This window comes from Halichoerus grypus, chromosome 8 (assembly GCF_964656455.1).
Source record: "Halichoerus grypus chromosome 8, mHalGry1.hap1.1, whole genome shotgun sequence".
NCBI classification, from domain to species: Eukaryota; Metazoa; Chordata; class Mammalia; order Carnivora; family Phocidae; genus Halichoerus; species Halichoerus grypus.
The window spans coordinates 73,483,894-73,772,251 of record NC_135719.1 but is presented as its reverse complement, the minus strand read 5'-3'; the positions used below and the strand labels follow the sequence as shown (position 1 = coordinate 73,772,251).

The following is a 288,358-nucleotide window of genomic DNA, read 5'->3' as shown; positions in this document are numbered from 1 at the left end:
CACATCATTTCAAGGGTACATACTACCAAAAAGACTTAATCACTGCTGATGTTAACTTTGATTACCTGGCTGAGAAACTCACATTTAAACAGGATTATGGCAACTATTATATGTGAAAACATACCCACACCATGCTTGGAGCATAGGAGGCACTCAATGATCCTTGATTTCCTCTTTTCTCTTCCATCTCAGCACTTGTATTAAGTTGCTCTGATTTTTTTGTTCAGTTAATATAGTTTGACTTTGCTACAACAAAGTACATTACAATAAAGTTTTCAGGATGAACTGGATCACCAGTTAGAGTGCTTATGTGTTGGCTAAATGAATTTAAATTAAAAAAAAAATAAAGCTATACCATATACCATAAAAAAAAAATAGAGTACTTAATTTAAATGAAGTACTAAATAGACATCGTTAGAAGAGAGTCTTACTTATTACAAAGTCAGTTCAAGGGCAATGACCCTGAATATTACAACAATGCTCCAATATAACGTGGTTAACTATCTACTTGGAAAGTAGACAGCACCCATGAGCTACTTACAAACAGATATCTCCTTCTTTATCTCCACCCACCAGTTTATCAAATTTTCATGAGCTACAACCTATTGGACAAAAATGTTAGGCAAAGAATTTAAATTTCTGAGTTCTCAGTTCTTTCAATACATTTCTGCTTGGATTAAAAAAAAAAACAAACATGTTTTTCTCTTGACCTAGCCTTATCATTTTTTATTCACCTGAAGTTGAGTAGTTACCATAAGCTGATTTTCACCTTTGCTGAGCTTCTTCTCTGGCCACATAGATGGGCATATGTACTCTGGCCTTTCTTTCCATAACCATCATCATGCCTATTATTACTTGCACAACGTGTATTTGCTCAGCTAGACCTTGATTTCCCTAGAAGGAGGGACCAACACTTGGTTTACGATGTAGCCCCAGCACCTAGCACATGCTGGCACACAACTGTACTCTAATACTTCTTGAATAGATAAATGAATTAATTTTACTAACTCAGTAGTAATTAAAAAATACTTTCATATTTATGTTTCATTTAATTTCTCAGAGTTGTAAGATGAGTAAGTAGCCTCATGGAGGTTAAATGATTTTCCCAAAGTTATACCAGTATGGCTTGGTGCCAGGATTTGGTGTGGTCCCTTTTGATTTTGTGTCCTGTGTCTTTCACTAGGAAAAGATGCTTCTAAGCAAGGCATTATGCCAGGCAATGTGAGGTGTATAAAGATATATAATTATAACTACTTCCCATGGGTAAGAAGATGAATTAATGTATTTTGAAAATATTATTTTAAAAAAGGTGTTATGGAAGCATAAGGTATATTAATACTGAGTGCTGGAAAGGCATTATTGATTTAAAAGAATTAAATATATATATTTTTAAAAAGTCTTCAACCAACCTTTCTCAAAGGGTATTATACTTAATGTATGAAAAGTGCTTAGAGATATACAGTTAGAAGCCAGGCCTGGTTTGTGAGCTCGGAACTGATTGCCTTTCCCTGTAGCTCCAATGGGTGAGTTCCTCTGATGTCCCTCCAACCCCATGCAGCTGGCTTTGAAAAAATTCCAGGAGTTTGATAATAAAGCAATAGGAAGTTGGACAGTTCATTGTGCTTTATTTCATTTGAAGGACCTTAATTATTTTTAAATTTTTAAGTGAGTGTTTGGAATAACATAGGCTGATGCTCACAGGTTATTAAATAGGCATGAGTTACTTAGCTGAAAAATAATACAACCTTGATTTTACATTGTTCCCTTTTTAATTCAAACAACTCTCATCCTTTCTCCTCTCAAGGGCATTACTCCACAGATACCCCCAAAATTGGGCTAGTGCTTCCATTTGCCTCTTTTCTGAAGTTGGGTTTATCCTCGGCTGAGGAGAGAGACTGGGTCTGGCTCTTCAGACTGTACTAAATGTAAAATTAACAGCCTGGTTTGCAGACATCCCTGTTTTCTCCCTTCAGTTATCTCTCAATTCATTGTAATTCTTCAGCTACCTTTGATCTGGCCACTCCCATAACATGGAATGTTTGTTAATGGCAGTAAGCACTTTAGATATTGATGTCTGAGTAGGATCACAGTTTGGGACTTATCGTATTAACTGGTTACTAAAGAAGGCCAGTGTTTTGTTTTTGAGAGACTTGTTTAAAATTGGTAGTATGCTGCTTGCTATTCCATTTATTAAATTTGTAAGTTTAGGAATGGACTTAAGGATCAAAACCAGAATGGAAAATAAGAGACTATTTTTCATTCTATCTGAATGCATGATTGGTAGGCGTGGGTTATCTATAGATCACTTATCTGTTGGAAGATCTAAAAAGAATGACAAAAGGGTTGTTAGGAAACACTTTGCAAAGAGACATAAAAATATATTTGATTTTTTTTTTTAATTAAGAAGCATCTTTTGGCATCTGGGAAGGTAGTAGTTTGGTCCCAATTATGGTGACTTAACTTCGAAAAGCCATTTCTTAATGAAACTCAAACTGCCATTTATCATAGAAACAATACTTATGATGCAGTTACCTTTCTCTGTGCTGTGTTGTTACCTATATGCACTGCACTTCAGGAAGTGGACATTTATTATCCTAGATAAAAATCCCAACAGATAAATAATTTAGCTGTTTGCCTCTACTAAACAGTTTTAATTCAATCAATGGGTTATGTGAGTTTGCCAAGTAATTAGAAAACCTCTTGATTTTCGTTATATGCTTTGGCAAGTATTTCAATAGATGATGAATTTACTCTTCCGACTTCAATTTCTCTTAGGTATTTCCAATTATAAATATTTTATTTAACTGATATTCCATGACTTCATACGGATCATTTTTGAAGTGGAGATTGTGAAGTTTAAACAGAGAGAGACTGGAGTAAGATGGTACCTTTTATGAGGAGCAGAAAGACTGCCCATAAAGGTCCAATCTTGACACTAATTCTGCATCACACAATTTGACCACTAACTCTAAAAGATCTCCCTCTATATAAACAAGATGGAATTTATTTCACATAATCTCACCCTTAGTTGCATTAGGTTTAAAATGTTGATTTATTTGGTTGGGCTACTGACAAGTGTAGACTGAGCTGACCATAAAACTATATTTAGATCTAATTCTTTGAGGGGCCAAAGGGTGACAATTTATCCACTTAGTCTTGTAGGAATTAATTTTTCGATTTGACTATTCATAGCATCATTAATGAAGAAAAGCTGCAAGAGAAAACAGACCATTTTCAGGAATGTGATTCAGAACATTAACACCTTAATTTACATAAAATTAGTTACATACTGCTGCAGTAATTTAATTTGTTTGACCAGTACTTTGCAACTGTGAAAAATAGATTCAGAAAGGCCAGACGAGTTCTACATATTTTCTCCAAATGACTAGTCTCAGAATCATATGAAACAGAGAGAATTAATTACAAGACAATTCAGAATACCATAGTGGCAGCTTTGAAACGCACGGATTAGAAATGCATTCTTCTTCTTTTTTTTCCCTCCTTCAAAAATCTTCATAAAATGCCTGCTTCATGCCTGAAATAACTTCCATATTTTCCCCAGGTTTCATTACAGTTGCATAAGTAAAAATAATAAAACTAAAATTGTATGATATGCATGGTTGCCAGATAAAAACCTGAATCAATCTGGATTTACCAACAGTAATGTTACTTAGTATAACCACAGGCATAAGTAAGCCCCCAAAAAGACACACTAATCTCATAGGTGTTAACCTGTTAACAACCAAAACTTAACCATTCTTACTTCTTTCAGAAGCCAAGTATAATTAATTTGAACTTTAAATAATTAGATGATTGCCCTTAAAATTAGTCATGTATGAACATAACAAAGTCTTTCATTTTCTGTATTTGTGTTTTTCCTACTTTCTTGCATGGCCAAACATATTTTGTACTTTAAAATATTTCCTTAAATTCAAAACTTTTTTACTATCATTTTCAGCGAAGGCTGTACTCAACACTCCTTCCTCCTAACATACCTTACACACAGTTCCTCATGATTCTGCAGGCAGGCTTTTCTTAAACCCCTGCTTTATCTTCAGTATCTACTTAACAGCCAGGTTTCATGAACTGGGGTAATCATTTTTTTTTTCATATTCCCCCCCACCCCCCAACCAGCTTCTGGGTTTGAAGATAAATGATTTGGTTTCAGCTCTGCTTTCTATTTTCTCTGTAATTAGGAAAATAATTTGGTCCTTTGGTCTCTCACATGCCTGGTCAGTGCAGTGATAACACTGATAGGGTCAAATGCAGCTGAGGTTAATGCAGAAGGTCATTGCTATCCAAAGTTTTATACTCACAAAAGTTATTTCTTTTTTAGAATATGTTTTGAATTGACTAATTGATTTTTTAATATATAGGACAATTCTTAGATTATCACTGATACTCTCTTTGTCAGACAGCTTATAAATCATTTGCAATGCAAGGAAGGAAATTTAGTCTTGTCATTCACCTGTCTCTGTGAGAGAATGGTGAGGATTAAGCAGAAAAGAAGTGTAAAGTTTACAAATACTTTTTCTATTCCAATACATCTTTTTCTAAATTCTAACTGGATCTAGATTGTAAATCAAAGAATGTCTTTTAAGTAACACTCTAGTCTTATTGTCACGGAGCTATCTCTTCCTGGTGAATTTTCAAAATGGAATGCAACATGGTGAAGTGCTAGATTTGATTTTGATTTTGTTATTAGCTAGCTCGGTGACCTTGGGTAAGTTCACCAATAATTTCCGCGTCCTGGTTTCCTCATGGGTGAAATGAGGATTTTAGACTTGATGGTCTGTAGGATCTCTTCTGGTTCACTAAATTCAGCAATTGATACAGTACTTTTATTTGTCTATTTTTTTGGCACATCTAATTTTTCCTAAAGGATGGCAAAGCTGAATATAGACATAATTATGGACATGGCTGAGGTCAAAGGGAGGTAGTATTATAAAAGGTAAGTTCCAAAAAGTGAGGTAGAGTCACAAATGAACACAAAGAAAAACTGTCAGTTGCCTTTGCCCAATTTTTTCCAATTAATTTTTAACTGGTCTGCTTTCCAGTGGAATCCCAAGATAAGAAGAGGGCTATGGAAGACAGTTGTTTATTACCAAAATCCACTTTATCTAGACTATGTTTTGCTAGTGTAAATTTGCCCCAGGATTATAGGAACAAGGCAAATCACACACTGTCTTTTGAATTCAGTGGCCTTATAAAAATATCATGCCTTCCTCTAAAGTAATAATAATGATAATAATAGCCACGATAACCATAAAACACTGGATTCCTAAAATATAGATATGATGGCTATTCCTGTGAATGTAATTGTTTTTATTATTCAAAAGGTTCCTTTCCAGAAATAGTATACACCCCCCAATAAAGTTTGCTTCAAAATAAACCAAATTTCAAGAGAATCACAATCAATGAAGATAATTTAAAAAGTAGAAGATAGTTTCTACAAATGAGCTCTCCGGTCTAGTCTGCAGTATTCCACAAGCCTTGGAAAGCTTCCTAATCTAGTCATTTGTCAGAGTGTAGGTCAAATGATTTGCTGAATCTAACTTTCATTGATCAGATGCTGTTTTAGGGAGCATGCGCTGAACATCCCTGATAAAATGATAGCCTCTACTTGAATAATACATAGTTTCTACCCCAAGCTGTAACAGATACACACACACACACACGCACACACACACACATGCACACACACACACACATGCACACACTCTCTCTCTTCCTCTGAAAGCTTGTCAAACCTATAATGGAGTAGATAACCAAATGAAAGAGCAAACTTCCATCGTCATACAAGATAGTAACATGGAGAAACTAAACTGTTAAATCAAATCCGTGAAATTCATTTTCTTTGTACAACATTAAAATATATTCCATAAAATGGCAGAGCAATCCAATAAAAGAACAGGCTCTGAAAAGAGTAATTTGTGTGCAACAAGGTTATACATTTAATAGAGTTCTCCTGTAGTTTTGATCACATTTAGAATTCTATTGCTTTTTGTTAAATTTTCTCAGATTTTTTTCAAACTTTTCATCATTTCTTTGAAATATATGAACCTTTTAATGTATAGATAATTTATTCAGCACCTACATTTAAATGCTCCGTAGGCGTAATTTTTCTATTAAGTTTCCTTCTACAGCGGCTTTCACTTTGTCTCAAATAGATTACTCATTGTCAACAAATTGTAACAGGACTGATCTGTTAGAGTATCAATTCTTAGGTTCATTTCAATATTTTAACTATTTGCATAATAATTTTACAGAAAGTGAAGCTTCTGTGACTCATTGTTTCAGGAAAATTGTCGGAATACATTTAATATTATTAATTGTTGCATCCGCAATAAAGCAGAAAATAATTTCTTATAATATGACCTTATGAATATGAACATGAGGCTGTTTATGCTCCTGTATTGTTATTTTTCACAGAAAATATTTAAGCAAATTAAGGGTAATTAAGAATGAATGAAGATAGTTATGTTATTTTTCAAAATGAAACCGACTTTCAAGTTGCTCTAAAAACACAAGCAACTTTATTTTTCCAATCCTTTTTTCTATCTTTACTAATATTACCAGTTATGAAGATTTATTTCACCTGGAATAATATTTTGCTTACAAAAATCCATAAATGTGTTTAATACTATGTTAGAAAATATAATTTTATCTTAATATGAACTACATGAAAAGTTGCTCTCCTTTAAGCCTATAGTAAATTGTGACTTGATAAAAAATATTTATGTAAGGATATAGGCCTATAACAGGAAGAAGTGGGTTCTTTTTAAGCATACTAATTCGGCTGAAAACTATAAAGAGAGAGAATATTTTCCTCTTGTACATTTTCTGCATTCTTTTTCCTCTTTTCAGTGTATATTGGGCTGTTTCCAATTAAATTAAAATGTGGCATGGAAGTTATCAATCAAATGTAATTATTTTGTGCAAAACAATATCACACACGAAATTAACATGTGCAACAGGGGAAGGTGTCAGAACACATCAGTCATTCCTCGGACAGCTCATCTCTTATTGAAGCAATCAAGTTCTGCAAACACTGCTTTGGGGTTCCTGGCATCCTTCACTGTGGCCCTATTTCCTCAGGTTTGTTTACCTCAACGGGGACTTTTGTGGGCTTTCTACACAGGATGCAGAAATGGAGTCAGAACAAAACTGCCTATAATGTGAACCATACCTTTCTGGTAGTATCAGGGAATCTTTAATTTCATTTTAGGCGGCACATACTGGTATTCTATGTGTACAACTTTGGCAGATGGTGATGCAGAAAGCAAAGCATGAGTTTTGAAGTTTCTTGCAAACCATTTCCTCATCCCTCATCCTTCTCAATCTCACACACCCCATGTGTGGCAGGATTCTGGCTGGCCAGGCTTCTGCCATGACATCCAGGGGAGATCTGGGTTTTCCCCTGGCACCCTATTCACATAAATCCACCCTGTCTTTCATTCTTGGAAAGCCTTTTCTCTGGCAGAATTTAACTATGCAAGTAAAAAGTAAAAAATAAAACAACAAAAAACACACAAATAAAAACAAAAAAAGAAACAAGAAACTGTGCCAAATATAACTGTGACTGAAGCCTACAACTTCATGCATTCAGGGATAACAGTGTCACATGTTGAACTAAACAGTGAGTTAAAGCAGAGATGGCAAATACATGGTCCTCTCCATCCCTTCCCATCTAAACATGGGAACTGATCTTACCATTCTTTTTATTAAGTTTGCATGAGGCTCCAGCTGCCTTTCTGAAACAACATTCCAAGAAGCTACTTCCAAATTATTTGAACTGACTCACAAACTGAAAACAATTTTTCTGAGTTAATGTTTATCACAGCCATGTGTTATGTTTATACTTTAACAAGAGGCTTCTGATGGCAATGATTAAATCCAAATGAATGGATAGGAATGCTAAGCATGAAGACAAACTGATACTCCCACAAGAAAACTTAATGGAGAGCTTCTTAGTCGAGCTTTGCCAATCATATGAAATCCCAAAATAATTCTTCTATGTAAGATTTTATAAGTAATTGATCTAAATAATACAGGTATTCCTTCTACTATGCTCTTATGCAATATGCATTCTTCTGGGATACCATTTTTTACATTGTGTTATAGCTACCTGTTCTCATCTTCTTTTCTTTTTTGTCGATGGATTCTGGGCAACTTGGAAATAGACTCCATGGGTTATCACTTTGTAGTACCCATGTTGGTATCCTCAGCACAGGACTTGGCATATTATAGTTGACCACAGAGGGTTGAATTTAGTTGAATAAAGTAGCCTTATGGAATGTAGTGGCTGGAAGGGATCTCACATCTGTCCAAGCTCCTCTCTATCTCACTTTACCGATGATAGGAACTAAAAGGCCTCACAAAACTGGCTTTATGTCCCTGTCTTCCAGTGACCTGAATGTAAACTTTTCAACAAGGACTTCATGATTTGATTCCATCTAGCTCTTCAGTGTTACTTACCTCTCATCCCACTCTCAACCCCACTGACCTTGACCCTGGTCACACTGGCCTTATCTCTGTTTCTAATACATACTTAGCTATTTCCCAGTCCCAAGTCTTTAGGGTCTTTGTGTCTTCCTAGAAGGCTCTTCCTGCTACTCTTCTCCTGTGTCAATCCCACTAGTCCCTTAGGATTCAGCTTAATATTCATTTCTTCCAAGTGGCCGTCCTCTGAAGCCTCAGTCCAAATTTGGTTTCTCAATGAATCCCTCAAGTTAATCTTTCTTTAAAACACCCTGTTCTAGGGGCGCCTGGGTGGCTCAGTCGTTGAGCTCTGCCTTCAGCTCAGGTCATGATCCCAGGGTCCTGGGATCGAGCCCCTCATTGGGCTCCTTGCTCAGGGAGGAGCCTGTTTCTCCTTCTCCCACTCCCCCTGCTTGTGTTCCCTCTCTCGCTGTTTCTCTGTCAAATAAATAAATAAAATTAAAAAAAAAAAACCCACCCTGTTCTAGGGGTGCCTGGGTGCCTGGATGGCTCAGTCATTAAGCATCTGCCTTCAGCTCAGGTCATGATCCCCAGGGTCCTGGGATCGAGCCCTACATGGGGCTCCCTGCTCAGTGGGGATCCTGCTTTTCCCTCTGCCCCTTCCTGCAGCTCCCCCCGCTTGTGCTCTCAATCTCTCTCTGTCAAATAAAATAAACAAAATCTTTAAAAAAAATAAAACACCCTGTTCTTGTTCTTCACAATTCTCATTTTTCAACTATATATGTAATGTCTATTGCCATGATTAGATTATATGCTACATAAAGTCAAGGATATTTCTTTTCCACCATTGTATCCCCAGCATTTATTTCAGTGCCTGATGTTTAATAGGTACTCATTAAATTTTGCTGAAAAATTAGAATAGCAAGTTAATGTCAGAACTATGGCTTGAAACTAAGATGTCTATTCTTCACCCGTTCTTACCCCATTAATGATGGCCTTCTATGAAAATCTATAAATGTGAGTTGTATTAAAGAGTTCCATCATGAAGGAATGGTGGTTCTAAATTTCACCACCCAGTAGAGTACATTTTTTTTTCCAGATCTTTAATCTTTGATTTAATAACTAAAATAGTCCTTTTTGATAAGCCCCTGGAAGTTTATTTTATAAGAATTTATTTTAGGAGTTAAGTTTGGGCTAGTACTAATGTTAAGTTTCTCTTACCCAAACAGTATGAAAAATCCTCCATGACTACAACAGTAGTAAGCCCACACTGTACACAGCATGACGGCATATAAAGTTAATAGATGGAGAAGTTAAGTCTCAGCTTCATTACTTCCTTGCCTCCTTATACTGGATAAGTTTCTTAAATACTTCTGAGGCTCAATTTTCTTATTTGTATAAACAGAGGCTACTGATAATTCTTACCCCTTATTTAGCTCCTGTCTGTTCCATTCATTTCTCTATCTTACCTGAAACCTAGAACAAGATTTGTCTCACTAAGCATGTATTAATGAATAAATAACTTAGCATAGTGCATATGAAATAGGAAATGCCCAGTGCATTCTGGCTGCTATTTCTAGTAGTAGTAGTAGTAGTAGTAGTAGTAGTAGTAGTAGTAGTAGTAGTATTTTGAATCTCTTTATCTCTACCATCTACATATCATACCAATTGCAGGGTCTCATACAAAGTAGGTCCCCACTAAATGGTGGTATGATGCACTAGAATGCTTTTGCCAATTCAAATGCTCCATAAAAGTTCAATGCATTTTCTTTAAGAAACACAACTCCACAGTGAAAACAACTGGATGCCCCACCTATGGAGGCTGGCTCTGACATAGTGTATTTGAAGACTTTTGGTAATTATTCTCTTTAATTTTCTTAATTCTACTCTAATTCAGTATTATAAGAAACAAAACAGATAAACATGGGGGAGGGGGAAGAGAGGCAAACCAAGAAACAGACTCTTAACTGTAGAGAACAAACTGAGGGTTGCTGGAGAGAGGTGGGCAGGGGGATGGTTGAAATAGGTGATGGGTATTAAAGAGGGCACTTGTGATGAGCACTGGGTGTTGTATGTAAGTGAGGAATCACTAAATTCTACACCTGAAACTAATGTTACACTGCATGTTAACTAACCGGAATTTAAATAAAAACTTGAAGAAAAAATAAAACAAATAGAAGGAACTTTGCATTAAAGATTTTCTGAAAAAAAATTTACAAAAAATCTGATCCATATATCAGCATGGCATAGTCCAGTGTGATGGGGTTCAGGGTGGGCCACCCCAAAATATGCCACTTTGGTATATTGATTATTTTGAATTAAAGTTACTTAAGAAACAGCTGGTGCAAGAGGAACACTCTGGCCTTCCTCTGTCTGTCTGAAATTAGGAAATAAATTCCCCGTTTGAAGGGTGCCCTCCCTGCACCAGGAGGGTAAAAGGCATCCTTATTACCACACATAGGGAAGTCAGGGCTAGGAAGTTGCATAAAGAAACCTTGTTACTTCATTATTTTGCTACACCAAGCTCAAACTTTTTTGTCTTGTCAACTCTTTACAAATTTTTTCTTTGTCTATAAGGTATGAAAGCTGCCTGCTTTGGTCAGTTCTTTGAATTTTATATCTCTATGAGCACACACAAAAGTAAAATTTGTTTTTTTCTGCTATTAAAAAAATAAAAACAATAGAATATAATCAATAAACCTCTTTCACAGTATTTTTTTCAAAATATGGACAAATACACATACAGTTCATAAATAAGAACTGTATGAAGATATGTTGGTCATATACACAAAAAAGTTGGAAATTTTTAAACATTATACATATAACTGACAAAAAGAGACCATTTTGTAGTTTGCAAGATGTTTTCAAGGGATTTCCCCATCCCTGGCACCCTATTTTTTTATCATTCTAGAGGAATCTTCTTTGTGATTTGTTACTTTATTATTTCAAGACTTATTATAGCCTCTCGGTAGAGGATTTTTTTTTATTTCATCAAGGTACTGACCTACTAGTTCCTAAGTGTGAGTACTACCATATCCCAAAGCTATCTATAAATTATAAAAATTTGAAGCTATTAAATATTAAACATTATACATTTTGGTTGTCATTATCAAAAGATCATAATTGTATTTTATATGGTAGAAGCCATATGATGTTCATTCTTGTTACATAAACATCACGAATCTGAAAAAAACATGAATGTGGCATAAACACATCAATTTCACAGAGGATAGGAGTGTTACTAAGTGGTTAAGAGCACAGGCATTGACATCAAAACTCTGTTTCCTCATCTGTAAAATGGAGACAATTAACAGTAACTATTTGACAGAATTGATGTGAAGATTCAATGAAATAATGCACGTAAAGCATTTAGCATATTGCTTGGCTTATTTTAACACAAAGTAAATGTTAACTTCACAATCCTGCATGGGGAAGTGAGGGGGTGTGAAATACATTTTGTGGTGTAAAGTATAATGAGTGCTGCAAAACCCAAGAGCAGAGACATGAGGAGGGGCCATCACTTCTTTCCAAATCCATCTGTGAATATTTGTGGAAGAGAGAAGACTCCCAGGTAATGGAGTGGGTCTGGCCAACTAGAAAGGTCAGGAGGCTCAGAACCTGGCAGAAGGTTGGAATGGGGATTGGGAGGAAAGACGGCACATTTTTAAAAAAATGTGCCATGGGATTTGATGCTTGTGAAGTGAAAATACTCCCTTGTTATAAGTTATCAGTGGCTGCTGTTGATTTGAAATTTTGTGACAAGCCAAGATGTTGCCGCAGTCAGATGTTGATCTACAGAGGCAATGGGTGCAACTTCTGGAGAATGTTTTTTTCCTATCTGGCAGTAATTTAAGCAGTGTGAAAACCTGTGCAAATGCTCTTTTGGGTCATTATACTTCTGTGCCTCATCGATAATATATTTGGAGCTGGTAACACTGTTAAATTTATTTGTTTTTCACAAATCATTTTTGAAAATGTCCACACTTTATCAAGGCGACTCCTTAAATCTAACGTATTTATCATATGGAATTTTATTTATTAAATTTTATTTGCTGTCAAGAGAGGCAGACATGAATACAATGTTTAAAAAGATGTCTATTGATGTGAGAAAAAAAAAAAAAAGTAAGTCCTGAGGTGGAAGCTCAGTGAGTTGGAGAAATGTAAGCGTCCCCCACATTTAATCTTCACATGACAAAATGCATTATGGTCAAAACAGGATCGTCTCTAAATCAAAGCTTTCTAACATTCTAAAACCTGCATTGTATAAGCCTATGCTTTCAGTTAGGCTTTTTTTTTTTTTTTCCCCTTTCCGTGAGCAACCATTTTGTCATAAATGCTAGTAGGTCATTGTAAGCCTCTTCTTTCTTACAACACTCTTTCATACGTGGTTATTTCAGATACATTAAAGCCAATTATAATTACCTTGGCTATCTAAAACAACACCTCCTTATGCAAGGAGGATGTGATATATGGGGTGCAACATATACTGGTGTCAAAAGCAAGTTATTTTCATCAGACAATTATAGTTGTCTTTGACATCAGGCCTACATTTCCCACCAATTAGTACAAACTGCAGGGTGCAATGCTAGAATTCTGCAGTGCTAGCAGCTAGTGGTACTGAGTGGAATTTAGGACATTTAAATACTATACGGTCCAATAAATATTCTGCTTTAACTTCAATTGGTTCAAATCAATAGTCTGTGTTGTCTGTGTATCATTTTTCCTCAGCAAGAAAGTATGTATAGATTTTATTTTTTGTTGGGGTATTAATTCTTCTTGTCAATAAAGTGCTTAATTTTCATTTTCACTCTGTGTCTCTCACTGAACTATTTATCAGGCCAAGCTCACCATGCTAGTGGCATAGTGATGGAGGTCAGCGGAGGACTTGTGTAGGAAAGAAGTGCTCAGGAGTGAATAATAAAGCTGGCTGCTTCTTCTTCCCCTTTTTCTTCCTCCCCTCCTTCTTCCCCTTCTTCTTCTGGCATCCTGATTAATTATACAATTATTTGTTATTCTTTAAAATTATTCAATTGCTGCAGCAAAGCAGTGTAAATAAGCTAAAAAGGGTGTTGGTAGAATTTTTAAGGACTTTATTTCTCAGTTGAGAAATGTATTGATGAAAATATATGTGACTCTATGATGCCAGGACCATGGGATAGGAAGTGGATGTATAGAAGGCCAATCAGTTATTTTTCCTACTTGGCACCTAGAAGCTAGACTTCTAGCTTATGAAATTGACTAAACTGATCAGCCATTTTTGGGGTCTCTAAAATAGTATTTGTGCCCCATCCGTTTCCAGCCCAGTGTTAGATATTATAGCAGGAACAGTATATGACAGATCTATGCCTTCAAGTGGCTTAATCTCAAATGCAGTTGTCTTGGTTTATGTCACTTATGAGACTTAAGTATTTTTTTAACTTTCAGGATTTTAAGTATGATACAGTCAGTTATTTTATTTTAGATTTTGTTTTTAGAATTCAAGTATTGTCATTTAAGCTAAATCTCTTGGGACTTTTGTAAAAAAGTATGCAGAAGAAAGGGATAAAGACATTTGCCTCTTTTCAATTGTGACCTAATTCCCCTTCTCAAATACTGAGCATATGGGGCTGTCCAAAATTATTCTTTCTAAAAAATAAATGTAATTTTAAAACTCAATAGGATAGAGTACCATTAGGAGGCATTTTAACGCATGAACAGTGGGATCTGTTGCAGTCATCAAAGATTATAGGTGGGGCACAGAGCCCCCAGTAAGAGTCCAGTGCAGACTTAGACAGTCCATCTCCCCTTCTCAGACTCAGAGACCACATTCATTCTTCCTGAGCTCTTTCTGCTCTTTTCCTCAAAGAACTTTATATGTATTCTGGAAAGAATGCCATACAAATAGAGCATTGGGCACGCACTAAAAATGAGAGATGGAAAGATACAGTGGGCCACAGATGGGGTACTAGTGATTTGTTCATGTATTCATTCAACATTTATTGAGAAGCTACTGTGAGTTTGACAAAGTACGGGTGGATCAGAAATGGATCCTGACCTCAAGAATTTGTGGTTTAGGGCATCTGAGACAACATATAGATAACAGCCATACCATGTGTGATTAGTGCTACCAGAAAGCCACAGAGGAAACACTATAGAAGTGTTCAGAAGAGAAGGAGGATACTTGAATGGAGAGTCATATAATTAGCCATTCGATTCCTTTTCTGAGTGACTTTTGAACTAGTCTCTTGGTGTTTCAGTTTTCTCAACTGCAAAATTGGGGAAAGATACCCGTTTTTAAATACGAAATGCTATACATGAATAACTGTGAGTGTCTCTGCATTGGAGTGTTAAGGTATTGTATTTCTAGCAAATGGACCGCTTTCAGTGGCTGCAAAATATAACTATCTATGGGGAATGCGGTTATAACTGCTCAGTAATAGTTCTTACTAGTCCACTTTGGGTGAAGTCAGCCCAGGCAGGAGGATGTCATCCCTCTAATTTGTCATGTAATGCATAATGAAAACTCCTAGCAGACTAACCTCAGAGACAAAGGCCCTACACTCATCTTAGTTAAGCAAGCCAGAGGAATGGCCTCTCTTCTGGAGGCTGGTATCAGGGGTAGCATGGTCAGCTACTTTTTTTCTCCCGAGCATAAGAGGAAGCAGATGCCATCATGTGATTCAGACTTTACTTATTATAATTATTTCCAGCATCACTCAGTTCCCCAAACCTACCTGAGCACCTAACCAAGCACTGCACTTAAGAATTAAAAGCATCATAAAATGCAGCTTATGCGTCTATTACACACTTCACCATGATGCATGGTCAAAAAGACCTCTCCTAGTGACAGTTGCCCTGAACACAGCAGCCCCTCCGAGCCGGGGAATGCGGTATCTTCATGAGGCAAACTACAACTGCAACTTTACTACCATTTTAGCTCTTCCTCAAATTTTCCTTCCCCCGGAATACTCTCAGAGAATTTCATCACTGCAACAGCTTCTTTTCGAGTGGCACTGAGTGTATCTTTCCAATGGTGCATGGAGGATATAAGCTCATAACACCCATTAGCATTAATGGGAGTTATCCGCGTAAATCCCCTCACATCGATTAGAGAATAGGCCCCTTTTGATTTTAGAAATCTTTCCTGTGAGGATTTCCCCTGTGTCTAGTATGGGCATATAAATGGCCATTTTATTGTATTAAATATGTATCACATCCATCATTTTTAATGCTGTGCTGTGATGAAGGCTTCTCAGTTCTGGGATCAGTTCAGAAAATATTTAAACTTGGCAAGCTAAACAAGCCTCAGCTAAGAAAGCCTAAGGGCCCCATTCAGAGGAACATTATCTACCATTTATGCTTGATTTAAAAAAACAACAACAACAACAACTGAAATTACTCAGGAAAAAAGTGTGGACAACATTGTTTTTGACTAAATTACAGGCTTTTAATATTCATTAGCGGTGACTTCTCCATTATTCAACCAAGAAAATCAGTACACAAACCAAGAGAGACAAAGACATTGCTGCCTGAAATTCACAAACTGCTGGTGTTTGTTAACAACAAAATAGTAACAACTACAAGAGGTCACCTTAGATTGTGACCTAAGGTGGTTGTGTTGAGTGGCCTCTACACAATCATCTCTTTCCCTGACTGTGAGATTCATGGAGAGATGCAGGGTAGAAAACAAATGAAATCCATATTTTTCCCCATTGGTGTTACATGGGTTGTAACTTTGCTACCGGAGAGTGGCTATTCACAAGACTCCTAAAGCAGAGGTAGTAAAACCTGTCTGTGTTGCAGATTGCAGGCATAACTGACCCAAGAAGGATTTTACCTAGCTCTTAGGTGACACACTGTCCTAAGTTAACCTCGCTCCCTATCACTCCCTATTGTTTATGCATCCCTCTCTTCACATGTTGCTCTGATTTGCCTGGGAAGTAGCTCTGGAGTCGGACCACGTAGGTTTGATCCTAGCACCGTCCATGAAACATGTTTCACCCCATGTATGCTACTTAGACTCTCTGAACCTCAATTTCATTCCCTACAAAATGGCGAAATAATACATGTGTTGAAAGACTGCGGTCAGGCTCAAGTGAGATAATGTTAATGAAGCCCTAGTTCACCTTCTGGCACAGAGTGGTTGTTCAGTATATGGTAGACACTGTTATTAAGTCACCATGAGATTGTTATGAAAAGGGTGTGCAAACAAACTTGAGACTCTGTGCTGTCCCCGGGTCGGTCAATACCGTGGGTGGGATTCCTGGCCCTACTGCCTTCTACACAGAGGACACACACAAAACACCGCAGGTGTTCATGGAATGAAGCCCATATCCCAGCTTTTCCTGTGCACACTTACATTTCACACAGTACAGAAAGGAACAGAAATACCACCTCCTTAGCATATATCTCTGACCACATACTCTTTAGGGATGTATGTCCTTATTTCGTATGTCCTTACAATACAGCTGCTCCATCCGTGAGGATGTGCCAATAGGAGCAACACAACACTGGTTCTGCAAGAAGCAAGAAGAGCTCTGGAATGCAGGCATGCCTGTCTGGCTCTCACTTCCTCTGTCGAGGAGACACCCAGTATGGCCAACAACGGCTGCCTGGATTAACTAGATAACACTTCGCATGATAAATAACACTTTGGCTGGACATCGGCATATTCATCGAAGAGGTTAATGTGTGATTATATATATTTGAAGTTCGTGTTTCTTAAATAGGTCTTAGCTTGTTCATCTTTTCTTTTCCATCCATTTTCTTCATGCTCAGACTTACCTTGGGTGTTTAAGAGAAAGTTGACCTACTAATTCTTCTTCCAGACCCCTCCCAATATTGTCTGACCCCTTGCTGAATTAATTGACTCCCTTTTTAATCAGCTGGTCAAGAAAATATCTTCTTCATTCTTCCTTTCTTTTTCTTTCCTTTTTTTTTTTTTAGAGAAGTATATTCAATTCACACTTAAGCATATTTCAAGCTCTAGCATCATCATGTACTTAAAAATCTCCCTTGCCCTTTTCAGACCCTTATTCCCTTCAAGGCTTTTACAATGAAAGGAAACTTCCCACCATGTCCAGCAAGTCATACCAGACAGCATTACGTAGTGGAAATTGGTGACATTTACAGAAGAGGAATATTAAGAGGACACTCGTGGGCTTATTTGTTAAGATTAATGGGATAGGATTATTAAAGATCTGGTTCCTCATACGTATACATGTGGGTATGTAAAGATGGGGGGGTGTGGGTGGAGGGAGAGAGGTGGGATTTAAGAAGACAAAGGCCTAAGGCAATTTATGTTAGGGTTTACAATGGTTTTGCTGCAAGCATGCAGAACTAACTGGGTTTAGATTAAGGCAGTCTAATTAGTGTCATGTCAAACTGGCAGTGATCATAAGACAAGAGAGAGGTCACTCTTGTCATCTTCTTGGTCTTTTGCCCTTAAATATAGAGCTGCATAAAGTACAATCTCCTTCTTGTTAATGGAAGCAGAATATGTATAATCTGCACATGAAATGAAAAGAAAATGTGTAAGGAAATTTCTTTTTCCCATTTCCTCGTCAGGAGCTGTGAATTTTAGTGCGAATTAAAGTAAGGCTAATTCTGCAGTCATCTTCTGACCTGTCAGGGTAGCTGTCACCCTCACGTCTCTCAATGCGGGTCTTTAGCTTCTTCTTGCTGAGTGCAGCCTTTGCCGACTGACAGAAAAATACCGACCATGACAAGAAAAAAGAACATAATGTCCTTTTCACCCATCACTACTCAAAATTGCTCAATCTTTACTGACATATTATTATACATTGTTTCTCTGAAAAAGCACTTGCTTTCTTTTCTATATAAGAAGTACAAAACTTTCAAGAGACAAGAAACTGTTCTTTAGAAAAGATTAAAGCCTGTAATTATTTTAAATTGTCTATTAATATGCAATATGTTGCCCTTTAATATGAATAAGGTGTAGTGAGGCGCTTGAGTCATTAATAGGGCGCCCACTTGTGCTTCTGTAGTTAAGGATCTGTCGCTTCTTTTATTATAGACCAAAAGGCGCCATGGTGGGATCGGCTGCTGTGTTTTGAGACCACTGTCCCAAGCTTGGGAAAATCTTTAAAAATTTATTGAAGACTAGGTGGAAAACCTCCCAGTTTCTAATAAATCAAGTCAATAAAAAGGGGGCTGGAAGTAATATTTGAAGATTACCCTCGATCCTTTATTTTTCCCTTCTAATGGAAAAAAGGAGGGCACTCCATTCTAAAATTTGCTATTGGCATCTGTGAAAAGCACAATAAAAAATACTACATATAGAACGAGAGGAAATTAAAGCATCAAGGGGGCTGCGGATATATCAGAAGAGAATGTCAACACACACGGCAGCAATGAGTCCACCAAATGCAGATTAAAAAAACATCTGTGTGCAGGCTCGTACCCCATTAATGACAACAAGGCTCTGTGCCACCTCGTGCTGCAGGTGCCTCGAACAGCGGGTGAGTTTGGAGATGCTCTATCTAGGTGCAGTGGAGGTCGGTTTAAGTTGAGGCTTCTGTTGGGGCTGTCAATTCCTTTTCTTTTGATGAGTCCTGGATTCTCAATAATTCTGGACAATTACCTTAGGTTCTGGTAGATTCTTGTTTTGAGAACAATAGAGAGACTAAGTACTTACTATAAATAATTAACCAATAGACACAGGAAACACTTAGAAACACCGGTGTTTATTTCAAGAGGCATAAATCGGAGCTACATAAATACACTTAGCAGTTGGCTACTCATTTTCCTAATTTGCAATGTTTTTTTTGGATTATTATCACTAAGATTATTTTTATTTCTTTAACTGAGGGAGTATGTATTATTTCATCACATGACATTTGTTTGAAAAATCTTTCTTGTCTAGATGTGGACCTTAATGCATTATGCAAAACCCAGGGATTTAGATTTTTGACATTGCATACACTCACAATATATTCTAAGGGGAGACATTATATGCTAACTTCTTGTGAAATCCTGTAGCAGCTGCTTGGTTAATACAATATGTTGAAAAATATTTATGTAGTTTGTTTTCTTTTCTGTCAACCTTGGTATCTTATGAAATTTTTTTTCAAATGGCCAGTAGCTAAAGTAGTGACTTTAGTTCGACTTAATATTATGCCACATTGACAGATGAAAACTCCTTCTAAAAATGTCATTTGAGTGCTCGACTAATTTGCATTTAGCTCGAAAGCTTTTAGTGCTTTGCACATTCACATTATAAACATTTGGGTGAACATTAATACCCCCGCTAAACAAAAATGCTATTCACTCCAACCATTTCTTCCACTACATAAAAACTATAAATGATTCTCCTACCAAAAAAAAAAAAAAAAAAAAAAATGAATGCAACCCGAAAATCAATTATAGTAACTATTTAGAAATGTAAAGGAAAGGCAGTAAAAAAGTGACAAAAAATCTTTAATTGTAGGGAAAATGTGCATCTTTTTTTCCCCAACATGTGAATAAAATGCATTTCCTTCTTTAACAATCACAGTTACAATAGATCCATGCATCTCACAGGAAAAAATTGACAATTTGATTATGACTTGTACTTTTTGCCGGGGCCATGAAAGTGGTTTATGTTTGAAATGTATCAGCTGGAAAGTACTTATTACTCATAAACGCTCTGCTATTTCACTTTCTGCAAAGTGAGCTGTTAACAGATACAATTTGAGCAGAATAGCCAGAGGAGGCCTTTTGATATGCAGAAGAGCTGACCCGCGTGCTGAGCCTTTAATTGGGTTTTTAATTTTCCAGGCCATCTGACAATATCAAACATGATCCCAGTGCTTGAAATGTTGATTGGAGGCTAAGAAGGATGTACTACAACATGGCATTATGGAGAGAAAAAGGGAAGAACGCAGGTAGAGAGGAAGACACTAAGAGCCAAATCATCCGCCTTGTGATTTTTGCTGGTTTTAGAGAATATATCCAAACAGTTTAGCATTTCATTTTAAATGATGAACATCTGATTATTTTGTAGTTATGGTGAAGATGTTTGAAAATATTTCTAAATCATATGTCTTAAGCTACTTAGCTAAACGGATCTGCTCAAGTGAGTCGGAATTGGAAGAAAGCGTTTTGCAATTTAGCATGTTTTCTTAGGCAAACCTACCAAAAGTAAGAAAGTGGTTAAGAAAATATTTAATTAATTTGTTATCATTAGACATTTTCTTTGAAAAGTGCCTGACCCATGATGCTTCTTTTCCAATTATAAAGTTCTCATTTTTATAAAAATTTATAATGCTAAAATGGTCATTTTATTCAATGTCAAGTAGATGCTCATTTATAGCTATCAAAATGCTTGAGAAAGAGAAGCATAGGATTTATTTCGGCTTTGGACAGCTTATTCAGTAAATATTTTTTTATTTGCTCATTTGTAAGGATAAGGCAAAGAATAAAATCTAATTTATTATTTTATTGGAAGTCGGTATCAGAGTGATGCAGGACTGTGGATTTAAGAAATCTGTAAATCTCTTTAATAAAGGCCTGGGGAATTATTAGTAAGGACAAATGTAAAATGCCTGACAGTTACATTTCTAAAAGAAAAACACAATAATCTCATTAAAGAAATTACTGACAGCGGCTCACAGATGTTAATGGTTGAAGTAACAAAGGACATACAATATCAGAGAGTAGATTATCTTTTTCCTTTTTTAGAATTTTGCAATCGATATAACTTATTAAGCATATCAAAATAACAAGGTGCAGTTTTCCACTCAACAATCCTCTTTTGCAGTACTGTTAGGCAATTTAGAATAAAAAATATTTTTATTTAATAAATAAGTTATAATTCAAATACAAAGAACTGTTAAACCCATTAAAGGAAGAGGTTTATATGAAAATGATACTGAATTCTGTAACATAAGATCTATGAGGAAGATTGCCCTGAAGCCAACCAAATAATAGTTACAGTATGGGAGATAAATATATATACATACATATAATTTTTATATGTTTATATTTAAAATTTTTTGCCCCTTGAAGGCTATACAGGAAATTGTTTACATCTATGTAGTAAATTCATAGTCTCAAAAATTAGAATTTTATTTATTTTCTTTTTCATGCTCACTTCCTCATATTATCTTTAAAAAGGAATGAGTGAATTATTGAAGGTCAAGAACAGTCCAATAAACAAGAAAGAGGGTTTTGTTTTAAAGGAAAGGAAGGCAGTTACAAAATACTACCTATACTATCTCCCTAATAATCTTACATGCCAACAGAGCAGGCGATTGGGTTCAGTTTAGGTCTAGCTGGTGCTTTTTGAGATACTCTGTTCAACATGACAAGTTATGCTGTGTAACCTGCCGTATGACATCACACTGAATATTCCCCACTTAGATCAAAATTAAGAAAGAAGGTTGGTACACTTAATTCTTTAATCTTTCACCTGAGCCTCTTAAATGTTTCAGTGTTCCGAAAGCTGCACACTTCTCTAAGATGTAGTAAATATTCAATTATGTCCATTTTGTACTTGAGAAAATGAAGGCACTTACAGACTACTGATCAGAATAATGTTTTCAAATGTGTTAACGCAGCTAAGGAATCTTAAATCCTGGGCTGAGACTCATTGGGCACACTGCCCGACAAAGACCTCAGCGATGAGAATCTGAATCCCAGCACACTGGGAATTTAGACAAGCCTCGGGTTAGCACTCTTCCTGCATTTCTCTACATCAAAACTCAAGATGAAATAGTTTAAATTTTGGTGCTACTTCTTTGATAGAGGAAAATAAAGAGAAACTGAGGAATACCTTTCCTGGTTTAGGGAGAGACAGCTTATGCCTTAATATTATAATAACTTAAAATAGAAGATACAGATAAAAATACTACTCCACATCACAAGTCCAGAGCTATTTCAGATAGTGGTGAAACCAGATAGTGAATTTTGCCTAGGTTTCTTACTTGCCAAAGTAAAATTTTACTTAAAGATCTATCTGATTTATACATTAAAATCTGTCCTATAACTTGGGAAAACAACAAGATTTTAATTTTTCATGTCTTCCCCTATATTTTAAGAATGCAAGTCCTTAATTATTTAATCTTTGAGTTGTAAGTTGTTGGTGCAATAAAAGAGAGGCTGTAAAGTGAAGTAAGAAGAAACACTTTTCTAAAGAACCAAGCCTGGGGAAAAAAAGAAAGAAAGAAAGAAAGAAAGAAAGAAAGAAAGAAAGAAAGAAAGAAAGAAAGAAAGAAAGAAAGACAGAGATTCTTTCTCTTTCAGGCATATGAAGACATTTGGACAGCTTGTACTTGTATTTATATCATATTGGTGAAAAAAAATTTCTTAGAAACACTTATATCTTGTTCCTAATTTTAAAATACTTTTAATGTATCAGAGTTTATTGCAAGGAGCCAAAATGAATTTACAAGGGAAATTACTGATACATTGAATTGGTTTAAGGGTTTGTAAGGCTATTTGGAGGGATCTGGACCAAAAGAGCTCTAATAGGTTCCAACAAAAATTATTCTTCATGTGGCAGAAACTATGTCATAGACATAATTAAAATAACCTTAAAGTGGTGTAAGCATTCTTACCCCTGATAACTTATAAATGAAAATATGGGGATGGGGCTCACATTCTCCCCAGAATCTTCTTATGGATTAGGAAGGGGGAAAAGATACAGGAGGATATAGATAATGGCTATTCCATGTGTCCACAGTGTCCAGAAGAGAAGATGCAACACTTATGGAGTGAGCACCAACTATGTGCTTTTGTGAATGTTTACTCATTTGATTTTTAAAAAATAGACTTTATTTTTAGAACAGCTGTAGACTCACAGAAGAATTGAAAAATAGTACAGAGAGTCCCCATATACTCTGAATCCAGTTTCTCCCATTATTATTAACATCTACATTACTATGGTGCATTTGTTATAATTATTGAACCAATATTGGCCCATTGTTATTAACTAAAGTCCCTACTTTATTCAGATTTCCTTAGTTTTTACCCAATGCCCATTTTCAGTTCCAGGTTCCCATCCAGGATAACACATTACATTTACTTGTCATTTTTCCTTAGGCTTCTCTTGGCTGTGACAGTTTCTCAGTCTTTCCTTGTTTTTGATGACCTTGACAGTTTTGAGGAACATACAAGTCAGGTATTTTGTAGAATGCTCCTCTATTGGAATTTTTGTGATGTTTTTCTATTGATTAGACTGGAGTGCCTCACTGGTTTTAATCAGAGTGCTATTGGGTTGATATTTCACAAATGAGGAAACTGAAGGGAAGAGAGTTGAAGTAAATTAACCACAGCTCCGTGGTATTAAGGTAACTGCGTGATGCCTATGCCTGTGTGTGTTCAGCTATACCGTATTGTTTCTTTGGCTATTCTATTCTTATGTTTACCTTATGTTCTATATATGTTTATTTCATTTATTTCTCTAGGGCTTAATTTGTTTTCCTATGTGAGAGGGGTCTAATTGCCTGTTTTGCTGAAGGAAAAATGAACAAACAGGTAAATCAAAGCACATGGAAATACAAAATCAGTCAGGATGTTTAAATAAAGAAAACAGCTGGGTTCAGGATTCTTTGGATGTTAAAATAGTATCCTTCAGACTCCACCACAGTGTTTTTAGGGTCAAGTAAAAGACCTACAATTTTACCATTTGCCCCTCTTTTGCACCCACTTCAAGAGTTGACAAAGCCCCAGGGAAACCATTATAGATAAAAAGCTGTTTTAGAACAAGGTTGTTCCCCTATGCATCACAATTGATTCGGAGTTCTTAGGCGAACCAACAATTTCTAGTTGGTTCAAACCAACCAAGCAACCCAGGTGTGTGGTCGTAGTAAGGTCTCCTTCATTTTGGGTACTAAATTTGCCACTTCTCCTGCTCCTGTCCTCAAATATCCAGTGACATGGCTACTGATCAGAAAATGAGTTACAAATGGAGATAAAAGATGAATCAAATCTGTCCTCCAAGAGACCTCTTCTAGGTCATTGCTTCTGTGTAGATACAGTGCTGGGAACATGACTTGCCCAGGGAAGGACAATTGCTAGTTATGTTATAACAACAGAACTGTTTGAAAAACTTAATTTGGGAACTGTTAAAATTCACAGATACCTAGGTTCTACTCTCGGCTGCTTCAGTCAGAGTTGCTGGGAATATGGCCTTCACCTCAGTCTTTCTGGATTGAGAATTACTGACTGATATCCATCAGAAAAAAAATTCCAAATTATACACGTGGCCAAAAAAATCTCTTATCCATGCATATTTAACTACTTGAGGACATGCCAGTTTCTATGTGTTTAAAAGTGAATAATAAAAAGTACCTGCTGTCAAGAAGAGAATAGTCTAGTAGGAATGGAAGATAGAGCAGCAATCAAACTACAATGTAATAGGAGCAATAATCAAGGCAGCTACAAGATGCCAGGGGAATGCTCTTGAATGAGTGCTCCCCAAAGCATGAGGGAAGCCAACAGCCAGTTGAACTGCTGGTACCATCTTGTAGTAAAATATGGGGAACATTACATGACCTCTTTGAGCTTGGTGTTTCATTGAAAAAAAAAAAAGGTTAGACTACCTTATATCTAAGGTTTATTAAATATGTATTTGTAGGAAAGTGCTGCTGTGTGCTAATTGTTCAACAATCTCTTTTAGAACACTATCAGACACATAGTTAAATTTTCAAGTTGGACAAAATTTGGAACCTATGCAATAAACCAAGCTTTCTAATAAGCGAAACATTTCATATACACAGATGCACACAAATTGGTCACTTTTTTCCAAAAACTATTACTGCAAACCAAAGACCACAAAACCATAATATTGATTTTGATCACAAATCTGCAATTTGGGCTGGGATGGGTGGCAACATCCTGCTTCCCTCTGTTCCATTCATTATTAGCTGGGGCAGGGAGCTAGAGGCTGGAGTCATCTAAGACTCATTCATTCATTCAGATGGTGGTTAATGCAGGGACTTAAACAGCTGAGAGGCTAGAATAGCCTGGGACTCCTTGGGCACCTTCTGTCTCTAGGTGGTCTTTCCACATGGTCTTCAGCATGGAGGCCCAGGGCTCACTGATAGAAGTGAGTCACTAAGGCGAACCTCCACTCAAGAGGAGAGGAATTAGACTCCACTTTTATATGGGAGGAGTAAAAAATATTTGCAGACCACCATGATCACCAAATAGTAGAACTTTCTACATGATACCATTGAGTTTCGAACACAGGATTTCTTTTGACACTTTAGGCTATATAATCAACCATTTATAGTAGATGCAGAAGTCAGTCAATACATAATTAATATTAAGGATTATTCAAAAGAAATAATAGCTGCTTTCCTATGATGTAATTCCTAGAAGAGTTAAAAGCCAGTCAAGTATCACTAATAATATTTACACAGTATCTATCTACATATATTACCATGTAGCCACTAACACACTTTTATATATCTCATTTAATTATATATCTCATTTAATCCTTCCCAGTTTATAAGGTAAGTACTTGTATTATTCCCATAACAGATGATCATATAGGTGGAGAAATTTTCCTAAGTTCAAAAAGCTAGCAAAAGAAAGACTACAGGTTTTCATCAGTTAGTTCTAACTCCAGAGAACAAGGTCTTAATCGTCATACTAACCTATAAAAATCATAGTTGCCTAGATTCTGGATGATGAGCATGCCTAGATTCTGGATGATGAGTTTACTCACGTTATTTATAAAACTTCTTCTTTCCAAAGCATATGGAATTTGAAACAAACTTATCCTAATTCTTGTTTTCCCTCTCAAATTTTTGTTCATATTTTGGATTGTGACTCAATATTGTTCATCTGCAAATTTAGGAGCTTGGCATAAACTGAATCAAGTAAAATTTATACTCAACCCTGACTTCCAAGCTTAAAAATCAATAATATATTATTAGTGCTCTCTCTAAAAGGCCTAATAAACTTAAGTAATCATGGATTCCTTGTATCTTCTGACCGTCAGAAACCAATGCACCTTGTTTGCTATGCATGATCCATACTTGTCCTCTTAGTGGACAATGGGAGATCTGTAAAGAACACATGAAACTTGATCTGAAATGTGTATATTTCCCTTTAAATATATTCTTTTGTCTACTCTGCATGGTGCTTTGTTAAAAATGTCTGAATCATTTCGCATCTCATTTTTGCATATCCTTGTTTGTCTGATTAAAGTAGATATGACGTAACCAATGAAGAGGGAAAAACTTTCCAGGAAAGGCACTCCCCCGCACTCTACCTTCCCACCTCCCAACATATTATTAATCATGTTAGCAACAAAATGCCTTTCCATCCAGGACTGCTGCAGTCTCCATCCAGGGGAAGGAACTGGGTGTTTCCAGAGACCCCTGCTGTGAGGCAGAGGCAGCAGCAGTGCTGTGTGCTCAGCTGCCTCATTACATCATGGGACAGCCCAGGCAAGGAAGAAATAAGGTGTCAGGTGAGGTGGGGATAAGGTAATCAGTCTGAGGCGTGGGACAGGGTAGAGGTGCATAAAGGGGGCAACAAGGTGGGGGGTGGAGAAGCAGAGTTCTAGAAATGAAAACCATTTGAATAATCGAACATAGAAGAAGCCAGGTCTTCTTTCTATCCCTTCGCATACAGCCTTTCTAGGTTTAAAATTTCAATTCAGAAATACATTTTGGCCCAAACTATACCCTTGCCATGTCATTTTAGAGACTAGAAAACCAGTGGGTTAGACATCTACTTCACTTGCTATGCCTCTGTATCACAGGATCAAATAATCTATGATTATTAATGATGTAGAAGCTCCATACCTCCATTCAGTAAATTATATGGGGTCCTTAAAACATGTAAGGCTAGAAGGACATGAAGATGGTTACAATTTAGCTTTTGGCTTCTAGGTGGGACAGATATATAAAATGTTAGTACAATGTGATTAATGTTATGATAGATGCACACATAATAACAGATGGGACAGTTGCACAGGGGGGCTCTTCAGAAGTGAACTGAGTTGTGGAGGATTGAGCAAGAAGTGTTCTCTGGGATAAAAGGATTCCATGACAGAAGGCTCAGTCTGTGGAATGGCACAGAGAATAGAGTGCATCGGGGTGAATAGTTTCTGGAGTTAAAGGTCTGTGGCCTGGGAGGTAGGCAGGTAGAGGTGTCCAAGCTAAGGATCTTGCATGCTTCGGAGTATTTGTTCAGCTAGGGTTAGTATTTGCTAGCTGTCATTGCTTATGATAATGCCGGAGAAACCCTGCATACCTCTGAAACTTTTCTTTTCAATTCCTCGTGTTTTCATCTGCAAAAGAGGGATAATCATTTTGATTTTTCATTCCTGTTAATACCTAATTCATAATGTCATTACTGCTTATCTATATTATTGCAATGATCTTCAGACTTGCTTCCCTGACTTTAATCTCTCCTTCAAAAGCTCATTCTTGTGCCATTACTAGATTAAAAACAGAAGCAGAAGAAAGAATAAAAAAATAATACATTATCATCCATCTTCAAAGCTCCCCATTGCCCAAAGAAGATGGGAAAACTTCTAGAAAGGGCAGTTAAGACTTGACTGACTCCAGCCTCTGCAATCATATGCTAATATGAGCAACAACATGGGATTTTCAAAAGTAGCATGAGACATAAAAACAACACTGCAGAAGACATGAACAGACATTTTTCCAAAGAAGACATCCAAATGGCCAACAGACACATGAAAAAGTGCTCAACATTGCTCGGCATCAGGGAAATCAAAATCAAAATCTCAATGAGATACCACCTCATACCAGTCAAAATGGCTAAAATTAACAAGTCAGGAAGCGACAGATGTTGGTGGGGATGCGGAGAAAGGGAAACCCTCCTACACTGTTGGTGGGAATGCAAGCTGGTTCAACCACTCTGGAAAACAGTATGGAGGTTCCTCTAAAAGTTGAAAATAGAGCTACCGTATGACCCAGCAATTGCACTACTGGGTATTTACCCCAAAGATACAAATGTAAGGAGCCGAAGGGGTACGTGCACCCCGATGTTTATAGCAGCAATGTCCACAATAGCCAAACTGTGGAAATAGCCAAGATGTCCATCGACAGATGAATGGATAAAGAAGATGTGGTATATATATATATATATATATATATAATGGAATATTATGAAGCCATCAAAAGGAATGAAATCTTGCCATCTGCAACGAGGTGGTTGGAACTGGAGGGTATTATGCTGAACAAAATAAGTCAATCAGAGAAATACATGTATCATATGATCTCACTGATATGAGGAATTCTTAATCTCAGGAAACAAACTAAGGGTTGCTGGAGTGGGGAGGGCGGGAGGGATGGGGTGGCTGGGTGATAGACATTGGGGAGGGTATATGTTATGGTGAGCGCTGTGAATTGTGTAAGACTGTTGAATCACAGACCTGTACCTCTGAAACAAATAATACATTATATGTTTAAAAAAAAAAAGATAGCAGGAAGGGTAAAATGAAGGGGGGGAAATCGGAGGGGGAGACGAACCATGAGAGACTATGGACTCTGAGAAACAAACTGAGAGTTCTAGAGGGGAGGGGGGTGGGGGGATGGGCTAGCCTGGTGGTGGGTATTAAAGAGGGCACGTACTGAATTGAGCACTGGGTGTTACACACAAACAATGAATCATGGAACACTACATCAAAAACTAATGATGTAATGTATGGTGATTAACATAACATAATAAAAGAAAAAAAAAACACAACATTGCAAACTGGGTGGAAGTCCCCACGAGGCCCAGACCCAGTGTGTGACTGCGCACATGGCTCTTAATGGAACCACCATGAGCATTATCTACAGGACCGGAATAATATTAATAATCTCTACCTCGCAGAATTGTGACATGGTTCAATGAGATAACATATGTGAAAGCAATGTGAAAAGTAGAACATTCTATGACTACACAGATGTTGGTTGTTTTTTGTTTCTCAAGTCACATGACCAATCTCTATCCTACACAGAATTATGTATGTGTGCTTCTTATAACACACATGATATCATAAAACATTTGAGAATAAGATGAGGTTCTGATCATGTTTATTCTCCCACAGAATAAATAAGTGGAGCTTCTAAGATCAATGAATTTCTTATCAAAGCAACACTGCTCAGGTCTGGGGTAGGGGGCTGGAGAGCAGGCTTCCCCGGCAAGACTGGGTTTCCTAGTCACAGCGTGCCTTCTCTGCCTGGGCATTGTGACCTACATGGTAGAGAGGGGGAAAGACTGGCTTATCTCTTACAAATATTTTAGTCTCAAACATCTGAATCATTAGGAGAAAATTCCTCTGCCCTTACTCATCCTTATCAGAGCAGTTCTTCCTCTGATTTTTAGACTCACAGTTTCCCACGTTGCTATAGTTGCAGCTCTCATCTTCACGCAATGTTCCAACTCCACCGCCCTGCAATGTGCTAGCATTTCCTTTTACATTAGAGCTTACTGGAAAAATTCGATTTTCACATCTGTCTGGTGGGTTTTGACTGATGCTCTGCTCTCCCTATGTCGATATTACCAGGAATTCCATGCATGTGAAGCTGAATAGTGCGGAATGAAAACTTGAACCTTAACCTTAAACTTCAGCTCTATCTAACACAAGGAGCTTCTTTTTGATTGCACAATAGTTTTGGGAAGCGATTTCTATCACTCAACACTTTTTTAAATTTTTGCATGGACAATTAACAATTATTGCTTATACGGATGTACTATCGGGACATCGTTAATTGATTAATGTTATATATTGAATGGAAATTAGATTTAGTTAGGGTTTTTTTTCCATCAAAGGTATTTATCCAAGACTTACAAATTAATGACAAAGCTGGCATTGAGTCTAATCTGAACACCTTTTTTTTCAACTTGAAAAACAAGAATTATGTAAATGCCAAGAAAAAAACTGGAATGAGGTTTTTGAACACAACTGGTATCATTACGATTAATAAAATTAATAATAACTCCCTGCAAGAGTCTGTTGGTGATTTATTTTATGAAAGTCATAATAAACATTAGGAGCCATAATTTTGCACCTCTTGTCCCAGGGGAGGGTGAGATACTTAGAAACAGGCTTTTGCAAGTTGATAAACTTTTGGTGAGTTAAAAAAAAAAAAAAACAAGGAAAATCAATTGCTTTTGAACACTTGAGTAAGTGTTTGTTATTGTTTATCATTATAGTTGCCTACCAAATACTAAGCTGAGGAAAGCTCTTATCTGTCAAAGTCCACAAAGCCTGGTGAGCAGAATGCCGAACATTTCAATATAGATTTCAATCAGAGCAGGAGTATAGGGAGAAATGAACAGTGACTGAACATCTACTATGTGCTGAGTACTGTGCACAGGGATCCTCTCTCATGATTTCAGTTCCCTTCTGAAAAACCCTGTGACGTAGATGGCATTATTTCCACTTTACAGATGAGTACAATTGAGACTCAGACTTCAGACTTGCCAGATTCCAAAGCCCAAGCTCTTTTTACTTCACAAAATGGACAAAGCTGATGAATTTTTTTCCTACACAACTCTGAATCAGAGAACTTTTCCTATAAAAGAAGCTTTATGTAATCTTGACAATGTTTCCAGTCTTGACCACACATATTAATAATATCTGGAACTCTGAAATAAAAAATCTCTCCAATTAGTAACATTGCAGTATATAGACTTAGTGTGTTAAGTGAAGAATATTGACCCAGTGTCCTGATTATTTTAAAAAATCATTAGATTAATAATGTCATTATTCCCAAGAAAAAAATTGGATTCCCTTTACACCAAATGCATGCTGACAAGAGACATTCATAAAACAAGTATTAAATGAGGGCCTCTGGTAGAGAGAGTATCGAGAAGATGGTAACAGAAATAGGATATGGGTGTGGCAGGTCAGGGGGTGGGGACTATTAGAAGGACACAAAAATAGGAAAATGGATGAGGACCCTATATTATCACTTCTACCAGCTAGTTTGCAGATGAAGATACTAAGTCCAGAGGTTTGCAGCTCAATCACTTCTCACAGTAGGCTAGCTTCGGGGTTGGGTTTGGAGTTCAAACTCCTATTCTTGAGGAGGAGACAACTGACATTTGCTGTATGGATACCCTATGATGTTACACCAGCAGAGAATTCTAGTGTACAGTTGTCTGTGGGTTTAAGGCCAGAATAGGATGTTTGGGGTTTGAAGTTATTATGAAGATGATGGCCCTAGTTTAAATTAGACAAAGTCCACATGGAGATCAGGTTTCTGTGGGCATTGAAACTGATACTCTCTCCACTACTACTACTGTTTCTTATAGGTAATACACAGTTCTTTGGAATTTACAATCTGTCATGTTATTTGATCTTCATAATAAGCCTGTGTAGTATTATACGAGAAAAGAACATCCAGAAAATAATATTTTTATTAAAATTTCAAGTTGAGGTCTTTGCTTCTCAATTTTCTATCTTTTTCAGTACTTTAAGATCATGTCACAGTTTTCTTATCTACATAGTGAAGATGCTAATTCCTTCCCTGTGTCCAGGGCCACTAAAGAAATCAAATGAAACACTATTGTGAAAAGCTCTGGAAACTGCGAAGCTCTATTTCCTTACTATTGTTAGTTAGGGTGCACTTATTTCATAGAAGCTCCCCCCTGTATGAGGAGGTGATGTCCATCTTGTCTGTCTTGAGAGGGGGCATGATATAGTGATTAGAACAGACTCTAGACTTAGACTGCATCAGATGAGTTCTCACTCTGCCAGTTACTAGCTGTGTGGCCTTGGGCAAGTTACTTAACCTCTCTGTGTTTCAGTTTCCCCAGCTGCAAATTAAAAATCATAGAACTGATGCAAAGATTAAATGTTTAATACACATGAAATGCTCTGAATAGTTCTGAGTTCTGTTTAAGTGTTAGATCTTCCTATTCACTAATATTGTCAGCTCTATGGTCTGAAATATTGTAGATTATCAATACATTTTTTGGAACAAATAAATAAAGTAATAAACACAGAGCAGGTGGGACAGTAATCTAATACCACAGGAAAGGGACAGAAATTGTAGAAACAATTAGCCTTACTGTCTAGTGAAATAACGAGTGCTCATGACAACTTCTAGTCATTCATAAGAGTCACAAATTAGTTCAGAAGACTGTATGCCACAGGGCGCCTGGGTGGCTCAGTCATTAAGTTTATGCCTTCAGGTCAGGTCATGATCCCAGGGTCCTGGGATCGAGCCCTGCATCGGGCTCCCTGCTCGGTGGGAAGCCTGCTTCTCCCTCTCCCACTACCCCTGCTGTGTTCCCTCTCTCGCTGTCTCTCTGTCAAATAAATAAATAAATAAAATCTTAGAAGACTGTATGCCAGATAAATAATGATAGGATTGTCCTGCCTTGGACAGTACTCTTGCATGTATTTTAATGTAATTTTTACAATAAACCAGTGATGTACATCATACATCACTCTAACGGAAAGACAAGAAAACTTGATACTCAGGTTCATTGGCTCAAGGTCATCGGAAATATGGGAATATAGGAATCCAGATTTTCTAAATAAAGTGCATTTTCTAGCACTCAAGACTCCACTTAAAGCTGAGTCTTTACCTGTCAGACATGGTACTGTGATACCACAACACTGAAATCTTTTGTCTTTCTGTTCAAATTATAGTCTTCTCCATAACCTACTAACCAAGAAAAGGAGTGGTGGGAAGAGAACAAGCATTCTGTGAGCACTTACTTAGGCTCAGGCACCTGGAATGGCATCCCATTTAATCTCCAACCCCCCACCCCCAATTGTACTGAGGTATAACTGACAAATAAAATTGTATATATTTAAGATGTACAACATGATGACTTGATATATGTATACATTGTGAAATGATTACCACAACTAAGTTCATTAAAACATCCATCACCTCACATAGTTAACATTTTTGTGTGTGTGGTGAGAACATAAGATTTATTCTCTTCTCCAATTTCAAGTATACAATACAATATTATTAACTATAATTAGTATGCTGTACATTAGAACCTCAAATAATTATTCATCTTATAACCGAAATTTTAGCCCTTTGGTCAACATCTCCCCATTTTTCCACTCCACCTCCCTGCAGCAACCACCATGCCACTGTTTCTATGAGTTTGACGCTTTTAGATTCCACATATAAGTGATACCATGCAGTATTTGTCTTTCTCTTTTGGCTTATTTCATTTAGCATAATGCCCTCCAGGTTTATCCATGTTGTTGCAAATGGGAGGATTTCTTCTTTTTTATGGCTGAGTAATATTCTGTATATATACATATATATATATATATACATAGAAGATATATATATACACATATATATGTGAGATATAATATATATTTATTATATCTCACATGTATTCATTGCATATGTGTGTTCTGATGGACACTGAGGTTGTTTCCATATTTTAGCTATTGTGAATAACACTGCAATGAACAGAAGATGAAGATCTCTCTTAGATATCCTGATTTCAATTCTTTTGGATATGTGCCCAGAAGTGGGATTGCTGGATCATGTGATAGGTCTATTTTTAATTTTTTGAGGAACCTCCATACTGTTTTCCATAGCAGCTATACCAATTTACATTCCCAGTAACAGTTAACAATGTACAAGAGTTCCCTTTTCCCCACATTTTCACCAACATTTGTTATCTCCTGTCTTTTTGATAACAGCCATTCTAACAGGTATGAGGTGATATCTCATTGTGAATTTGATTTGCATTTCTCTGATGATTAGTGATGTTGAGTACTTTTTCATATGCCAGTTGGCCATTTGTATGTCATCTCTGGAATTCTTTGCCCATTTTTAATTAGGTTTTTTTTTTTTTTTTTGCTATTATGTGAGTTCTTTTTTTTTTAATGTTTTATTTATTTATTCATGAGAGTCAGAGAGAGAGAGAGGCAGAGGCAGAGGGAGAAGCAGGCTCCCCACTGAGCAGGGAGCCTGATGCGGGGCTCAATCCCAGGACCCTGGGATCATGACCTGAGCCAAAGGCAGATGCTTAACCATCTGAGCCATTCAGGGGCCCCGAATCATGTGAGTTCTTTATGTGTTTTGGATTTATCAGATATATGGTTTACAGATATTTTCTCCCATTCCAAAGATTGCTTTTTCATTTTGTTGGTGGCTTCCTTTGTTGTGCAGAAGCATTTTTGTTTGATGTAGTTACAACTGTTTATTTTTGCTTCTGTTGCCGTGCTCTTGGTGTCATATACAAAAAATCATTGTCAAGACCAATGTCAAGGAGCTTTACCTGGAGTTTATGGTTTCAGGTCTTTATGTTTAAGTCTTTAACCCATTTCAAGTTAATTTTTGTGTATGGTGTAAGATAGGGACCAATTTAACTCTCTTGCATGTAGGTATCCAGTTTTCCTGGCACCGTGTATTAAGGATTTCCCCATTGCGTATTCTCGGCTTCATTGTAAAATATTAGTTGACCATATATGTGCAGGTTTATTTCTGGGCTCTAGACTCAGTTCCATTGGTCTATGTATCTATTTTTATGCCAGCACCACACAGTTTTGTTTACCATAGCTTTGGATAGTTTGAAGTCAGGAAGTGTGAACCTCCAGCTTTGTTCTTCCTTTTCAAGATTGCTTCGACTATTTGGGGTCTTCTGTGGTTCCATATGAATTTTATGACTGTTTACTCAATTTCTTTAAAAAATGCCATTGGAATTTTGATAGGGATTGCATTGAATATTAGACAATTTTGGGCAGTATAGACATTTTAACAATATTATTTCTTCTAATCAATAAAAATGGATATATTTCCATTTATTGATATCTTTAATTTCTTTCACCAATCATATAGTTTTCAGCGTATATAGATCTTTCATCTCCTTGGTTAAATTAATTCTTAAAAATTGTATTGTTTTGATGCTTTGTACATGGGATTTTCTTAATTTCATTTTCAGATAGTTTGTTGTCAGTGTGTAGAAAGACAACTGCTTTTTGCATGTTGATCTTGTATTCTACAACTTTACTGAGTTCATTTATTAGTTCTAATAGTTTTTTTGGTAGTCGTCAGAGTGTTACTCTTTACTAGAATATTGTAGATCAGTAAATCAGCTAGGGTTGAGTTAGCCAAGATTGCACAGACGGCAGGTGGCTGACAAGAATCTATACCGCAATGTGATTCCAAAGCCAGGTTCCTTCCTCCTCGTAGGGGAACTGCCTTATGTAGCCTATCTCTACAGTGAGAGCTTCCATGAGCTCTGTGTGAAGCACTTACAGAATGACCCTCAGAGAAATTTCCTGATCACTTAGTGATTACTGACCTTTTAGCAAAGCAGACTGCCTTCACAGGAGAGTGCCAGACCTGACATTTTATGCCTTAGTTTAGTATTTCTCAAAATGTGGAATGTGAGCTACCTATTCTTCTTATAAAAATTCTAATAGTTGCATATTTATTTTAATGTTTCCAATAACATAATGAATTGTTACAGCAGGAGAAAGAGAAATTTTTCTCTATAAACAGTTCATTGAGTAAGACACTGGTTATTTTAAAGAAAACATTATGTAAATAAAAATATAGGTGGTATGTGGTCATGGCAAAAAAATCATGGAAGGAAATCATGGGAGGAAACAAATTATATTGAAGTACAGTTATCAAAACATTAGAAAAACTAAATTATATTATAGTAATATGTGTTTCTTGAAGACATTAAATAACTAGTTTTAGAGGCAGGTCTAATAACAATTGCAATTTTGAAAGAGTGATGAGCATAAATGCTCTTTTGAGAAATCTGCAGTAACTGTCATAAGACAGAAAAATATCTGTGCTTCCTCTTGGTGCCAAAGTCACTGGTATTCTAATACTACTGTGCTTTATTGCTTACATTTATAACTTAAAGAACAATACATCTCAGTTAGAAGTTAGTGAAATTTAGATAGGATTCTTCCCCTTTAAATGCTCTTTGAATTAAGAACCTCTGGTCAAGTGTTCAAATGAGTGGGTTTAAATCCCACTATTCAGATGTAACAGTTGTGTTACCTTAGCAAGAGACAGAGGCTCTTTAAGCTCCTAAAAGGGGAGAAGGATAATGAGAAATGAGGATTATGAAGTATATGTGTTTGTAGTATCAACATTATGCACATTAAAAACTTGGTATAGTGCTTGACACAGTGTAGAAACTCACTAAATATTATAAACTTGCTCCTACTGTTCGAATGACAGTGGGAAGGGGTGATCACTTAGCCAGCAAGGGCTGCATTCTAGGCATAGTCCAATTATCAGAGACCTACTCGATTCCTTAATTTCCCCAAAGGGCTCAAAGGAAAAGATTCCATTTTCTGCAGGGAATGCATGATCACACTAAATGACTTTGTTTTCATTTAAACTGGCCTATTGTGACTAAGGAAAAATGATTCCACTGAGGCATGCATGTAGAATAGTGGATGAAAATATGGATACTAAATACTCCTAGAGTTTTTAGGGTACACAATAATGGGGAAAGATAATATACACAGTGACACTGTCTAAAGCAGTAAGCATCGAAAAGTGATGACATTACAAAAGGGAACAGAATTTACCAAGGTATTTTGTGAGTAGAGAAAGGATCAGGATTTTCTCTTTCTAATGTACTCTACTGTACTATTGTATAGGTTGGATCCACTCTGTGAAATAGTTCCCTATTATGGGTTAGAGAGATGCAAACTCCCTCATGATCTGCTCCACTTTAATGCTTTTAAAGTGAGTGAGTTTAATATTAAAAATGAAAAATGTGCAGGCAGATTTTACCTAATGGGAATTTGTCCACTTTGCTTCTTGGTAAAAACCCTGCATCAGGAATGATATTTGGGAAGAGTTGAGATAAAAGAGTTTGAAAATAGTTATTGATGAGATGTGATACTTAGTGTTAAGTAGAAACCATGAAAGATCATTCCCAGTTCACCTGAATGGGAAGTTAACAGTGCACACTGCTCTTGTAATGGGGCTGATATGCAAGTCTTTGGAGAGGATGATATATGTGAAGAGAAGTCCATGGAGAGGACATTATGATATCAAGACAATGACAAAACAAATTTCAATGCAAATCTATAGAGACCATATTACAATGTCAAGGCAATGGCAAAATGTAAGTCTAGAGAGACCATTTTACAACGTCAAGACAATGGTAAAACAATGTCGCTGAAAGATTATTGAGACCACATTGCCATGTTAAATTACAATGTCAAAACATTATCATTGCAAGTCTTTAGAGATCATGTACCTTTTTAAAGATAAGAGCAAAAACAATGGGCCTTGAAATAGCAAACAATGAAACAAAAAAATTTTCTGTAAGTCCCTGTTTCTATCAAGAGAAGGTGTTAAAAATGTAGAGGCAAGTCAAAAGGTTTTTAGAGAAACGTAAACAATGACAAGCTATACGATTGTGCAGTGCATGCACTTAGCATTTAACTTTATTCTTGCTTTCAAGAGAGTAAAGTGTCTCAAGTAGTGATGCTCCAAACTTCAGAATTAGAGTGGCAAACAAGTGTACCCAAAGACTGACAAAAAGTCAGGGATGAAAGATGATGCGGTATTAGGTCCATGTAAACGATTGATAGAACTACAATCTCACTCTGTTCTCTAAATAACTGGTTTATTGTTCTAATTATTCAGGTGAGTTGTCTTCATGGCATGAATTTCACAAATCCTTCGTTTCTGTGTCCTGCTTCGTCTGTGACCTTTGTTTGGGATGTGGCATCCACTGCTCACTGTTTGACTTAGATTCAGCTAAGTTAGTGCTATCTGTCAATCACTGTGCTGGGTGCTGTGTGTAAAGTGGATCTTCCCTCTCTCTTAGCAGCTGGGAAGAGTAAGGAAACCACCCATACAAGGTGGTGCTAATAAATGAAGTGTAGAAAGAGGGCTTTCTAATGGCAGCCCTGCTGCGCACCTGCTTTGTGAATTTGGGGACCATCTGACGAAGCTATGTTCAGGGTTCTCTGTCGATAAAACAAGGAGAATATACATGTGGTAGTACTTATGTTCTAGAAACTAGACTGGCAATAGAAGGCTGTGAACCTTTGAACAGGATGCTCAGCTTCTCTGGGTTTATATATCTGTATAATGAAAGTGTTGATTGTGATCACACAGGCCCTTCTCTAGTTCTACATTTGTTGTTTAGAATTAACTAAAATATTTATGGTAGTTATGAACAATTAACTGTTAAAACTATCGTCATAACCCTTTCCACCACACACTCAAAACAGATGCCATTCTTTATAGGATTTAATCTATGTTAAGATTTTTACAAGTGAATTTGCTGCAGACTTTTAAATTAAAACTATGGCTCTAAATACTTACTGACATGATCATGTACACATGTATACACCTGCCATTTTGACCTCCCCCTCTTCATAGGCTCATCCTTACTCAGTCTGCTCTATAATTATCATTCTTCTCTCAAAGCTTGCAATGTCTAATATTCAACAGATCATATAAGTCTCTGCTCACACCACTCCTTCAATATTATTCCATCGTTTCTTATTAAGGTGAATTCTTTACCCACCTCCATGCTTCAACTCCTTTAATCTATGCTTCTGTGAAAGCTGGAATGAAATTACTAAAATAAAAATATGGCAGTTCTTTCTTTAAAATCCTTTGATGGGTCCTCCTTGTCTACAGCATGCACACACGCACACCTAAAATGATACCTGTTCATGGCATGGAAACCCTTCGGAGCAGTCTCTTGTAGAACACTTCAGTCTCACCTAGCTCTTCTGTACCTAATTTCAGTTTTCTAGCCGTTCTAAACTGCTACTGGTCTTGCTCTTTTTAACTTCTTTAGTTCTGTAACAAAATGTCTCCTCTGTATGTTATTATAAAATTTATCGTAAAATTTTAATTTTCTTTTTTACAAATTTACTTTCTTTTTTATTTGTATAAAAATGAATATGATAAAATCAAATTTAAAAAATGAATCTATGATAAATTAGTGTTGAAGAAATTATAGTTCATCCTACACAGAAGCATGGAACCCAGAAAGTTCTGTGTTTGCAATAATGAATAGCTCTGACCTCTTTATACACTTTTTTGTCCTTTTCTCCTATAATCTTTCCTTCCATATCTAGTTGTTATGTTATTTTGGAAGTAAGGCCCATGATTGAAAGGATTACATCAGGATTAGTACTAGTGACACGAGTTCCTCAATAATCATTGATTTACTTGTGCATCCTAGAGAATTTAACATACCTCTACAACAAGCACATGCATTTGGAAATGCGTTATTTCAAAATACTAAAAACTACACCCTACGCTCCTGACAACAGTGTCATTCTCAAGTAAAGGCATTATTTTTATTTTTTTAATTTTATTTTATTATGTTATGTTAATCACCATACATTACATCATTAGTTTTTGATTAGTGTTCCATGATTCATTGTTTGCATATAACACCCAGTGCTCCATTCAGTACGTGCCCTCTTTAATACCCATCACCAGGCTAACCCATCCCCACACCCTCCTCCCCTCTAGAACCCTCAGTTTGTTTCTCAGAGTCCATAGTCTCTCATGGTTTTTATCCCCCTCTGACTCCCCCCCTTCATTTTTCCCTTCCTACTATCTTCTTTTTCTTTTTTTTTTTTTAACATATAATGTATTATTTGTTTCAGAGGTACAGGTCTGTGATTCAACAGTCTTACACAATTCACAGTGCTCACCATAGCACATACCCTCCCCAATGTTATTTTTATTTTCTTTAAGGCAGCAATTACCTTGCTTTTCCAGTTTGGTTGGCTTCCTTTCCCTCAGTTTACTCATCTGTAAAACGGGGATTAAAAAATACCTATTTCTTGAGTTATTTGGGGATTAAATGAATTAATGCCTAAAAGCTCTGGGTACAATGTCTGGTACTGAGTAAAACTTACTAATGATGGAATGATTACTGTTCTTCTCTCACCTAATTAGACAAGAAATCAGAATTTTCAGAGAAAAAATAATATTTTAACCAGGAGATAATATACCTTATGTTGAGGCTTTCTTTCCTACATGGTCAACTTTGGAAATAGGATTTGTTATTTTTTTTTTTAAGATTTTATTTATTTATTTGACAGAGAGAGACACAGCGAGAGAGGGAACACAAGTAGGAGGAGTGGGAGAGTGAGAAGCAGGCTTCCCGCTGAGCAGGGAGCCTGATGTGGGCTCGATCCCAGGACCCTGGGATCATGACCTGAGCCGAAGGCAGACGCTTACTGACAGAGCCATCCAGGCATCCCGGAAATAGGATTTGTTATTAGTCATTTATTTACTGATATGATCTACAGACATTGTTGTATCTCTTTCTGATTTCATGATAATTCTGAAATGAGAATCTCATTCCTTAGTGAAGCCATTCAATTATCAGCAATCATAGCAGGAAGATTTTGGAAAGAAGAAGCCCCCTTGGAGAACTCAAGAAAATGCTTTATTCCATTACCACAGAAGGATCTTGTGGCTACAGCAACCCAACTTGTTTCCCACCCACTGGTACCTGCCGGGAAAACTTTATATTATGCTACTGCCTGTAAATTTGTATTTCTTATATTGGGATTGGAGAGCTAAGAAAAGACATATGGGACTGTGCTCTCTCCCCCCTCCCCCCTTGCCCAATCTATATATATATCCTGGTTTAATGTCTTGGGAATATACAAAATACCAAGTATAGAAACTACTTCTGTTATGAGGTATTCCCAGCAGGTGTCAAGAGAACATTGGATGAACCATTGTTCTCACTACAAGACTGATGGAGTGATCCTGTAAAAACATAAATCTGACATAAATCAAATGAGTATTATTCATTAAATAACTGATTGATCCTATCTCTAGTCTGTCTCCTGAAACACCAAGAAATAAATGCTCTATGAGGTAAAGGTTCTAACTTTCTCCTTTTTCTCAAGAATTTTTGCTTGCAAGTTTAGGACTCCTTATTTGCTTGTTACAATGATAACTGGAACATGAAACTGAGGGTTTTTCCTTTGAAGGAGCTCAGTACTCTGCTTGAAAAGAAATTTTCTACTCCCTTGAAATATCATCTTACTTCTTACTATTCACAATAGTAGAAACTTGTGAATGAACAAAGACCAAGAGATAAAATTGGGAGGTTATAAATTGAATTTAGGACATCAAATCCAAATAAGGATTTAGTCAGAAGTACTAAGTTATTCTGATACAACTACAGAGTAAAATAAAAAGTGATGGAGGGATTTTCTATAACTCATTTTAACAGCAACACAGATGTTTTCAGTTGGATCTTATAGAAGTAAAATTCATTTTCCTCCACAACATTCATATTCTCCATTTCAATTCTCTAACTCCAGGAACTATTTTACTTTGATAATTCTCTTTTTAAACTTTACTTTGAAATAATTTTGAATGTAAAGAAAAGTTGCAAAAAGAGTATAGAGAGTTTTGGTGTACCTTTCATCCAGCTTCCCCAACTTGTCCTATATAACCACAGTACAAGTATCAAAACCAGGAACTTCGTGTTGGTATAATACTAATTATTAAACTAGAGACTTAATTTGAACTTCACTAATTGTTCCACTAAGGTTCTCTTCCAGGTTCAGAGTCCAGTCCAGGATTTTACAGTGCATTTAGTTGTCATGTCTCTTTAGTCTCCTCCAGTCTGTAAGAGTTCCTCAGCCATTCTTTGTCTTCCATGATCTTGAGACTTTTGAAGGGTCTAGACAGTTCTGTGGTAAAATGTTTCTCAATTTGGGTTTGTCTGCTGTTGCCTCATAACTAGATTGAAGCTATGTATTTTTGGCAAGAATGCCAGCCACAGTGATGCAGTGCTCTTATCAATGCACCATAGCAGGGTACTATTAAGTACCTGTCAATAGGTCTTATTACTGATAATACTAATCTTGATCACTTGGTTAGGTGGTACTTGTCAGGTTTCCCTATTATAAAAAGTCATAATTTTTTTTGCTGTAATTAACAAATATCTTGGTACAGATACTTTGAGACTATTCAAATGTACTGTTTCTCCTCAAATTCTTGTCTATTGATGTTAGCATCCATTGACGGGTCTTGTCTACGATGATTATTCCTTTGGTGTCTGCTTGATGGTGGTTTTTGAATTTCCTTCATTACACTCACAGGTATTAATTAGCATTCTTCTTTGCAGATGAGCTGTCTCTTCTCCTTTATTTATTTATAAAATTATTTAATTATATCAGTGTAGACTCATAGATGTTTATTTTATTCTATGGCTTATAATCCAGCACTCGCATTACTTATTTTTTTGCTCAAATTGTTCCAGCTTTGGCCATTGGGAGTTCCTTCATGTTCGCCCCTGTGTTACTTTGACATGCTTCCATCCACTTTTAAGTACTTCTTTACCTTCCATCACCACAGCTATTCCAGGATACTCTTGGGCTTCTCTGTTCAGCACACTTCTCTAAGGAAACTGGTTTCCCTTTATTGAAGAATGGTGTTTAGAAACTAAGATTTGGGTGTTAGGTATGCTTATTGGTCATGGGTATCATTGCTTCTAGGACCTCTCAGGGAACAGAGGTTGTATACATATATACAAGCTTGCATATACATCTATATTTATTTCTGTATCTTTCTGTGCGCATATAGTAAAAACATGAGTTCATACTTATATCTCTGTCTTAAATCCAAAACCACAGGGTTCATTCTAGTTGTCTTCTTTCCTTATCTGTAACTTTTTCTCCACCTATGAGAAACCTGACTCTCATTATCTATAAAATATTTATTTTTAGCATATCCATGAGGTAGTTTCAGAATTGCTAACCCATATCCTTGTAAGAAACACATTTAGTAATGTGAATACAGTGTTTGCGTACAGTTGTTTTGGTCTTTAGTCTTAGATTGTCCAAACAAGACACTGCTTCCTCAGTGATGTAGGTTAGTTCTTTTCTTCCACTTCAGTGTGGTTATATTACTTATTTGAAATATATAGTTATATTTATTTGCCAGAGCTTGCATTCTGTTTTGTGTTCCCCCACATCCTGATCAATTTTAATTATCTTTCTGGAATGTGAACAGATACAATGGTTCTAAAAGTCAGAGCTATACAAAGTGGTATACTCAGCGAGATGTCAGACGCTCCCCATCTCTACTCATTCCTTTTCTACCTTTCTTCTGCCTCTTTTCCACTTCCCCTTCAACAGAGCCAATCTTTTTGGTTCCTGGTTCATCTTTCTTTTCCAAAAATGTGTAGAGATGTGTATAGTTTCTTATAACCCCTTCTTTCTTACTAATCCCGATACTCTTTATATTTTTTATTTATTTTTCTTAGTTTCAGATTTTACGCAATAGTGTAATATTAGTTTATATTTTTTATTTATTTATTTTTTAGTTTCACATTTTTATTGTGGATAGTGTAATATTAGTTTCAGGTGTAGAATTTAGTGTTTCATCACTTACCTACAACACCCAGGGCTCATCACAAGTGCCTTTATCTTTGATACAGGTTCTTTTCCTAAGATTCAAAAATCCCCTGAAGATTTTATAAACTATCTTCCAGATCATTACCATCAGAACTTCAAGTGGTCAATGACCCTGTCAGATAACGTCTCATTATTTCAGATAATGATTTTTGCTACCCCTAACTTTACAAAAGCTTTGTTGTTATTACTATTTACTTATGAGGGCTTTGTGTCCACTGTGTGCATTTGATTTCATTTTCAGAGACTGTAAAGCACCCCTGAGAAACAGATCACAAAAAAGATTGTTTTCACTAAAAAAACAATTAGAAATAGCAGGCTTCATTCAGCTTCAGAATTCATCTTCTTGGAAGGAGGCAGGGAGCATATGTGTTTTCTGTCCTTGACCACGTCTAATCTACTCCTTAACTTCCATGGCATGCAGCCTCTCCACTCTTATAAGGCTATGGGAACGGATTCTCCACAAAGAAAGCAGCAGGCACACCATCAAATGACATTTCATTCTTTCTTTAATGATCCATTTCTTTGCTCTTAGAACAAGTCTGTAAAGATTACAAGTGTGTCTCAGGGGAAAAAAAAATAAAAGTATAGTAGAGCCAAAACTTGAGCAAGTTCACAAAGAATCATAAGGGGGTGGACGAGGTATTAGAATATAAATAGAAAGTACAGTATTAGCTCCAAACAAACGCTTTCAAAGTCTTTGTGTGCACTGACAGCTTCAGATATTTGATGTAAATGAATTTTTCCCTAGAAACAATGGAATCTGTAGCTTCGGGTGGCAATGTTTCTTTTCTAAACCTTGCTTTTCTTTTCTTTTCTTTTTTTCTTTTTTCTTTTTTCTTTTTTGTTCCTGAGGTGAAAGCAGAGCTAACTTAGGTATGTATTTGCATCAGAAAGACTCCCCAGCAGCATCTATACTAGTCAGTGATCATTTTTTCATTATTTTAGGTACCTACTTGTTTGCAATTTTTCTTTTTAAGCCTCCTGTTCTCCTCTCCACAAAGCACAAACACAGTCACTGTCACACACAGACACATAGACACAACTCAAATGATGACGGCGATTGGCATTGCCATTTTCATTGAATATTTCAAGGTGAAACCTATATTCACACTACCTGTGTTTTATGCTTGTTGAAATCCCATCAATTTGTGAAAATCTGCTCTTCTCCATTAATGGCACTTCCATTTACCTAGGTTCTTATGCCAGAAATGTGAGAGCAATTCCTGGCACCTCCTCTGTCCCACAGAACCCCCACCCCAATCAATCCATCATTAAATCTTCTGGAATCTCCTTATAAAATATATCTTGAATCTGTCCTCTTTTCTTTACTTGTTGCTGCCACTCTAGTCCAGGCAGGCTCTTCCTCTTGCCTGCATATCTGACTTGCCCTGCCCCTGCTGTAATTTCACCTCCAGAAGAACCAGAGTGAGTTCTTGAAATTTAAATATCATTCCATTCTGCTAATTAAATGGCTCCAGCCCCACTGCCCATGGCTTTTTCAGGGTACTTAGGATAGACTCTGAAATCCTTACAATACATACGGGAAGTTGCACGCTGTGCCCACTGCTTGCCCAACGATGTCCTTTCGCTCTACTTTTCTCCGGCTCTCTGGGTTATGGCCACTCTGCCCTCCTTGTCAGTTCCTAGACAAATAACCATGCTTTTTTCACATCTCAGCACTTGAAAAGTTCTTGCCTCCCTCTCTTCACCTAATTCCTACTATTCCTCCAGGACACTTACTCAAAGATGTTCTAACTCCCAAACCAAATCTCAATTCCCTAGTATTATTCTCTCCTACCACCCTGTATCTTCCTTTAGAACAACTATCACAACTTCAAATGATTTAGGTGCTTGGATTTGTGTCTTCTTGTTCACTGTATATTCCAGACCTGGCACAGTACCCAGCATATGGTAATTCTCAATAAATATTTGTCAAATAAATTATGTTAATTGTATGCACAATCTCAGACCATTAACAGCACTGTTCAGGAAAATCATAAAAACTGGTGAATTGTATATCACTTTCTCCCAAAGCGTTTTGCATATACCTTTGTTTTCAAATGAATGACTAACAACCCACTCTCATTATGATCATCATGAAGCACCCCCTACTGGAACTGGCCCACCTACTCATCTCTTCCAGCTTGACCCCTTGTGAATAAGCAGTGGCAGGGCCCACTTTGGGAGGGGATTTGAAGGATGCCTGGAAACATGGCCAGTTTCACTTCTACTAGCAGTAATACCACGAGGTCCTCAATTTTTAGCTTATTGCATTAAAAACTCCCTACAGCAAAACTGCTATTTGGAGAAATAATATGTTAGCCATTATTGGTGATTACTGTCATACCCCAAGACAGAATGGTCAGCTAGTCAGAGACCAAGATGTTCAAGGGAAAGAGACATAATATGGGTACAATTTGATTGAGGAAGAACTATAAATGCCAAGAAATATTAAGATATTCTCTGGAGGTGGGTGTAATGAGGAATTTGGGCAGCATTACTTCACAGAGAACCTTACAGGTGGGTTGCTAGGTGTCCATCAAGGAAGCTGGATCATCCAAGGGATGTTGAAAACAGTGGAGTTGGACATTTATGGGGACAAGAGTTCAGAAGAAGCATTAACAAATCATACTTCTCTCTCTAGCTTGGCTTTTCCTGTCAAACTTCATCCTCACACAGAATGTTAAGCATTTGTTTTTCTTGAGGAAAACAGACAGGCTGGACCATAAAGATACAAAGGCAGTAAGCACGCAGTTACAGTTCCTCTGGCTGTCTGTGCTGGACGGTGAGCGCAAACTTTCACACACTTTGCTTCAATCACTGTGCCTGAACTCGGTGCTCCTGAACTGGCCCCCCTCTCCTGGGTTCCAGACCTGAGATGACCTCCATTTTACCTGGGCAGGGACCTAAGGTTCTGTTTCCCCAGCCTGCTTTGCTGACTCTAACTTTGAATTGAATACTTTTCTGTGAGGGCTTGCTTTCAGCATTCCTCTACCAGGACTCTGTGTAGACTTGTGAGAGTTTCTCAGTATAATGAGTCTGATCTCTTTCCTATCACCTTGCCATTGTACAGTTTATAAAATGCTTTCAAAACTATTTTCTCATCTGATCATTATAGCAATCTTGTGAAACAGAAATACATTTTATAGATGAGGAAACCGGTTCCCTCTTCAGATTAGGTTGACTTGCTCTTTTCTCTTTGTTTGGACTTAATTATTAGTAATAGAATACTAACCGATTCTAACGAGGCAGGTAATGGTCCCTTGGGCCAGCTGCCAATTTAAAATGACTCAAATGGAAAATAACTAAAACAAGAATGGAATGTTCTAGAATACCTGCAAACCACAAATCCATAGTCTTCAAAGCCACAGAAACCTGGCCTATGTTGAGATGGATTTAGCAAGGTATCATGATTGTGGAATAAATGACGGTAATGGGCACTTAAACTGATATTGAGGACTTCTTCTCTAGAGCATGCAAAGACTAGGGATGTATCTTGAGTTGGCATTCTGGTCAAAGAGAGTCTGGATTCAGTGAGCCATCATCTAAAGCTGAAATTAGCTTCTGTTATTTACCAGGGTTTTAAATTCAGTGCAGCGAGTGACTCCAGGCTGTTTTGGCAAACATTACAAACTTGCCACTCTTCCTCCATTGGGCACAGGGCAGCAAGCATATGTGAAGGCTGCCAACATTCCTCTATCTGCTGGTTTGAGCATATATGGGGATCAGAGCAATGACACAGAAAAAGGCCAGTCATATAAACCCAGATAAAAAATGGTACACTTGAAAAACTTAGTGGGAATTTTCATGGTGATTTCATCTCTGAATCTAATTAAGTTCTCTATAGGCTTTCAGGCAAACATAGCATTTTCTAAAATTACTCCCAAGTTGCCATATTCACCAGTATTCTTTTCAAAGTAAGTTGTATATATAGCATATATATATATACACAAAATTATTCTACATAGTGAAAACCCACATGTAACCATGTTTGCTGGTCAAGATTCTCCATGTGCTCTTTTGAGAATCCTTTTATATGCAAAGATATGCAATATCTTCCTTTTAATATTTGCCTGCAATTGCAGGGGGATTGACTTCTTCTTCTTTTTTTTTTTTTTAGGAAACATGAGTTGGGATTTCCCTGTACTTATGCATCCTTTGCATCTGAAAAGCACTTAATATCTTTCAGATTGTAATATATTTACATTGTTCTTGGCATTGCCATCCATTTGCTGGTTTAAGGCACAGAGGTCAAATTCATCTCAATTCCTTTGCTATAAAATGGGATAATTAAAATTCAGAAAAATTAGGTGCTCTGAAGCATAATGAATCAGCAGCAGAGAAAAGAGGGAGAATTCATTTATTTAGGGCTTGCCATATACTAGATAGAAGGGCTCTCTTAAAACATTATCTAATTCAGTCCTTACCACAACCCTGGGAGATAGGTATTATTCCTGCTTCACAGACAAGGGAACTGAGGCTCAAAGGGATTAAGTGATTTACCCAAGATCACACAGTTAAGTGGCAGAGCTGAATTAAAATCTAAATCTATCTGCCTGAGAGCCCTGTTTCTTCCATTATGTGCGTGGTCCCTTAGATCTGAACCGGGACTCTCCCAAGATCAAGTATTTTCCTCAATCTGTCCTTTGGAATACACAATCCTTTAAGGCAACTCTCACAAATGATGTTCAATAGAAACCATGTTGTTGTCTGTTCCCTGGTAGAGTGAGCTGTCTAATTCTAACCTGGTTTCCCAAGCTATGTGTTCCTCGCTTTTCTCTAGATTTACTCCAGAAAGTGTGTAGAGGGGGCAATGGGAGCTGTGATTTGCTAAGTCATGAATATCCAATCAGTGAGAGGTACTTTGATTTGTAACCGAGGTACTAAGTGCTCTCCTAGAAGTGCACAGCTTTCGACTCCAGAGCTAACTGTGACCTCTCTGGTAGGTGGAGGAGGTAGTGCTTCCTGCTCCCTAACCCTTTCCTTGTGATTATTCTAAAGAGGCAACAGCCCCAGAGGGGAATTCTGGGTTCCTGAGCAAAGCAATTTGGGTAGCAATACAAGGGAGAGCAGTGAAACAGAAGTTTGTTCTGTTCACTCAGAGTTGGGACAGATTTTGAATCTGTGTTTTCCAAAAATGGCCATAACTGTTTCTCCCACCTCCCACAACTCTTCTTATGACATGATTTTAACATTCCTTCCACTGGGAGGTGGGCTGTACAGTTGCTCCCTTGAATCTGAACTGACTGGTGACTGTGGCAGAAGGATGCTCTGTGACTTGAAAACCTAGATTAGTAAAAGTGATACAGCTTCTGCCTGGTTCTTGTGCAATGCCCATTCTTGGAAACCAGTCCACATGCTGCAAGGAAGTCCAAGTAACTTGTGGAGAGGCCCACGTGGAGATATCCACATGGAGAAGAACTAAGACCCCCACTTCCTCAGCTCTGGCTGAGCTTCCAGCTGACAGCTAATGTCAACTTAGCAGTTAGGTGAGTGAGCCAACTGGGAAGCAGATCTTACAACCCTCAGCTGAGCCACTCAGCTGATCTGTGTGGAGAATATTCCCACAGCACCCTGCCCAACTTACAGACGAATGAGTTAAATAAATGTTTTCATTGTAAGCCACTCGATTTTGGGGTAGTTTGCAACTTGAACAGAGAGCAAGGCATAGACATCAAAAATAATGGAAAATCACTGAAAAGTAGCTTATGTATACAAATAGCTTAGATAGGTAAAGGCATACTCAGGTCTCATAAATTCCTACAGTTAAACACAAAAGGAATTTTTAGTTAGTTCCTTGCCTTTAAAGATGAAATTTATATAGTTGTGTATTTGGTATAAAATGTCCAGTAAGTGTGTCTAGTCAGAGAGTTTGTCTTTGCTCATTCCTTTGAAAAGTGCAACATATACTGAATAGACCATGGACTCCAGAGAAGAGAATTCTAAGAACATAGAAGAAAAGGAAAACGTTGAAAATATTGCATGAGATCTGCATGTGCATAAACGCAACAGTGACATAATATCCTTCTGGGACTATACCATTCCATCCTTTTAAAAACTCAAAGATATTACACAAGGTTTTTGTACAGCAATATTTTAGACTAAAAAAAAATTTTTTTTAATTAAGTTGCCAGCACCCTGTGGTAGCTTTTCACAGTTAGGCAATTGTTTCTCTGAAACGTTGTTCTATTTTTGCCCATTCCTTCTTGCCTTTCCTCAACCAGGTCCTCTACTTCTATTTCTCCATCCTTCTTGGTTTCCAAGACTCTAGTCAATTTTCACCCTGAAACATTACAGCTAAAGTAATTCGCAAGTCATTCTAACCATTATGTTTATATTATTCATTGACTTCCTGTGAATTATCCTCACCATTTCCCACATTTATTTTCATAATAATAAACATTTATTGAAGGCATACTATGTCCCAGCTATCTTGAGGTTGTCTTCAAGGTTCTCATTCCTCCCTGCTTCTCTATTTGTATCACCTAAACTTCAATTCCTTGTTTTGTAACCTAAATTCTTCTCTTGTAACCAGTCTTCTCTTCATGTCACCTGATGGTTTTCCTTTTAATCTCACCCCCAAGTTTATTTTAAAAATGTTGTTTTAGGGGTGCCTGGGTGGCTCAGTCAGTTAAACGTCTGTCTTCAGCTCAGGTCATGATTCCGGAGTCCTGGGATCAAGCCCCACATCAGGCTCCCTGTTCAGCGGAGACTCTGCTTCTCCCTCTCCCCCTGCCCCTGCTTGTGCTCTCTCTCTCTCTCTCTGTCTTGCTCTCTGTCTCGCACTCTCTCAAATAAATAAATAAAATCTTTTTTAAAAATGTTGTTTTAAGTTCAGTCCTATTTTGCTGGGGCTTAGAACCCTCCCAGGTAGCCATCTCAGACTTCCTATCCTCCTTTCTTCAACTAGCAGTTCTTTCTGTTTGCTTCTCTCCTACTTACTCTGGCAATTACTGGAGTCACACAGTAATTTATCTTGTTTGTCTTGTCTATCCCAGAAGAATTTAAATTTAAATTATATTTCTTCAAAAACAGTCTATTGGTTTAAACTCTTCTCATTTGTTCTATAATGTGGTCAATGACAAAAGCATGTGACAAATACTTAACAAAATGGAAAAACAAATGTCTTCATGATTAATCTGTTGAATTTGCAAATGAGGGCTACTCTACATACAAGAAGATAGATTATGGATATTAGAAATGGGTGGGAAGTAAATGTATTCATTTTAACACGTCTTATTCTTATTAACATATTTAAGTATGGGTTGTTCTGAGCTCTTCAATATTATAGGTATATGGAGAAGAAGGGATCTATAAAAACACAATATTTTAAAAGGTAGATCAATAGAAGATATGGTACTTAATTTTTAAATGTTTAAATTCTAGAATAGTTACCAACCTCTTTAGATTTGTTCATCAATAAAATACTCAGATTTACATGAATTAAGTTACATGTTTTGGAAATTAACAGTAATAAGATACTGCACAACTATGAGCTCATGGAGGTTATAAACTGGTTATTTTCCATCACTTATAGATGTGGCTCACATAATTATCCTTCCTCACTTTTCACCTTATGTATTCTCATATATTAGTGGGCTTCCCAACAATCTTCCTGTTTCTTCTCATTATGTAGAGTTGCTTTTCAGTGTTGTTGAAAATGGTGTTGAAAAGAGGACAAGCAGTGTCAGCTGGTGATGTTAATTGCTGCCCACAGCCAAAGAAATGAGGCAGAGATGGGTGCTCAGCATATGCTTAATGCTAGACCCCTCCCCCTTCATCTAAATGGGTTACCACATTCCTGCTAATGGTCTACACCCCAACTTGGAAAACCATCTGAGTCAAAACACATCTACTGCTTGTTATCTAGTGAAAGGGGCATCTTGAGAGCAGAACCAAAAATAAAGTCTGTTGAACTACCTGTGTATTTTAATTTCTTGTGTAACTGAGACAACAGGTTGCTTTTGTTGTGGCACAAAGTGAAGCCCAGATTTCACGTCCACTTGTCGTAGGAGAGGCCCCCTCTGCCGTGAGGGTAGAGAACTGTGTGAGCCCTATGTCAGGGTTTTTGTCAGGGGGCTTTCCCTTGTGCCAGAGTAACACTGTTGTAGCTCACTGAGTATCTCATCTGGAAGTAGAGGCAGGAGATTCCAAGTCAGTGTAATTTGCCTTGGACCAGGCATTGTAGTATTGGGTATGTTCTTCAAGGGAGGACTAGATGTAATAAAGTCTGACTGACAAGTTGTCCTTATGCCACATCAGAGTTCATGCAGTTTAGCTAGTTCTTTTTTTTTTTTAAGATTTTATTTATTTATTTGACAGAGACACAGTGAGAGGGGGAACACAAGCAGGGGGAGTGGGAGAGGGAGAAGCAGGCTTCCCGCGGAGCAGGGAGCCGGATGCGGGGCTCGATCCCAGGACCCTGGGACCATGACCCGAGCTGAAAACAGACACTTAACAACTGAGCCACCCAGGCGCCCCAAGTTTAACTAGTTCTGTTGGGTATCTAAGTGTAATCATTTAGAACTGCACTGTCCAATATGATAGCTACCAGCCAGCTGTGGCTACTGAGCACTCGAAGTGTGTCAAGTTCAAAATGAGATGTGCAGTAAGTAATGACTTAGTTCAAAGAAAAGAATGTGATATAATAATGTTTTATAATGAATGAATGTTGCAATAATAATATTTTAGATATATTGAAGTAAATAAAATGTATCATTACAATTAAATATTCACCTGTTTTTTGCACTTTTTAAAGTGTGGCTCCTAGAAAATTTAAAATAACATGTGTAGTTCACATGTTATTTAATTGGGCAATGCTGGTTTGGAGATTTCTAGTAAAGCAGAGCCTGCTTTCAGTCCTGGCTTTAATCCCCTGAAGTCCTTTGCTTTCTCTGAGTCTCACATTCCTTCCTGCATAATAATAGTACTCACCGTACTGTTTTCATGAGGATTAGTTGAGATAATGTTGGTAAAGCAAATTAACTGGCACATTAAGTGGTACAAAATAAAGACTTAATAAATGTTTAAATAAGAGCCTAAAACTAATATTCCAGAAATCTAGATTCTCTTCTGATTACTAACCATTCATGTGTCATTGGAGGAATCATTTTTTCCCTCTGGCTCTCAGTTTACTTATGTATAAAATTACAGGTTTGTATAAAATATTTTAAAGTAATTCATTCAAAATTATTTCGTCTCTCATGGTTCCAAGAACTAAGTGTATCAATGTGTTGGTATGCTGCGTGTTACTTAAGGGGAGACATGATAAAACAATGAGTAAGATATTGTAGTAGAAATCCAGTTATGTCTGCTCAGTTTGCTCTGTTCCCCTTTCTGGAGACTTCCTCCTCTGCCATGCCCTTATAGTCAGAGCACCATGTTAATATGATGTGTCTGTCCGCTGGTCACAGTTGATTGGTGGAGGGGTGGGGCACTTTTCTTTCCTGGGAATTAACTGTCTTTGAGACAAGGAATTCCAAATTGATGAGGCTTATTCTTTAGTGGAGGTGATGTTAACTGGAGAGTTATCAGTAATGTCCATTTCCAACTCTGTGAACTGGGAAACAGAGATAGCTAGTCTATAGGATCAGCAAAGAATGAAGCAGATGCATAGAGAAGCAGGAGCCAGAGGAAAAAAGAGAGGACTTGGTTCCTTGTAATGCTCCAGTCCTGCACTCAAGTCCCCTCCTGAAAATGGGCTGCAGCCTTTCCTTATCTCATGGGAGCTATCCCCAGGTTCTTAAAACAAAACAAAACAAAACAAAACAAAACAAAACAAAACAAAGCAAAACAAAACAATCCTCTGGTGTTAGTTGAAATAGATTTCCTTTACTCGCAACCTAAAGTGTTTTAACTCACTTGGACACAGTCCTTATATCTAAGCTCATGGTCTAATAGGGGAAACAGGCTCACAAACCAGTCACTTAACACACTGCAAGATGTTATGAGGGACCACAGCAAGAGAACAAGAGACTGCTTGATGCAGCTGGGGAAGGTGTCACCCCAAAAGTAACATTTGAGGTGGGTCTTAGGAGAACAAAGGGGCTTTTCCAGAAAGAGAAGGAAGGGAGGACATTTGCAGGCAAAGGTAAATACAAGCGCAAAGTATGAAAAAGAGTGTCCCATCGAGGAATTAACAAGTAGATTGATTACTAGATAGAAGGATCTATTGGGATCTTTCAGGGTCTCAATTTACTTTTAATTCTAAGCTTCCTTAGGAATCTATAGGACAAAGTGGTAGGGGGTCAAACAGTGTCCTTAGAATAAGGAGACTTGGCTCTTGTCCCAGCCCTGACATGGATTAACTGTATCCCTTTAGGTAATTTGTATCAGTTCTTTGGGAACTGGTTTCCTCATTTAGAAAAGGAGAAGATGGATACATTATCTCTAGGTCCCTTTCAGCTCAAAATTCTTCGATTCTCTAACAAATCAAATACAAAACTTTGTCACTGCTGACAAAGCATTTCTACTAGATTTGACTGGGGCAATGATTTAATTTAGATATGTTTCCTTTCCTGTCAAAACAGTGTGATACGATATATGCTACATCAAGGAAGTCTTGGCCCAAAGACTTATTTCATAAACTAGAGAATTATGAAAGTGAATTTCAGTAACTAGCATCATCCCTGAGCCCAACATTGTTAGTCCTTCCATGCTTTATTTTGTTCACCTGTGCAATGGGCCCAAAGAAATTTATCATATATCTGTGTATTGCAAAGACCATGAATGGTTGAGTTCCTCGGAGGAAAAAAATGATTCCTGTTTGACTATGAAAAACAAAAAGTATTTCCCACGAGGATGTCTCTAAGAATGCTTTTATAAAAATTGTAGCTATTTAAAAATATCATAGAAGGTGGTAATAGGAATGGCAGATTTGCCAAAAAATCACAGGCTTCCAAGCACAGTCTATTTCTTTCATGTGTATCTCTTGTATTCCCTTCTAACTTGTCTTTGGATATCAGAAAAGGGGATTCTTATTCTTTTTCACTACACACTTGTGCTGATCTTTTGACAGCTTGGTCTTTGAGGTTTTCTCTGTTTATATCCAAGGACAAATCCTCCATGGAAACAAGTGACACACATGTTATTTGCTGGACACAACTGTTACCAGGCATGGTGTAACTGCTATGTGGAACGGGCTCCTAGCCAAGAGAGTGGGGGTTGTAGGCATAGGTGAGGTTGAATAATAAATAACTAATTACAATCACAATGAGTAAGAGGATGATAGAAAAAGGATGTCACATTTCTGTGACTATTGTGTGTCTAGCTTTATGTTTACTATGTTCTTGGGAGACCTCTCTCAAAATACTTAGATGCTAATATTTGAGTTTCACTGTTGGTAAGGTACTATTTTTCTCAATGATCATAACCAAGAAATTGACTAGTATCCTATGATTTATAGTGAAATGGCCTGGTACACAAATCCTTTTCTTACCAGCAGTGTCCCTTTCGAAGGTGATTGTCCACACAAATTGTTTAATCCTCAGATAACTGAAATGTTAAGTGTGCCACAATGTCCTGTCTCCACTATGCCCGGTAATTAAGCCACAAGTGTGAAAACATCATAGTCTGTCATACTTAAAGTTTTTTCAAAGCATATTTGTGCGTTATTACTTATTGTTATTAATAAAATTATTATTTTTATCAGAGTGAATCTTACCAGGCTAACCTTTTGGTTAGTGTTAGTAGCAGAGATTATCTGTAAGTATAACTAGCTTTGATAATATGGACAAAAACTAAGAGAATTAGAAGAAAGCAGTTGAGAATTTAAGAGATTAAAGTTAGACCAGATAAATACAAGTATGACAAATTGGTAAGTGGCAAACCTCACAAATGTGGTTTCTACCAGAGTTATTAAAGTATGGAAAGATACAAAATCTAACAGAGTTTAGATAAACAATGGGTAATATTCATAGAAGACAACAATTCTAAGAGTGTTAGAAGTGAATACAAGGTCTCATCAAAGAAAAAAATTTTATGCTTACATTTATGTTATGATATAATCCATAGATAACAAATACTCTTATCTACCTGTGCTTGGTTGGAACAAACAGCACTTTAAAAATCTGTATGAAAGTTTTAGAGATTTGTTTTATATGGTTTTATTTGGTTTTAGTTTCCTAATGCTTAACGGCTGATGTTATAAGTTTGGAAAGGTTTCTGGGAAGATGTTAAAAGTGACAATCCTACAATTGGGAAAGAAGGAGACCTGTACTGTGCCAGACATTATACACTGCACATTTTCATATACATTAGTTTATTAAGTTCAGATAGTTTAAGTGCCAACAATAACCTAGTCAGTAAGCAATGGGATCATAATTCTGAATCTAAGTCCAGCTGACTTCCCTTACACTTGGGAGGAGATGACAGTTCTTAATGAAGGGCTTCTGAATCAGTATTCATAGTTATTCTACTATATCATAGTGAATTTTAAAAATCTGCCTTTTAATGTTGGTGATATATACATTTATAAATTCCCAATAGCTCTACTCCCCCATCTCCCACCATTCCTAATGCTCTACCCAAAACTAGCAGGGTTCCCAAAGCCTGGGATAGAAGCCAATCAATGTTCATTATCCATTTCATACAGACAATGGCACGCAGAAAAAACAAAGTGTAGACAGCAGAACCAGGACAGCGAGTAAGCTCACTGTAAGGAGAAACTTCTGAAAAACCCCAAGAACTTTAACAATTTGTTGCCACTTGAGGTATTATGCTCTCTTTGTTGAAAAGAAATTGTCAGGAAAACAAGAGAAGGGACTCCTGTATTGGTAGAAGTTTGACTTAATGGCCACTTGCCATAAGATACTTGCCAACTCAGTGAATTAAGGAAAGAGATTAGTCACTATGAGAGATTATAAGAGCACAACACTTTCCAATTTTGAGCTTCCTCGTCCACCATTTTCCCTATTGGCCGCCTTATTGCCCACCCAAAGTCATCAGTACACAACTGCTGAGCAGCATTGAACTTAAGACAGGAGAGGTCTGCAGATCACAGGTCACTGCTGATATTTCCTTATATTGCAAACAATATCCAAGTTCAACAAGCTGTAGTCATAATAATTATGATGCCTCAGGCATTGATATAAATGTCAGATGAAACAAAAATGAGCCTTCCAGGGTTCACGATCTAGTAAGCGAGACAGACATGAATAACCAGCGGAAAGATAGCATGTTTTCATAGGGCTTAAATGGGGAAGGCACTAAAATCTTAATTCTCATCCTGTATCTACAAAACTGCTTCATGCCAGGAATGCCAATGGTGCCAAGGCGCAGTTTTTTTCTCTATGCAATGCTCATGATGATGATGACTTCCTTTGCTGAATTACTTGTGTTGCATAAATACACCCACATTATTCAATATAGTGTTTTCTGTGGTCTTTATCAAGAGGAAAGAATTTGGTCTCAGGTGAAAAAATGGAAGAGAAGGAAACTATCAAATATACTTTTAGAAATAATCGTTCAAATATTTCCTGAATAGTTTTTCAATATTCAATTAAAATTTAAAGTCCTTATGGATCATTTTAGAACTGCAAGTATATTCGTTAAACCCCTTTGTTGCACAGATGATAAATCTGAGACCCAGAAAAATCAAGAGTATTGCTAAAGGCCACCCAGTTAATGAGTGGCTGAGCCAGGCTTGGTTTGATTCAGACCTTCTGATGCTGCCCCAGTGTCCAGATGTCTAATTTCTTGTCTCAGGATACTGGGATTGGCTTGCTTTGCCAGATTCAAAGTGGAAAAATGAGTATGGCAACAAATGTTTACATTGGTATTTTTGTGTCCTCTTAGCTTCATTTTATTTATTTATTTATTATTATTATTTTTAAAGATTTTATTTATTTATTTGAGAGAGAGAATGAGAGAGAGAGAGAGAGCACATGGGAGGGGGGAGGGTCAGAGGGAGAAGCAGACTCCCTGCTGAAGGGGGAGCCTGATGCGGGACTCGATCCCGGGACTCCAGGATCATGACCTGAGCCGAAGGCAGTCGCTTAACCAACTGAGCCACCCAGGCGCCCTCTTAGCTTCATTTTAAAATTCATTTTTGTTCATGTAATACATTGAGAACTGAGTAATGTGTGATACAGCTAGAAAATAGTCATTAAGTGCTACTATATTTAAACACATCTCTATAGAATTTTGTTAGTGAATGTGTAATCATATACCTAACAGTTGTTAGCAAAATAAGGAAAAAAAGATTAATTTAATCCTATGTTATATACACAATTCTCTGAGGTTATCCAGACTTATTTCCATCACTATAAATATATTCATATAGATTATCATGTATTCATAAATTGGATTTCTTAATCTTTCCAGGTAGAAGTCAATAAAGGAGTAATTTGAAATCTAAATCATGACATCTCTAGACTATAACATAATGAATAAGATAATGAATAAATATACATATAATATGTCCTACCTTCATCCCTTATTTTGATTGGTTTGTTCTTGATCATACCTCAGTGAATTTGCTGGTTCCCCAAATCCAAATGGAAAATTTCTTATTCTGGGTCTATTTTCTTTGAGCAGCTGTGGTAAACCTTTCTCCTGAAGCACAAAACACACATAAAACAACCTAAATATTAGTGATGTACTCCCAGTAAGCAAATTCCCCAAAGCTTAGGTGTAACTCCACCCGTTTTCTCACATTCAAGAAAGCATATCTGCATGAAAGTTGTATTTTTAAGTAGTAAATTAAACTATCATCTATCTATTGATCAATCAGTTGATCAATTGATCTATCGTTAAATTCAGAAGAAATGGAGACCACCCTTGAAAATTCATTGAACAAACAAAACCAGTTTAATCATACAAACAAAGCTTGATTTAGCTTATTTTGCAAGACTAACTTCACCTGAGTCATTTCTTGCTTATGCTTCTGAAAATCATAAGCAAAACTTAAGCTGTTTCCCAAGGTTGATATGAGGTAACCACTAATGAATTCGCTACTATTTAAGAAAATTCTGATATAATGACCAATCACTGTAAAGAATATGCAGTTATTGGTTCCTCGCTATGAGTGGCTTTGTAACAATATACCCCTGGGCCTCCTTCCATATTTTGGTTTGAGTGCTCCAGTTTTGCAATAATAATAATAATAAACCTTTACTAATCACAACTTCAGTATTTCATTGGTTTTACATCTGCTATTTATGAACTTTTGACTATCTATCTATCTATCTATCTATCTATCTAATGTCCATCCATCTATCCATCTACCCACCCACCCACCCATGTCTCTCTCTTTCTCTATCATTTTCAAACATAAGCATATCAGTGACTCTCAGTACCTTGCTTCAGAAGTGATTAGCTATATCAAGGTACCAACAACATTGGCTGGGATTACTTCAATCTCAGAGGGACGGAATACAGATCTGCCTGAAGTGCAGTGGGTTAGTCACCTTCTGATGGTCAGCTCTACCAGCAATGTTTGTATTACCTGGCACTGCCTGTCCTAGAGGTCACAGAGCATGTGAAGACATTTGATAAACTATCATTTTTTGTCTCTGTGTATTTTTAAATCTATATGTGTAGATTGACGTTCAAAACGTTTTAGGGTAACACTTCTATTGATTAATCTGAAGAGTGTGTGTGTGCGGTGGGGGTAATGACAAATATCATCACTTCATTTTATTTTCTTATTGACTCAAAGACTCTTGAGTCCCTGGGAATGTTGCAGATCACACTAAGGCACACTTGTACAGAGTTAGCGGGACGGTCTTTGCCATTAGACTGAGTGGGGGTTCCAACTTGGTCACCTCCCAGTAGTGTAACCTTAGCCAGGTCATCCCTTTGGTATCTACTTCCTTATTAGGAAAATGAGGACGAGTATTATGAGGACTGAATGAAATAATGTGTATGAAGTACTTCCCAAATTCCTGGCACATAGTATGCACTTTATAACAACAACAACAACAACAACAACAACAGTAATATAATTCTAAAAACTCATACCAGGATGCAATCAGCAAGAGAGCCAAACAATCATTTCAGATTTTTCCCTATTTTAGTCCCCACAGAAGGTGAGAAGTTCAAAGTGCAGGGTCCACAGACCTCATGCCTGGCTTTATAAAGAGACTGTCACGTAAATTCCAAAAGAAATTCCAAAGGATGTTCTTCCAAAAGCAAACTAGCTTCTGCAGGTCACATCTGAGGAAGAAATTCCCCTTTCTATAATACTGCTTTGTTATATTGATTGCTTTTACTAACTTAACCTTTTTGAGTCTGTTACTCTTTCATAAATGTTGTTAGTGTTTGGTGTACTAGATGTTAAATGGATGGTACAGTATATTGATTCCGAATCTAATTTTGGTTTCCAGGGTATTGAGGATAACTGAATCTGACATTTAGAGCATTTAGATACTGCATGAGAATTTTCTAAAATATTTTTGCCTGAAAAAAAGACATTATAAGCACATTTAAAGAGTTCCTAGTAAAAATTAATTCTATGCAATTTTTGTTATTGAAGATATCATTAGGCAGCATTGAAGAACTAAATTTATTCCAATAATCATACAATGATGAAAAAATTCCTTGCTTCAATAATTGATTTATGCTTCATTTAAATGGACAGAGTAGTTCCAATATAATTTCTTATTAACTCTAATGACGAATTTTAAAGTAGCATGACTCTGAAATAAAGATGAAAATCCTCCATACAACTTATTGCATTTAAATGGATTTAATATTTAATATTTAAAAAATCATTTGATGTAAATAGCCATCATGAATCACTGCAAATATACTAAGATGTAATTAAATGCTTTTTTCTTTTTAAATGCATCTACTTGTTTCATAATTAATTATTTTTGTACTCTTTCTTCCTTTAAGCTGTGGTATTACTTTTGAAATTTTTAATTATGAAATCACATCAATGCTAAAATTTAGTAAATTTCTAAAAATATGCCGTCTTAGGCAAATTCAAAATAATTGAATTATTGCTTACCATTTGCTTTTATCTTGAAATTGTTTAAACCATGTTAGTGAACACTCAAATTTCTAAGACAGAAATCTGTCTTTTCCTCTTCGGAGGGGGGCAAGATTCTGTACTTACAAAGCTTTCACTGGATAAATTGTGCAGAAAACTATTCTGTGACCTTGCTCTGTACTTGAAATTTTCTGGTGTGACAATACATGTCATCAGCTGGAAGTACAGACAAGATTAATACAGTTCCCATTGGCTGGATCCAGAAATCAGGCACTTAAAGGAGTTCAGTGGTTGGAGCAGCTGCGTAGGAGTTCTGGGGTCTGTCCTGAGGCACCATGAAATTAGGAGGTCATGTGGAATTATTTCAGGTGTGGTCCCCATTAGAAGTGTGGGCAGTGTGGGCTGTTAGCAGATTCCCTTTGGCCCTTAAGAATTCTACCAATCACACACACACACACACCAACAACTAAGAACAGATTAGAATCCCGAGACATTCTCTAATCCATACTCCACAAAGAATAAATGTATTTTGAACACACTACAAGTCATCAGGAGAGCAGCATCCCTGACTGAGTTCAGGCAGTTCCTGAAGAACCCAGGACTAGGCTCTGTGTACTTCCTATGCAGCAAATAGAGTCTTGAAAAGGAGTTAAAGACCTCGTTTAGGTTCAGTTAGTCACTTGAGAGTGAGTCACCTTTTAAGACTTCAGTTTTCTCATCTGTTACATAAGAATGCTTTCATAGGGGCACCTGTGTGGCTCAGTGGGTTAAGTGTCCCTGACCCTTGGTTTCAGCTCAGGTCATGATCTCAGGGTCCTGGGATTGAGCCCCTAGACGGGCTCCCAGCTCAGCTGGGAGTCTGCTTCTCTCCCTCTTCCTCCCCCTCCCCCCCCCCCGCCCCGCACACTCTCTCTCTCTCTCTCAATAAATGAATAAATAAATCCTTAAAAAAATGCTTTCATAGGGGCGCCTGGGTGGCTCAGTCGTTAAGCGTCTGCCTTTGGCTCTGGTCATGATCCCAGGATCCTGGGATCGAGCCCCGCATCGGGCTCCCTGCTCTGCGGGAGCCTGCTTCTCCCTCTCCCACTCGCCCTGCTTGTGTTCCCTCTCTAGCTGTGTCTCTCTCTGTCAAATAAATAAATAAATAAAATCTTTAAAAAAAATGCTTTCATAGAAAGGCCAAACAATGCTGGTTAAAATTAGGATGGCTATACTATTATATCATCTAAACTAGGACACTTTGAGACTGAAGGAGGGGTGTACTGATGAATATCCTGGGGCAATAGGCATGAACCAGGACTGTCTTGGCACACAGAGGCATATGTTCACTCAAAGTATAATACTTTTAAAACTAGAAAGCACTGTACAGGCGCCTGGGTGGCTCAGTCGTTTGAGCCTCCGATTCTTGATTTCTGCTCAGGTCATGGGATCAAGCCTGGCTCGAGCCCCCTGTCGGGATCCACACTCAGCAGGGAGTCTGCTTGAGATTCTCTCTCTCTCCTTCTCCCTCTGCCCCTCCCCACCCCGCTTGGGTGCACTCTCTCTAAAATAAATAAATAAATCTTAAAAAAAAAAAAAAAAACCTAGAAAGCACTGTTCAACTATAAGATACGATAACGGTAGTGGTAACGGGATCTGAAGCCTAGCTTCCAAACCCAATTTGACAAGGTACAGCAAGCTTTCTGTGACATCATGGGAGGGAAATGCAGCCTGCACCATTTGTGAAGTTTACAGTGATTTAGGATGGAGTACATGTATTCACAAAGTGGGTATTTCTGGAAAAGAATTTCTTAACTAAGCTTAAAAAAATTTTTGAAATAGCTTTATGTCTCAAAGTCTTATAGAATAGTTGTTTAAAGATTAATCTATACCGTTTCTAAAGTAATAATAAGCAAAGTTCCTTTCTCAATTTTTCCCTTCTTTAAACCAGCCTTTCAAATAATGTAATCAGAAATGATGGATGAGGATATCTTTGTATTTTCCCAGTTTAATAGAGCACATAGAGAAAAAAAGGTTGTATGCTATTTTTCAAGGTTATTATCATAGTTATTATTAATTTTTGCCAAGAAAATGAATCTACTGAGTTGTATAATCTTGATGTTTACTTAGAGAAAATAATTTTTCATTACCAAACTATCTTTCTTCTGTGTCTCTGTTGTGCTTGGAGAAGAGAGAATAAAGAGGATAAAAATGCTATATTTTTGCAATTGCTTGATAAATTCCAGAAACATAATTTTTTGATATAATTCCAGAAATGGAAAGCATTATTTATTGAAGTTTGTAGTATTTAATCAACATTGTGCAATGTGAAAAAATTCAGATCAGCTACAGTAAATTTGGCTTTTTTTTTTTTTAACAAAGCTATTATAAAAGATTTATTCTTTTATGTCATTTTAGTATTAAACTAAAATGTTAGAATCAGTGCTGTCAGGACATTTTTCTAAATGGGCTAACTGGCTTTAGGACCTTTATTCCTAAGAATCCATAGGCGGCCTAAATTTAGGATTATCTATTTGACATAAGAAATATACTAGTTTCTTATCACATACAGCCGGATGATGTCAACCAGAATAAATGCCTTAGCATATACTGAGTAAAGACTAATAAGAACAAATTACATTTCCAAATACAAGAGAGATGACATTCGTCTTCTGGATCCCAAAAGGCACAAATTTAATAACAGTTTTGGCATTACAGACTTCTTTTTACTATAAAAGTTAAAAATCATTTAAAATAATATACAATGGAAAGACTATGTTTAAAATTCAAGAAACTCTGCTAATTTCTAGGACTCAATTTTTCTTTTGATGCACACGTATAAAAATCCTCCCTTGACTATATCTAAAAACAAGACTACAGGCATCAAGAATTGTGACCTGAATCACATAAACACTATTATTGGTCAATCTAGAAAAAGGCATCACTCATGGACATTTGACATTGGATTGGATATCCCACACTTTTAAAAAAAAAGGAGGTGGTTATAGTGAACAATACATTTTATAAATAGGTACCATTTTGTAAATGGGTACACTGGGTGACTAAAAATGGCTTATACTTTTCGAAACTTGTTCTCCGAAATAAATCACATACCGTGTAACTTAGGGCTTAGCATCTCATATTGTTTCTGAAAGCATAAAGCATCTGTATATTAAAGTATGTTTAAGTTAAAAAGGATAAAGGATACAGGGCATAGTTTTGTGACTTCAGTAACCCTTGCGATTTTGTTTACATCAGAGGTAGTCATAATGAAGGTGGATTTTACAATTTTTCCTAACCTCAGCTTCATTTTACCATCAGTTCATATAAACAATCAGTGATACGTATCTTATAACTTTTCCACAGAACTAGGAATTCTGATGCAGAAATGCAGAACATATTTAGAATAGGTTTTATTCGCAGATTATACTTTTTGTATTTTCTGCTCTTAATTTAATTTTTTCTGCTCTTAATTTTAAAAGCTTGGTGCTTCAACATCCCATAGTCTGAATACTAATAACACCAAGATTATATTAAATTTGCTTTTTACGTGTAGTCCTTTAATTTAGAAAGAAAACTATCTGAAAGTTGTGAGGAAAAACTGTAAATGGTTGGACAGTAGTGAATACAGATCTGCAGTCTTCTGCACATCCCACTACATAACAGCTAGCATTTATCAAGTACTTACTAATTGTGGGCACTGTGGTCACCGTTTGCTCAGCGAGGATCCAGTTGATTCTTATCCAACTTTGTAAGGTTGATCCAACTATTATTCTTTTAACAGATGAATATACTAAGACTCAAAAGGTTAAATAGCTTGCTCAAGCTCCACAGGTATTAAATGTTGGAGCTTGTACTGAGACCCAGACAGTCTGATTCTAATGCCTGAGCATCTGACTACAGTAGAAGCCATTTTATGAAACCCAATTAAATTGGGCCAGGAATTGGTCACTTAAAAGAAAATCCTTTAGAAGAATTATGACTAAAGTTACAGACATATATGCATAAATTCCTCTAATCTATACTGTATCCTGCACAATTTTGAGTTTCAGTATCTTTAAGCAGCACAAAAACATATGTAAAGAAATATAAATACATTTCTTCTTTTTAAGAGATTTTATTTATTTATTTGACAGAGAGAGAGAGCGAGCACAAGCAGGGGGAGCAGCAGGCAGAGGCAGAGGGAGAAACAGACTCCCCGCTGAGCAGGGAGCCCGATGCGGGTCTCGATCTCAGGACTCTGAGATCAGGACCTGAGCGGAGGGCAGACGCTTAACCGACCGACTGAGCGTCCAAAGAAGTACAAATAAATTTCTATTCTAGATTCTTACAAATTTTGTTTCTAATGTTTTGTATTTGTCTCACCCACACTTAAATGCACAGCAATTACTTTTTGTAAAAAGCAATTTGTCTTTATCAGTTTAATACATTCATCATTTTGATTTTAAGAACTTTTTTTATGTACTTGTATTTAATTATTTCATGTATTTAATTAAGTTATGAAATTACAATAACTACTATGGCATAAATAGGATTAGAGATGAAAATAATATGCCTTAGGAATTATACAACTCAGCTGGCATTCAACACATCCTGGAGACATTAGTTTGTACGTTTTAAAAAAATAATGAAGACCCTCCATTCTCTTTCTGGCTGCAGGTGGGCTGTGCAAGCCCTTATTCTTCGTGTAGTATTCCTAGAATATCTCTGAATGAGAGAAGTTGTATAAATGCAAAGTAGGAAAAAGGCAATCTCAAGATTACAAGCTGCCCCAGCGTGATAATACATAACTTAAGTATTATGATTATGAACATGTGCTCATTAAAATTTATGTATACATAAGTATATATACATATACATGGTCTCTGTGTATGCATCTGTACTTTCATGCTTAAATCTTAAATATTTTGGGCAATTTTTATGTGCTTTTATACTTTCCTAAAAGTCTTCTATTCAAGCATAAAAAGTATGTTGCAAAAGCATTAAGTAAGGGCTAAAAAATATAACCAAATAAATTATGTTTCTTCATCCTAACCATGATATTCTTGAACATAAAAATGTTTAGCAGCCCATTACAGAGCAATCTTTGCCATATATTGCATTAAAATGATATGATAGTTAAAACATATTTTAACGAAGGTATATATTTTTGACTTGATAAAATAATTTGAAATATGTCAACTCAAAACATATAATCCTGATTATTTTAGTAAACTAAAACAGAGGCACTTTTATTTTAATAAGAAAATGCCAGGCCTGAAGTCACACCTTCCCATGCATCTAACAGTATTCTCACTTTATCATATTTTAAAAATCCACACCTCATATTTTCTGTTACCTTATATGGATGGTGCTAATGACACACGTAGTAAACCTTCCCTTAGCTTTGTAGTTGAATAGGATTTGTTTAATTTCAGCTGTCAAATAATGTGAAAAAAAAAAAAACAACCTGCATTCTAGTAACCCTAGGAGTTAAAATATGTTAGAACTATGAAAGTAAATGTTTCACAAACAACAATAATTTATTGATCACATTCTCTGCCAGCATAAAATTAAAAGTGATTGGGGAAGCATGATGACTACACTTTTTGAGTGGTTTAACACAAAACTTTTAAAAAGTTCCTTTTTAAAGCAGGTTAAAGGAATTAAAAGGTTGGGAATGGTGCCTACGTTTCTTACTATATGTCAACAGGAATCATTCCCTACAATGTTTCACAAAATATTTTCTCAGTGATTTAAATTACAACGGAAACCTCTAGATTTAATCATTAGAACAATAAAGATGGGAATAAAGTAAAATATTCTCCCTTGTCCTTTCTTTTAATCCCATTCCCTTGATTACAAAGTGTAAATGATTTGCTGTGCTTATCAATTGATGACGGTTCCAAGGTTTGTCTTTACCTGGAAACTACCTCACCCATGTTTGCATGTCCTCCCAGGGTTTGGCTGATATAAGGATACAAATTCTCCCTTGCCCCAATTTTAGCCAACTCTGAAAGTTTCCTTGGAGCACAAGAATTTTCCCATGAGTTTGATGAGGCCTTAATTGCAACTTCGTTTTGGTCAGCTTGTCCCCCTGCACACGGCTGCCTCCCTCGCTTCCTCAGGAGTGTATCTCAGACGGGTATCTCTCAAGAGCTCACCCCAAAGGACGTTTGGCTTGCAACACCCTGTCTTCAGAGAGCCCAATCTAAAACAGTGTCAATGTTTATATGAATGCATATGTTAATAAATGCAGAGGAAAAGGTACCAAAAAAGATACAGAGAAAATCATTTATACTATATAACTGAGGGTATGTACGAGCAGAAAAGTCTCTAGCTACCTCTAGGGCATGGATTTGGACCAAGGGGAGAGGAAGAGTTTCATTATTTACTCTCTACATTTTTTTTTAAGATTTTATTTATTTATTTATTTGTCAGAGAGAGAGAGAGAGAAAGAAAAAGAGAGAGCACAAGCAGGGGGAGCTGCAGGCAGAGGGAGACGCAGGCTCCCCGCTGAGCAGAGAGCCCGATGCGGGGTTCAATCCCAGGGCCTTGAGATCATGACCTGAGCTAAAGGCAGATGCTTAACTGACTGAGCCGCCCAGGCGCCCTATACTCTCTACATTTTAAAAGAGAGAGAATGTAATGATTGAACTATAAGTGATTGATATTCTATTTTTGGCTTTTCTGTGTTTTCTAAATTTTCCATAATGGACATGTATTAATTATATTTCATAGCCAGAAGGCAACATTTAAGGCTCTCAGGAGTCCATCAGTAATGGAATAGTTTTGAAGGTTTCCTTAAAGTGTAGGTGCATTTTTTACACTTGCAGATTGTTAAAGATGTCTACAGAGCCCAGAAAATGTTGCTCTGGAGTTGGGTGCAAGTGAACACTAACTTCTACCTTAGCATTAGTTTGCAGGAAAGGTGCCAGCAACAAATGTTTTCTCTGAGTCAGGCTCTCTCATTAGGGCTTCCTACCTATATTTATATTTGTAATACATGTAAAATTTATGCTGTTCGTGGTTTGAGGTAGAGAGCTAACTTTATCTTCTTTTTTCAACTTAAGTTTAGTGAGATATAATTTATATACAATAAAATTTACAGTATGATGAGTTTGACAAATGTACACTATGTCAGGACTACCACCAAAAAAAAAAAAAGAATATTTAGCTCATCTCAAAAAGTTCCCTCATGATCCTCGTGGTTAATTCCCTCCCTTACATTCTCAGCCCTTGACACACACAACTGATCTGCTATCTGTCCCTATAGCTTTACCTTTTTCAGAAAGTCATTCAAATGGGATGATACCTTGCCTTTTGCATTGCCTTTTGAGTCTGGTTTCTTTCACTTAGCGTAATTCTTTTGAGACTGGTCCACATTGTTTTGTGTATATCAATAATTTGTTCCTTTAAATTGCTGAGTAGTTTTTCATTGTGCAGAAGTATCTGATTTGTTTATCCATTCACCAGTTGAAGGACATTGAGTAGTTCCCCAGTTTTTGGCAACTATAAAAACAAAATATTGTAAGAAATATTTGCATACAGAGCTTTGTGTGGAAATACGTTTTCACTCTCTTAGGTGAATATCTAGGAGTAAGAGCGCCATTTCTTTTAATGAATAATAGGTATCACAACCACATTTTTTAGATAATCCATTTTTTCACTACTGATTGGAATGTTGTCTTAATCAAATTTTAACTCCCCCTCTTATTATTCTTTTCTAAGATTTCCTTGGCAAATTTCATACATTTTTTCTTCCATTCGAACTTTTGTACAATTTAGTTATGTTCAAAAAGCAAACCAACAACAAATCCTGTTGTAATTATGATAGTAATATATAAAATTTATAATATTAAGTTTTTTGTTGTTAAAGATTTTATTTACTTATTTATTTATTTAAGAGAGAGAGAGCGAGAGAGCATCCACAAGTTGGGGAGAGGGGCAGAGGGAGAAGGAAAAGCAGAACTCCCCGCTGAGCAGGGAGCCCAAGGGAGGGCTCCATTCCAGGACCTTGGGATTATGACCTGAGCTGAAATCTAGATTTGGACGTTCAACCGATTGAGCCACCCAGGCACCCCCATACACTAATTTTTATAGTATGAAAGTCTTCCCATTCAAGAGCATAGTATGTCTCTCCATTCACTCAAGTTTTTTGTTTCTTAACTAAGTTTCATAATTTTCTTCTTAGAGGTTTTGTACCATCGTTGTTAAATTTATTCTTTGGTACTTCATATATTTGTTGTTGTTATTATTAATTGCATATTTCTCTATTTTTATTTCAAACTATGACTGATGTCTATTCATTCATTAATATATTCCAACAAATATTTACTGAACCCATATTTTTTTTTTAAAGATTTTATTTATTTATTCATGAGAGACACAGAGAGAGGCAGAGGCAGAGGGAGAAGCAGGCTCCCTGCGGAGCAGGGAGCCCGATGCGGGACTCGATCCCGGGACACTGGGATCATGACTTGAGCGGAAGGCAGACGCTTAACTGACTGAGCCACCCAGGTGTCCCTGAACCCATACTTTTTATTAGTCACAGTTCTGGGCAATAAAATAGTAGATAAGATAGAGAAATTTCTACTATTGTGCAGGTTACATTCAAGTGGTGAGAAATAGAAAATAATACATGCACATGTATCAGATGTTTACAAGTGCTAGGCCAGTAATTAATTAATTAATTAGAGAGATTGAGTGCAAGCAGGGGGAGGGAGAGGGAGAGGGAGAGGGAGAGAGAGAATCTTAAGCAGACTCTGTGCTCAGCATGGAGCCTATCATGGGGCTCCATCTTACAACCCTGAGATCATGACCTGAGCTGAAATCAAGATTTGGATGCTTAAACGATTGAGCCACCCTGTGCCCCACCAATAATTTATTTTAAATTGATTTCTTCATGAGCCCACCTAGGAAAGAGTACATTGCTATATATTAGGACTTAATTCCTGAGTCTTGAAGCACTCCAACATTGGGAGTCAGGACAAAGGATAATAGGCCATTAGCATGGGTACACATGTAGTGACCAGTGGGATAGGAGGGAAATTAACATGTTTAGTGTGATTAAAGCCAAGCGAAGAGAGTGTTTCCAGAAAAAGGAAAGGAAAAAGGAGCAGTCAACTTTGTCTAATGTTACTGAGAAGTCAAATAAGATGATAATAGAAAATTGAATATTTGAATATTAAATACGTAGAATAGATTGCTGGTGACTTGGACAAGTATTGTTTCAGTGGCCTAATCGGAAGAAAATTCTGATTTGAGAACCATCTCTCTTTCTATATATATATACATATATATACACACATACATACAGTCAACTATGAAATACATTCTGATTTGAACATATATTATATGTTAACCATTATAATAGCAACAATAAGAACAACAGACAATATTCATAGAGCCAGGCATTCTAAGCACTATACACATATTGACTCATTTAATCCTCACAATAACGCAGTGAGTTAAATATTTTTGTTTCCCCATTTTTCAGATGAGAGAACAGAAGCAAAGAAAGTTTAGGGAACTAGCACAAGTTTAAATGATTCAGTGACAGGCACTCAACTAATTTTTATTATTATTTCAAAGCATTTCAGTTGATTTGCTAAGACTTTCTAAAAATATATCATCTATAAATAGTGGTAATGCTTTTGCTTTTAGGGTGCTTCTATAGTATGTATATCATACTGCATTTGATTGAACCTCAAAAACAACACTAGCAGTGACAGTAAGCATCCTTGCCTTGTTACTAAAGATAAATAAAAAGCTAGTAGCATTTCTTCATTTTATTTGATGCTTATTCTTGCCTTTTGATAAATACTATTTAACTTACACAGAAATGTTTCTTCAAATTCTTAACTCAGTTTTTTTTTTAAATCAGTTATAGCAAACTGAATTTTGTCAAACATCTTGTCAGCATCTAGTAATGTAATCTTTTTACTCTTTTAAATGACATGTTAATAAACTTTCTATTGTTAAGCTATGTTTGCATTCCTAGAGTAAATCAACTTGGCAGAAATGATTATTTACAATGATAGTTGTTGGGGGGGATTGGTGAAATAGGTGATGGGGATTAAGGTGTGGACTTGTGATGAGCCCCAGGTGATGTATAGAATGGTTGAATCACCACATTGCACACCTGAAACTAATATAACACTGTATATTAACTAACTGGAATTAAAATAAAAACTTAAAGAAAAAGGATATTCCTGCATTTGTTTTGTAATACTTAAACATTTTGCTTTTAGATGCTGGATCTAGCATAGTACTATGTAATCGTATTAGTATTTCTGCAAAAAAAATGTGTGAATATTCATACAAAGTGCGACAAGATTTAAGAGGTCAGATTTTCCTACCAAATGAATTTTTAAAAAAAGCTTTTGCTGGGGCGCCTGGGTGGCTCAGTGGTTAAGCGTCTGCCTTCGGCTCGGGTCATGATCTCAGGGTCCTGGGATCAAGCCCCGCATCGGGCTCCCCGCTCAGCAGGAAGCCTGCTTCTCCCTCTCCCACTCCCTCTGCATGTGTTCCCTCTCTCATCAAATAAATAAATAAAATCTTAAAAAAAAAAAAAGCTTTTGCTGTTGAATATGAGAACTGTGGATAGGATAGAAGATTCTGTACCTGCCAAAGAATTGTATGCTCCTTTAAAGTTACATCTGTATCTGATCCTCTGCCTTTTCAAATAGTGAGACTCCATAATTATTGATATGTTTAAAATTTCTATTCTTGGGTCAACATTTAGAATTTATATTTTATTGGGAACGTATCCATTTTCCTATTTTCAAATTTATTGCAAATCGAAGAGTGTAGAGATGAGAAATTAGTCAAGCACTGGAGTTTGAAAGATGTTTAGGATCCAGAATAAGAAAGAACATCAAGGTAGAAATCAGAAAAGAAATAGACAAAAAGCTGCAAGGAAAGTTTTGTTAGTATACAATCATAGGTAGAAAATTTTGTTAGTGTTAAAGGAAAGAAAATTTCACAATGAATTCATCTGGTTCTAGGCACTAATTTAAATGAAGGTTTGTGTCCACTTCATCCGGGGTTCAAACTGGATTGTGCATACTTTGGGTGCCTTGTACACAATGTGTCAGATATAGAGACTCCTACTTCCCAATTAATCTTATCAGCATCCTTGAGTGTATAGTCACATGTATTCAGTGTATACTACCAAAGAGATACTGAGAAGCAAAGGGATTTATGGAGAGTTCAGAAGTAACAGAGAATAACTTTCTGAAAGTTTGTTGTCCCAAATGTCATCTCAATGATCTGCAAAATCCTACAGGAAAAATCAAGCAAATCCTACAATGCTTTCCCCATTTTAGTATTCTTGGTGCTTTCATTAATCCTCCTGCGTCAACACTCTGCATGTCAGTGGGCCCAGAATGGGAGTATTCAGATGCAATCTAATCAACTACATTGTTATTTCACTTTTAAGATGAAGGCTGGAAGATTTTGAGGTTTTGCTTGTTTCTTAAGAACAATCTTGAGAAACTCAGTCAGTAGTCATGTTTAGAGACCCTTGGAAACTGTAAAGCAGAATTGACTAGTTTTTCGAATTTACAATAATGCCCTTTGCTTATATTTAACTTAATGTTTAAGTTCATATCCTCTTAATCATCTTTTTCAGACCAAAGTTATTTACTAAGAGAAATCAGTTAGAGGAAGGAAAATATCTAATAGCTTAAACCTCCCAGTGATCAGCAAGTTGTAAAATGTTTGACTAATGACCTTGAAGCTTTTAAATTTATAATTTGGTGGGAGGGATTACATAAAATGTTATATGTTGTAATCTTTATTGTGAGAATTATATTTGACCTCTTATCTGTTTTTATTAATCTTCTAAGTTATGTACAATATATCGAACAAAATGGATTTCCATGACTCTGTATAAGGTTTCTATAGTTATTTCAAAACCTAATTTATTTGTATTTAGTTTTAATTTAGATAACTCTCCTTCCAACCCCCAATTTAGACTGGATTGTTTTTAGCTGGTAGTTTTGTTTTGTTTTGTTTTGTTTTTCTTGCTGACCATGAACCAGATCAATACAGATTGACTTTAAGAAGTTTACATAAACTTTTGGTTCCAGAAAAACAAAGGGGTCTTTGTAGTTGAAATAAAGATATGTTTACATTTCCTTCTGTTAATCTGCCTATCCGAACACATCCACCATACAGATGTTTCTAGGCTAAAAGCATCAGTTAGTGGTATTTACCACCTCATTCAAAGGCTTAAAAAACAACATTTTTCAATCAAAGATTGTTCTTTTCCTTGGCAATCACATCTAGCCAAAGTTTAAAGACCATGTTAGAAGATCACACAGTGATCTTTAATTTGTAATCAACTATACCCTTTTTTAAAGAAGTCTGTACTAGTCAAAATGCAATGTCAGTAGAAGAAATCTGATGAGGTTGAGTTTTTGTTTGTATTTTCTGTTTCAGTCTGTCTCAGTTATCATTCCTCTCTATGTCACTAGTCTCTTCGAATGTAGTAGTTGACTGAATGAGATTCCCAATTGCATAAAACATGGAAACACTTTGAATTTCATGGCAAAATTCCTGGTATTTGGCAGCTTATTGAGATGACATTTGGGACAACAAACTTTCAGAAAGAGACAGGGAATATAATCAAGAATAAATGAAAGAAACACTGGGAAACAACACAGGAAAAGTGATTTGGGGGTAAAATAGAGAATGTTTATAATGTGCAAAATGAAATGGCCTTTTTGGCTGTGAATTGTGTAAGACTGTTGAATCACAGACCTGTACCTCTGAAACAAATAATACCTTATATGTTAAAAAAAAAAAAAGAAGAAGAAGAAGAAGAAGATAGCAGGAGGGGAAGAATGAAGGGGGGGAAATCGGAGGGGGAGACGAATCATGAGAGACTATGGACTCTCAAAAACAAACTGAGGGTTCTAGAGAGGAGGGGGGTGGGGAGATGGGTTAGCCTGGTGATGGGTATTAAGGAGGGCACGTTCTGCAAGGAGCACTGAGTGGTATATGCAAACAATGAATCATGGAACACTACATCAAAAACTAATGATATAATGTATGGTGATTAACATAACATAATAAAAAAAATTAAAAAAAAAAAGAAATGGCCTTTTTGGAAGTGCTGTGAATTTTATATTTCATTATGGAGTAATTCCCTTCATAAATTTCAGAACTTTTTCTTTTTTTCCTCATTGATAATAAATTCCATTTTTAATTATTTCTTTTTTTGAGATACTGCATAATTTTAATGTAGAATGAATTTAGGATATTTGGACAGCCTCAAAGTAGTGGCTATGAAGATTTTCTTCACAGGAAAAACTCTTCCTTAGCTTTGCGCCCTTGAAGCATTTCCTAATCACCTCAGTTGGAATTGATCCTGCCTGTACTGTCTTTGAACAATTGTTTTAAACAACCCACCTGCATTTGGTATTTGTTTCTAAACAATCTATGGTATTTCTTTGCATACCTTACTTGTCCTCCCTCTCTGACCCCAATGAGGTACCAAGCAACTTGGGATCAGTCCTATTTCAAAAAGGTAGGGGATAAGTAAGTGTCTGCTTTCGACTCAGGTCATGATCTCAAGGTCCTGGGATTGAGCCCCCTCTTCCCCCCACCCCCTCATCAGGCTTCTGGCTCAGCAGGGAGTCTGCTTCTTCCTCTCTCTACCCCCCTCCCACTGCCCCCTCCACCCCCCCCGGCCCCCGCCCCGGCTCATTATCTCTCCCTCAAATAAAGAAATAAAATCTTTAAAACTTTTTAATTGTTGGTTTCCTTGACTATCTCTCCTAGTAGAGTACAGGATTCTTGAAGATTATATGTAGGCTTATGTTTGGCAGAGTATAGTCACATAATAGGTTCTTAATAAATAAATACTATCTTTTGCATAAATCAAAACAAAAGAGCTATTCTAAAACAGAAGATTAAAAAAAGCAATGAACACTCAGGAAAAAACAACACAGATAAAGGTATGTGGAATGCCTATAAACAGATAATTATAATTATCAGCCTACTTGATTAGGTCATGTGAGTGGAGCCCTCATGAATGAGATTGGTGTCCTTATCAAAGGGGCTCAGAAAGCCTCCTCGCTCCTTCTGCCATGTGAGGTCTATGAACCAGGAAACTGGACCTCACCAGATGCCAAATCTGCCCGCTCCTCGATCTTGGACTTCCCAGCTTTCAGAATTCTGAGCAACAGGCTTCTGTTGCTTATAAACCACCCAATCTATGTTAAACTGTTATAGCAGCCCAAAGGGACTAAGATACCCAGACTGCCTTTATCTCTTTGAACCTCTCCTATAAACAGCCTATTTTGTCAAGCTGGTTTGCCCATGAATAAAGTACTTAAGAATTGTTTAGCTGTTGATTGTTCATATAAAAATGGGAAATAAGTACTATTTAGATTGTCAAATTGTTAATATTAAAATTGAAAAATAAGATGTCATTTTTAGCAAGAGCAGATGTTTGTGGCACATTTTTTTTCAGTGCATCTGTTTATTAATGAAGGGTTAGCTGGAGCTTTGTGAACATGCGGCTTTATTTATTTAAAAAAATATTCCATTGGCTTTCAATTTACATCATAACAAAAGTGTGTATAATGTGGCAGAACTGTTTTATGTGATTAAGAACTGTTTATTCTGGATTTGTAATTAATTTAATTGTAACATCGAGAGGACTGCAATTTTGAAAAACTTTCAATCCTGATTGCCTATTATTCACATGACAACACTGAAATAAAGTGACACTATGATAAATGGAAGCATAACAAGCAGTTGTCCTGATTTAATAACATTTTGAAAGAAAAATCTGTAAAATTTTTATATAAATCATATAAATATAATATGTAAAAAGAAAATCCTGTTTTGCCTTCAAATTTTGCATCAGAGTTTGAAAGTTCACAATTTAATAAACATCTTCCAAATGCACCTTCATCATTTAAAGCCAGCTTGAGCTTTTTCATATCTTGATAAAATGGAGTAAGGAAAAGAACTAATTCCGTTGCTCCATCGAATGATTTCCTTAAACCCAGGGCCCATTTGAGGTCACTGACACACCTTCATTTGTTTGAACTATGGTTTTTACCAAATTCAATCAAACATTAAAAGGAAGTACTTAATTAGTTATGCTGCACTAACAAAGAAAAATTATTACACCTTACTAATCTATGTTATGGCAAAACCCTGACCCCACAAAAATGATTGGTGCTATTAAGGAGATTGATTGATACACATAGGAATTATAATTCAAAGAATCAGTGAAGAGAAAGTCATCAAATTCAGTCAGTCTGCATTATTTTTCTATTCAGATGCTACACTAAGATTCCGCATAAACTTGTTTCCAAAGCTGAACTGCATTGTGGAAAGTGTTAATAAAATGGATATGGAATAAATGTGTGATTTCCACTTTCATTTAGCTAAAATTCATTTCAAATAAATTATTAGCCAATATAGTCATTTTAAATTCAAAACACTGGAAAGACAAAATCTTTACCACCTGAAATATTTAGATACAAATATTTTAAAACAAAAATCTGTTTGTTGGTTAAAAAGAGGAGATTCTGCCCAATTAATTCCCATCAAATGTCCAAATCACAAATTTTAGTATAATTTCTCTCAGATTATTGTAGGAAAATTTGAAAATAGGGAAAAGTGGAAAAGGAGAAAAACCACCCCACAATTAACTACTATTCACATTCTTATATTTTCTTCCTATCATTTTGTATGAAAATGAGTTTTATTATTGTTGCTGTCAAAAAGGTATTGTTATGAGGCTTTGACTAAAACATCTGAAAAGACTTGGTCTTTGTTACATAAAAACACAGTTGAGGTCCCAGTATTTGTCTATTAGCTCATAATTACAAACTGGAAAATTCCTTCAAAATGAGTAACATACATAACATATATCTATTTTTGAGTCATTCTTCTTTATTTCTCTCTAAACTAAATGACAGCCTTACCAATAAAATCCAGTGACTAAGTGACCATACCTTACATTATAGATCCCCCTCCAGTGCCAGACAATTCAGAGAAGGTCAAAAAAGTGGAATAGAATATGTTGCTTTTTCACCTGAGATAAATGGTGAAAATATTACTAAGGCTTAAATAGATTTTTAACATGTAGGACTAAATATTATATTATAGAGGAAGTTTATGAATTAAATACATAACATATACTGAAAATCAGCACAAGAAAACCTCACATGTGAGGTAAACAATAAACCTATGTATTATGCACTGATGGGGGAAACGAAGTTTCCAAGAGAGCTAACATTATAGAACCCTTAAATTATGCCAACCTTTTAGGCAACCATATTTGATGAAACATTTCCAGGATTTCATATGTGATTATAAACATTGATCTTTTCTATTACAATTGAAATCAACTGGCTCAAATTCAGTGAAAATATGAATGAGGCTAAAGACTCATGGTACTGGTGGTTTCATATTTTGACTGATCAATTTTCATTTTATGAGGCTTTTCTTATAACTAGGATGTAGTCTTAGTATTTCTATGATTTAGTTGCAATTAACAATGACAGAATGCATTAAAATATTCAAATGATTGTATAAATTCTGCTGCTTAAAAGTGGCAACAAATCATTTGATAAGGCAAGCATCTTCCTATGATAAGTCAAAATGTCCACTTACTAAATGAATTTTCAAAAATATAAATTGTGTGTCTGCTTTAGAGATGCCATATGAAATGTATGGAGTTCTGAGCTGTTTAAAATCGATCATATGAGTCAAAGTATGATATCAAGATTTCAAAAGCAATCATATGAAACTCGGGCTTGTGCATTGGTAAAAGTGTGTTACTGGGAGGAAAAATGATACCTTGACAATTCAGTGTGGATTCAGCAGCTTGGCTGCTTGGGATTAGATGCTGCTATTCCACTTTATGACCATGTGAACCTGGGCAAGGGACACATGGAAAGCACTTAGAACAGTGCTGAGCAATAGTAACTACTAGCTTATTATTATAAATGATGAAAATATCATTGGTCTTTTCAAATTCCATTTTTTTAACTGCTAATTTGTTACTTAGCCTATGTTGCTTCGAATTATTCCTTGTTCTATGTGTAAATGCCTGATTTCGTATATATAACCACATAAACCTGTCCATATATGTGCGTGTATATAAAATAAATTCCATGAGAAGAAAGATACGACATTTACTCATTTTACCTATTTCTGTCCTTAATACTGTCACCTATTAGGCATATAAGCCTTTTTGCTGATTATTATGGTGACATACTCAAGTCTAGTATTTTTCCCCTGGGAAAACTCAGAAAATATCCATCTTGCAGTAGAAAAACCAAAATGAATTCCATCTCTAGAAAAAAAAAGTCATTTTTAACCTTTTTAAAGGCTTCCTAAATGTAGATATATCATAAAAATAATTAGGAAAGTATTTTAAAAATAAAAGCAAATATGGATCATTTTCCTTTAAAATTACTAAAATTCCTGTTGACAAAATGTTACTTTAAGCTTCTTGCTACTCGGGAAGCCTATTTACTTATTGTCCCGTTCACTCCCTTTATTCACATAAAATTTACATAAGAGGCATTTAATAGGTGCTTAATAAATAAAAGTCATTCTGAACCCCACATGCCTTACAACTTTTCTAAAATGAAAAGTGATGCAAATAATTCAATCTTCCTTTACCCTGAAAAATAAAGGTTATGGTTGATTCTCTCCAAGAATTTTCTGCAATTCCTATACTGCTCATTGGAATTGGAGGGAATTAAGTCTGTGTAGGACCACAAGCCCATTACTGCTTACCTTCCTGCTAAAATATGTAAACTGATATCTGTAGCATCTAACCTTTACCAAAGTGTTCATCTTGCAGTAATTTGGACATGTAGCGCTCCATATAGAGTCACTCATTGTCCAGGACGGTAGCGGATGATGTATATTTTGTAGTTAATGGAGTTGAATAGATCCTCACATTTCACAGCTCAGTGAATGTGTACTCCATTTTCTTCCTGGCTTCTGCTGCTAGGTTGTTTTTTTTTTTTTTTTTTTAAGAAAGCAGTTTTAAACATTAAAGATAAACTCATGATTTTAAGAAGCTGGTAAAATCTGCTTAGAAATGATTAGAGAATACTGGAAAGGAACAATTAGAATCATATGATTATTTATGCTAACATAACCATTGGACCAAATTCCTTGACATTTCAATCATTTCATTATTTTTTACTCAGAAATGGTAATGAGAAGTGAGACTTTACTGCTTGCAATTGTGCTCACTATAAGGAATTATTGAGGCTCTAAGGATAGATGGCAATGATAACAGTATACTAAGAAGTTAAAGATGCCCTCAGTGGCCATACAACCTAAGTTGAGCATGTGTTTTGTCCACCGTGATATGATTACACTTGAAAAACTCATCTGATACTTTATGTGGAAAACCCAAAAGACTCCACCTCAAAACTGCTAGAACTCATACAGGAATTCAGTAAAGTGGCAGGATGTAAAATCAATGGACAGAAGTCAGTTGCATTCCTATACACCAACAACAAGACAGAAGAAAGAGAAATTAAGGAGTCGATCCCATTTACAATTGCACCCAAAACCATAAGATACCTAGGAATAAATCTAACCTAAGAGGCAAAGGATCTGTACTCAGAAAACTATAGAATATTCATGAAAGAAATTGAGGAAGACACAAAGAAATGGAAAAACGTTCCATGCTCATGGATTGGAAGAACAAATATTGTGAAAATGTCTATGCTACCTAGAGCAATCTACACATTTAATGCAATCCCCATCAAAATACCTTCCACTTTTTTCAAAGAAATGGAACAAATAATCCTAAAATTTGTATGGAACCAGAAAAGACCCGGAATAGCCAGAGGAATGTTGAAAAAGAAAAGCAAAGCTGGTGGCATCACAATTCTGGACTTCAAGCTCTATTACAAAGCTGTCATCATCAAGACAGTATGGTACTGGCACAAAAATAGACACATAGGTCAATGGAACAGAATAAAGAGCCCAGAAATGGACCCTCAACACTATGGTCAACTAATCTTTGACAAAGCAGGAAAGAATGTCCAATGGAAAAAAGACAGTCTCTTCAACAAATGGTGCTGGGAAAATTGGACAGCCACATGCAGAAGAATGAAACTAGACCATTTCCTTACACCACACACAAAAATAGACTCAAAATGGATGAAAGACCCTAAATGTGAGTCAGGAATCCATCAAAATACTAGAGGAGAACAACCTCTTCGACCTCAGCCACAGTAACTTCTTCCTAGAAACATCGCCAAAGACAAGGGAAGCAAGGGCGAAAGTGAACTATTGGGACTTCATCAAGATAAAAAGCTTTTGCACAGCAAAGGAAACAGTCAACAAAACCAAAAGACAACCAACAGAATGGGAGAAGATATTTGCAAATGACAAATCAGATAAAGGGCTAGTATCCAAAATCTATAAAGAACTTATCAAACTCAACACCCAAAGAACAAATAATCCAATCAAGAAATGGGCAGAAGACATGAACAGACATTTTTCCAAAGAAGACATCCAAATGGCCAACAGACACATGAAAAAGTACTCAACATCGCTCGGCATCAGGGAAATACAAATCAAAACCTCAATGAGATACCACCTCACACCAGTCAGAATGGCTAAAATTAACAAGTCAGGAAATGACAGATGTTGGCGAGGATGTGGAGAAGGGGAAACCCTCCTACACTGTTGGTGGGAATGTAAGCTGGTGCAGCCACTCTGGAAAACAGTATGGAGGTTCCTCAAAAAGTTGAAAATAAAGCTATCCTATGACCCAGCAATTGCACTACTGGGTATTTACCCCAAAGATACAAATGTAGTGATCTGAAGGGGCACCTGTACCCCGATGTTTATAGCAGCAATGTCCACGATAGCCAAACTATGGAAAGAGCCTAGATGTCCATCAACAGATGAATGGATAAAGAAGATGTGATATATATACATGGAATATTATGCAGCCATCAAAAAAATGAAATCTTGCCATTTGCAACAACGTGGATAGAACTAGAGGGTATTATGCTAAGCGAAATAAGTCAATCAGAGAAAGATAATTATCATATGATCTCACTGATATGAGGAATTTGAGAAACAGGACAGAGGATCATAGGGGAAGGGAGGGAAAAATGAAACAAGACAAAACCAGAGAGGGAGACAAACCATAAGAGATTCTTAATGTCAGGAAACAAACTGAGGGTTGTTGGAGTGGAGGGGCGGTGGGAGGGATGTGGTGGCTGGGTGATGGACATTGGGGAGGGTATGTGCTATGGTGAGCGCTGTGAATTGTGTAAGACTGATGAATCACAGACTTGTACCCCTGAAACAAATAATACATTGTATGTTAATAAAAAAAAATTAAAAATAAATTTTAAGATACACTTAAAAAAAAGAAAAAAGAAAAACTCATCTGAGATGTTATTATTTTTTTCATTATATTTAAACTTCCCATTTCCAAGACCAATAGTTTAAGAACTTTGAATAATTCCACATATTTAATGACCACCAAAATAATCCTATGCTTTCTTTACATAGCACTTTGTGACAAAAACTTTTCACATATAATAATTTCATCCTCACACAAGAGGGAGAAAGGGCGTATTATCATCTCCACATATAAGAAAACCAAAACTAAGCACTCATGAGAATAATAAAAGATAAAAATACTTGAAATGCATGGAATTAGAATCACATTTGTCTCAGACCTGAAAGGCTAACGGCAACATGATTGGAAGTAACAATGGAAAAGAGGATCCAAGGATTGGCAAAATTCAACTCTCCACCTGTTTTTGTAAATAAAGTTTTATTGGAATACAGTCATGTCTATTTCTATACAGACTATTTATACCTGTCTTCATTCTACAATGGCAAAATTGAGTAGCTGCCACAGACACCATATGGTTCACAAAGCTGAAAATATTTACTATCTATCCCTTTATAGAAAGAGCTTGCCTAGTCCTGTTCTAAATGAAAGAGATTGTCTATACCATGAAAGTTACCTGGGGAAAAATCTAGAGACCATGAGAAAGCTGTGAACATCAAATAAACGAAAAGAACCATGTTGAAGTGGATGTATGATTGATTGTCCACAATATCTTTCAGTGAACAGTAATTTAGCAGTACTGTCAATCAGAGGTATGGAGGGAATCTAGAACTGGGGAGGAAGAAAAATCAAATAAATCCACAATATCTATATCAGATGTTTAACAAAAAAATTTGAGTTTTTCGTAAGTATGAAGCATTCTACCAGGTATTAACCTATGAATGACCCTCTTAACTAGGTATTTTAAAGAACTTCCAAATACAGGTATTTGGGGGATGATAATGAAGTGAACAACCAAGTATTTATCAGAGCAAAGGAGGAAAGCTACAGCATGGATACCAAAAACCCTCTTCAATCTATATTAGCATCTTTGCTTCCTTTGATAGATAACCTCACTTTCCTTTTCTTATCAGGCCAGAAATTCTTTCAGGCAAAGGAAAAAGGCAAACACAGCTGCTCTGCAAAATGGCTGCTGAGTCCGTATGTTAGTATTTCAAAGAAACTACAGCCCCAAACTGAAAGTCTGAGGGGAGGAAAAGAAAAAGTGACTTAACATATTAGATAATTTATATATTTTCTTAGCCAGATACTAACTTTATGACAGACTTGAAAGGAAAATAAATAGCTGGCAGATTGGAAGAACTATGGTAATTCTAGAAATGTATTCACATTTGTTCATTCTTTCATTAAAAAATTTTGTTTTTTAACACCTACCCTGTTCATGGTCCTTATTTGGCATTATGGAGAAAGAGAAATTCATGTCTTCAAGAATCACAAAATGTAAGAAAGAAGACAGACACCTATATGAATAACTGTATTATAATATAATCATCTGTATTACCACTGGAAATTATGAATGGATTGAATATAAAGGCAGAAAAAACAAATCATCATAACCTATCTGTGGAACTGACACTGTCTGCATTCAAGACACCACGTCCAAATGGCAGGATATAGAAATCATTGGTGTAGGATAGCCAGCGTGAGGACAGAGCATTTTAGAAATACATTCAACACAGCTCAATGAATGTTCAGTCAAAAGATTCAACTTTAATTAGTGAAACGGTAATATTAGAACCACTGAAATCAAAGAAGGACTCATGCATAATTGTTTTGGAACCCCAAATTAGAGTCTCTGGTTTCTTCCTCTGTTCTTCAATCCCAGAGTTTTGCATTAAATTATATTCCCTTCATTGATTTACATCAGATAAAAAGTCTGTCCCCTTTTTGATGGCAGCAGCTGAAGCAGCAACTCAAGGAGCCGAGCTTTTGTGCACCCTCTACCAGGTTTAAGTGTGGGGGCACAATGGTTAGGGCTGTAGTCCTGCTCTCAGACATGAATCTATTAATATGTGAAAAGTCACCTTTTTGTTCTTCACTAGTACACATAATGAAATGTGTATAATATATATAAAAGACTATTTTTAAAGTACCTACCTCATAACAATTTTCTCCTTTTGGATTTATATTGATTATCCTGGCCTCAGTTTTTCTGTAAGATTATTAATTTGGACAAGGTGGCCTGCTCTACGAATACATGCTTTATATAATGTCCATAAACAAACAAGTCTCCGTTGAATTTAACTGTGACCTAATTGACTGCTTCACCAGCCACAGTTTCCTATCCCAGAGGGGTAGTGACCCTGCTCATATAAATGGGTAGTTTTATTAATTCATTTCATTTATATTAATTTTATGTCCAATATCATTTGATGATGATGATTGTAACAATTGGCCAAGGAGGATCTAATATCTAAAACAACTTGGAAATTCTTCCACTCACTATTTCCTGAAATGGCAATATTTTCCTAGCTTTCCTTAATGGAGTATGTTAAAGTACTAAGGAAATAGTGTTATCTGAAATGTGATATCTTTAAGAGAAATATGATTTGCCTGTCCCCTAATGATCATTAATTAATTTAAATCAATTTCTTTTGATAGTGATATTGGAGTTAACTGTTAGACTCAAAATATATGTTTAATCAATGCAGTTAAAAAATTATCTGAAATTTCATTTTAGAGGAACAGAAAACTCCGCAATGTCTATCTTACATTTCATAGCCTTCAGTAAATCAGAGCACTGACATCAGTGTCATGGCAAGTTCACTTAGGAAATAAAAATGTGCAGAGCACTGTACAGCACTCAATTAGCTTGCATGGAAACAATGCACCAGTGTTTACTTACCCAGGTAAACTGAGGCAAGGGTTATTTGAGAAGAGGGCTCAGGCTAGCTTTTAAATCAACAGGGCTCAAATTATTATTTCATTTGTTGAACCCAAATGAGGCTTCATTAAAAAATGTAATGTATCAAAATACTTAGCAAATTTAATTTTTCCCTCATCAACACACAGAGCATTTACAAATTGAATAACTTGCATTTTTAAATAGATGGAAATGAATTAGTGTGAAAAAATAGAAAAAGCTAAGCTGCTAACATGTACACTATATGTTCATTTTCACAATCTCTTAACAAAATGAACATTTTAAATGTACCTTTTGTCTTTGACTGGGAAAAAGGGAAAGACAAGGAAATTAATATTTTTGTAATATAGATGTCATCTTATATTTCATGCCTGACTCATTTGAAAATGTAGATTAATTTGCAAACAATTTAGAAAGCTGAACTATTGAATTGGGTCCTCTAAGATTTAGGATTTGTCATCTTTTAAAGTTGACACCCAGCGAGAGCTTGTCAATTACAAAGAAGTGAAATGAAGTGAAAATAAGTCTCATCTTCATCTTCTTGTTATATGCTTGGTTGGTTATAGAGAGACACCATTTACAAGCTCAAAATAATTATTCAGAAAGTTACGCTTCACTTTAAAACCAAATTTAAGCAAGAGAAAAGTGCCATTGTGTGATGGTTATTTTATTCATTGGGTGGGGAGACTGGGTGGAGAGTGGGAAATGGTATATGGCCTCTGAAGGCCAGTGGTTAGAATGTCTCTCCTGTTTTTCTACTTCTCATGTTGGTAATAAATAGAGATGACTTCAGATTATTGCTTTAAAAACAAATGCTGCTCTCTTACCGTTCAATGAAAATGAGAATTTGGGAGAAATAATTATAATGTTATTTACACATTTTATCAACATGTGAAATACCCACGAAAATTCTATTCCCTCCCTGACCTTGTCTCTTAAATTATTTTTATTCTACCCATAAAAACATGAGGCACAATGTTTAAAATCTTGTTAGATTCAAACAAAAATAAATTATTTGTTGTAGTCAAAAAAATAAATTTAGAAAGGCATACTTCCAGAGTGCCTGGGTGGCTCAGTCGGTTAATTGTCCAACTCTTGATCTCAGCTTAGGTCTTGATCTCAGAGCCATGAGTTCAGAGCCCTCATTTGTCCCCACGCTGGGCATGCAACATACTTAAAAAAAGGGGGGGGCATACTTCAATGAAACTATGAGCCATCTAACTCTTGGCTTTGATCTCAAGACTTACTGCTAATGATCAAGGTCACCTACTCTGAGAAACGTAACAGTATTCAATAAATGTAGTACCCCAATAAATTCACTCCCATTTTGTGCTCAGCCCAGAGATGCTATGCAGACTTTGAATACCCACCTCAGAAATGCCTGGTAGAGATTAATAGAATCCAAGTATCATGTGAAGTCAGGCAGCAGAAAGAAGCATATTCTAATAGTATTTTCTTCCTCCTGCACCTTCATGGGACTACTTAATACCACATGCTTTTCACTCCCAGAGGAGAGAAGAGGAGAGGCTAGACAGTCAGAAGAGGTATGTGATAAAATTTAAATCTTTAGAATGAAGCATTGAGACATCTTTTCTCTTTTACTACCTCATCTAAAGCCCCAAGGCCAACCCTATCTCCATCACAGTGAAAGGGCAAAAGTCCCAAGTGAATTATTTGATATGTAAACACCAGCTCCTTCTTTTAAAAAAATGACATTTGACATCACTTTACAGACCTGATTTGGCAAAATTAGCATTCTGTCTATCTAAATTCTGTTCATTTTTAAAGGCCATGCTGAAGTTCCCTGTATGAAACCATCCCTTGTGACTATGACTACAATAATCATTTGTTACCTTGTCTCAAAGTCTGTGGTACTTTTGGTCAACTTTGGGACTTTTGGTCAACTCTTCTGTACTGATGATTATCTTTAAAAAATTAATTACAAAAGTAATAAAATAACATTAAAGTGTTTAGACAATAGAGAAAACATCATAATTCAATAACCCAACAACTATCAATATTCTTCTAATTTTCATAAGCCTATACTATATATTTTCAAAAATATTGTTTATGTAAGTTTTTGCACTGAACTCTTATTGACTATTAAGTCATAAATTCTTCTCCACATCACAAAAGTCTATGAAAAGTATTGGCTAATATTCCATTAAATGGATATATCAAGATTTATTTAACTATACACTATTGCAATGCCAGTAAATGATTTACAATATTGTTGTTATACTCCATGCCATTTCAAATATCTATATGATTATGGCTTTTTAAATATTTACGTTATTTTTAAAACAAATTCTCACAAGGGAAATTTATTGGCTCAAAAAGTGTGAACATTAATAATGTAATTGAAAGAATATAAGCTTTAGAATCATAGATCTGGATATAAATTTTAACTCAAACATTTTTGTGGCCTTAAAGATATAATTTAATCTCAGTTTCTCATTGTATGATTGGATAATACCACCTACTATGTAGCATTTTGGGAAAGATTAAGAATAATATGTTAAAATGGCACAAAGTAAAGCTTAATAAAAGTGGCCATTATTATTTGTCTTTCCAAAGTATTAAATCAATTTAGAACGCTTTCAGCTGTATATAAGAATACCAGTTTTTTCATAGACTTGTTATATTTAGATATTGTGTTAGATCAAATTGGCCAAGACACAAAATGATAACATATTGTTTTAATTTGCATGCCTTTGATCGATAGGAAGATTCTACACTTAGCAGTGAGTTCTCTTTTTGAATCGCACATTGATGACTCTTACTTATTTTGGAATCAAAGTTTTATCTTTTTAGATCTTTGTAACTTCTTTATGTGTTTTTGTGATAATGCTCTAAATACCTATATTTTTAATATAACTGTGTGTGTGCATATATATATACACACAATACATATACAAATACACTGATTTGAGATCTGGTGCAATGTCATTTGCTTTTTTTTCATCATCTAAAATGACTTACATAGTAACTTGCTTATAATGGGTGCACAAAAATGCATGTATTAAATAGGTATCAGATGTCATTCTGTTCTTCAAAGATTATACGAACTTGGCTATGTATGTCCAATGATCTTCCCAAGATCGCGGAAATTTTAAGAACCTAAGTTGTCATGGCAATTTCACTTCATATGTTCCTGTTTCCACTGAATTCTATATCTCATTGCCATGTTCTCTGACATGTTCATGCTTTCTCCTCTACCCCATGTCCACCAAATGTCAAAATCACTTCCTTTTCCACTCTAGACATTCATGTTTAGAAGGTACTTTGGTGAATGTTTGTAAGTTTTATATTTCAGTAACAATTTAACATTGAATATTAGAGGTCCCTGATCCAGCAAGACATCATATTGCTATGATACCATTTTCTGGTAGGAGAGAAACATCTGTCCTTCAAGATTTTCTGTTTCTCAATTCTAGTACTTTATTATTCAGAAATGTATGGCTCAGGCATATATACATATATATATCTATATAGATATATATATGTATATATGCCTGAGCCATATTAGAAATATCTCTATTAGAAATATAGATATATATACATATATATATATACATATACATGATAGATAACCCCATTAATCAATACAGCAAGTACCTATTGTTTCATTAAATCTAAAATTTAATCAATTGTATATTACACCATTATTTTATGTATACTCTGAAAGGAATAAAAAGTTGCCATTTTAACTTTTTTATTGTAAGAACGAAGCTTATGAATATTTATAAGAATACAAAAATATCTAGCATGCAACAAGGTAAAATTCACAATGTCTGGCATCTAAAGACTGCCAGGCAGGCAAAAAATCAGGATAATATAACCCATAATGAGAAGGAAAAAATGAGCTAATGGAAACAGACCTAGAACTTTTACAGAGTTGGCAGACAAGGACATATTCCAAAATGTAAGTAGACAAAACATGAACAAACATACAAAAGCTCAAAATGGATCATAGAGCTAAACCTATAAAACTCTAAAGAGAAAAGAAGGAGTAAATCTTCATGACCTTAGTTAGGCAAAGATTTCTAACATAGAACACCAAAAGCAGAGCAATGAAGGAAAACATTGAAGAAATTGGTTGTCATCACAATTTAAAACCTTGGCACTTCAAAACATATCAAAAAAGCGAAAAGACAAGCCAAAGATTTGAAGAATATATTTCAATTCACATATCCAATAAGAAGCTTATATCCAGAATATTTAAAGAATTCTTACAACTCAAAATAAAAAAAGGCAAATAACCCAATTAAAAATGAGCAAAAGATCTGAATAGAAATTCCACCAAAGATATACAAAAAGCCAATAAGCACATTAAAAATTCCCAACATCATTAGTCATTAGGGAAAAGCAAGTTAAAACCATGCGATACCACTTCACATTCACAAGAATGGCTACAAAAAAACAATAAGCATTAGGTAGTTTCTTAAAATGTGAAGTACAGAATTACTTTATACCTCAGCAATTCCAATCCTAGGTAACTAAGCAAGAGAAATAAAAACATATGCCTACACAATAACTTGTACTAAAAAAAATTGAATTGTACACTTAAAACAAGTGGACCTTACTGTGTGTAAATTATACCTCAATAAATTGCTTCTTAAAATAAAATAGACACATGGAAGATATAAAAAAGACCCAAATACACTGCATATAACTAAGGGCGGATTAGATATCACAGATAAAAAGATTAGCGAACCTGAAGACATAGCAGGAAAAACTACCCAAAATAAATCAGAGAGGAAAGAATTTTTAAAATAAAGTTAACATCAGTGGGCTATGGGACAACTTAAAGCAACCTGCTATATGTATAACTGAAGTCCCCAAAGGAGAACTGTGTCAGGAGGGTTGGGAGAAAAATACATTTGAAATGATAGGTGAAAACTTCTGAAACTTAAAGAAAATTATAAACTCAGAGATCCAAGAAGTTCAATGAACCCCAAGCACAAGAAACATGAAGAAAACTACACCAGGGCATATAATAATCAAATTATCCAAAATCAGTGATAAAGAGAAAAACCTTAAAAGCAACCAGAGGATATAAGTCACATTACATAGAGAAGAAGAAAGATAATGATGGCAACATCAGTTTCTCATCAGAAACAATTTAAGAGGGAAGGCAGTGCCTAGAATTCTATATCCCGGAAAAACATGTTTCAAAAGCAAAGTAAAGACTTTTTCAAACATGCAAAGGTGAAGAAAAGCACCACTAGCTGACCAACCTCATAAATGAAGACCTTCAGGAAGAGGAATATTAAATAAAGTGGGACTATGAATCTATACAAGGAATGGTGAACACCAGAAATGGTATTTATGGGGATAAATGCATCATATTTTTGTACTGTTTCAATCTTTAAAAAGATAATTGACCATTTAAAAAAGTAAACAAAAAAACCCCACAATGTGTTTGAGGTTCATACAGTGTAAATAAGTAGAATATATGAGAAAAATAATATAGAGGCTGGGAGGGGCAAAATACAGGTATACTATTGTAAGATTCTTATTCTACATGTGTGAAGAGATATCACTTGAAGATAGGCTGTGATAAGTTAAAAATGTATACTATTCTCTACAAAGCAAATACTAAAATAAAAATTTATAACTAATGAGCCAGTAAAGGAGATAAAACTGAGAAAAAAAATAGCTCAATTAATCAAAGCCAGTTCAGTAGAAAAGGAAAAAGGACACAGAAAAAAATATTAAGAAACTTAAACATAATCATATCAATAGTTATGTAAATGTAAACTATCTAATATTTAATTATAAGGCAGACATTGTCAGCATAACAAAGCAAGAACCAATTATATGTTATGTACAAGAAACTCAGTTTACTTATAGAGAAAGAAATGGGTTAAAATTAAAAGACAGAAAAAGATAAACTTAGCTAATCCTGGCCAACAATAAGAGAGGCTGGACTGGCTGTATTAATATGAGATAATGTAGATAAAATATTCAGAGCAAAGAATATGACCAGAGATAAAGAAGGCCATTTTATAATAATAAAGAGGTTGATTTATCAAAAGGACATATGATCCTAATGTTTAACTGATAACTGAGCATCAGAATACATAAAACAAAAACTAAGGTACTACAACGATAGACAAATCCACAATTAAAGTTTCAATAACTCTCTCTCAGTAACTGTTTTGAACAACGGATAGAAAAAGTGGTACAACATTAATATGAAAGATTTGAACAACCACTTTCACCTAACTGACATTTATTGAACATTCTAATCAACCAGAGCAAGATAAACATTATTTTCAGGTGCACATTAAAATTTACCAAGATACACTATATTACAGGCCACAAAATGAGTCTTAATAAAGTTAGAGGTGTTTAAGTAGTACAAAGACTGTTTTATGACCACAATGTAGTGAAATTAGGAACCAATTACAGAAATATTCAAAAAACTCCCAATTATTTGGAAACCAAAGAGTATGACCTCTCAATAATCTCTGAATAAAAAAAAATGATGGTGAAATTAAGAATTATTTTTAAGTTGATGGATAAGAAAACACAACATATCAAAACTTGTGGAATGTATCTAAAGTGATACTTAGAGAAAAACTTATAGCAATAGATATCTATACTGCAAAAGAAGAGAAGTCTTGAATAAACATGTCAGCTTCCATCTTAAGAAACATGAAAGAACACATTAAACTCAAACCAAGCAGAAGAAAAGAAATAATAGTGAACAGAGTAGCAGTCAGTGGAATAGAAAATCAGTAGAGGAAATCAGTGAAACCAAACCACGCTTCTTTGAAAAGACTGACATAATCAATAAGCCTCTAGCCAGACTGACCAGGAGGAAAAAACAAAAAAAAAAGAGAGAGAAGACACCAATTAGCAACATCAGGAATGACAGTTGATATCACTACAGATTTTACAGATATTGAAAGGGAAATTAGAGAATGTTATGAACAATCTTATGTCAATAAATTTGACAACATACATGAAATGGACATTTCTTCAAAGACACAAACTACCAAAGCTCACTAAAGAACAAATTTATCTAACCTATAAAGTCATATCAATTAAAGCAAAATTTCTCAAGGTTGGCACTACTGATATTTTGGACTATCTAATTTTTTGCTATGGGAGCTGTCCTACACATTGTAGGATGTTTAGCAGCATTCTTGGCCTATACTCACTAGATGCCTGTAGCACTGCCTCTTCCCCCTGCTGTGACAACCAAAAAAAGTGTCTATAAATACTGCAAAATGTTCCTTTTGGGGAGGGAGAGGGTTAAAATTGCCCTAGTTTAGACACACTATATTTATTATTAATTATTATTATTATTATTACTTGGTTTCAAGTTTCTACTTAAATTCTAGTTAGTTAACCTATAGTGTAATATTGGGTTCAGGAGTAGAATTTAGTGATTAATCATTACATATAACACCTAGTGCTCATCACAAGTGCCCTCCTTAATACCCATCACCCATTTAGTCCATCCCTCAATTTCACATATGAGTGAAATCATATGGTATTCGTCTTTCTCTAACTTATTTTGCTTAGCATAATACTCTCTAGCTCCATCCAATTTGTTACAAATAGCAAGATTTCATTCTTTTTGATAGCTGATACATATGTATGTACCATATAAAAATAGATACATATATATGTGCCACATCTTCTTTATCCATTCATCAGTCGACAGACATTTGGGCTCTTTCCATAATTTGGTTATTGTTAATAATGCCTCTAAAAACATTGGGGTGCATGTGCCCCTTTGATTCAGTATTTTTGTATCCTTTAGGTAAACACCTAGTAGTGCAACTGCTGGGTCCGTAAGGTAGCTCTATTTGTAACTATTTGAGGAACCTCCATACTGCTTTCCACAGTGGTTGCACCAGTTTCCATTCCCACCACTAGTGTAAGAGGGTTTCCCTTTCTCCACATCATCACCAACATCTGTTGTTTCCTGTGCTATTAATTTTAGCCATTCTAACAGGTGTGAGGTGGTATCTTATAATAGTTTCGATTTGTATTTCCCAGATGATGAGTGATGTTGAGCCTCTTTCATGTGTCTATTAGCCATCTGGATGTCTTCTTTGGAAAAAATGTCTATTCATGTCTTCTGCCCATTTCTTAATTGGATTATTTGGGTTTTTGGGGTGTTGAGTTTGACAAGTTCTTCATAGATTTTGGATAACCCTTATCACATATGTCATTTGCAAATATATTCTCCCATTCAGTAGACTGCCTTTTAGTTGTGTTGATTGTTTCCTTCACTGTGCAGAAGCTTTTTATCTTGATGAAGTCCCAATAATTTATTTTTGCTTTTGTTTCCCTTGCCTCCAGAGACATGTCTAGTAAGAAGCTGTTAGAGCTGATTAGAAAATTATATTAAAGAAAGTGAAATTATAGGTAAAAACCTTCCCACAAAGAAAACTCCAGGTCTAAATGGTTTTACTGGTAACTTCTACCGAACATTCAAGGAAAAAATTATACCAATCCTATAAAAACTCTTTCAGAAAACCAAAAAGAGGTTTTATTTCTTTAAAAACTTTATTTATTTATTTGTCAGAGAGAGAAAGAGAGAGAGAAAGAGCACACAAGCAGGGGGAGTGGCAGGCAGAGGGAGAAGCAGACTCCCCGCTGAGCAAGGAGCCCGATGCAGGACACGATCCCAGGACCCTGGGATCCTGATCTAAGCCAAAGGCAGACGCTTAACTGACTGAGCCACCCAGGTGCCCCAAAAAAGAGGTTTTCAACTAATTCAGTTAATTCTATGAGGTAAACATTACCTGGATAACCAAAATCATAAGAAGACATTACAAGAAATGAACACTGTAGACCAGTATCTCTCATGAGCATACATACAAAAATTCTAAACAAAATTTTAGCAAATTGAATCCAGAAATATGTAAAAGAAATAATATCATAATCACATGGGGTTAATTTTAAGAATGCAAGGTTGATTTAACATTTGAAAATCAATGAATGTAATTCACCATGTTAACAAATTAAAAAAAAATTATGATAATCTCAATCTCAGAAAAGTATTGTACAAAATCTAACATCTATAACCAATAAAATCTCTCAGAAAACTAAGAATAAAATGGAACTTCCTCAACCTAATAAATTGCTTCTATGAAAAACATATAGCTAGCAGCACACTTAATGGTGAAAGACTGAATACTTTCCCCTAAGATCAAAAACAAGACAAATATGTCAGCTATCACTACATCTATTCACCTTTATACTAAAATTTCTAGCCAATGTATTAAGGCAAGAAAAAAAGAAATGAATAGTATCCAGATTGAAAATACAGAAGTAATATTCTCTTTATTCACAGATGGTATCACATTTATGTAGAAAATCTGATAGAATCTACAAAAAAGGTATTAGGACTAATAAATGTGTTTAATAAGGTGACAGATGTAAAATGAGTGTACAAAAATTAGTTGTATTTCTATTTGTTAGTAAAAAACAATTGAAAAATGAGATTTAAAAATAATGACAATATTAGAAATATGAAATAAATATACTATTATACTTATAAATGTTATAGCTGGTAGAAGATGTAAAAGTAAACTATACATGTAAATGACAAAACATTGCTCAGAGAAATTTAAAAAACCTTAATATATGGAGATATATACCTTATTTATGGGTTGGAACACTCCATATTGTTAAAATGTTGATTCTACCCACCCATGAAATGATCTAGCCATTATATTCCTAGGTATTTTATCCAAGAAAAAAAAAATATATAAATCGTTATAGAAACTTGCACATGGGGGTGCCTGGGTGGCTCAGTTGGTTAAGCAACTGCCTTCGGCTCAGGTCATGATTCTGGAGTCCTGGGATCGAGTCCCACATCGGGCTCCCTGATCAGCAGGGGGGTCTGCTTCTCACTCTGACCCTTCCCCTCTCATGCTCTCTGTCTCCCATTCTCTCTCTCAGATAAATAAATAAAATCTTTGAAAAAAAAGAAACTTGCACATGAATGCTCATAGTAGCCTTATATGTAATAGCCCCAAACTGGAAATAACCTAAATATCCATGAACAAATGAATGCATAAACAAATGGTAGTATATCCATGCAATGGAATCCTACTCAGCAATAAAAAATGCAATAAGCTATTTTTTTATTTTTTTAAGATTTTTATTTATTTATTTGAGAGAGAGAGAGAGGGAGAGAGCACACAAGCAGGAGGGGTAGGGAGAGGGATAATCTCAAGCAGATTCCATGCTGAGTGTGGAGCCTGACACAGGGCTGGATCTCAGGACCCTGAGATCATGAACAACTGAAACCAAGAGTTGGGTGCTTAACCAAGAGACAGCCAGGTGCCCCAAAAATGTAATAAACTACTGATATACAGAACAACAGAGATTAGTGAAGGAAGTCAGACAAAAATAATGTGTACTCTATATTTCTTAATATTAGTTTTGCTTTTTAGTTCTAAAAATATTATTTTTTATAGATTCCAGTTCTCTAACAAATATATCCAATCTTACCTATTTTCTTGAGTATTTTAATAGAATTAAACTCATCGTTTGATAGCTATAAGTTAGAATCACCTATTGGTCTGTTTCTATTTTCTGATTTTTCTTTAGTTCCTGTTTTCTGTGGGTTTCCTAATTTTGATTCAAATGTCAGATAATTGGTATGGAAAACTGTAGAGAACCTGGATGATATCTTCTATCTCAAGAGATGCTGGTATGTTGTAAGAATAGAAGCAAATTATTTTAATCCAATAACACTTAGACTTAAGGATGAGTTTATAACTTGGTGAAGCTCTGTCTACCTCTGGTTCTCCCTCAGTTCAAGGTGTATCTCTTCAGGAGTCTCAAGAGCCTGGGATATTTACCAGAGCACCTTCTTCTTCTTCTTCTTCTTTTTTTTTTTTATTAACATATAATGTATTATTTGTTTCAAGGGTACAGGTCTGTGATTCATCAGTCTTACACAATTCACAGCACTCACCATAGCACATACCCTCCCCAATGTCCATCACCCAGCCACCTCATCCTTCCCACCCCCTTCCACTCCAGCAACACTCAGTTTGTTTCCTGACATTAAGAGTCTCTTATGGTTTGTCTCCCTCTCTGGTTTTGTCTTGTTTCATTTTTTCCTCCCTTCCCCTATGATCCTCTGTCTTGTTTCTCAAATTCCTCATACCAGTGAGATCATATGATAATTGTCTTTCTCTGATTGACTTATTTCACTTAGCATAATACCCTCTAGTTCCATCCATGTCATTGCAAATGGCAAGATTTCATTTTTTGATGGCTGCATAATATTCCATTGTATATATATACCACATCTTCTTTATCCATTCATCTGTTGATAGACATCTAGGCAGAGCACCTTCTTCTTGATGCATCTTTAATTTTTGTGTCTTCACAACTATGAGACTGCCAAAAGCTCTCTTGAGATATTCAGCTTCTTTCTGTACAACTTAATAATTGGCTAATGTCTCAAAGTGAAAACTGATGCATAGTGTCAGACTCAATTCCTTGTGTTTCCCTTCTTTGTGGAATCTGGGCCTCTCAATCTCTGGTTACTTTGGGAGGCCCAAACTTCAATATTTATCTCTTCCAATCCCATGAGATTTCTAAAAGCTCTGCTGTCTCTGCTTCTCCACCTCTTACAGGCTGCATTCTGACCAGCTTCTGAGTATATTACCCCATTAGGCTGAAGACCTAGTAAATACCCTAAATGGAAAGAGGAACTCAGAATGTTGGAGTCACCTCTATCAGTTTCTCAAGTGTATAATATATCCAAAGACACCATCCATACTCTAGAGGGGTTCATAATGACACCTTGTAGCAGATGCTATGTGTCAAATAAATATGGCATCCAATAAATGTAATAGTAAGTACAAGAGAAGTTAATAGGAATTTTCAAAGTTAGAGTGGGTTTTTGTTTCTTGCAACAAAAATAATCTTAACCAGAATTAGACATTACTAAGAAATACTAGGTAACACTAGTACCTATTACTGCTCGTGGGGAAAGAGGAAAAGTGGTTGAAGAGCTTTTGTGATCAAGCATTTGTGATCAGTAGAAAGGGAACTATCTGGAGTAGGCAGGAAGAATCCAGGTGCGGTTTTTTACCATATTAGGTTTCATAAGTGGCAGTCAGCTCTCTAGGGAAGATTGTGTTGCCTGCCCGGATTGCCATACAAAATACATGAACTGGGTAGCTTAAACAAGAGATATTTATTTTCCCAAAGTTCTAGAGGCTAGAAGTCCGTGATCAAGGGGCTGACTGACTCCTTTCCCTATGAGGGCTTTCTTTCTGGCTTGAAAATATCCACCTTGAGAAAGAAAGACAGAGAAATCTCTGGGGTCTCTCACTCTTAGAAAGACATCATGGATGAGAGCTCCACCCTTATGACCTCTCTTAACCATTATTACTTCCTTATAAGTCCCATCTCCAATTATAATACAGTCACATTAGGGCTAGGGCTTCAAAATATGAATTTTGGTGGGGGGCACAACTCAGTCCCATAGCAGAGATGCACCAGCTCTCTTACCCTTAAAGTTATACTGGATGTAATTCATGTAAACAGAACTAAATCATGTGAAGTTTGCACATTCTACAAAGGTGCTACTTCATAATTTTGGCAATGCTGAGTACTCTTCATAGAATCCAGAAGCATTATAGTCCCTCCTCCACTTTAGAAGGTAGTTCCCCCTTGATACTACCATTTTCTTATCTAAATCTCCTCAAGAGTCTGAGGTTTTCCACAATTAATGGCTTTACTATCATAGTCTTGTCTTCCATTTCTTTCAATTAATACCTGAAATTTGAGTTATAATCCACTTAATAGCAAGATGTTCCTTCTGTGTTGGAGTCTAATTGGGGAGAGGATGGGGGAAAAAACTATCTTCTCTTGGCTATCTTGCCCTCATCCCATGCTAAAAAAACAAAGGACCAGGCAGTATAGGTACAAGTCAATTTCATAACTAAGATGTTGACCCAGCTCAGTGGACAATGGAAGGCACTTAGAAACATAATATTCACAAAGTCAGGGTAATCCAAATGTTTCTCCCCTTCTAAACTGGCCCATCTCCCTCAGATTCTTAGGCAGGTCTGCAGGAATCCCCTTTTCCAAGCCTCTAACTCTGAATGTTGAACCTCCAACCATAGGGCAATTTTCACCCTCTGTCTCAAGACAATATTTTATTTCTTGGATCCTCTCCATCTATGTGGGAAGCATTCCTGGTGATTTTCCTTAATATTTGACTTTTGAAGGTAAGTTGTATTTCAAATGTAAAAAAAAAAAAATTCAGAAACAGCATAGTCAAAACAATATTGAAGAAAAAGGTAATTTTACCCATTTTCAAACAGGCATTATTGCCCTTAGAGTGAGTCAATGGATCCCTGTTATCTTCTGAGGATCATTTGGTTTCTCTCTTGCTCCACAAAGGAGCTTGCAACATGAAAAACAAAAGCTGCCTAGCTTGTAATGGCTACTTTCTCTGTCATCTTTGGGATTGTGGCAATGATGATTCTCAAATTCTTTTTATTTACAGTCTTCTCCACCCCCATTCCATGAAGGGGGATGGTGGTTACCGATTTTTCTTATTATATTTCTATCATAATACCTTTTTTATTACATTACATACCTAATTGCATTGCATTCACCAACTCAGAATTTCACAACAGAAGGATTTAACTGAAAGTCTGGAAAGAGACCTGCATGTGCTTGAATCTCTATGGACTCAAGCATACTGGCATGCAACCATTCCACATGGGATCCTATCACGTTCAGTTTCTTATAACCAAGTGTCAGCAGGGGACCCTCCATCCTCTACTTCTCCAGGCACTCTCCTAGTTCTCTTGAAACCCCTGTATATGTTGCACAGGACTGTACCCTACTAGATGCTGGGGTGCTATTTTTGGATTTCAAGTCCTTTATTTCTGAGTTCATAGACCTAATATCTACCATTACTCTAAATTCATTCTAAGCAAGGTCATCTCCCTCCTCCAGCATGTTTTTTTGTTTTGTTTTGTTTTTGTTTTTGTTTTCTTTTTTGGAAAGCCATCAACTGCTCTACTGTGAGCTTCGGGAGGGTTCCTCCAAACCTGAGATCTCTGACTGTGTTCCTCCTGCTGTCTCATGCTCTGTTTGCTGTTGGTATCTTTCCAGGGTCTGTCTATGCATTTGAAAGTAAATATAAATATGTTCTTAATCCTAACCCTTTGATAAAAGGGAGTACACAATACACAAAGTCTGAACCTTGCTTTTTTCATCTAAGAATATATCTTGGAGACGGAAGTGCCGCTTTCTGCTTGGAAAATGAATTGGAAAAAAAAAAATCTCCATTTGTGTCGAGTTATGGCTCCTGTGAACGCTGTGAAATACTGTTCCCATTTACTTTACTTTCAATCACCATGTGCCTCCTTTAATTTGAGTTATAATTATTTTAAATTAAATTTGTGAAAAAACTTTTAACTGATTTAAACAGAATATAACAAAGTTTAAAAACAGAAATATCAAGCCAGGACTGTTAAAGTGAAAAGAGGTTCAAGGGAATTTCAAATTAAATCTCCCTTTTCTACTGCTACTGAAAATTAAAATCTAAAATTCAAAATCTTAATTTGCTAGGCTTTCTTTCTTTACTTTTTTTTTTCTTTTTTGTAGAAGTAATCAGTTGCTAGAATAGAAATGTTCTAATCTGCTTGTTGAGAAATTTTTTAAAGAGAAAAGCAATGTGGTTTGGAAATATGGAGCACTTATTTTTATTAGATATATATGCCAGTTATAAATTGGAAATATTAGTCCAGTCTTTCCCCTGGAAAATCATGATATTCGTTTGTTTTCCTGATCAGGAAAATTTGTTCCCCACTAGGCCTTATAATAACAAAATTCTTTGTTGAAGTAGGAAACTAGTATAAGTAAGCTCATGTTAATCTATTAAAATTCTTATAAATGTGCATCACAAAAAGTAAAATATATAAAGTTAACATCAACGACTTTCATATACCTTTACTTATCAAATAATACTAACTATTCAGTTTATTTTCATTTGGAATCTCATACTTGCTATAAGCATTTCAGAAACTTCTTTCCCTTTGACTTTAACAAAATACCTGAAAGTGCTCTACTGGAAATAAAATGCCTGCTAAAAGAGTTGTTTTATTTTGTTTCCCTTGCCTTTCCGATTTTATGACATGACACTATTATCTCCTGCCTTAGGAAGCTACCTGGTCCCAGAAACAAAAGTCCTTTAATTGTTGGAAAGCCTTAGGAAACTGTATTTTAACATGTGAGATATAATTAAGTAGATATTTTCCAAAACTCCTTTATACACAATCTAAGGTTGTATGGTTTTAACACAACGCCTGGCACCTTGTTGCTAAGGCACTAGCCATCTGCCGTGCTGACACACAGGCCCCAGACTTCTCCTGACAGAATCAGACTCTGGGTCTCCTAGCCTGTTAGCTCTCAAAGGCTTCTATAGCAACAGACAACAACAACAGATTTATACTTCCTCTGCTTTCTTCCCTATTAGAATAGAGCTGGAAACAAAAGAGAAATTCAAATTAACTAGGATTTGGGGCAAGAAAAACTCTCAGTGGGGAAGGCATTACTATATATAATCTATGTACAAAACATATTCCTCCATTTTACCTTGCATGAAGTAGTGAAGTTCATTGTCTTTCAAATGTTTCAAGCAATTCAAAAGAATAGCATTAAAAATGCACATTCGTCTATGAATACTGGGTCTGTATTTGTGCACAATAGAGAATTATGAATCATTTCTGCTCAGTGTTGTAAATTTAATTTTCAAAAATATTATAAAATGAAGTAACTACTATTATAAAGATGCTTTTAGATGACATTTAATTACAATGCAAGGTAATTTATTTTACCAGCTAGAGTATCTTAGGCTAATTGCATTTATTTATGTTTTATGCTTGTGCCATCACAACAACCAACTTATTCTATATGTTCATTTTACCTTTTTTTTTCAATCTTAAGAGATATTTTAGATTTTTCTCTAAATTTTGGTAATGCTTCTTAATTGTAAGGGGAATATTTCTTTGCCCTTAACACCTCCTGTGTGGAAGAATGCTTTGATCTCTCTAGAAGTTTAATTGCATTTTATGGAATGGTTCCTCTTTGCAATTAGATCTAGGCTTGGATGCCGAGTGTGCTTCCTTTCATGTTTCTATTCAGTCATTTCTGTGGTAAATTTTCTATCTCACCAATGTGTGCTTTCATCCCAGCCTCTGGTAACAGTAACTTCTGAGTAGCCACATTTTTTTTTTTCATCTGCTAAAGATAGGCTCTCTGATCACCCTTGAAGTGTTTTGGCAAGTTTGCCTTTGATAATTTTAATTATTCTTCCCTTTTACAGATAGTTACTGGATAGTGCTAGTTAAGATACTGTCATATCTCTTATTGGATTACTCTACCAGGAAGTCAGTCATCATTGATAGGGTAAATACAGTCTTAAGTCCCTCTGCTCACTGAATGAAAAGTATTATTTAAATTCTAGTGGAATTACTTGGGTTCACTTCTCTGAAAAAAGATAGTAAATACTTTAGCATGGTAAGTGGCAGTGATCTGTCCAGATTTCTGTCCAAAGCCTGAATAGTGAAGTTCTAGCCAAATGACAACCTGCTTCTTGGTTCTCTTTCTAAAATTTTTATTTTGTAGTCCTCAAAGGGCTCAGTTAATATTAGCACCATAGTTCTCAGATTCTAAGATAGCAAAGAACCATAGATCTTTGAGAAAGAAAGAAAGAAAGAAAGAAAGAAAGAAAGAAAGAAAGAAAGAAAGAAAGAGCAAGCAGCCAAATAAATAGAGTCCTGTGCACACTGTTTTGTTCTCTTACACAAGCAAATTGATTCTATTCAGGAAGTATGGCCTGATGGTTGGAGGTGAGCCAAGAGTTTCATTAACAATTCTGAATAAAGATTTAATGGTCATAGAGAATACCAGTAATGTTGGACAGTCAATCTGTATCTCAGTTTCTCCATCTGTAAAAACAAAAAAAGAAAAAAGAAAGAAAGAAAGAACTCCAGCAATATCCAATTACCTTAGAAATATATAAATTGGATAAGGGCTCAGACATGTGTATAAAAAGGACCTTACAACTGAAATTAGTAAGTTTTTAAACCAAATAAATGCTCAACCAGTAAAATGTTCAGCTGCAGCAAATTTATACAGTTAGTCTTTTATTTATCTACTCATCTATTAAAAACAATATTTGTTGCATACCATCTAAGTACCAGAAATTGTACAAGGCATTGTCAATACAGCAGTGGACAAGAATTTGTGCTCTAGTGTCAGAAAAACTTTAAAAGGGTAGTTGATGGGGGGGGGCGCGGTTCTCTCTAAAATAAGTGATCAGGAAAGTTCTCTCTGAGAGGATAATGTTTGGGTTCAGATGAAGTAACAAAGAGTTGTCCAGGCAGAGGAACATTAAGTACATGTCCATTGGGGAGGGAAAAAATTTATTCAGTTAAATACAGCAAGAAAACCAAGGTGGTTCAAACATAGCAAGTGTGATAGACAGTGGTATGAGATGAGGTTTAGAAGTAGAAAGATGCATCATGTGCATATTAGAGAACATAGTAAAGACTTCAAAAATTATTCTAAATACAATGGGACACTTTTGGAAAGTTCAGCAGGGATGTATCATGATCTGGTTTTGTTCTGGCTGTGTAGACAATGAATTATAAAGCCTAAAATGGAAGCAAAGAGAACAGGTAGAAGACTCCTGGAGTCATTTAATGAGCAGTGATGGCAGCAGTGGAATTGGTAAGAAGCGGCGGATTTGGAGTACATTTGAGATAAAGCTTAACAGTCTTGTAATGGTTCAGTTTGGGGCACAGGTGCAAGAGAGAGGAATCAAGATGACTTCCAGGTTTTTTTGGCTTGAACAACTGGTAGTGGTTGGCATTTACTCAGAGAGTGAAGATACAATTAGGAAGAGGAATATGGCAGTGCATCGAGTCCAGTTTTAACTCTGTTAATTTAAAGTTGCCTTTTAGACATCTAAATGTTGATGTCAAGTAGACAGTTCTATATATGAATGTGGCACTCAAGCCAAGGCTGGAAATAGAAATGTAGCAGTAATAACTACATAGATTGAATTGGAAGTGCAGAAATGGTCAAGCAATAGGGAGGAAGAGATTGCCCAGAGTTCTGGGACTTTTCAATATTTAGAGGTTAAGCATAAAAAGGTAAGGAACTCAAAATAGGGGGGGAAGCATGAGAACACCATGATACAGAATCCATGAGAATAAAGTTTTAAGAGGGAGGAACTGGAAAATTATTTTGAATGCTTCTGAGGGATGAAAAAGATGAAAATTTTCTGAGATGGACATTTTTATTGGTCTTGATGGAGCAGGTTCAGAGGTAGGAATTGGGATGAAAATCTAAGGAGATAATGAGGAGTAGCCAAAAGAAACAAGAGCATGTAGGCCGAAAGGGAAAAGGCAGAGGTACATTTTTATGCAGCTGTATCTCCATACACTACCATTAAAGCTAATAATCAGTTTAAGGAATAATTTGTAGCCTTAGGATTTTGATTTATTTTTAATTTGTTTTGGAAGGCTTTTACTTATCAAATATTTACTCAGCTCCTCTTCATGTGCAGGCACTGTCCTAGGGTTTTGGATTTTTTATTAATGAACAAGGCAACCAAAGACCCTTACCTTCATGTAGCTTAGTTTCTACTGAGGGAGACAAACAACCAAACAATAGAAATAGTAAACTGTTTAGTTGGTTATCAGAGGAAGAACATTCCGGGCAGAGAGAACCACTAGTGCAAAGGCCCTGAGGCAGAGATAAAGCAGGGAGGACGGAATGACTCCAGAGTGAAGTGAATAAGCAAATCAATGAAGCAAAGGAGGTGAAAGCAGGGGTCACTTTAGCAATGTTTTCTTTAATCTGAATGAAAGAGAGAGCAATGAATTGCAGAGTTCTGAGAAGGGAGTGATATGATTTGTCTCAACAGTAATTCAGCTAAGAGATGATGGTGTCTTGGATCAGGGTAGGAGCGGAAGTGATGAGAAACAATGGATTCCTTTATGCATTAGGTGTTGAGTACAAGAGAAAGAGAGAAGTCCAGGATAACTACAAGGTTATTGAACTAAAATTTGAGAGGATAGAGCTGCTAACAGCTATGATGGATAAAGTGGCAGGTGAAATGAGTTTAGGGATAAGCGGTCATGCTGTGTGAGACGAGACCTTCAAGTAAAGATGTCAAGTAGGCAGTTGGATAGACAAGCCTGGAGTTTGGTACCTTACATACTGACTGTTAAGAGCTTTTCAAACCATGATAAATCCACTGATGCTACTTCACAGCTCCACTTAGAGCCTATTCAAGTAAGTCCCACAAACAGAGGATCAAGTCCTATGGGGATGTCAGAGCAGACAAAAGCGTAAACACTAACACATCTGTTTATAGGCCAAGAACACAACATGGGTGAGGCTAATGACAACGCAGGCTAACCAGATATATCTTATAATTTCATTTACCCACATTAAGTGTTATAGAACTTTAAGCCTCACTCTGGATCCACAGGTGAGCAACACTCAATTGAAAGTTGTTTTTCTCTATAATCCCGACATCAGGCTCAACATATTAAGTAAAATGGAAGCAAGAGAGAGAGTTATCAACAAATAATAACACACAGTTAAACACTGGACACTGTATATCATAACTTTGCAATCCAGAGAAAGATGCCCTTGACCCAGTTTATCTTTGGCAAATGTCTCTGTGTATATGTGTCTCTTATAAGATATGACAAGGGCAAAGAGATAATAACAGTCACAGTCAATGCCTCAGAAAACTGCAAGTTTTACAAAACAAAAAGGAAAATGGGCAATGACTATACCTTTGATTTGAAAAACCCGATGCAATTAATGATTGCCATTACATGTTCCCTATTAGCCTGACTTGCATAAGCACAAGGAAAAGTTCAGGGTCTAAGAGCTAATCAGGAAAAATATCACTAAGCTTTGGGGTCAGTTAATTAACAGTAAAGTCATATTTTTCACAGATTAAGTCAGGCTCTTCCTTTTGACCTCATTTAATTGCTGCTTTTAAAGACCACTAGAATAATACTCTCACATACAAAAATGTAGTGAAATTCAGCATTCTTTGAGGTGTGATCAGACCAGAATTTAAAAACACTGGGGTGTATGTTTAAATTGGCATAGTCTTTGTAGAGAGCAATAGATATGTGCACTGTGAAGCAATATATATTATTGTGTAACAATATATATGTTACAGTACATATTAAGTGGCAGAGAAACATTGATATTTTTGGCATACTCATAAGTTATAAAGGTTGTCTTACAGAAATGTGGATAATGATAAACCTATACAGGTATTCATCACAGCATTAATTATAACAGTAAAAACTTGGGGCCCTAGTAAGCGCTGAATCACTAAATTCTACTCCTGAAACCAATACTACACTATATGTTAACTAACTTGAATTTAAACAATAAAAAAAGAAATATTAGGAATTTAGAAAGCAAAACATCAGTGTGAACAGTAGGAGGAAAAGTTTTTGGGAGGTAGAGTTGTGAATGAGAGAATCTAAAGCAATATAGGTTGTGGGAGAAATGTGGAAGAAAGAAAAAGGACATAGGAAAATTGTACCTGGGGGTTAGAAATGAGATCCTCTGGGGGTGCCTGGCTGGCTCAGTTGGTACAGCATGCAACTCTTAATCTTGGGGTCATTGTGAGTTCAAGCCCTACACTGGGCTTACTTAAAAAATAAAAACTCTAGAGGCGCCCGGATGGCTCAGTTAGTTAAGAGGCCAACTCTTGATTTTGGCTCAGGTCATGATCTCAGGGTCATGAGATTGAACCCCCCCAGTGTGGAGCCTGCTTAACATTCTCTCACTCCCTCTCCCTCTGCCCCTCCCTGCCCTGTTCTCTCTCATGCGTGCTCTCTCTCTCAAAATAAATAAATAAACAAATAAATAAATAAAATAAAAACTCTAAAAGAATAACAACAATAAAACACTTATAAAAAAAAAAAAAAGAAATGAGATCCTCTGTAAAGATTTTTGAGCAATGCAAGTTAAAGCTCAGAATTTCGTTTAATTTTTTAATCATTCTTAGCTGTTTAGATGGTACTTTTTTGAATGCAGTGTCCATATAGAGAAAAGACCCAATGAGTCTAGGATTTATAGTTTATTGTTTTCTATAATGAATATACAGACTCCAGTCCACAAACTGGAAAAAAACAACAACAAACCACCACCACCACCAACAACAAACAAACTTGGGGCCCTAAATGTCTCAAATTAAAGTATTCAATTCAAGTAATTATATAACAATTCTTTGGCATATTATGTAACACTCAAAAGTTAAAATACAACGACTGACATAAAACAATTTAAAGTGGATTTAGAGTTCAGTTTTATTAAAACAGCACATAAAATGTTATATCTGAATCATGTGAAAATATATGTGTATACTTTTTATATATACATAAGTGAAATCCTTTAACAGTAATTATATCTGTACTGTAGACTGTGGATTCTGGTTAATTTTTTTTCTTTATCTTTTCTTGGCTTTCCATGTTCTTTATATATATATATATATACATATATATATATAAAATCAGCATGTAATTCTTTATAATCAGAAAAATAATTCAACCTGTTCTTAGAAAATAAATTTTAAGCCTTTTGCCTCAGTTTTATACATCCTCGATTTTGGGTCCCTTTAGAGAAACTTAAAAAACATGGTTGTAATTTCTGTTTTCTCACTAACCTAATACTCATGAAGAAAAATAAGTTTGGTCCTTATGAATACATTTGATGGTAATTCTTGCTCTTTTTTTCTTCCCAAGTTTTTATTTACATTACAGTTAGTTAACATATACTTGGTAAGTCTAGGGCTTAGTTACATATACTTGGTAATTCTAGGGCTAGATGTTGTTATACATGGCCCATTCCAGGGAGTGATTTCAGATACTAAGAATTGTGAATGTTTTGTTCTGAACTTCCCTGGCAAATAGAGATTTTCCCATTTTCACCCTATGATAGTATAAAATAAATACACTTAACTACTCATATTGAATATACATATTTAATTTAGTATATAATATTTTGTGTATTTAGCACATAATACTATAATTTGGATAAGTTTAATTTTCATTACTTTTTATGAGAGCAATAGGATCATAATTTTCTAAAATGGAGAAGTGAAGAATTTCTTTTTGGTGTCAATATTCAGTCACTACAATTCTCGTCTCCACCACGAAACATAATTTCTCACCAAACATGGTGACTAAAAGGCTAATAAAACCTAAATTTTGAAGTAAAGGAAGGTACAGCCAGGTTCAGCTATGAGACTTTAAAATGTATCTGCAGCTTCCCAGTTTTGCTCAGAGGAACAAGATCAAATTATCAGAGTCTGTCACCTATGCTGCCTAGAAGTCAATGCTTAAAACTACCTGTTGACAGATGGAGCTGGGCTGAAAAAAATCTATCACACAGGTATTTCTGCATAATATATTTCAAGATAAAAGATGTTGCCATTTTTAGTAGCAAAAAGCATAATTTTTCATTTCAAAAAATAAGAGCATTTCTTTAATAATATAAATTAAGGAATACCTTAGCAAATACAAAATAGACTCCTTCTGAGAGGACTACTTTATATTTAGAAAGAGTATCTGTATTCATTTCTACTTTTCATAGTTAGCACTTAAAAAGAGACAAGCATCTTTAATGACCAATGACTGTAATGTTTTTAAACATTTTCATTGCTCTTTCTAAAATGCAAATTATTTATTGATTTTTTTAAGGTGCTGAATGCCTGAGTTAGGCAGTACAGTATTTTAAAATATTAAAAGCATCAGTTAATCAAATCCTGCCTGTACAAGGAACTAACACTTATTAACTGATTTGACCTTAAGCTTATCAGCATTGCTAGCAATAATTAATCCATCTGTGAAGGTAGCAATCCCTAAACCTGTATAGATAATTCTGATTGATGTTCATCCAGATGGAGACACATCTTTCTAAGTGTGATCTTCAAGACCACCTGAGAGAGTCTGAATGCGTTCAGATCCCTGGGTCCCACATCATACCTACTGAATTTGAATCTCTGGGAGGAAAGCTCTGGAAATCAATATATATCATGCACCCCAGGTGATATTTATACATGTTAAATTGAGCAAAAGATAGTGGATCAATATTTGGATATAGCTTTTAAAGATAAATGAACTAATTTTTAAATGATGGTGAATTATTTTACATATTTGGTAATTTAGTGTATATATATAATATATACATAATAAACATGTATTTATAGTGAATCACTTCTAATGATTATATTTATAAAAGTATAAAAAAAATGGCTCAGCTGGCTAAGCATCCAACTCTTGATTTCAGCTCAGGTCATGATCTCAGGGTCATGAGATCAACACCCCCTCCCCCTCCCCCTCCCCGCATCGGGCTCCATGGTGGGTGTGGAGCCTGCTTAAGATTCTCTCTCTCCATCTGCCCCTCCCCCCTTTAAAAATAATAAAAATAATTTAAAAAGTGTATATGTGGGGTGCCTGGTTGGCTCATTCAGTTGAGTGTTTGACTCTTAATATCAGCTCTAGTCTTAAATCTCAGGGTTGTGTGTTCAAGCCCCATTTTGAGCTCCATGCTGGATGTGGAGCCTACTTTAAAAAAAAAGTGTATGTGTAACATATATACTTTTATTTTGACTATTTCTAAAATCTATAGATAAAGTATTTTCTATAATAATAATTACAATTATCTATTAATAAGTTTTCACATGCCTTAAGATACAGGAACACAGTATTTCCCCTTCCATGGGAAGATATAGCCTCAATAGTAATTGGGCTGGAGATAAATAAGATGCTCCTGGTGGTTCTGAGACCACCTACCAATGAACCCCTAGACCATAGACTCAGCCTGGTCCCATACATGTCAGCAGTGCTGAGAACATTTTTTCTGTTATAATCTCTGCATCTGTGTCTCAAGTGTCATATCCATTAAAGCTAGATGTTAGATATTAGAAGAAGGAAGGCCTAAAGAAACATTAAGGATACATTTCCTTTTGCATAGAAATGAAAGATTTCCTGGGTATGCAGTTTCCCTACCCAGTTTTCTACTCCCTCAAGATTATGCCAAATTCAGTAAACAGAAGTAAAGGGAAGGAAAAGCTGCCCCAAAAAATGCAAAATTAAGAAAGAAAATAATTTTGTGGGTGGTAAGGGAAGCAAGCATTTTAGAAAATCCATAAATCTGTACATTTGCATTCCTATGGCCTATTTTAACTTAAAAGATCCAATATGGCAGGGGCAATCCTCATTGGTATGGTGTTCAATTCTAACCACCCGAAGGCAGGCATTTAATAAATAGCTTTCAGACAAGAACACCACAAAGGACTATTTCTTACTATGACTTAACATTTCTTATAGCTCAAAATCACTATTTTTCTACAGGAACTTGGGAAATAGCACATCTCTACATTCATAAAGTACATAATTGGTTTCTTCTTGCACCCCACTCTTCAATTTTCCTTTGGAAAATCTGACGCCCATATTTCCATGCAAGCATTATTTACTTTTTGATTGAAAACACAAAGTCATTTCTATTTATGAACACTTTCTTGTAATAAAACCTGGCATTTCTCATCACTACCATTTGCAGTCTACTTTTATAAAATTTAATGCATGTCAAAAATGTGCATGGTCTGGAAAATAAAGAGACAATGAAGAAACCTTATGTGTATCAGTAAATGTCATGAAATGGGCTTACCAAGGAAAGAATTCTCATGATCTAGACCTGGTCTGTCAAATATGGTAGCCATTAGCCACATGTGGCTATTGAGCACTTGAAAGATCCAAAGTCTGATGCATTATAGAATACACATTGGATTTTGAAGATGTACAAAAAAATGTAAAATATCACACTAACATTGTTTTATAAAGATTGAATGTTGAAATGATAATAATTTGGATATAATGGGTTAAATAAAATATGTTAAAGTCAATCTCACTTTTTTAAAAAATTTTCTTGTGATGTAGCTACTAGAAAATTAAAAATTATATATGTGGTCCACAAAATATTTCTATTGGACAGCACTGATCTGGATTAAGAAATGCACTGCCATTGTTAATGTAGCAATTAAATTTGACAATATTGAAACATATTTTCATATTGTTACAAGTAGTGGGAGGGTTTTGATAGAAACTCTTCTATCTACTGGTTTTAGGTGGATTAACTGGCCTAATTAGATCTAAGCTGTTAAAAGGGCCCCAGAGGAGGGAGGGGGAAGGAAATGCGGACTCAAACAAGCTTTCCAAGTCCTCAAGTCACACACTCCTGGTTGACTGGTTTGCTTAGCCAAGCTGAAATCGGTCTTATTGTCATGTTGGGCGCATTAATTGGAGAGCAGACTAATTTGCAAGAATGCGTTAGTGCCCTTTAAAAGGTGATTTAAAATTCAAAATGATGGAAATGGCATAAAAGCATGCTTGTCTGATCACTCTCCAGAATCCATCTTGAAATCCCTACCATTTTTCCAGTTTCATTGTTAGAATTCAAGTACATAGTAAAACATTTAAGATTCCTAAACATCACACTCTACACCCTGGCACAAATAACTATCTTTCTGCTAAAGACAGGAGTTCCTATCATCAGACACAGGGGGATTATAAGTGAAAATACAATCTGTAGGTTTAATCAGGATTCCACATATAGGAGTGAAACGTAAATATTACATCAACGTCACCAAGCATACTCGTGACTGAATGGAGGAAATTTTGCTTTTAATCCACTAGAAGATTACAAGGAATTTGAGGAAGCACCTCCACCTTTAATATAGCTGCTAAAAGACTAATAATAACCCATATTTATACCCACTTTATAGTTATGAATAATTTTACATCCATTATCACATTTAATCCTCACAAACAAGAATGACATTATCGCCTCCATTTTGAAGACAAGGAAGCAAATGCTCAGAAAAGTGTAATGAGCTTTCCAAACCCTTGAAGTTGAATCTTTTGACTTTTTTTTCACTATATTGCAGGTAGGAAGTAAAAACTGTATTGCCAGCTCAAACACTAAACCTGGGGCTTTTAAGCAAGCATGATAGACTCTTGGTTACTATGAAGGAAAAAAGGAAGCGTGCAAGTGCTATTGGAAACAGTGAATTCAAAGAACATGACCTTAATTTTAGAATTTGCAGAATGTAAATCTGGAGTTGTCCATTTTGTTATGCATGCATAGACTTCCCATTACACAGTGTAACAAAAAAAATTACTATTTTTGATAAAGGAATCTGTGTCAGTGTTAATTCAATAACATTAGATTTGTGGTCCAAAGCTGGTCATACCATGAGAGCGAGAACTCCAAATGGCCACTTTCTCAATAACTAATTTATCAGGAGTTCTCATACAAAATACACTCAACAGCACAACCTTAGAAAGAGCTCAAAAATCCTGAATAAAAAGGAATTTTCAGGGCTAAAACAAATAATTAACTGTGGAATTTGTTTTGTGAAAAGATTTAGGTTACTTACAGATATACTGAGTTCCATGAAGACACAGGAAAGAAAAAGCCTTTAGCAGTAAGTGGGAGTTTTGTAAAAATGAAAGTTAGCCATAGGTTTCAAATGACCAATGCTAATTAATACTTCTCTGGAAAACCATTCTTATCACAGCTTTAAGAAATCAAATTAAGCACCACCTCATATATGCTGTGTTTAATAAAAACAAAAATTTGAAAATCAATCAAAATCAAGGTATAAATAACTCAGATCAAGTCTACACACTCAAAGTATGTGCTGGCCTGAACATACTACATTCAAATCCAACAAGAATGGCTGTGTCTTTGGTCACCCAAGTGTTAATATATAAAGAATATATTATTATTGAATGAATGACTGAAAAGTATGCTAGTGGAACCCTATACTTGGATTTGTTTTTCCAGATGACACCAATGGTTGCTGGGCTCCAAACACACATTTGCACTGAGTTTCCTGTGCAAAAAGCTACTGGCACTCAGAGAGTGGTACAGGATAGGGCTTCTGTCTGTGACAAACTAGGTTGTCATATCAAAGCTGAAACTCAATTTTGGCATCGCTAGTACCTTTGGTCTAAACAAGCAGAAATACGGATCTTCCACAGTAGAAAACCATCAACTTCAGGGAGGAAATGGACCTTCAAAATCCAAAAAAATAATATTGGTCTTAATATTGGTTCATTCTTCTAGACTTATGTTTAGCTAACATGCTTTCTTGCCAGTTTTTTGGACTTATTACCATAATGCAGTGGCCTTGGACTTGTAAATACCTGGCAATATAACTCAGAAGCTGAGAAAAACAGCTGGTTTGATTTTATATATATTTAATATTTTTATTAAATATTGACTATACAAAAAATATTCATAAAACATATTTAACAATTTATAAAACTCAGACATGGGCATGCTAGATGATGAGGACAAAGTAAAAAAGTTCTCCCTCTTCTGGAGCCATGAGGTAAAGGGATTGAACCAGAAAGAAAGGACACATCTGTTAAAGCCATGGTTGACCAACATGCCTGGAGAATTCTGGGTCAATTTCTGGCTTAGTTTCACTGAACACAGGAAAAAGAGTGAATTGAAACAGAAAGTGGCCCTAATTTTACAAAGAGTAAGGCACAGGACACACAATTTAGAATGCTGACTGCCATGATTCTTCCTTACTTGTTTCATTCAACATGTGGATTTTAGGCTTGTCGCTTTGGGGGGCTGGCTCTGCACTGCACTTGGTGCCCAGAAGTCTGTCTCTTCCCAATCCTTTCCCCTTTTTTTCTAGCAGGAAGAGAGCCAATAGGATGTAGGGAGAGTGGCACAGAATCACCCAGTGACTTGTATATTCTTTTCTCCAGAATCTGAATTAATAGTTTCCTACTTCAGAGGACTTCAGACTAATAGAGTGTTTCCTCAAGTTTCATTTATGGAGAAGTTTTCACTTTTAGAAAATAAATAAACCATTTTTAAACAAAATTGGTGGCTTCATGCCTTTATTTATCATGCATATTAAATGCACTCAATGCTTACTAGCCTTTGGGCACATTAACACATATCCTAGAAAGAAAGACAGACTCTGCCATCATAGTTCACACTTTGGGAGTCAATACAAAAACAAATTACAGTCATAGACCTCTCCTAGGAATTTTCCTTATTTCTTTCTGTCCATCATTATGTGAATTTCTACAGTATTACTTCTATACTATTAACAGCAAATTGTGGTTCCCTGAGAAGAAGGGCCCTATTGTTCCTCCAGGTAGAGATGAAGAGACAAGGTCCTTCTCAGGAATGTAAATCCAGAAGAGGAGGCCGGGGCACCAGGACTCAGGACCCAGAGAGCCTAGCCCTGGATGCCATACACTACATGTAAGAACACATACAAGTTTAGCCAGTTTTGCTATTGAGGGTCAACTTTGGGCAAGATGTACCTCCTGAGAGAAGACTTTCTTGACTCTATACAATAAATTCTTGAAGCAAAGATACCATCAGTATCTGCACCAAATGCACCACCAAATGGACCACCAAATGGACCACCAAATGGACCACCAAATGGACCACCAAATGGACCACCAAATTAAAAACAGATAAAAGACAAATTTCTTAAATAAATTTTAAAAACTCTAAGTCCAAGTTTTGGAGTTGGATATCTAGTCCTTCATGTTATATTATCTTCTATAAGAACTCAATAATTTTTATATATTGTTACCTTTTAGTATTTCTGAGATTTACTGACTCAAACACTCATTAAAGATGATCTACATAAATCTAAGTAAGTTTCATGTTACTTCCAACTTTAGACAGGGCAAAAGAATTTCATCTCTTGATAATACTTCAACAGTGCTGCCTGATTGAAAACAAAGAAAATAACTTTCAGTTAGCAACGTGTGTGTGTGTGTGGTTGTGTGTTGGGTACTGAAGAAGGAGAAACTTTTACATAACACCTAAAAACACATTAGAGGAAAAAAAAATGCCAGAGACTAGATTACTAGATAGTGACAGATGCCTAGTTATTCTTTCTCATATTCTTCCTCTTTTGTGACTGGGTACACCCCACAGGCTCAGCAAAGGTTCCTTTATTGCAATCAATCCTGTCTTAGGGGAGTCAGAGCTCTAGTTCCATTCTCAAGGAATTCATTTCAAGCCAACTTACTGATTGATGTTCCTTGGATCTTATCTCACAGTTTCATTAATTGGATTTTTGTCTTCTTATTAACATCCCTTTTGACTCTGTCCCAATCTTATCTCCCCGAGTCTCAGTCTTTAATAATATATATATATATATAGTAGTTCAGTTGTCCAACCTTGGGATCCTGTTTTTCCCTGGCCTATTTTCCCATAGACTAGAGATCTTCAACCCAAGCCGCCTGACTGTAGTCCTCTTCTGCTATATTCCCAATCCAGGGTTTATTCAAACATTACTGCCCTTGAGAATCCTTCCTGGACTCCTCTGGGCAAAAATATGCATTCCCATTGAAATCTGTATTTCCTACCCCCGGATCCAGCTGAACCCCTGCTCCAAGCGTCCTCCTCCACCTCTCATTCGAGTGGCCAAGCAGGCACTAGCTAACAGCAAGCCCTTCTATGGTGCTGCTGCCTTAATATTCTGTATGTTGTAGGCATGATCTGCCTCCAGGAATTCGAAGGGCAATTGCAAGTTTGTTTTTCATGTGATTAGGGGATACTGTGACTGTAATGTTAATAGGTTTGTTTCCTCACAGCGCTATTAGGAAGCCAATGAACACAGTGGTTAAGCAGATGACCTCTGAACTGTTTGGATTCAACTGACTCCAAACCTTGCCAGTTCAGATAAGTCACATTATCATTACAAGCTTCATTTTCTTCATCTGAAAATTGATAATAATTGTACTGATTTCATGTGATTTCTAAAAAGCTTGAATGGAATAAAGTATGTAAACTGTTTAGCAGAGAGTCTGACACAGAAGAATCAATAAGGTTTATTGTCATTACTATTATTTTTATTCTAATTAATTTTCGTCTCCATAATGGAGAAACTATGTCTTTCTATATTTGTATCCCTAGGCCATATTTAACTTCTGGGCATTCCCAAATCTCAACACTCAGAGCCCCCAATCTTAAGTTAGCATGGCATCTTGGTTTTTCTGTAAGTGTTTTCCTCCATTCCTGAGAATCCCGTGAATGTCATATGTATACCATGATTGTCCCCATTCAGTTGTGGCTCCCGAAAAAGACTATCATCTCCTTAGAGACCCTGGCAAGGAAGGGGATGGCTGCAGGTGTGTATGGGGAGAGGGTAGGTATTTCAGATATAATTTAAAGCCCCTGCCTAAGGCTCTGAGGTCCTCTGCTGTAGCTCACAACTACAGTGCTACCTTCAGACTGTCATTCCCTATTTGCTGACTGCCTTGGAATAACCACATTCCTCTGGACTGGCAACTTCTGAGTCTCTGCTTCTTTTAAGGCCAGCTCTTTCAGACGAGGATCCTAGAACAGAATGGTTTAGAATAGCCTGTTCTTATGTGTGTGTTTTATGAGCATGCTCTTTTGCTTTATCCCTCTGAGTATAGCCATTATTCTTATTTTTATGGTTTTTTGCCTTTGCTCCATTAATTCTGTTTCTTCTAGTCCAAGCATTTGTATTTATTGATCCTATTGTTTAGTTTTAGAACTCTTGGTTTTTCACGGTATTTGGCAATTCTTGATTTTGTGTCCATCCTTGAGACTGTGACATCCTGTGAAACAATGTATGAGTCTAAGACCTACTAAGGGGAAAGATGGGAGAGTCTGCTGAGAAGATATTCTGCCCATTTCTCACTGAGCTTTGAGGAGGAGTGGGACATGCTTCCTGGTGCTGTACCTGAGCAGCTAGTCTTGTAGGTACAGATGATTTCCATTTTTCCCAGGTACTGCCAGCACCCTGGGTGTGGCCATGTCTCTCTGACCCAAGCTCACACACCCCTGCCACTACTTAGAAAAAGAAATCCCTGTCATAGATGCTTGGTCCAGACTGTGACACTGTCAATTCACCTGGCTGCCCTTGCTGAGGTATCCTAAGCAGCTTTCCTTTCCTCCTCCTCCTCTTTCCCATTTCTTTTCACCTCCACTTCTAGTATTCAACAAATCCTATCTGTTTGCCATCTTCTGGGACTCCTAAGAGTTTTCTATTTGTGTATTGTCTTTTCTCATTTTTGAACACCTAATTACTTTATCTGTTTAAATCCCAACATCTGCCGTTTTTTTAGACATTTTATGTGGAAGGAGATAACTTAGCTCATGATTAGCTTACTATATTGATGAGGAGGGTATCTGTTAGAGATGCAAACAGAGATATTCGTAGGCACAGTGTATGTACTGATCTGAGGATGGGGGCAGGGAGCTCCAGGCTGGAGGTTTAGATGAGGGACCCAGCAGTCCACACAGAGTATTAAAGCTGTGAGGCTAGGTGAATCACTGAAGAAAAGTGTTGCTAGAAAAAAGAGGGCCTAAAAGTGAGAGAGCACAGAAGCATTAAAAACTAGGATATATATTGAGTAATGTCTCCATTTTGTTCAATGATATCAAGTGAAGCAGTAAACAGGACAGTTCTTGAATTAGGGATAACTAGAAAAATGAGACTGTCCTACTAAATAATTTTACTAACTCTATTAGAGTTAGGGGATTTTACCAGCCTTTTGGCTATTGTTTGAGGACTGCGTATCTCAAGTTCTGCTATCTCCCTGGCACCATGACAACAATGTATATTGAAGATATGAGAGGTTCATTTTCCTTAGAACCAACAAACAATGAATCCTAACCTGCTGGTAATATTTCTGTGATCCTCTGGTCCCACTAACCAGTAGTATTTCCTATGCTGAGAAAGAAAACTAGACATTTGCCTGCACCACCCATTTGGGAAAGGGTGTTGTGGCTCTCCCATGATTTTAAATACTGAACTTATTCTTGCTCCAGGCAACCTGAACTTCCCTTTCCCACAGCTTCAAACATGCTCTGTGTCACTTTTATATGGTTTACCTATTCACAAAAACTGCTTACCATGGCAACCCTTGTCTGCATGACAGGCAGTTATAATTTGCTTGGAAAAACTGCAACAAAGTGTCATTTTTTATACTCTTTATACCAAAATATTTTCTTTTTCAAAGATTTCCAGTGACTTTGTTGTGGTCACATGGCCCCTGCCAAAAGATCATTTATAGGTAAAAACATTATTAAAGAAACTCATACATGCTCAATAGTGATGGGTGGTATTGGGGTGGTTATAGCCTCTCAAAATAGGAAATAATTGACTTTCAGACACTCTACCTCTCTGGTGCTATAGATGCAGTATTCAATTAACACTTGACTGAACCAAGAAGTTCTAAATTTGATAAAAATATGCTTTGGATTGAAGCGCTGTGAGGTATGAGGAGAACAGACAGAGGACCAAAAATAAATGCAACCCAGTTTGAACCCTTCTCTGTCCCTCTGAGTATGTGTTCCATTCAGAAAAATTCAAAGGTATTTCCAAAACTCCTGCTATAGCGTTGCGTGGTTGGTGTGAACAATAGCAGTCAAGGGATTTTGTGTGATCATGAACAATTTTTTTTTTTTAAAGATTTTTTATTTATTTATTTGAGAGAGAGAGAATGAGAGAGAGAGAGAGAGAGAGAGAGCACATGAGAGGGGGGAGGGTCAGAGGGAGAAGCAGACTCCCTGCCAAGCAGGGAGCCCGATGCAGGACTCCATCCAGGGACTCCAGGATCATGACCTGAGCCGAAGGCAGTCGCTTAACCAACTGAGCCACGCAGGCGCCCGATCATGAACAATTATTCGCATGAATACGTTCGCAGATTCACTGAATTGCCTGCCAAAAGGAAGTGACTGTTGGACAATACTGCCATATTTTAAATTCGAATATTGGTATCTCCGTGATATTTATTTCTGCGGCACAAACATGTTTGGATCAACATGCTCCTTGTCGCTGGATTTGTAATTCAAGCACCCCAAAATCAGTAACAATTGTAACTTTACAACTGTTCACTACTCTCCAAATCAGATTATTAATCTACACTTCACATCCAGTGAGTGCTAAATATATTATGCAAATGAGCTTGGTGCTCTGGGCCCAGAGCACAAATGGGATTCACGTTAGGCTCCAGAGGAATCTGGCCATGAGCAAATGATGGGAGAATATATGACCCAGAGGATTAATCATTCTCACAGTTTATAATAGATGCTTCTTTCAGATGCCCATCTTCAGCTTCATACCTCTATATAAAAGTGATTGGTGAAACCATCTCTTAAAGAGATGATGGAAAAGCAAGCTTTTTGATATTTTTTATCTTTTACCTTTTGGTAATATTTGAGGTTTTCTTTGTTGTCGTTTGTTTGTTTGTTTGTTTGTTTTGTTTTAAGCTCCAGGCATCATTTTAGTAACTTTGAAAGACTGATGTAAATTAAGATGATTAATTCTTAGTATATTAGGCATCATATAACAATTTTGTTACTTGTAAGTTTTTACAAAACCTTAAAATGGCACAGATGAAAATGTTGGGTGGCCCTTCTAAACATATGTTTTCTAGGCAAAAATACCTGTAAGCTTACTTTATGAAAATTTTGCATCATCCTGTGTCCCAGAACAAAAACTAATTGAGTGTGGATTTGAGAACCAGGAAGTTCATATCACTCTGACACATACAAGGGGATACACTTTTGAAAAGACCAAAAGAGTAGCTGAGATCTAAATGCTTTGAAATCCAAACATGTCAGGAATAATGTTTTCACTCCTTACAAGTTAGGTCCAATTCAGAAACCCATGAGCAAAAATGAGTTTCAGTGGATTAAAAAAATGGTAAATAGTACTAGATAAGTCAGTGAATATTGTAGACAAAGAAGTGGAGTAAATGTCCAGACTGGGGCATTCTTCTTTAAGAAGGATTGTGAAAAACAAAACAGAATAAAACCAGGGGGCATAGTTGGACAAAGCCAAAAGGAAAAAGGATGGGGCTGGTTAAGAACACAGGGCAGATTCAGGATGAACTAAATCAATAATAGGCCATATGTCTGAAGAATTGCTGTGGCAATTAAAACCTCTTTGAGGCAGGACAAGACCCAAGAAGGTAGTTATAATCAATGAGGGAAACAAGGTAATGATTTAAGTTATAATGGATGAAATGGAGGAATTACAGAGCCGGATTCCATTTTTGTAGGAAGAGCTTAGTCAGAGTTGTTAATTGGGCTGTGTCTTCAGGGACTAGGTGTAACAAAAGTGAAAGTTCATACTTTACCAAGTTGCCTCAGACTTGGTTATTCTTGCGTGGATTGTAGAGAGGTGGAGTCAAAATCAAACAGCATTTTGAATGCATGTGATATTTTTCTGGTAGGGTTCTCAAACTCAGCTGTTGTGCCAATATTTAAAAGGAGTAAATAACTATGTTGAATATTGCTGACAGGTCGAATATGATAAGGACAGAAGGTGTCCTAGTGCATCTGGCATCCTGCTCAAAAGTTGTTTTTCTTGAGGTGCAGATGCCAAACTGAATTAGAATGACAGGAGAACAAATATGAGGAAGCGGAGAAATCAAGAAGAGTAGCTGGCTGTGATGGGGAGCAGAAAAATGGTGTGATAAATGGGAAAAAATAAGGGGTTCCATGGAGGTTTGTCTGCATGGTTTGGAGATGAGAAATGCAGAGCAGGTTGAAAGGAATGGGGTATGGTCCCCTTCAGAGAGAGAGAGAGAACACTGATTCAGCTGAGAGGAGCCAGACTAAGCCGGTGAATGATGATGACTACAACACACCTGCAGAAGGACTTTTCTTGAAAGGAAGAGAAACTTTTGCTTAGCTGTTAGGGGGAATAAGATTTGTAAATGTTTACAGATTTGGTGGTGGGTAGATAAGCAAGTGATACTCTATCTGTTTCTTTTTCTTTTTCTTTTTTTTAAAGCAAGAATGAAGCTGATTGTGAGTGAAATGCTGATGTGGAACATTTGAAGAGACAGGAGAAATTATGAAATCGCCATCATGGAAAGCAAGGCATGAAACTTATTATACAAATACTGTAACAATCCTGGAGAGAGAGATCCTATCTGAGATTTGAGATAATAAATTTAAAGTGAGGGGCACCTGGGTGGCTCAGTTGGTTAAGCGTCTGCCTTCGACTCAGGTCATGATTCCACGGTCCTGGATCCAGCACCACATGGGGCTCCCTGCTCAGCAGAGAATCTGCTTCTCCCTCTCCCTCTGCCTCTCCCCCTGCCTCTCCCCCTGCTCGTGCGCATGCACTCTCTCTCTCTCTCAAATAAATAAATAAGGTCTTTAAAAAATAAATTTAAAGTGATATCAATCTGCTGCACAGGGTCATTTTTCTTTAGGTACCAACCTTAAGAGATGGAGTTGAATTTATTCAAGGCAGTGGGCTCACATCTGCACATCTTGTAAGCTTACACTGTTTCTATCCTGGATCCAAATTCCTAGCTATTTTGAATAATACTGAATGAACTTGGAATGCAAATATCTGTTCAAGATCCTGATTTCATTTTTTTTTTTTTTTTGGATATATATCCCCAAGTGGGATTTATGGATCAGTTGCTGGTAGTTCTATTTTTAATTTTTTGAGGAACCTTATACTATTTTCCAAAGACGGTACACCATTTTGTATTGACCAATCATGTGCAAGTGTTCCAATTTCTCCATATCCTTGCCAACACTTATCTTTTGTTACCCTTTCTTTATATGAAAGAAAACTTTAAGAATAGGACCTATTAGATAGGAAACATGGTGGTCTTCTGGATTTGTTTGGTTAAGACGGGAGAAGAAAGTTCATAAGCATTCCTCAGCCAAAAGTGTTGTTGTAAATTTCTATCTTAGTTTAAAGGATTTAATCTAGAAAGAATAAACCTAGCTTAAGTGAAGATAGTGCCTTCAATAGATTTATTTACCACTGACAATGAAAGGTGATGTCAACATTTGCTTGGTTAGCCCAGAAATACCAACTTCATTGCAAATGGGCTTTTTTGGGGAGAAAAAAATCACATCATAGGACTCCATTTAAGAAAAGTAAAAGAATTATAACTAAATACTAATTATTCATTGTTCTGTATTATATATCATAAGGCTAGGAACGATGTTAATTCTGTGATTGTTTTTGTTTGATTTTAGATCTTAGCCATCATAGCTACAGTTTACAGGTCTTGGAATTTTTCTACTTTCTTTTTTTTTAAGGGAAGGCCTAATTTTTTTATTTAAATTCAATTAATTAGGCAAGAAGGCAGAGGAGTAGGAGACCTAAATTTCATCTGGTCCCAGGAATTCAGCTAGATAGGGATCAAACCATTCTGAACACCTATGAACTCAATAGGAGATCGAAGAAAAGAATAGCAGCAACTCTCTGAACAGAAAAGTGACCACTTTCTGGAAGGGACCCAACAAGTGGCAGATCCGGGGAAACTCCCCTTCCTCCCCCGGGAGGAGCGGCACAGGAGCGCACCGCAGGGATCTGCTCGGTTTGGAGACTCCACATGGGGTCATGTGCCAGAGATAGAAATGCTCGGTCTCAGGCCGGGTGAGCACGGAGTGCGTCCAGAGACCGGGGAGACGGGAGTGATTGACCGCTTTTCTCTGGGGGCTCCCTGAGGAGGGGGGCCGCGAGTTCTTGGCTCCTCCACGGTGGAGATTGTGAGGCCACCATTTCACTCTCGTCCTCCAAAGCTGTACGGAAAGCTTGCAGGGAACAAAAGCTTCCAAGAGCAAACCCAAGCAGATCACTTAGCCCCGCCCGGCAAGGGTAGGGCAATTCTGCCCCCAGCAAAGACATTTGGGAACCACGGCAACAGGCCCCGCCCCCAGAAGATCAGCAAGAACAGCCGGTCAAGACAAAGTTTACTGATCAATGAGAACGGCAGAACTCCAGTGCTAGGGGAATGATGCACATAGAATTCATAGCTTTTTTCCCATTACTCTTTAGTCTTTCAAAGTTAATTTTTAAAATTTTCTTTTTCTATTTTTTTGAATTTTTCTTTTTCCCTTTTTCAACCAACATCTTATCAATCCCTTTTTTAAAAAATCTTTTTTATTTTTCATTTTTAGAGTCATATTCTATCCCTTCATAGTAGTTAACCTTACTTTTGGTATATATATATAAGTTGTTCTCTCTTTAAAATTTTAGGATACAGTTTCTTCTAACAGACCAAAATATACCCTAAATCTCTAGTGTATGGCTTTGTTCTAGTCTCCTGCCTGATCACATTCTCTACCTTTTTTTTTTTTAAATCCTCTTCTTTCTTGTGTCAACCAACTTCTTATCTTATCAATTCCTTTTATAAAATCTTTTATAATTTCCATCTTTACAGTCATATTCCATCCCTTCATCATATTTACCCTTATTTTTGTACATATATGTTTTTCTTTCTTTAAAATTTTGGGAGGCACTTTCTTCTAACAAACCAAAATATGCCCAAAATCTAGTGTGTGGCACTGATCTATGCAACAGCCTGATCATATTTGATCATATTGTTTTTTGTTTGTTTGTTTGTTTTTATCTTTTTCTTTTTCCTTTTTCTTTTTTCTTTCTTTCCCTTTCTTTTCCCCTGGTTTCAGGTCTCTTCTGATTTGTTTAGTGTATATTTTTGGGGGGTCATTGTTACTCTGTTAACATTTTGTTCTCTCATTCATCTATTCTCCTCTGGACAAAATGACAAGATGGAAAAAGTCACCTCAAAAAACCCCCCCACACACACACACAAGAGGCAGCACCGACTGCCAGGGACCTAATCAATATGGACATTAGTAAGATGTCGGAACTAGAGTTCAGAATTATGATTTTAAAGATACTAGCTGGGCTTGAAAAAAGCATGGAAGATATTAGAGAAACCCTTTCTGGAGAAATAAAAAAATTAAATCTAACCAAGTTGAAATCAAAAGGGCTATTAATGAGGTACAATAAAAAATGGAGGCTCTAACTGCTAGGATAAATGAGGCAGAAGAGAGAATTAGTGATACAGAAGACCAAATGATGGAAAATAAAGAAGCTGAGAAAAAGAGAGATAAACAACTACTGGATGACGAGGGCAGAATTTAAGAGATAAGTGATACCATAAGACGACACAATATTAGAATAATTGGGATCCCCCAGAAGAAGAAGAAGAAAGAGAGAGAGGGGCAGAAGGTATATTGGAGCAAATTATAGCAGAGAACTTCCCTAATTTGGGGAAGGAAACAGGCATTCAAAATCCAGGAGGCACAGAGAACCCCCCTCAAACAATAAAAATAGGTCAACACCCTGACATCTAATAGGAAAACTTATGAGTCTCAGAGACAAAGAGAAAATCCTGAAAGCAGCTTGAGAGAAGAGATATGTAACCTACAATGGCAGAAACATTAAACTGGCAGCAGACCTATCCACAGAGACCTGGCAGGCCAGAAAGGACTGGCATGATATAGTCAGAGCACTAAATGAGAAAAATATGCAGCCAAGAATACTATATCCAGCTAGGCTGTCATTGAAAATAGAAGGAGAGATAAAAAGCTTCCAGGACAAACAAAAACTAAAGGAATTTGCAAACATGAAACCAGCCCTACAAGAAATATTGAAAGGGGTCCTCTAAGCAAAGAGAGAGCCTAGAAGTAACGTAGACCAGAAAAAAACACAGACAATATACAGTAACAGTCACTTTACAGGCAATACAATGGCACTGAATTCATATCTTTCAATAGTTACCCTGAATGTAAATGGGCTAAATGCCCCAATCAAAAGACACAGGGTATCAGATTGGATAAAAAAACAAGACCCATTGATATGCTGTCTGCAAGAGACTCATTTTAGACCCAAAGACACCCCCAGATTGAAAGTGAGGGGGTGGAAAACCATTTACCATGCTAATGGACACCAAAAGAAAGCTGGGGTGTCAATCCTTATAGCAGACAAATTAGATTTTAAAGCAAAGACTGTAATAAGAGATGAGGAAGGACACTATATCCTACTTAAAGGGTCTATCCAACAAGAAGATCTAACAACTGTAAATATCTATGCCCCTAACATGGGAGCAGCCAATTATATAAGGCAATTAATAACAAAAGCAAAGAAACACATCGACAACAATAAAGTAATAGTGGGGGACTTTAACACCTTCCTCACTGAAATGGACAGATCATCTAAGCAAAAGATCAACAAGGAAATAAAGACTTTAAATGACATACTGGACCAAATGGACTTCACAGATATATTCAGAACATTCCATCCCAAAGCAACAGAATACACATTCTTCTCTAGTGCCCATGGAACATTCTCCAGAATCGATCACATCCTAGGTCACAAATCAGGTCTCAACCGGTACCAAAAGATCAGGATCATTCCCTGCCTATTTACAGACCACAATGCTTTGAAACTAGAACTCAATCACAAGAGGAAAGTTGGAAGGAACTCAAATACATGGAGACTAAAGAGCATCCTACTAAAGAATGAATGGGTCAACCAGGAAATTAAAGAAGAATTAAAAAAATTCATGGAAACCAATGAAAATGAAAACACAACTGTTCAAAATCTTTGGGATGCAGCAAAGGCAGTCCTAAGAGGAAAGTATATAGCAATACAAGCCTTTCTCAAGAAATGAGAAAGGTCTCAAATACACAACCTAACCCTACACCTAAAGGAGCTGGAGAAAGAACAGCAAATAAAGCCTAAACCTATCAGGAGAAGAGAAATAATAAAGATCAGAGCAGAAATCAATGAAATAGAAACCAAAAGAACAGTAGCACAGATCAACGAAACTAGGAGCTGGTTCTTTGAAAGAATTAACAAGATTGATAAACCCCTGGCCAGACTTATCAAAAAGAAAAGAGAAATGACCCAAATCAACAAAATCATGAATGAAAATGGACAGATCACAACCAACACCAAAGAAATACAAACAATTATAAGAACATATTATGAGCAACTCTATGCCAGCAAATTAGATAATCTGGAAGAAATGGATGCATTACTAGATATGTATCAACTACCAAAACTGAACCAGGAAGAAATAGAACACCTGAACAGACCTATAACCACTAAGGAAATTGAAGCAGTCATCAAAAATCTCCCAATAAACAAAAGCCCAGGGCCAGATGGCTTCCCAGGGGAATTCTGCCAAACATTTAAAGAAGAATTAATACCTATTCTTCTGAAACTGTTCCAAAAAATAGAAATGGAAGGAAAACTTCCAAACTTGTTTTATCAGGCCACCATTACCTTGATCCCAAAACCAGACAAAGACCCTATCAAAAAGGAGAATTACAGACCAATATCCTTGATGAACATGGATGCAAAAATTCTCACCAAAATATGAGCCAATAGGATCCAACAGTACATTAAAAGGATTATTCACCACGACCAAGTGGGATTTATCCCTGGGCTGCAAGGTTGGTTCAACATCCGCAAATCAATTGATGTGATACAATACATTAACAAAAGAAAGAACAAGAATCATATGAACCTCTCAATAGATGCAGAAAAAGCATTTGACAAAGTACAGCATCCTTTCTTGATCAAAACTCTTCAGAGTATAGGCATAGAGGGTACATACCTCAATATCATAAAAGCCATCTATGAAAAACCCACAGCGAATATCATTCTCAATGGGGAAAAACTGAGAGCTTCCCCCTAAGGTCAGGAACGCGTCAGGGATGTCCACTATCACCACTGCTATTCAACATAGTACTAGAAGTCCTAGCCACAGCAATCAGACAACAAAAAGAAATAAAAGGCATCCAAATCGGCAAGGAAGAAGTCAAACTCTCACTCTTTGCAGATGATATGATACTTTATGTGGAAAACCCAAAAGACTCCACCCCAAAACTCCTAGAACTCATACAGGAATTCAGTAAAGTGGCAAGATATAAAATCAATGCACAGAAATCAGTGGCATTCCTATACACCAACAACAAGACAAAAGGAAGAGAAATTAAGGAGTCGATCCCATTTACAATTGCACCCAAAACCATAAGATACCTAGGAACAAATCTAACCAAAGAGGCAAAGAATCTGTACTCAGAAAACTACAGAATATTCATGAAAGAAATTGAAGAAGACCCAAAGAAATGGAAAAACGTTCCATGCTCATGGACTGGAAGAAGAAATACTGTGAAGATGTCAATGCTACCTAGAGCAATCTACACACCCAATGCAATCCCTATCAAAATACGATCAACTTTTTTCAAAGAAATGGAGCAAATAATCCTAAAATTTGTATGGAACCAGAAAAGACCCCGAATAGCCAGAGGAATGTTGAAAAAGAAAAGCAAAGCTGGTGGCATCACAATTCTGGACTTCAAGCTCTATTACAAAGCTGTCATCATCAAGACATATGGTACCGGCACAAAAACAGACACATAGATCAATGGAACAGAATAAACAGCCCAGAAATGGACCCTCAACTCTATGGTCAACTAATCTTCGACAAAGCAGGGAAGAATGTCCAATGGAAAAAAGGCAGTCTCTTCAACAAATGGTGTTGGGAAAATTGGACAGCCACATGCAGAAGAATGAAACTGGACCATTTCCTTACACCACACACAAAAATAGACTCCAAATGGTTGAAAGACCTCAATGTGAGACAGGAGTCCATCAAAATCCTAAAGGAGAACACAGGCAGCAATGTCTTCAACCTTAGCTGCAGTAACTTCTTCCTAGAAACATCGCCAAAGGCAAGGGAAGCAAGGGCAAAAATGAACTATTGGGACTTCATCAAGATAAAAAGCTTTTGCACAGCAAAAGAAACAGTCAACAAAACCAAAACACAACCGACAGAATGGGAGAAGATATTTGCAAATGACAGATCAGATAAAAAGGGCTAGTATCCAAAATCTATAAAGAACTCATCAAACTCAACACCCAAAGAACAAATGATCCAATCAAGAAATGGGCAGAAGACATGAACAGACATTTTTCCAAAGAAGACATCCAAATGGCCAACAGACACATCAAAAAGTGCTCAACATCGCTCAGCATCAGGGAAATCCAAATCAAAACTTCAATGAGATACCACCTCACACCAGTCAGAATGGCTAAAATTGACAAGTCAGGAAACGACAGATGTTGGCGGGGAGGTGGAGAAAGGGGAACCCTCCTACACTGTTGGTGGGAATGCAAGCTGGTGCAGCCACTCTGGAAAACAGTATGGAGGCTCCTGAAAAAGTTGAAAATAGAGTTACCATATGACCCAATAATTGCCCTACTGGGTATTTACCCCAAAGATACAAATGTAGGGATCCAAAGGGGTACATGCACCCTGATGTTTATAGCAGCAATGTCCACAATAGCCAAACTATGGAAAGAGCCAAGATGTCCATCAACTGATGAATGGATAAAGAAGATGTGGTATATATATACAATGGAATATTATGCAGCCATCAAAAGGAATGAAATCTTGCTGTTTGCAACAACGTGGATGGAACTGGAGGGTATTATGCTGAGCGAAATAAGTCAATCAGAGAAAGACATGTATCATATGACCTCACTGACATGAGGATTTCTTAATCTCAGGAAACAAACTGAGGGTTGCTTGAGTGGTGGGGGGTGGGAAGGATGGGGTGGCTGGGTGATAGACATTGGGGAGGGTATGTGCTATGGTGAGCACTGTGAATTGTGTAAGACTGTTGAATCGTGTAAGACTGTTGAATCACAGACCTGTACCTCTGAAACAAATAATATATGTTAAAAAAAGAAAAGAAGAAGATAGCAGGAAGGGAAAAATGAAGGGGGGGAAATCGAAGGGGGAGACGAACCATGAGAGACTATGGACTCTGAGAAACAGGGTTCTAGAGGGGAGGGGGGTGGGGGGGTTAGCCTGGTGATGGGTATTAAAGAGGGCACTTACTGCATGGAGCACTGGGTGTTATATGCAAACAATGAATCATGGAACCCTACATCAAATACTAATGATGTGTTGTGTGGTGATTAACATAACATAATAAAAAATAAATAAATAAATAAATTCAATTAATTAACATATAGTGTATTATTAGTTTTAGAGGTAGAGTTCAGTGATTCACCTGTCTTATATAATACCCAGTGCTCATTATATCACGTGCCCTCCTTAATGTCCATCACCCAGCTACCCCATTTCCCCACCCTCTTCCCCTCCAGCAACCCTCAGTTTGTTTTCTATGATTAAGCATCTCTTATGGTTTGTCTCCCTTTTTGATTTCATCTTGTTTTATTTTTCCCTCCCTTCCCCTATGATCCTGTTTTGTTTCTTAAATTCCACTGAATTCTCTGTGTTTTAAAGGAAACATGTTTCAGAATTTTTCATTGATTTATCCAAGAGTCTCTAATTTAAAAAACGTTACATCTATTTTCAGCACATTCATCTAGGGAAGACTCCTTACTATTATTTTTCCAAACTGATATTGCATAAAACAAATGATTAATTGAAATAAATGGCCCTGTTTTGAGCCACTCCACTCAGCACTGTTACCTAATAGCAAATTGCAAGCTGACTGATGAGGTTTCAAAGCAATTAATGAGCTATGGGATCCCACCGGGCCTTAAGAAAAATATTCTTTTTCAATAAATATATATGGTAATGTAAAAAACAGAATTAAAAGAAAATTGACCACACCTTCCTTACATATGGCATGGAAGAGTCAACCACAGTCAGTATCTAATACATGAGTTACAAGTAGCTGCAGTTTCAAACTCAGTAGGTAAGATTTGGGGGAATTAAGTTTCTTTTTTTCTTTTTTCCTACTGAAATTCAGAGAACACAGAGAGATTGAGGAGCTACCATTTAGAAGGTGGGTATTTCCAAACTAATAAAGGGGGAGGATGTTTAACACATACTCAGGGAAACTCCTAATCACTACTACCATTGATGTGGTCAGGAATGGCTTGTTGGCACTTGATGCTTGAAAGATAATGATAGCATTTTAAATTAAGGGCACAATCATAAATGCTTTATTAATATTTATTGAATGATTCTAAGATGTAGTCATATCCTTTAATAACTTTTTATAATGCATGTTATAAAATGCATTGGTAACATATTCTTAATAAATGATGCCATAATAAGCTCCTATAATATTGCTATACACAGCTGTTGTTAATTAAAACAATGTATGCACCTGCTTCATCCATTAATTTTGCTTATTAGGATAGAAAGCATTTTTAAATGACCAATATAACTTTAAAAATAATCATTATTTGGATGAACTTTTAGCTACACTGACTTTTCTTCACTTTCACAGACACCTGTAGCCTTTATGTCTTGCAAACAAAATAAAAGAGAAAAATAGGTCACCAAATGTTTGGAGGTGTTTCTAAGTTACTAATGGATGCACATTAGTTGATTTTTGCTCTGTGTGCGCTATATCTGCTTCCTGAAAATAGCTCAGAAGGACTTAGAAATTATTTTATTCTCATGATTTTGGTCTTCATCTGCTTTCCTAAGGTCCAAGGAATGCTCAAAAATTGAACACCCAAACAATTTTTCTTTCTTTTTCTCTTTCTTCCTTTCTTTCCTTTTTAATTTCCTTAAGTAATCTCTATGCCAACGTGGGGCTTGAACTCATGACCCTGAATCAAGAGTCACATGCTCTACTGACTGAGCCAAGCAGGGGCCCTAACATTTTCCTGATCTCACAGAATATTATGCCATTTTAACATATATCTTCTCCCAAAAGACTATTCCCTTGATCAATCTAAAATGGAAGTAGCAGTAATAGAACAGTTAAGGTGCTGTCTCCTGTCCATATAATGCCATCTATTTTTTGAACATATCACATAATAAATGATGATGTTTGTAGAAGGAAAAGCTTTATATTGTGGAAATTTCAACTTTGATCTTACAAAACTCTTTCCTCCCTTCCTCATTCATTCCCATCATCACAGCCATAGTAATGTTATCAGTGGCATAAAAGCATAATAAAAGCTAAATGACACAGCATGATATAGCATGGAAAATAGAAATCTTTCTAATAAAGTCATTAAAAATAATTGTTTGTTAATTAGTAAGTATATGAGCTTGCCTGGGCTGCCATAACAAATTACTATAGACTATATGACTGAAACAACAAAAATTATTTTTTCATAGTTCTAGAGGCTGGGAAGTCCAAGATTAAGTCTGCAAATTTAGGTTTTCTTGTTTGTTTGTTTTTTTTAAGATTTTATTTTATTTGACAGAGAGAGAAATTGAGCACACAGGCAGGGGGAGTGGCAGAAGCAGGCTCCCCGCTGAGCAGGGAGCCTGATGCAGGACTTGATCCCAGGACCCTGGGATCATGATCTGAACCAAAGGCAGACGTTTAACTGACAGAACCACCCAGGCATCCCACAAGTTTAGTTTCTGATGGGAGCTCTATTTCTGGCTTGCAGATAGCCACTCTGTCCTTAACATGATGGAAAGAGTAAGTTCTCCGGTGTTTCTTCTTACAAGGAGACTAATCCAATCTGATTAGGGGTCCCACCCTTATGACCTCATTTAACTTAATTACCTCTTAAAAGTCCTATCTCCAAATGTAGACACTTTAGGGATTAGGGCTTCAGTGTATGAATATGGAGGGAAGGAGGCACACAATTTAGTCCGTAGCAGGATAGTTGTAATACAGAAGCAAATAAGGCACATGAATATTTTCTTACTCCAAATATTTTCACATGGAAATTTTTACTTCAAAGGGATTTTAAAAGTTTATATCCTGAAAAATGAATACAATATTTTCCTAAATTCTATGAGCAATAAGTCCCAAATTCATAAAAAATTATATCCTGTTGATAACTGAGCTCACATGTCATCACAGACAGATTTAGGTGGTGAGAATACAATGGTGAACAAGACAGAAAAGTTCCTGCTTTCATGGAGCTTAAATCCTAGAGTGGAGAGATGGTAAATTAACATATAATCACCTCAATAAGAGAACATCTGACAGTGATAACTGGTATGAAGAAAAGATGACACAGTAACAGAAACAGTGCCATGGGGCTAACTGCAGATGGTGTGGTGTAGGGCACCAGAGGAGGTCACAATGTGACAAAGAGGCGACTATGTGAAGAGCATCTCAAGCACTAATAATAGCAAATAAATGGAAAAAACGAGGGGTTTCTTTCATTTATTATTACATTAAAATGATCATTCATAAATAAGAAAACCTATATCAAGCATCAAAACACTTATGTGTAGAATCAGCAATTCAGAAATTTCTCATGATTCTCTGTCACCAATGATCCTAAAAATAAATTCTTATTTGAAAGAATTTTAATTAAGCTGTTCTTCTTGCCCACCACTGCATCTTGTAGTTGGACCAAGAAAAGAATTAGTTCCTCTCTGCAATGTACCTGGATTGACATGTATGTAATCAGTGTACCCAGTACAGGTATCTATAACTATAGAAATTTGGGGACTGTTACGAAAAGGGTTTAATGCACAGATGCATTAAAACGGAGACTATCCATATTTTACAATGCCTCCCCCTAAACAAACCTGAGACTCAGCTCTTGACTCAATCTCACACCTTTCTCCTGTTGGAAGTCTTCATTAGTGTTTGGCCATTTTCATTTAAACATTTCACTTAAAATGTCTAGTAGGGAAATTAAATTTCAGGATGGGTTTGTGACAGCAAGTAGGAAATAGAAAACCTTAATAATCAAATCTGGACTTGATTTGTAAGTTAAAACCACTGAATCTTGCATTCCCTTTGGTGAGTGCCTGAGGAGAGCAGAAATCTTGAAAAGGCTCTCCAGATGCCCTGGGCTAAGAACAACCAGGTGATTATGAGTTACACATGTTTCACATTTGCTAATAAAAAGGTGAAAATCACCCTAGTTGGCATTATTCTTATTTGAGGCATTTAAAGCACCAATGAAGGATTAAAATTAAGCCATGAGTGAATAAAAAAGACAAGAATTAGAAACATGCCCTATGTTAAAGCGAGTACACTTGCACATTATAGTGCAAAGAGATACAAAATATTCAGTACATTCACAGAACACTCACATTAGGAAATATATGTAATTAAAACAGCCAGATCGGGGCGCCTGGCTGACTCAGTCAGTGGAGCATGAGACTCTTGATCTCAGGGTTGTGGGTTTGAGCCCCACATTGGGGTAGAGATTACTTAAAAATAAAATCTTTTAAAAAATGGTTAAAAAAAATTGGCCAGGTCAATCTTGGGGCAAAGGAATCCAGATGACCAACTTGTTTGCCTCTCAAAGACAATAAAAATAAGGACAAATTCATTATTCCTTACCCTTTGTTATTTATATTCTCTAATATCTTCTTGTTCAAGCTCTGTGAGTCTTCAGAATCTTTATAAAATAGGTAAAGTAAAGGCTAGACTACCATCCTCCTTCAAGTAGCACTGCTAAATCAGAAAGACAAAACGTTTCTACATAGCACCTGCACAGTTACTGTTTCTAGAACTGTATTTCCCAAATTAAATCTTCATGATCATGTTAAGAGATCGTGATTTCAGGGCGCCTGGGTGGCTCAGTTGGTTAAGCGACTGCCTTCGGCTCAGGTCATGATCCTGGAGTCCCGGGATCGAGTCCCGCATCGGGCTCCCTGCTCGGCGGGGAGTCTGCTTCTCCCTCTGACCCTCCTCCCTCTCATGCTCTCTGTCTCTCATTCTCTCTCTCTCAAATAAATAAATAAAATCTTTAAAAAAAAAAAAAAAGAGATCATGATTTCAGAACAGCACAGCTGAGACAGCTTTCTCTACACCCTCCCAAAAGAAAATGTTCTTGCACGTTATCATTCTCCCCAGTTAAGTATTTCAGATAAAATTATCTTCTCACACATTTGCTTCATAACAGAAGTCTGGAGTGGGGAGTATATTTCAAGCAGTGAGTTGGAGTATTGACATCCAAGGTTGAAATTCACTCGAAAATATAAATCTAGGTGAAATTTATTTAAAACTTTTCTTAAGCACTATTTTGAGGTGGATAGAATCACTTTCTATTTCTTAACCTATTGATAGTCATTTTCATCTTGAAATCACTCTCTTAGACAATTTTTCATAGAATTTCATTTCCTCCAAAATGAAGTTGCAACTCATTAGCACTGCTTGGTAATTTTGCCTCACAAAATTTTCTAGATTCATCTGCCCCCTGAATCTCAATGGCCTTTTTCCTTTCCTCATCTTTCAGTACAGTGCTACTTGAATTTTTCCAACCATATGTTTTCACACCAATATACCTTTACTCATGTCGCCTCCCTCGCCTGTAATGTTCCTTCTTTTCTCTGTTCTATCCTCCAAAGTGCTTCTCTGACTAAAATTTAAACATTCTTTGTCTTCTAGAACCAGATAAAATGTTTCCTCTTCTTTGATATATTGCTGATTCTCCTAACAAGAGTAGCCGTTTCTATCACGTACCTTTATTACAGGACAGTGTGATTTACACTAGAGTTATCTGTGCATGTTTTCCTCCTCCCTTGATAAACTACATATTTATCTATGTAACCTCATAGAGTCAATGACTATACCTGGCATGCAGTAGGTAGCTGATATTCATTGAATTGAACTGGCTTGGACAATGTTAATGATTTCTTTTGGTGTCTGTCTTGATCAAAACAATGGTTACCACAAAGTAGAGACTCAATAGCACTGTTGAGAGAAAGGAAATGTAGACAACTTTCATTCATATTGTTTGTAAGTAATCACAGATTAGAACAATCTTGTGCTGGAGAATTGAAATAGGGCAGGTTGAGCTTGGAGCGCTTGAAAATAAGCTCTGAAGACAGAGTATGATCACAGTGAAAAGGCTCCGTCTATAGAGTAAGCAAGACTGCTTTGCTCAGTCATCAATCAACTACCACAGCTACTTGTTAATTAATGAAACCAAGTTTCTTCCCTGATGACAACAACACTTGGTTACATTTGTGAAAGGAGAATTGATTTTGATCGACTTGGACCCTCTGTTTGCTGTGTCACGAACATGTAGTTGGATAACTAATTGAATGACTAGCCTCTCACTGGAAAGCTCTGGACCCTTCACCTAAGCTACTTCATTAGTCAAGTGCCCTTATTGAGAAGACAATCTTGCTCCAAACTGATACAGCTGTAGCTATGTTATGATGCAGCATAGTCTAGTAAAAGAACACTGGTTAGAAAGGTAGGAGGTTGGGTTCTAGTCCTAGATCAGCCCTGGATTAATTTGGGACCTCTAAGAGCAGGTTATAATAAACTTTGTCTTCAGACACACTTCTCCTTAGATTCTAACTCAGCTACTTACTAGCTCTCAGAACTCCTGCAGAAGTGATTTAGTTCTGTGAGTCTCATTGTCTTCATTTGTAAGATAGGGATAATGAAAATCCTTTGGGAATCAAGGTTTAATTGAGATGCTGTCAGGAAAAAGTATGACATAGTGCCCAGAACAAAGGCACTGAAAGTTGATCTAAACAAATGTTCAATAAATGTTTATTTCCACCCTTACCTACCCCAGTCTTTCAGTTTTCTCATTCATTCATGTCATAATAGTACCCTGTCTCTCTCAGTGAACAAGACTAAACAAGTGGGACTTATGCTAGATAGCTGCATCTTCTTTAGATGATTCCTTAAACATAACTGGGTTAAAAATTCACAGGCGCTGGCAAAAAGGCCCCGGCATTTAGGTAGAGGAGCATAAAGTGACCCAAAAGTGGTTCTCAGCAGGCTTATATAATGGGAAGAAGATTAGGAACAGCTTACATAGCAGTGAAGGATTTATATGACAATTTTCCTTACTTTTCCACATCCTCAAGAATCCACATTTGTTAAGATTGCATCAAGCTCAGTGAGCTAAAATAGTTCATGTAATTCAGTGAGTGATGAATAGAGCTTTCCTCACACCAAAGAAATCTCCTGTAAAGGTCATTGATCACCTCATCCAAAAAATAGGAATCACTGCTTAACAGATGCTTGCTCCCAGTGGCTGTTACAATGATTACTATACATTTTGCAAATGCATTAAGAAGTGTTTACAAACTATCCAGATTTATATTTTAAAGGATTTGATTCAGTGTGAAGTTCCCCAATGACTTCCAAATTCCCACATGTGGCTGACATTTGTTAAATAAACCCCATTACAGATAAAAAGAAATTACCGTACTAAATTCATAACTGAAATTTCATCCACAACTCTACCTTGCCAATTAATATTTACACTAATCTTCCCTGATTACAAACCAGTTAGTTTTACATGACAAGGGAGCTTTGATTCATGAATTCATGTTCCAAGGCTGACAGTATCTACAGTTCTTGAATTTTATTTTGGGGAAGACATAGGCTACAAACAGAAGCCCTGTGAAAGTCTGTAGTTTTAGCAAAGACATTGAGTATTCATTCAATTCTCTACATTCTTTTTTCACAAAACATGCAATTTAGCTAACATACGCTATTTTCAGTAATTGTATACTGTGGAAGAATATCACTCTTTATTCAGTGTATCAAGTCTCTTAATCACTATCTTGAGTTAGTTTCTGTATTTAAATACTTCGGGAAAAAAATTCTTTGGAGGGGAACTGAAACTAACAACTACTGGTTCCATTATCAACTGATGGCTTAATCACCAATAGTATAGCTATTTAAATTAGCCTCCTGTGGATGATTAGACAATGTAGCCCATGAACCAGTGTGGAGCACCTGTGTAAAATGGGCAGTAAAAGCCATGGAAAGGCTCACTCCCAATTAATAAATGAACCAACAAACCAATCACAATCTCATTATTACTTTGGGTGACTGATTTCTCCTTATTGTCAGTGATTAGTTTCCCTTTGGAACAGCTAGTCCTATTTCTCATTGTGGACAGTGATTAGACAAGGAAGGACAACTAGATTAGTCCATTTCCCCATGTCCATGCATTGCTTGTAGGAAAAAAAAAAATCATTGCAAGGAGCCAGTGTGCTCTTGCACTGTTTTTCAAATTAAAATCTGTCACCCATTAGTGAGTTGTGAAATCTATTTAATGGGTACTATAGTCTGAATTCGTATGTTTAGATCCTAACCCCCAAAGGTGATAGTATTAGGAGGATGGAACCCTTATGAATGGGATTAGTGCCTTATAAAGAGGCTCCAGAGAGGGCGCCTGGGTGGCTCAGTTGGTTAAGTGACTGCCTTCGGCTCAGGTCATGATCCTGGAGTCCCAGGATTGAGTCCCACATTGGACTCCCCGCTCAGCGGGGGGGTCTGCTTCTCCCTCTGACCCTCTTCCCTCTCGTGCTGTCTCTCATTCTCTCTCTCTCAAATAAATAAATAAAATCTTTAAAAAAAAAAAAAAAGGCTCCAGAGAGATTCCTAGCCTCTTCTACCACATGAAGACACAGTGAAAAATCTCAGCTATGAACCAGAAAGAGGGCCTTCACTCAACCATACTGATGCCTTGATTTGAACTTTCCAGCCTCCAGAACGGTGAGAAATGAATTTCTGTTGTTTATAAGCTACCCAGTCTGTGGTATTTTATTTTAGCAGTTCAGATGGACCAAGACAATGGGTCATGACAAGCATATAACATGTATTTCTGCTTGTGAGTTGCAGTAAAAAATGTTTGAAAGCCACAGAGTTATTTACATGTTGGATTAAATATTAGGATTCAGGGTGGTACTTTTTGGCCAGGTAAATTTCCATCATGCCAGATTATTATAAGATAATTCAAATTGATAGGTCATCTGTTATCCTCTACTATCTTAAAAAATAAAGTATATCCACTTGTAACAGCTCCTGAAATGATCAGTTACCTTCTGAGGCAGTCTGATCCTGGTTATACAACCAGCCCTTCCCACTGGCACCTAGCATTCAGCCATTCCTAACTATAAAATGGATGATGTAATTTCCTATTTGAAAAAAAAAAAAAAAAAACAAAGGGTAAGTAGGGGGAGAATCCAGGTTTTGTGAGACTAAAACTTTTTACAATTTTGGGTACTCTCTCTAAGGAAAAGAAGATCAAACTACAAATAACAAAAGGAGGTATGAAAGGGAATATTTATATAGAATAAAGAAAGAAATTATAACAAATGCCCAGGACCGTGGAGCTTTTTTAGGTCTCTTTCTTTTGAGATCTGTGGACAAATTACCAGAAATGCTTACATTGAAATGCTTGATTGTAAACGAGTTTCTCTCCTTCTGGAACACTCTTACAATCCCCAGCAATTCCCAAGACTTGCAGGGACACTGAAGCTCACAGCTTCATGTATGCCATGTTAAATACTTCTCTAACATAAGAAAGAAATGAATGTGAAGGAGCGCACCAGTGACTCAAAGACCAGAAACTCATAGATGGGGCTATAGTACAACTCAGTGCTTACAGTAAGACTTTGGATATGGAAACACTGGGATGGGGCTTGGCTCTGCCACTCAACAACCTGCAAGTTACTTAATCTCTGTATACCTGTTTCCTCATCTGCAAAATGGAGGTATTGATATTGTCTGCCTTAACAAGCTATAAATGGGATTATGCATGTAAAACTTCTAGAACAATGCTGGACACATAGTATGTGCTCAATGAATGTTTACGATTGTTTTATAGCAAGATGTAGTCAGGATCAGAGATAGATGATTTGGATTCCAGGTCCAACTCAATAGTTCTGTCTTTTTTTTTTCTGTATGGCAAAATAGTATCTACTCCCCAGGGGGTAAGGATATGTGAAGGAAATACTTAAAGCTCCTTGGAAGGAAGGTGTGTGTGTGTGTGTGTGTGTGTGTGTGTGTGTGTGAATGTACATTACTGAATGTAGCGGATGAACACAGGTAAAATAACAACAATATTGACAACCACTAAATAGAGAATATTAATAAGATGAATATCTCTTACACTATAAATGACCAGTTACATAATTTCCATGTATATGAGAACTGCACTCACTGGAAAAAATAAAATGGCACAGGACAGTACGGCACTCTAAATAGTAAATAGTCTATAATAGTAGTCCTTAGAATAAAAGTTTTTTTAAAAAAACAGTTTTATTACATGCAAGGAAATAAATGATAGCATTTCTTGCAATTACCATATTGATTACCTGTAAACAAATTAACACTGAGTGGTTTTTTTAAGTACCTGATCAAATTCCCTAAATGGGATAAATGCCTTTCCCTTGAAACATATTTTCAATGATGACTTTGCTTAGAGAATATTTTTTAATAGATAAAGCAAAGGCTAATCTCTCAAGCCATTTCAAGACCATGAGACACTGCAAATAATAGCAGAAATGATAATATTCACTGCATTTAATAAAAGATTAAAAAATATAAACATTCAACACATCAAATCCAACTACTGCAGTGGCACTCCATCAATCTCTGCTTGGAAAGATGGTTATGTAGAGTCTTCACACATTTGTACATTTTATAATGTTATTAGTACCAACATAAGGATTTCTAGCACTCTAGTATTCTGTGAAAATAAGAGAGAAAGACAAGAAAGAGAAAGAGAGAGATTGAGAGAAAGAAAAAGAGAAACAGAGGGGAAGAGATTTTATATTCTGGGTAGAAAGAAAAAGTCTACCTCCATTTATTCTAGTTCTTCAACCTTATGTTTTTCTTGCTCTGTTAATCAACAATAACTCTCCAATCCCTCTTTTGAATTAAAAAAGCATCTAAATTAAAATGTGGAAGTATCTGTCCGTCATATTTGACTTATTGAGAAAATATATATGCACATAAAAATTGAAAAATGCATTTTTATAACTACTAGCCAACACTGAAATTAACAGTTAATTTTTTGACATATTTCTCTAAGATATTCTTTTCCTAAACTATGGAACAAAAAATTAAAATTTCTACAGGGTAAATATGGTTAACTAAATTCAAATATATTCCATTAGAGGTTCTTCCCTATAGAAAGAAATATGAAGCTCATCTTTGCAGATCCTTACCAACTCGTCTTGGACCCAGAAGGCCCCCATAGGCAACATCTACACTGATGAAGGCCAAGCTCAATAGGAAGAGATTCTGGAAGGCTTTCCTCCCAGGATTCTGTTCCTCTAACTGGATCTGATTCTAAAATTTCCATTTACAAGGGAGAAAACCTATATTCTAATTGCAATGTCTGCTGTTGTAAATGATGCTTGAAATTAGTATTCTTAGAATGTCTGAGAGGTACCTTTTATATTTCCAATGAGAAAAAGAGAACCAGCAAACCATGGACTCACCCCCACTTCATGGCAAAGTAGTATATAGCCATGTCTACTGACTTTGGTCCTGGGGTATTTCACATCATTTTACCTGGCTTTCCACATATTAGACTTGGATTTACTTCTGTGAAAGGCCTTTCTAATGAAATTCCTCTTTACTGCCCAAATGATTGGTTAATTGGAGGCAATACTTACATTCAGAGCTTTGATAGTAAAAGAGAACAGAAATCAAAGTACAATGTACACATGCATACCATTTTGGTAAAACATGACTTGTGAATATGAAATAGTTCAACAGCAAAACCCCTATTGCTGCCTCTGGGCAGGGGAGACTAACTTGAAGCCACACAGAAAATAAACAGCACCTTTAATGTGGCACTGGGACTCGAATTTACTTTATCCCCAGCCAACATTTACAGAAATATATGGTAACCTGTCAACATTTATACTGTAAGTTTCTTGTGCATAGGTCTTGTACTTCATTTAACCCTATTCCTTGAGCCTCACAAAATTGCTAGCACAGATTTGATTTGTGTGGATTGAGGGCAGGAGGAAAAAGCGATTATTTATTTGTTTACTTGCTTACTTACTTATTTTTACTGAAAGACGTCCACCATTTAACTGTGGCTAGCCACATATCTGTGGAGACAGAAAATCACCATTGTGCAATCTCTTTTAATTTTAGGAAGAATTATGCGGCAATACGATCATGTAAATTTAAAGCAGTAGATAGCTATTACCCCAGGAGGAAGGGTAAAGAATCCTTTGTGACCCAAAGGTCACTTGAAAAGGAAAGAGTTAGGAATATTTGCATAGGACCCAACTTTGCATTTGAACCATGTTTTCATGGTTCAAATTCTATAATGGACTGAAATATTCCCAAATGTTTTATTTCACAAAATAAGTCCCAAGAATAGGTCCCTCCTTTAAAGATGGGAAAGTGATGACTGGAGAAGCAGAAGCACTTAGGAATTACCCTTTCTCTCCCAAACTAAGAATGGAGACAGAACACATTCTGGGAGTAAAAGAAATTTAGGAAACCAAGCTATGCAGTTTTCATGGATATTTAATTTATTATTATTATTATTATTATTATTGTTATTATTACTATTCTTTTAGCCAGGTTAAAAGGTGATTGGAGCCAGGTGTGGATGAGGAGGAATTGTAGCTGATGTTTAAAGGCACATGAGAAACTCACAATGTAAAAAAAGTATTCCTATTGTGACTCAAGGTAAATCTGAGAAAATTTGGTTTAAGCAGATTAAAATGGGACAATTTAACAGACTCATATTAAATGGTATATGTTCCCAATTTACTTTATGGTTGTATTCTGTCTAATGGGCAAACATGGGGTACAAATAAAATTAACCATAAACTCCAATATTCTTAAGGCTTGATAAGACTTTGATGGGCATTTTTATTTACATATTAATTTGCTGGCCAAAGTGATAATGATTAAAAAGAATTTATTATTGCTTTAAATAAAATAGTATTAATGGAAGCACATATAACCTTCATCAATTTGTGATTCACACCTCTTTTCTAGAGATAACTGAATTGCCTTTAGATTGTCCCTTGTATTTTCCCAACAAGAGAGCTGTCTTGGTTTACTTCATACCAATACAATTTATTCCTTTCTTTTCTTTCATCATTTAGTACCCCAAGTTTCAAATTCTTCACCAAATGAGATGTCATTTAAATTAAGAGAGCTCTCAACTTCTTTTTCCAAAGCTATAATAATGATACCTGCTTTCAGTTTACGAATAAAGGAAAGTATTAGAATTAATCTATGACTATTTTGTCCTTGTCTTAGAATATGAAATCTTTGACAGCCATGGCTATTGCAAGGTTTGAATTAAATGCAGAATCTTAATATAAGAATGTTTAAATGCTGTTTAGATTTTAATTACATGTAGAGAATGAATATTGTAAGAAAATCTTTGAGAAGTATAAGACCTAGAAATTTCCTTTAAGGAGGTTTTGTTCTTTTTTAAAATTTTCATTTGTTAAGCAAGTACTCTTTAGCAACTTACACAGAGCTATACAAATTATAAATCACATAAAATTTTAAAAATTATAAAGGGATAAACACTACTCAAAATAAAATTAATTGTGAATAGTTGTGACTGTTTGGGAAAAGACAAAGAAACAAGGGAAAATGCTATTCTAAATAGAAATGGAAGCCAAAATTTTACCTTTTATGATTTTATTTATAAAATGTAAATGGAAACGATTCTTTAAAGGGACAACAAACTAGGCCATCTCCTACCTGACTCAATGAATTTAGTGAATAATGAAGTTACATAGTAATTGAAATTAATACATGGCTAATAGCATTCTGCTGCCTGTGCTTTGAGATTGTGCCAATCTTTTATGCTTAATAAATATTGATGATTTACTGAAAACAAACTTAGCAAGTACTTAAAGTTTCATTTCATTATGTTTACTAATCTTGTGTGAACTTGGACTGCCTTATTATCAGAGTTTACGATAATGCAGTATCAGGATCAAACCTGGATCTGCCTACCCCAATCTCATTTGAACTCATAATCTCTCCTCACATCTGTGGGGTGTCTAGATGATCATATAGACACTCATTTTAATAAAGAAGTTCAATTAAAATATTTATTAGCAAGGACCCCATGGGAGAAGACACATTGTCGAAAGACTTGGCTGAGAGGGGTAAAGAAATTAAGCCAAACTCATTAGCCCTAAAAACTAACACAATATTCTGCAAAACCATCAGAAATCAGCATGAACAGAGACTTAGTAGACAATGCCACGTGTTGGGTCAATTTTCTAAATACTCAAAGCATTTGTATCAGGAATTTTGCTACACATATGCTTAGATTGTACATGTTACTGATATGACATGCCAATATATTTTCAAGTGCCTAAAAAATGGGTGGTATTAGTTCAGCTTTAAACTTGGTAACAACAGCTTTGTAATTTACCCTATTTGGGGGTGGAAAATCAAATGCATATAAAAGATTTAGAAAATGACATAAAGCAATAATGTCCTTTACCCTCTTACAGTTTGGTAGGAGGCAGTATGGTTTAGTAGTCTGAATTAAAATCCCAATCATTAATTGTTTGACATTGGGATAAAAGCTCAAAAGCCTCAATCTTCCTTATCTATAAAATGACTTTACTAGTGGTGTTTAAGAATCAAATGTGGAAGACAATATTAAGCATTAAGTAAATTACCTACCTTAAACTTTCAACAAAAATATTTGGTCATAATAATGTTAATAATAACATACCTAAACAGATTCTTCTCTTTCTACAAACACATACCAAATGACAGGGATGAAATATATTGAAGAAAAGCTGACTTCTGCTTCCAGTTGAGATGTAATAGGCCAATATTTATGTCCACAACAATTAGAAAAGCTGACAACATTACAGAAAAAAAATTTTTTTAAGCATCAGAGAACTATGGAAGCAATAACAACTAGAAGGACTAAATTTCCAGAGAGGGGCCAAAAGTAAGGTGAGCTGGTAGCTGATTTTCCCCATAGTATCTGCTGATTCTAGGTACAGGCTAGAGGTTGAGAACCAGGGTGTGGTATAACTGCAGGGCCACTGATGGTACAGAGGCTACAATGACGAAACTAGAGAGATCTCTGGGGCCTTAAACAAAAGGTCATTTCCTTCTATACAAGGCATTTTTTAAATTCTGAGGTTCAGTGGAAGACAAAAGAGCAAAACTGAAATCTGTGGAAAGAGTGAAATATCCTCTAGTTTCATGGGGCCTAGAAAACAAAGACTAATCAGGAGGATGAGACCCAATTTAAAAAAGAAGGAAAAAAGCAAATAGGAGGCAAAATCCCAGGAGTTGTGAATTGATACTAAGTTTAAGAATCTACAGTTACTTTTCTCCTAAGGATACATCAATGTTAAGGGTAGTTGGAGGCTGAGAATCCAGGCCTGGACCTGGCAGAAGGTTGCTGCTGAGATATAGAAAAAGCAACTGACTCTTTGGCATTTGTGGGCTAGAATGATAAAATTGGAGACTCAAGGGCATCAAATCTAAGGTTGGTTTCCCTCTCAAGAGCAAATTTTGAAGTTCTATGAAGTGTGGGACTAAAGAGCTAAGGTTAAAACCTCTGTTGGATAGATATAATTCCTGTAGTTTTTCAGAACTGAAGAGACAAAGATACATCAGACGCTCATTGAAATCCCTTGTGGCCATGCTCTAGGAATCAGGATGACCCAGGCATGGATTTAGTGTTACCAAAATTGAAACCCACCCTCGACACAACCTAATCCCTGACTGTATTGAAATGATAAACCTTCCAACCCTACCATACCCTACATTCTATATTCTTGACAGAGGAAACATTTAATCCTTTCTGGTGGGAGAAAAAAAAATCATCTAGAGGATGTATGAATTTTAAATATATAATGTTTGGCATATAATAAAATCACAAACAAAGCAGACCTATAAATGATCCACATTTTGAATAGCTGAGACAAACTTTAGAATAACTATCATTAATACGTCTAAAAAATAGGTGAAAAAAATAAGAATAAGTAAAAAGACGAGAAACAAAATAATTCAAGACTGGAACCTATATAAAAGAATCAAATAGGTATTCTGGAAATGAAAACACAATATCTGAATTAAGAATACAATCAAAGATTTAGTAGACTAGACACAAGTGAAGACAGAATTAGTGAGTTAGAAGACAAGTCAACAGAAAACACTGAAGTTAAAGTACAAAGAGAAGTAAGGATGAAAGGAAAAAAGAAGAGAAAAGGAAAGAAAGAAGGAAGAAAGAAAGAAGCAAAAGGAAAATGTAGAACATGGTCAAAGTTTCTATTCTGTGTGAAACTGGAGCTCCAGAAAGACAGTATAGAAAAAATAGGGCAAATCAATATATGAAGAGAGAAAGCAGAAGAATTTTCCAGACTGGCGGGAGAGATTAATTATCAGATGCATGAAATCTAACCAAGCAGAATAATACCAAAAAAACCCCATTTATCTAGGCACATCACAATATAATTGCTAAACATCTAAGACAATATTCAAAGGACAGCCAGAGGAAAGAAGACATTAGGACAATCAGACTGTCAGCTGATTTCTTAACAGAAATAATATATGCCAGAAGACAATGGAAAGAAATCTTTAAAGTGCTGAAAAAAATAATCACCAACCTAAAATTCTATATCAAACAATAATATTTTTCAACAGTGAGGATAAAATAAAGATGTCATCAAACAAAGGAAAACTAAAGCAATTGGTTTGCAAAAGGCCTATAATAATATAACATAAAAGAGTCCTTCAAGCCAAAGAAAAATGATCCCAAATGTAAGCAGTGAAATGTAGGAGGAAAAAGAATACTGAAAAATATAAATACGTGGGTAAAAATAAAAAATGCACTTATTGTAAAAGACATTAGCAGTGATATATTTTTAAGTTTAAAAAATAGCTAAAATGCATGATAATAATGTAAGAAGTCAGAGGATGATAAATGGATATTATATGCTCTAGGCTTCTATGTTATTTTAAAAGAATTAAAAGTAATAATATGTATTATATTTCAATAAGTCAAACATACATTTCATAATCTCTAAGGTGTCCACTAAAAGAAGTGTAAAAGTTGTATAATTAACAAATTAACTCAAGGAGACTATGGAGCAATAAAATACAATAAAAAAATTTAAAATATATAATAGCACATGAAAGAAAAGGAAATTTTTAGGAGTGGGAAAAAAAAAAAAAGAAAGAAAGAAAGCTAGAATAGTAAACTTGTGAATGGAAAACTCTATAGTCCCAGAATGTCAGACTGGTATAAACCCTGATGGGTAGGCTCTTGAATTTTTAATATCCACCCAGATTGAGGAATAAGATTCGGGCCAAGATAAGATAAGATAGGATAGGATAAGATAGTGATGTGGTACAATAAGACCTGATGGCTTTCTTTAAGAATCCCAACTCCAGGCCTATGTACACTATCTGGAACTGTTGAATTAGATTTTATACGGACAAAATGTAAAACCTTATCTTAGACTGATGAAATCTGAAACTCATCTAGGAAATTTCGTTGTAGCCAACTTTCAATAACTCTGGGGGCAGTAGACTCCCAGGAAATAAAAGTCCTCCTCAGAAATTGGCTAATATTAAAAATATATATATTTTAAAGTAATAGAAGTTTATTAAGTGAAGACACAGAAAAAGCTCTCAAGAGTGAAAGGGTCCTGACAGAGGTGCCTAAAATTCCAAAATTAAAAAACACAAAAGGAAATGATGTACCATGAAATAGAACCAACAGTCACAATAAGAGGATTTGCCTCCAAAAACTTAAGATGATAATTTTAATTAAACTGTAAAATAAATACGCCTAAAATGATTAGATATATAAGAAAAAATAGAAAGCACAGAAAAGAAATAAATAAATAAAATCTGAGATAAAAGAAGAAGTTGCCTTAAAAGAACCAAATAGAACTTACGTAAATGTGAGGAGAAAATAGCAACAGAATTGAATACTCATCTATACTATCATTTAAAACAAAAATCCTATTTAAGATTATTTAAAATAAAAATTGAGATAGTTGATGACTCCAAGCCCCTTAATAAAAGAACTATGAAACACACACACACACACACACACACACACACACAAGAAAAAAAGAAAACAAAAGAAGTTGAACCCAAAGGAAGAAACAGGATGCAAGAAGCAATGGGGAATAGAGAAACTGGAAAATATCTGTAAAGATATATGTAAGCATTTACTTTTACATTTAAATAAATAAATCAACAATATTAATGACTAAATTTACTCTTAATTGGGAGTTTTCATCTTCTTTCTCTATATTATAACCATAAAAAATATTTCAAGGAATTCTTTAAATGAACTTATACTTTAAACAGCTGTTTAAATTCTTTAAAATTCATTTGTTTAATTTTAAAAAGTGGTTTTTTTTCTTACCTCCCCAAGAAGAAAGCTCAAGAAATCAATTCCTTTTCTCTCATATAAACAAAAGGTGATTTTTTATTTTAATTTTTGACTTAGATATATAATTTTAAATTTGTCACAATTAATATATTTTTAATACAGAAACTAAAATATAGGTAGATACAGATATAGACAGATATACACAGATACATATGTAACACACATATGCCAGTTATAATTTTAATCTTAAAAAAGATTATTTTTCTACACAACATTTATACATTGTTTAACAACTCAAAGATTTCGATAGAAGGCCAGTCCTCTGTTGTATAGTGTACAGACTTTTATTTCTAAAAATGTTTTTTAACTCCTTTTTTTTCAGAACCTAATAAACCTGTTTTAGTTGATGTCCTTAATCATTTTATTGATGCTGCTAAGCATATGAAGGGAAAATATTATAATAGCATGTGCATCCACACTGGTTTAGTTCACTTATGCTGATTCTAGGTCACCCAAAATATAATATAAAATCCACATGTGCTACAAATTGGTAATTTGATCTTAGGCTATACTATATCCTATTGCAAATTGACTAGGGATGTTAGAAAATAATAAAATGGAGTAACTCAAATCTCCTACATTTTTTTAAACTTTTCTTCTAATTGGATGTGCTAATGGGCACAGTTGTAAACAAAAGGTTAGCAGTGACTAAAAAAAAAAAAACAGCAATAGCAAAAGATATGACTAATCCTCAAACTCAATAGTTGTCATTAATTAAAAACTGATACTTTTTAAAACAGGTTTTGAAGCATGCTAAAACAGTGCATTTTTAAGTTGTAAGATGTTTTGAGAAAACTACATCATGCAAGTTGGTTTTTGGGTGTCATATTTTCTAGTGTCACATGTTGAAGAAAACCTTACAACTTGTCAGATTCCCAAAACCACGTGACTCACCAATATGCAATAATTTGTTTGGAAGAGCTGGCTTAAGCTTCCACTCAATTCCAATGTGAAATCAATCATCTTAAAAAAAAAAAGTCAAGGGATGCCTGGGTGGCTCAGCCAGTTAAGGTCTGCCTTCAGCTCAGGTCATGATCCCAGGGTCCTGGGATCGAGCCCCACATCGGGCTCCCTGTTCAGTGGGGAGTCTGCTTCTCCCTCTGCCTGCCGCTCCCCCTGCTTGTGCTCTCTCTTTCTCTCTCTCTCTCTCTGACAAATAAATGAATAAAATCTTTAAAAAAAAAAAAGTCAAAACCTTTTAAAGACCTTTTAGAAAGGTCTCCTAACTTTTGCCTGTACACAATTACTTCAAACATCTCAACAACCACTAAATTTTGGATGGCAAAATATTCCTTCAATTTCTGTAGTTAACACAAAAATAATCCTCAAACACATACAGATTTCCTTGAATTAGGGAAATATTGCAATTGAATATTGAAATTAAAAAAATACATTCAGGGGCGCCTGGGTGGCTCAGTTGGTTAAGCGACTGCCTTCGGCTCAGGTCATGATCCTGGAGTCCCGGGATCGAGTCCCACATCAGGCTCCCTGCTCAGCAGGGAGTCTGCTTCTCCCTCTGACCCTCCTCCCTCTCATGCTCTCTGTCTCTCATTGTCTATCTCGCAAATAAATAAAATCTTAAAAAAAAAAAAAATACATTCAGAAATTATCAGAGATGTTCACATCTTTTGAAAATTTCAAAACTGATAATCCATAAGTGGTTGAATCACACTGTATCAGTGCTTTCTGTACTATAACTCAGGTGAACTACTCAGCACAGAAGGAGTTAATTCTGACTGAAGTATCTTTAGAAAGGTATATTTCTACTATCCCAGGCTGAGTTCCTAGTAAAAGGTGATACATTTACTCAACCAATCCTAGAAATGAAAAGGAAAAAGGCAGGCCAATATTATGACTTAACATTCTTGGTTCTCCTAAATATTGTATTTAAGATAATACAAATGATGAAATCTAACATAATCTTTTTTTTTTTTTTTTTTTTTGGTCCTTGCAGTCCAGGCCCACATTAAGGAATGTTGCATAGCAAAGATACACATTGTTAACATGTTATGCCTATCCGTCCATTTATATGAATAAAATAGAGTCACTCTGGCCAGATTTCCTTATTTTAAGTAAACGCCAAGCCCAAGTGGGGCTTCAACTCACATCCCTGAGATCAAGAGCCTCATGCTCTACTAACTGGCCAGATTTCCTTATGTATTAAGCAAGTTCTTTTCCTTAGATATTTGTGTCTGTTAGATCTCAATTTCTATTGTACTCCTCATAAATGGTTCACATTTCCATTTTTATTCATTTCTATTTCAGAAAACAAGATAATTTCTTGTCATCACATTAATATAAGTCTTTGCCTTCAAATAGGGATGATTTATGTTATAGCCTGGCACTTCTTTTGTATAAATAATTCTGCCTGGGCAGTACTGACCAGAGAGGAATTCAGATGAGTTAAGATATATTCAGGAGAAACTGTAAAGTCAGCATGAAATTATGGAGAGATGGACAAAGCAGTGGGAAGAAGCAAATGAAACTGTGGAAGGCAAAGCATTTTTTTAAATCACAAACCTTAAGTCAGTCAAGAACACAGTAGGAGGTTTATCAAGTAGAATTAAAGTTTCATTGAAGATTGAACTGCTCACGAACCTTTTCATGCCACCCTAACTAAGGGGCGTCCATTTGTGATAATGACATTTTAATGAGGAAAATCACATGTAAATGAGATAAATAGTAATTATAGGCAGAACCACAGGTGGTCTACAAAACACCAACTTGAAGGAAGGCCTGGGGAATAGTTGGAGGAGTAGAAGAGGCATGGGGTGGTGTGCAACAGTATTGCTGGTGGAGTAAGGGTGTTACACCACAGAAGAAATCAGTATAGAAATTTTAAAAAATGAGTTAATGTGTAAAAGAGCCAACTTGAACCTATGTACTTGAAAGATCCTGACTTCAATACATACATGTTTTCTTCTCCCACTAATATTGGTTAAAGTGAGTATAGATCAGTTGTTCTCAACTCAGGGTAATTGTATCCCTAGAGGACATATGGCAATGTCTGTAGATACTTTTTGTTGTGATAACAGGGAAGGGAGTGAGGGCATTTCTAGCTAATGGATAAAGCCCGGGGATGCTGATAAATATTCTACAATGCATAGGACAATTCCCCACAACAGAGTTATCCAATCCAAAATATCAATGATTTCCACAGTGCCAAAGTTGAGAAACTCTGTTGTAGATAATAAATGATATTGTTGCCTACCAACATTCTCACTTCTCTATTTCTCAGCATTGTTGACAGTACTTAGCCTAATAATTGTGAAAACTTACCCTTCTAGTAATCTGAGTAAGCTAAATCAGAATTGCATAGAAAAAGGGCAAAAGACATGATATTTCATCAATGTTCAACATCACTAGCCATCAAGGAAATTCAAATTAAGACCATGATGAGATATCCTTAAACATCCATTAGTACAGCTGCAATAAGCAATAGTGACAACACCAAAAACTGAAAAGGGTGTACAGAAACCAGCTCTCTCATACTTGCTACTAAGAATATAGATGGTAAAACTGCCACTCTGGAAAAAAGTTTGGCACTTTCTTTAAGAAAAAAAAAAAACTAAACAAAGTTTTTTACTTCTGTGATGATAGAGTAGACATACTTTTCCCTATTCTGCTTACTAGGTACAAGTAAAAACCCTGAACATGATATATAAAACAAACACAAAGTCTCTGAAAGGTAGAGAGGAAAAGACTAGAGTACTAGAGACCTTAGAATGCCAAAAACAACACAGTGGTGAGTTCTGTGTTTTTTTCTTTTTTGCTTCACATATACCAGACTTGTTGCTGAAGAAGCAGGCAATACCAGAAATACCAATGGGCACAAACAGAAAAAGAACCAACAATGCCTAACTCTCCCTAGCCAAAGCCCAGAAAAGGGTAGCCCTCTACAAATGAAAATTTTTAGAAAATAACTGCTCTACAGTTTTTTTCTGTAGCCCCATCCTTACCCACATTAGCAAAGGCTAAGTGGGGATCCTAGACTGCTAATCTAGCTGAGCTGTAATGAGTTATTCAAACCCTCATACTGTGGTATTGTGAGAGAAGTCCAAGTAGGGCATCAAAACTTCCATCCCTGCCACATAGCAATGAGCCACCATTGCCCTTTCCCAGTGTCAGTGGAGAGACCATGTAGTGGGAATCCTGGACGTCCATCCTTTATCACCATAGTGATGGGGTGGCCCTCTCGATCCCTGCTGGGATGATGTCAGAGAAGGCCTACTGGGGAACTAGGACTTTCACCACAGCCCAGTGTTAGTGAGGCCACCCACTTCATGATCTGAGGGAAGGCCACTTGGGGATAAATAAGGAGGTACTCTTACCCCTCTGAGCCATGGAAGCCAATGGAGGTATTGTAGAGAGCCAGAATTCTCACCTTCACCCAGAAATAATAAAAAGCTCTTATCTTGGGTATCAATAGAGGCCAAGCAGGGAACATGAACTTCTGCCTCAACCTGGAAGCAACAAGGCAGTCCTTCTCCTTTCCCTGCCATGAAGCTACATAAAACAGACATTTAAATAAGATCCAGGGTCTCATAACATAATATCCAAAATGCCAAGATTTCAACTGAAAATCATTTGTCATACCCAAAACCAGAAAGATTTCAAACTGAATGGGGAAAAAAAAGGCAAATAGATGACATCAAGAAAACAGAGATACTAGCATTACCTGACAAAGATTTTAAAGCAATCATCGTAAAAGTGCTTCGTGAACAATTCTGAGTACACTTGAAATAAATGAGAAAATATCACACCAAAAAAATAGAAAATAAAAAAAGAATGCAAACAAATTTTAGAACTGAAAAATACAATACAACTAAAAAACTCAATGGTTGGACTCTATAGCAGAATGGAGGGGACAACAGAAAGAATCAGTGAATGTGAAGACGGAAAAACAAAAATTATTCATTCTAAACAACAAAGAGAAAATAGATTGAAAACCAAAATAAAACAAAACAAGGAACAAATCCTCAGGGATCTGTGTGACTATAACAAAAGATCTAATATCCATGTAGTTAGTGTCTCTGAAGGAATGGGGAAAAAAGCAATGCTGAAAAAGTACTCAAAGAACCAAATTTAGCAAAAAACATAAACCATATATTCCAGAACCTGAATGAATTCTAAATAGGATAGATCCACAGAAATCCACACCAAGACACAGGACAATCAAACTTGTGAAAACTGAACAGAAAGAAAATATCTTGAAGCAATGAGAGAAAAAATACACCTTATCGTTCCTATAAAGGAGAAATAATTTGAGTGGTTTCTCATCAGAAAATACAGCGGCCAGAAGAAAATGGCATAACATGTTTCAAGTACTTAAAAAGAAAAAAAATTGTCAACACAAAATCCTTTACCAGCAAGAATATCTTTCAGGAATGAAAAGGAAATCAAGATATTCTCAGGTTAAAGAAAATTAAGAGAATTTGAGGACAGCAGACCTACCCTAAAAGGATGGCTAAAGGAGTTCTTAAATAGCAAAAACTAAAGGAAGGAATCTTGGAATAGCTGGAAGAATAAATAGAGCAAGTAAAAATACGAGTAAATATAATAGACTTTCCTTCTCTCGAGAATTTTATATTATGTTTGACAGCTTAAGCAAAAGTTGTAACAATGTCTGATGTAGTTCTAAATGCAAGTAGATGAAACATTTAAGACTATGATGTTATAAATGGTGGAAAATGAAGTGATATGAAGGGAGAAAAGTTTTCTACATTTCATTCAAACTGATAAAATGATAGCATCAGGATACTGAGATCTATCTATCAGTCTACCATCTATATCTATACATCTGCATTTATATATAATTTAATATCAAAGCAACTACTATAAAAGCTATAGAGATACATTCAAAAACACTATAAATAGATGAAAATTTAATTATAAAATATATTCAAGCAATTTATAGAAAGGCAGGTAAAACAAAAGACAAAGAGAGCAAACATATAACAAAAAAGGCAGATGTACTCCCAAACATATCAATAATTCCATTAACATAAATGGTGTAAATACAACCATTAAAAAACAGAGATTGGCAGACTGAGTTAAAAAACATGACCAGCTAGGGGTGCCTGGATGGCTCACTCACTTAAGTGTCTGACTCTTGATTTTGGCTCAGGTCATGATCTCAGTATTGTGAGATCGAGCCCCATGTGGGGCTCTGCACTGGGCATGGAGCCTGCTTAAGATTCTCTCTCTCCCTCTCCCTCTATTCCTTCCCCCTCTTTCTCTTTAAAATAATAATAATAATAATAATAATAATAATAATAATGAGTTAATTTACTAAGAAGATATAGCAATCCTAAAAGTGTATACACTTAACAAGAGAGCTAGAAAATATGTGAAGGAAAAACTGATAGAACTAAAAGGAGGGATAAATCCAAAATTATAGTGAGAGACATAAACACTCTTAATAACTGATAAAACTACTTGGCAGAAATGAGCAAGGATATAGAAGAACTCAACCCCACCATCAACTACTAAGATCTATCAACATTTATAGAACATTCCATCCCACCACAGCAGAACACACATTCTTTTCAAGTCTCCACAGAATACATACCAAGATAGACCATATCCTGGTCTATAAACAAACCCCAAACATAGAAAATAATTGTTCCCTGACCACAATGGAATCAAAGTAGAAATTAATAACAGAAAGATAACAAAATCTTCAAGCAGTTGGAAACTAAACACACATTTTAAATAACCTATGGGTCAAAGAAGAAGTTTCAGGAAATAAAAATACATTGAATTAAGTAAAACTACAGTAACATAGCAAAATTTGTGGGACACTAATAAAGCAATATTGACAGGGGAAATTCATAGCACTAAGTGCAGACATTAAAAAGGGGGGGGAAGGGGGGCGGAGCAAGATGGCGGAGGAGTAGGAGACCTGGATTTCGTCTCCTCTCAGGAATTCAGCTGGATAGGGATCAAACCATTCTGAACACCTACAAACTCAACAGGAGATCAAAGAAAATAGCAACAACTCTCTGAACAGAAAAGCAACCACTTTCTGGAAGGTAGGACGTGCGGAGAAGTGAATCCGAGGCGATATTCGGGAGGATAGACGGCGGGGGAGGGGCCTCCGTCGGCCGCTTCTGGCAAGTGATAGAGCCGCAGAGCACAAAATCAGAACTTTTAGAAGTCGGCTCCACTGAGGGACGTCACTCTGGTGGCTAAGTGGGGGGTGGGACCCTCGTGGGACAGTGTGGTCTCAGGACCCTCGGGGTCACAGGAAGACCGGGAATGCCTGAGTGCGGCAGAGCTCCCAGGTATGGAACAGGGAAGCCGGCTGCAGAGACGGAGCCCAGGCGCGGGCTCTCAGCTCAGGGTTGCCATAAACCGTGATCCGCGGCACAGTCGGGCCACTGCTCCTCCATCAGGGACCCAACAAGCGGCAGATCCGGGGAGACTCCCCTTCCTCCCCGGGAGGAGAGGTGTGGGAGCGCACCGCAGGGATCTGCTGGGTTTGGAGACTCCACACGGGGTCGGGTGCCAGATAGAAAGGCGCGGTCACAGGCCAGGTGAGCACGGAGTGCGGCCAGAGACCGGGGACACGGGAGTGACTGACTGCTTTTCTCTGGGGGCGCACTGAGGAAAGGGGCCCCGAGTTCTCGGCTCCTCCGGGGCGGAGATTGGGAGGCCGCCATTTTCGCTGTATGGAAAGCTTGCAGGGAACAAAAGCTCCTGAGAGCAAACCTGAGCAGATTACTTAGCCCAGACCTGGCAAGGGCGGGGCAATTCCGCCTCCGGCAAAGACATTTGGGAACCACGGCAACAGGCCCCTCCCCCAGAAGATCAGCGAGAACAGCCAGCCAAGACCAAGTTTACCGATCAATGAGAACGGCAGAACTCCAGCGCTAGGGGAATACTGCACATAGAATTCATGGCTTTTTTACCATGATTCTTTAGTCTTTCAAAGTTAATTATTTTTTTTAACTGTCTTTTTTTTTTTTTTAATTTTTCTTTTTCCGTTTTTCAACCAACATCTTATCAATCCCTTTTTTAAAAAACATTTTTATTTTTCATTTTTAGAGTCATATTCTGTCCCTTCATAGTAGTTACCCGTATTTTTGGCATATATATATAAGTTGTTCTCTCTTTAAAATTTTGAGATAGTTTCTTCTAACAGATCAAAATATACTCTAAATCTCTAGTGTATGGTTTTTTTCTACTCCCCTGCCTGATCACATTCTCTCCATTTTTTTTTTCTTTTTTTTAAAATCCTCCTCTTTCTTTTTTCAAACAACTTATCAATTCCTTTTATAAAATTTTTTATAATTTCCATCTTTACAGTCATATTCCATCCCTTCATCATATCAACCCTTATTTTTGTACATATATAAGTTTTTCTTTCCTTAAAATTTTGGGAGGCACTTTCTTTTAACAGACCAAAATACACCCAAAATCTAGTGTGTGGCACTGATCTATATACCAGCCTGATCATATTTGATCACATTCTGTTTTTGTTTTGTTTTGTTTCGTTCTGTTTTTGTTTGTTTTTATCTTTATCTTTTTCTTTTTCTTTTTTCTCTCTTTCCCTTTCTTTTCCCACTGCTTCAAGTCTTTTCTGATTTGTTTAGAGTATATTTTCTGGGGACATTGTTACCCTGTTAGCATTTTGTTCTCTCATTAATCTATTCTCCTCTGCACAAAATGACAAGACGGAAAAAATCACCTCAACAAAAAGAACAAGAGGTAGTACCGACTGCCAGGGACCTACTCAATACGGGCATTAGTATGATGTCAGACCTAGAGTTCAGAATCATCACTTTAAAGATACTAGCTGGGCTTGAAAAAAGCATGGAAGTTATTAGAGAAACCCTTTCTGGAGAAGTAACAGAACTAAAATCTAACCAAGTAGAAATCAAAAAGGCTATTAATGAGGTGCAATCAAATCTGGGGGCGCTAACTGCTAGGATAAATGAGGCAGAAGAGAGAATCAGTGAGATAGAAGACCAAATGATGGAAAATAAAGAAGCTGAGAAAAAGAGAGATAAACAACTACTGGATCACGAGGGCAGAATTCGAGAGATAAGCGATACCATAAGACGAAACAACATTAGAATAATTGGGATCCCAGAAGAAGAAGAGAGAGAGAGAGGGGCAGAAGGTATAATGGAGCAAATTATAGCAGAGAACTTCCCTAATTTGGGGAAGGAAACAGGCATCAAAATCCAGGAAGCACAGAGAACCCCTCTCAAAATCAATAAAAATAGGTCAACACCCCGACATCTAATAGTAAAACTTACGAGTCTCAGAGACAAAGAGAAAATCCTGAAAGCAGCTCAGGAGAAGAGATATGTAACCTACAATGGTAGAAATATTAGATTGGCAACAGACCTATCCACAGAGACCTGGCAGGCCAGAAAGGACTGGCAGGATATATTCAGAGCACTAAATGAGAAAAATATGCAGCCAAGAATACTATATCCAGCTAGGCTGTCATTGAAAATAGAAGGAGAGATAAAAAGCTTCCAGGACAAACAAAAACTAAAGGAATTTGCAAACACGAAACCAGCCCTACAAGAAATCTTGAAAGGGGTCCTCTAAGCAAAGAGAGAGCCTAAAAGCAACATAGACCAGAAAGGAACACAGACAATATACAGTAACACTCACCTTACAGGCAATACAATGGCACTGAATTCCTATCTTTCAATAGTTACCCTGAATGTAAATGGGCTAAATGCCCCAATCAAAAGACACAGGCTATCAGATTGGATTAAAAAACAAGACCCATCGATATGCTGTCTGCAAGAGACTCATTTTATACCCAAAGACACCCCCAGATTGAAAGTCAGGGGGTGGAAAACCATTTACCATGCTAATGGACACCAAAAGAAAGCTGGGGTGGCAATCCTTATATCAGACAAATTAGATTTTAAACCAAAGACTGTAATAAGAGATGAGGAAGGACACTATATCCTACTTAAAGGGTCTACCCAACAAGAAGATCTAACAATTGTAAATATCTATGCCCCTAACATGGGAGCAGCCAATTATATAAGGCAATTAATAACAAAAGCAAAGAAACACATGGACAACGATACAATAATAGTGGGGGACTTTAACACCCCCCTCACTGAAATGGACAGATCATCTAAGCAAAAGATCAACAAGGAAATAAAGACTTTAAATGACACACTGGACCAAACGGACTTCACAGACATATTCAGAACATTCCATCCCAAAGCAACGGAATACACATTCTTCTCTAGTGCCCATGGAACATTCTCCAGAATCGATCACATCCTAGGTCATAAATCAGGTCTCAACTGGTACCAGAAGATTGGGATCATTCCCTGCCTATTTTCAGACCACAGTGCTTTGAAACTAGAACTCAATCACAAGAGGAAAGTCGGAAAGAACTCAAATACATGGAGACTAAAGAGCATCCTACTGAAGAATGAATGGGTCAACCAGGAAATTAAAGAAGAATTAAAAAAATTCATGGAAACCCATGAAAATGAAAACACAACTGTTCAAAATCTTTGGGATGCAGCAAAGGCAGTCCTAAGAGGAAAGTATATAGCAATACAAGCCTTTCTCAAGAAACGAGAAAGGTCTCAAGTACACAACCTAACTCTACACCTGAAGGAGCTGGAGAAAGAACAGCAAATAAAGCCTAAACCCAGCAGGAGAAGAGAAATAATAAAGATCAGAGCAGAAATCAATGAAATAGAAACCAAAAGAACAGTAGCACAGATCAACGAAACTAGGAGCTGGTTCTTTGAAAGAATTAACAAGATTGATAAGCCCCTGGCCAGACTTATCAAAAAGAAAAGAGAAATGACCCAAATCAACAAAATCATGAATGAAAGAGGAGAGATCACAACCAACACCAAAGAAATACAAACAATTATAAGAACATATTATGAGCAACTCTATGCCAGCAAATTAGATAACCTGGAAGAAATGGATGCATTCCTAGATATGTATCAACCACCAAAACTGAACCAGGAAGAAATAGAAAACCTGAACAGACCTATAACCACTAAGGAAATTGAAGCAGTCATCAAAAATCTCCCAACTAACAAAAGCCCAGGGCCAGATGGCTTCCCAGGGGAATTCTACCAAACATTTCAAGAAGAATTAATACCTATTCTTCTGAAATGGTTCCAAAAAATAGAAATGGAAGGAAAACTTCCAAACTCATTTTATGAGGCCAGCATTACTTTGATCCCAAAACCAGACAAAGACCCCATCAAAAAGGAGAATTACAGACCAATATCCCTGATGAACATGGATGCAAAAATTCTCAGCAAAATACTAGCCAATAGGATCCAACAGTACATTAAAAGGATTATTCACCACGACCAAGTGGGATTTATCCCTGGGCTGCAAGGTTGGTTCAACATCCGCAAATCAATCAACGTGATACAATACATTAATAAAAGAAAGAACAAGAACCATATGATCCTCTCAACAGATGCAGAAAAAGCATTTGACAAAGTACAGCATCCTTTCTTGATCAAAACTCTTCAGAGTATAGGCATAGAGGGTACATACCTCAATATCATAAAAGCCATCTATGAAAAACCCACAGCGAATATCATTCTCAATGGGGAAAAACTGAGAGCTTTCCCCCTAAGGTCAGGAACGCGGCAGGGATGTCCACTATCACCACTGCTATTCAACATAGTATTAGAAGTCCTAGCCACAGCAATCAGACAACAAAAAGAAATAAAAGGCATCCAAATTGGCAAAGAAGAAGTCAAACTCTCACTCTTTGCAGATGATATGATACTTTATGTGGAAAATCCCAAAGACTCCACCCCAAAACTGCTAGAACTCATACAGGAATTCAGTAAAGTAGCAGGATATAAAATCAATGCACAGAAGTCAGTGGCATTCCTATACACCAACAAGACAGAAGAAAGAGAAATTAAGGAGTCGATCCCATTTACAATTGCACCCAAAACCATAAGATACCTAGGAATGAATCTAACCAAAGAGGCAAAGGATCTGTACTCAGAAAACTATAAAATACTCATGAAAGAAATTGAAGAAGACACAAAGAAATGGAAAAACGTTCCATGCTCATGGATTGGAAGAACAAATATTGTGAAGATGTCCATGCTACCTAGAGCAATCTACACATTCAACGCAATCCCCATCAAAATACCATCCACTTTTTTCAAAGAAATGGAACAAATAATCCTAAAATTTGTATGGAACCAGAAAAGACCCCGCATAGCCAGAGGAATGTTGAAAAAGAAAAGCAAAGCTGGCGGCATCACAATTCCAGACTTCCAGCTCTATTACAAAGCTGTCATCATCAAGACAGTATGGTACTGGCATAAAAACAGACACATAGATCAATGGAACAGAATAGAGAGCCCAGAAATGGACCCTCAACTCTATGGTCAACTAATCTTTGACAAAGCAGGAAAGAATGTCCAATGGAAAAAAGACAGTCTCTTCAACAAATGGTGCTGGGAAAATTGGACAGCCACATGCAGAAGAATGAAACTGGACCATTTCCTTACACCACACACCAAAATAGACTCCAAATGGTTGAAAGACCTCAATGTGAGACAGGAGTCCATCAAAATCCTAAAGGAGAACACAGGCAGCAACCTCTTCGACCTCAGCCGCAGCAACTTCTTCCTAGAAACATCGCCAAAGGCAAGGGAAGCAAGGGCAAAAATGAACTATTGGGACTTCATCAAGATAAAAAGCTTTTGCAAAGCAAAGGAAACAGTCAACAAAACCAAAAGACAACTGACAGAATGGGAGAAGATATTTGCAAATGACAGATCAGATAAAGGGCTAGTATCCAAAATCTATAAAGAACTCATCAAACTCAACACCAAAAGAACAAAGAATCCAATCAAGAAATGGGCAGAAGACATGAACAGACATTTTTCCAAAGAAGACATTCAAATGGCCAACAGGCACATGAAAAAGTGCTCAACATCGCTTGGTATCAGGGAAATCCAAATCAAAACCTCAATGAGATACCACCTCACACCAGTCAGAATGGCTAAAATTAAGAAGTCAGGAAACGACAGATGTTGGCGGGGATGCGGAGAAAGGGGAACCCTCCTACACTGTTGGTGGGAATGCAAGCTGGTGCAGCCACTCTGGAAAACAGTATGGAGATTCCTCAAAAAGTTGAAAATAGAGCTACCATATGACCCAGCAATTGCACTACTGGGTATTTACCCCAAAGATACAAAAGTAGGGACCCGAAAGGGTACGTGCACCCTGATGTTTATAGCAGCAATGTCCACAATAGCCAAACTGTGGAAAGAGCCAAGATGTCCATCAACAGATGAATGGATAAAGAAGATGTGGTATATATATACAATGGAATATTATGCAGCCATCAAAAGGAATGAGATCTTGCCATTTGCAACGACGTGGATGGAACTGGAGGGTATTATGCTGAGCGAAATAAGTCAAACAGAGAAAGACATGCATCATATGGCCTCACTGATATGAGGAATTCTTAATCTCAGGAAACAAACTGAGGGTTACTGGAGTGGGGGGTGGGGTGGGAGGGATGGGGTGACTGGGTGATGGACACTGGGGAGGGTATGTGCTCTGGTAAGTGCTGTGAATTGTGCAAGACTGTTGAATCTCAGATCTGTACCTCTGAAACAAATAATGCAATATATGTTAAGAAAGAAAAAAAAGAAGAAGAAGAATGTAGCAGGAGGGGAAGAATGAAGGGGGGGAAATCGGAGGGGTAGACGATCCATGAGAGACGATGGACTCTGAAAAACAAACTGAGGGTTCTAGAGGGGAGGGGGGTGGGAGGATGGGTTAGCCTGGTGATGGGTATTGAGGAGGGCACGTTCTGCATGGAGCACTGGGTATTATGCACAAACAATGAATCATGGAACACTATATCTAAAACTAATGATGTAATGCATGGGGATTAACATAACAATAAAAAAATTTAAAAAAAAAAGGGGGGGAGTCTCAATAATCTTAGTTCCCACCTCAAGAACTAGAAAAATACGAGTAAAATAAACACAAAGGAAGCAGAAGGAAGGATATAATAATGATAAAAACAGAAGTCAATGAACCTGAATATAGAAAAACAACAGAGAAAACCAAAGAAATAATAAGCTGGTTCTTTGAAAATATCAATGAACTCAAATAACCCTATAGCTGGTATGGAAATAGAAATTTTAATTCAAAAACTCACCAAAAAGGAACATTTAGACCCAGATTGTTTTATTGAAGATTTCTAATGAGCATTGAAAGCACTGACATCATTTCTATACAGTCTTTTCCAGGAAAACAGAAAAGGAGAAAACACTTCCCAATTTATTTTACCCTGAGATAAAAACAAGGCAAAGACAGTACAAAATAAGAAAACTACACAATGATATTTCCCATGAATATTGACACAGCATCCTTAACAAAATACTAGCAAATAAAATTTAGCAATATATAAAAATAATTGTAATCATAAACAGGTGGAGTATATTGCAGGGGTGCAAGGGTGGTTCAATATCGAAACATCAATCTATGTAATCACCACATTAACAAGCTAAGGGGAAAGATACATATATGATCAAATCAATTGATGCAGGAAAAGCATTTGACAAATTCAACCCCTATTCAGAATTTTTAAATCTTAAAAAAATAAGAGTGGAGTTCCTCAATATAATAAAGATCACTTATATACAACCTATACCTGACATTTTTAATGGTGAAAGAGTTAATGCTTTCTCCCTAAAATTAGGAACAAGGCAAAAAAATTTACTCTCATCACTCTTATTCAAAAGAGTGCTGGAAGTTCTGGCTAGTACAATATGGCAAGACAAATAAAGGACATAGAAATCACAAAGGAAAAAATAAAACTCTCCCTTTTTCATATGACATGATTTTATACATAGGAAACCCGAAGTCATCTATAAAACAAAAATAAAAACACCTGGAACTAATAAGTCAGTTAATCAAGGTCACAGGATATAAGATAAATGTACAAAATGTCAGTTGTACTCTACATAGTAGCAACGAACACATGGGCACTGAATTTAATAATACAATACCATGTTCATGGATTGGAAAACCTAACATAGAAAAAAATGTCAATTCTCCTAAACTGATATGTAGGTTTAATGTAATTCCTATTAAATTGACAGCAAGATCTTTTTGCACTACAGACAAAATTCTTCTGAAATTTAAATACAAAGGCAAAGAAACTAGAATAGCTAACACAATCTTGCAAAAGAATAATAAGGTGGGAAGAATCTGTCTACTCAATTCTAAGATTTGTTGTACAGCTATAGTAATCAAGACATAGATTTATGGAACAGAATATAAAATCTAGAAATACAGCCACAGAATTATTCCCAATAGATTTTCAACAAAAGTGCAAATGCAATTTAATGGAGAAAAGACAGCCTTTTCAACAAATGGCATTGGGGCAATTGGACACTCAAAGGCCATAAAATGAACAACAATCTAAGTCTCACGCCTGATATAAAAATTAACTCAAAAAGGTCATGGACTTAAATTCAAAATATAAAACTATAAAACTCTCTCTCTTTCTCTCTCTCTCTCTCTCTCACACACACACACACACAAAGACAATCTTCAGGACCTAGGGCTGGGCCAGGAGTTAACACCAAAAATATAATCTATAAACGGAAAATGTAATATATTGAACTTCATCAAAATTAAAAACTTTTGCTTGGTAAGAAACACTGAGAGCATGAAAAGACAAGATACAGACTGGGAGTAAATATTTGCAAACCACATATCCTACCAAAGACTGGTATCTAGAATAAAAAGAACTTTCACAACTCTACAGTAAACAAACAAGCAATCCATTTAGGAAATAGGCAAAAGTCAAAAAATATTTCACCAAAGAAGAGACACAGATGGCAAATAAGCAAATGAAAAGTTGTTCAACATCCTTTGCCATTGGGGAAATGCAAAAACAGCTCCTTTCTGCCAGTTTATCCATTTTTCCCGTTTCCACAGGTCAGCACTTATATCGTTCAGGAACATTAGTTACCAAAACTAAATCTGAAAATAAGAGAAGATTCTATATAGGTGCTATATGTCTAATTCCATCTGGATTAAACAATATCCTAGCAATACGAAAAATTTTAAACCATAGTTTAAATTAAATTAATTAAAGATAACTTATTCCTTGCATACATCTGAAAGGCATGGAAAAGGAGATCAGCTTCACAGACTTTAAATACAGGTTTCCCTTCATTTGTTATGTAAAATCAGCCAAAAGAGAGATGTTAAGTGATTGAATAAAAATTCCTCCATCAAAGTCATATTGCTCTCAACTCAGTAGTTTATAAAGACTCTTTGCCTACTAAAACACTCAGAAATAATATGAAATATTTTTTCTTACATTTACATATAGCTTAAATTTTGGATACATTATTTATGTTTGACAGTCCAGATTAATACCAACCATTTCTTTGGGTTTGCAACAAGCTCTAACACTCTCCTAAAATTATAGAATAAAAATCTAAAAAACACAAAGTCAAAGCTGTAACAATGAAACACTTTAGTCATGATGATGACAGTGAGTAGGTAGTAGTGATCTCCAGAGTTTTATTTTATGTATATAAACCTGAATATATATTATTTATGTTCCCAAATTATTTTGTTTTGTGAAATTAATTTGGGATAGACAGCAGTTTTAAAAATCTTGGTTGTATTTGGATTTGCCTTTCTCTATTATTACTCTTATTTTAGAAAATTATGGAAGACTGAGTTTTATCTTGGTCTATCTCATCCTCAACTAGCAGATCCTTCAACTTTTTTTTTTTTTTTTTTTTTGCTATCCGGGTTTTCTTTTTAAAAAAAATAGCTTTACTGAGACATAATTTACATATCATAACTTTCACCCATTTAAAGTATGCAATTCAATGTGTTTAAGTGTATTTACAGAGCTGTGCAACCATCACCACAATCTAATTTCAAACAATTTCATCACCCCTAAAAGAAACCTTACACCTAATAGCAGTCACTTCCCATTCCCTCCTCACCTTTCTATAGCCCTACATACTCACTAATATATGTCCTGTGTGCACAGATTTGCCTATCCTGGACATTTCATATTGATATAATAATTTAATATGTGGTGTTTATGGCAGGCTTTTCATTTATGAGGTTCATCCATATCAGTGTAGGTATTAGAATTTCATTCCTTTATTCCTGAATAGTATTCCATTGTATGGATATAACATATTTTGTTATTCATTCACCAGTTGATGGATATTTGAGTTGTTTGCACTTTTTGGCTATTATGAATGATGTAGCTATGAATAGTCATGTCCAAATTTTTGTGTGCTCATGTTTTTTTTCTCTTGGGTACATACCTAGGAGTGGAATTGCTCAGTTATATGGTAACTCCATATTTAACCATTCCAAATGGTTTTCCCAAGGGGCTTCACCATTTTACAGTCCCACCAGCAATGTAAGAGAGTCCCAATTCCTCCATATTCTTTTTTTTAAGATTTTATTTATTTTTGAGAGAGAGAGAACATGAGTGGGGGCAGGGGAAGATGGAGAGAGAAAAGGAGACTCCCCACTGAGCAGGGAGCCAGTGTGTCATGGGGCTCAACCCCAGGACCCTGGGATCATGACCTGAGCTAAAGGCAGATGCTTAACCGACTGAGCCACCCAGGTACCCCAATTCCTCCATATTCTTGCCAACTTTTTTATTGTGAGTGTTTTTTATTATAGCATCCTAGGAGATGTGATACCACATTATAGTTTCAATTTGCATTTCTGTAATGACTAATGATGTTGAGTATCTTTGCATGCGATTATTAACTATTTGTATATCTTCTTTGGAGAAATACATATTCAAATCTCTTGCCCACTTATAAAATGAGTTATTTTTATTTTTATTATTGAATAGAAAGTGTTCTTCATTTTTTCTGGATACAAATCCCACATCAAATATATAATTTGCAAATATTTTCTCCCATTCTGTGGGTTATCTTTTCACTTTGTTCATGGTGTTGTTTGCAGCATAAGTACTTTCAATTTTGATAATGTCCAATTTATCTCCTTTTTTTGTTGTTGTTATGCTTTTGGTGTTATAGTTAAGAAACCATTGTCTAAACCATAAGAGACTCTTAATCTCAGGAAACAAACTGAGGGTTGCTGGAGTGGAGGGGGTGGGAGGGATGGGGTGGCTGGGTGATGAACATTGGGGAGGATATGTATTATGGTGAACGCTGTGAATTGTGTAAGACTGATGAATCACAGACCTGTACCCCTGAAACAAATAATACATTATATGTTAATAAAAAAAATTTTTTTTAAAAAGAAACCATTGTCTAACCCCAAATCATTATTGATTCCTACATTTTCTTCTAAGGACATCAGAGTTTAAGCTTTTATATTTAGATCTGTAATCTATTTCAAGTTCATTGTTGTCTACGGTGTAAGGGGTCTAACTTTGTTCTTTTGCATGTGGACATCTAATTGTTCCAACACCATTCGTTGTAAAGACTATTCTTTCTACCATTGAATTGTTCTGGGCAACTTGTCAAAAATTAATTGACCATAAATGTGAAGGTTTGTTTTTGGACTCTCAATTCTATCTCATTGATCAGCATTTCTATCTTTATGGCAGTACCACACCACCTTGAGACTCTTTCAACTTTTAATAACCATTTTTCTCACAAGAGAAATGTGTGAGTGCATGTGAGAGACAGAAAATGAGAAGCACCTTATTAAATAAAGCCTTTAAGAGGGGCAAGGAAAGCTTTGTTCCTCTTGAAGAGGATTTCCCTAGAAGCTCTGATATGTCAAGAATATTTGGAAAACAACATACACCATGCCCCCTGCTAGGGCTAGGGTAAGGAATAAACAATGCACATTAGTTTAATAAAAGGTTCTGAGAAGTGTTGGGCTCCATTTAGCCAAAGTTTCCTAATTTTACTCGGTCAAGAAAAAATTCTGCTTTCTTTTTTACAGATGTAATAATATCCCATAAACAAATTTGACAAAATTCTGATATAACTCAGGCAGAGTGAGGATATAGTAAAGCAAAGGCAGAATGAAGGCATCTGGCTTTGAAAGGTTTGGCCTCTAGGCGCTGGAACTTAATGCATTATTTAATGGTGCAGACTTGGATGTGAACACTGAAGAAATGATTCCTACTGGATTTTTTGGTAGCAGACATTGTGGGAATCATCTTTACTTTTTTTTCTTCTATTGCATCTCCAAATCTTTTCCAGAAAATTCTTCATGAAGCCCAACTTACTAGGAATCTATTTTCCTGAGTACCTACTATGTACTAGGTATGATGCTTTATGTTTCTACTCTTCACAATAACCCAATAATGTAGGTGCTATCTCTATTTTACAAATGAGGACATGGAGACTCCAAGTAAATTTCCCCTGAGTTGCACAGTAAGAAATTGCTGGAGTTAGTTTTTTCAGATTCCAAAGTCTATATTAAGAACAACAGCAAAAAGGCATTAGTTTGTTTAGATAGTAGAAGAGCAATTGGTTTTCTATCATCACAGAGCACCCAGGACACTCTCCTTAAACTCAGAAACAAGGAAACAAGTATTATTGCTCTCACCACCAAGGGAATACATGGATGAGTTAATTCCAGGGACAACATCACTCACTCTGCCACAGTCAATCTACAACTGCTACCAACATAAACCACTTCCACTCTCCCATCTCTCCCTACCCATATGCTCCTCAAGGATCTCTTTCCTGACCTCTGAATACCCTACACTTATCCTTTACCTTATCATGATTGTAATTCAATTATTAATTATATCCTATATCTCCTCAACTGTAATATCACCTCTTTAATTTGTCTTGTTCACTGCTGTGACCTCAACACATAGGGTACTCACTGTCTCAAGGGAAGTTGAAATATACTGTAGCTATGTGTGGTGATGGATGTATTAACTTACCTTATTGTGGTAACCATATTGTAGTATACACATATATCAAATCATTACATCATCTATCTTAAACTTACATGGTGTTATATGCCAATTATATCCAATGAAGCTGGGAGAAAAAAAAAAGAGAAGTTGAAGTATTTTTTGATGGATGAATGGAAGTATTCATTTGAATTACACCATTTGCTATAATGTAGAGTTTTATTTATAGCCCCTTTTGATTTACTGTATTTGTAGTGGAAAGTGAACATAATCTTAAAAGGCAATAATTATTTGAGCATATGATAGTTTTATCAAACTTGATGCAGATCTATATCTCCCACCTCTCTCTGCTTCCCTCCCTCTTTCCCTTTTTCTATTTTTTTTCTCTCCATCTCTCTGCCTACTACTACTCCTTATAGTTCAGTTGTATCACTGAAAACTTGAAAGCTAGCTGGGCAAAGAAAAAGAGGGAACGCCAATTTAATTCTAAAAGTAGATTAATCCACGCTGTAACTAGTTGAGCCATAAATGTGTGCTATATGTTCAAAATTCAGAGCTCGCTGAAAATTTGCTCTGGTCTAAGCAGTCATAATAAAGATATATTTTGTGTAATTGTGTACATAATACAGGAAAATGTCTCTTCTGCACTCTACCTCTGGCCCCCCTTTTGAATCTCCACTCTAGGCAGGAGAGAAGAAAAGACAGATAGAGGCAATATGACATGATATCATGTCACTGTTGTGCATAAAAGTGCATCTGAGTGGGCGCCTGGGTGGCTCAGTTGGTTAAGCGACTGCCTTCGGCTCAGGTCATGATCCTGGAGTCCCAGGATCGAGTCCCGCATCGGGCTCCCTGCTCGGCAGGGAGTCTGCTTCTCCCTCTGACCCTCCTCCCTCTCATGCTCTCTGTCTCTCATTCTCTCTCTCTCAAATAAATAAATAAAATCTTAAAAAAAAAAAAAAAAAAGTGCATCTGAGTATAAGGTATGGGTTTTATTGTCCACAAAGGCTCAACTTTAGTTTCGAGGTTGAGTTCTGTATATTTGAACATGCCATGTATGGATGAGTATGACTTCTTTTCCAGACCAGCTCCCCATCGCTTAATGTGAACCTTAAATCAAATCTTGTGGTTCAGGTTGGTTATTTGCAGTATATTACAGACCTGCATTGATTAATTTCATATCTAGGGCTCAGAGTCGACCAGTTCAATCTTACAAACACTGTATAACATGACTACTGCAGCCAGACTTAAAACATGCAATCTTCTTTTCAATTCTAATTTTAATATTTTGTAATAGGCTATATGCATCTCATTTGTATTTATAAATGAGATCCGTGTGAGTTGGAAATGAAACTGCAAGCACATGTTAATCATATATGCAGGAGTCCAGCATTGGGCATAAATATATATCCACCTATGTCTGTAAGCCAAAAAGAAAAAAAATGGAAGGAAATGGAGGGTCAGAGGTTCAGGTTACTCTCCTTTTTCATGATTGGAAATGAGATTAAGTATACTTAGGATAATTTACAGTAGTAGGTGGCTTCTAAAATTTAAATCACATAAGCAAGTTTTAACATTAGTAAATAAATTATTTTTAACCCAGGGACAAGTGTATTTTTATTTTTAAAAAAGAAAGACTGCAAATTGTTTCTACTTAACAGGCAAATATATACTCCCTCTTTGGGCTCCTAGGTCACAAAAGGTGGTTATCCTGTCACTACGGCTGATTTCTGAAAAGTGTGACATGCATTTAGTTGTCAGTTCCTATCACCAGCATTCAGGAATCAACATTACATCAGCAGCAAGACACACCATTTTATGCTCTTTTTGAAGATAATTAGAGTTCCCTTTTGTTGCAAATAAGATGTAAAACAGCTATAACTGCTGGAGAACGTGATTAAAGTAACCTCTATAGAACCCCATTATTCTAGACAGATTCCTTCAGATGCATAATTTTCCCATTTTAAGAAAACATAATGCATGCATATAAAATTCAAATTGTCGAGACACCTCTAACAAAAATTAGTACTCTATTAAGGCATTCTTAGTAGCTGGTTAACATGTAAAACTCTTTAAGAGTATTTTAACATAATCATGAAATAATAGTATGTGTCACAAAAGGTAAACATTTTACAGTGAGAGGATTCTTCAGACAAGATCCATGTATTTAACTTTTTTTTTTACTTACAAAACTTTTGACAGATAATATGTGAGAACTCATGTCCCAAACATCCCAAACCCCTCGAAATATGCAAGCAGACTTCCATCACCATGTGCTCCAACTCTGAAGATAGATGGTTGTACACACACAGAAACACACATGCAAACACATGTACACAAACATGCATGCACGTGCGCACACACACACCGTATTTGTTTAGGCATTTAAGTGTCATTTATTTGAAACACTAACGCTGCACATATCATTTTTGTGCACCAATATCATATGTATCACAGGTTTTTTCTTAATAACTGCATTTAAAAATACATAATTTTCTAGACTGTGTAGTAAAATGTGGCTTTAAAATAGATTTTTAAAATAACTCTCATCTCTACTGCAGGTCTTCCCTTTCCAAATACAGCCTGGGACAGACACAGCCACCTACGAGAACCAGTGTCCAGCAAAATAACTCAGTGCCTACTTGTCCACAGGGTGTTCCATTTACTTAACAAAATATAAATGCTGCTAGAAAAAGACACACAAAGTGGTGATTAGTAAATTCCACTAAGATTGCCTATACACTGACCATAACTTTTGCAGAATGGTTATAATTATAAAATCAAATTCTTGGGTGGCTCTGCTGGGAACCTCAACATCTAACGAAAATGTTATTAAAGAAGCGTACAAATGAATAATCATTCTCAACAACTCACAGCAGCCTTCACGGCATGAAAGTGGGAAGAAAGTTTTAAGGTGGGGGACTGATTAGGATGACAACAATCTCAGTCAAGAGAATGTATTATGCAAGGGAGAAAAAATTTTCACCTGAAAAGAGACAGCATTATGAACACTGTAGAGCTGTGGGTTGTAGGACACTGATCTTATTAAGAACTAATGCTAATTTGCACACTGTCTCCTGCTGAACTGGAAGCAAGTTTACCACTGGGTTTGTTAATTTACCCAGGACACCATTATCTTTGGTTGGACTTAATGTATCAGAGTAGAGGTCATTAACTGCTGGGCTCATGATTATCCAGCATGAATTACCGACAGGATAACCAAAATAGATTTGTACTCCAACTTCATTTCTCTGGATGTATTTTTTTCAGCTGTTATTTAATTTCTATTTTGAAACACTAATTATTATATTATATGTACATATATGAGTATATTCATATGCTCTTTGTGGAGAACAGAGTACAAGCACAATGTTCACAATGGAGATTGCCATTTTGATTTGGTTTCCTAGCATTTCAGAATAGGAAGGCAATTACTATGTAAAGGATCCAGCTTTCTCTGGCTGAGGTTGCTAATAAAGAAAGGTATAGTCATGTGGGAATTTTGAATCATAATAAAAAATATAATTATTATGGGTGCTTTCCAATGTCCATTAGAGTTTATGTTGATTTAGATTGTTAAATATTCAGAGGGAGGTCGCCCTGAATCTGCTCTTTGTGCTGTTGCAGACATTTTACTTCAACCATCTATCAATCATAGCTCTAAAACTTACGTTCTATCCCAGGTAAACACTTTGTTGAAGAAAAAATCTACAAAATCCCACTGGTACATTTATTTTACCTTACAGTTCAATAAAATCACTATGAACATTCATAAAAAGAAATCTTGGAATTAAAAGTTAAACAGGAAAGTGCATTTTTAAAAATATTTGTGGTTTCTGGTTAAATAAACACATTTTCATAAAGCTGCATGTTCAATCTATTTTATATAAATGGAACAAATCAACCAAAAATTCATTTACAATTTTTATAGTCTGTACGAGCCCATTTCTAATAGCAGGGAACACTTTTGTGTCTCTGCATGATATCTGTAGAAAGAGGTGAATTTTCATTTATTTAATGCAAATACTCATACAAGGTAAACTCTTCAGGCATATATGAAGCATGCTTCATGGCAGCTTTGTGGCAATAAGAAAATAACATGACATAATTGTACAATAAATGGAGTGCTGCCTTCTCAAAATTACCTGCAGCACAGTTCCGTGAATAAAGAGAAGAATACAAGAAGTCTGAGGTGTTTTTTGCTAGTTTCTAAGCTACTTTGCTTACAAATGATTTAATTCTGATCTTATATAGCTGGACATTTATGACAATCTCATCTTTAGAACTGCAAAATTATTAAGGAGATTTTTTTAAAGCTTTGAATAATGAAAAGTGCATTGTTAGTTGATGTGCTAAAGCTTTCAACTGTACAATACACATTTAGCTAACAAAGTAAGAAGGTAAGAGGGGTAAAATATGTTAGTTCCAGACTTACTGCATATTAAGAGTTGAGCTTTTATATCTGTTGCCTGAGGAGGCATTATCCAGACTCATATTTTAATCACATTATTTTCCAGGTAAATTTGAGTACCAACCTTTAAAGGAAAAGTATGATTTTATAGTTTCCACTGAAAATTAGTGTTGACACAATGACCCAGAAATCACTCAACATATAATGATGTATTCTGTCACCTGGTTTTAAAATACCTTTTGATGATGGGGTTTTCAGCCTAACAGGGTTTTCGCTCTCTATTGCAGGAGAGGATGTTAAGCAGTTTTACTGATTGAGTATATACAAATATTTATTAGAAAATTCTGTTTTCAAGTTGGTGGAATGATATGTTTTTACTTTAATCTGGAGTTTATTCTATTTATACATACCCACAGTGGTGGCTGAGAACCCCAAGTTTAAACTGGCTTTTACATATTCCTTTTCAAACCCAGCTTTTGATATTTTCTAACAAATTCAATTTGGGGCTTCACTGGACAGGAATCCATTCTAAATTTAGGCAGTATCGTATTTAGAATAATGTGGAAATACGGTGTCCAAACCACAATTAAACCAACTTCTAAAATGTACTTCTGGATACTCTCATGTATTAGCAAGAAAAACAAAATTTGAAATTATTCATTAAAAACAGGTACATGTGTTACACTAACTAATGGGGAATCACTAAGAACCAGATTTTAAAGCACTAATCATTCTCCTAAATTGGACACATTATTGCTATTATTTACATATAATTTTTAACTTATAGATTAAAAATATTATTGGAATAATGTTAATTTTTTCTTACCATAATATTCTAAAGTCCAAGTATAATGTTCTTGAAAATCAAATCTCAATTGAGTATTTTAACAAAAAAAAGAATATTGTGGTACATTTGTGTTGGTAAGACTATAATTGATCTGAATCACATCCTGAAGGCATGAAACTTCAGAAATGGGACTAATCTCTCATTCTCCACCCCTCTAACCCCTCCTCTCCCCTTATCCCCTCTCCACATACCTCACTATTAAGAGTGCCTTAGTTTAGATGTTCAGATACCAATCACTTCTCAACATGACAATATCCTCCTAACCGGTCTTTGGTGTCTTTAATCTAAACTTTAAACTGATGTCAGAGTAATTATTTTATTTTATTTTTTATAAAGATTTTATTTATTTATTTGACAGAGAGAGACACAGCGAGAGAGGGAACACAAGCAGGGGGAGTGGGAGAGGGACAAGCAGGCTTCCCGCCGAGCAGGGAGCCCGATGCAGGGCTCGATCCCAGGACCCTGGCATCATGACCTGAGCCGAAGGCAGACGCTTAACCGACTGAGCCACCCAGGCGCCCCCAGAGTAATTATTTTAAAGCAAAAATTTGATCTCCTGTTTCAGAATAAAGTTGTAACTTCAGAGTTCAACATAATGCATGTTGAGAGATGCATGACCACATGGCCCCTGCCAACCTTGTTAACCTCACGCTTTGCTACTCCAAGTGGTCCCCTGAAACTGCATGTTATTTCATATTTCTAATTTTCACAACAGTCCTTTCATTTGACCAAATCTTACTTGTCCTCAAAACTCCAGTGATATTGCCATCTTCTGTTTAAGTATCTTTTTCTCCCTACTAGATATAAACCTCTAAAGGGCAGTAACCCTGAATTCCATGCCTAGGATAGGGCCTAGAACATACCATATGGTCAATATTTATTTGTTGAATAAACAAATGAATGAATAGTATACAAATATTCTCTACTCCCTCAAGGACAGCATACCAAATACAAGAGGACTTTTATCTTACAAAACCAAAATCAGGACTCTATAGCTAAAGAGAAATGTCACTACATCTAGAGCCACACAAACAAAATAATGCAATCTTCGTGGCTGCCAGCTGGAACTGAATTTAATGACAATTGTGCATTAATCTCAGGTTAAGAATCCAGGTTGAAAAACTATTTTTTTCTCAACCCTTTACAGTTGTTTTGCCCTCAATATTTTGATAATTTTTTAGTGACTGGCTTTGTTGAGTCTTCAAAGCATTCAACTTAGAAACAACAGCTCTCTTCTCTTAGTTCATCAGTTTACATAATATTTAATTAAATTATGTAATTACAAGAACAAGCACAATCGACATAATCAGATTTGGGAGCAAACACAACTGGCTCTTGGCAAACAGACAACTCAACCAGTGGGAGAAGAACTGTGTCAACATGCTTGCCACAAGAGTTCAGAAGTGGAGGACATCAGTCAGTGAGTTTTGCAAAAGATGTGGAGAGAATCAGTTAGTCCAGACATGGTTATGTGGAATTCGGATAAGAGAGCTTCTTCTATAATAGAATTTTTAGTTACTTATTTTAAGATCCTGCAGAGTTTTGAAGTCAGTATTTTGACCATGAATTCTCAGGGTACAGAAGCAAAGCTCTAGATGTGTGCAGGCACAGGAGATTGAGCTGAATTGATTTTGGCTCCAGAATACAGCCAGGACATCTCTCCTTTTTAATATCTGATATTTACTAATTCTTTCCACCAAATAGCAGAATACAGAAAAAATAAAACAACTTAGTTTCTGGCAGAGTTTTTGTTCTACTTTCTCCATAGACCTTCCAATTTGAATAGACTGTAATGATGAAGATTAGTATTCAAGAACTAACTCAGTTTCTGACTTCACAGAAAAGCAAAAGAAAACAAAAGGACTCCCACAGTAATGTTGTTTTCACTTGGGACAAAATGGGACTGGCTTTTAAAATCTTTATGTTAATCTGAACCATTTTTAACTAGGATGACCCAAGTACAGTGCTCAAAACAAGAGTGATGCCGAAGTCAGTTGTGAAACACTGAGAACATCTTATAGGTAGGAAATATAAGGAGAGGGGTTGGTGTAGGGAATGGAGGGACTCAGTGTTCTCTCTAGTAGATGAATTAAAGGGAATGGGTATGTGGCAGCCAGATGTTTCTAACAATTTCACCAATACTTTAGGGAAGCAGTTCCTTAAGTTATCTGTACAGATTGATTTTTTTTTAAAAAAATTGGTGGATTCCTTTTGAAATAATAAGCCTATCTCTTATTACTGTCACTCAATCTCAAAGTGGTGGAGTCTTAGTTTCTTCTTTTATTGTTGAGCATTCTCTGTGCATGAGTAATAGCTCTCCTGAACCTACTACTTTGGAGTTTCATGAAGGGTAAGTTTTGTTTTTGTTTATTTTTCCATAATGCATCTAAATGTGCATATTAGAGTATATGAATATATATTAACATATCACATCTACTATAATATCTTTCATATCAGAAAGTATAATTATCTTAAAGTTCAACAACTTATCAAGGTACCAATAATACTCTCAAATTAGTTGGAGTTCCTGCTTCATCAATACCATCAAACAAATTTATTCTGTTGCGCTCTGTTCTGGAATTTGTCACTCATGGCCTAATAGCCTTTTTTTCATGATTCCAAGAAACTACTAAATTGGAATTCACTTGCTTCTAAAAACAAATGTCCTCAAATTTTCCTTTTGCCTTTGTCACTCTCTGATAAAGATTACTGTCCTCCTGATGAAGAAAGTGTCTTGCTTACACATTAAACTCTACAATTACATTTACAGAGCTTGCAAAGAATGGCTTTTAGTTTATTTCTCTATTGTATGCAGGGCATCGTGGCTGGGTATTTTTACATAGTTGCTGGCATGTTGAGTACAGTTTTTTTAAAACTCAGCAAGAGAGGGTACCTGGAGGGAAAGAATCTTTCCTGACATTATCATTATTGGTCTCAGCAAGTGTTGCACCCACAGTGTGCTGAGGGATGGTGGACAATGGTATAAATAGAGGCCTCCAACCATTATCCTCTTTTCTTTGCTTAAAGATTGTGGTTTCATCAAACCCCACTTTTGACTAGAAGGCTCATATTTTGACCCCTCACTGTTTCCCCTTACCCATCATGTTATTCTCAATCTTAGAGTGGGAAACACCTGGCAGACATTAGTATGGTTGTTAACAATAGACAGGCAGGTCAAGAGCCAATTCCAGATGAGATCAGAAACAAGTCTGGAGAAAAAAAAGAGTGTGCAGAGGCCAAAAGAAGATATGGGAGGAAGGAAAGGAAACATCTGAACAGTAGTGCTCTTTACCCTCCCCTCACCAAACTTCCCCGTTTGGTCCCTGCCGCACTCTTCTTTCACCTTACCTCCTCCCACTCACCCCCCTGCATTCCCCCCTACTCTCCATCTCCAAACTACAGGGCTTTCCAGAGAAGGTGTGGACTCTCAGTCTCTCGAGCCAGCTCTCCTGACAGCTTGCTTCAAAGGCTGACACTTGGCATCAGAAACAATAGCGACCACAACCACTAGGATGCAGGACTAAACACCATGTGCAATCCTAGAAATCTACCTCCTCTCTAATTACCTGCCACAGAAGCAGCTGCACTGGGTACAGAGAGCAGGAGAAACATGGTCCCAGCCAGACAAAGTCCTCAAACTACAGGCCAAGGCTCTGCCACAAGAAGCTAAAATAGACTTCCTATACCACAAACACAATGATGCATTTGCCACACAGAACAGAACTCCAGCAATGAGTCTATCAGGGTTGGATTCCAATCTCTCTGTGGTTATTGGCAAGGCAAAGCATCAACCCGAGTGTGCTGTCATTTCTTATAGGCTGCCAATCTGCCCAATTATGTCTGGCTTCGAGTCATTGATCTAATAAGAATTGGAAATGCTAACTTAACTCACCTTGCTTTCAAAGAAATGATGTACCTGGGATGTGTGTAGCGAATGACCAGAAAAAGGGATACTTTGAAAACTTGAACCAAAGTAAACAGATGAAACAGAACATTGAGACAGTAGGGGATTAGGAAGAAAAGAGGTATTATTACAAAATCTATACCAAGTTGGGTAGGCACACTGGGAGCCTCCTGCACTATCTGAGATTTGGCACTGAAAGAGACAGAAGCCTTGTCGCTGCTCATCGTGGACTAATGTCAGAACTCTAGCCAAGCCACACATCTGTTGGTTGCTGGACGCATCAGTGACGGCACCCCCTCCTGCGGGAGGTGTCCACTACCTGCAGAGGAAGCCCAGTGGCTGGCAGGATGTTTGTCCAGGAGGACAACAAAAGGAGGGCTGGGACTATTTTGAAGTTGGGGGAAGGTGAACAGAAAGGAAATCAAATCAACCTTGCCCCCAACACACACACACACACACACACACACACACACACACACACACCCGTGTACACACACACACACACACACACACACACAGACCTTTTATCTCCTACTTGTTTTTTTTTTCCTGTCGAACTGTTCAATCTCCCCCTCTCTCTCTCTCCACCTTCCGCCACCCCGCCCTGGAGAAATTCCAGTGTACACAAACGAGAAGATATTAAACAAACGAATTGGTTCCAGACACCGTCACTAAATTGGGTATAAGTACCCACTTTCCTGACCCCATTCTGCATTTACATAAGGAAGAACAGGCTTAATTGCCCCAATCCCACGGCTATGTTGACATATTTCCAAATGATTACATAACTTCCCCACATCCTTCACTGGGAAGGAGTGTTTATCAAAAGCGTTGAAGCTGACAGGATGGCATTATTAGCACGGCTCTGAGCCGATCGCATTGCCGATTTGTTGAGGATGATTTTAACTCTAGTCACTTACAGACAGGATGCATCCTGACACATTGCCCTCGCCAAGGTAGACTACATAATAAAAGCATGCAAATGCAATGATGGAGGGAATACAGATAGGAGGTACAGTGGGAGAGTTGGGACACATTCTGAAATTATTGTAGGGCTAACGATGAAAACATAATTTGGGGTTCACCTCCATTTGGAATTGTCTATTTATTTAAGACTTATATGTGAAAACAGTGCACCAGGAGACTGAATTCTAATGACATTTCATCTGGAGGCAGGAAAACTAATTTCAGTGTATCTAAACAGGTGTGGGGGAGGGAGAGACAGGTTTTCTGTGATTACTAGTCAAAGAATTCAAAGCCCTAGCAAAGCCCGTATCCTTCATAAACACAGAGGCACAAAGCATTTGTACCCATCTGCAATATTATAGCCTGCATTGCAGCCCAAACATTCCAGTAATGTTGGATCAATGTAAATAGACATAATCAGAAATGGCTCTCAAAAAAAGAGCACTAATAAAATAACTACTTTGCTCAGGTGAGACTGGACTACATAGAACATTGTCCTACTTGGCAGATAAAGCATCAGTGTTTCTTTCATTGCCTTCTGATTTGGCCAAATCCAAGGAACTTCTTCCTGGCCCTGAACAATGCTTTGGCGGGAGAATTGAGGGTCTGGGACCAGCACTGCAGAGTGGAGATGCATTTGAGGCCATATTTTCTCCCCAACCAGACCAACAGATGTATCATGTCGGTGGTGGCGGGAGCTTGGTTAAGGGATCAGTGCCTGAAAACCAAGACAATTCCCTGCCTCTCACTCTCAATTATATGGGCTGCAAATAGGTTGGTGTGAATCCGCTACAGTTATCTCGAGAAGATTCTATGAATCCCACAGCAGTGTTGGCACTGGGCTAGCGCTTTCCACCACAGAGTCCAAGCCAACTTCCCTGCAGGACTGCAACTGTTCCCATTTTCTGTGTTTACTTCTCTTCTGTGTCATCTCCAGCAGCTGATTCCTTTGCTAAAAAGTGTATTTTATTGCCCATTTCTTCCTTGCTTCATCCTCCCACTTGTTCTATTCCATTTTTACCTCCTTAGGAGAAAAAGAAGCAAAAAAGAAACATTTCCAGACTTTTAAAGAATAAGCTCCTGAAGACAAAGGTTGTGTTGTTCTGTAATCCACAGGCATGGGAGCCGGGCTGCGTAAGAAACAGGCCAGGTCTGAATGGCAATTGTTCTGGTGTTGGCTCAGTTGTTTTTCACCATATATTGCTAATCACACCTTCTATTTCAGACTTACATGAAGATTTTTTTCTGAAGAACCTAAAGCACCTTTTAAAAATTTTTTCTAAAATTTTTTCTTAATTATCATCAACTTTAAAAACCACAGAATTGTCAAAGAACATGAATAGGCAGTTATAAAAAGAAATATAAATAGCTCATAAACATAGGAAAGGATGCTTTAGCTTTTACCATAAATTAAAGATATGCAAATTAAAACAGTAATGAGATACTATTTTCACATATTGGAATGGTAAATATATATAGCAAAATTAACAGTAAACAGAGTTGGTGTGAGTGTGGGGAAACTAACACTCCCATACAACATTAAGGGAAGAATAAATTAGTATCATTTATTGGAGGTCAATGTGGCAATGCAGATCAATAGTTTAGTGCATATCCCTTTTTTAATTAACAAACTTTAGAGTATTTCTAAGTTCACAGCAAAACTGAACAGAAAGTGCAGAGTTCCCATATACCTCCTGCCCCCACACGTGCACAGCCTCCCTCACTAACAACATCCTGTACCACAGTGGTACATTTGATACAATCCGTGAACCTACACTGACGCATCACTGTCACCCAAAGTCCATAGTTTACATTAGGGTTTGCTCTTGGTGTTGTACATTCTATGGATTTTTAAAAATGTCTAATAATATGTATTCACCATTGTAGTATTTTGCAGAATAGTTTCATTGCCCTAAAAATCCTCTGCCTATTCATGTCTCCCCCACTAACTCCTGGCAAGTAGAGATCTTTTTACTGCCTCCATAGTTTTGCATTTTCCAGAAGGTATACAGTGGAAATCACACCATATGCAGCCTTTTCATATTGGTTCCTTTCGCTAACATTTTCTTCTAGTGATACACATTTAAGTCTCCTCCATGTCTTTTCATGGCTTGATAGCTCCTTTCTTTTTAGCACTGAATAATATTCCATTGTTTGGAGGTACCATGGTTTATTTATTCATTCACCTACTGAAAGACATCTTGGTTACCCCAAGTTTTGACAATTATAAATAAAGCTGCTATAAATATCCATGTGCAGACTTTTTTGTGGACATGTTTTCAATTCATTTGAGTAAATACCAAGGAGCACAATTGCTGGATTATATGGTAAGTGTATGTTTAGTCTTGTAAGAAACTGTCTTCCAAAACGGTTGTACCATTTTACATTCCTAAGAGCAATGAATGACAGTTCCTGTTGCTCCACATCCTGACCAGCAATTTAGCATTGTCAGAGATTTGGGTTTTGACCATTTTAGTAGGTATGCAGTAATATCTCATTGTTGTTTTAATTTGTAATTCATTTGCAATTCAACTAAAGCACTTTTTACATACATTCATTAATCAAGTGATACCTTTGAATGAAAAATTAACTCTGGAAATAGGATGACCTAAAAAACAAAATGGACACATTTTGAAATAAACCACCCTCCCATCAGGAATAAAGACACTGTTAAAATATCCCAAAGAACATGTCATATACATATCCTGGTGAGCTTTTGTTCAATACCACCCAGATCAGTGTTTTTCAAATGTTTTGATCATCACCTGTAATAAGGAAAGCATTTTACTTTTTGGATGAATACATACATATATTTCAGGTACACACATACGTACCACACACACAACTGAAACAAAAGTTTCAGAAATCAATATTTATTCTTCCTGTACATGCTACACTCAGTTTTACATTTCAATTCTAAGCCAAGTTAATAAATACCTATTTATTCTATTTTATTTTTTATAAAAAATAGTGATTATTACCATCCAAGTCGATTTCATGACTCATTAATAATGGTTTGCCACCCAAATTTAAAAATAATCAAATCCAAAGAATCATATCTTTGAATGTATAAATTAATAATTCATAGGGAACTTATCTTTAAGGTTGATTATGAGAATAGAGTAATCAAAGCACTTGGGGCTAAACTTTCAAACAGCTCTTGATCAAGATTTCCCATTTGAACAATTAAGACATGAAGCCAAAGCTCAGGATGTAATTAGTTTTAAATTATTTATTTTTATTTTAAACAGTGATGGAGATGTCTGCCCATAGTCTTCTATATCCACATCTTCACCAGACTTAAAAAGAAAAATCCATCCTTACTACTTTATCATTTTAATACTATTACCATATTCATATGTTAAACTTAACTTCAAAGTCTCTAAAAACAAGTTCCCATCTGGAACTTCCTGTTTTTACTGTTTTCTTAAAAGGAACATGTATTTTCTTCTTTCTACCCCCATTCTTTGTCAAATTGCTTATTTCTTTTCCTTCCTTTTTTTTTGTTTCTTTCTCCTTCCCTTCCCATTTCTCTGCCTTCTTTCTTTCCTTCCATCCTCTCCTTTTCCTTTTTCCCTTCTGCTTTCCTCTTTGTCTTTCTTTTCTCCTTCTCTGGCTCTCTGTACCTCTTCTCTCTCTCTTCCTCCCTTCTTTCTCCCTCTCTCTCCATGTCCATACCTTGCCTACAGTGTCCGTGACTAGTATTTTTCTTTCAATTCACTTCTAAAATATTCATTCTCTTTTAAAGACTATTTATTTATTTATTTATTTATTTATATTTAGAGAAAGACACAGAGAGAGAGCACGCACTTGCAAGTGGGGGGGTGGTTTGGGGGGGGGAAGAAACCCAAGCAAGCTCCATGCCCAGTGGGAAGCCTGATGTGGGGCTTGATCACATGACCCTGAGATCATGACCTGAGCAGAAAACAAGAGTCAGGTGCTTAACCACTGAGCCACCCAGGCACCCACATTCTCTTTTAAATATCTCTTTATCATTCAAGTATACTTTTGACTTACATTCCCATACCCAGAATTGCACGTGAGGGTCTGTTCCCGTGTTTACACTGTTGGAGAGGACAATAGAAATCTACCTAACTTAAAGTTTGTGTGAGAGTGTGTGTGAAACATAACCTGAATTCTCAGGTTAGAGAATGAAAATATATATATATATATATATAATATATAATATATATATCAGAGAATGCTACCAATTTATTTCCTGAAGTTCAGTTTGACAAGAAGAAAGAAAAGCAAGCATAGAGCAATAAGAGAAAAGAGGTACCAGCTGCAAAGAAAAGAAGTGAGGGCACTATTTCATTTGGGTCTAGCTCTGAGGAGTCATATATTCCTTTTATGAAGCCTAGCACCCTTATCTGAAACAACCACTACAGGGGTAACAACAGCAACACCTAAGAGCAAAGAACAGAGAGGGGATTACAAACTGACCACATTTTATTATAAGGTAACTCTACAGGAGCCAGTTTCCTTTGTGTGTCTCCCTGGAAAACCTTTGTAGCCCAACTTGAACCAAGGATCCTGGTTTCCTAGAACCTAACGATTTCTGAAATAGATTCCAGCAGGATCCCTGCTTTCTATTTCAAGTACAATCTCTGTCTACTCTGGTTCCACTGTGAGGTAGAAGAGACAACATTTGGCTTGTAGTGATAACATTACCTCCAAATTGGAATAAGTCATTTAACCTTCCTCTTCTGTAAATTATTCAATATATCACCTCATCTAACTAACACTTGGGGAAGTTGGAAGGTTAAGAGGCAAACATGAAATGCTTTTAAAAAGTTAACACAGCTTGGGGCACCTGGGTGACTTAGTCGATTAAGAGTCCAACTCTTGGTTTCAGCTCAGGTCATGATCTCAGAGTGGTGAGATTGAGCCCCAGGTCAGCCTCCATGCTGGGCATGGAGTCTGCTTAAAATTCTCTCTCTCCCTCTCTCTCTGTCCCTCCTCTCTCCCTCCCTCCCTCTCTCTCTCTCTCTCAAATAAATAAATCTTAAAAAAGTTAACAGCTTTATAAATACACAATTTTATAAACCGATGAAAATACTCATTCTGGAAATATAATCATATTCTACCTCCACGGTGTGTTACCCAGCAACAAACTGGGTATGTAAAAACTTAGAAACTTGAAATATTTCATATGTGAGATCAAAACCTCCAAGTTTTCTGCCTACCACCTGTATCCTACAACACCCACAGAAGAGATCACTTAGAAAGGAAGAGAAAACATTATCATTTTAAATTAATTTAGCACCACAAAGGTGCTAAGTGCTGTTCAGAATAATATATTCAAAATAACACATGGAAATAATAAAATCCTCTCTTGCTCATTCCTCCCTGAGGCAAAAGTTTGATTTGTTTTTTCTCTTCCTTAGAGTCTGTGCGCCCTGTTGTTTACCAGGTATTTGCAGTGTGTGATGTGCAGACAACTTTTTTCCATCTTTCAAAATTATAAAACATTGACAACGAAACATTATTTTTTATTTTTTATTTATTTGAGAGAGAGAGAGCAAGCACAAGCAGGGATTGCCACAGAGGGAGAGGAAGAAGCAGGTTCCCCACCCAGCAGGGAGCCCGATGCAGGGCTGGATCCCAAGACCCTGGGATCATGACCCAAGCCGAAGTTAGATGCTTAACTGACTGAGCCACCCAGGCATCCCCAAAACATTTTTTTAAGATTTTTTGATTTATCCATTTGACAGAGAGAGAGATAGCAAGAGCAGGAGCACAAGCAGGGGGAGTGGGAGAGGGAGAAGCAGGCTTCCCGCCGAGCAGGGAGCCCAATGCGGGGCTCGATCCCAGGATGCCAGGATCATAACCTGAGCCGAAGGCAGATGCTTAACAACTGAGCCACCCAGGCGCCCCCCAAAACATTTTTTAAGGTGATTTTATTTCCCCTTCTGGTGTCAGGGATGTGATGCTGTTTTGCTGGTCAACCGGAGACAAGCTAAAATAGCTCACCAAAGGGAGAGGAAATCTAGGACTGAGGAAGTGGATTCTGAGGCAGCGAAAACCTCTCTATAAGATAAACACCTGGGGCCAGTGGGGGACAGATAATTTGATCCATCATAGCTGTATCAGTTACAACACACCTTCTTTGGTGTGTTGTAATCACATCACAGAAGTAGTGACACTTCCCCAAGCCCAATCAAGCCTCTGGTTTAACTTTTAGATTCCAAAACTTAAATCAAAGTTATTAACCAATAAACAAACCAAATATATAAGAAGAAAAGGCTCTGAATTCAGTCCTGCAGTAGAACCTTGGAAATCAGTCTTAAGATGCAGCATATATTATTTATAAAGGAGGTTACTGGCTGGAGTATACATGTTACATTTGTACACTATATGCAAGGATATATAGAAATCACTCACTTCTCCTGCCCACCTTTCCCCCCAAATACAAATCTATAAAATCAGTTTGAAAAATAACACCTAGAAACTACCTTTAAAGAATACAAGTTCCTCCTGAACCAAAAATATGGATTTCCTTCCTTTTCTCAACCTCCTAATCCTTGCCCTATTCCCCAGTTTCCCAACACGGTGTCAAAAAGAGACCAGATTTATCTCCAAGAGACTTTAATGAACTCCAACAAAAAGCAGTACCTTACCAAGGCACTTAGAGCTCCCCTGACATATATAATTTTTAGCTTAAAAATATATCTTTACATTTTTCCACACAAGAGAAGTATTTTTAGATAGGAGCCTTAAGCAGCCACATGCATCATGAACATCTATGCCCTTCTTTCCCCGTGAATGAAATACCAGCTCCAATCAGCCATTCTATTCTCAACACCTCAGAAAACATATCTGTAAACGTAATGAGTTACATTAAAAGGGACATGTCAAGCTGTACCTTGACAATGAAATTTTGGATGCATCACCTCTGGAATTGTACCAAACAGATATCTACTCGTGTTTACTTGGCTTTATTTTCTTGATCATGAATGTGTATGTGTGTGTGTGTATAATATTTTTATTTTGAGGATAATTGCTACAAGAATCCCTGATGCCTTGTTCTCATTGGAAGTCTTCATTGTAGTTACATATTGTGTACAAGAGTGATGGGAAGATGGGGTTAGAGGAATAGGAAATAAAATTCCAGTCCTAAATTGTTGCTTTGCAACTGGCTTCTTAGGCACCAAAGGTTTGGGTGTTCTGTCAAGCATGGGTTGTTTGCTGCCAGTCTCCAGTAGCTTTTACAGTGGTGATTTCATATTGTGGACTTCTCTGTTGACAGGTACGTGCTGCTATTAGACATTGTGTCTGAGGGTTTTTTTTTTCCCTGCAGAAAAGTAAAGAAAGTACATCAGGAGCACACACAGCTCCTGTACCAAACCAACAACACTTTGGATAATGACACTTGTCATCGGTTTAAAGCAACAACGAGTAATTCAGTTCCTCTTATGTTTATATAAAATTTCTCCTATAATGGACTCTTCCCCTGCCCAAGTTCATTTAACTTAACAAAACGTAGTTACTTCCAACTGGCAGATCTCGAAAACAGCCCCACAACTAGTCAAACAAAAACAGTGACGTTCACAGGAAGGTGGGGGTTATGTGTATAGACACATATAAATGTACAGGTACTTGTTAATATTTAACTTATTTCTGATGCATGGTGTCAAATAACAAAGGTGGCTATAATTTCAGGTTATGATTTCACCCATTCTGCACGTCCCATTCTCTTGTTTAACTCGTAAAGGTCAATTCAAGGCAGCTGAGGTGTTTCCTCAGCATTAACAGAGCCCTGCATGAAGGACTTAGGCCATGGGGCAGGATGTGCGAAGCCCCAAAGCCAGGTGGAGCTCATTCTAAGAGGACCACAGCACATCAAACAGTGGCAGATTTCCCTCATATTTATGAAAGGTCTCCCTGCTCCTGAAGAAAAAAAGGAAATAATTGTTTGCCCCCCCCTTCCTGTTTTCCTGTTAGGTCTTTGAGTCGATTTTCCTAGGGATATATTTTGGTGAAGAGCTCCTGTTCTGCTGCTTTGACTACATGTTTGACTTGTGCTTACAAAACAGCATCTCTGAACTTTAGGATGTTTCCTTTTCTTTGTAAAGCCCCATCACTTCCTCTCTTTCCTATAGATAAAAATAATAGAATATTAGATGTGAAGAGGGCTCACAGATCATCTGAGGAGTTTCACTTCTTTATTTTGCAAATGGGGAAACTGAGTTGGAGACAAGGAATTGATGAGCTTCCTTGAGTCACAGAGTCAGTTCCTGCCAGGATAACAAGAATGACAGTGGGGTCTCCTGACTCCAAAGTCTGGATTGGATTTTCTGAATGCTGCTTCTGGGGTGGGGGCCCCACATAGATCAATCACACAATTACTTTGATTCTCTGGTTCTTTCATGATTTTTTAAGGGCAAACCCATCTTTTACTTTGATATCATATGTATCTTGAACAGGGATATATATACCCAGCAGATATTTTCTAAAAAGTGTCTATTATCCTCTGTGTTTTTCATTAATATTTTTTCAGATGATGAAAAAACAATTCAAGGGAAGTAGAAAATCTGTCCTCCGTAAAGTAAGCCCCGCTCCAAGCCCTGACATTGTGAACTTATGGCTGGTCTTTCTAGCTTCTTTGCTTGCCCTCTGAGCTAGATATCCTTTCTCTCCACTTAACTCCGAGTATAAAATTTCAGCATCACATTGGCAGAGATGGAGGCATGAAGAACAAACAGCGTTCTCTACACTGCAGGCAAGTCTGTGTGACCATCGCGAGTGTGGCAAGACAATGCCTCTTTACTCTCTAGAACACACAACCGCTGCAGTTTTATAAACATCTGTAGGACCATGGGGTGTTGCTTTTCCTCCATTTACCAATGTTTGATGCAACTGCAAAGCACTTCTAATCCTGCTGCTTTTGTGTGAAACTGTGCAGAAAGATTGCCTGGTATGTGTGGAATATAAGACAGATTTTTTTTTAATACAGCATGGCAGTCAGAAGCGCTCATTTTGTTTAGTCTGTGTGGCATTTGGGGGGACATTCCCATCAGGGAGACTGTTTAAGTGTAGATTGTAATGCGGTATATTTCCTCGAATTAGGAGCAAATGTTCATCCTATAAAACCATAGGGTAAAGAACGCTAGAGGCTTACTTTAAAGGATTTTATTTAAGATACATAAACTGGGAAAAATACTATGTAAATAATCAGAGAGTAAGTGCAATTATTTTATTAACATGACAGAAGATATTTTCCTAGGCAAATATTTCCATAAAAGCTAAAGGAGTATTTGAGAATTATGACAATTTTAAAATCCCCATATAGTTAGAATATTTTATTTTCTGTACTTTTGTTCAAACACCAATTTTTTTTCTTTTCCCTTTTAAGAAATCCCAGTTATTACCAACTAAGAGATGCAAGGGCACTTAATGACAAACATTTTAACTTCAAAGCCAAAAAGCAGACCAAAATAGAAAATAAATTGGGTTTCAATGAATCATTTCACCCACTAATATAAGCTCTGCTGAGGATGCGTCAGGACCTGGCTTGATAAAGGAAAACTTTGAAATAATCAATGTGACTGACACTCAAGGGTAAGAAACCCTTCATTTTTGATATAATTGAGAATTTTTTGATTGTCAAAAGAACACACTTCATGCATTTCTAAAAATAACACGTAATACCTTAACGTAACATTCCAGAAATTTATTTCATTTTTATATGCTGTATGTGTTATTAATTATATTATTAATATTAAAATTGCAATAAAACACTAATCAAGGCTCCATTCCCAACAAGTCATAATTAAATAAATGCCACATTCCTGATTGTGCTAAGGCCAATTAAATCTAATTTCTCTTCTGTTACCATACATAGGCTGCAGCTGTATGTGCTATCCAGGGGTAATTAATTGCCATCAACTGCCTTTCTCTAAAAGGGAGAGGTCTGAAATTGGTAGCACAACATGAGCCCCAGAGACCAAACATAGCCTTATGCTGTTTAGGATGTTCATGGTTCTTTAATGACCCAGAGTAAATTTTTTCTCTCCACAAACCGCCGTCCATTTTGTCTGTCTCATGTGCAGAGAAGTATTCAGGGTTCTTGGCATCATAAACAAATTGAGATTGCATAGGCAGCTACAGGCAACATAGGAAGGGTTACCCCCCCACACACACATCCCCCTCTGCCCTCCCCACCCTGGCAAGAATTGACCACTGCCTTTCAGTGGATATCAGCTCCAGCAGTAGCAACCTCACCTCAGTAAATCTACACCAGGACGTAATATTCCAAAGGGGTTGAGTATAAATGCATTCATTTCAACTTTATTAGAACATTACCTACCATTCGGAAAAGGTATTTGGGAAAGGAGAGTTAGAGTTTTTATCATTTAGAATTAAACTTCAAAAGAAGCTCCAGATTGGCCAAATAATTGTTAATGTACACTCTCAGTGGAAATGTCAGAAACTGTGTACAGGGATAGAGACTCAGTCATGCATACATGCACAGATTCTTAAAGCAAGAAGGAACCACATGAGGGCTAAAAACCAGCCTCCTCTTAAGGACAAGCTGCTTCTAGCCTATTCCTAACAAATAGAGATCAAATCTATTTTTTAAATCTCAGCAACAGAATACACCTCTTTTGCTACCTAACGATCTCGTTATTTAAAAAAAAATGCATTTAATCTCAATTCATCCTGCTGGACTAGTTTACTGGGAAAGAAGGAAAACTGTTTGTTCCCCATCTCCAGATAAGAACCCATTAGAGATAAAGATAGTTATTCAGCCTCACCATTCTGTTATGCAAGCTACACACCTCAACCCCTTAACCTTTCCATCCAGATTCTCTATACCACTCTTCATTTCCAGAAGCTGGAAACAACTCAGAAACTGAGCAGGACAGAACACAACAATTGTTTTCTATTCCCTAAGCCAGACTATTTTAATAGTTGCAGTATTTTGCCTGATTTTTAGATCCTCATTCTGTTTTGCTATCAACTGGCTTATTATCCACAATGAAAGCTTTTTGCCATGCCTGCAGAGATTTTGGCATTCCCCCACCTCATTTGTGCAAGCTTAGCTTCTTACTCTCGGGAGACCTCCCCTTTCCGAATCCTCTTCTGCTTACCTCTGACCACGCCTCCCAATTTACAAGTCACCCTTAATTTGGATGCTAGCTTTCAGGGTCTTCCTCAAGCTTGGGGTGAGTTTCTCTCTATCCCATCATTTTGGATATTTATGAAAGTCCTAGAAAATAAAGGTCGATGAGTGGCCCCTAAAGAACTCCCCTAGCATGAAACTGATACACTGATAACCACTCTTCAAAAAGATTCTACATTTAACCTCTTCATGCTGATATTTTCTATTTCATCTGAATTTTCACATTACATGTACCTATACCCTCGGTGAAACCCTATGAGGATGTATTCATTACAAAATGTCTATGTGTATGTTTCTCTGTGGGAATATATAGTAAATTAAGATGTCCTTTTGAGATCAGTAAAGCTGTGGCCTGGAATGCTATAGCATTTAACCACAGGTTTGATCCTACTTCCTTTGTAAATCACCTTGGGCATGTGTTTCTGAAATATGTACATGAATTATTGCCTTATTTTCATACTGTGGGTATTGTTTATTATGAAAGGGCCATTAACCCTGTAAGATGCAGATAATCTTCCACTTGCTTGTCTACAGCAGAAGATCATTTACTGTCACACTGATTAAATATATTATGACAGCCAAGCTGGTAATGCACAAGGTATGAGCACGGGAAGAACATGCTTCATGCACTTTCTCTGCTGACTCTCTGCAGAACAGTTTCTGTATCTAATTTGGTACTTTTCAAATAAAGAACATCACATTACCAGGAGCCATTTTACCCTCCTATGCTCACAGACATTCGTCTCCAGAGAAAACCCAGATAACAGATTTCTATAAAAATTGTACTTACAAAGTAACACTCCTGATTAAGTTTATTATTAGTGCCCAGAGTATGTGTACTCTTGATGCCTCAAACACTGAACTCAAGGTTTCTCCTTTAGTGTAAGCAATAAAGCAAACCTCCGGCTGACCTTCCCCAAGACAAGCACTAAAATAATGGTATTCCCTAACTTACTTTTAAACCTAAGCCTACGATGAAGGCTTGAACGTGATACACAAGGATACACAAGGACGCATCTCACATACACGTGTACATAAAGATACATTATAAATTACATTTTCTACATCCTGTCTCTATACACACACATAAGCTGCTATAATTTAGTTATTTACTATGTACTACTAGTGGTGTAAAATGTCATTTTCTAAGAATACATCCGAGGCTTAAGTCAGCATTTTTATGATATCATCTGCACTGGGAAAACATTAAAGGCTCAATATTTAATAAACATAATAAACATCCCCATGAAACAAATTGTTCATAAACTACCTGTTTAATTTTTCAGGGTTCCTGAACCACATATTTTCTTATTAGTTGTGAGCCTGCTGGGTTGGAGGATAGATAGGGCCTGTCAGGGATAGAATATAATGTAGCGGTTTTATGAATTATTTCTGTGAGGAAAAGCCTATTACAGCTGACAAGAGGGTGATGATATTAGCCCATCATCATTCAGATGGCACCACCCTTCCCCCTTTCATCCGTCAGGCCTCTTGTATGGGGGCTGTAAGCCACACCGCCTTTGCGCAGCCAACACAAAGACAAATTCTACTCTTTTTCTGAGTCCATGAAACATTTAGTATTTCATTTTGAATCATGGCAGATGACAGAAACAAATGGCCTAATGAATCTCGCTTATTGTCCCTTGCAAATGTGAAGATGAGCTAAAAGTAAAATCTCTGTTTCTTTTCTTTCTTTCTTCCTTTTTTTCCCTTCTTTGAGCATTTCTTCTCCCTGAGAAGATCTCTCCTGCATTCTAAATAGATGCTGAGATTACAGAATTATTGTCATAAACAGGTTGTTTGGTTTGGCAATCAAATGCACGGTTCCTTGACAGCCCCTTTCTCCACCATCTCTCTACAAGCAACCTTTGGGACAACGTGCATTTTCACCCATTTTCTTGCTTTATAAAATACGAATACAACAGGAGGCAGGAGCAGAAGGAAAAATAAGTAAATACTTAATGTCTTGGGGGGAATTGGCAACTATTTACCAAATGGCAATAAGAATTACATAGCTTTTTGTTTTATTTAAAGGAAAATTAATTATGTCTGCCCAAATCCTCTGCCATATCTATTTACAAGTTGTTTGGCTGAACTTACATAAAGCTTTCTGGTTACCTTCTCTAGGCCTATTTACTCTAAATACAACCTTGAGGCTTATAAGGGATTTGTTGGGTGGAGCTGCTTTGGAAAAGAATGGAAAAGACTCAGAAACGACTCCACCGGCCAATGGCATCATTCTCCTATTTGCTGTTCGAAAGGTTCTGGGCAGAACAGAACAGGAAGCAGCGCTGCTCTGGTGGCCTGACTAACACCACCCATTAGGAGATTTCCTTCATTCTCTTTGCTGTTCTGTTTAAAGGAAGGTCTGGTCCCTGGTGTCGGCTGCGTCAGCCTGCACTGACTGCCATGTGTTCCCAGTGGCCCACAGCTCCAAGGCCATGTGCCTGTATCATACATGCATGCTTTCAACAGAACACAAAGGCAGAGGCACTGAGAAACATGCATTTAACTCTGTAAAAAAGGACAAGAAAAAAATACAGTTGGGACTAAAAATAGGGAGAATGGTAGGAGTTAGTAAGAGAAAAAGAGAAAAAATTCCTCCTCTGGTTCTTTGGTGTGCCTTGGCACTTTTTCCTCTCTTTTTTCTGTGACTCTGTAATGGCTTTTTCACAGCCATTAGAATTGTCAAGTAAATTTTTCTTAGTTCAAGTATGTACAATTAATCCTGATAGATGTTAATAGCCCCCAAACTAAGGCAGAGTCTGCAGTCAACACACAGGAATAACAATTCTGTGCTTAAAAAGAAAACAGAAAGTTTGACAAGTGATGCCATAATACAGGCCGGAGGCACTCCAGGACAAACTTCCTTAATGTTTGGAGTAAAATTTCATCAGTGAGGCTCCTAAATCATACAACATTAATTATATTGTGACTTTATTTGTTAAGATTTGGGTTTCAGTAATTGCATAATAACTTTTTCCAGAATGTAAATTTGGCAAGCCACTTTTAAAAAAATGAAATTTAAATATCTTCGTTTTCTTTGATCTTACAATTTTCTTTCAGAAAGAAAGCACTACATCAAAGTTTGATTTTAATATCAGTGTTGCCAATTTTTCTAATTACATTTTTTGCTAGCTGTCAAGCTTGTGACATTAGGCTATAACATGTCAGTGTACTTCTATCATTTTTATAATGCTCCTGAGTTACTGATTTCAAAAACAATATTTGCTTTTTTCCAAAGTAAAGCATTTTATTACTTATGACCACTTATTCCATAAATATCTGAACAATAAGAAATTTACAATTCAAATATTCCAGAAATTGAAGCAAGTGAAGAAATTCAGTTGTACAAATAGAAAATTTGGAAATTTGTGGGTCTAATAGTTTATCACTGTCCCCTTCTTCATTACTTATTTTTTAGGGGGACCTGTCCTTGTTAGTCTCTGAGCCCAGCCTAAAGTATCAGGTAAAATTAGAATTTTTCTAATTGAAAGAATCAATGACTACCTTATATTTCTTTCTACCTCCTACATGTTACCAAGCTAAGAAAAAAGATGGTTGATTAAAGAAAATGTATCCCAATTTATTTTCAAACACATAACAAACCAATTCTAAAAAGAGAGAAGTAAAGACAAGTAGAAGAAATAGATTTACCCCCACAGATCTGCCTGTTTCTTAAGACTACACATAAAAAGCAATGCTCAGTGGTATCATGGGGGAAGGACTCCCCCAGGAACTAAGGCAGTATCTTATCTTCTGGTTTCCATCAAGGCAAACGTGTTGGCCTCTGCCTTTAGTCTACTTTCTAGTTTATCAGTTCAGATCAATTTTCTAATGTTAATAAAGGGCATCCCTTTAAACTTCACAGAAACACTAATGTGTTCAGGAAAATGCTGAAATATTTTGTTAAAAATCGATATAATATTGCAAAATTACCTAGCAGCTGAAGTTGTATTGAAGAAAATGAAAAGTGAGACATACTATTTGTATATACTTATTAAAGAGGAAAGGAACCTTGGCCAGGTAATATTAGGTGGAAACATATGAAACTGCTGTTTTTGTAGGTCATAAACGATTGAATATCCTTGATTTTATATGGTTCAACCTAATTAGATACAGTATTTTTAACAAGCTTAAGTTGCACATTTCTTTAAGGAAAAAAAAGTACATAAAATTGCTCAATGATATCTTGGAGCCTGATGAGGGATAGCTGTTACTTCCAAAGTCAACATAAAATTTCATTAAAAGAATTAAATACCAAGAGTTCCAGGGAAACCTCCAGGAGTTTATTATATTTCTGGCAGCATTATTTCATCTACTCTATTCCTTAGAGGAAGAACCCTTCTTTCTCTGCCTGTATTTCCCACCCTACCCCCAACCTCATCAAAGTATATACAGTTCTTTTCTTCCTGTCTTACATTCATAGGTCCACAGAAATTGTCTGTGGAAAGAAAACTTAAGAAAAACTTAAAAACAACAGTATGGCAACACTAAACCATGATGGGCCTCACTCCTAATTGCATTGGCCTGTGACCAGTGCAAATGCACAGAGCTCCCTCCTCTTAGGGTTTAATGCTTTGCAGTCGCTGCCCTCAAATTATTAACAATTTAAACTTTATTAAATAATTTTATCTTTGTTTTTGTAAGTGAAATCTGATGGGCTAATAGAGAATGCACTCAGAGCTTGGAGACTCAGATCAGGTGCAAATCCTGCCTCCTGCCACCTCCTGGGACCAATCTGTCCCACCCTCCCCTCCACCTCTTCAACTGCTCCAGGCCAGAGACTTCCTCTTTCCTTCACCCCTGGCCAGAATCTGGGTGCATATGCAGTAAGGGCTGGGTTGGGTGTGCACACCCCACGTACCTCACATCCTAGGACAGGGTCTGCATTTATTTGTGAGTATAGCTGGAGCTGAGGAAGCACAACATTAAATAGCAGCAAAACAAAAAAAGCAAACCAAAACCCAAACCCAAATCAAAACCCAACATCAGGTCCAGAGAGACCATAGTAGAAAGGAAAAGCCTTTTTCTTTTCTTGCTTATGAAACAAGGGGTTTCATATTTTCATTTTTCACTGCACACTGCAAATGATGCAGCCAGTTCTATTTAAATGCATTTGTAAAACACATGTGAGGAAGTAGAACTGCCAGGGAAACTTCAAGAAGATGATTTGGAATCTGGTAGGGGTGTGTGTGTGTGTGTGTGTGTGTGTGTGTGTGTGTGTGTGTGTGTGTTGAGGGTAAAGGAAGAAGGAAGGAGGAGGAAGAATGAGTAAGGAATATATTTGAGAGACAGCTGTCCAAATTACAGAGAATAGAACTTACTCCTCTTACCTATAGTAAATGAATTCAAATACTATACCAGAAAGGAAACAAAAAGGAAGAAGGTGTTAATATCAATATTAATGCTCAATTTCCTCTCTTTTCTACTAAGATTATGAGTCTGAATATAGATTATTTCAGCACAACCTAGCTAAGAATGTGTCAGTGGTAGTAGAAGAATCTATAGGTTCCAAAAAAGTTTGGAAAACCTGGGAAAGGCTGAAAAGTCAGAAGGGGACCCTGGAATCTGGAACAAAAAATTCTGTACAATTTTAGACTCTTCAAGTGAGAAGAAGGACATACTCGGAAGATTGGGGGTTTTGCCAATGTTGGAAGATTCCATTCAATATGCAGGTATGGCTAGAATACTTTTTCAAGTTATTTTCTGCTAAACACTTTTGTTTTCCCAAAACCACGTACTGAGAATGATAATTAGGCATTCCAAACATACTTCACATGGCAGATATTTCCAGGAATGAGGGAGAATGAATATGCAAGTAAAGGTAACTTGGAGTTCTTGTTGGAAGGGTGTTTCTCACAAGTGAGTCTTGTGTTTATTTGGTGCTGAAGTGAGATTTAGCTCTCTTTGTACATCTAATGCCTGAATGTACTTCTTAATTTCAAACACATACTGTCTTTAATTTTAGGTTTATTTTTATATGCCTTTATTTCATCCCTTGAGCTTCTAAATCCTTTGAGGCTATAATCTCTTAAGCAGAATGATTTGTTCATAGTAGGCTCTCCATCAAGCTCTTTTTTTAAAAAAAAGATTTATTTATTTTAGAGGGAGAGAGAGAGAGAGCACACACGCACACACACAAGTGGGGGGAGGGGCACAGGGAGACAGATAAAAGCCGAGTCCTCTCTGAGCGGGAAGCTCGACGCAGGGCTTGATCTCACAACCTTGAGATCTTGACCTGGGCCGAAATCAAGAGTCTGATGCTTAACAGACTGAGTGCTCCCAGGTGCCCCTCATCAAGCTATTAATTGATAATTAGGATTAAAGTCAATATCCAAGAACTCTTTGTAATCTAATTTTTAATCTCTAAACAGTCACTGTGCCATTTTGTTTGTGACTTGTTCCATTTATTTACGATGTTCTCTTTTTCTGTCCATTTCAAATCCTCCCAAATGCCAAGACCCAGATCAAATAAATCTCCTACATGATGCTTTCCCCAATTCCTGCACCCTGGAAATTCATCAGCCTCTGTGCTCTTCCAGCAGACTGAGCTTCTGTTAGAGCAGCAATCCCAATGTGCCACATTTTGTCCTGGTAAACCCAACACTAAAGAAAGCCAGTTAGTCAAGCCCTAAACCCGATTAAAATGCTCTTTTTCTCTTGCTCTCTTTGTCTCCTTCTTAAATTACAAACTACTTCATTTTCCAATATAGAAACAACAGTTTTATTATTTCCCAGAAGTCAGCACTATAAATTGGATGGATAAGATTTACAGCACAGGAGCTTTGTTTAGGATACACTCATTTGTGAACCACTTAAAATTACAAACTGAGGGTTGCTGGAGTGGTTGGGGGGTGGGAGGGATGGGGTGGCTGGGTGATAGACATTGGGGAGGGTATGTGCTATGGTGAGCACTGTGAATTGTGTAAGACTGTTGAATCACAGATCTGTACCTCTGAAACAAATAATACATTATATGTTTAAAAAAAAAGGAAAAAAGAAGAAGATAGCAGGAAGGGAAAAATGAAGGGTGGGAAATCGGAGGGGGAGACGAACCATGAGAGACTATGGACTCTGAGAAACAAACTGAGGGTTCTAGAGGGGAGGGGGGTGGGGGGATGGGTTAGCCTGGTGATGGGTATTAAAGAGGGCACATATTGCATGGAGCACTGGGTGTTATATGCAAACAATGAATCATGGAACACTACATCAAAAACTAATGATGTAATGTATGGTGATTAACATAACATAATAAAAAAAAAAGAAAAAGAAAAAAAAATTACTATTCCCAGCGGCGCCTGGGTGGCTCAGTCGTTAAGCGTCTGCCTTAGGCTCAGGTCATGATTCCAGGGTCCTGGGATCGAGCCCCACATCAGACTCCCTGCTCAGCAGGAAGCCTGCTTCTCCCTCTCCCACTCCTCCTGCTTGTGTTCCCTCTATCGGTGTGTCTCTCTCTGCCAAATAAATAAATCTTTAAAAAAATTACTATTCCCAGAGTAGTTAATTACTGTTTCTGTAGGAAACTAAGAAAAATATACCTAAATTCCATAATTAAAACAAACTGAGCAATAGGTGACAATGTCTAGAAAACAAATTCTATGGAGAATAATAAGCAGAATTATAACAATAGCTTGTCAGAGCTGAGAAAAGCAATATTATCTTCCTAAGACATAGTCATACTTTGGATAGACTTTAGAAAATCCAAAATTTTGAAACAATGCTTTGTTCACAACTTCACCTTTATATATATTGTTCCCTGTATCTAGAATGACTAACAATGTATGAGGACTTCATGAGCCAGTTCATTTGTTCCTTTCATGTAACACTTTGCTTTTTACGCTATAATTATTCACTTCTTCACTGAACTGCTAGATCCCCAAGAGCAGGGTTGCTATTCTTTTTTATTTCTGCCCTTCTAATAGTGGATACAGTACCTCACACAGAGTAGATGGTCAATACAATGTTGATGGGCAGCTAATTTTTAAAAGGTTTTAAAATGAAGATTAAAGCTATTATGAGCCAATTTTTATGTTTTGAATTATACAGATATGAGATGGGCTAATATAAATGAGAAATTAAAGAAAAATCAAGCTAAATAGTACATATTCTAATCAATGAGAAATTTATAAGGTAAAAAAGAACTGAATGTGTATTTTGTAAAGTGTATCAGATATCCAAAAGGCATAACAAGCATTATAATGTATACTAATGTACCAAGCTTAAGAAATGAAATATTATTTATGTGGTTGAATAGCTCCCTGTAACCTTACATATCCCATTCATCTCTCCCTTGCTCTCTTGATAAATCACTATGTTAAATTTGGTTAATATTTCCATGCATGTCTTTATATATTCACTATGTTTGCATTCATAAATGATGACTTTTGTGGCAAAATTTTTAAATGTTTTCCAGCTTCGCTGACATATAATCAACATATAACATTATGTAAGTTTAAGGTATACAATGTGATGATTTGATACACTATCATATATTGTGAAGTGATAAGGCTAGTTAATATATCCATCCCTTCATCTAATTAGCTTTTTGCATAGTGATAAAATTTAACTTCATTTAGGAACTTTTAAATGAATAATATAGTATTATTAACTATAGTCACCATGATGTGTATTACAGCCCTAGAACTTACTCATCTTTTAACTACAAGTCTGTGCACTTTGACCAACATGTCTCCATTTCCTCCAAGCCCCCCAACCCCTGGAAATCACTGTTCTACTCTCTTTTTCTATGAGTTTGGCTTTTTTAGATTCCACATATATGATCATACAGCATCTTTCTTTGATTGACTTGTTACATTTAGATTAAGGCCTTCAAGATCTCTCCATGTTGTCACAAATGATAAGATTTCCTTCTATTCAATGGCTGAATGACATTCATATATATTTAATTTTTCACATTTTCTTTATGAATTCATCTGCTGATGGACACTTAGGTCATTTCCATGTCTTAGCTATTGTTGAGTAATGCTTCAATGAAGATAGGAGTGCAGATGTCTCTTCAATATATTGATTTCATTTATTTCACTATATACCCAGAAGTAAGATTGGTGGGTCATAGTTTCATTTTTGATTTTTTGAGGTAACTTGACTGTTTTCCATAGTGGCTTCAACAATTTACATTCCCACCAATGGTGCACAAGGATTTCCTTTTCACATCCTTCCCAACACTTGTTTTATCTTTTTGATGATAGCCATTCTAACAGGTATAAGGTGATATCTCATTGTGGTTTTGATTTGAATTCCCCCTATAAGTGATGCTGAGCATCTTTTCACATAACTCTTGACCATCTGCATGTCTTCTTTGGAAAAATGTTTATCCAGGTCCTCTGTTTGTTTGTTAATCAGACTGTTTGCTATTGGATTGCATGTGTTCCTCATATATTTTAGATATTAACTTCATATCTGATATATGGTTTGCAAATATTTTATCCCATTCCACAGGTTGGTTTTTCATTGTATTGATTGTTTTCCTTACTGTGCAAAAGCTTTTTAGTTTGATGTAGTCCCACTTGTTTGTTTTTGCTTTTGTTGCTTGTGCTTTTGGCATTATATCCAAAAAAAAAATTGTTGCCAAGACCAATTTCAAGGGGCTTTTCCCCCATTTTTCCTCCAGGAGTTTTACACTTTTAGATTTTACATAAGTCTTCAATCCATCTTCAGTTAATTTTTGTGAGTGTGTAAAATATGAGTCTAATTTCACTCATTTGCATGTGAATATCCAGTTTTCCCAGAACCATTTATTGAAGAGACCATCCTTTTTCCCCACTAAGTATTTTGGCTTCCTTGTCAAATATCAGTTGATCTTATAAATATGAGTTTATTTCTGGGCTCTTGATTCTGTTCTATTGGTCTATGTAACGGTTTATATTATAGTAGCATTCTGTTTTGGTTACTATAGCTTTGAAATACAGTGTGAAATCAGGAAGTGTGATGCCCCCAGCTTTGTTCTTCTTTCTCGGGACTGTTTAGGCTATTTGGAGTCTTTTGTGGTTCCATACAAATTGTAAGATTGCTTCTTCCATATCTGTGAAAAACACCATTGGTATTTTGATAGGGATTGAATTGAATCTATAGATGTCTTTGGGTAATATGAACATTTTAACAATGTTAATTATTCCAATCCATATCTTTCCATTTATGTGTGTTTCGATTTCAGCTTTGCTGATATATAATTGACACATAACATTATGTAAGTTTAAGGTATACAGTGTGATGATTTGATACACACATATATTGTGAAGTGATGATAAGGCTAGTTAATATATCCATCCCTTCATCTAATTAGCTTTTTGTGTAGTGATAAAATTTAACTTCATTTAGGAACTTTTAAATGAATAATATAGTATTATTAACTATAGTCACCATGACGTGTATTACAGCCCTAGAACTTACTCATCTTTTAACTACATGTCTGTGCACTTTGACCATATCTTTCGTATCTTTCCGTTTATGTGTGTTTTCAATTTCATCAATGTTTTACACTATTTAGTGTACAGATATTCTACCCCCTTGGTGAAATTTATTCCAAAATATCTTATTGTCTTTGATGCTATTACAAACAGGATTGTTCAGATAGTACTTTGCTAGTGTATGCACTGATTTTTTAATATTGATTTGTATCCTGCAACTTTACTGAATTTGTTTACTAATTATAACAGGTTTTGTGGGAAGTCTTTAGGATTTTCTATGTATAAGAAGATCATGTCATCTGCAAACAGATTATTTTATTTCTTCCCTTCCAATTTGGATGTCATTTATTTCTTTTTCTTGCCTAACTGCTCTGGCTAGGACTTCCAGGACTATGTTGAATAGGTGTGGTGAGAGTGGACACTCTTATCTTCTTCCTGATCATAGAGGAAAAATTTTCAATCTTTCACCATTGACTATGATGTTATCTGTGGGCTCGACATGTATGGCTTTTATTACAAGAGGTTCATTTCTTCTATACCCAATTAGTTGAGAGTTTTTAATCATAAAACAGTGTTGTAGTTGAAGTGTTTTTTCTCCATCTATTGAGATGACCATATATATTTTTTTATCTTTTTTTTTAAGATTTTATTTAATTATTTGACAGAAAGAGACAGCGAGAGAGGGAACACAAGCAGGGGAGTGGGAGAGAGAGAAGCAAGCTTCCCGCGGAGAAGGGAGCCCGACGCGGGGCTCAATCCCAGGACCCTGGGATCATGACCCAAGCCAAAGGCAGACGCTTAACGACTGAGCCACCCAGGCGACCCTTTTTTTTTTTAACCTTTTATAAAAGATTATAAATCATCCCTTGCATCCCAGGGATGAATTTCACTTACTTATGGTGTACGATCCTTTTATGAATTGCTAAATTTGGCTTGCTTCTATTTTATTGAGAATTTTTGCATGTATGTTTATCAGAGATATTGACCTGTAGTTTTTGTTTTGTTTTGTTTTTTCCTGTAGTGTCTTTCTCTGGCTTTGATATCAGAGTAATGCTAGCGTCATAAAATGAGATTGAGAGTGTTCCCTTCTCTTCAGTTTTTTTTTTTTTTTTTAAGAGTGTGAAAAGAATTGACATAATTCTTTAAATGTTTGGTAGAATCAACCAGTGAAATTACCTCGTTCTGAGTTTTTGTTTGTTGGGAGATTTTTGACTACTGACCCAGTCACCTTACTTAATATTGGTTTGTTCAAGTTTTCTATTTTTATTACTCAGTCTTGAGTATGTTTCTAGGAATTTATCCATTCGTTTTAGGTTATCCAATTTGTTCATAGTAATCTCTTATGAACCTTGTTATTTATGTGCTATCAGTTGCAATGCCTCTTGTTTCATTTCTAATTTTATTTAGTCTTCTTTTTTCTTAGTCTAGCTAAAGATTTGTAAATTTTGTTTATCTTTTTAAAAAACAGCATTTTATTGATCTTTTCTGTTGTTTTACTGGTCTCTATTTCATTTATTGCTGCTCTGAAATTTGTTATTTCCTTCCTTCTGCTAACTTTGGTCTTAGATTATTCTCCTTTTTCTAGTTCCTTGATGTGGAAAGTTGGGTTATTCATTTGAGATCTTTCTTAATGTAGGTATTCGTCACTAAGCATTCCCTCTTAAAACTGTTTTTACTGTATTCCATAAGTTTTGGCATTTTGTGTTTCCATTTTCATCTGTCTCAAGATATTTTTTAATTTCCCTTTGGTTTCTTCTTTGATGTATTAGTTGTTCAGGAGTGTGTGGTTTAATTTGCACATATTTCTAAATTTTCCAGTTCTCTTCTTATAATTAATTTCTAGTTTCATATTATTGTGGTCAGAAAAGATGCTCAATATGACTTTACTCTTAAATTTACTAAGGCTTACTCTGGAAAACAGTATGGAGGTTCCTCAAAAAGTTGAAAATAGAGCTACCATATGATCCAGCAATTGCACTACTGGGTATTTACCCCAAAGATACAAAAGTAGGGACCCGAAAGGCTATGTGCACCCCGATGTTTATAGCAGCAATGTCCACAATAGCCAAACTGTGGAAAGACCCAAGATGTCCATCAACAGATGAATGGATAAAGAAGATGTGGTATATATATACAATGGAATATTATGCAGCCATCAAAAGGAATAAGATCTTGCCATTTGCAACGACGTGGATGGAACTGGAGGGTATTATGCTGAGCGAAATAAGTCAAACAGAGAAAGACATGTATCATATGACCTCACTGATATGAGGAATTCTTAATCTCAGGAAACAAACTGAGGGTTGCTGGAGTGGGGGGTGGGGTGGGAGGGATGGGGTGACTGGGTGATGGACACTGGGGAGGGTACGTGTTCTGGTAAGCGCTGTGAATTGTGCAAGACTGTTGAATCTCAGATCTGTACCTCTGAAACAAATAATGCAATATATGTTAAGAAAGAAAAAAAGAAGAAGAAGAATGTAGCAGGAGGGGAAGAATGAAGGGGGGGAAATCGGAGGGGGAGAAGAACCATGAGAGACGATGGACTCTGAAAAACAAACTGAGGGTTCTAGAGGGGAGGGGGTTGGAAGGATGGGTTAGCCTGGTGATGGGTATTGAGGAGGGCACGTTCTGCATGGAGCACTGGGTGTTATGCACAAACAATGAATCATGGAACACTATATCTAAAACTAATGATGTAATGTATGGGGATTAACATAACAATAAAAAATTAAAAAAAAAAATTTACTAAGGCTTGTTCTGTTACCTAACATATGATTTATCCTTGAGAATGATCTGTGTATACTTGAAAAGAATGTGTATTCTGTTGCTGTTGAATGGAATGTTCTATACACACACACACATAAACACACACACACACCTGTTAGGTCCATTTGTTCTAAAGTAGAGTTTGAGTCCAATGTTTTCTTCTTGGATGGTCTATCCATTATTGAAAATGGGGTATTGAAGCTTCCTACAATTATTGTATTGTCTATTTCTTCCTTCAGATCTGTAAATATTTGCATAATGTATTTAGATGCCCTCACACTGGATGCCTTTTTATTTACAACTGTTATATCCTCTCAGTGAATGGATCCCTTTACATAAGATAATGACTTTCTTTGCCTCTTGTTACAGTTCTGACTTAAAATCTATTTTGTCTGATGTACTATAGTTACCCTTGTTCCCTTTAGGTTTCCATTTGCACAGCGTTTCTTTTTCCATCTCTTCACTTTGAGCCTGTGTGTGTCTTTAAAGCTGAAGTGAGTTTCTGGTAGGTAGTATATAGTTGGGTCTTTTTTTTTTTTTTTTTTTAATACATTCAGCCACTCTATGCCTTTTGATTGGGGAATTTAATCTATTTTAGTAATACATTTAATGCATTTTAGTAATTATTTATAAGCAATGTCATACTGATGCCATCTTATTAGTAGTTTTCTGGCTATTTTGTAGTTCTCCCATTCCTTTCTTTTTCTCTTGCTATTTTCCTTTGTGAATTGATGATTTTCCATGGTAAGAGGCTTTGACTCCTTTTTCTTTATCTTTTGTGTATCTACTACAGTTTTTGCTTTGTGGTTACCATGAAGCTTATATATATAACAGCTTATAAATATAACTGATAACAAATTAGCTTCAATCATACACAAAAACTCTATTCTTTTATTCTACTACCCCTACATTTTTGTTTTTGATGTATAATTTACATCAATTTTATGCTGTGTATTCATTAATAAATTGAGTTGTAGTTATTTTTAATACTTCTGTTCTTTAACCTTTATATCAGAGTTAAGTGATTAACACACCATGGTATTCCAGTATTAGAGTATTCTAAATTTGACTATATACTTAACCCTCACCAGTGTGTTTTCTATTTTCATATGTTTTCATGTTGTTAATTGGGATCCTTTCATTTCTGCTTGAAAAACTCCTTTCAGCATTTTTTGTAGTGGTAATGAACTCTTTACTTCACTTTCATTTCTGAGGGACAACATTTCCAGGTAAAGTGTTCTTTTTTGGCAGGTTTTTTTTTTCCTTTCAGTATTGTGAATATATCATCCCACTGTCCCCTGGACTGCAAGATTTCTGCTGAAAAATCTACCATAAGCCTTTTGAGAGGTTCCCTTGTATGTGGGGAGTATTTTTTCTCTTGCTGATTTTAAAATTCACTTTCTGTCTTAAATTTTAGAGTTTTATTATAGTGTGCCTTAGAGAAGATCTTTTTGGGTAAAAATTGTTTAGGGACTTAGGAGCTTCATGAACATGGATGTCCAAACAGTCCCCTGGATTTGGGATGTTCTCAGCTATTATTTCTTCAAGTAAGCTTTCTTCCCCTTTTCCCTCTCTTCTTCTTCTGGGGCTCCAATTATGCATAAATTGTTTCTTTTAATAATATCCCAGAGTCTCCATAGGATTTCTTCACTCTTTTCATTTTTTTTTCTTTGCTTCCTCTGGATAATTTCACGTGATTTGTCTTCTACTTCACAGTCTTTCTTCTTCTTGACCAAGTCTGATATGGATGCTCTCTCTTGCACGTTTCATTTCAATCACTGTATTTTTCAGCTTGGTTTGGTACTGTTTGATACTTCTTATGATTTCTAGTTTTCTTTTAAACTTCACATTTTGTCTATATTTTTTTCCTGATTTCACTGAATTGTCTTCCTGTGTGTTCTTGCAGCTGAGTTTCCTTAAAACAACTATTTTAAATTTTTTATCCGGCAAATTACAGATTTCCATTTCTTTGGGGTTGGTTAGGAGAAAACTATTATGTTCCTTTGGTGGTGTCATGTTTCCTTGTTTATCATATTCCCTGGGCTTGCATTGTTCTCTTCACATTTGAAGAAGAAATCAATTGTTTTCAGTCTTTAGTGACTAACTTTGGGAGAGAAACACCTTCCATCAGCCCTGTTAGGAATTCTGAGGATTTCTAAGACTTTTTGAAATGGGTATCATTGCTCCACACTTCTAGTTCCCTCGTAAGGGGGAATTCTTATGATTGTATGCCTTCTTTTTTTTTTTTTTTTTTTAAAGATTTTATTTATTTATTTGAGAGAGAGAGAATGAGAGACAGAGAGCACGAGAGGGAAGAGGATCAGAGGGAGAAGCAGACCCCCCACTGAGCAGGGAGCCTGACGTGGGACTCGATCCCGGGACTCCAGGATCATGACCTGAGCTGAAGGCAGTCGCTTAACCAACTGAGCCACCCAGGCGCCCAAGTATGCCTTCTCTTGATCCTACAAAGCCAGCCTCCCATTTGCTCTTCTGACATGGTACTGAATTTTCAAGTGTGTGTGCTTTCTCCCAATCCAGCAGTCGGACCTGCTTTCTGTGAGTGCTCACTAGCCATCTGTAAAGGCTCACTCTTGTCACTTTCAGGGATGTACACAAGAAGTTGGCCACTCTTTTTGCCAGGGGGTGTTGTGTGGGTCAGGTACACAGAGCGTTGGGGGTGCCTGTGGGCCATATAGGTGTATCTATAGGTAAGATGTCCCCTACAGCTCATGGATGGTTTTCCTGATACAGTCTGCTAAGAGGTGGGTAGACCTTGCCTCCCCGTGATGTTCTCTGAGATCCCAGGCTGCTGTTCTCCCAGCCACTCCCTGCCTGCTAGTTGCATATCACATCTCAGTATTCTGGATATGGCAGGAAAGAAGTGGGTCTATGGCAGCACCCAACACAGCTGAGGAAGCTAAATGCCCACTAACATACTATTACTTTCCCCAGTGGGAGAAATCATAGGCTGAGGAGGTCTCTCTTGGCAGTGAGTTGTGCTGCCTTATGGAAGGGGTGGCACGGATAAAGTGTAACTGTTCCTCTCACCCTCTTCAGAGTTTCCAATCTCAGATTTTTTTTTCTCCAAAAGTGTGCTGGAACTGCTCTGCTAGACTTTCAGACTTCCACAAAGGCACTCTTGTGGACTGATGATTGCCAAACTCACTGTACTATGTATCTGTGTTGGGGGGGGGGGGCCCACAGGGCGGAAGACAGTAAAAAATTATTATTATTCCATTTTTATGCCATCCTCTCTTTGCAAAATTTTAAGGTTAAATTATACTTCTCTACCTTACTTCTTTTCAGTCAGCATTATAATTGTGAGGGTTGTTCATGATACATGTAGTACTAGTTCACTCAAACTGCTGTATAGTGTTTCATTTTTAATATACTATTTTATTTTTGAAAGACATTTGGCTATTGCTTTCTGGGTTTTGCTTTTTCTTATTATAATCAATGTTGCTTTTAATATTCTTGCATTTATGTTCATGTATGAGTTCTTATTGGGTATGTACCTAAGGTTCTTTATTTTAATGTCATCAAATTTATTAATTTTTTCTGTATAGAAAAAATTTTTTAAGGTTTATTTATTAGAGAGAGAGAGAGAGAGAGCAGGGGGAGGGGCAGGAGGAGAGGGAGAGGGAATCTCAAGCAGACTCATCACTGAACATGGAGCCTGACATGGGGCTGGATCCCATGACCCTGAGACATGACCTGAGCTGAAACCAAGAGTCTGGTGCTTAACCAACTGAGCCACCAGGTGCCTCAATGCCCCATATAATTTTTGACATTTAATAGGACAATTCTTCTTGTCTGATGCTTCTTCTTTAAAATGCCTTAGCAATTCTTACCCTTTTATTCTTCCAAATGAGTTTTAGAATGAGTTTGGTATTTAGATCAGTGAATAATCTTATTAGGATTTGAAATGAGATTGCTTTGAATTAATGGATCAGTTTTGGAAGAATTGATTTTTTTATAAATATTGAATATTCTATTAATGAGCATAGTATATCTCCCCATTTTTATCTGTTAAATGTTATATAGTTTTTTCCCAGTAGTTTTGCCACATCCTTTTTTAGACTTATTTTTAGATAGCTTATATTTTTAGTCATTTAAATGGCATTGATTCAAGAGTACATTTTTCTAATGGGTTGTTGTTTGCATATAAAACTATAACTGACTTTTGTATATTGAACTTGTATCTAGCAACTTTGGATAACTTTTCAATTAGCAAGTGAATAAAGGGTATTCAGGTTCTGGCAATATGGCTAACTTGAAGCTGACTAAGGGACCTAAACAACAACTAAAGTCTGAAAAGTCATACTATTTGAGACTCTGACTCACAAATGGCATAAGTGATGCCCAAGATTTCCTCTATTGCAAAGCAATAAATAACAAAAACAGAAAAGAAAACAAACAAAAATATCAAAGCTAACAAAAATTGAGAATGCATTATAGTATCTGTGAAGATATAGAGCAATGGGAATTCTCTACACTGTCACTTGGAGGGCAAGCTGCTAATTTAAATGCTCAGATCACCATGCAAAAATAGACACTTTCTCTCAAAGCTGATCCATTGAATATCCTACAACCCAGAAATTCCATTTCTGTGGTAATACCTGTGATAAAGTTTTATTCATATGCATCAAGAGACAACATACTGAATGGAGCACTGGGTGTTATGCACAAACAATGAATCATGGAACACTACATCAAAAACTAATGATGTAATGTATGGTGATTAACATAACATAATAAAAAAAGAGAGACATACATGAATGTTGATAACAGCATTCTACAGAGGAGTAAAAACTGGTAAAAATTAAAATTTTTCATCAAGCTAATATACTCACACAACTGATGGTTATATAGCAGCATGTGGAAGATACACATATAGCAGTAGCAATAAATCTTGAAAGCATAATGAGTAAAAAAAGCAAGTCTAAGAAGATAACATATAGTATAATGCCATTTTATAGCCCCCCAAAACAGTAAAACTAAACAAAATATTCTTAAATATTCAATATCTATGACAAAACCCCATAGTAGAAAAAGCACAAACACAAAATTTAGGATAGTGGTGTCTCTGAGGAAAGAATCATAGGGATAAGACAAGGGAAAAACATATAGGTAGATGCAAATTATTGGTAATTCCTATCTTTTGGGCTGAGTGTTAGGTTTATGAATGTTCACTATATCATTATGCTTTATTAATAACATTTGCATAACATATAAATCTCTATGCACTGAAACATATTAATATAATAAAAATAAAAGGAATAAAGATAGGAAAGAATATAAAACATTTACCTATTCGTTTAGGAAATAATTATTAAACACCTACCAGTGCCAGATACCACTCTATGTAGCAGGAATTAAATAATATCAAGTGTCAGTATTAATCAAAATGGAAAAAACAATTCTTGTACTTATGGAGCATGCATACTACTAGATTCAACTAAACTAACTTTATGAAGCAGGACTTATCAAAATTAAAATACTTATAAAGTTACCTGAATGGAAAATAGAAAGAAATTAATGTTTTTACTTTAAACAGTAATGTATTTTTAAATCACCAACAACTTGGACAAAGGAAAAATGACTAAAATCCACTAATGAATCTAATCCCTCCAACATATTCATCTTACTTCATCCTTTCTGAGAAGAGCTTCAGAGATGGCCAAAGGGTTTGATTTCAAAACTGAGCAAATTATTGTTTTAGCTGCTTGAATAATCTATTTTCTATTCAATAATTCACACAATGTGAAGACAAATTGAATTTTTCTCCTCTAAATGTCCAATACCCATGTGCTAAAGATTTGAAATAACTGTCTTTCAAATTCAGGTACAGATATGAGCCAACAGTGTCCTGGTTATAAATACTGAAACTTTACCTATCCCTCCAGAAATTGTATGTGAGCCTCCAACCAAATAATCACTTGTTAATATTCAATAATAGACCACCTCATAGTAGAGTATCTAGAGGTCATCATACTCAGGGTGTTAACGAATAAGCACTCTGTCAGCTAAGACTGCAGATAGTTTTCCTACCAGTCAGAAAAATTACTAATGTGGCTACTCCAAGTATGTATTACTAATGAAAATGTCTAGGTAACAAGGTTGTCCTTTTCTTATATAAAAAGAAGTGATCAGAGGGGAAAAGAAAAAACCATATTATTTAGCATAAAAACTGTGAGTGATCCTTGAGCTTTGAATGTGAAAACAAAACAAAAAATAAATATTTACTGCCATCTGAGTGAAGATTTATAATTTAACACTGGGCTGAATTTCAGCATTTATTAAGCTAGAGTAAAAAGTTTGTAGTACTAAATCAGGATAGAGCATTTTGCACTAAATTTTCTAAGGTATGATTAAAAAACATAGGACTTCTACTAAAACCAGAAGACACCTTGAAAATGGCAAAATGAACTTTGCAAAATCAGTGGATATGCTATCTTAATGAATACAGCTAAAGTTTAATAAACATCCATTTGTTTTTACCTGAATTAATATGCAGAATTATTCTTCTCTGGGAAGAATCTAAGCAGATTTCTGAAAATAACCGATCTTAGAAGGACTGAGATCAAGATCTGACCAAGAGAGGACACAACTTTTTTCATTCATAAAAACTGATGAAGAAGCAGAATGTACTGAAAGAAATAGTACTAAAACATACAAAAAATGAAAAAACGTTGTTTTGACCAAAAACTTTCAAACTGTAAAACCTGAGGTGTAGACCAAAGCAAAGTCAGTTAGCCATAATGGTAATTAGATCAAAATCGGACAGTTACAAAGAGTAAAGGAACAAATATGGCGTGCAAAGCTAGAATTGAATAAAATACTGTATGCCAAGCATACTACTTGGTACTTAGTAATCACTCAATAAATGGATTTAGTATAGAAGAAGTAGCAGTGTGCTACTGTTACTGGTTAAGCTAGAATTGATAATCTTTTAGGTTACTGGCATCCTTTCTGGATGCTTTCCAAATCACCAAACAATATGTAGATTATATTTGACCAGTAGGGCCTGACTTGTTACAGTGAGTTCAGAGCTGATTAATTTGAATAACAGAGAAAAATAATACAAGTGAAACCCACATTTGCATGTCATTGTCAAATGAATATTTAAATGAGGAAAAAAGATGTTTGGGTAATACCCTTGGAAAGCCCCTTTCTGAGGAAAAAATTAAGGGTCAAAGACATGGTAAAGTTTTCTAAAAGTAATCTATATTTTATAACAAACTCTCTTCAGATACCTAAGAAATCCCATCTTATTCCCATATGTTAATATCTTCTTTGAATATAAAATCCAAATTAAAAACTAATTCTTAATAGAAAGCTTTTGTTAAAAGCAACATTTTGAAATGCTGTCAGTAACTATCATAAATATTTGAGAAGTTAATATTTTAATCTTCAACTATAGCACAGAAAACACTTTTAGTGACAGTGCTTCATTAATGGAGTTCTGTGTGTCTAATTGCTTTAGGCACAGTGAGCTGCATTATTTTGACACATGACATGCAATTAGTACATGGTCACACGGCTAACAGGAGATTTTACACCTTTTTTCCTTCTACATTCAGTGAATAATTAGCATATTTTTTCTGCTTAGAATAATAATCAGAGCCTTAGATCCAGAAATTGCCTAATGAGGTAAAATTCCAGTTGTTGACATTAATACATATGACACATTTTTTTAGTTGTTAAAGTAAACCTTGTGCTACCACTTCATTCACCCTTTCCAAAGTGCCCTTACGAGTCAGGAGTCATGTTGTTCTTAGCATAAAATTGCTGAGAAGAAAGACCTCAACAGATGTTTTATACCATGATTTCAGTGCCCCTCACATAGTAGGTACCAAATCAATATTGCTGACAAATTTTAAAAGGATACCTTTCGCTATCCCCTGTTATCATTAAATGTTTATCAGCATTCAAAATAGAAAAACTATGAAGCCACTATCTATTATTTTGTATAGTTCTCAGAATTAAAAAAGTGGGTTATTCTACAATACAAAATTAGATCCAAACTGTTGAAGTTTTATCAAAATGCTCTTAATTTTATTTCAAAATATTTAACTGTAGTGAAAAAGCCATCCAATATTTCCCTAGAGCAGAGGGAGATTTTATGTGAAGTTAATAAAGATTAAGTTGCAAGGTCAATCAATTAAATGACTGACCTCATCCAAGGAAACCTTTGTATTCCTAACAATTTTATCTTCATAATTTTGTGCTCCTTTCCTTAACGAATCTTCCACCATGGTTGTATATGTTTCAGGTCCCATAAAACCTCGATCTGCCCCTGGTAAAAATTATCATGCCACATAAATATAAGCTCTTGAATCCCTCAAAGAGTATTCCTTTCTCCCTGGAAAATACTGTCCTTTTTCTTTTCTTTTCTTTTCTTTCTTTTTGTGAAAATCAGAGTGACTTTGAGAAGTTCTATCAATAACACTATTAATTATTTAAAGTGCCAGACTTTAAGACTTTATAATAAAGTCCCTACCCCTACAAAATTCAAAAAATTAAACTTTACTTGTCCCCTTTATTTATTAGTTAACATGACTCTGTAAAACTATTAAGCATTCACAAATGAAACTCAATGATCAAAGTATTAACTTGATATTAGGCAATGTGATTGGTATTATTACATAGGAGAAGTAATACTGAAGACAAATACTAGGACAGAGAGAATGCCATCAACAGGACAGAAGAAAGAACTAAGGAAGTGCTGATCAGACTTTAGCTTCTTATTTTAAGCAAAGTTGTGAAAAAAATAAATAAAATTTTAAAAAATAAAGTTGTGTAGGCCTAAATGATTCTCAAGATACATTTAAGGGAATTGAAAAGAATTTCACTATTGACTATCAATTGATATCAGTTCTAAGAGTCTTGGTTAACCAAGAAAATAATAATTTTTAAGTGTTAACTATTAATAAATGAGCAAATATATGAAGTCACTAGTCCTAGGGTTATTATGATTATGGCCTATAGTGAATGGCTTACTATTGTTCCTGTTGTTCTATATGCATGAAAAACACAGGCAAAAATTCCATCATACAATCTACAAATTGTGACTACTCTTATTTGCTTCCAGATTACTTGTGAAATGTGAAAAGATACACAGCTGTCCTATCACCATGATTCCAAAGCCAAACTAATGAAATGACGGTTAAGGTGAATTTTCAGTTTCTAAAGTAGCCATATCAGTTTTTGAATTTTATCCACATAATAGCCTTGCAATATCTACTCTTTTTCTACCAAAATGAAAATACCATTATGTCAGAGGGAGAAATAGGCCCAATGTTGGGAAGTTACATAAGAAATAATGCAGCTGGTGTGTGTTGACAATAAGTAAAGCAAACTGTAAAGGAAGGTAACACAAAGTGTATGGTTCACTGGCAAAAGTAAACAAAAGCAGCAAGACACATGGACTCGGTATTAGGACGTCTATTGGTTTGATCTGTAATAGTAATAGACAGCACTAACTGAGCATATGTTCTATCCACATACTTTACATGATTTAGCTCTAACATTCATGACACCAAGCTAGATGCATCCTATTAGTCCTATTTTATAGGTAAGTAGACTCTTCTGTATTGCTGTATTTTGTACTGTTTTGACTTAGCTAACTAGGGCTCCCTTTCCCAGAATTCCTTCCCCTGTATGGTTCCAGGTTATATATGGCCAGCGGAGTAGCTTGCACAGTATTTGGAAGGCCAAAGTGAAGCAGCAGCCCCTGGGCTCGGAGGTTGGTACAGGGCACCAGGTGCCCCTGTGTCTGACACAGGGAACTGCTGACCGGCGGCTTCACTTTGTGGCTCCTCCAGCTCCCACATTTCATCCTTTGGCTTCTCGGAGTCCTGGCCAGACACGTGTGTGCCTTGTGACAAAGGACACTCAGTTCCCCTGCGGGCCCCCCACATCATCGAAGTGGGAAGTTAGGAGAGACAGATGTAGGTCCCAGTATGTACTCAGAGGTTCCAGTTTGTCTTTGCTTCCTGCCCCTTGCTCCACATCCTGCTTTTGTTCCCCGCTCCCAACCCTGCTGACCTACAACAGCTTCAGGCACTGCTTCTAATGCAGAGGGTTCTTCATTCGCTCTCACAACTGCTTCAATGCTACGACAAATCTTATATTCCATATACTCCTGGTACCTGATCAAACCATTACTAACCCAGAAACTAAGCTTCAGAGACAGAAGCAGGACTCTCTGCTTTCAAATCTTAAGGTTAGGCTACATAATACAGCATGTTTATACACTGACTAGGAAAAACAAAACAAAAAGAGATTTGGTGAATGATTACATGCCCCACCAGTACTACAAATAGGCATAAATTAATATATCCTAAGTAAGGTAAAAATATCTATTTCAACCTGTCGTGAAATACTAGAGGTAATTTATAAAAATTGGGATAAAAACTGGAAGTGTCTTTAATCACTGCCCTTAATTATTATTGTCCCAACAGCACTTGTCATTGCAAGTAGAAATGAGGGTTATAAATCTTGATAATGAAGAGAAAAACAGCTATTTACATGACCTTATTGTATAATCAGAAAGTCTATAAGAACCAACTGAAAAAAACAATAGATTTCATTTTTCTAGTTAAGTGGCAAAAAAAAATTCATTATTCTAGTAAGTGACAGAAGAAACTCCAAACAAGGTCTATCTGACTCTACAACGTGCTGCCAACACTGGAATAATTTTGGCAACATAAGTGTATGTGGCTTATTGTGCAAGACTGTTGAATCTCAGATCTGTACCTCTGAAACAAATAATGCAATATATGTTAAGAAAGAAAAAAAGAAGAAGAAGAATGTAGCAGGAGGGGAAGAATGAAGGGGGGGAAATCGGAGGGGGAGAAGAACCATGAGAGATGATGGACTCTGAAAAACAAACTGAGGGTTCTAGAGGGGAGGGGGTTGGGAGGATGGGTTAGCCTGGTGATGGGTACTGAGGAGGGCACGTTCTGCATGGAGCACTGGGTGTTATGCACAAACAATGAATCATGGAACACTATATCTAAAACTAATGATGTAATGTATGGGGATTAACATAACAATAAAAAAATAAAAAAAAAAATAAATAGATGTATTTTAAAAAAAAGTGTATGTGGCTTATACAAAGAAAATTATATGCATGTTGTATATGTTTAAAAGATAAAGAAATATTTTATACTGTAAAGAGATACAACATACTCCATAATGGGAAAGGTAAAAATCAAATTCCTGAAAATATCAGTCTTCCCATGTTAACAATGAAGTTCACTGTATTATCAATAAAATAATAATGGAGTTTTGAAACCTGAAAACTGACTTTAATTCTCATTTAAGAAAACAAAGGGGCAAAAGTAGCAAAGATACTTTATAACAAATGGCAGTGTTATGTCACTAGTTCTACCAGATGTTAAAATACTTCATTAAACTATAATTAAAGCAGTGTGGCTTGGATTAATGATATACACATATATATAGGCAGATCAATGAAATAAAAATAATCTGGATATAAACCCTATCACTTTATCTTTTTCCTTAATAAAAGGAAAAGGAACAGTAGAGTATGGAAATTTTTTTAGTAAATATGAGGATAACTGACCAGGAGCTATTGAAGAAAAAAATGAATTTGGACTTCCCTTACTTCAAATACCAAAACAAATTTAACCACAAATTCAATCACTTATATAGCTATATACATATGCAGATAATCAAACTATAAGAAAATAACAAAAATAGAATAATTTATAAAACTCCTGTAAGAGAGAGGACTAGCTTAAAAACAATGGAAGAAATTGCAAAGAAAAAGAGTAAAAGATTTTACATTATAAAACATATTCTTTATGTTTTATTTGTCAGAAAAAAGGGAGTAAAAGGCATATTATAGACTAGTGCAAATATTTACAGCAAACATAGCAATAGGGTTGCTTTTATTAGATAAATCACCCAAATAAATTTAGAAGGCAATCAAGAGCTCATAATTAAATGAACAAAGAATATGATCAGATAACTCACCAAAAAAGAATTACAACTAGTAAATAAACATGATGCAAATGTTAACGTTCGCTAGCAACTCCATACATGCCAGTTTAAACAATAATGATACCATATTCCCACTTATCAAATGAGTCATATGTGCGGCTATGTATTTTAATATTTAGATCAAACAATACTAATTCTAGAAATATGTCATCAACAAAACCCCAAATAGTGAACTCTCTGTATAAAGACATTCATCTCAGCAATATTTATGAGTGAAATAAATAAACCTGGATATTCATTAATCATGATACACTTGATGTATTAGATACACCTCTTGAAATAGTATATAGTTACTGAAAAGGGTGGATACTTTTAAACATGTTAATTTTAAACAGCAATATAAAACCTATTATATATAGTATGATTACAACTGCAATATAGCTTTTCTTTATTAAAAAAAAATAGCATGGGAAATGAAGGCTAGAGAGAAATATATCACAATACCAACAGGAAGGGAAAAAAACGGCAATTAGTAAGTGAATTCTAAAAACCTCTGTGTGTTTCATATATCATATATATTCTGGAGATCTCAGGAATGCTACAGTCCTTTATCAAAATTCTGTTCAGGCTTAGAATTTGATGAGATTAATCTAGCATTTCTCATGGATATGCCATTCCTTTTTGTGAGTATTTTGTGGACCACTAAGTTCTACACGTTTTAATGTCTGACACATGCTTAGCAAATTATTCTTCATTGTGTAGCTAGCTGGGCAGCTTATTTTCTTTTCTTCTCAAGCATTCCATTTTTGATTGTTATGCTATAATCAAGAACTTATTCAATAATTAATATATATTCAAAATCATATTTTGAATTTTATTCACTTTATTATTACTTCAGCTGTTCCTTTTCAGTATAAGATGTTAGGAATTGGTTAGAATAGACACATAATCAGAAAATTTTTAAAAACTGTGTAATATCTACAAATAAAAAATTATTTCTACCTCCTCCCTGAACCATGCTCTACAAAAACAGGTATTCATTGATTTAGTGGCTTTCAGGTCTGGTTTCTCGCCTCTCTTAAACTCTTTGCTTACATTACTTGAGATAAATCATCTCACCTAATTTAAACATTTGAAATAGCATAATCTCAAAAGTTCTTTCATATTTTAAAAAAATTTATTCATAATGTAAATCTTTAAAACAATTATCTGAAAGTGTGGATTCTACGCATAATTTTGACTACATCAGGATCAACAACCGCCACATTTACAAATTTTGACCACATCAGTCTTCTCAGAATACAAAGACTGCTGAATCTCATCATTTATAAATTTATTTTTTAATATTCTAATTCTCTATTTCTGTTATTCAATAGATGTGACCCAAAAAGTAAACAGTTCTCATATTAAGCCATGTCATTGAGCATATAATTTGCATTGTTTTGAATATCTTCCAAGAAAGAAAAAAGCTAAAGTTTTAGTTTTTATTCAATGCTCTATTACTTTTGCACCAACATACTCAGATTATAAAGAGGGCTTACTTCTGAATATTCATACAAGGAAAGGGGGCCATAAAATAATGTTTCATGCATTTTAGACTATCTCCACTCTATAAATATCATGCCTCCATGGTATAAATACCATGCTTCCTTCGTGAACCCAGTCAACAGAGAGAAACCCCCAGGCTCATAAAAAAAGAGCTTTTAGTCTGTAAGTATGTTGTGCACTCTACCAGGGTCTCTTAGTTTATCAATTCTGCTTCCTTGAAGATGCAATTTCACTTATTCAACAAATTTTATTGAGTGACCATATACCAGACTCTGTTTTCTTTCTGAATGGAATTCTGCCGGATAGGTTCCAGATACTATCAATAGCCTTTAAATATTTTCCCCCTTCATCTTTACTTACTTTTTCAATCTTTTGTTGTAAAATACCTGACATAAAATTTATTATCTCAACCAGTTTTAAGTATACAGTTCAGTGATATTATATGCATTCATATTGTTGTATAACCATCACCACCATCCATCTCAAGAACCCTTTTCATCTTGCACAAAGAAAACTCTGTACCCATTAAATAACTCCTCATTTTCCTCTACCCTCAGCCCCTGGCAACCACCACTCTTTCTGTCCCTATGATTTTGACTATTCTATGTACCTCATATAAGAGGAGTCATACAGTATTTGTCTTTTTGTGATTGGTTTATTTCACTTAGTATAATGTCCTCAAGTCTCATCTATGTTGCAACATATGTAAGAATTTCCCTCTTTTTAAAGCTGAGTAATATTCTATTGTGTGTATATATCACATATCCATTTGTCTATCAATGGACACTTGGGTTGCCTCCACATTTTAGTTGTGATTAGTGCTGCTATGAACATGGTGTATAAATATCTCTTCAAGACTCTGCTTTCAACTGCTTCAAGTATATACCCAGAAGTGGAATTGCAAGATCATTATGGTTTTGCTTCTTTGGGAATAATATTAGGGGAGCAATTAAAACATTTCATTCTCTATTCTATCTCCTTTGTTTCATGCACAAGCCTAGTAAAAAGTGCTTCTGATGAACTTGTTTTATATTTTACATTTTGTCAGTCATGACCTCTGTTGGTATATTTCCTCCCGCAAACTTGCACCGGAACACCACACTCACTTATACAACTTCATTCACAGTGTTTTCACATAGCTGGTATTTAGGCATCTTAACATGGTAACATTTACATGTCCAGTAAACAGAGCTCTTTGGAATCTAGCTCTCCAAAAAACTGGATCCTTCCTCCAAAATCCCCCTTTCAGTTAGATGGCAGCTACATCCACCCAACTGCTTTAATCAGTAATCTAGGAGGCTTTGATTTTACTCTTCAAGGTATGCAACCTCCTTGCCCACCTCACATCCATCAACAAATATAGCTTACATAGTCTATTCTATCTTTACTGCCAACAGCATGATGTTTCACCTGAACTACTACTACCATCACCTGCTAACTCGTCTCATTGCCTCTATGATTGGCCCTTACAGTCCACTTCCCAAACAGCAGATATTTACCACTTTAGAACTCAAAATATATCATTTTACTCCTGTGCTTAAAATCTGCCACTTACTTCCCACTGCACTTAAAATAAAATCTAATCTTCTTACACTGGATTGCAAAGCCCTATATAATAGACTCCCTGTTTACTTCATCTTTCTTTACTCTCTGCCTTGTTCCAATCTCAATGGCAATCTCCCAATTTTTTTTAGCACATTGGGCTGTTTCCCATCCTAGGACCTTTGCATAAGTTGATTCTTCTACCCAGATTGCTCTTCACCATGATTTTTAATGTCTGGCTCTTTCTTGTCATTCAGATCTTACCTTAAAAACACCGTATCAGAGGGATTTCCACTAACCACACGATCTAAAATGGCCAACTGATTTCTAAAACATTATTTCTCTGAAAAGAATTTATCAGTAGCGGGGTGCCTGGGTGGCTCAGTCATTAAGCATCTGCCTTCGGCTCAGGTCATGATCCCAGGGGCCTGGGATCGAGCCCCATATCGGGCTCCCTGCTCCACGGGAAGCCTGCTTCTCCCTCTCTCACTCCTCCTGCTTGTGTTCCCTCTCTCGCTCTGTCTCTCTCTGTCAAATAAATAAATAAAATCTTAAAAAAAAAAAGAATTTATCACTAGCTGATCTTCTTGTTTGTTTGTTTATCTCTAACCAGGAGGATATAATCTCTATTAAGACATTATCTTATATGATGAGCACATAGTAAGTACTTAAGAAATAATTGAATAAACAAGTTGAATTCTACCAGAAAGAATTCCTTTGAAATCCCTACATTTGGTTGATATCTTTGAGTCCCCCACTAGCCTCTTTCATGACCTTTCTTCAAGATGCAGTGCAAAATTTTTTAAAAGATGGTCTTGCAAAGTCACATTACCAACATCAAACACATGTGAGAAAAAAAAAAAAGCAAATAACTAGAATCCAAATAGTATAATTTGGCCATAAAGAACTGACCTCAATAAACTACCCAAAGTTATAAATCACACTTACTCTCCTATTAAAGAGGAATCAATGTTTTTAAAAATATGAATTTTAGTTTCTCAGTAAATAGACTGCTAGTGGCAAGGAGAGCCAGCTAAGGAAAATAGAGAACTATTTTAGCCTAATATCTTATTTGTTGTGTAAACTTTATTTTGGTTCTTCATCTTATCTAATTTCTAAATCATTAAAATGTAACAAAATAGTTCCATAAAGAGATGATTGCACTTAATACATAAAATAAAACTATTAACACATTAGACATAATGAGATAATTTTTGTAAACTCAATTAAATTTCTTAGAAGAAGCCTTACAAAATATTGTTCAATTGTGAGAAATTTACAGCAAAGGATATTAAATAAGACTCTTCCTCTTACATCAGAGTTGCAGGAAAGACCCAGAGGCCAAAACAATTAGTGTTAAATAGCCCACATCCTATAGGGAGAAGTAACCATCAATGTAATACTTGGAAATACATGGCTCAAATAATTCTCCCAGCATCAGTTCATCACTAACCTCCAAGCTTTAAGAAAAGGAGAATTCATGAAGGTAAAAATTGGAGGACAAGGTAATCAGTATAACTTTTCCTTTAAGGACAAATACAAAAGAAAAAGTATGAAAAAAAATCTACTTGAAAGTATCAAAGAATAACAGGATACTGAAGAATTAACAGGTGTAGTTTTAGGCAAGACAAAAGCTGAGATAAGAAGGCTTCTCAAGACAATATTATTAATTTCTATTACTTGATATCTTTGTTGATTGCTGAAAATGTCCCTAAATGACTGAAAGGCTAAGCCCAACTTTTGATGACTTCCATGGATTAGAAAGAAAAAGACTGATGTTTAAGTCCCATAAGGGAGGTAGACTTGATAATCCAGAAGTAAATAGGGTAAACTATAAAGAGAAAGACCATTATGGGAATTGAAGATTAATTGAATCATCTCAATTACTAAACTTGGATTATGGTAATCCCATACTAGTTGTGCTACCAGAAGTCTGAAAAGCAAACAAAATTCATCTCTATAGGAAGGTAAGCTTTAAATTATTTCTGCAAACAATTTTGGAACACGAGGTCTAGCACATTGAAACAAACAATGAAATGGACACACAAGGCAACTCAAATGAATAAAGACAGCAAAAACAATAGACAATAGAAACATATCCAAATGGAATACAAAACTGGAGTTATCTTGCATAAAATTTATAACAGTTCAATGATACAAAAGAAAAGATTAAGAATTTCATCAGCTACTTCAAAATATATAAAAGAATGAAATGAGAATTCTCTAACTGAAAAATACAAAAATGCAATAACCAAAATAAGAACTCAGCGAATGGGTTAACACCAGATAAGACATAGCTAACAAAACACTTAGGAAAATGGAGCCTGGGTTAGAAGAAAATTTACAGAGTAAAACAGAAGTGACAAAAGAATGGAAAATATAGAACATAGTGTGTAGGACATAGATGATAAAGGAGATAACTTACTGAAGTCAAGAATATAATACTGACGAAGGACTTCCAACCACAGATATGGGGAGTTTACAGGATGAAAAAGAAACTAGGTATATTACAGTAAAGCTGCTTTTGACAGATAATAATCATGAAAGGAAATAAAGGAAGTATGATCTGGTATTCTTTAGACAAATTCCACCCTAGGTGGAAGCTGGGAGATTCAACGAGAAACATGAAAAGTTCAAACACATGAGTAAATCTAAGTTAATGTTGATGGCTTAAGACAAAAGTAATTACATATATATAACATATATAATAATTACATGTAAAGTTTATACATATAATTAAAATATAAGATAATAATGCCATACAAGTCAAGAGGAGAAATATGGTTAAGGTATTTCAAAATTCCAAAGTCCTTACACTATCCTTTCAGATGATAAAAGTGCCAATCAATATTAGATTTTCTAAGTCAATAATTCATGCTGTAATACCCAGAGAAACCACCAATAAAATATTAAACATGTACATAATTTCAAGCTAATATAAGGAAAAATGGGATTGAAAAAAAAACAAACAAACTCAAATAATCCAAAAAGAAACCTAGGGCATGTGGAGAAAATAGAAGACACTTAAGGTAATAGAGTTAAACTCAAATATGTCAGTACATATGCTAAATGTAAATATACCAAGGCTCCAATTAAGAGACAAAGAATCTCAAATTAAAATTAAATGAATAACTGTATGGATAAATAAGACACACATCTAAAACATACAAATATAAAAAAAGTGTGATTGTTCTATTGATTACAGAAGAGCTTTGTTAAAGTCTCCCACTATAATTATGAATTTATCTATTTCATCTTGTAATTCTGTTGATTTTTGCTTTATATACTTTGACATTGTGTTATTAGATGCATACAAATTTGGAATTTTTAATCTCTATGGCACAGTACTTCTATCTCTAATAATGTTTTTGCCTTTAAATCTACCTCATTTAACCTTACTATTATAGATAAATCTTTTATTTTTATTTTTATTTTTATTTTTTAAAGATTTTATTTATTTATTTGAGAGAGAGAAAATGAGAGACAGAGAGCATGAGAAGGAGGAGGGTCAGAGGGAGAAGCAGACTCCCTGCCAAGCAGGGAGCCTGATGCAGGACTCGATCCCGGGACTCCAGGATCATGACCTGAGCCGAAGGCAGTCGCTTAACCAACTGAGCCACCCAGGCGCCCTTATTTTTAAATTATAGAAAAAATAGTGATTATCCTAAAATTCGAAGAATAGGTGTTTATAATGTAAATCCAGGTTCAAAGCCTTTGTTGTACTCCTTTGGTTAAGTTCCACACATGTGCAGTGTGACAGTATTTGTGCCAGTTCAAATAGAAAATTACAGATGCCCTTTTCCAGCTTTCTCCTGCCAGGGTTTTCTACCATACTTTCCAGTTCTCAGGAGCCCCTTTACCTTCTGGCCAGAAAGACTGGATTCTATCAAGAGTTTCAGCCTCGTACCTTTTTGTACAGTTCCAAGCAACTACAGCAAAGTAACAAGGGAAGAAGAGAAGAAAACAATCATGGGGATTCCCCCCATATTCTTCAATGACAGGAACCCTTTTTCCCACTTTCTCTATTCAAGATCTCCTTTCAGGATCTTAGATGTCTGTGCTACAGTCCATTTGGAGCTGGTTTGGGGGCCAGGCAAAGAGAATAAAAAGAAAACAAAAATAGGAATTATATAAGAGGATGTCTCACACAGGGAATGTATCAAATCATCAAGGTGTGAACCAGTTTTACATTGTCTGCCCAATTTTGGCAATTTATAATCAGGAATAAATGAAACCACTTTAAATTCCTGGTGACTCTCACTAGTGCATGAGCTCCCATTGTGTCTCCATGAATAGTCATCTTCTACTATATTCTTAGCATGGACCATGTGATAATGAATAAATGATAATGAGAAGGAGAAAAAAAATTAAAAGATGAAATCTTCAACAAGAACAGAATAGCAATATTGATTATATATGTGTATTCTAGGTAGATATGTAGAAATAAAAGACATTGAGATGCACAAAAAGGCCAGTGGAGCTCCTATTTATTTCTGACATTATTCTTCGTAGTTTAGAGGTAGAGCCTAGCAACATTTTTCAGAAGGTAGTTATAAACTATAAGAAAAGCCCACCAAAAATAAAATAACATTTTGCTTCTGTTTATCAAGAAGATATCATATCTACCTGAGTCAAAGGATCTTTAACTCAAATTCATCCAAGATATACCAATCACCTCCAATAGATTGGAAATTTGTCCATAATAAATGTAGGTTCATGAGAGTAATAGAGTTACATTTTCATTTTATAGCTCTATCATTATAGGGTGAGTTTTCCTTAAAGAGGACTTTATTATTTCTATCACCTTCCTAATTGGAATCAAAGTATTATAAGTTTTCAAGAGACCTCAGTGGTCTTTTAAATATTTGAGAGCTAAGCATAGATTTCTTTTGATTATCAAAAACTTCATCTGGGAGCCCTGGATCCAATTTGTCTATTACCATCAGTAAGATAAGGTGATTCTGAGCTATTGCACCCTGAAGAAGAACATAATGAAATGTCTCTAATATTTTCAGTCACATATCCCTGCCAGTGTATTTTGGAATTACATGATTCTATTCTTGGAAAATGTGAAAGTTCTGACAAGCAAAAGCTTTTCTTGATAAATTTATAGTTACAATGAGATTATGATATTGAAATTTGACAGCAAGATACAGTTCTTTAAGCCAAGTCAATAGATTACAAATATATACCGATTATATTATGATAGCTGAATCTATCACCACATTGCTCAACTGTATCAGGAAGGAAAATACTTAAATATACTTAAAAAATTTAAAAGAAGAAATTTAACCATACAAACTTGTATATTGTAAAGTAAGAGAATATTTGTCATTATTGACTTAATGGGTCTTTGGCAGGTGACAATTTTTGCCAGAACTAGAAAGCCATGACTAAATTTCCTAAAGCCAGAAATGTTTCAATGGTCTAAAGCTGAGCTATCTAACTACATGTGGCTTTTAAACCCTTGAAAAGTGACTAATACAAATTGAGAGATGCTGTAAGTTAAAATACATACCAGATCTCAAAGGCTTAGCTTGAAATAAAAAATATAAAATATTTCATTAATAATTTTTAAACTGATTACATGTTAAAATGATAATATTTCAGATACATTGGGTCAAATGAACTATACTATTAAAATTAATTCCATTTCTTTTTACCTTTTTAAATGTGACGACTAGAAAATTTTAAAATACTTGTGTGACTCACATTTGTGGCTCAATTTTTGGGTAGAACATTCTGCTTATTATAATAGAACGCCTCTCTTCATGAAATTGTCTAGCATAGTGTGCCCAGCAACCCCTTAGCAATCATGCATGGTCCCCTTGGTTTAGTTATAAATTTCTTATTCTTACTTTCTTAGGGTGGAAGCCTTGTTATATCTGCTATACATGTGTGGGTGTTCCAACTTCTTATCTTCATGTGTTTTATCATTCTGTGAGCTTCTTCAGGAGAAAGATCTCTCAGCACATAGTATATTGCCAATAAAATTTAGAGAATAAATTTTAAAAGAGAAAGAAATTGACAAATTTTTTATACCATTTCTAGGAAGATTCTACCTTTTAAAAAATATTTTTATTTAAATTCAATTTAATTAATAGTCTATTAGTTTCAGAGGTGGAACAACAATGGGGAATAGTGGATATCTCTGTAAGATGCCTTAGAGAGGAACTATTATAAGATTTGGGCTTTGGTTGTGTGATTTGGGGAAAATTCAAGCAAGCAGGGTTTATCTCGATTAGGTGCTGTCAGAAAATGGGGCAATTCTCTGATTGGGTGTTTCTAAATTGTATTCTTTGAGAAGGTTGACTAGAGCAAGGCTTAAGGCTATAACTGGTAAAGAAGCTGCTCATATTAGCCAGGAGAGAGGAGTGTTTGCTACTTTGGACAGTGATCTTGTCTGCGCTTAGATAAAGTTATAAAGTGGTCTTGTTTTGTCTCACACTTTCAGAGTGACCTTGTCTGATCTTAGTGAGATAATTTATATACAAGAGGAGAATAACATGGTCTAGCTATAAGTGTCAGACTAGTTCCTAGATGTCAGGGGCTGCTTTTTTTTTTTTTTTTTAATTTCTCAGCACTGTGCCTAATACATAATGAGTACTCAATAAATACTTGAAGTTACTTTCAGATCTCAAGTGGAGATGCAAGTAAATAGAGAGTTTAGGACTATGTTCTGAGAAACTCTATCATTTAATGTCCAGATAGAGGAGAAAGAGGTTACAGAGGAAAATAAAAACAACCAGAGAGATGGAAGGAAAATAAGGAGGGTATGATGTCACAAAAGCTGAAGGAAAGGAATTTTTCAAGGAAGAGGAAAGTGGTGGAGAGCTAGCCGATACTGCTAAGTCAAGGAAGATGAGTTCTGAACACTGGAGTTAGCAACAGAGAAGTCAGTGCCAACACTGATGGGAGCAATGGTCAGTGGAGTAATGGCAGAGAAAGTCAGGCTTGGTAGGGTGAGAAATGAGCAGGAGGCAGACAACTGCTTACAAAGGGGGAGCTAAAATTAGGTTTGCTGAAGAGTCATGGTGGGTCAAGGAGGATTTAAATTCCTTTTTTAATATAGAAATTATTTTTCGTATTTAAATGTTGAAGAGATGATTCCAGTCAAGCAGAAGAGATCAAATCTACAAGAAAGAGAAAAACTGATAATGAAAGAACAATTAATAATGAAAGGTTCTAGAACAAGCTGGCAGGAATAGAATCCAAAATAAATGATAATAATCATAGGATCCATTGTAGGGTGTTTTGTTGTTGTAGTCTTTTGTTTTTCCGGGTTTTTTTTTTTTTTTTTGCTTTCAAAGTATTAGTCATAATTGTCTAAATAAGGTTAAGTCACTGAAAGGTTCTAAACTGATAAATACTATAATTATATTTGTGTTTCAGAAAGATAACAGCATAAAATGGAAGATGGATTCAAGGATTTCAAAACTGGAGGCACAGACAACATTTAGGAGGCTAGTCCAATCATCCTGAAAAAAAGGCAGGGACTTGAATGACAACAGTAAGAGCTAGAATAGAGAAGAGGGGAAAAGTCAAGTTCTCAAGGAGGGGAAGTGACATACTGTGGGCATCAGTTATAGCTGGTGCTACGAGGGTCGCGAGGGTAAATGAGATGCCATGTAGCAGGTAACTTCTACATATTAGACTTGAGCAACCAGGAAAAAAGGTAGTCTCATTCACTTTGTAAGAAATGCATGAGGAAAAGCAGATTTGGACAGGACTGTCAGGGTATGCGGAAGATTATGAAATTTTTTTAAAGTCATATATTCACACATCCATTAAACACATTTCTTAAAAATTATTTTATGTCAGGAAGCATACTAAACTCTGAGGAAACAGTCATGAACAAAAGAGCTGTATTTCCTTCCCTGTTGGTACTTACTTTAGGGTGGTTTTGCAGGTATTTTTTTTTTTTTTGAGTTTGAGATGTTTTTGTGATTTCTAAGCAGCTATGTCAAATAAATAAATAATTAGATAAACTAATGTAGGGTTCAGAAGAAAGGTCTGGGCTGAAACCTGTGTGTGTGTGTATGTACAAATATAAAATATAATATGTATTATACACACTCACACACACACACACAGTTGGAAGGAAGGAAGGAAGGAAATTGACATTGATGCCAGTCCTCTTAAAGTATATGTCCCCCACCCCCAGCCAGCTGGAGCAAAGCAGAGTATAATTAAAGAAGGTATACTTCTTAAAAATGGCCTAGATCCATGGCTATTTTTGTGGTCAGATCATGAAAACTATCATTCTGACTTTTATATGCAAATATACAACTTTATATTTATCCACATGGAATAATTGATTTACCTTTGAGTTTAGACAGAGCTAGGTTTGAATTCTAGTTCTGCTCATCCAGGTGTAAGAACACAAGTCATCCAACATTTATTGAAAACCTACTATGCACTAGCCCAGTGTAAGGTACTGAGTGCAGGGTTAATAATCCATTGTTCTTGCCCTGGAGATGCTTCTATATTCATGAAGCAGGTTAATTTTCATCCTTGCCAACATGAGAAAAATAATCTTTCTCATGGAGTTGTGAGGAGTAAGTGCGGCAAGTAGGCAGAATGCTTTATGGCTGACACCTATTTCTCTGGATCATGCTATGAAGCCAACCGAATAGTAACATCACCTTTTAGGGTCACAATGTCACCAAAAGTACATTCTTCCAAAAATTAGTCAATACTTCTATTTCTGGTATTGTTGTTAAGTGTTTCCAATACAGTGTTATATTTATTAGCTTGTTTTAGGGAATCTTAACAATAGTTACACTTTCATGGGCTGACTTTACAAGCCAGAGGCAACATCTTCTTGGCAGGATAGAGTTATGTCAAAGCACGCACCTGGTGTAAATAATAAATGGCACATCCATCCTGGACTTCACATCCCACTGAATCTTGATGAATTAGCTTTTTACCAAATTTCTGTTTCTCTGTATTATGCAATTCCTTCTCTAAAAGGACCAGGATGACTTAGGGAAGAGGTAATTAAGGGAAGAATTCAAAAGGAAGGGAATAATAAAAAGGGGGTATCTGCCATACATTTTCACTAGTGTTTGAACAGTGAATTGAAGTATTAACAAAGTTTTGTATATCAATATTTTTCATCAACTGCTTATACATTTTCAGCCCTTTTTAAAAAAAATCATTTATTTATTTGAGAGAGAGAGAGTGAGCATGAGCAGGGGAAAGGCCAGAAGGCAGACTCCCTGCTTAGCAGGGAGTCTGATGCAGGGCTCGATCCCAGGACCCCGAGATCATGACTTAAGCCAAAGTCAGATGTTTAACCAACTGAGCCACCCAGGCAGCCCAAATTCTCGGCCCTTTAAATTCATATGTTGAAAAGCAGAAGATCCTGGGGCACCTGGGTGGCTCAGTTGGTTAAGCGACTGCCTTTGGCTCAGGTCATAATCCTGGAGTCCCAGGATTGAGCCCCACATCGGGCTCCCTGCTCAGCAGGGAGTCTGCTTCTCCCTCTGACCCTCCCCCCTCTCATGTTCTCTCTCTCATTCTCTCTCTCTCTCTCAAATAAATAAATAAAATCTTTTAAAAAAAATTTAAAAAAAAGAAAAGCTGAAGATCCTTTACTAGTCATATAGTACCTTGGGGACTATGGCCCAAGTCTTTGTTGACTTTCTGGAATCCACAAACTACCATAAAAAACCTAGAAAGTGTTCACTTTCTAGTTCTAGTAACAACTCTCTTTATGCACCCATGGGTATGCTGCCTCCATGCAATATTGCATGGAATATATTCAGTAATTCTTAACCAGGAGTATGTGCAAATATTCTGGGAGAGCTGATTTCTACAAAAGGTGATTCTCACAAGGAAACTTTTTTCCCTCAAGTGAGCAATGTCTAAGACACCTAACTATACCTCTTATAAGATAAATATATAGATAAAAGAGAGGAGGGTGGGAGTGGTGCTGTTACTCACATGTCCTAGTAAACTTAGCTTTCTTTAGAAAGAAGACATTCTCAAACTTCAATGTGCATTAACAAAGTGATTGACCCTAGGGAATATTCTAGAAGTATTTAGAGCTTTTTATTGTTCACATGGAACAATGGAGAAAATCACATTAAACTGCAATAAAGCATACAGGTATTTTAACCCTTTTTCCATCAATCTTCCACCACATCTCTGGAAGTAGTATAATCTATTACCACATCAATGGCGCAATGAAATACACACATCTATTTAGCATCAGGCTTTATTTCTGGTTATAGATTTAAATCCTTTTAATACCAAATCCCAAGGCTGTAGAAGAAATTGCTATGAGTGAGATTTGACTATACATTAGTCATTTGGGGCTCAGTAGACTTTCATACGGGCTACGTCAACTTTACCGAATCCATGTGGTTTTTCAATACAGTAATAAAAGGAAAAAAACACAAACTTTAGAATTAGACCTAATTCACATAAGTCCTCTGTATTAGTCAGGGTTCTCCAGAGAAACAGAACCAATAGGATATATAGATACATATAAAAGGAGATTTATTATGGGAGTTGGCTCACACAATTATTGAGGCTGAGAAGTCCCACAATCTGCCATCTGAAAGCTAGAAAACTAGGAAAGCCAGTGGTTTAATTTAGTCTGAGTCCAAAGGCCTGAGAACCAAGAGACTGGATCGTGACGGTGTATGTTTCAGAGTTTGAAGGCCTGAGAACCAGGAGCTCCAATGTCCAAGGGCAGCAAAAGATGTCCCAGCTGAACAAGAGAGAGAATTTGCCCTTTCTTTTGCTTTTGTTCTATTCAGGTCCCCAATTGATTGAACGATGCTAGCCCATACTCGGGAGGGTGGACCTTCTTTACTCAGTCTATTTAACCAAATACTAATCTCTTCCAGGATCATCCTCACACCCAGAAATAATGTTTTACCAGCTACTGGGGCTCCCTTGGTCCAGTCAAGTTGACACATAAAATTAACCCTCACATCCTCTATCTCTACAATCTTTGTGACACTCAGAAAATAACGTAGACTTTTTGATCTTTTGTTTCCTCACCTATAAAATAGTAATAATGATACATTTGTAGAGTTAAAAAAAACCCTCAAGGATTAAAAAGTATTTATATGCCTAATATATAGTAGATGTTCAATACATTGTAGCTATTATTTTTAATGACATATATGGATTATTATCAACAAAGGCGAACTCTGAGATAAAATGCTGGTAGGAAACAGCAGCATTTCGAGTACACTTCACATTGAAAAAGAAGACTCGAAATCAGCCCTTCCTGCATGTCCTGAACAAAGAAACAGTGCAATATAATTTCTGCAGGACAGAAAACAATGCTTACTGGTTATATTGGGTTTTTTTTTAAGAGTTTATTTATTTGAGAGAGAGACAGAGATATCAACAGAGATAGCGAGAGAGAGCAGGAGCAGGGAGGGGAGGGAGAAGCAGGCTCCCCACAGAGCAAGGAGCCCGATGCAGGACTCAATCCCAGGACCCCAGGATCATAACCCAAGCCGAAAGCAGACGCTTAACCGACTGAGCCACCCAGGCGCCCCCCAGTTATATTGGTTTTAACCTTCTCCCCTCAATGTGCAGTTTCCTAAACTATCTGAAATACAGATTTTAGGATGCAGAATTTTAAGATGGCCCCAGGATTTCCATCCCTGTGTTATGCCCATGATTCAGTTTCCTTATATGGCAAGGGTGAAGGGACCTTAGAGTAGTAATAAAAGGCCCAGATCAGTTGACTAAATTAATCGAAAGGGAGATTATCTGGGTGGGTCTTGCTTAATCAGGTGAAGCCTTTTAAAAGCAAGCTTAGGCCTTCTCTGAGGTTAGAGAGATTTCCCTGCTGGCTGTGAAGTAGCTTCCATATTGTGAGAGATCTGTGGGAGAATCATATGGCATGGAACTGGGAGTGACCTCTTCGACCTGAGAGTGGCCCTTAGTTTAGCCAGCAAGAAAAAGGAAACCTTAATTCTATAGCTACAAAGAACAGAATTCTGCCAAAAATAACGTGCACCTAAAAGAGATCCCTGATCTCTACAAAGTGTCTGACCCTGGCTGATCCCTTGATTGTAGCCCATGAGATTCCTGACATACAGACACAGTGAGATAATAAATGCATATTTTCTTAACCTGCTAAATTTGTGATTATTTGTTATACAACAGGAAAAAACTAATACAAAATTCACCTTTTTCTAATCTTCCAACAGGCTATTTACATGATGGTTCAGGAAAAGATACTGTCCAGTGGTTTGAGAGTCAGAAAAGAATGTGCCTGAAATAAAATGATTTCAGCAAGCAAGGCATTTGAACAGGCTCAAAATTTTCAAACATTTAGGCAAAGTTAGAATGCAGTATAAGGGCAGGGAAATATTTTTTTAAAAGAAGAAGAAGAAATTTCACTTCCAATTCCATTAACAAACTACTCACCATTAGCAATAACTAAACCAGTCCAAATTAAAGTGGTTCTTAATTAAAGACACAGTAACTCAACCACTATCCTAATAAAGCAGTCAAAGTGTTAGGAGGCAATTTAATTGGAAGAAATGACTCTGTTTACCAGCATAAATAATGTAAACAATCTCACAGAACTAATTATGAGTGATTGGAAACCGTTGGAAGGGTTAATAATAGGTTTAAATGTGAATTCTTGAGTTGGTTAGCTACTTTAATATTATATGACTTATGTCATATATGTCCTAGACATTTATGGCTTTCAAATATGATCTAATAACTTAACATCTAAATAGAAAGAAGTTGAAAGCTTTGGAAAAGACGAAAATGAGCTTGAGAATTACCATAATGGCCTCTTATTTGAAACCTGTACATACTGAAATAAGTAAAATTGGTATATAATTACACATGTTTTAGGTGTGAGCCCATGAGAAAGAATAGGGAATCTGTATTTCTTTTTAATACAGAAAGTTAAAACCATCAAACAGCAAAACAAAGTTGTAGTTCATTGAATCTGTTATCATTCTTGAAGAAATATACTGGGCTCACCTATGAAAAAAGGTGACTTAAAGACTCAGACACAATAATGACTTCTGGAAAACTGACGAGAAATGAGAAAGTACCAATGAGCCACACACTTTATTTCTTGTGAGCCACGAACACATTAGTCATTTTCGAGAACTTATGCAAATAGGTTTTGTTCATGAGGATTTGAAAATTTAAATCTGAATGTGTGTGTGTGTGAGTGTGTGAATGTGTATTTGACTATTTGCATGTGAGTGCGTACAAATATGAACGGAAAGGCAGAAAGGACATACAAGGAAATTCACCCAAGATTATTTGCCCCTTACCTAAATGGATTTAAAAGCTATTGTCAACCACATCCTTACCAGCACAAAGAAAAACTGATCTGTAGTTGTATGTGAATAGGTCATTTAGCGTAAAGGCTGTATTTCAAAGTCTCCTATTTTACTTTATTCCCAATCCAGGTAAACTTTTCACACACACACACACACACACACACACACACACACACACGGCTTAATGCTATCAACTCTTAGCCAGGCACACACACACACACACACACACACACACACACACACAATGCTTAATGCTATCAACTCTTAGCCAGGCACACACACACACACACACAATGCTTAATGCTATCAACTCTTAGCCAGGCACACACACACACACACACACACACACACACACAATGCTTAATGCTATCAACTCTTAGCCAGGAAAGGTATGAGTCTAACAGAAAACATGTGAGCTCCATTTTCTGACTCTATCCAAAGTTTGAGCACTGGTCTGATCCATCCACAGTGTTGATGGGACTGTGTGGATATCTTTGATGGCTACTACTCATGAGCCTGTCCTCATTCTAAACTTTTGTATTTGGAGGGACATAAAAAAGTAACTTCCATCAATGTTGAGCAAATGACATGCTTGGCTTCTCTGGTGGTCAAACGAATGTTAAACTTCAAAGAAAGCTCTTCCCTAGGGTAATATTGAGGCTTCCTACTGTAAGGGGATAGTTTGGGGGTATAAACAAGGGATTAGCACTGGTTTCACCACCACATTTTTCTATGCAACAATAACCAGCTTCATTTAAAATTGTTTTGCTATGCAAGAATTCATGTTCCTCGTAGAAAAATTAGAACATACAGAATGTGAAAAGAACATAATTAAAAGCCTCCATAGACTTCTACCAATTTTAGTAGGATATTCTTCCCTTTTATCTAAGCAAAATATATATCTATATGTATATGCATAGCCTTTAAAAATACCATAGCTAACATAAAACTTAAATGAAAAATCCCCTGGGTAGCTAAACCACTCTGGGTTTTACAGCAACATAAGTTGAAGGGTGCAGCCGAGAGTCCCCATGGGTCCTCTGAATTGCAAGGGCAAGCCCATGATATAGAGTAGGATACGGTGATATTTATCAACAACAATGTCTATATTTTCATAGATCCCAGCAATAAACATAATACTTGTCACATATTTAATAGGTTAAATTTGTATTATAATATATTGATACGATACTTCTATACAAGCCTTGCTTCAGAGTGTAACTGCACTTCAGCATCGAATAACAGGCTAATAAAAACTGTAGCAAGAAACAGTTTTACAACCCTCCATTGACTTGTGTTTTACATTATGTTATTTCAATGCAAACATCTGAATTAAAGGTTAACAAACACTATTTAATGGTGTCTGAATGAATGAATGTACAGTGCATGAATACATGCCACTTGGAATTTTTTTATCGGTTTTGATACTGCACATGCTTTGTAATTTGGGTTAAGACATGACTGTAAGTGGGTGATGGCTCTTGACTAACTCTTTTAAGTAATATGAAATAGCACATTTTGTTAGGCTTCCTCCAACTAAGTGCACATCCACCATTAAAGCAATCTGTCATTATTTTAACAATGTCATTAACATCTACAATATAATTCACAGGGGCTTTGTTCTTCTTTCAAAATTAGTAGCACATACATTTATATAGAAAGCTTGAAATACAAAAACAAATTTAAGCAGCTTTCAACTCTAAGCTACACAAATATTTTTAAACGGGTTACATAAAAAGTATGACTTTACTAAGAAAGAAAAGCCCACAGAAATTACATATCCATTAAAATGAATTAATAATATAAAATATAAATTACTTTTCTTTCTAATATAACAAATCAAGAAATATGATTTAGTGTACTACTAAACGTACTTGGCCTAATGAAAATAATTTAAATTACTGGGCTACTGAAAGTAAAAATCAGTATTTAAAATTTATGATTTTTATATATAAATGATTATTATCAGTCTTTAGAAATATTTTAGAGGGGCGCCTGGGTGGCTCAGTTGGTTAAGCGACTGCCTTCAGCTCAGGTCATGATCCTGGAGTCCTGGGATCGAGTCCCACATCGGGCTCCCTGCTCGGCAGGGAATCTGCTTCTCCCTCTGACCCTCGCATGCTCTCTCTGTCTCATGCTCTCTCTCAAATAAATAAATAAAATCTTAAAAGAAAAAAAAAAAAGAAATATTTTAGAAAAATTTTAATGCATAAAAATAATATATTAAGTACCTAATTAAAAAGATAAAATTTTATTAGCACATTTGGATGGTAATATTCAACTTTAAATTGCTAAAATACATCTTATTTACTACTGTGGCTTCAGTAAATAGAGTAAGATTCAGTTAAAAATAAATACAAGGAGAAAGTTGAAATTTACAAAATAGAATAGAGATTCTTTTCCAAGAAGAGTATATTTTTCTATATTCAGAATATATAGAGAGAAATATATATATTCCGTATATTTGTATATGTACATAAGTACATACTATTATATAAATATGAATTATAAACTGATAGGTATTTATTTACTGTTATCTAAAGTTGTCAATATGTATAAAAGCTCTCTTCATTTAACAAAATTTTCATCACTGATAGTGAGGTTACAAACAAAATGTCAAATGAAACTTAACTAGAAGCATAGAAACATTATAATCATTTTATAGATCATAGAAATCTCTGGACTTGACTTGCTCTCTCTTGCAATGGCTCTTAGAATAATCTACTACACATTATAGATAGTTGGAGTTAGGTCTTTTCTCTCTTAATAAAAATTCTTTAAAGATTAATAGTCTGTCTTTCCATTATTCTCACAGACTTTTAGCCCAGCACCTTGCACATTACAAATACTAAATTAATAAATGTCCTGTAATTATCTCAAATATAACATGCGCAAAAATAATGCACTTCCTCAACCTCAATAGTTCTTCCTTCTCAAGATTCCTCATCTCACAGCCACTCTGGAAAACAGTATGGAGGTTCCTCAAAAAGTTGAAAATAGAGCTACCATACGATCCAGCAATTGCACTACTGGGTATTTACCCCAAAGATACAAAAGTAGGGACCCGAAAGGGTACGTGCACCCCGATGTTTATAGCAGCAATGTCCACAATAGCCAAACTGTGGAAAGAGCCAAGATGTCCATTGACAGATGAATGGATAAAGAAGATGTGGTATATATATACAATGGAATATTATGCAGCCATCAAAAGGAATGAGATCTTGCCATTTGCAACGACGTGGATGGAACTGGAGGGTATTATGCTGAGCGAAATAAGTCAAACAGAGAAAGACATGTATCATATGACCTCACTGATATGAGGAATTCTTAATCTCAGGAAACAAACTGAGGGTTGCTGGAGTGGGGGGTGGGGTGGGAGGGATGGGGTGACTGGGTGATGGACACTGGGGAGGGTATGTGCTCTGGTAAGTGCTGTGAATTGTGCAAGACTGTTGAATCTCAGATCTGTACCTCTGAAACAAATAATGCAATATATGTTAAGAAAGAAAAAAAGAAGAAGAAGAATGTAGCAGGAGGGGAAGAATGAAGGGGGGGAAATCGGAGGGGGAGAAGAACCATGAGAGACGATGGACTCTGAAAAACAAACTGAGGGTTCTGGGGGGGGGGTGGGAGGATGGGTTAGCCTGGTGATGGGTATTGAGGAGGGCACGTTCTGCATGGAGCACTGGGTGTTATGCACAAACAATGAATCATGGAACACTATATCTAAAACTAATGATGTAATGTATGGGGATTAACATAACAATAAAAAAAATTAAAAAAAAAAAAAAAAAAGATTCCTCATCTCAGTAAAGCTCCCAACCATCTACCTTCCCAAGCAAAAAACCAGGGAGTCATTGATAGTTCTTGCTCTACAGTCTCAAATTCAGTCAAAATCCTGTTTCGAATCCTAATATTTCTCAAATCTGTCCTCTTTTTTTCTGTCCCCACTGCCCCATTTCTTGCTAAGCTTTCTTTTTCCTACCATCCATCCTAGCAGCGTGGTTGCTCAATACCTTTCTGATGTTAAAACTTGTGGTATAGGAGCACCTGGAGGGTGCAGTTGGTTAAGCAGTTGCTGGGTGATCCTGGAGTCCTAAGGATAAACCCCTTGTCAGCTCCCTGCTCAGCGGGGAGTCTGCTTCTCCCTCTCCCTCTGCTCCTACCCCCTCCCTCTTGTTCTCTCTCTCTCTCTCTCTCTTGCTCACTCTATCTCAAATAAATAAATAAAATCTTAAAAAAAAAAAAAACTTGCTGTATATTTGAGTTCTGTTTCCTGGGTCCAAAAACATAATACTCTGTGGTACTGAGGTAAGTTTGATTCAGTCCATTGCGAATTTGTGAGTACTTCCCAAATATGCTCCACAGAAACCATGCTGCAACCTCCTTCATCTCTCATTTCTTCTCAAAGTTTTGCCTTTCTCATAATTTTCCCCATCAGGATGACTCACCATTTGTTTGGGGTAGAACCAAAATTCTTAATGAAGTTTAAAGGAGAAACCCGAGACATTAAACATATACTATATTAGATAAGGCCAACAAGAATTTAAATTTGGAAATAAAATGCTGCATAGACAGACAAGGATAATCCATTTTAGATTTAAAGGATTATCAACAAAGATCAGATCTGTGCTTTTTCTTCAGTGGGAGTTTTTAAGACACAGTGATGAATTTCTGGAAAACCTTTTCTCTAAAAGGTTAGTGGTCCTCAACTCAAGTGAAGTCAATTATTTTACTTTGCCCTCTATAGAAAATCTTTTTCCCCTAGAAGAATGAAGGGGGGGAAATCGGAGGGGGAGAAGAACCATGAGAGACAATGGACTCTGAAAAACAAACTGAGGGTTCTAGAGGGGAGGGGGTTGGGAGGATGGGTTAGCCTGGTGATGGGTATTGAGGAGGGCATGTTCTGCATGGAGCACTGGGTGTTATGCACAAACAATGAATCATGGAACACTATATCTAAAACTAATGATGTAATGTATGGGGATTAACATAACAATAAAAAATTAAAAAAAAAAAAAAAAGAAAATCTTTTTCCCCTAAAATGACCACCTTAACAAACAAAAATACCATCACAATGGTGATTATTATAATGTACCAAACTGAGTTAATGGCTTCTGAGGCTCTTTCATGCTACATCCACATAATCAAAATGAGAAGTAAGTACATCTTGAATTGCCTCTTCTTGTGGAGAAAGATATAGTACATGGCAACAGAAATCTAATGATAAACAAATTCCCAATTTATTCATTCATCCAACACACATTTTCTAAGCCCTTACAGGTGCAAGCCAATGACCAGACCTGGCCTACTTGCTCACACTTGATTCTCTATGCCTCATCAGGGTACATAATCAGGTTTTCAAACAAGGATAAAGGCAATCAACATATGGCATACAGTGATCATTTTGACATTACACAAGATTCATGTGGAGATTCATGGATAACAAGATAGCTATAATGGCAATATCATGCTGTTTGGAATCAGAAGACCACAATCTAAACCATATGTTAGATTCACACCAGCTATTTTAACTTTTTAAAGCCATCTAAACTCTCTGACCTTAAATTTTTCCATTGAGTAAGCACTAAGCATTTTACTGAGCAAGCATTAGGTAAGATAAGAGGTAGGTATTTGATACCTACATGATGCTTTGCAGGACTGTTGCATTAGTCTTCACAACAGCTTATAAGGCAGACACTGTATAGATGGTGAATCAGAGCACAGGGAGGAGAGGGAGGCACCAAAGATCAATAGTGAGGAGGCAGGAGAATCTGGATATAAACCAAGGTGGTTCGACTTTAGAGTTAACACACTTTACCACATAACATAATACCTTCTTCATTACATCATTATGAGGAATAAAAAAGATAAATAAAAAATACATCTTACAAAGCCTAACATACTATGTAAATTTAGTGAAAATTGCTTATTGCTATTATTAGTCTATTACTAATCTGTTAAAGTTCTAATGTATTTCAGAGATTGCCGCAAACTTGCCTGTATTAGCAAACCAGAGAAGTGGGAAAGTTCCTCTCATTCCCTTCTTGGTTAAATGAAGAAAGACTAGAAGGAAGAAAGGAAAATACTGCTAACTATTCTCAGGCACTTTCACACAATATCTCAATGAACCCCAAAACAACACTCCCACTATATAGATAAGGAATCTGAGAACCAGAGAAATAAGCAAGTTCTTTCTACCATATCACACTTTCTTATGAGATAGCAGACGAGGTATCTCCACTATATCTAAGGTAAAAACCCAGCTTAGTATGTCCACTATTTACTATAAATAAATGTTCAAAGAACATATATACATGTTTAACAAAGAAAATGTCCTTATCTGAGGTTAAATTATGGTTCTCCTCTTTATTTATAGCTTCTAGGAAACAAAAGAAATGCGTGCCCCATTGGAATAATCAAATTAAAGTCTAAAACCTTTTTCAAATGGCTAGAGGAAAAATTATGATGAGCAGAATTCTTCTATAAATCTATTGGAAGGCCATATATGAAGGAGACCATATAACTGCATGAGACATTTTGCTGACTTAAGATCAGTAATTTTCTTATCTTCAGATTGAAGTTTATATGTAGAAATTAGCTCCATTCACAGTTTCTAAATTCCTTTCATTGAATTAAGAGAATGAGAAATTTAAATAGACATTTTTTCAGTTACAAAATACACATTTTTTTACTGTTACTTATACAGTTTTATTAGGTTGTTTTTGTTAATTCACTGATGTTGAATGCAAACCTGTGGGTTTAAAAAATTATCTTTTAATTGTACAAGCATTTATTCATTCATTTCCTTAATCATTCAAAAATCATTTTTGGATATCTGATATGGACTGGTCCCTCGGACAGAGGTTTCAGAGAGGTAGAAGGACGTAGCAGACCTGATCCCTGCCTTCCAAAGCTCACTGTCTAGTCTTGGGAGTTGAGATGGGAGAAGAAAATAATCCAAGTAATATCAACATCATATAATGAATATTTTCATAGGCGAAGGTAGTGGTTGCTATGTGAGTACTTAATTGGGAACCTAACTTAGTCTAAGGAGTCAAGTAAACTTTCTGGATGTCGGAGCATAACATCTAAGGGCTCAAAAATGAATAGAGTAAGGCCAATAGGGGTGAGGGAAAATGATCTGGAGTAAGGTGGTACTCCAGAGAGAATAACCAAATTGCACATGGTCTGGTTTCCCCCAGTGGCCTTGACATATACCACTCATTAGGCCCTATCTCTTAAAGAATAATCTTTAACTTCAGGAAAAGTATTTTAGTAGAATTACCATAGTAAATATAGAAGCCATGCTTGAATAGCATCCTGAACTGTGGCTCTACAATATATGGTCTTAAACTGTGATTGAGCGTAACTGTCAATACTAAGTGATTTATTATCACCTTTAGATAATCAGGCATCATGTTCTATTAATTGGCATGCCAAGTACTTGATAGCACCAGATATTATGGTTAATGCAAATGATTATTTTTCCTGTGAGTTTAATTAAGGGTCTCCATATTGATGTAATTAAAACTGCAGTGGCATTTGAAATGCATCACCTAAATAAAGTACCATAAGATTTACTCTATTAAGATTTGTAAGTGATCTAAGTAATTGCAATTGGCATTATTTTATTCCACATATGTTATTTCTCTGAAGAAATCAGTCTCTGCTTATATGTATGGCCGTATTATCATCAAATATTTCATTATTTTCATGAACAAAATTGTTCACTAGTAGCACATCAACATCACATGTAGGGGCAAATGTTTGTTCAATATTTAAATTTAGGAGTTCTCATTGCCCATATCTATTAAGAATTACAAGTTCCAGTTTAACGGAGAATTTCACATTAATGGCATGCTTTATAATGAGATTGTTACCCCTAGCCTCCAACACACTGATTAAACCCTTCAGTATATTCACCAAGTAGATATTTTTATCTACTGCCTTCACCTCTGGTACAGTGTAATTTTAAAAAAGCAAATTGAATTAGAGTATCATTTATTGTTAACTTTGTTCTATACATATCCTCTGTGTTTATAACTCTGACATGCACAGGTAGCCCAACAAGGAGGAAGAAAACATTAGCCCTAACAAAGGAGTCATTTATATCAGCAGTCCAAATCAGATTCTGCCTCCTTGCCACCCTAGAATACATACACATATGGAAAATTGTCAACTCAGTAAAGATAGGTAATCTCCATTCTATTTAGGAAACTGAGGCTTAAAATGGTTAAATAATGGTGGTGTACAATTTAAACCCAAACAAATGATCGAAAGTCTGCAATAATAATCTACACACTACTACTTCTCAGGTGTTAAAAAGAAAAGAGTTTCTCTAATGTGAGTTTTTTTATTTTTTTAATGGGTAACAAAAATAAATATATGAAACATAGTAAGAGGCCAAAATACTATCTTGAGTCTCTTAAGTTCTGACCAGCTCCCACCCACATTTCCAGAGAGCAAAAGGAAAGGAAATCCACATAGTAACTTTGAAACATTGCATTTTACCTCTGCTTACTAAAACTCCAGCAGTAAAGAAATATTTGCAACATAACACTACGGAAATATAGTAAACTCATCATAAGGTCATTTTCCTGAAGAAGCAGTTTTTTAAAAGTAAATAGAGATGAAAGAACAGATGTATAATAAAATGAATCCACACACTTTATTTGTTCCTATTCTGATCGCCCACATGGTCTGCTGCAAGAATATGTAACTACTCCCTGTTCTGGTTACCTCTGAGCATATCACTAAACAAAATTATTATATCCAGTGGCTATTTTTAATGTACAAAATGAATCCTTTATTCACAGAGAGCAGTTGAAGATTTCAGCCCTGGAATTGTAATTTTTTTCTTGTGCAATATCTATGACTACTCAAAAGCTCAATCACAGCTTCTAATGAACACTTCCAAATCTTTTTCACATCTATGAACTAAGTTTATCTTCATGCCTCTGGGAAGTAATTAAGATTATTCCTACTTTACAAATAGGGAAACATAGTCACAGGTCGATGTAACTTAGTTAAGTGAACAGACTTGCAGACAAAACAGTACCTTAAAAATCATTAACAGCCCTCTTCTCAAAACTGTCATTGAAATGGATACCCATATATAAAAATAGAGAGCCTATATCACCATTGGATACTGCCCAAGGGAACATCATACATCAGAATTCCTGAGTGGTCTGCTACGGCAGACATTACTAGAATGAAGAAGAGTCAACTCAACCCATAATCACTATGAAGCATCTAAAAAGTAAGTAGATGGAATCCCAGCAGAAATTGATAAACACCTTCTAATTTGATTGGGTGAAGATAACTAGAGACCACTGTGAGCAGGGATCACATGACAAGGCTTTTTCTTCTACTGGGCCTATCCAAGAATGAAAGAACTGCCATCCTGGTTCCTGCAGAGAACAGCTACAGTGAGCTTAAAACATAGCCGCCAAATCATTTTGCAATTGCTCTGTTTAAATGATGACATATATTTTAACCCTTCATATTGATCTACTTTTCAAAACATCAGCATATTTTCATATGCCAAGAGATGTTTTTTGTTTTGTTTTTTCTACTTGCTTGGGTGGGGGTGGGCGTGTCTCTATGTTAATATTTGGATATTGGGTAGACTTTGTCTGAAAAATGTGATTCTATGTTTAACTCTGCCTTTTAGGTCCAGATGAAGGGATAAGGAAAAAGTTAATAGTTAGCTATAGTTTTACTTTGTCAGGTCAGACATTCAATAACCTAAATGGGGAACACCCTAGAATTGAGCTTGAGTACTTCCCCCATTGCGGGGGGGGGGGGTGTTGTTGTTACAGTTACCTTCTGCTAGATAAGGAATATAAAAGGCAGATAAAACAAACAAACACACACAGACACACACACACCTCGAAGCAATAATAGGAATTTCTAAATTTAAGAGAAATAGAGAGAAAATAGAGGAGAAAATAAGCTAAGAGGAGGAAGAAGAAAAATTTTCTGAAGAAAGATATACCTGGGGATTGAAGGATGCCAAATATACAAAATACCAAGACCAAATACTTGAGATTTGTATGGGAGCAATCCCAAACAATCACAAGAAGACAGAAGAATCAGGTAATGAGAAATAAAAGTATCAGTTGGTTAATAAGGCTGATTTGAGAACCCAGCTTAAATCCTAGCCCACAACAGCATTCCCATTGGGTTAATCTTGAATCAGACAGATATACCCATACAGTCACTAGTATGGCTATGTAACTACCGGCCTCCAGCACAGGTGCTTGCACTTACCACAGGGGTCAGAGAACACCGGACACGTATCCTCCGTGCAGGCAAGGTGCACTAAAAAAGAGACAGAGAGAGAGAAATGTTCAGAAGGATCTGACCATCATTTGCCAAACTCACAAATCAAACAATTAACTCATTCCAGGAAATGCAGAAAATAGGAAGAACGCTTGTTCAAGGGGACCAAGGGTGTTACCAAGGATCCCTCATGGACCCCTGAGGCAAGGAAATAACACTTCCTTCCCCTCTCACCCCCCACTTCGTATACATCCTAGGCAAAACAGATTGAAAAGATCTACTAGATCTACTTTCTTGGAATTACACAGTAGGGGGGAAATTCATACATCCATTCCAGCAGAAAAGAAAACAAACAGACAAAACACACATTATCTCTAAAAGGAAAAAATAATCAAGTTGTCCTCCCTTTTTTTTCTCTCTTCAACATGAACTTTCCAGGACAAAATGGAGCATTAGCTATAGAGTTCTGAGAAAAAAGTATGACTCTAAGCCAAGAAACAACAGAAATACATTGCCAGGCATATTATAAGAACAATAGAAATACATTGCCAAGAATACAGAGCTCAGAAACCTGCCACCTAATTATATTCCTCAAAAATTGTTCAAGACCATCCTCCAGCTGGTGGAGAGGTGGATCTAAAACACTTAAAAACATGAGCCACTATATTATAAAGGGGCACTGGTAATAACCAAAAATATTAGTAGATCACAGTGGTGCTTGACTATTTCTTATAAATACATCCATCAAATTTCATGCAAATGTCATAATATTAAATATTGAAAGGGAAAATGTATATTCTAAAAAATGGACAATAATCTGAATTTTGAAATCCAGAATTATACTACAATAAGCCAGAAATTTCGATATGGGGTGGGGAAAGCAACTAAAGTAAGTACATGTACCTAAATTTATCATTTTCTTGGAATCACTAGAAAGTGCTTCATTTTTAATTTAATAATTTGAAAAATGTTCTTAATATCTTCAAAATAAGAAATATTGAAATATCTGAATATTAAAATAAAAAGAAAACACATTACTGAGTCATGAGTTGAAGAAGAAATCAAAGCGTTAAATGATGGGCTATATATAATACAAATTTAAAAGGAGTATGTATACATAAACTAATTTAGACAAAGATATACTCACCACATTCATTTAAGTGTTTTTAATAAAAAAGAAAAGAAAAAATAAGCAACTAAAAAGTTGAAGAGGAACAGGTATTAAATAGCAAATAGCAAATAAAAATAATATGTAAAATAAACATAAGAAAATGTTCTTACAAAAATAGTAAAATAAAAAAAGATCATAAATCTAAACAATATAGAGAACAGAAAAATCAGGAAAAAGTTTAAACTGTAAAAGAACACTATATGCAAAATCACAGGTCTTCTGAATAAAAAATCAGTTAGAAGGTTAATTTTTGAGGAAAACATAAATTACCAATATTGATTCATAAAAGAAGTAGATAATGCTCTGATAAGAAATTTTTATAAGTTATCAAGGTATTATATTCAAATATCTTTATACATTGATAAATTTATAGATTAGGCTTTCTAGAATTCTAAAGAATAAATTATTCTTATAACATATAAACAATTCCAAAAGCTAGAAATAAAGTAAAATATTCATAATTCACTTTTACATAGCTAGCATAATGAAAATGTGGCAAAGACTGTATATTTAAAAAACAAAGGCTAGGAGTGCCTGGGTGGCTCAGTCAGTTAAGTGTCTGAGCCTTCAGCTCAGGTCATGATCTTGGAGTCCTGGGATGGAACCCCACAGGCTCCCTACTCAGCGGGGAGCCTGCTTCAATCTCTCCCTCTGCCCCTTCCCTACTCATGCTCTCCCCCTCCAAAATAAATAATTAAAATCTTTAAAAAACAAAACAAAAGCTGAGATCTAAAAGCACTCTGAAGTCTTTTTTCCAGTCTGTTGGTTTACTTTGTTTGTTCTAAACAAGTATAATACTCATAGAATGTATTATTAAAATATTTCAACTAGAGCTTAGATAGGGTTTCCAATGAATTTATAAATTATTGGTATAAATATTAATATCTTTACATGTCAGATTATCCCATCCAAGAGCACGGACTACCTTTGCATGACATATAGAATCTTACATTTTGTTAAATTTTCTGGTTGCTTGTTACTATTGATTTTTTATTAATTGTCATTAAGTCAATCTTATATCTGGAACTAGCCTTAATAATAATTCTGAATCTATGATCAGACAAATTATATTGGAATGTGAAAATAAAATAGACATTTACCAGTTATAGACTGACAAATATTCTGAATTATTATTAAAATATGTAATTCTAACAGAAGAAGAATGGATTCAGGAGTAAACAGCAATAATGAACAAAAACTTTTAGAAAATTCATTATCGGGGCACCTGGGTGGCTCAGTCGTTAAGCGTCTGCCTTTGGCTCAGGTCATGATCCCGGGGTCCTGGTATCAAGCCCCGCATCAGGCTCCCTGCTCAGTGAGAAGCCTGCTTCTCCTTTTCCCACTCCCCCTGCTTGTGTTCCCTCTCTCGCTATCTCTCTGTCAAATAAATAAATAAAATATTTTAAAAAATAAAAATTCATTATCAATTCTAGGGGCCCTTGGGTGGTGCAGTTAAGTGTCTGACTCTTGGTTTTAGCTCAGGTAGTGATCTCAGGGTTGAGAGATACAGGCCCGCATCAGGCTCCGCACTTGGTGTGGAGTCTGCTTGAAATTCTCTCTCCCTCTGCCCATCCTGCTCATGCTTTTTCTCTCTCTAAAATAAATAAATCAATCTGTTTTTAAAAATCACATATTTAAAAAAAGGAAAAAAAGAAAATTCATTATTAAGTCTACCTAAGTGGGTTTTTAAAATTTATTAATAATAATCTGGAAATAAAATTTCAGACGACATCAACATGGGAAGTCGGGGTTGGAGGTACAGATGAAAGCAAAAGTATACTACTGTTCTTGAGTTATTTAAAGAGAATATGCATAATGATTAGAATATGATAGAAAAATACAAGTTCAAATATGTTTATTAAAAATCTAAAAGTCCTTTTTCTCCTTTTCTCTTCCTTGGCAGAGGCAGAAGAGTGAGCCAGCTGTATTGATATACTCAGCATGGCTGGAGCCAAGGAAGCAACTGCATGTTCAGGATTTTGGCTGCATACAGGGAGTTTGAGTGAATAAATAAATATAATGGGGGTAAAGAGAGCAATATTCCTCTTTGTCAAAGAAGGAAGTTATAAATATGAAAAAGGAGAGGACTAGAATAAATCCTGTGATGTTGGTTTGGTATTGGAAGTATTAATGTGAACACATAGTTTTTTATATAGAAAGAAAAATATAGAAATAAGTATAGAAGTGTATGTGGATACATATATTCCCTACCTCTGTCCTAGAAGCCACGACACCTCAGTAAAAATGAACACACCGAGCACCCAAATCTTAGTTTCTACATACCTCTCCTCATTAAAAAGAATTAGGGAATCTTGTTGAAATGGCTGTGTCAGAAAATAAGAACTGCTCAAAGAATGAAGGGGACAGATAAAAGAGCACAAAAGCAATCTGGAAGGGCCAAATCTCAAATAATCTAAGTATTAACATAAAAAATGATACTAATGGATTACAACCTGCTGAACAAAATGGCATTCCATATTATGTTTTAACATAAAAAAATAACAATATTAGGGGGAAACCAGAATACTTTATCTTACAATAGGATGCCAAGTAATAAATCTGGAAAAAATGGAATTGATAAACCCCTCTGATAATGATCATAATAACTATTTCAGGCAAATATCAGCAATGGATGCTAAAAATGGTAGGTAAAATTTTGATGAAAAAACAGGATATCTACAAAGTATCTCTCTAAACAAAGGCATAGTCTAATTCTAATCTTGAAGAAACATCAAACAAATCCAAATTGAACAACATTATACAAAGAAACTGGCCTATACTTTAAAGAAATACATAAAGGCCATAAAATGTAAGAAAAGATTAAGAGACTGTTCCATATTGAAAGAGACTGTAGACCCATGATGCCTAAATACAATTTAGATTGGATATTGGACTGGAATTAAAAAAGTAGAGGACATTATTGGAATAGCAATATATTTTAATGGTGATATTGTATCAGTGTTGATTTCCTGATACTGATCGTTATAATGTGTTATGGCAGGAGTGTATCCTTGTTTGAAGAAGTGCACACTAAAATATGAAGGGGTAATGGAGAACTTACGCTCAAGTATGTCAGCCAAAAGTGTGTGTGTATGTGTGACTAATGTAGTTTTAAAAAAAAAATTTTTTTTTAAATGACCAGAATCTGGATAAAGAGTTTTTGGGAGTTCTTTGTACAATCATTACAACTTTTCTGTAAGTGTGAAATTATTTAAAAATAAGTTAAAGTATTTAATGGTAGCTAATGTAGAAACATAATGAGTTGAGTATCTTTCAAACCAAGAGAGAAAAAAAGGCAAAAAAATGAAAGAACAAAAAGCAAGTCTAGAAAGTAAAAATACCAAAAAAAGAAAAGATGAAAAAAAGAAAACCCAAACATAACAGTAGTTACCATGAATGTTAATGATTCAACCTCACTTTTTAAAAAGAGAGACTCTAATATAGCTATAAAAAAGCAAATTGCCATTATATGCTGTTTATAGGAGATACACCTAAAACAAAATGATAAAGGGAAATTATAAACACATAAGTATAAAGTATATACTTTTATAACTTAAAAAGTTAATGTAGCAATATTAATCTCATTCAATACCATTTTTTAAAAGATTTTATTTATTTGAGAGAGAGTAAGAGAGCATGTGCATGAGTGGGGGAGGACGGGCAGAGACAGAGGGACAAGCAGACTCCCTGCCGAGCAGGGAGCCCAACACAGGGCTCGATCCCAGGCCTGAGATCATGACCTGAGCCTAAGGTAGTTGCTTAACCGACTGAGCCACCCAGGCACCTCTGTATTCAACATAAATGTAAAGCAAATGCATTAAAAGAGACTAGAAGTTTATATTTACAGAAGAAATAATAAATTGAGAAGATAAAATACCCATAAACCTTTTGTACTTAAAACATACCTTCAAATATGCAAAGCATATTTGCATAGGATGGTATAACAAGGGGAAATACATTAACAAATACATAATGTGGTGGGAGACTTCAGCAAAGTTTTCTTAGGGAATCAGCATAAGCAGAAAAAAAGTATAGAGAGATCTGAAAAATATTCAACATACATTCTTTAAAAAACATTTGAAACATATGCAAAAATTGACCAAATTCTAGATAATATGCAAGATGAATCATGTAGTTTGCTTAATGACTACCTCATGACTAAAAAGCATTTATTTGTGAAATGCAACAAAGAAGAATCTAAAAATGTAAATTATATATGTAATTCATTATGGAATAAAATTATATAACATCCTACTTTAAACTGAAAAGAATTTGATAACTGTTAACATTCATTTATAATTGTAAAGATGGAACATGGTAAGCTAGAAACCCAGAGGAATGCTCTTGATTTAATGAAAGGTATAAGACAAAACCCATGGCAGTCACTATGCTTAATGTGGAAATATTACAAGTCTTCCAATTAAAGTCAGGAATGAGATAAGAATGCTGCCATCAAGGATACTCTTATTGTATTACTATATATATATAACTAGATGTTCTAGTCCACAAGTATTATAAGAAAAAGAAATTAGATTAAAATATTGGAAAAGAGGAGATAAGGTGGCTGTTATATGTAGAATATGCAATTACCTACCTAGAAAACTAAAGAGAATCAATTATGAGCTACTAAACATAATATTTAGCAAGGTGAATGGATACAAGATTAACATATAAAAACAAATGCCTTGCCTATATTCCAGGGAGGAAGAAAAAAGGTAACCAAATAAGTCAAAACCAAAGCAAAGTATATTGTGATGGTGGTGGTGATGGTAAGTAGGGGATTTCAGAAACCACATTATTAAATTCCATAACAACAGGAAGAAAAAAATGGCATGTCTCCCAAGACTATAATAACAAAGTGAAATTGTAACTTTTTTAAGAAAAATTTCTCTTTAAGAAACCTCAATTAACTCACTATGGAATCATTAACAATAGTTAATACCCTTCCTTACCACTATTAATTTTCACAATAATACATTTATCTACAAATGTTTTGTAGTTTTTAAAAAACTAAGTCACATAAGCAGTATTATGTGAAAAACAGGAGTTACTAGACAATTTATTAAAAATAAGAGAATTTGTGGAGCAAGATTGTGGAGGAGTAGGAGACCTAAATTTCATCTGGTCCCAGGAATTCAGCTAGATAGGGATCAAACCATTCTGAACACCTACACACTCAACAGGAGATCAAAGAAAAGAATAGCAACAACTCTCTGAACAGAAAAGCAACCACTTTCTGGAAGGTAGGATGTTGGAGAAGTGAATCCGAGGCGATATTTGGGAGGATAGACGGTGGGGGAGGGGGCCTCCGTCGGCCGCTACTGGCAAATGATAGAGCAGCGGAGCACAAAAGTCGGCTCCGCTGAGAGACGTCACTCCAGTGGCTAAGTGGGGGGGGGGGGACCCACACGGCGGGACAGTGTGGTCTCAGGACCCTCGGGGTCACAGGAATACCAGGGGTGCCTGAGTGCGGCAGAGCTCCCGCGTATCAGAGCGGGGAAGCCGCTGCAGAGACGGAGATGAGGAGCGGGCTCTCAGCTCGGGGTTGCCATGAACCGTGATCCGCGGCACAGTTGGGCCACTGCTCCTCCAGCAGGGACCCAACAAGCGGCAGATCCGGGGAGACTCCCTTCCTCCCCGGGGAGGAGAGGTGCGGGAGCGCACCGCAGGACTCTGTGGGGTTTGGAGACTCCACACAGGGTCATGGGCCAGAGACAGAAACGCTTGGTCATAGGCCAGGTGAGCACGGAGTGCGGCCGGAGACCGGGGACACGGGAGTGACTGACTGCTTTTCTCTGGGGGCGCACTGAGGAGCGGGGCCCTAAGTTCTCGGCTCCTCCAAGGCGGAGATTGGGAGGCCGCCATTTTCACTCTCGTCGTCCAAAGCTGTACGGAAAGCTTGCAGGGAACAAAAGCTCCCGAGAGCAAACCTGAGCAGATTACTTAGCCCGGCCCCTGGCAAGGGCGAGGCAATTCCGCCTACGGCAAAGACATTTGGGAACCATGGCAATAGGCCCCGCACCCAGAAGATCAGCAAGAACATCCAGCCAAGACCAAGTTTACCGATAGATGAGAACGGCAAAGGGGGATACAGCACATAGAATTCATGGCTTTTTTCCCATGATGCTTTAGTCTTTCAAAGGTAATTTTTTAAATTCTCTTTATTTTTTTTTTCTATTTTTTAGTTGAATTTTTCTTCTTTCCTTTTTCAACCAACATCTTATCAATTCCGTTTTTAAATCATTTTTAATTTTTCATTTTTACAGTCATATTCTATCTCTTTGTTGTATTTAACCTTATTTTTTGTATATATATAAGTTTTTCTTTCTTTAAAATTTTGGGATACAGTTTCTTCTAACAGACCAAAATATACCCTAACTCTAGTATATGACGTTGTCCTAGTTTCCCACCTGATCACATTCTTTTTTTTAAATTTTTTTATTCTTTTTTCAACGAACTTATCAATTCCTTTTTTAAAATCTTTTTTAATTTTCATCTTTCCACTCATATTCCAGCCCTTCATCGTATTTACCCTTACTTTTGTATATACATGAGTTTTTCTTTCTTTAAAATTTTGGGAGGCAATTTCTTCTAACAGACCAAAATACACCCAAAATCTAGTGTGTGGCTCTGTTATATTCACCAGCCTGATCATATTTTTTCCCCCTTTTTATTCCCCTGGTTTTGGGTCTCTTCTGATTTGTTTAGTGTGTATTTTTCTGGGGTCACTGTTACCCATTCAGCATTTTTTTAGCATTTTGTTCTCTCATTCATCTATTCTCCTCTGGACAAAATGACAAGACAGAAAAACTCACCTCAAAAAAAAAAAAAACAAGAGGCAGTGCCGACTGCCAGGAACCTAATCAATACAGACATTAGTAGGACGTCAGAACTAGAGTTCAGAATGACGATTATAAAGATACTATCTGGGCTTGAAAAAAGCATAGAAGATACTAGAGAATCGCTTTCTGAAGAAATAAAAGAACTAAAATCTAACCAAGTCGAAATCAAAAAGGCTACTGAGGTACAATAAAAAATGGAGGCTCTACAAGATGTCCATCAATGGATAAATGGATAAAGAAGATGTGGTATATATATATATAATGGAATATTATGCAGCCATCAAAAAAGGAAAGAAATCTTACCATTTGCAACAATGTGGATGGAACTAGAAGGTGTTATGCTAAGCAAAATAAGTCAATCAGAAAAACACATGTATCATATGATATCACTGATACAAGGAATTCTTAATCTCAGGAAACAAACCGAGGTTGCTGGAGTGGTGGGGGGTGGGAAGGATGGTGTGGCTGGGTGATAGACAATGGGGAGGGTATGTGCTATGGTGAGTGCTGTGAATTGTGTAAGACTGTTGAATCACAGACCTGTACCTCTAAAACAAATAATACATTATATGTTAAAAAAAAAAAAAAAAGATGGCAGGAAGGGTAAAATGAAGGGGGGAAATCAGAAGGGGAGATGAACCATGAGAGACAATGGACTCTGAGAAACAAACTGAGGGTTCTAGAGGGGAGGGAGTGGGGGGATGGGTTAGCCTGGTGATAGGTATTAAAAAGGGCACGTATTGAATGGAGCACTCAGTGTTATATGCAAACAATGAATCATGGAACATTACATCAAAAACTAATGATGTAATGTATGGTGATTAATAAACATAATAAAATAAAATAAAATAAATGGAGGCTCTAACTGCTAGGATAAATGAGGCACAAGAGAGAATTAGTGATATAGAGACCAAATGATGGAGAATAGAGAAGCTGAGAAAAAGAGAGATAAACAACTACTGGATCATGAGGGGAGAATTCGAGAGATAAGTGATACCATAAAGTGAAACAACATTAGAATAATTGGGATCCCAGAAGAAGAAGAAAGAGAGAGAGGGGCAGAAGGTATACTGGAGCAAATTATAGCAGAGAACTTCCTTAATTTGGGAAAGGAAACACTCATCAAAATCCAGGAGGCACAGAGAACCCCCCTCAAAATCAATAAAAATAGGTCAACACCCCGACATCTAATAGTAAAATTTATGAGTCTCAGAGACAAAGAGAAAATCCTGAAAGCAGCTCGGGACAAGAGGTCTGTAACCTACAATGGTAGAAACATTAGATTGGCAACAGACCTATCCACAGAGACCTGGCAGGCCAGAAAGGACTGGCATGATACATTTAGAGCACTGAACGAGAAGAATATGCAGCCAAGAATACTATATCCAGCTAGGCTGTCATTGAAAATAGAAGGAGAGATAAAAAGCTTCCAGGACAAACAAAAACTAAAAGAATTTGCAAACATGAAACCAGCCCTACAAGAAATATTGAAAGGGGTCCTCTAAGCAAAGAGAGAGCCTAAAAGTAACATACACCAGAAAGGAACAGAGACAATATACAGTAACAGTCACCTTACAGGCAATACAATGGCACTAAATTCATATCTTTCAATAGTTACCCTGAATGTAAATGGGCTAAATGCTCCAATCAAAAGACACAGGCTATCAGATTGGATAAAAAAACAAGACCCATCGATATGCTGTCTGCAAGAGACTCATTTTAGACCCAAAGACACCTCCAGATTGAAAGTGAGGGGGTGGACATTTACCATCATAATGGACATCAAAAGAAAGCTGGGGTAGCAATCCTTATATCAGACAAATTAGATTTTAAACCAAAGACTGTAATAAGAGATGAGCAAGGACACTACATCACACTTAAAGGGTCTACCAACAAGATGATCTAACAATTTTAAATATCTATGCCCCTAACATGGGAACAGCCATTTATATAAGCCAGTTAATAACAAAATCAAAGAAACAGATAGACAATAATACAATAATAGTGGGGAACTTTAACACCGCCTTCACTGAAATGGACAGATCATCTAAGCAAAAGATCAACAAGGCAATAAAGGCTTTAAATGACACACTGGACCAGATGGACTTCACAGACATATTCAGAACGTTCCATCCCAAAGCAACAGAATACACATTTTTCTCTAGTGCCCATGGAACATTCTCCAGAATAGATCACATCCTGGGCCACAAATCAGGTCTCAACCGGTACCAAAAGATTGGGATCATTCCCTGCATATTTTTGGACCACAGTGCTTTGAAACTAGAACTCAATCACAAGAGGAAAGTTGGAAGGAACTCAAATACATGGAGGCTAAAGAGCATCCTACTAAAGAATGAATGGGTCAACCAGGAAATTAAAGAAGAATTAAAAAAATTCATGGAAACAAATGAAAATGAAAACACAACTGTTCAAAATCTTTGGGATGCAGTAAAGGCAGTCCTAAGAGGAAAATATATAGCAATACAAGCCTTTCTCAAGAGACAAGATCTCAAATACACAACCTAACCCTCCACCTAAAGGAGATGGAGAAAGAACAGCAAATAAAGCCTAAACCCAGTAGGAGAAGAGAAATAATAAAGATCAGAGTAGAATCAATGAAATAGAAACCAAAAGAACAGTAGAACAGATCAACAAAACTAGGAGTTGGTTCTTTGAAAGAATTAACAAGATTGATAAACCCCTGGCCAGACTTATCAAAAAGAAAAGAGAAATGACCCAAATAAATAACATGATGAATGAAAGGGGAGAGATCACAACCAACACCAAAGAAATACAAACAATTATAAGACCATATTATGAGCAACTATATGCCAGCAAATTAGATAATCTGGAAGAAAAGGATGCATTCCAAGAGACGTATAAACTACCAAAACCGAACCAGAAAGAAATAGAAAACCTGAACAGACCCATAACCACTAAGGAAATTGAAGCAGTAATCAAAAATCTCCCAACAAACAGGAGCCCAGGTCCAGATGGCTTGCCAGGGGAATTCTACCAAACATTTAAAGAAGAATTAATACCTATTCTTCTGAAACTGTTCCAAAAACAGAAATGGAAGGAAAACCTCCAAACTCATTTTATGAGGCCAGCATTACCTTGGGCCCAAAACCAGACAAAGACCCCATCAAAAAGGAGAACTACAGACCAATATCCCTGATGAACATGGATGCAAAAATTCTCACCAAAATACTACCCAATAGGATCCAACAGTACATTAAAAGGATTATTCACCATGACCAACTGGGTTTATTCCTGGCCTGCAAGGTTGGTTCAACATCCACAAATCAATCAATGTGATACAATACATTAACAAAAGAAAGAACAAGAACCATATGAACCTCTCGATAGATGCAGAAAAAGCATTTGACAAAGTACAGCATCCTTTCTTGATTAAAACTCTTCACAGTGTAGGGATAGAGGGTACATACCTCAATATCATAAAAGCCACCTATGAAAAACCCACAGCTAATATCATTCTCAGTGGGGAAAAACAGAGCTTTCCTCCTAAGGTCAGGAACACAGCAGGGATATCTACTATCACCACTGCTTTTCAACATAGTACTAGAAGTCCTAGCCTCAGAAATCAGACAACAAAAGGAAATAAAAGGCATCCGAATTGGCAAAGAAGAAGTGAAACTCTCACTTTTTACAGATGATATGATACTTTATGTGGTAAACCTAAAAGACTCCACCCCAAAACTGCTAGAACTCATACAGGAATTCAGTAAAGTGGCAGGATATAAAATCAATGCACAGAAATCAGTGGCATTCCTATACACCAACAACATAGACAGAAGAAAGAGAAATTAAGTAGTCGATCCCATTTACAATTGCACCCAAAACCATAAGATACCTAGGAATAAATCTAACCAAAGAGGCAAAGGATCTGTACTCAGAAAACTATAGAATATTCATGAAAGAAATTGAGGAAGACACAAAGAAATGGAAAAACGTTCCATGCTCATGGATTGGAAGAACAAATATTGTGAAAATGTCCATGCTACCTAGAGCAATCTACACATTTAATGCAATCCCTATCAAAATACCATCAACTTTTTCCAAAGAAATGGAACAAATAATCCTAAAATTTGTATGGAACCAGAAAAGACCCCGAATAGCCAGAGGAATGTTGAAAAAGAAAAGCAAAGCTGGTAGCATCACAATTCTGGACTTCAAGCTCTATTACAAAGCTGTCATCATCAAGACATATGGTACTGGCACAAAAACAGACACATCGATCAATGGAACAGAGTAGAGAGCCCAGAAATGGACCCTCAACTCTATGGTCAACTAATCTTCGACAAAGCAGGAAAGAATGTCCAATGGAAAAAAGACAGTCTCTTCAACAAATGGTGCTGGGAAAATTGGACAGCCACATGCCGAAGAATGAAACTGGACCATCTCCTTACACCACACACAAAAATAGACTCAAAATGGATGAAAGACCTAAATGTGGGATAGGAATCCATCAAAATCCTAGAGGAGAACACAGGCAGCAACCTCTTCAACCTCAGCCACAGCAACTTCTTCGTAGACAGATCGCCAAAGACAAGGGAAGGAAGGGCAAAATTGAACTATTGGGACTTCATCAAGGTAAAAAGCTTTTGCATAGCAAAGGAAAGAGTTAACAAAACCAAAAGACAACTGACAGAATGGGAGAAGATATTTGCAAATGACATGTCAGATAAAGGGCTAGTATCCAAAATCTATAAAGAACTTATCAAACTCAACACCCAAAAAACAAATAATCCAATCAAGAAATGGGCAGAAGACATGAACACACATTTCTGCAAAGAAGACATCCAAACGGCCAACAGACACATCAAAAAGTGCTCAACATCACTCGGCATCAGGGAAATACAAATCAAAACCTCAATGAGATACTACCTCACACCTCAGTCAGAATAGCTAAACTTAACAAGTCAGGAAACGACAGATGTTGGTGAGGATGTGGAGAAAGGGGAACCCTCCTACACTGTTGGTGGGAATGCAAGCTGGTGCAGCCACTCTGGAAAACAGTACAAAGGTTCCTCAAAAGTTGAAAATAGAGCTACCGTACAACCCAGCAATTGCACTACTGGATATTTACCCCAAAGATAAAAATATAATGATCTGAAGGGGCACCTGTACCCCAATGTTTATACCAGCAATGTCCACAATAGCCAAACTATGGAAAGAGCCAAGATGTCCATCAACAGATGAATGGATAAAGAAGATGTGGTATATATAAACAATGGAATATTATGCAGCCATCAAAAAATGAAATCTTGCCATTTGCAACAACATGGATGGAACTAGAGGGTATTATGCTAAGCGAAATAAGTCAATCAGAGAAAGACAAGTATCATATGATTTCACTGATAAGAGGAATTTGAGAAACAAGACAGAGGATCATAAGGGAAGGAAAAGGAAACAAGACGAAACCAGAGAAGGAGACAAACCATAAGAGACTCTTAATGTCAGGAAACAAACTGAGGGTTGCAGGAGTGGTGCGGGGTGGGAGGGATGGGGTGGCAGGGTGATGGACACTGGGGAGGGTATGCGCTATGGTGAGCACTGTGAATTGTATAAAACTGATGAATCACAGACCTGTACCCCTGGTACAAATAAAACATTTTATGTTAATTTAAAAAAATGCAATTCTAATGCTCTAAAAAGAAAAAGAATTTGTACCTTCTATTGCAGTCTAAAACTTGAAAAAAAATGCATTATTTTGAGACATTATTTGGCCCTTTCAAATTGAGCTAGAAATTGATTTCTATTTCTAGAGGAAAAAATGCATTTTTTCCAAACTTATATCATCTTTATAATGTGGAGCTTCTGTTACAGACTGAATGTGTCCCACCAAAATTCTTATGCTGAAATTCTAACCTCAAGGTGATGGTATTTGAAGGTGGGGCCTTTGGGAGGTGATCAGTTCATGAGGGTAGAGACCTCATGATAGGATTAGTGCCCTTATGAAAGAGACCCCATAGAGTTCTCTAGCTTTTTCTGTCATGTGAGAAAACAGTAAGAAGATGGCTGTCATCTATAAACCAGGAAGCAGGCAGGTCCTCAGCAGAGAGCAAATCAGTCTATGCCTTGATCTTAGACAGATTTGTGAGAAATAAATGTTTGTTGCTGGAGCCCCCCCACCCAGTCTATGATATTTTTGTTAAAGCAGTCTGAACTAAGACAGTTGCCCTATCTTTCTTCCCAACCAGCAATAATCGATTTGAATATATGATACAAATCTCATTCATAAGAGTAACAAAAATCATATTGTACCTGGGAATAAAATTAAAACTTTTATACAGAAAACTATATATTTTTACTGAAGGACATAAAAGAAGACTGACTGAAGAGAAATACCACTTCCACTGAGGTGATGATCTGAGATTGCAAACATGTCATTTTTTTTCTCTAATTCAATCTATAAATTTGATACATTTCAAAATTGTGTGTGTGTGTGTGTGTGTGTTACTTCGAAAAAATAACTGGGTAGGGATTGGAATTTTATATGGTAATTCAGGTGGACTTTAACCTTACTTTTAGTAATTTGTTTTATACAGAGAGAAGGTGTTCAGGTATTAAGCGTGTAATTAACAACTAATCTAAAAATGACTTGAAAGATATTTTCTCCATTTTAATAATGTTGCTCTCTGAGCATTTTTATTGTCCAATTTTCTTTTTGTCTCTTTTTTTAATATTTCTTACAATAAACATGTAGTACTTTCACAATTAGAACAATATATATAATTTTAAAATAGATATCACATTATCAAAAGAGGAATGACACCTCTTAGTCCAGAACTCTACAGATTATATAATCTAGATTTATTCCACCAAGGGTACATACACAAGTTTGTTTTTTTTTTTTTTTCCAATAACTCAATTCCAGGCCTCCAAAGGGGAAACAAGTTTAGTGGACTAAAAATCTATAGTCAGGCTCAATGCCAGTAAAGTATCATCTTTTCATGAGTGCCTATGTGTATTCTTGTCTGGGACTCATGCATAATGCCAGGAAGCATTTGAGGATTATATGGAGCTATGGCTTTACATTCCTGAGGGCAGGAGAGTCTAGAAATTCACTGAGAATTCAGCATGTGTTTACAGAAATTCGGGCTTTAATTAGCCAATGCCCTGAGGTCAATAAGGACAATAATAAACAATCTTTATCATCACTTTAGCACAGTACTCAGAGGTACATAAGAAACAGAGCAGCCAAACCAACCCTGGCAATTAATAGTGAGATTAAGATCATAGACATACTCGCCACACAGTGGCCAGTAAGGAATACTGACTATATCAGATATACCCAGTCATAAATCTTCTATTACAATGCCCAAACAATAATTAACAGATCAAAATCAAAACGAAGTCTCCAAGATGGAAATCTTTAATAGTTTTAGTGCATACTTACATTAGGTATACTTTCTTTAAAAGCATACTTTTGAGTCATTTGAAAAATTGCCATGACAATATTTCAGTGAATCTAATAAGGAAATTATGTCCAGGCTGTATCAAACATGAAAAATATTAATCCTAAGAAACTTCACTTGGACCTTTAAAAATATTGAGAAAAAGTCTGAAACAATTCAAAACAAGGAGTTCTCTTTATGAAATTCAACTTCTGAAGTATTTGATGGTTTAAGAAAAATGAAGTCCTACTTTAAGGATGGAGCGGAGGGGCGCAGTCAGTTGAGCGTCTGCCTTCAGCTCAGGTCATGATTCCAGGGTCCTGGAATAGAGCCCCATGTCGGGCTTCCTGCTCAGTGGGGAATCTGCTTCTCCCGCTCTCTCTCTCTCTCTCTCCCACCCTCTGACCCTCCCCACCATGCATTCTCCCTCTCTCTCAAATAAATAATCTAAAAAAATAATAAATAAAATAAAATGCTATTATTTGTTTCTGTTCCTTCGAATACTTATTTCAGAATTATGGGCATTGATCATGCTTCCTGAAGAGATTCATACAAAAAATCCAGTGTAGCAGTAATAGCATAAATGCAATATATAAAATGTAGAGAGAACTGGTTCTCCTCTGAACAAAATTAGCATATTTTAATCTAGTAAAAACAAAAGCAAAATTACCACATTAACACTCACAATATGTGAAGTTTTCACGAGCACCTACTTTGTCAAATGAGTCTTTTTTTTTTTTTTTAAATCAAGGACAATGATGGAACCTGAGAGAATAACTCCTGGTAATGTTCTATTGGACAACATGACATGTTGAATTACTGGTGTCTATCAAAATCTTGTCTAGTAATGGAAATTTTTTGAAATGGCTTTCTTCTGTTAGCTATAAAATTAGTGAGTCAAATGTATTTAAAATCTGGAATTGTAAGCTATTGGCAAAACTCTACTTAAGATATGACTTTTGTTGTAAAGAAAAAACAATGCTTAACAGAAATGGAAAGTAAAACTGCATTTCTACAGTTGCTAGTAGTCCTTGAGGCAGACATTCAAACAAGTTCCCACCAGAATGTGTATGAAAACAAAACAATAAACCTCAGACCAACACCCAAATCAAAGAAAGAGAAATTATTGTTAACGTACAGAGGAAATTTACCCCAAAGATAGGACTGACAAAATAAGAGAAGCCCACCTGTGGGAAAAGAAAATGTAGGAAAGCTTCCTTCATCACTATGTTTAGGATCAGATAATCTATAACTTCTAGAATCACTGGTCCTCTTCCTTTACTGGATCGATGTCACTTTTGCGATAGACAAATTAGATCTTCATCTCCCCAGTCCCAATCCCAGTCCCTAAGTGAAGTATAGAGAAAACAGCTCGTAATTGTTGAACAACTGAATGAATTAATCTTTCCATATTCATTTAAACATAGAAACTCACAGACACTGGACAAGCATCAGTTTTGGCAAAATGTTTCGGTGAGGTTTAGCCCTGACCAAAAGAGCTTTAGAGCTAGAAGACAGGAGCAGAGAGGACCTGGTACAGGTGAGTATTGGAGAAATGGAATGGGCATCAATCAGGGAGTATCTTTTGTATTGGTCCAAGGAACCACACCAGAGAAATATATACCGACACTGGACACTGGGAACTGTGCTCTGAGCTCCTGAAACAATCTGCTCTCCTGCCCTACCTCCAAATGATATTCTACCTGTACCCAAGTGGAGAGTGAGTAGAGCCAAAGAACAGCCCTCCCTATACCTTGGGTGTTGACAAATAATGGGAATAGATGAGTTTTTCCTTTCTCATGGATAAGAAAAAAGAAAACCAATACCATAGAGCTTATGAAAAATACAAACAGGGGAAAGGAAATGTCATGCTGAAGACCCAGAGTTACACCCTGTCCTGAAAATAATCTGGTATAAGAACCAGCACAAACTTGGGAAAAAAGCATCTAGCATCTACAATAGCATACACAAGTACATGATATGGGAACAGAAAGCCATGAAGAAATAATGAGCTGAGACAAAAGAACAGGATGAGATGCAAAAATGATAAATTAGATGACAAGGAAATGAACTGCCACAATAGAATTATAAACCACAATGGTTGTGAATGAGAGACTGGATCAAGACAGTAAACTCTGATCATATGACTCCCTTCCCTCTTGTCATAAATGCCATGAAATAACATACACATACAAAGATTGTTTTCAGATAATTGAGTTATAGCACTGCAGGAAAAGATGTAAGATAGAAAGGAGACATTATTGGATTTATAAAATTTAAAGCTAAAGAAAATTATGGCTCTAAAACTAATATACAGAAATAAGTTATTATGGAGTAAGGGTTGTAAGTAATTTAGTAAGAAGGGAGTGCTCTCTGAAAAAACTTGTAAGGGAGGAAGGAAGTAGAAAAGAAAAAAGGAAGGAGTCACATAAGAATGTGAGTTCAAATGACGTCTAGCCTCATTTTATTTCACGGAACACCCTGAAACAAATTGCACCAGACAGTCTGTCTCATCTTGACTTGGGCTTTTATATCACCACATTAGTAGCCATTGGCTACTAACTGTTCCACAAGCAAAGCAGTTACAAGTGCCCAAGGAAAGTTCTCCAAAAGTTACAGGTGTGAATCATCAGCATCAATTCGGATAGCAGCTGAAGAATGTGCACAAGAAACCAGTCAAAGTGGTACTTGGAATCTGGGTGGAACACCCTCAGCACCAGCCTCTGATAAGAAGTATAAGCAAAAAGTCAAGTGACGTGGAGAATAGAGAACTTCCAGTATCTTCTAATAGAAGTCACTGAAGAAAAAGAAAATAAACAATGAAATTATAAAAGACATTTCCCCAAATAAAGGTGAAATTTTTCAGATTGAAAAGACCCATCAATTGCCAATAGAATGAATGTAAAAAATATGCATAATTGGACATTTCCATTCTAAAATTTTAGAATAACACAAAGAGAAAATTCTAAAAGTTTCCAGAGAGGGGAAATAGTCTAGGTACTACAGTACAGATTAATTTTATGATTAATGCTCAGGCTAAGACACCAAAAACGATAGTCATCCAAAGGCATGAATAAGCAGAATAAATTATAGATTTACTAGTATGTATCTTTTTGAGTTATATGTATGTTGCTGAACACAATATATTGAGTGATATTAAGCTATATGTCACTACATCTCACCCACAAGGAAAGGATGACAGCTACCAGATTTTTGGTTGATTCCCCAGGCTTTCACACATGATGAAGACTCACTCCTTGTGGGCCACTTTGTTTAAGGCCTGCTGGCTAGTGCATCCCAGCAGCACTAACAGCAAACAGAGCAGCTGCTCTGAGCAACTGCTGGTTGTTCTTATCTTTTCTGTGTGTGCAGCTATAACTCTGTATCTATAACCTGAAGCTATATCAACTTTGCATATGGCGATGATTCTAGTATGAATTCTTATTATGAGCATGCAGTACATTAACCAGACTAGTACTGATCTCTTACATCTACAAAGAAAGAAAAATCATATCAGAGTCAGCAACTTATTTATCATATTGGATATTAAATATAATGGACCAGTGACTTCAAAATCATAAAGGGAAATGATTTAACTTCTAATTTATATGTGACAAACCATCATTCAAGAGTAAAGTCTAAGTAAAAGTAATTTTAAAGTATGCAAAAATTCAAAAAGGGAAGATGTGACATATAGAGAACAGTGGGGAGTATCATAGTTAAGACTCAATAAATGTTCATTCACAGAGTTAAAATGAAATAACATTCTAATCCCAGGTGATCTCAATAAGAGAGGAAGTTATAGAGAAATTGGGGAAGAGAAAAGGAGAGACACAGAATTATCTAAGGTTTCTCTCTCTTTCCAAGCTGTATATATTAGTTCAATTTTGACTTTAATAGAAAAACATAAACTTAAATGTATGTTTTAAGATGTAAGAATAACCATTATAAGAGTAGAAAAATGTATGACTGTCAATCAGTGGGAAGAAAGACATAAAATAACAAGTTCAATCAACCCCAAAAAAAGACAGGAAAGCAAAACAGGGAATAAAAAAGCAGAACAAACAGAAAACACAATATAAATTGTCAGAGATAAGTACAAACATATAATTATCCAAGATAAATAGGATTACTAAATACCCATATTAAAACAGACAGCATCAAAAAAATAGATATTAGATGAAAACTTGGAAACATACCAGAGCTATTTTACATTGATAAAATATACACTTTGCCAAGAACAATCTAAATAGTGTTGAAGTATATACAAGGGAAAAGAGATTGAGATTCAAGAAAATATATGGCAAACCCACAGCATTGTGGAAAGTGTGCCTTATTAGTAATCAAGAAATGAAGTAGACTAAAAGTTGTCAAGCATCAAAGGGTGAAGGTTTCCTTGCCCCTCATTCTCTTTTTTGCTTCTCCTCTCCTCCCCCTCCAAATTCTTGGTGGAAGTCCTTGATTTGCTATAAAGATACTGCTATAGAAAAAGATTTACAGAAAGAGACAATATATACATAAAAAGATCTTATTAGTATAATAATGCATTGGAATCATGTTGTGAGAACTAGTCAATTTTATTAAGAAAAATATTTCTTTGGATTATAGATATTTAATTCTAAAGTCTGTGCTGAATGGGATTTGAAGGTATGACAACTCCTCTATACTCCCCAAATGGTACTTAAATTTTGGGGAATGGCTCAGAAAAATATTGAGGAAATTATGAAGAAGGAAAGAGAAAGTGGGATCCAAAAGAAATGAACTCCTAGTTGCCCAATCACACAAATTCTTACAATTACAAAGGATGGGTTTACCTGGGCCAGTCTGGACATGCAGGAAAAACTAATGATATATTAATTGCAAATTAGAAGCCTTCTCATTAGAGTCAGATATTAATGCAAGGAATTCTGCTATCACTCCTTCTATCCAATATCATTCTTGCAGTTGTGACCAATAAGAAATATAAATAATAGATATAGAAAAAGAAGAAAAAAATAATCATCTTTGGTAAATGGATGAATAGCTAAAAGAATTAACTGCACAACTGCTATAACTAGTAAGACTAGAGTCAGCACATTGGAAGAATAAAATGTTAACATACAAAAATCAATAGTTGCCTTTAGAACAATAATCTCTTAGGAAATATAATAGAAAATAGAAAACACAATTCACAGAATAAAAAGCAGTAATAACTCTCAAATTAACCTAACAAGAAATAATCAAGACCTACATAAAGAAAACTACACAACTTGATGGAATAACCTAAAAGAAGGTACAAATAGATGGAAAGATGCACCATGTTTCTGGATGGGAAGACCTAATTTTATAAATATGTCAATTCTTTCCCCAAATGAATTCAATGCTTTTGCAATTAAAATCCTGATGGTGTGTTTTAGAGGATTTGTTAAATTGATTCTAGGATTGATTGATGTAGAGAAATATTCAAAAATTGCCAAGAACACTTTGAAAAAGAACAATACATTCATTTGAAAATATTTATTAACTGTTCCATATTTTCCAGACATTGTTCTGGGTAATGGAGATACACCTGTAAATAAAAATTATAATCTAATTTTATGTCAAAACATGGCAAAATCAGTTACATAGCAGTCAAAATGGAGAAGAAAAGGCTGAATACACTTAATATTTTTTCTATTGATTTTGAAGAGCTAACTTATATTAACTAGCAGGAAAAAAAAGTGGACGCAGTTAATGAAAAGCCAATTCATATAAGACTAGTAATATTTAATACATATTGAGCACTTACCATGTCAGACACCAAGCTATGAATATTAATGCTTTTCTCTTAATCCTTACATCAATTCTATAAAATAGAGGTTGATATTATCACCATTTACATTTGAGGAAACTGAGTTTTAGACACGAACTTTAGCTCTGCCCAAGTAAGTGATGAGGTCTATATTTGAACTAAAATTCATCTATTTTTAGAGCTTAAGAATTTTATCAGTATGTTCTACAAAACCATAATGATAGCACAATATAGCAATGTTTTGAAATGTTCAACTTAACTTCTAACTAAAGAAATGACTACTGAGGGCGCCTGGGTGGGTCAGTCGGTAAAGCGTCTGTGTTTGGCTCAGAGTCCTGGAATCCAGTCCCTGATCAGGTTCCCAGCTCTTCAGGGAGTCTGCTTCTCCCTCTGCCCCTCCTCCTACTCGTTCTCTCAATCTCTCTCTCTCTCAAATAAATAAATAAAATCTTTAAAAAAAAAAAAAAGGCTACTGAAATAGCAATGGTCAACTACCATGTTGATTATAATTTAAAAAATATTCAAATTTGATCAGGATACAGTGTGGACATGTAAATTTTGCAGCCTTTCAGGAAAGCTTCTGACCAAAGGTTTTAAGAGTCTTTGATACAGTGTTTTCAACCCTAGGAATTTCTCTGGGTGAAGTAATCAGCAAAAATTCTGAACTCATCTAAATGGTGAAAAACACTACAGCATCTTCTTAAGATGAATGACAGTATTAAAAAATAAGTTTAAAAAGAGTATTTAACCACACTGGATGTGATAATTATATAATATTAAGTAATGAGAACTGGATACAAAACAATGCATAAAATATGAGCTCACTGCCAAATTTTGCATGAAAAATACATTTATATAAAGCTCAGTATATAAATAAAATATTTATATATAAATACAATATTTATAAACAGGAATTCTATAAAAGAATTAATAGCTATTTATATATTTTTTAAATACCAAAATAATAGGGATTATGAGATTAGTGAAATAATTTTGGGGGAGAGGTATTAATTTTGGTCTTGAAATTTTTCTGTATTTCCTTAATTTTCTATAAATGAATATGTATTATTTGGCTAATAAAAATACATAGATATAACTAAATGAAAAATAAAACTGGGTTAGAGTAATGCCATTGTTTGTCACATAGAATCCAATTAAAACTTCTAACTATACTAAAGCAGTGTTGGTAAGACTACATCTGCCTTTCCTAATAGAAGGAAAATGCTAATTAATTTATAGGTAATATTTAAAGTTTATTTTATGTAACATGTCAGCAGACGCAGTTAAAAGAGGAAAGTGTGTTTTATGGTCCTATGGAAGGTAATAAATGTCAGACACATGTAGATACAGTTATAAGTTTATGAACACCCAGGGTAATGCACACAAGGAAAACCTTATATGAGCACCAAATGAAAAGACATGTTTTCTAAGCACAGTCAGGGGACTGTTTTTAACTCCGTGTATAATATAGGTTAGATAGAGGGTTAAAGACTGCAGTGCAGTGGTCTGACAATAAACCCCCTGCAAGTGTGTGGTTTGATGGGGTGTTAATTGAGTAGCAGGTGAACATAAATAGAAAGCACCAAGGGTGTGTAGGGGGGAGTCTTTTTGTTGATGAGGGAACATAAAAATGCTGAGCTCTGTAATAAGAAATAAAGACAATCTGAGGTTTATTTCTCTGACTTCGTTCTACCCTCCATAGTATGGGCCTCTCTAGTTTAAAATGCTTGCTAGGGAATAATAACATGGCTTTTAAAATGTGTGGGTGATTAGAGAATAAGTCAGATAGTCCTGAAAGTTATGAAAACCCAGGAGTTTGTTTTGTTTTTGTTTGTTTATAGTTAGACGTGATATTTAGTATGGTTGTTATTGCTGCTTCCTGGCATTACTGGTTCAGAATATCTCAAGACATATACGGTGGCTGGGTCATTCAGCATCTAATGTGAAATATCATCAGGATTGCATTAGGATAGAAACACCAAAAAACATAAAAGTGGCTAAAAACATGAAGAGTGACTCAAGCTCTATAAAGTTCAAGAGAATATTTTTAAGAGAGAGGATTTTCCTGGGACTCCTAGGTGGCTCAGTCAGTTAAATGTCTGATTCTTGGTTTCAGCTCCAGACATGATCTCATGGGTGGTAAGACTAAGCCCTACCTTGGGCTCTGCACTCAGCGGGGAGTCTGCTTGAAGATTCTCTTCCTGTGCCTTTCCTCCCACACGTGCGCACATGCTCTCTCCCTCTGCGTGTGTGTGTGTGTGTCTCTCTCTCTGTCTCTGTCTCTCTCTCAAATAGGTGAATAAATCTAAAAAAAAAAAAAAAACCCAAGAAAAAGAAAAGGGATTTTTCTGCATAGTTCACCTAGACACAAATGATATGAGAATATACAAGTAAATCCCTGAGTAAAATATGTTTTAAGTTCTAATGTTGACACTTCAGTTTTTCCAGGAAATCACCATTTCACAAATACGTACAACCACCATAACGAAGACTTACCTTTCTCTGAGAAATATCTTCAGGTGCTTGTACAGTAGCATATTCTCCAAGAATGTTGCCAATTTGAAAAGAATGAGGTCCAAGCACACTATATTGTTATATCTAACAAGGCATTAAACACATCCAAGATGTGTATAAGACATTTTTAAGCTACTAAGTTTTAATAATGATAGTTAATATTTATAATTCCTGTGTATCAGGAACTGTGCTAATTGCTTCACAAATATTTGAACCTTACAAAATCTTAAGAGGTAAGAACTCTTAATTCACATTTACAAATGATATCAATCTGTAGAAAGATGAAGTACCTGCCCTGTAGTCACATAACTAATTAGTCGTGAAGCTAGATTTGAACCCAAATAAACTAACTCCAAAGTAGAAATCCTAAATTCCTGTACTATACTCTCTCCTTACACTCTATCAAGTTCCTATAGAATATTGACTAAATAAATGCTTTGTTATAACAAAGAATCTTGCTCTTTTAAGAGAGTTAAGATAAAATCACAAAAAGTTCACTTCCCAACATGGTCTAGAGCAGTGATTCTCAAACTTTAATGTTCAAATAAACCACTTCAGGATCTTGTTAAAATGCAGATACTGATTCTGTAGGTCTGAGATGGAACCTGAAAGCCTTCGTTTCTTACAAGCTCCTGGGTGATGTTGCTGTTACTGCTGCTGCAGACCATCCTTTGAGTAGCAAGTAGAGAGTATTTTATTTCAGATGGGTAGGAAGGAGAGGAGTAAAGCTCTAGGTGTTTTTTTGTGCCCTTCTTTTCATTCCCTAATTTCTGTGAAACCACAATCTAGTCCAGAACACCCATCCCAACTTCTTTTTATACTTTTTATACTTCCTTTTTATACTCATTCTTCTCTCATCTCAAAGAAGAAAACTAGAATGCTAATTATATTATATAAATATAAATGCTGTAGTCAAATTCTGGCAGAGAAATAGCCAGTTCGGATGTGTATTAAGGAAAAATTATTCTGTGTCTTCTTTGTATTATTTTGCAGATTACTGAAAAGTATCAGAACAACTCAGCAACAGTAAGAGCCACAAGAAGTGGAATGAGTATTACCTTAGGAGCCTAGATGTTTGTTGTCCAGAAACCTGACTTATCTCGGGCTTTCCTCCCACCCAACCCCATTACTCCATATGCAGTTGTTAACCATACCCTACAGATTTAACCTCACAAACAGCATCTCTGTTCCATCTGCCACTGCCTTGGGTTAGTTCATCATTGCTTCTCACTTTACCATAGTCAGCTAATATGGGGAAAGAGAAAGGTTCCAGTCTACCCTCTGGACTACAAGACCATTCTGTACAGAGCTGCCAGAGAAACCTTTCTGAATTATTAATCGAATGCCACTTCCTTGCCTTACATCCTTCAATAGCTCCCTGTAACATTCTGACTTCCCAGGTTAACACACATGGCTGCTTGTGATCAAGCTCCATCTGTCTTGGTGGTTCATACCTTCCATTACCTCATACAAACCCCTTACTAGAAGCATACTGAACACAGAATACAGCTTTGCTATTGCATCATTGTGTTTTATACCTTCATGCCTTCCCACACACTATTTTTATTTGGAAGTTCTTCTTTTCTCCTGCTCTCTCCTATCCAGCCCTCTCTCCTACACACCTAGTCAACTTGCCAATATCCAGTTCAAGTAGTATTCCAGAAGATCCAGTGACTCCCTGAATCATCCCATTAAAGTAGTCAGAGCAATGAGTAGAAAAAAACAAGACCCCATAGACTTCATCTCAGTAACACTAGGTCACAAGATATACAGACAAACCCAAAGTTTGATTGGGAGAGGCTAAATCACCAAAATCTACAAGACCCATTTAGTATCAAAAACAATACAGGAGGAATTGGAGGAAAGACAAAGGGACTAGTGATAAACCTATGAGCTGGAAACCCCCAAATTTCTATCAGATAGTCACTGGAAAACACAGTGGGCCTTTCTGAGAGCAGTAGGAGAAAACAGGATAGGATTTTATAAGTTCCAAATCAAGGATGAGTACAAGAGGTCCAAAGTATGATCTGATGGTCCTAGAGAGTTTTGGAGTCTGGGACCTATGAACTCTCAAAACTGACAAACAAAACAACCCTTACATCACAAAGCTTAGCACTAAGGAGATTATAAACCAAAGTGAGCACAATAAACTATGTGGACAAAGAAAAGAGAAGATAAAATTGGGAAAAGTAGCATAGGAAGAATGTCTAAGAAAGTTTAAGGCCATTTCTTTTCTTCATTGAAGGAGCAAGATGGGTAGCTATTCTGGTCTAACCTTCTAAAAGCATAGGAAAAGCCATTTTGCTTTAGAATGGAGAGCAACCAAGGATCACTACATAATCCCACATAAAATAAGTATAAAAATGAGAGCATAAAGAGTAAAATAAATCTGTCAGATAATGGAAACATACCAAAAAAATGCCCACAAAACAGATGAAGAACCTATTTACTGAAATACAAACTTTAAAAATCAAAATAAAAGTATAGAAATGATCTGCTTAACCAGCAGGAGGCATAACTATACAGAAAGGAACTAGTTCAAATGACTTTTAAACAGTAATTTGACTGTACATTCCTGGTGGGATATGCCCTAAGGATATGCCCTAAGGATTAAAAAAGTATAGCAAAAAAAAATTACAAAACAAAAACAAAAAAATGAAAATAAAAACAACAACAAAAAGTTAAACTCTTCTGGAAATCATTCTGTTAGTAGACATGTTGGTATTGTTTAACTAAGATTGTTGTGTTAAAAGTATGGGATAAACAAATGAGAATTATTATGTTGGTATTATTTAAAGCAGGGATTTTTCACAGTGAGAGAAAGGAGATATTACTGTATGTAACATGGATAAGGTTAAGAAACACCCCGTCGTCTTGAATTTGAATTGGAAGTGTCAATATGAACTTATGATTTGGTTTTAAATATCTACATTTCCTAATTCTATCCTCCAAAATGTCTAGAAACAAAGCCTCACCACAATGAGTGCCTCTAGCCTTCAGAACGTGGGCTCTAAATAGGAGACCTCACTAAAAAGAACCAGGGATCCTTGAAGAAATAGCTGATTCTAGGTCTGGGATGAGACATGTTCAAGATAAGCCTTGAACCCCTAATGAATTAATGAGCTAACTGGAGCATTTCTCAAAGAGTGGTCACTGGGCCAGCAGTAGCTGGGAACTTGTTTGGAATGCAAATTTTATGCCTCACCTCAGACCTACTGAATCAAAAACTCTGGGATTGGGCTCCGCAGTCTAGATTTGAACAAGCCTCCAAGTGATGTTGATGAACACTGAAGTTTGAGAACCACTGACCTAGGGCCATGATTATCATAGCTCTTAACATCAAAAATGAGAAGCAGCCAAGCATTGCATTCCTTCTGACAAAAGTACCTATTGTCACTTCCGAAGTAATCTTTCCCCTCCACCAAAAAAATAAAAAATAAAAATTGAACATGAGTCAGATTAAGCTCTACTTGTAACTATCAAGTTATAGGAAATAGAAACTAGAAATAAAAGAACATTTATAGTACAATTAGATAATTTTGAACACTATTGATGATATTGAGGTGTTATAGTTGGTTTTTTTTTGGAGGATGATGATACTATGCTTGTGTTTTGGAGATAACATGCTAAAATATTTAAAGATGAAATTATATATTGTCCAGAAATTATGTCAAAATAATTCTGGGGAGGGGATAGGGAGGTAGTGAAGTAAATAAAGTTGGCCATTATGTGACAGAATTGATGATGGTTGAAACCAAGTGATTTACTTAAAAGTTAATTACAATAATTATTTCTATTTTTATATATATTTGAATTTTTCAATAATAGGTTTCACATCAAGCATCATCTCTTCCAAAAAGTTCTTCCTTTAGCACCACTTCCAGCTTGGTTTAGATAACCTTTTTCTATGCTTTGCCATCAGTCTGTGTATAACTCTGTCTTAACTGTGAAGAGTTCCTTGAGGGGAGGTCTGGGTTTTGTTTGCCTTACAACCCCAGTGGCTTATCACAGTGCCTGTACACAGCATCTTTTTCAGTTCAGGGTCCTCCCAGGAAACAGCACACTCAAACACAGTAATTGAAAGAAGAGTTCAACAAAAGAACTACTTCCAAGAATTAAAAAAAAAAAAAAGAGTTCAACAAAAGAACTACTTACAAGGATGTAATCAGGGTTAAGAGAAACAATATGGGTTGGCCTAGGCACTTGGGTCTGGCAGCATCAGGAGTCCATTACCTCCTCTCACCCAATGTGCAGGAGGAAGGGAGATCTACCTGCAACCTAATGAGAATTGTAGATTTAGGGATGGGCTCCTGAGAGGAACTGCAGCCTTTGTTAGAGGAACAAACCTAGAGCCCTCCAGGGAGGTTGCTGGGGAAATATATATCTCAAAGTCACTCCAATCCATGTTGGTAACTTCCACTGGTGGAATTCAAATAGAAGCAAGAGAGCCTGTTAATGCAGTCAATAGAGAGAAGGTTGGAAAGTGGATCTTGAGGATGAGACAAAGTCACAGAGGCACGAGGCTTCTGATCATCCTTACAGATTTATGTCCCCAAATCATGAGTTTCAAACTGTTTGGTATGTGTGCACACATAAACATGTGTGCATGTGTGTGTATGTGTGTGTGTGAGAGAGAGGAGAGGGGCATGTGATGATACCTTTCTCAGATGGATTCTCTTCCTTTCAGTCCACAGAGCACAGATTTAGGAAAAAAATCAGATCATTGTGGCAGATTATTAAAATAGCCACAAATATCTCTTCAATCATTATAAAGAAACATTCTTTGTCTTTTATGCCAGTTTTCCCTCTCTAATAAAGAAAATCTGGATGCATACTGTATTACCTCCAGTAGTATTTTTAAGCAACAAGCTAATATCAGAATATCAGTGTAAATATACCTGCAATTGTCAGTTAACCTCATGCTATTATTTTTAGACTGCCTGCGGCAGTATATCAGTACTGTCAGAAGGAAAAAAAATAACACAGAATAAGGCATTTTCACAGTCTTTTCACAAGCCAAGGCACAAAATGGGCTCATTATCAACATGTGGTTACCAACAGTTCAATATGAATATATCTTCAGCTCTCCGATAACTGCTGTAGAGTCGTGTAATTCAGCAAAATGTAAACATGTGTCCCCCAGAAATGATACACTGCCAAACAAATGTGATCATGCCCCCCCCCCCCAGCCTTCCCTTGAAAAAACTAATCAAGCCTGAGGATTTCAGGGTATATTCTGAAGAAAAATGTTTTTTCTAAAGATCACAATGTTGCTTCTACTCCATCAGTTCAAACCAATGGCCTTATTAAATACATGATGCCTAAAACATTTATCTAAGAAGGGATTTTTTTTTCCTGTCCCAGATTCTCACAGGACCTTTACCAACATCTATGGTAACTTTAAAAAAAATTACCTTATTCTGGAAAATATAAAACTCTATGCTTTGGATGATATTTGGAACCATATCTCAAAGTGCCTCCACTTAACCTCATAGCAGGGACTTAAACTGTGGGTATTTAGGCAATAATACCACTTCTGCAAATCCAAATATTGAAGCAATACTAAATATCATAATAAAATAATAAAAATATAAAATATACCATCTTTTACATGCAAAGATGGTTTAACCCTCTACCAATAAGATGGAGATTATACGTTCTTGTTCCAGTAAAGGTGATGGACTCATACCATACACACAGATACCTTGTTCTCCTTGATACTAAACATTCAAGTGTGTTATAATTGACTGTGGCTTTCACTCTAAGTAGCTATTGAGATACACAAAAATCGAACCTATAACTTCTGCCTAAAGGCTACAAAATTCCAACCAACTGAATTCCATATTGTACCGGAGTCATTTGAAATGACTGTAAAGTAAGGTGGTGTAATTAGTAAAGCACACAATCTATAGCCAGAAACTTGTGGTTTGGGTTCTTTCTGCCACTTATAGGCTTGTGAATGCGGGCAAGCCACTACACATATTTGAATCTTAGTTTTCTTTTTAATTTTTAAACTATTTATAATCATTTCTGCCCTACAGAGCTGTTGTAAGGATCAAATAATATAATGCATGCAAAAGAACTCTATAATGTGCTGAGTGCCAATATAAGGTAGTTCACTGGCTTCTGATTTAATTCTTTTATCTGATCATTCAACTATAATTGAGATTTGCCAACACAGATTTTTAGTTCTAGTTCTGTTTTCATTTCCTTCTGCCTTTCCATTTATCCTCCCTTTCCAGTCTTTGCATTGTCCTTCTTGAACACTACATAAAAAACTAATGATGTACTATATGTTGTCTAATTGAACATAAAAAAATATTAATTCTCAATAAAAACTTCAAATCAAAGTACTATGGAGAAATATGTTAGCAAAGTTTACTGTCTCTCATTACTCTTAAAAGTGAATTTATTTCTAGCCCCACTTTAGACACTGAAGCCAGAGACACCACATAAGTAAAGCCAAACTAACAGACAGCCTCAGGATTGGGGACTCCAAGAGGCTGATGAGGTAAAACTCCAGCCCAGAATAGCCCATGCACAGAGAGGGTGTGCCTCAAAGAGATGTGAGTCCACAGCAGTGGGGGCTGAGACTCCAACACTCTATGAAAAGATATGCCAGAAGAAGAAAGCAAAATCATCTTAGAATGTTTTGGTTTGGGGCTCCTGGTGGCTCAGTCGGTTGAGCATCCCACTCTTGGTTTTGGCTCAGGTCATAATCTCAAAGTCATGAGATCGAGCCCCAGGTCAGGCTCCCTGTTCAGTGAGGAGTCTGTTGGAGATTCTCTTCCTCTCCCTCTCCCCTTCTCCCTGCTTATACTCTCTCATTTTCTCTCTCTCTATGTAAAAATAAATAAATAAATCTTTAAAAAAAAAAAAAAAAGGAATGTTTTCGTTCACTAGTGATGTCTCTGGCCAATGGGAGTTTGTAAAGAAATGAGTTAGGCTATATGCTTTATCAGGAAAACCATTTGAGTAAGACTAAGAACTAGGTTCCACTTTCTGTTTTATCCCAAATTAGTCCCGTAACTAGTTTGAGCAAATCATTTGACCTGTCTGGACATCACGTTCTTCAACTATAAAAATTTAGATTATTTCTACATTCTCATCAAGCTCTAAAATGCTACAGTAGATATAAGTAATTCATTTCTATTTTCACTATGCAAAACAAGGTCTACTGGCCAGAAATAAATTAATTAAATTAAATAAATAAAAACAGCTACAATCTCCAAAATTTGTGGTTGACATGGTTTTGAGGTTTTCCCATTAGTTTGGGAAAATCCAAGGCCTCTATATAAGAGTCAAATTAATATCATTTTTACCCACCTCTTTGAGAGGACCCCTTACCAGGAATCCTAACAAACAACAACAGTTTCTATCTCTAGCAACCAGTCAAATGTATTATCAGTGGAACATTTCCATGTAATCTCATTATCAACAAGTCTTTGGCATGTGGAATTCTTAACTTTCACAAATAAAGAAAATTATAATCCTTGGAATCAGACAAATTATAATTAGAAACTCCTACTGTACCATAATCCAGAGTACTTGCTGGTTTTGCCACATTGGCCAGAGGAGATGAAAGTACCAGTCCACTACACATAAACTCCAGATTTGGTCTTACACCTTCTCATCTGGAAAGGAATGCTCTCTTTCCCATATCATCTCCTTTCATCTTCCTTCTTCTTTCTTGTACCCACAAAACAATCACTGTCATAGTTTTTATATTTATAAACTATTGAAGAGATAATGTCAGATAAGAACTTTCTAGCTTTATTTCGATGTTATTGTCATTTGATCCAGAAAAACAAAGAGCTTAGTAAAATGAGGAAAAGAATGAATCGAACCCAATGAAGAGTAGGAAGATGTTTAGCAAATGATTTTTCATGCAGAGGGGGAGTTAATAAATACTTTATGTTGATAAAACTAGGAGCAAGTGAGCTAATATGTATATGAATGCTTTTATTTAGCCATAAAATTCTATACAAATACCATTATTGTTATTATTTTAAGCAGAGGGAAAAATAATGGAAAGGTGACTGAAAGATTACTAAAGGAAGAGATCGTTGCTAAGTACTGGTGCTGTCCCCACCAAATACGTGTTCAGGGCTAGAAGTCAGTCCTGGAGTTTCCTGTCTCCGCATGATGTTATAATTCTTGCTTCCTTTTGAGTTTCTTCATCTTCCCTTCTTTTACCCACATTGGATTCGGGCCTAGGTAATACCAGTTTCAGTTACCCAAGTTCAATTTTTGGATCCACAGTTCACAGACAGACCCTTATAAACCCACTGAAAGAAGTTCACATTTAATAAGATGCAAGAAGTCATTGAAAGGCACCTCCTTTCAGCAATTGTTAGTAAACAGTGTTTTCAGCTCAGCATCTCAGGAGCTCTGTCAGAAAGCACAGACTTGAGACTCTCAAGTTCCAGTTCCTTAGAGGCTAAGGTGGCAAATGCAAGCCTGTCAGCTTCTCTTTGATCCTGGGCTTCAGGCTGTCCCACAGCAGTGTTCATCTCTCTTCTGCATATCCTTGGTCTCCAAGGACACGACTGAGAGGATGGTAGGGAAAATCCAACATCCCAACTCAATAAAATATAGAAAATCAAAAAGCATTTCCTAGAGAGAAGAATCATTACTTCCCTATATGCAGGACAATTCATCCATTGCTCAAGGTAAGACAGCAGAATCTCTCTCTATGCTGGTGCTTTATCCACTTATACTATTTCTGCTGTTATTATTATTAATACAAAAAATAAAAATGTTGAATGGTAGTCCCAGAAAAGCTTTTAAGAATTGTCCTGCTCTGCAACTAGCCATCCTGCCATATCTGCAAACAAAGGATTAAAGTGGATCACAGAGCCCCAGAAAGCCCTTCCTAGCTGTCATGGCCCATCTTTAAATGTTAAGAGCTGTTGAATCTCTCTCTGCAGAACTTGATGCTTCAGAAACATAGATGTATTGTTCTCAAAGCCCAGGTAGAACACAGGCCTGCTGTTGCAAATATCTGCTGATTTTTCCCAGTTAGAGGACTGTGGGGATCCGGGGAGGTGGTGAGACAAAGGAAAAGAAACCTCTGAGTCACAACAACAAATTTGTGCCCCTTGGAGAAGAGACCATGCCAACTGCCTGAGTTCACTGCTAGGCTCTGAATAGAATTACCTGCATGTCAGTCAGTCAAGGTAGTTTAAAATACCTGTGCTCCTAAAGCCAGGATGTCATTATAGATTTAGCACTACTAGCAGTGTTCTCTTTGTCACACAATGAAGCAATGTGGCTAATTAGCGCTCACTAGGGAGCCTGAAATAATGATGCCTCTCTCTTCCTAGAGCCAATTACCCCAAATATTCAGATTACCTACCTACTATTTCACTGAAAGAAGTGTCTGGATTTTTTTTATTTAATTCAGGCATTATGTATCATGTAACGTCACATTATGTGATGTTGTGTCACAGTCTGACAGCTTACAACGAGGGATGTGCTGAATATATTGGGTAGTTAATACCTGCCTGAATTAACAAGACAACCAACTTTCCAAAGAAAGAAAGTCTGAGAATCACCTGCTATACCTTCTGGGATAACTGGAGGGAGTACATGTCTGATTTACTCAATCAACCACTGTGTGTCACTGTTGCTTCTCGTAAAGACACATGAAAGAGTATTTGTCCGCAGAGATGGCACACACATCTACATGTAAACTATAGATGGGTTTGTACAGAATCCTTAATGGATACTCATTCATTGAGATTCTACTTGAGTACTGTTAAAATGATCTCAGCCATTTAGGAATTAAGTATTGAGAAGCAGGGTAATATAATGAAAAGGACTTGGGATAGAGCAAACCAGTTGAGAACCTGATATATGACCTCTCTTCATTTACTCATCTATTTATTCAACAACTATTTATTACATACCTACTCTCTACAGATATTCAGTTAAAGGAAGATGGGATATGCTCCAGCTCCATTTTCTTTGCTGTTCCTAAACAAGCAGAGCATGACCCTGCCTTGAGCCTGTACACTAGCTGATAGCATTGCCTGGGATGCTTTTCTCCAAGACATCTTCATGACCTCCTCCCTTACCATCATTAGTTTCCCAAATTAGTTTTCTCTGGCCAACATCTTAAAATGAGGCTTTCCCTGGTGAACATACTTAAAATCCCATTCCCCTTTCCCTCCCGCTCTCCTGTTCCTATTTTTCTCCCATGGAAGAAGAAATATAGACAGCAGAGAAATCCTCTTTGAAGAGACAGTATAGATAAAGAAAGACAAATGATGAGAGATAGTCAGCTCTTAGAGGAATGGAAAGAAGAGATGGCTCACTTTCCTCCTCAGTAAATCAGGGATAAATACCACCTATCTGGTAAGGAGAAAATTAAATGAGATGATATATGTAAAGTGCCTAGAATGTACTTTCTAAATATTCTAATTATCCATTTAGCTAATCAAAAACTTCAGTGTCTTCCCATTGTCTTCTGAAGAGAATTCAAGATCTTGGATCAATACAAGATGTACCAGTACCCCATTTCCTAGCCATAGGTTTTACTTCAAGCCGGTTCCTTTCATCTCCAACTTCCTCAATTTCTGCCAATACATACACACTCTCTTATCTCTCATCAAACCATATTTATTTAACTCTTTATAAAACCCAAGTACAATGTCCTCTTTTGATGTTCCAGTGGTTGCCCCTACCTGGAATAGGCAGTCTCCCCTGAATGAGCCTTCCCCTAACATTCCACCATTCTTTGTGTCTCAAGCACCCTCTGCCTTCTGCCATTATGGTACCTGTTATATAATATTAAAATTGGTACTTTTGGGGCACCTGGATGGCTCAGTTGGTTAAGCTGCCAACTCTTGATTTTGGCTCAGGTCATGATCTCGGGGTCCTGGGATTGAGCCCTGCATCAGGCTCCACGCTCAGTGGGAAATCTGCTTCAGGAGTCTTTCTCCCTCCGCCCCTCCACCTGCTCACTTGCGCTTTCTTTCTCTCTCTCTCTCTCTCTCTCTCTCTCAAATAAATAAGTAAATCTCTTTTAAAAATTTGTACTTTTATTGTCTTCTTTCTAACTATACTGTAAGATCAATGAGGGTAGAGCTATATTTTATTCATCTTTCTAGAACTCGTTACAGAGCCTGGGACATAGTAGACCCACAATACATACATCTGAATCAGCAACTGAATCCATCCAATAGATCAACAGTAGATCACTGCTAGGTACATAGTTTGTTCATAATAAATGTTGACACTCTCATCACCTGCAGCTGACTTATTTAAGCATCAATGTGAATATTCAATTTGAATCCCTTAGTTTATATTGGTTATATAAAGCTGTATTTACAATTATATCAAATTACATATTAGTTAATAAAATATTTTGTTTAATGATACAACAAACATACTTTATGATTTATTATAAGCAAAAGACTGATATTAATTACATGGGCAAAAAGTAGGCATAAGGTCACAGATGAGAAGTGTAGGATTACTGCCTTCAATAAGCTTATAATCTACTAAGGAAGAGAGAGATGTGTGAACAATTAACCAGCTGTAGTTTGAGACAAAATGCATAATCATAATAAGAGTGCACATAAGAAAAAAAGTTGACAGGATTGCCTAAGAAACGGAAAATAAGAAAAGGAAAAAAGATGGACCTTTAAGGGAATGTTATAGGGGTGAGGCTGTAGTGTTAGGTACATTCAATGGGTTCAGTGTCTGGATCCATGGAACCATACAGGTAAAAAGGTAAATGAGGGCTAGGATGTGGAATGAGGGATGGTAGAGCTCATTGGGATATTTATTCCAATATCCCAGGGTTAAGGAGTTTGGAGTTTATTTTGCAGACACAGAATTTAGAATCAGTGTAGTGATTGGTATCTAAGAATTTGTGGTAACATGTAGATAGTTGAAATTGAGGTTGGAAAAGGGGGCATGGAAAGGGTTGGAATCCTGAAGGCAGGGAAGCAGTTTAGGATGTTATTGTAAAAGGGTGGAAAAAAATATGGAGAAGCAGCAAACTAGAACACCAAGGGGATGCATGGAAATGAATTACCATTGTAAAGCAGATCTGAGTCCATTTGGCCAGTGACTAGTGGGATCAACCATGAACCCATTATCCTGGAATAGGAAATGCATACAGTATAGTTTGAGGAGCAGTGGGCAGGGGCATATTCACTACTGATTATTCATTCTTAAACATCATTGGCTAGACTATTAAGGGACATTAGGTGCCCAGGGGACATTCAGATAAAGGTCAGATAGAGTGGGTTATGAACCAAGTTAAGATTTAATAAAGAGTATTATGTTTTTGTTAATGTAAATAAAGGTACAAGAAACATTTAAATGAATATAGTTTTTTTCTCTCTCGCTTTTGAGATATTTCCTTAGGACAAGTTTCCACAAACATACCACATGTCTATTACACGGACCTCTCCCAATCCTCATATCCTTTCACTTCGAGCCAGAAAAATCTATCTACTTCAGTGCTTCCTTAGAAACCCTGACATTTGTTTTGCTTTCAGTTTTGTTCCAACATCCCAATATGCCACATTCTTTATGACAGTCCTCAGTAATTTACAGTAATCACTTTCATAATTTTATGACACGTTCTCAAGACAAAAATCCCAGTGGTTCAGCCAGTACTCTGAGAACAGTTTCTAAGGCACTGTGATAATCTTGTTCCCAAAACCTCATTAACGTAAGCCAACTCTGCCCAAGAGTAGCAAGAGTGAAACATAATGAAACACTTGATTTGTTGGACTAAATCCACAGCACTACTATGCTATTAACATATAAAGATATAAATTACTAAGAATCGAGCTTAGATGTGGGATTTGCAAGTTTGCATATTTCTGCTGACAGTATAAGTGTAGAAGCCATAAATAGTATCTTTGCCTTTCACAAATTTTGGTAAATCCAACAAACATATCTCTATGTCTTCCCTAGTTACTGTAAATGCAGTCTCTCATAGTCTAAAGGGGTAATCAGTAAATATAGGAAGCAATTTCTATTTTCATTGGCTACACTGAAAATCTGGGACAGATATATCCATCCTTGGTGTTGACTCTGATAAAGGTTTCAGTTTTAAACATGGATTCAATAAAAATCTCAAGGAAATTGTGTTAAATACTTCACCTCTGCATGATAAATCAATCTCTTTAGAAATTATATTTCATATCTTTCAAGTTTTTTATTCTTGGTTCATCAGAAATGTGCTTCACATTTTTTTAAATGTCTGGTAAAATTTGCTTTTGCAAAGCTTTCAAATCACTCCTTTTACAAAGACTAAATAGGAAATTATATTTTTCCAAGAGTAAATGAAAAGATTCACTTTAGTTCAAAATTCCAAATCAAAAACATTTGAGAGATTTCACAAACTGGCACAGCATGTTCTATTTGGCCTTATAGGAACAAGATGATCCAGGGAGGGAAACAGCTCAGCTCAGATATCACCATCAGCATCTGTTGACCATAGAAGGTAATATATAAAATCATCCTGCCTTACCCCAACAAACTTCTTGAGCCTTTTTGTCATCTCTTGTCTTGCCTACATGTGAGAGTCATTTGAGAGCTTGCTCAGGATGTAATATCCACCATGCCCAATACAGAGAATATAAAATTAAGACACAGGCTATTTCATCAAAGGTTAATAGAACATTTTCCCCATGATGCCAGCCTTCTGGTTTCCTGCCAACCAACTTCTTCTCTTCCACCAATGCCTCCTCTATGTCACCTCCTCATGAAGGCTTCTGTAATACTTACTTTCTCTGCCCAGGAGAAGTGGCATCTTCTGCTTAACTCCTCCATGATTCTACCCATACTTGGATTAACTTATTCTGCTGAATATTAATATATCTACTTATCTTCACAAAAATCCCACAGGACAGGGACTATGTCTTATTTATTAGAGATAAGAAACACTCAATAAATGGAGATTGGTGACAGGGTGAGAGACAACACTCCTTACAGCATAGCAATGGAAAACTCAAACTATAGTGTCACACTACTTGGGTTCAAATCCAATCTATGCAAGTTACTAGCTATGTAACATTGATTTAGACCTGAATGAGTTACTTAATTTCTGTGCCTCATTCTCTGATTCATAAAATGGGAAATATGGTAATACTGACCTCATAGACATGTTAATGAAACCAAGGGAGAAGCTTGGTTTAATTATTTTTTTCTATCTTCTGAAATTAATCATTAATAAAGGTTTCTGCACATGGGAAAATAAGTATGGTTTTTCTCAAGTTTTTTTGTGAACTATAGATATACCTTCCACAGCATATTAGTAACTCTGTTACTTCTAACAACCAAATTGTACTGTCATTTTATTTTAAATGACTTTTCTGACTGTAAAATCCAACTTGCTAATTGTATATATATACATAAAATACAGGAAAATAAGAAAACAAACACTGCCCATAATTCTTTAACCAAACAGTTCTTCAAAAACCATTATTAAAATTTTATGACTTTTATTCTGTTCATACTTTGGTTCATAATTCAATTTTATTGGATAGATTTTCATGTAACATTACTTAATGAAAAATTTCCCAAGATATTAAGTGTTCTTTGAAAACACAATTATCTTTCTATATTTATTTAATTATTCCCCCATTATTGGATATTTAGGCAATAACATTTTGACAAACATCTTTGTACATACATATTTTCCATATATCATGTAATACATTTTATAGCATTTTCATATCTTAAACTCACAATAATCCTGGGAAATTGGTCAAATGTTACAATCTTTACTGGAGAAGAAACAAAGGATTATGTGTTAAGTGATTTTCTTAGCAAGTGTATGGTGAAATCAAGCCCATAAGCTAAGGCTTCTGACTCAGTTTAGTTTCCTTTCCACTATATCACTTCACAAACCTATAATCATTAAGAAATGACCACTGGGATGTGTGTGTGTGTGTGTGTGTGTGTGTGTGTGTGTGTGTATTTTAATGGGAATGTGCCAATCTACTCACATCCTCTTTCATGATTCCTTTTGTGATCAATAGCAAAAATATGTTAAATGCCCTGAGGGAACCAGAACCCCCATCTTGTGCTCTAATCATCCCTGGGCTCTTATCCACTGAGCTAATCAGCAAATTTTTGCATGTAGAAATTAAATATATATTGGCAGCATTAAAGCCCCCTTGAGAAGTGGAGAAGGGAAATCTCCAGTGGAACAGAAATTTGACAGGCATATCAGGCACTCTGTCTAGAAAAAGATATGACCAGAGGTAGGGATCTATACTGATTTCTGGTCTGTGGCTGACAGTTTGCCTGGATAATCAGGGACTGGAAGGAATAAGATTAGAGCACTGATGATGTAAACACCAGAAGGCCAGGATTTTGCTCACTGCTCACTGCTGTAGCCCATATGTTAAGAATAGCTTAAAACATCAAATACTCTCAAGAAAATATTTGTTGAATGAAGGCATCTAGGAGAGATATGAGGATGTACCTCCTAGAATTGGCCCAGAATTTGAGAATATTTGTGTCGCTTATGAACTGTCATCCAAAGACAGCCACTGCAAAGCAGTAGATACCCTTTAGTGAGAATTTATCAAAACTGTCCCTCAATCAGCTTTACCTCATAACTACTCAAGGGTTTGTTCAAAACACTCATGAACAAACTGGCCATGCTGGCAGAGCATGTTAGGTACACATTCAACCATAAGAATTTACCCTCCTCAAAGCTGTGGTTCTGTCTTCCAACAGCAGAAATCAATGCTTAGCCTCCATTATGGCACCAGTTCTTACTAACTGATAACACTGGACTCATCCCCTAAAGAGGAGATGGAAATTACTTTTCATTGAAAGAGAACAGTAAGGATTTGCCTTTTCTGCCTAACCTACCTCTCCAAGCCCAGAATCCATGGTCTCACTTTATACCATATTCATCATGACAATATTCTTTCACTGTAATAAAAAATAGTCACTATATAGAAAAAGAAGTAATGCAATGGGTTGGCACTGTGGGATGAACTGGTCTTTCCATTTACCTCATCATTTGGAAGGATCTAGACTTACAGAATTGTGGAATTGACCTAGTGAATACCTAATTGTGGTACCAGGTAGAAGATGACAACTTATAAGCTCAGTGCTGATCTATATGATGCCTGTATGATTTGGAATATGCTCTAAATCTGTGACTATACATGACGCCAGAATGCATGAACTTGGGAACCAAGGGGTAAAGAAAGGTTTATAATTCCTCTCACTATTATATCTAATAACCCACTTACAAAATTTTTGCTCCCCATCACTGCAACTTTGGGAGCTGCTGGTTCAGAGGTAGTCTTTTCTAAGGGAAGAAGCCTTCTGCCAAGGAAGACGTATGAAAATGAACTGGATGTTGAGACTGCCATTTTCATTTTCTTTTGTCAGTGAACAAACAGACCAAAAAGTAGATTAATATATTGACTGGGGGGTTATTTGACCTTAATCAATAAGGAGAAATAGAACAGACAATGTGGCAAGGAATCTTGTGTCTATATCCAAAGGATTTTTTTGGGTTCCCCTAATACTTTTATGTCTAATAGTAAAATTGGTTGGAAGCCTGAAACAATACTGGCAGGACAACTAAGGACTCGTATCCCCTCAGGGATAAAAGGTTGAGCGATCCTTCATTCAATAAAGAACTCCACTAGCTGAAGTGCTGAGAGAAAACTGATTACTTAAGGCATAGTGGAGGAAGAAAGTTCTAAATATTAATTATGGTCTTGTGACTAGTTGCAGTAATAGACTTTATTAGCTAACTTCTTTCTTTCTCTCTTTTATGTATATTTATGTATATTAACCTATTTATATTTTCCTTTTCAACCCTTCTGCTTTTTTATGTCATAAATATAAATTTATAATTTATTCCTTAGTTTATAGAATAACAAGCTAGGATTGTGATTGAACAAAAAGGGAAATAACCATCAGTCAGAGATGGAGTCATAATTAATGGAAATACAGTCTCTGTTTGAATGAGAAGGTAAGTGCTTTTTTACTTGTCCAATGGATAGTTACACTGAGTAACCAAAGGGGATGATGATGTTTGATATTGTGAATTCACTGAACTCAGCATCCATTCCAACACCCTTCAGTATACCTCCCTCTACCTTAGAGTTTAGAAAGCTAAAACTATATTTCAGACTTCCCTGAAGCTAGAGTTCCATTAATGACATATGCTTTAATGAGCTTTGGAAGGTGGAAGTTAAAAAACAACAACTTTGCAGGGCGCCTACGTGGCTCAGTTGGTTAAGCATCTGCCTTAGGCTCAGGTCATGATCCCAAAGTCCTGGGATCGAGTCTCTCGTCAGGCTCCCTGCTCAGCTGAGAATCTCCTTCTCCCACTACCCTTCACCACTGCTCATGATCTCTCTCTCTCACTCTCTCTCTCTCTAATAAATAAAATCTTTTAAAACAACAACAACAGCTTTGTTATTTGGTTGTTGCTCCTATGAAGCAAGTTTATAAAGATGCTGGCTATAAATTACAGAAGTGTTCTGATGTCTGGCACCTTGGGAAGACTGAGCCACATTTGTGGTGGCACATATCTGTGATCATTGAACCACAGCTACGGCAGTGGATTCCTGAATACAATTCCCATGATTTCCCCTTGATTCTCAACACCATGACTGCAGCAGAGGTAGTGGCTCTCCTGGCATATTATTTCAGCAGTCTTATTCCAGACTTGGACACTCAACATAAAGTCTGCTTCTCTAGTACTTCCAATAATTTTATAGTAACTAATTCCCCATTAAAATATGTTTTTGCTTAAACTAGCTGGAGCAGGTTTTTGTTGTTACAGCTAAATCTTAATGGAACCCAACCTAAAATCAGCAGAAGAAAACTCTGTATTACAAGCAAACAATGTTTACTTTGGAAAATAACACACACACAGTCTTTCAGGTTATCTTCTTCCAAACCCGATTTCCAATCCTACTCTAATAATTTCCAACAGTGGTGCCATCATTATTCCAGCCACCAACTTAACTTCTTGGCATCACCCTTGATTCCTTCCACCCTTCATCTAAATCAGTCAATATATCCTGCTGAATTTCCTTTGAAAATATCTATTACCAAATAAATAAATAAAATCTTAAAAAAAAAAAGAAAATATCTATTACCATTACTACTCTAGTCCAAATCCTCTTCACTTCACATATTATTCCTATCACCTTCTAACTGGTTGCCTTGTCTCCAGTATTCCCAAACCAATAAAACAAAGGCAAAAGCAGATGGAAACCCCTGGAAAATACAGCTCTCACATTATCCTTCAATCCCTTTTCGAGTCCCACACACCCACCCCACCCCCACACACACAGAATAAAGGGGATTTTTAAGACCTAACCCCCAAGAACAAAGATACTGGGTTAAAACACAAGAGCAACAAAATATTGAAAGCTAGAAAGGGAATAGAGGAGTGGTAAATGACACAGAAGACATAAGAAAGCTGAATTCTTAGCCAGCAACAGGGAAACCAAAAGGCAATATCCTTAGCACTGCAGAACTATCAAAATATTCAGAATTCCATTATACAAGGTCCCTCCAAAAGTCTGTTGAAAGTGGAGTAAAAAATGGTAGAATTAATTAAAAACTTGGTTAAGAAAATATACGGTGTCTAGATCTCCTCTATCACTGTGGAGCTGCACCACTGCCCTCTGTAATCCTGGAAGAGGACTAAACATTTATTTTTTGGAGAGACTAGCTGATTATCCCCAACCGGGAACTTCAGGTGCTGAAATTGGGAAGATTAAGACAGTACATATCCTGAAAGGATGTTATCTAAGAGGGAAGTTTAAAAGAAAAAGCTTTTAAAAAATTAAAAGACCACACGAGAATGTGGTCAGCCAGCCTCACCACTCATGAAGCATGAGATTGAAGGAGGCTTCTAAAGCCTAAGAGGAAAGACCTAAAGAATCTGAGGTCAGCTATTATCTAACAAAGCAGCCCAGTCAGATGATCCTAAAGTGAAGATCCAAAAGATAAGCCTCGCCTATGAGCTCAGACTTCCCAGTAAAATTTTGTATTTCTCCTTCTTATATCTGAATAGACTGCTAAAGGATTTAAGAAAAGCCTCTAATGGGAAAGCTGGAGACCAAGACAAAGAGAAAAGGATCATAGGTACCAGAAGCATGGAGGAAAAGAGAACCTCGGAACTACAGTTAATAATCCTCAGGTGGGTTAGGAAAGATGTTACAGCTACAAAACAAGAAAAGGATGTTATCTAAGAGGGAAGTTTAAAAGAAAAAGCTTTTAAAAAATTAAAAGCAAGAGAGCAGAAACAAAAAAAGAATTATAAGGATAAAACATAAAGCCACAGGAGTCTCCTAGAAAGAAGAGGAAAAGGACAAAACACATAAAATAGGCATGAAAACTAAGAAAATTAGAGGAACATTCAAAATAACAAAAAGATGCAAGAAGAGAGAAAATAGGAGTAAGTCATCAAATACATAATTGCAACATTTTTTTACTGAACTGAGGTACACTGGATTCCAAGCATAAATGCTCTATTGAGGGCCCAGCACAGTATATGAAAATAGGCCCACACTAAGGCATATCTCTGTGAAAATTCAAAACAGAGAAAAGCTCAGAGAGAAAAAAATGGTTTCAAACAACTACACTAGAAGGAAAGGAAGACAGTAAGTGGGTGTCTGAAAAATCAGGACATAGCAATATAAACATGTTATTTAGAGGTAGGTAAATAGAAAGAATCTGAGGGGCGCCTGGGTGGCTCAGTCCTAAAGCGTCTGCCTTTGGCTCAGGTCATGGTCCCAGGGTCCTGGGATCCAGCCCTGCTCAGCAGGAAGCCTGCTTCTCCCTCTCCCACTCCCCCTGCTTGTGTTCCCTCTCTTGCTGTGTCTCTCTCTGTCAAATAAATAAAATCTTTAAAAAAAAAAAAAAGAATCTGAAAGTGTGAATGTTTTATTTTTTTTTCAAGAAGCAGACTAGAAGAGGGCTAGAAGATTATTGTTTTTCATAAAAAGCCTTGTAGAATATTTGCCACTTTAAACTATGTCCATGTAGAATTTTGATGAAATTAAAAGCTAAATTAGGGGAGGGAGGGAGAGAGAGAGAGAGAGTGCCCAAAGCAAAATCCTCTTGCACTTTATCCAGCATAATGCTTTTGTTAAAATTCCACTTTCAGCATTTTGTCCCTTATTTTCCAGCTTTCAAGAACTCCCATTTAAAATCCTTTTGCTGGGGTGCCTGGGTGGCTCCGTCGTTAAGCATCTGCCTTCGGCTCAGGTCATGGTCCCACAGTCCTGGGATTGAGTCCCACATTAGGCTCCCTGCTCCGCGGGAAGCCTTCTTCTCCCTCTCCCACTCCCCCTGCTTGTGTTCCCTCTCTGGTTGTGTATCTCTGTCAAATAAATAAATAAAATCTTTAAAAATAAAATAAAATCCTTTTGCTAACATATAAAGTCACTGAAAATATGATTCCATAGCTTCTTTTCTTCAACCTAAATCTTCTGTTCTAGTTAAACTGGTCTACTTATTAACCCTTAAATATAAGAAGGTATGCATCTTTCATTCTTTCTCACTGCAACATGAATAACCCTCTCATTTTCCTCTATCCTACTGATGTCCAACAAACATTGTTAGCACTCTTCTTTGAATTCTTCTGAATTTAAAATTTAATGTGATTTGTTATATTGCTCTCTAAATCTCATATGTAGGGACGCCTGGGTGGTTCAGTCAGTTAAGTGTCTGCCTTCGGCCCAGATCATGATCCCAGGATCCTGGGATGGAGTCCCACATCAGGTTCCTTGCTCAGCGGGGAGCTTGCTTCTCCATCTGCCTGTCGCTCCCCCTTTTTGTGCTCTCTCTCTCTGACAAATAAATAAAATCTTTTTTAAAAAATAATAAATAAATAAATCTCGTATGTATTACTTCTGCTATGACTGCCAAGTGGACGTATACTCCTCTGTATCCAAAGAGGATCTGAAACCATACAAACTATAAATTCCAAAGCATTGTTCATGAATCAGGAATGAATGAATGAATGAATGAATACACACATACATGCAAGAAGCTAATAAACAGCAAATAATGTTCGACTAAAATTTGAATTTAAAAAAAAACTAATATACCTTTTCAGCTTTAAAGAAAGACTATGTTACTCCCAAATTGCTTCCAGATATGGTTCTTTGAACTAAGAAGACATTATTAAGGGATTTCTAAACACATTTTAAGAAATGTATAGGCTTCGGAAATGAGAAATCAGCATTCAGTTGGAACTTCTAGCATCATCTTAGTCCACAACAATGAACCACAAAAATCTTGTGAATTTTATGATCATGGGTAATTTTTATAACATTTTCTAAATTTTCCTGGAATAAAATTTGCAATTCAGAAATAATTTCAAAGTCTATAAGAAGACTCTTTCTAGCTGAGAAAGAAAAATAGAAGCATCCACTGTTCTAAGTGAAACAAGAGGCTGGTAATACCCAGTCATTAGAATGCACACAAAAGTATCTTCTGGAGGGGTCACTTGCCAGAGTGAATAGCTCATTTAGGCTTGGTGACAATCCGGTATCCTTTCCTCCGTTAGTCTCTTCCTTAGCCAAACCACAAATATCCAGACTCCATTACATTTATAGTCTTAGCCAATGATCATACTCCTCCACCCACAACACACATACAAAGAAGCTAAAATATCATCCCTTCCTATACTCTTAAGTTAAATAAAACTCTCATCTGTATTTTTCTGTCATCCCTAATTTGCTTTATTTAAATATGAGGGTAAAAATTAGGCCCTTGTATTTTAACTGATAAAACTTCCTCCAAATAAAAAAAGAGAGATTTTTTTAACAAGGATGGTAGATTATGAACCATCAAAATTGATAGGGGCTAGGTTCAATAGATGTGCAGGATGCACAAAAATAACTAGGAGAGATTGGTAAGAATGTACTGCAAGATGAGGAAGAAAACATGTCTGAGCCACACACCTTTGGGCTTGGAAAGCTGTGTCTAGCACACTCCTCAGACTCTTGGTCCTTTGTCAACCACTGCATCACTCTGGAGTCCCTTGTGAAAGTCATGCAAACCCAAGACTTAGCTTCTTTACTAAAAATATAAGTATGATTATTTGAGAAGTAATAAGTCATCCCATTTATGCTGTCTACTTCTGTTTACTAAGAACTTTTCTCAGTGATGAATATTTTATCTTGTCTAATGCTTACAGCAAACCTGTAAGGTTATTCTACTTTGCAAATGAGGAAAATGAGGCTCAGAAAAGTTCAGCTATTTCTCCAAATTTATATAGATATTAAGTGGAAGAGTCAGGAATTCTACTGAGTTCCTATAACACCACTCTATGTTATAAATATAGATAGAAAAATGTGGTTTAAGAAGACTTTTAATACAATGTTGTCCTTTGTTTCCAAAACCACAAAACAACTTTTGGAATGGGATCAGCAGAATTTTCATATCCATTTTACTAATACCTCAAAGAGGCTGTGATTTACCCAAAGGCAACTGATTATTGAACTAAGATGATGGTTCACATTATTTAACTTATAGTTAAAAATCAATGCATTGAATGACACAAATAAATGGAAAGATATTCCATTCTTACAGATTGGGAGAACAAATATAGTATGTCCACACTACCCAAAGCAATCTACAGGTTTAATGCAATCCCTATCAAAAGACCAACAGCATTTTTCACAGAACTAGAACGAACAATTTGAAAATTTGTATGGAACCACAAAAGACCCCAAATAGCCAAAGCAACCTTGAAAAAGAAAAACAAAATTGGAAGTATCACAATCCCAGATTTCAAGATTTACTACAAAGCTGTAGTAATCAAAACAGCATGGTACTGGCACAAAAATAGACACAGAGATCAATACAACATAATAGAGACCAGAAATAAACCCACAATTATGGGGTCAACTAATTTTCAATAAAGGAGGCAAGAATATGTAATGGGGAAAAGATAGTCTCTTCAACAAATGGTGTTGGGAAACTGGACAGCTATATGCGAAGGAATGAAATTGGACCACTTTCTTACATCATACACACAAAAAAAAAACTCAACATGAATTAAGGACCTAAATGTGAGACCTGAAACCATAAAAATCCTTGAAGAGAGCACAGGCACTAATTTCTCTGACATCAGCTGCAGCAATATTTTTCTAGAGAGGTCTCCTGAGGCAAGGGAAACAAAAGCAAAAATAAACTATTGGGACTACATCAAACTAAAAAACTTCTGTGCAGCGAAGGAAACAACAAAACTAAAAGACAACCTATGGAATGGGAGCAGATATTTGCAAATTACATATCCAATAAAGGGTTAGGATCCAAAACATATAAAGAACTTACAAAACTCAACACCCCAAAAAACAAATAATCCAGTTAAGAAATGGGCAGAAGACATGACTAGACATTTTTCCAAAAAAGACATCCAGAGGGCTAACAGACACATGAAAAGATGTTCAACATCACTCATCATCAGAGAAATACAAATCAAAACCATGATGAGCTACCACCTCACACCTGTCAGAATGGCTAAAATTAACAACACAAGAAACAGGTGTTAGCGAGGATGCAGAGAAAGGGGAACACTCTTACATTGTTGGTGGGAATGCAAACTGGTGGAGCCACTTGGGAAAACAGTATGGACGTTCCTCAAAAAGTTGAAAAACAGAACTACCCTCTGACCCAGCAATTGCACTACTAGGTATTTACCAAAAGGATACAAAAATACAGATTTGAAGGGGTATATGCACCCCGATGTTTATAGCAGCATTACCAACAAAAGCCAAACTATGGAGAGCCCAAATGTCCATCGACTGATGAATAGATAAAGAAGATGTGTGTGTATGTGTGTGTGTATATATATATATTTTTATTTTTAATTACTCAGCCATCAAAAAGAATGAAATCTTGCCATTTGCAATGATGTGGATGGAGCCAGAGTGATTATGCTAAGTGAAATAAGTCAGTCAGAGAAAGACAAATACCATATGATTTCACTCAAGTGTGGAATTTAAGAAACAAAACAGATGAACATATGGGAAGAGGAAAAAAAAAAGAAAGAGAGGGAAACAACCCATAGAGAACAAAATGAGAGTTAATGGAGGGAGGTGGGTGGGGCATGGGCTAGATGGATGATGGGTATTAAGGAGGGCACTTGTTATGATGAGCACCGGGTGTTGTATGTAAATGATGAATCACTGAATTCTACTCCTGAAACCAATATTGTACTCTATGTTAACTAATTAAAATTTAAATACAAATTAAAAAAAAAACACAGTGAGATATCACCTCACACCTGTCAGATTGGCTAAAATAAAAAAACACATGAAACAACAAGTGTTGCCGAGGATGTGGAGAAAAAGGAACCCTCATGCACTGTTGGTGGGAATGCAAACTGGTGTAGCCACTGTGGAAAACAGTAGGGGGTTCCACAAAAATTAAAAATAGAACTACCATATGATCCAGTAATCACACTACTGGGTATTTACACAAAGCATACAAAAACACTAATTTGAAAAGATATAATCACCCCTACATTTATGGCAGCATTTTTTACACTAGCCAAATTATAAAAGCAACCCAAGCATTCACTGACAGATGAATGGTTTAAGAAGATATGATGTATACACACACTGAAAAATCACTTAGCCATAGAAAAAAATGACATCTTGCCATTTGCAATAACATGGATGGATCTGGAGGGTATAATGCTAAGTGAAATAAGTCAGTCAGAGAAAGACAAATACTGTATGATTTCACCCATATGTGGAATTTAAGAAACAAACCAAAGAAAAAAAAGAAACAAACCAAAAAAGCAGACTCTTAACTACAGAGAACAAACTGATGGTTATCAAAGAGGAGGTGGGTAGGGGGATGGGTGAAATGGGTGAAGGGGATTAAGAGTACACTTAATCATGATTAGCACTGAGTAATGTATAGAATTGTTGAATCATTACACCCGAAACTAATATAACACTATGCTAATTATGCTGGAATTAAAAATAAAATAAAATACTGACTTGGAGAAGATTTTATAAATAAATAATAAGAAAATCTCTTTTAAAAAAATCATTGCATCAAAAATGCTTACCACCAGGGCGCCTGGGTGGCTCAGTTGGTTGGGCGACTGCCTTCGGCTCAGGTCATGATCCTGGAGTCCCTGAATCGAGTCCCGCATCGGGCTCCCTGCTTGGCAGGGGGTCTGCTTCTCCCTCTGACCCTCCCCCCTCTCATGTGCTCTCTCTCATTCTCTCTCTCTCAAATAAATAAATAAAATCTTTAAAAAAAAAAAAAAAATGCTTACCACCAGAGCTTGGAGAGGACCTAATTCAAAATTCCATTACATATGGGTTAGAAACTAAGGACCTCAGAGTAGAAGGCCCTTCCTTAAGGTCACATAGACCAGGACTGGTCTGAACCGAAGCTGACTTCCTAGCAGTTCAGTGCGCTCTGCCCTGCAGAGGTTACTGCCTGTTACTCGTGCACGTGCGTGCGCACACACACATGCATACACTTGCTCATGTGCCTGCTCATTCAGACGGTGCTAACATTAAGGATTTGTTGACTAAAAGGAAAATACTTCTTTTTAAGCTCAGAGTAGGAAATCGCATGACCATTTCTCTTTTTAATTTTCCACTGTGAACAGCACCATCGAGAGAATTTGACAGAGACTGACAGTGGCAGCACCAACACCATGACACAGATCTGTCAAAGGTGAAATCAGAAAAGATCCCAAGATATAAATATTCGGAATTTGCTGCTACTAGATGGTGCTTCTAACACGCAACTGATGAGAGATCCACCCCTTCTCCCAGCCATGGGCCCCTCCCGTCTGTCCCCAATACTATTACCATAGTATATCTTTCATTCTGAATTCCCAAAGCAAAAGACACATGTGATGTTTTACATTTTTGCTGAGCCAATTAGGAAAATAAAGAGTGGAGGTTAGAGAAGGAGAAAGAAAGGAGGAACTTTTTGTTCATGAGAATAATACCACGTACCACTAGCAGCCAATATCACTATATATTCACATTCTATGTAGGGATCATGGAATTAGCTTCTGTGCTACAACCCCTGAGGTGAAACTCAGCAGTCCCAACAGCCAAACAGCTCAAAAGTTAACTTAAGGTGGGAAAAACGTAAAAAAAAAAAAAAAAAAAAAAAAATGCTTAAGTCAGCCCAACTGCCAAAGTAGTGTCACATCAGAACTTCAATGCAGTCAGGAAAATCATATAGTCTTAGACCTGGAAGACATTTTGGATAACGACTCCAATCTCCATGTTATCACACAGGAAAACTGAGGCTTATGGCGGTTTGTTTGGCTCAAAAATCACACAGGAAGTGTCAGAACCAAAATAGAACCCAGGTTTCAACATCCCAAAGAACTAACATGTCATATTAAAGGACACTTGGGAAAAGTTAGGATCCCTTGTTCAGTTCTTTAATGTTGATACTAAGGAGGAGAAATGCCACACCTCTGCATAGTCTCTCACTACACTATGAAAACCAGACTCTCTTGAGCTAGGCAGGGAGTCCCGTGCATTAGCAGGAGGGAAGGCTCCTCATTTCCAAAGGTCTTGAGATCACAGGGGCCAGAGGCTAACACTGAGGCACCTGAAAGGACAGGGAGTGGGCCCAACTGCTGACAATATTCCCTGTCCTCCTTGAGATTCCCATAAAATTAGGAGTTGGTGGTGACCACTACAGCTGCCACAGAAGCTTGTTTACTATTAGAAAAGAAAAATGAGGGGCACCTGGGTGGCTCAGTCGTTAAGCGTCTGCGTTTGGCTCAGGTCATGATCCCAGGGTCCTGGGATCGAGTCCCA

The 288,358-nt window shown here is 36.3% G+C and overlaps 2 long non-coding RNA genes across 2 annotated transcripts; one reads left to right on the top strand and one right to left on the bottom strand.

Moving 5' to 3' along the window:
* Positions 1 to 11,940: 11,940 nt before the first annotated feature.
* Positions 11,941 to 20,637, top strand: LOC144378831 (uncharacterized). Its single transcript, XR_013440594.1, has 3 exons — positions 11,941 to 12,013; positions 18,458 to 18,902; positions 20,200 to 20,637. It is a non-coding gene; the product is annotated as an uncharacterized LOC144378831 (long non-coding RNA).
* Positions 20,638 to 58,282: 37,645 nt separating this feature from the next.
* On the bottom strand, positions 58,283 to 286,813 carry LOC118553368 (uncharacterized). The gene is made up of 3 exons (XR_013440595.1): positions 286,624 to 286,813; positions 237,828 to 237,878; positions 58,283 to 58,297 (listed from the first exon to the last, which is right to left on the bottom strand). It is a non-coding gene; the product is annotated as an uncharacterized LOC118553368 (long non-coding RNA).
* Between the last annotated feature and the right edge of the window lie 1,545 nt (positions 286,814 to 288,358).